At 50.2% G+C, this 271,502-nt stretch overlaps 10 protein-coding genes and 1 long non-coding RNA gene across 22 annotated transcripts; 7 read left to right on the forward strand and 4 right to left on the reverse strand.

Annotated features, from left to right (window-relative positions):
• Positions 1–24,226: 24,226 nt before the first annotated feature.
• LOC144934457 (uncharacterized) lies at positions 24,227–25,462 on the reverse strand (the record flags this gene model as incomplete). The annotated part of the gene is made up of 1 exon (XM_078860222.1): positions 24,227–25,462. A coding segment is annotated over one exon (1,236 nt), but the record flags the coding sequence as incomplete, so codon positions are not given.
• A 23-nt stretch (positions 25,463–25,485) lies between these two features.
• Positions 25,486–35,678, reverse strand: LOC144934335 (uncharacterized). Its single transcript, XR_013637149.1, has 3 exons — positions 35,491–35,678; positions 34,952–35,049; positions 25,486–25,705 (listed from the first exon to the last, which is right to left on the reverse strand). It is a non-coding gene; the product is annotated as an uncharacterized LOC144934335 (long non-coding RNA).
• A 26,474-nt stretch (positions 35,679–62,152) lies between these two features.
• On the forward strand, positions 62,153–100,670 carry LOC144934570 (uncharacterized). Of its 6 annotated transcripts, none has more exons than XM_078860509.1 (6): positions 62,153–62,223; positions 87,985–88,533; positions 91,339–91,619; positions 94,910–95,206; positions 96,392–96,630; positions 97,712–100,670. In XM_078860509.1, the coding sequence occupies exons 2-6, from the start codon at positions 88,386–88,388 to the stop codon at positions 98,775–98,777; spliced, it is 2,031 nt and encodes a 676-aa protein (XP_078716635.1). In that variant the 5' UTR covers positions 62,153–62,223; positions 87,985–88,385; the 3' UTR covers positions 98,778–100,670. The 6 variants fall into 6 exon arrangements, with proteins under 6 accessions (XP_078716635.1, XP_078716634.1, XP_078716638.1 ...); XM_078860508.1 differs by having other exon boundaries at positions 62,185–62,272; XM_078860512.1 differs by lacking the exon at positions 62,153–62,223 and adding an exon at positions 62,258–62,272 and having other exon boundaries at positions 88,306–88,533.
• Positions 100,671–102,200: 1,530 nt separating this feature from the next.
• On the reverse strand, positions 102,201–112,538 carry DNAAF19 (dynein axonemal assembly factor 19). The gene is made up of 4 exons (XM_078860018.1): positions 112,442–112,538; positions 106,557–106,710; positions 104,995–105,139; positions 102,201–103,122 (listed from the first exon to the last, which is right to left on the reverse strand). Exons 2-4 carry the CDS (start codon positions 106,694–106,696, stop codon positions 102,553–102,555), a joined length of 855 nt encoding a protein of 284 aa, XP_078716144.1. The 5' UTR covers positions 106,697–106,710; positions 112,442–112,538; the 3' UTR covers positions 102,201–102,552.
• A 383-nt stretch (positions 112,539–112,921) lies between these two features.
• Positions 112,922–176,863, forward strand: LOC144934572 (uncharacterized). 7 transcript variants are annotated; one of them, XM_078860514.1, is made up of 9 exons: positions 112,922–112,952; positions 113,460–113,505; positions 154,149–154,338; positions 156,978–157,058; positions 158,107–158,217; positions 159,999–160,071; positions 160,663–160,748; positions 174,148–174,281; positions 174,932–176,863. In XM_078860514.1, exons 1-9 carry the CDS (start codon positions 112,937–112,939, stop codon positions 175,956–175,958), a joined length of 1,764 nt encoding a protein of 587 aa, XP_078716640.1. In that variant the 5' UTR covers positions 112,922–112,936; the 3' UTR covers positions 175,959–176,863. The 7 variants fall into 7 exon arrangements, with proteins under 7 accessions (XP_078716640.1, XP_078716642.1, XP_078716643.1 ...); XM_078860516.1 differs by having other exon boundaries at positions 174,151–174,281; XM_078860517.1 differs by having other exon boundaries at positions 160,663–160,730.
• Positions 160,760–174,135, forward strand: LOC144934571 (uncharacterized). Its single transcript, XM_078860513.1, has 2 exons — positions 160,760–161,848; positions 162,088–174,135. Exon 2 carries the CDS (start codon positions 162,088–162,090, stop codon positions 172,999–173,001), a length of 10,914 nt encoding a protein of 3,637 aa, XP_078716639.1. The 5' UTR covers positions 160,760–161,848; the 3' UTR covers positions 173,002–174,135.
• A 3,174-nt stretch (positions 176,864–180,037) lies between the features above and the next one.
• On the reverse strand, positions 180,038–191,437 carry LOC144934337 (solute carrier family 22 member 13-like). The gene is made up of 10 exons (XM_078860019.1): positions 190,961–191,437; positions 190,440–190,540; positions 189,188–189,342; positions 187,230–187,401; positions 185,884–186,004; positions 183,300–183,394; positions 181,830–182,044; positions 181,356–181,464; positions 180,523–180,735; positions 180,038–180,116 (listed from the first exon to the last, which is right to left on the reverse strand). The coding sequence occupies exons 1-10, from the start codon at positions 191,435–191,437 to the stop codon at positions 180,038–180,040; spliced, it is 1,737 nt and encodes a 578-aa protein (XP_078716145.1).
• Positions 191,438–196,157: 4,720 nt separating this feature from the next.
• LOC144934471 (sterol 26-hydroxylase, mitochondrial-like) lies at positions 196,158–210,186 on the forward strand. The gene is made up of 10 exons (XM_078860264.1): positions 196,158–196,240; positions 196,480–196,954; positions 202,078–202,268; positions 203,101–203,306; positions 205,338–205,535; positions 206,106–206,269; positions 206,440–206,606; positions 207,686–207,767; positions 209,050–209,316; positions 209,654–210,186. Exons 1-10 carry the CDS (start codon positions 196,158–196,160, stop codon positions 209,768–209,770), a joined length of 1,950 nt encoding a protein of 649 aa, XP_078716390.1. The 3' UTR covers positions 209,771–210,186.
• Positions 210,187–212,747: 2,561 nt separating this feature from the next.
• LOC144934573 (sterol 26-hydroxylase, mitochondrial-like) lies at positions 212,748–224,896 on the forward strand. Its single transcript, XM_078860522.1, has 9 exons — positions 212,748–213,339; positions 214,390–214,580; positions 216,160–216,365; positions 219,198–219,395; positions 219,957–220,120; positions 220,293–220,459; positions 221,554–221,635; positions 222,565–222,828; positions 223,049–224,896. Exons 1-9 carry the CDS (start codon positions 213,010–213,012, stop codon positions 223,163–223,165), a joined length of 1,719 nt encoding a protein of 572 aa, XP_078716648.1. The 5' UTR covers positions 212,748–213,009; the 3' UTR covers positions 223,166–224,896.
• A 1,425-nt stretch (positions 224,897–226,321) lies between these two features.
• LOC144934574 (sterol 26-hydroxylase, mitochondrial-like) lies at positions 226,322–237,599 on the forward strand. Its single transcript, XM_078860523.1, has 9 exons — positions 226,322–226,799; positions 227,852–228,042; positions 229,277–229,482; positions 229,953–230,150; positions 230,721–230,884; positions 231,054–231,220; positions 234,045–234,126; positions 235,608–235,874; positions 237,067–237,599. Exons 1-9 carry the CDS (start codon positions 226,473–226,475, stop codon positions 237,181–237,183), a joined length of 1,719 nt encoding a protein of 572 aa, XP_078716649.1. The 5' UTR covers positions 226,322–226,472; the 3' UTR covers positions 237,184–237,599.
• An 18,054-nt stretch (positions 237,600–255,653) lies between these two features.
• Positions 255,654–260,304, forward strand: LOC144934577 (sterol 26-hydroxylase, mitochondrial-like). The gene is made up of 3 exons (XM_078860528.1): positions 255,654–255,823; positions 257,074–257,279; positions 259,416–260,304. The coding sequence occupies exons 1-3, from the start codon at positions 255,789–255,791 to the stop codon at positions 259,520–259,522; spliced, it is 348 nt and encodes a 115-aa protein (XP_078716654.1). The 5' UTR covers positions 255,654–255,788; the 3' UTR covers positions 259,523–260,304.
• The last annotated feature ends 11,198 nt before the right edge of the window (positions 260,305–271,502 follow it).

Genomic DNA, 271,502 nt, shown 5'->3' on the forward strand with positions numbered 1-271,502 from the left:
AAACACGCGCAGACACAGAGACACGCGCAGACACAGAGACGAGGACACGCGCAGACACAGAGACGAGGACACGCGCAGACACAAAGACACGCGCAGACACAGAGACACGCGCAGACACAGAGACGAGGACACGCGCAGACACAGAGACACGGTCACGCGCAGACACAGAGACACGCGCAGACACAGAGACGAGGACACGCGCAGACACAGAGACGAGGACACGTGCAGACACAGAGACAAGGACACGCGCAGACATAGAGACACGGACACGCGCACACGCAGACACAGAGACACGCGCAGACACAGAGACGAGGACACGCGCAGACACAGAGACACGGTCACGCGCAGACACAGAGACACGCGCAGACACAGAGACGAGGACACGCGCTGACACAGAGACGAGGACACGCGCTGACACAGAGACGAGGACACGCGCAGACACAGAGACGAGGACACGCGCAGACACAGAGATGAGGACACGCGCAGACACAGAGATGAGGACACGCGCAGACACAGAGACACGCGCACGCGCTGACACAGACACAGAGACGAGGACACGCGCACGCGCAGACACGGACACGCGCTCTTGGCGAACACCGATGGAAGCCGACAAGGTGCACAAGGGTAAGAGTGTGGCCAGCGCCACGCACTATTCACACAAAGACAAAGATCCCCCGTGTAGCCTTCACGGACTGTTAAGGCAAGTGCCGTTAGCACCCATGAAGGCCGCTGCGGCATACGAGCCGGGGGGGGGGGGCAACACGACCCCTTGCCGCCTTTGTCTCCCTAGAGCTAATCTATGCACACCGCGCCAGGTACACATGGAATGCTTAATCGACCTCGGGACGACCGGTTCCAATTCGGGCCACTGTTGGTCGTGAACGGGAATTGAACTCGCCGCTTTGGTAGCGCAGTCCGCCAACCATTGCGCCACCGCTCCCCACAACACCGCACAGACACACATGCACGTGCAAACATACAGAGACAAAGATCCCCCAGAAAGCCTTTGCAGACTGCTGCGGCGAGTGCTGTTAGCGAGCACCTTTTAAAGCCCACACGGCACACGAGGGGGTGGGTGGCCAGCACCACGCCCGACCGCCTTTGTCTCCCTAGTTGCAATGTTTACACACCGCACCAGGTACTCATATGAGGCTGAGTTGACCTAGGGGAGGCCCGGGACCGGTTCAGATAATCGTCACTGGTGTTGGCCGTGAGCGGGAATCGAACTCGTGTCGCCGGGTTCATAGCGCAGCGCGCTAACCGCTACACACAGACACACATACAGACACGCGCGGCCAGACGCGCACGCGATGCCCACTTTATCCGCCCCTCGCCCATCAGCCAGGCTGGCACGCGCGCCTCCCGCGAGGGCACTTTGGCACGGGCCATTACCGCCGTTCCGTCCGGCTCCTAGGCACACAATGCATCTCACCGAGCAAGAGATCTATTTGTACGGCTTATAGTGGCAACGCACATGCTGCTGCGATCACATACAGTAGTCGTTCGTATACAATTATATACACCCACAGCAATGTCTCTCCTATGCCACCGGTATTCCTATTTGTTCGGGGGGTGGGGGGGGGGTTTGTATCGTAATAATGTGAACGTGAAAGTCCGTTGTTAATCCACTGCTGGATGAAGGTCTACCCTCCACCCGCCCCCTCCCATCCCCGCGCCGTGTCGGTCATGAGAGTTTGTGTTTTGTAAACCATAATTCACCGCGCTGCGCAGTGCGGGCTTGGGTGAAGGGGCGGGGGTGGCCCAGGGATGGGTCAGGTGACATCACTTGCCACTGATGTGAGCCGTGGCCGGGAAATCGAACTCAGGTCGCCGCGTTCATAGTGCTGTGCGCTAATCACTACGCCACCGCTCCTAGGCGTTTCCTAACGCATAGCGCTGTGTATCCTAAATGTGTATGTTGACCTTCTTTCGCACCGTACGTAGGCAATCGTGCTGATCGGAGGTGTGGAATATGAGCTATCAGTTATGAGTTATCAGCGGTTAATTCTACCGATTACTTACATCAGGTTATTACGCATTGCATCGCAATGGCGTGCGTTTTAATACAATCATTTTGAAATACATCTGTCTACGCGTGCACATTCTTTCATTGGGTCTTCGAAGTTAATTCCGCAGCTTTGGTCCAATATCCTCGCAAATATTAGTGAAGGGTGTCAAGACTCCACCGTGTAATGATGGGCTAAGCGGTTCAGAATGGTTCTTGCTAAGTGCATGTGGCTTGGCTCTCCAACACACCGGTGTTGCTGTACTAGTGACGAATTGGCATGTTCTGTTTACGTGACAACCCATACGAGTTGGCTGTGTCGGGTGGTGGCGGGTTTAACGACATATTTATATATTTACGCGATCTAACCCAAAAAACCCTTTGTTATGGATGATATTGGTCGCGAAAGCCTGCTACGTGTTAAACTAAGTGCATGGTTCAATATATATTATGAAGGTATTTTGCTGCATTCGCTGTAATAGTAGCGCTGGACTTGACCCAGGAGATCCTCACTGAGACTCCACAATCTTCTTGAGGGCCCTGCATTGAACCCAAGGCTCCTGCGTTTGGGACGCAGGGAAAATTTCATTCCAGAGCATCGCGTGGAAAGGGATTTGGCGGTGCCCAAAGAAACCCCCACCACGCGTACGAGGGGGACAACACCAAGTTCGCCACGCAGTTGGATTCAAACCACGTTTCCGTACAACTGCCGTCTCCTTGCCACTTCTCAGCGTGATCCACCAACCCCCATCTCTCCCCAGCCCTCGCCTGCAAAGCGCTGGATCACAGGCGCGCGTCGCCGCGTGAGATGTTTTTAATTTGGAGGCCAATGATATTTTTTTCGTGAATGCATTGCGACATGCACGATCATCACGATAGGTGCCACATTTTTTTTATTTATCAAAACGCCCAGTGCTAATGCATAATAAACTTAATCGGAATGCGTTGGTTGGTGCTCATATTTTTTTGGAAATATATATTTTGTTCTCTCCAGCATGCACAGGTATAAAGGCGCGGTGGTTTATGGGCTATGCGCCAGCGCACGTGTGCCCCACTGGTACACGTGGTTTTTTTTGTGTGGTATACGGCCGGTTGAGCTGCCCCCTTCGCACGGAATCGACGTTGTACAACTGCGCCGTGGCTGATGAGTGCGTGGGCTGGCGGTAGAGGCAGGCTTAAGGTGGCATCGTCGGAACAGATGGCAGGGGGTGTGCGTGTATACATCACTGAAATGGCGGAGCTGAAGGCACACAAAGCGAATAAATAAATGGAACAGGCATACACACGCACGTGGGTAACATACGTGCATGATGCACAACGCGTACAGACTTACAAACAAACAAACAAACGTGCGTACGCATTGAGTATATGTAAGGGAGGGGAGGGGGGATATTTACGAAATACCATGGCCATATTGCGGCCGTTGTAGAGAGGAGCGGCGTCTCTTGATGCGTGACAAAACGACACAAAGCGGGTGAAGACGGCGAGATGGCACAGGATGGCACCGCGTGCGGCGTAGCGGCGTCATTAGCCTAATGAGAGCGCGCATGCGGGCACGCGCACGCGCACGCACGCGCGAACTCCGAGTGTGTGCGTGTGTACACGTGTCACCTACCGCGAGCAGTGGTCGTGCACACGTGTAAGCCTTTGTGTGTACGTGTTGACTGCGTGTGCATTGTGTACACGAGGGGAGCGATAGTGCAGCAGCGGTTGGCGCATTGCGCTACGAACCCGACGACCAATAATAGTGGCGAATATATTAACCGGTCTTGGGCTTCCTCTAGGTCGACTCAGCCTTAAATTGTTATTTTGTGCGGAGTGTAAAAATCAGCGCTGGGGAGACAAAGACGGCCGGGCATCGTGCTGGCCACCCACCCCCTCGTGCGCCGTGCCGGCCTTCAAGGGCGCTCGCTAACAGCACCTGCCCCAACAGTCTATCAAAGGCTATGCGGGGGGGGGGGGGGCGGTCGTTGTCTTTGTCTGAGTACACGCGTGAAGCAGTGTGAGTCGTGTACACGTCCACCCACGCGTTACGGAACACCGCATGGCACCAGGCCACCGTCGTGCGCGTCCCATCTCGTCTGATCTCCAAAGGAAGGTAAGCAACGTCGACGCGGCTCAGTTCTTGAATCGGAGGCTGCCGAGTAACACCGGGTGGGCTAGGCTTGAGGCTGGCACGTATCCAGGAGATAGCAGGGTAGCGGTAGATTATTGAATTCATCTGTACGGAGTTTTGAGAGCGTGCGTGTGTGTGCGTGTTACAGCTCCGTATGTGTGAGGGTCTTTCTCCGGGTACGCTGATTTCTGTCCCACAATTGTCACTCATCTCAGCCTTGAAAATTCAATGAGGCTCTCCTAGGTAAATAGAGCAAAATATAAATATTGTTATAACAAACTATAATAATTAACAGCGGTGCGCACGATGCAAAGTGCAGTAATGCTCTAGAAAGGCTCAAAAGAAATGAACATTGGCACGAATATAGTCCAGTCTCGTGTCGTGCATACAGATAGAGACATCCGCATGCTGCAGTATTCCAATTTGTCCCGGAATGTGATCGGCTTTTCACTCGCGGTGCGCGGTCAGCTTGGAAGTTCCCATCGCTCTGCACGCGATGTGCCGACCGTCGGTGGAGGCAGTGATTCGCCTCCCCCGTGGAGTATGACGCTCATAATGCATCCTGCCCGCTGGCCCGGGGGGGAGGAGGAAGAGGAGGGGGGGAGGAAAAGGGGGGGAGGAGGAGGGGGGGGAAGGAGGAGAGGGGGGAGGGGGGGTCAGAGCACATCGACATCGCGAGTTCAAATCCCGGTCATGATTCAACTCGGACGTTCATGTCCCAGGGTCGATTAACTACGCACCGCTTTGTGCACCGCGGGTTTGTACGCAGGAAGATGGGCACGTGTTGGCGTGTATTTTATATATAGAAAGCGATCTATTAAATAAATATCTCCGTGCATAGCTGGCAGAGTGGAGTGTCAAGGTATCTGTCATCAGCAAGACCCGTAATCTATCCACTGCTGGATGATCGCATCCGAACGCCGTCGCCAGCTCTTTACGTGCGCGCCACGCAACGATCACGGCCCCGACTCCGCAACGGACGTCTTCTCTCGGGCGTCCGTCCTCCGTGCGTGCAAACGCTCCTTGAACTTATATATAAGTGCATAGTTCGTACGTGATAATTCTTTGAAGAGTGTGCCGGAGTATCTTGTGTATGTGTGTACCCAATGGTGGACTTCTTTCGCACCGTACGTAGCCAACCGCGCTAATCGGAGGTGCACACACCTCGCTCTGGCTTCTTGTACTCCGGGTCGGCGGCCTCTGGGTTTCTCAGTAAAATCGTGCATAATCATAATAATAGTCATACTTATTAACAGCTCATTATCAATCCACTTCTGGATGAGCGCGTTCCCACGCTGTGTCCGTGAAGACAATTGTTTGTCCATACTTCACCACGCTGGTCAATGCGGGTTGATACATTCGGAGGGACGAGTTCAACAGTCATTCTCCCCTGACGTGAGCCAAGATTGGGAGTCGAACTCAGGTAGCCGGCCAGGCTTCCGAACTCAGTACACTTACCACAATACTTAATTCCCTAAATTATATATTTAAAAAAATATGTGTACATATATGAGATTGTCTGCTTGTACCACCAGGTCTGTCACGCACACACACACGTATATATGTGTACAAACACGCACACGTACAAAGTGTACAAACCCGAATTGCAATCATGAAGAACAATTCGAAACGTAAAAAGCAACCTTGATATGCAACCCCTCCTTGGCAAACGAGGTCCGATTGTGACCGAGCCCTCGTTTTGTGTAGGGGAGCTTCATCAATGAATGTATCCACTCAGTTGTTCGCGTAGTTCTATAAGAAGGAATGGGAGCCAGCGTTACATAAACGCATTCACAGAATTGTGCGACATTAGACGGACGTTGCAAAGTACAACGGACTGCGATTACACACACGTGCGCGACTACTTACAATGCATCATACGCTACACTCGTGTCAATGAGAGGGCGCTTGCAATTTCACTCGAGTGGCAACGTCTACCATTTTTTATTTGCTTCATAAATAATGATATTAAAAGTAATATAGCAATTCAAACTTCACACTAACGACACGCAGGTTTCCGTCACTGCAGCACCGTTGCTGGAAAAGTTTGGCACGTTGCTTCGTAGGACCTGAGTCACGTGTGTCGTAGCACGTGAGTCCCGCGCGCGTGAGCGTTGCGCGTGCGCGTCTCTGTGCATCGCGATGGGCGAGACTGGCGACGGAATGGCAGCCAAAGGGAAACGAGAGAGCGCGGAGTGAGACGGGTTGTGGCATTGCACACCGCGCGAGCGTGGCAAGGATCTTCATCCAGCCGTGGCGAGAGAATGGCTGAGGCTGATAAGGCACAGGACCGGTTCAGATAGTCGTATTCAATGATGGGTTTGCGATGTCACAACGCGATCCTGCACAAGTACACACGTGTGTTCAAAGACAAAGACATCCCGTGTAGCCTTGACAGACTGTTGGGGCAAGTGCTGTTTGCGAGCACCTATGAAGGCCGGAACGGTACACGAGGAGGTGGGTGACCAGCACCACGCCCGGCCGCTTTTGTCTCCCTATTGGTCGTTGTTTACACACCGCACCACTTACTGATGTGATGCTGAGCTAACCTAGGGCAGGTCCAGGGACTGCTTCATATACTCGTCACTGGTGTTGGCCGTGAGCGGGAATCAAACTCGGGCCGCCGGGATCGTAGCGCAGCGCGCTAACCGCTACCGACACACACACGTACATACACGTACGTGTGTGTGTGTGTGTGTTTACATACGTGTCCATATGTGTGTGTGTGTGTAAATGTCCATCTAAGTAAGATGGAGCGACGAGATGAGCACGCGTGCAGGGTCCAATTGTGACATCGCAGAGCACTGCGAGACATGCAGCCAGGGCAGGTCCTCACCCAGCAGTGGATAGAACACGATGCTTGATGACAACGGATGATGACGACGACGACGACACACCATTCCAAATGTCAATAACGCATTTTTAAAACAACAACAACAACAAACCGCCGGTTGAACATCTTGTCGAACACGTTGCAACCGCCCGCACCCCCCCCCCCCCCCCCAAAGAACGCACACGAACGCTGTTGTTGAGAACGTTGCCGGCGAGGGGCCGGGTACAGCCCGCGCGTTCCGAGTGGGACGCAGATCCCTGCGAATCCGCGCCGCGCGCGCCATCACGCGCCGCACGGACTTCTCAGTGCGCAGTCGCGTGCACATCTGATGGAATTGACCCGTGACTGTGCGCACCTGCCACTCCAGACGCGGGGGTGGGGGGAGGGGTAGGGAGAGTTGCAAGGGGGAGGGGGAGGCTGAAGAAAGTGGGGGGGGGGGGGGTGGTGGACGGGGAGACTGCCACCACCACCACAACCACCACAACCACCGTCGTTGTTGCCACACGCACGCGATGCCGTCAGTTGTCTCAACGGGGATTGAAAGAACCCCGTCCGTACCCCTGATACGGTCCAGGGTCGGGGATGAGCCGGAACGCACAGGCGTAGCTGTGTGAGTGGCGTGTCGGCGTGAGTGTGCGCGTGTCCCGCTACCATTTTACGACGACTGTTTTATTATTAAACCAGGTAAGACCCACTGACCGACACGGGGTTTTTTTTTCTTTCGGAAGCGACCTGGCAACAAATGACAGCTCTACCAAGTGGCTTATCACGTGGATATCTATAGCAGCCAAATTACTCTGAACGCGCTTTGATTCGAAATGTGGAGGGTGGGGGGGGGACGGAGGACCCGGAGAAAAATCCATGCGACCACCGGGAGAACACGCAAACTCCAAATATACAGCAGACGCCAGGGTCGGGTTCAAACCTACGACATCCTGCATACCAGGCGAAGTGGTTAACATCTCCTAGCCACCGCAGAGAATGCCGCGGATTTGCTGATGTGAAGCTTCTCCACCGTGTTGATCGGGTTGTTGTTGTTGTTCGACACGTTCTTCTGGGATCTTCTTCAGAAACTGGATTGCTTACAGAACCTCTAAGCATCCAGAGCGAAACGTCGGACATCGTGCCTAACGCTACAGCAGGAGAGAGCGTGTGTACAATATTGTTAGTGTGTGCAATTACAATCCGCGCTATGCACCACACAATGCGCATGTTTAATTGTTTACTGAGCGGGGCCGTCAGTCAGAGGTCGAAGAAGAGGGAAGACTTGATCAGGGACAGGGAGTTGACAGCACGGATGGCTGAAGGGGGTGGGGGAGGCAGCACATTGTTGGAGCAGCAGGGGAGAATTAACGTATATGTGTGGCTGTGTGGGCCTCACCTAGGTCAACTCAGCCTCAACATTATTACTTGATGTGCTGTGCAAACATCACCACTCGGGAGACCAAGGCGTCCACGCGTGGCGCTAAAGGCCACTCCACCCCATCGTGTGCCGTTCCGGCCTTCGTGGGCGCTCGCTGACAGCACTTGCCCCAGCAGTCTGTTCAGGATATATGGGGGATCTTCGTCTTTGTTACACCCGTGACCACTCGCAGTGCGATTGTGCCGTCTCTGGAGAAACCCCGAGGGTGGGAGTTCAGTCTCCTGCCTCCAACAAATGGGGTTTCGCCCGGAGACGTCACAGACGCCTGTCCCCCTGGGGCCTCCGGCACAAGCTCGTCGTGATCTTTTAGCCGCGGTTTTGTAATATCCGTAATTACAACCCGTAACCAGCACGGGGGGGGGGCTTACCCCCCCCCCCTCCCCCCATTGGTGGCCAAAGCTAGGAGGTGGGGGCCCCTTTGACAACCACCGTGAGATTTGTTTGTCAACACTACCAGGGGCCTCCACCTGACCGATGGATTGCCGCACCCCGTGAGCTGACAATGTCGTCAACTTACGCCTCCGCCACTGCCGCCGCCGCTTTGATTCGTACTCGGTCGAGAACCCATCGAGTGGGCGACGTCTTTGCTTAGGACTCTACGTGAAGTGTACATCGCCTCCTCCTCCTCCTCCGCGTTCGTCTCGCGCGGTTCCTGTGTGAGCCGTGCGCACGCGGAGCGCGGACGTCCGCGGCTCGCGCTCCTCAGCGCCGCTGGGGCCTCGAAGGCGACGGAGCGCGAGTTCGACTCCCGTGCCAGGGGCTCACATCAGCGGCGAGTGATATGCCGACCCAACGTTGCGCCCGGCTCCTTTACCAACCGGTCACTGACCAGCGTGGTGAAGTATGGTTAAACAAACCCCCCGCCCCCCCCATCCACCCTACACTGAGACTCTCTTTCGTGTATTGAGAAGCTGTCGAACGTAAATAATCAGTTTAAAACGTAGGCTTTACCTTACTTACGGATAAATAATCTGCACGAAAATGTGTATATATATGCGAACTATGCGTTCACGTACGGGTCTAACTGTGACCTATTTACCGCGAGAGAACAGGGACCCGAATGTAAATAAAGGAAGCGCACATCTGGTGCTGTTCCCGTGTCCTGTTTTTTTTTCCCCGGCGCCGCACGGAAACCGCAGCACTCCCGCCGCGCCAATGGCTCAATTAATCTGGGCGACAAAAAGTGTCCGTTCTCTGCCAGCGCAGTTCATCGCGGGCTCGTGCGCGGTAGCCGAAGCGGCTGCGGCGACTGCGGCACGGAAATCCGGGAGCTGGCGGGCGTCGACTGAACGCCGAGCAGGGGATTGGCACCGTAGAGTGTGTGTGGGTACGTGAGTGTGGGGAGGGGTGGGTGTGTGGGTGTGTGGGGTGGGTTGGAGTGGGTTCGTGAGTGTGTGTGGGGTGGGAGTGTGGGTGCGTGAGTGTGTGGGTGCGTGAGTTTGTGTGGGGTGGGAGTGTGGGTGCGTGAGTGTGTGTGGGGTGGGTGTGTGGGTGCGTGAGTGTGGGGGGTGTGTGAGTGTGGGGGGTGCGTGAGTGTGGGGGTGGGGAGCGGTGGTGTAGCGGTTAGTGCGCTGCGCTACGAACCTGGAGTCCCCCGGTTCGATCCCCACTCACGGCGAACACCAGCGACGATTATCCGAACCGGTCCTGGGCCTCCCCTAGGTCGACTCAGCCTCAAATGAGTACCTGGTCCGGTGTGTAAACATCGCCACTAGGGAGGCAAAGGCGGTCGGGCGTGGTGCTGGCCTCCCACCCCCTCGTGTACCGTGCCGGCCTTCATAGGTGCTCACTAACAGCACATGCCCCAACAATCTGTTAAGGCTATACGGGGGATCTTTGTCTGTATTTTTTTTCTGTGTGCCAGGGTTAGCTTGTATTAGACGTGTGCGCACGGAGAGTGTGTGCCTGTACATGTGTGGGTTGTCTGGCCTCCATGGAGGAGGCTCGTGAAGGACGCTACTTTGGCAGTCGGGGGCAGTCGCCCTCCAGCAACAACAGAGGGCGGCGGAGCGACGTTCACAACAACGAGCAGGGCTCCGGGCGGATAAAACAAAGCAAGTTGGCACAGCGAGGAGCGCAGGTGGTGCATCTGCCACTCATCTCGGTCGGTCGTCCCACAACGCAAATGGTCTGTCCCATGACCTCTTGCCGTGCGAGCCGTTGACATTTAACGTGGCCTCAAAGAGAACCTAGCCTGGCACAGGGAACCCTCGTGACGTCACCGCCACTGAGCGGTGAGTGGCGGCTCTTGTTGTTGTTGTTGATGCTACGTGTTGGACTGGGCTGGCGTCCACACGCGGGATTTACACCACGCGGCTCGCGTCCCTGCGCTGTGTGGTGGAAGTGCTGGGGCGCGCGCATGGGGAGCGGCGGCGCTGCGGTTAGCGCACTCCGCTGTAAACCCGGCCACCCGAGTTCGATTCCCGCTCACGGCCAACACCATTGACGATTATCTGAACCGGTCCTGCGCCTCCCCTAGGTCGACTTAACCACAAAATGAGCACCTGGCGCGGTGTGTAAAACGTCGCCACTGGGGAGACAAAGGCGACCGGGTGTGGTGCTCGCCACCCACCCCTCGTGTACCGTGCCGGCGTTCATATCTGCTCGCTACGAGCACTTGCCCCAACAGTCTGTGAAGGATATACGGGGGGGGGGCGGGCGCTCTTTGTCTTAGTCTTTTTGTCTTTGTGCATAGATGCGTGTGTGAGTATTGATTCTGTGTGTGCGTATCTCCTGCGCGCGCGCGCGTGTCTCTGTGTATACACGTGTATGCGTGGGTGCGTGCGTATGTGTGTGCACGTGTATGTGTGTATACGTGTGCACGCGTGCATTTTTATGCAGGTGTGTGTGTGTGTGCATTTGGACATGCCAAACACGCGTCTGGCACCATTCACTCGTGCGCATGCATGCGTAGCATCGTGGACCGCAAACCTCACTCCCTCCACGGTTCAATTCCAAGCAGTGGCGATGATCCCTGTTGAGCTGACTCTGCATCGGTCTGGTCACGAGTTCAACGAGTACCTGGTGGAGGTGTGTGATCATCATCATCATCATCACCATCAGCGCTGGGTAGACAAATCCGGCCCGGGGTGTTGTGCCCAAAAGTGAAACTCAATAGCCAGACCCACGTTCATGCGCGTGTGTGGGTAGCGGGAGTGTAGTCGTTAGCGCGATGCACCACGAACCTGGGGACCAACCGAGGCCTCACTCACGACCAACAACACCGGCGACAATTTGAAGCCGTCGGTGTGTCAACATCAGCAGTGGGGAGACAAAGGCGGTCGGCCGTCGCTGCTAGCCACCCACCCCCTCGTGTGCCGCGTCGGACTTCCGAAGGTGCACGCTAACCAGCACTTGCCCCAACGGTCCGGCGGAGGCTACCCGGTGACCTTTGTGTTTGTGCGCTTGTGCCCCGTGTAGTTGCGGCAGATGGGCAGGAAATGCTCACGCGGGGTGGAGAGGCCGTGGCGCTCCTCCGCGCCGCGGCCTCCAGAGCCGCAAACCGCGTTCAGACGTCGAGCAACCCCACACGCACACACACACTAAAGCAAAGACAAAGATTCCCCGTATAGCCTTTAATAGACTGTCGGGGCAAGTGTTGTTCGCGAGCACCTATGAAGGCCGGCACGGCACACGAGAGGGTGGGTGGTCAACATCACGCCCGGCCACCTCTTGTCTCCCCAGTGACGATGTTTACTCATCACACCAGGTACTCATTTGAGGCTGAGTCGACCTAGGGGAGGCCCAGGACCGGTTCAGATTATCGTCACTGGTGTTAGCCGTGAGCGGGAATCGAACCCGGGTGGCCAGGCTCATAGCGCAGCGCGCTAACCGCTACACCACCGCTCCCCTCATACATACGTACACACACACACGCGCGTATACATATATACACACACACACTCGTGCACACACACATTTACTCTAATCGTCTTTAATAGATGCCCACTCACCAACCAATCAACCAAACGCTGTCCCAACAGTCTACATACACATCCAGACCGAGAGACGCACGCGCGCGCGCTCACTCATTCACTCACTCAAGCCTGGTTGCACCTCGTGCACTGCCAAATCTACACGTGTGACCTCTGACCCAGCGGAGCAGATTTTCTTTTTTTTCCTACTGGGTCCGGTTTTCGCTCGCAGCGCGCAATCTGTCGCGAGCTTTATTTATACTCGCGACGCGAACACGCACCGCACGACACACGGGAACACTTCCTCGCCAAGGCATAGTGCACTCTCGGTTTATTTCGAAGTTTCTGTGAGAGCCATCGTCCAGTGTCCGCGTGTCGGTAAACTTCTTTTACACCCCCGCCCCCCTCCCCCTCGCAGCGCCAACAAAGCCCCTCTTTTAAAATGAACACCATATCAATCCATGTACAACCACCAACATCAGAGCCCACCCCCCCTCCCTCACCCCCTCGTCGCACCGTGCAACAGAAATGTACAATTTCAATCATGGAAAAAAGGTGCAGAGCCATCCAATCAGTTGTCATCATCGTCATCAGCATCATCATCATATACTTATAGACTTATAGTTAAAATTCATCTATGTATATACACATCGGAAGAAAACAAACGTCCCCAAAAATATGTGCAATTTTTATTTTCTTTTCACCTCCGTGTTGTCTGTGCACGCGCGCGCGCGCGTGCTTGTTACGACGCGGGTGTTTAATTGGTGAACATCGACGAACGAAAGACAGACGTGAAGATGTTGAGGGTAGAACGCGAGGGGCGATGATTGTTGTTCGACGCGCGCGAGCCGAGCGTGGCCACTGCACACGGAGCGGCCCTGCCCCCATCTTGGGACGCGTGCGGCGGTCACGAGGACATTGATTGTGACGTCATGTTGCGCGATCGTTTAATCTGTAAACTCTCATCTTCGTTACAATTGGAGTAGAATGATCCTTCAGCTTAGTTTTTTTTTTAAGATGACGTTGTTTGGGATAGTATAACGTATGCTCGGAACGCGTGAGTGTTATGATTATTTTATTTTTTTATTTTTTTTCGCATTCTAAAATATTACTATTTACAAAACTATACAGCGCAAATACGACGTGTTTACGTAAACTCTACCGAGTGGGGGGGGGGGGTTACAAGGGAAATAAGTAAAGGGTTTTTTGACATCTGTGTGCAATTAGACTTTAAGTAACGCATTTCATACAATAATCTGTAAGGCAGTAAGGGAAGGTCGCAGTTATTTTCCACCGCCCACCGAACACAGTTTCCTTATCTACTACGAAGAGTTGTTGGTTTATTTCTAAACTTCGATCTTGTAAGAGGTGTTACCATGGGCTTAATTTCAGCCGAAACAGTCCAGAATGCTGCTATTCCCGTGATTATAATTGCCACTCAGCCACATGCGCACCAGCCCATACATACACACGTTGCCCTCACAATCATTGTGAGCCTACCTGTTGATGCAATTAATGGAAATACGGGCTGCAATAATGTAGGGTTTATATGTGTTTACACTCCTGTGGGCAGTGCCTTAATCAGACAATTCCCACCCGCCGAGCGAGACGTGATAACAGCGTCGAGTGTGAGATAGAGCCCCGTTTATGATGATTAGTATTGTTGTTGTGGTTGTTGTTGTTGTTGTTGTACTGTGGTGACCGTGACTTTGCACATTATATGTTCCCCCTAACCGCGTCGGAACGCGTCGGTAGAGTTAGGCGCAGGGTTAATTTCGAATGCCCGACGGATGTTCGCACTCGCGGTTGTTGTTGTTGTTGTTGTTGTTTGTTTGTTTATCGAATTTTACCAACGACGAACCGAGCTGAAACTGGCACGCTTCAAATCGTCGCTGTCTGCTGCGGTCACTTTAACGTCAGCAGCTGGATATGTACAGGGAGCCAGCAGAGGTGCACGCGATCGCCACCGTCTACAACCACGAACCGAGACGGCGCAGCGTCTGCAGTCGTTCACCGCACGCAGCACGGACGTGGCGTGCAGGCTACAGTCTGCAGTGTCACTGTAGCCCGCACTATGTAGCTACAGTCTGCAGTATGTAGCTATACTGCACAGTATGTAGCTATACTGTAGCCTGCGCGGTCAACGCAAATTCTTTGTATCGGCGTGACAGCGACGCTCGCTCTGCGTTAGCGCAAGTCAGCAACGCACACCCCGCTCAGCGCGATAAACCCCCCCACCCCACCCCATCCCACCCCGAGCATTCTTACCACGACTAAATTCCGTCAATAAATTATTAAATAGATACATCGACAGGTAAAATCAATAAACAGGTACAGAGTTCCTTATGGATACCTTTTACACACACACACGCGCGCCCGCGCGAATAAACAGCGATTCCGCGCGCACTCTGCCCGTCGCATGTTTGAGTTCATTGCATAGCTTCATCGCTTGTACAAAAACAAACCACAGTGGGAACGATACCGTCGGGAGAAACCGGTGCATATCGCCAAGAACAATAACGACTCCACGCAGGACAACGCTCGGGCATATCGTGCGGGCTATACGGCGGGGGTGCTGCTTATAAACTCGTGGCGCGGGTGTCGCAAGCGCGTGCGTCGTTGCAAGGCGGACCTCCCTCTCTCCGCGGGAAGAGCACATTACGCACATTACGGACCGGCTGTCAGGAGCACGAGATGCTCGAGATGCTCGCTATGTTCGTGCGTGAGAAGCGGCGTTCGCACCGCGCTGAGGATGACGTTCCCTCGCTCGCACGACTGAACGGGCTGGACTTTTGACTTGCCCGTAACCTGGAAGAGCCAAAGGCAATCCGAAGCAATTTTCACCCCCACCCCGATGATAATAGTAGTAATAATGTACCATCAGATAGGCGCGAATGTTCATCTGATTGCTATCGCGAGTGAACGAGTGATGCTAATTGTGTAATGATGTCACAGAAGGGATGATACGAAGGCTGAAATGTGGCGACTCTCACGGCGATACGAAACAGAAAACTGCAACAGAATGTTGGTCTGGCCACGAATTACGGCGGATTTGCGTCACGCTGGACAGGATCGGGCTCAGTATAAAGTTGACATCTTTGCGTGCGTTAATCCGTCAGAGAAAGCCCCCCACTTACGACAACCACCATTAAGTGGACCAGGTAATTCGCCTCTCCCGTAGGGTGCGACGCTAAAGCCGATAAAAAGCGGGCGCATCCCGGGGCAAGCGGCTTCTGCAAGCACGGATCACCGCCTAGAAATATTGAGAGCGAGAGCAAATAGAGTCCACTGTTGGAGCTGCGTAACAACCTCAAACGCTTGCTGAGCGCTCTGCCCCTGATTCGGCAAACATGGACATCGTGTATCGCCCTTAAATAACAACTACACAATACTATGACTTTGTATGTATATATATAAGTGTGTGTGTACGCATAGTGGTGGGATCATGACATGAAATCGTGAACTTGCAGGTTTTACATGAAGAGAGACAAAGGCGCGCGTGCGGGTATGGTTTTTTTGTTTCGTTTAGGCAGCGCAGACAAGGAGCTGACAGCCGCACGCGTCCACACGCGGACCCACGCGCATCGCCTGCTCAAAATGTGCTCAGAATTTCGCAACCACGCACCTCATTGTATCGTATACCGTGTTGTATACTGTACTGTATACTGCATGGCATGTTGACACACGCACATACATAAAGTCTGTAAGTGCAAACGCAAACCGTTCGTCTCGACGCGGTCGATTTGAAATTGTGCTTCACACGATTCGGCTGAGTAATACAATTATCATCATTATTACTACTACGACGGGATTGTTACTCTTGTTATCCGTGCGAAGGTGTTCGCGGTTGTGCTGCTGCACAGCGCTCTCTCTCTCCGGCTGTGTGTGCTCGGGTCGTGCCGCGTGTTCGTTCGCCACTACTGTCCGACGTTTCGCCCCACGCGCCTGTGGCAGTCTCTTCGTGAACTCAATGCCCGCCGCGCCGTGTGATTCTCTCAAAGCTTGGGGAAAAGCGCGAGCGAGCCGTCGGGATTGTCATGGTCGGCGTGAACGCCGAACAACGCGCGGCGCAAACCTCCAACCCCTCAACACACGGCGAGAGAGAGAGCGAGAGAGAGCGAGAGAGATGCAACTGCGGTTTCGCATCGCAACAGATGGCGCCGCGCAGGGCGAGACGCGGCATCGTTGCGGAGGCGGCGGCGCTCGGCACCTACCACCTGGCAGCGGATGGCGATTTGTCGTCGGCTCGAGATCGTGGCGCCTCGCCCGGGATGAGCGCGCGACGGTCGATGCAGAGGGCGGGCGGGGGGGGGGTTCGTATGCGGCTGCGTGGAGGAGCGGTGGCGCAATGGTCGGCGCGCTTCGCGATAGTGACTTGGGATGAATCGGTCGTGAAGATTTTTATATTTTTTTTAAATCGGTCCTGGGCATCCTTCCCTAGGTCGCCTCGGCCTTAAGTGAGTACACCTCGTGCGGTGTATAAATAAGCAGGCAGACGGACAAAGGCGGCCGCGCGTGGTGTTAGCCACAAACAAAGACAAAGATCCCCCCCCCGTATAGCCGGATCAGACTGTTGGGGCAAGTGCTATGAAGGCCGGCACAGCACACGAGGGGGTGGGTGGCCAGCACCACGCACGGCCGCATTTGTCTACCCAGTGGCGACGATTTACACACCGCACCAGGTATTCATTTGAGACTGAGTCGACCTCGGAGCGGTTCAGATGATTGTCAACGATGTTGGACGCGAGCGGGAACCGAACTCGGGTTCGGAGCGCAGCGCGCAAACCGCTACACCACCGCTCCCCACAGCCCACACGCCGCACCACCTCCCTAGTGCGTCCTCGCTAACAGCGCTTTGCCCCCAACAGCCAGTGGCATCCGATATGCGGGCGATTGCGTGTCTCTGCGCGACCGTGTCGCCTGACAGGCACACATGAGGCCAGGGTTCCTCGGCACGCTTGGCGCAGTCGCACATAACCCCTTCGCGTGAACCTCTTCGATGTTTACAGCAGCAGTAGCAGCAGCATCATTGCGACACTATAGCACTAGCAGTGGTGCACACGCACGCACGCACAACAACAACATTAAACTCAACAACGTAGTCGATAACACTGCCCGAAAGAGTAAATAGCATTTAATTGGCGACGTTTTGGGTAATGGTGCTATGTAAAAAAGGACCATGTCCCGAAACGTCGCTTGTCTGATAGTTTCCTCTTTCGGACAGCGTTATTGAGGAATGTGCTGAGTTGTTTGGTCTTAAGTGCACACTTTCTCGTCTGACCCACACTTACAAGACGTATAATAATGATCGAAATTACTGATATATATTCTATTAGCACGTCGTTTGTTCTTATGTGATTTAAAGAGAGAAAAAACATGTTTGGCATCTATCGTGTTGTTGGGGCGGAGCGGTGGCGCAGCGATTAGCGTGCTGCGCTATATAAATCCGGCCACCTGCATTCAATTTCCGGCGACGGCTAACATCAGCGGTGGCTGATATGCCAACTCCCCCCATCCCCCCATCCTCCCATCACCAACCGGCACTGACCAGTTTGGTGAAGTATGGTCAAGCAAACCCCACGATCTGCACGGCATGGAAAGAAGCCTTCGTCCGGCGGTGGCTTGACGAAGCTCTGCAGCGTAAACTTGTAACATTACAGTTGCTATATTGCAGATACGTGTTCCTGGATCGCAGATATAATCATAAGGACAACACATTTCGATGGAAAATCGCAATGGACGGTGTGGTCGAATAATGGATATCCTTTATTGCACAAAGTGAAAGCCTCTGCGGGGGTTTCACCGTATCTCATAAGGGAGACCAGGGCCAGTTACAAAGGTTAAATTTGCATATGAGTATAATCATTGTGTAATCTGTTTAACCGAGTAAAGCCTCATCGAGTCTCAAGACTTGCTCAGGTGCGGTCCTGCTACACTCGGAACGTTTAGCCAATTCCACTTTCGATGGTTATTTCGCTACACGTAAGAGCAAAAAAAAACGACGGGAATACCCCGAGAAAAACCCCAGCACGCATACGAGCAACTAACGAGACGGGTTTCATGAACCCACGTACCTGTTGTACTGCCATCTCCAAGCCAACACCTCTGCGCGTTAGCCGCCATACAATTGGCTCCAAATTCGCTCGATTGATTTCACCCACCACACCAGAGACAATTGTAAAGGCTGATTTACGAGCGAGAAGACTTTAAAAAAAAAAACGCCTTTGAGACGCGGACGGTTACGGCGAGAAACGGAAAAGCGTTCAGCCGGCGTCACAAGAAGAATGAGAGATTGCGATGAGGAGTGGCTCCTGGGAGCGGGAATGACTGATAATTATTGGTGAGCTGGGAGGTGGCATGTGCACGCCATAAGAGGGTTTGGGGATTATAGTTTTTGAGATGATTCTGCTAGCGGGAAGTGGAACGAGATGGATAGGTTTGTTTGGGAGACATTGTTGTGAGCGGATGGATGCAAAGGGTGGAAAGCGTCTGTCGTGGGCGTCAAACCTTCAGTGATCATGCTGACACGAGGTTGACTTTTAGATGTGCAACTTGGGTCACGAGACAATGATCTCCGCCAGTGGTTCTTAACCTTCACTGCAGCCCTTTGGCTCTCGATCGTAAAAAAAAAAAATGCAAAATGTTAATAAATAAGTAGGAGGTTTGATGAATCAAAGTAGTTCTACTTACGTGGACGTTCGTAATTTGTGTTTTCGGTTATTTACCTTCCAAAATATTCTGGCTACGTGTCGCACCCCCAGGGCGCAAGTCCACCCCAGGTGAAGAAGAACCACTGCCCTACGCAACGGCGCACAAACTCAACGCAACAATGGAATCGACCGCGTGTCTGGGAGGCTCAACCGGGACACTGCCAATCGCACCGACCCCCCCCCTCCACCACCACCACCCACCACGTCTAGCCTCGCACGCACAGTGAGCGGCCTCGCTTTCTCAACACATTCGTCAACAGCACTGCCTTAACAAAACATCTAGACAATGTGCGACGTTTCGGGTTACGGCCAGAAATGTTTTCGTCGCTGTTTTTTATATGACCTTGACCCCTCCTCCCTCCCCCTCTGCTGACCCCACCCACCACCTCAGGTAGCCTCGCCACTTTTCCCTGATCGCGAGTGAAGCGTTCAGCCAGAACGGTTGGAGCATTTTAAATCGAAGACGCACGCACAAATGTCTTGGGAATTCCCCATGCCAAATCGGGGACATTTGGTGGCTTCACGAACATTTACGGTGCACCTTGGTGTCACGCTGCTCCAGGCTCCAACTCTCAGGCGCGGAAGTTAAATGGGGACGACGCCATTGCCACATTTCAGCGTCAGCCACCGCTCGTGAGCGTGTGTGGTCCTCTGTGCCCGAGCTTTCACGTGGGATCGCAACGACAAGAAAAACACCGGTGAACTTGGAGTGGCCCACGGGGCCTGTGGTCGGGTCGGGGACGTCTCAAGTGTGATTTCTCCACCCCTGCATGTGCACACGTACAAGTACAGAATATAAATGTATGTGTGGGGTGGTGCGACAGTGTAGTGGTTAGCGCTAGGTCGGCTCATCATCAAATGAGTGCCCTGCCTAGTGCGGTGTGTAAACATCGCCACTGGGGAGACAAAGGCGGCCGGGCGTGGTGCTGGCCACCAACCCCCTCGTGTGCCGTTCCGGCCTTCATAGGTTCTCACGAACATAACTTGTCCCCACAGGCTACACGGGAGGTCTTTGGTGGCACAGTGGTTCGCTGGTTCGCTCACTATGAACTCGGCCACCTCAGTTCGATTCCTGGCCTTCCGACGCAAGTATTGACCATACTTCACCATGCGGGTCAGTGCGGGTAGGTGAAGGCTGGTTCCGACATCACTCGCCACGGACGTTAGCTGTGGCCGGGAATCGAACTCAGGTGATAGCTGCCTTCAAAGTGCTCACTGCTGCAGACTACTCCAGTGGGGTAACAAATATTGCGAGGGGCCAACTGTCAATCATTATATTCTTGGTTCTTTCGGTAAAGTCACGTAGATAAAAAATTATAATAATGAGAATGAAAAATAATAATATCATTTTATTATTTCATGAAACTGCTTTTATTATTTTCTATTTATTATTTTTAATATTTAAGTTGTCATTTATTTAATTTTATTATTATTATTTTACTTTCTATCGACTTGACTTTACCGAAAGAACCAAGAATATGAATTCCTGAAGTCACGAAAGTTTGAAGTCAAAATGTCAATCATGAATCATTATCGTCTATTAGCACGGTTGGCTACGTACGGTGCGAAATAAGTTCAACATACATGCATGCTTGAGTCCATACCTGTCACTCCTTAACAGCTTCTATGCGGCGTTAATGCACTCGTGGACATGGGGATTGCTGTAACGAAACGCAACGACGCGTGCCGATCTGGCTCAAGCTGGCTCAAGCTGTGCCGCTGAGTCACCAACCGGATCCCCATGGGAGGTGAGATCGGGGGGGGGGGGGTTGGCCCGTCAATCATCGGCCTCAACTCGTGCCAACTCGCCCACCGTAACGTTTCGCCCCAAATAGCGATTCGGTAGCAGAATATATATATGTCACGACCCGGCTTTCTGGATTTCATCCCGGAATCGTTTGTGTTTATTCTTGGTGCATTGGAGCGCCTCTTAGTAGCTGTCGGGGTCACGCGGTATGTAGATTACAGAGGAATATCAAGTAGCCGGTTCCCACGCGTGCGACTGGCAACACGCATCGTGGGCGTATGGGTAGATTGTAATCGATCGATTTATTGATGCAGCGTGACACCACTTTGTATGAGCGCCCCTTTGCTTTACCCAGGAAATAACTTACTGAGTCTCGTGAATATTTTTTGTCGGAGGATCCTGCTAAGTTTTCGTTTTTTTTTTTTCCAGATTGCTATGCGCATTGCAATTGAGCACATTTACGTACCGTGACGCCGGCACACATTGCCCTACTCTTGGTGAATGACGCCACGGGATCATTGAATAACGTCCACTGTGAAACAGACCGGTGCCGTATCCACGAACCGTTCGTAAATCCACCGCGAGCGTAATGACCAGGGCGGGCCGTTGGTTTCGAACTGTGAACGGGTGCCACAAGCGGTGACTGCAGCTACTGGCCGGGCCACGGCGACGGTGCCAGAGACGTTGAACCGACAGCGCTCACGACAAACGCGCGCCCTGACGGCACGGGGGAGCGAGGCCTCCGTACCCAGACAGTGGATTAGCAGGCGGTGCAGCTGCACCGGGGGACTCAGGGGCTGGACGAGCCCAGGGCAATGAAGGGGGGTGGGGGTAGCGGAGAAGGGCGAGAAGGGGTGGGTGGTTGGGTGGGGGCAGATTGGGTGGCAGAGAGGCCCATGTTATTCATGGCGCATCAGGACACGTGCCAACTCCGCTGTGCCACTCACGGCCCGTGAAGTAGCGATTTTCCACTGAACGGTGTTAAACGATGGCGATGAGTGGTGTAACGATGCATCGATTAATAGATTGCATTCGGTTCCTATAGCCCGCGGTTTTTTGCCACGTGTAAAAATCGATGGATTTCAATTTTAATTTCGTGGCGTTCAACGGTGTCCTTCTGCAACCTCCAGATGCCGTTACATTCATAATAAATTAATTACTGTAATGCGTATATCTAACACGTATATTATTTAATGGAATCCCGTTGCCGATATCGTAGTAATTCATCGAATCGCGTCGGAGCAAACTCCACGGGTCGTTTTCGCACTGTTTACAAAAACGTCCAAAAATTTGCCACGTTGGCGGGGTTTGCCAACATTATTTGGTGGTTGGGGGCAAGCGCCAGATGGGGGTTTTTTGCCGCCAAAAATCTCTCGTGGAAAGGGAACATTGACCAACGCGATAACCGGATCTCGAACTCCCACGGGAAGGAATGGTCGCTGTCGAGCCGCGCGAGTATTAAGGAGTTCTTTCCCAAGGGAATTATTTGTCAATAATCGGCGCACGGAGACCCGCGGGCGGTGGCAGGAGATGAGAGCCGCATGGAAGGATCCCTGTGCGGAGGCAATCGGCTGGAAAATCGCGACGCCAGTTCCTCGAGTTGGCAGAAGCGACTCCGGACGCCGATAACACGTTGAGTCATGCAAATTGTTCAAGAATCGATGACCTCTGATGCAATGGTGGTGGTTGTTGTTGTTGTTGTAATCTGCGCCGAGGTTGTTAATTCAGTAGCCGGTAAGTTACGTGGAGGCATGGCGATCACGGCGTGCGGGGTTAAAGTGAAGGCTCACGTGAACGTCAAAGACCTCTTAAGTACCCGAGTGACGTCATCGCTCACGAGAGCGGGTCCGGTGTCGATTGGAGAAACGGCAAACACGAAACCTCGTTTGTGAAAACCAGTGACAACTACGGTCACCCGAGTCGACGTCGCGAAACAACGACAACAGCAACAACATAAATCAAGACGCCCATCTCAGTGTAGCCTCGCCTCGTTAGACAATTCACGAATGAACGTCTCGTCGCTTGGATGATAATTTGAATGCCCACATGTGGGGCGGTGGTAATCGAGGTCCCGTCCTACAGGAGAACAGAGTTCACTCGTTTGTTACACAATTCCACAACCTTGGCATTGCACGGAGGTCGCCTGGAAGAGCCGGCAAATGTCGGGTGAGTTTAATCTCGTTGTCCACTCGTACCCATGGGACTGCCCGCGTGCGTGCGTGTGTGTCCGCGACGGTGTCATTGTGTCTGCGTGACCGTGTGTTCATGGTTACAATAACTGTAGGTGGGGAGTGGTCGCGAAAGCGGTTCGATTCTCGCTCACGGCAAAAACCGGTGAATACTATCTCAACAGGTCATGGGCCTCTCCTAGGTCGACTCAGCCTCAAATGTCTAAGGAGATAAAGGCGGCAGGGCGTGGTGAAGGCCACCGAGCCCCTCGTGTTCCGTGCCGGCCTTCAGAGGTGCTCGTTAACAGCACTCGCCCCTACAGCCTTTGTGTGTCTATGTGCGACTGCGTCTGTCCGTCCGGTACGTTTTCTAGACAGCACTGACGAATTAGTTTTGCCGAAATGTAACGATCCCATGGGAGTGTAACAGCTAACCGGGGTCTATCGGCAAATCCAACTCTGGCACTTGTTGATATAAATAAAGGACGTCCGTAATTCTTACATCAAGCTGAGCGGGATTTGGCCTTTCTCCATCCACTGCTGGATGAAGAGCTCTCAACGAACGGGCGTTGTTTGACCCACGCTTATCCACGCCGCTCTGTGGATGGGATGGGAGGCTGGACGGGTGGGGGCGCGGCTCGACACGGATTTTACTCCACCCCCCCTCCCCCCCATCGCTGGGAATGGAACTCAGGTGGATGGGGTCCCACGTGAGGTGCGCTGACCGCGACTCGACCGCTACTCCGCGATGCTGTCGTCCAAACGGACGGATGGACGCACGGACGGATCAAAGACCCTGGCCGGGTCGTGCGGAATGGGAGGAACGGGAGCTGAGCAAGTTCATAAAGGCCCTGACTGATCAAACCCCACATGCCACTGAACATCTGGTATATTCAGTGCAGCAATTCCTCGACTATATGGCTTCCATACATGACTCCCCCCCCCCACAGAATAGTAAAACGTAATCATACAAATACAGTACAAAATTAAACCACGGACGCCTTTGCAATCTTTCACCGCGTACCGGTGAGGAGGAGGGGGTGGTGGGGGAGGGTGCCGTGGGGAAGAGGGGGGGCAGTGGAGTGGTGGTGGGGTGAGGAATCAGATGAGACCCACAGCTTCGTCTTAAGCCACCGACGGCCGCGAAGCAACGGGGGAGGAAATCGCCATTGAACAAAGGAAACACACCGACGAAACAAACTCGCGCCTCCAATCGAGCACTGAACAGAACGTGGAGCTAGCGACGACCACGGAGCTGGGAGTGCCCTCCACCCCGCGCCGTTGCGCACGCACGCGCGCGTGTGTGCGTCTCAGCCGTGCGGATGGTGATGGTGGTCATACTCCCCGAACATCGCGTGGATGTCTCCGGCCCCGGCACCCACCAGCAGGCGGTCGTGACGCGCTGTCGCCCTCGCACGCACGCCCTCGTAAGCGCAGAAGTGCTCTCCTTGCGGCCCGTACCGCTCATACGCCGCGCCGGGACCCGTGCCCTGGCCCGCCTGCTTACAGCCAGCGGGGCCAACTGCTCCCCCGCCCCCACCGCCCCCACCTCCTGCTGCTCCCCCTCCTCCTCCTCCACCGCCACCGCCGCCGCCGCCGCCGTGCGCCCCCTGGTAGCCGGAGCCCCGAACCCCGAAGTGCCCGTACCCTCCCCGCTCGTAATCCGCCTGCACGGACGCGTGCGCCGCTGCCGCCGCGGCCGCTGCCGCCGCAGCCGCTGCCGTGGCGGCGTCGTGCTTAAAGGCGAAGTTCCCGTTCAGGCCGTAGTGGTGCGGCGGGCTGCCCGGCGCCTCGAAGGGCGGACTCGTGCACTCCGAGACGCCCGTGTCGAAGTACTGGTCTATGGCGCTGCTGAAGTAGGCTTGCGCCTTGCCCGCCTGCAACAGGTACGGGCCCTCGGCCGCCGAACTGTACGGGGGGCTCATGGCGCCCAGTCCCGCGGGAGGGTAGCCGTAGGCGAGCGCGGCGGGCGCGTAGGGCACGTGCGCGAAGTCCACGCTCTGCTCGGGCAGGAAAGTGCGCGGGTTGAGCTGCAGGCAACCCGCCACCAGGTTGGCCGTGGGCTGCGACAAACCTTTGCAGAGGGTCTGCACGAAGCTCAGCAGGTCGGGGCTCTGGTTGGAGCGCAGGATCTCCGAGAGCGCCCAGATGTAGTTCTTGGCGAGGCGCAGCGTCTCGATCTTGGACAGCTTCTGCGTCTTGGAGTAGCAGGGCACCACCTTGCGCAGGTTGTCGAGCGCCGCGTTCAGTCCGTGCATGCGGTTCCGCTCGCGCGCGTTCGCCTTCATCCGGCGCACGCGCACGCGCTCCACGCGCGCCTTGGTCGGCTTCTTCTTGCGCGGGCCGCGCCGCCTCGCCTTGCGCTCAACCTCCTCCTCCTCTTCCATCGTCATCTCCTCCTCCTCCTCCATCTCCTCCTCGTCCTCGATGTCTTCGTCGTCTAGGTCGTCGTCGTCGTTGTCGTCGATTGGACCTTCGCCCGCTCCTGCGCCGCGTCCTGTGGCCTCCACCCCGGCGGCCGCCGCGGCCGCCGCGGCTGCCGCAGCCGCAGCCGCCGCGATGTTTGTGGGCTCGTGGAGGTCCGGCCGCGAGTCGCGCAGCCCCAGCTGCCTATGCGAGGAGGAAGACGAGGAGGTGGTGCAGGAGTGTGGAGGCGCCTCGCCGTCGCTGCTGCCGCAGGCGTCCTCGTCGGCCGTGGCGAGAGCCAGACTCACGGCTCGCAGCTGCTGGCTCATGGCCTCGGCTCCAGCGTAGAGCTTCGTGAACATGGTGGTGGTGGTGGTGGTTTCCTGCGAGCGGTCACGGATGAACGGGTCACGATCGGGTCACGGGCGGGTCACATGTACTTAAGATAATGATGGTGGTGATGATGATGGCAATTGAGACGTGGGGCTGGGTATCCAACCCAGGTGGCCGGACTTGTAGCGCTGTGCACACGCGGACAAAACACACGCATACGCACACACACGCACACGCATATGCCACATACAACACGAATACATAACCACATTAACACGCATGATGAAGACACAGATCCCCCGTATAGCCTTAACATACTTTTGGGCCAAGTGATGTTAGCGAGCACCTATTAAGGCCGGAACGAGACACAGGGAGTGGGGTGGCCAGCACCACGCCCGGCCGCCTGTGTCTTCCCCAGTGGCGATGTTTACACCCACACACACACATACCAACACGCAGACATACACACACACATACCAACACACAGACATACATACAGACATACAGATATACATACAGACATACAGACATACATACATACAGACATACCCAAATTATCAGACGGTTGGTGCAAGTGGTGCTAGTAAGCACCGACCAAGGCGTGCACGGCGTACGAGGCAGTGGTGGGAGCACCGGGTTACTCATTCAAGGCGAGCTCGCAAACGTCCAGGGGCTGGCTCAGATATCACTCGCCACCGCTGTTAGTCGTAGCCGGGAGTGGAACTCAGGCGGGCAGTTTCGTAGAGTAGTGAGGCGTATCACTATTCCACCGCTCCCATGCAAAGACAAATGTCCCCACATAGCCAGAACAGATTTTGGGGGCAAGTGCTATTTTTGAGCGCGTATGAATGCCTGCACGGTACACGAAGGGGTGGGTGGCCAACACCACGCCCGGCCGCCTTTGTATCCCGAGTGGTGATGCTGGCACATCGCACTAGGTACTCATTTGAGGCTGAGTCGACCTCGGGGAGGCCCATGACCGGTTTATAAAATCGTCGCTGGAGTTGGCCGCTCATACACACATACACACATACACACAGACACACACACATACACACAGACACACGCACATACACACAGACAGATACACGAACATACACATAGACACACGCACAGACACACGCACATACACACAGACACTCGTACATACACACAGACACACAGACGCACGCACATACACACAGATACACGCACATACACACAGACACACGCACATACATACAGACACACACAGACACACGCACATAAACACAGACACATACACACAGACACACGCACATACATACAGACACACAAACAGACACACGCACATACACACAGACACACACATATATACAGACACACACACAGACGCACGCACATACACACAGACACACGCACATACACACAGACACACGCACATACATACAGACACACACAGACACACGCACATAAACACAGACACATACACACAGACACACGCACATACATACAGACACACAAACAGACACACGCACATACACACAGACACACGCACATACATACAGACACACACACAGACACACGCACATACACGACCTTCGTGGAGATGGAACATCAAAACGGGTCGCAGGGACTGATGGGATATGCGCTCGGGAGAAAAAGCGTGGAGAGGTCTTCAAGCAGCTGTGCATGGTGATGATCTTATCGTATTTTCATTATATATAGCATCCCACCTGCTTATTAGAATAGTAATGATAACACGAATAACCACGTCCTGTGTTAATCCAGGAAAGCGTCACTGAGCCTCAAGACTCATTGTTGTTGGTTCGTGTGAACCCAGTGAAAACCCCTAAGAGATCAGCACAGATAGGTTCACGATCCCACGTTTTTTTTATTACCATCGCCTGGCTTACATAGCAGCTCATCTAATGGACACCACGTAGTTTTTTTAGAGTTCTATGAATCTCTGCGTGATCCACCAACCCTTGCCTAACCCAAAAGAAACAGAGACTTGTGTTACTAACTAACGTTCCAGGCAATAGCCCATTTCCAGAGCAGAGAGAGAGAGAAGGGGGGTGGGGTACATTGAATTATTTGGCGGTACCTTGAAAACACCGACTGGCGTGTTTGCGTTATGGTCAAACAATCTGCATGGCCAACACGGCATGAGAAGGCCTTCATACAGCAAGTGGATCAACCAAGGGGCTGGGCATTATATTCGCGTCGCTAATTAAAAGGCGTGCTGGCGACAATTAATTTCTTGACTTGAGCCCTCCTCTGAGTAAGAGGGCCCCCGCCCCCTGTTAACGTGAACGATGCATTGATCCCCACGCACCAAATGTGGAAGTCAAAACGAGTATCTCTTGGTTCTTTCGGTAAAGTCACGTAAAAGGGAAATAATGAAATAAAATAAATAAAAGACATTATAAAATAATTCTCACGACGTTTCGGCCACATTGTCTTTCCGACAGACCTGTTCTTCACCTCAGGACGGCTGCTTGCGTTGTCTTTCCGACAGACCTGTTCTTCACCTGAGGACGGCTGCTTGCGTTGTGGCCGAAACGTCGTGAGAATTATTTTATTATGTTTTTCATTTTATTTCTTTATTTTATATTATCATTTCCCTTCTACGTGACTTTACCAAAAGAACCAAGAAGTTGAATCCCTGCAGTCACGAAAGCTTTAAATCGAAATTCAAAACGAGTATTCGACGCAATAAACAATTAACCGTCGCTAAACTACAACGTGGGGGGGGGGCGGATAATCACGAAAGCCTCGTCCGCGTGTACCAATCAGAGAGTGAAACGCGCGCATTGTTACGAGACGCCGCGGCCTCTATGCCGCACACGAGAGCCGCCGTGTGTGTGTCTCGAGCATGTGGTGCATTATGGGAGTGGTGGTGTCGCAGCGACCTGAGCTCGCGTGACCGACACTGGTGGTTTGAGTGAAACCTGGACCGGTCCCTCCTGCATGCACACGCACTGACCGGCGTGGTGAAGTATGGTCAAAAAAACGTCACGAGCGACACGGAACGGGGGGGGGGAGGCGGCCTTTGCCCAGTAGAGGCTGGCACGATTCATGATCACTGCTGGCCTGGTTGATTCGGAAGCCCGCTTTTCTCCAACAGTTTTTAGTTTATTTTCGCGAGTGAATTACAATTCTCTCACGAGCTCCGCGAGAGACGACGCGGGCATTCCGGCGTGGCACACAGAAAAACAAACTTTTGAGCTCGCTCTGTGACAAAGTCAACGTCTCCAGTTGGAGCCACATTTAACACAAACAAAACAAACAACACAACAACAACAACAGGGAGGGCGACACGGCGGCGATAGTGTCCCCCCGCTTTGAACTCAACCCTCGTTTAAGAAAATAAAACATCTGAATATGTTATGTATACCGGAGGAATCCGATGAGCTATGAAGCTCTTTTTTCCACAGATGTCCAGTAGTTACGCGAAAGCAGATAAGCAGATAAGTTAATTAAAGTGACGCATGGCCTTGACAAGAGAGCGCCTAGACTCTGTATTGTGGTGGCGTGTCGGCTCGTATTCCCTCGCCCAGTAACGCCCTGCGGTCTTTCGCGTCGCCCCTACGCGGTCGCCCATTGACGTCGCTCATTTCGTGATTAACGCAAAGCCGCGATGCAGCAGAGGGGGGGGGGGGGCGCCTGCATTTGGAGACTTGACGAGGGAGCGCGAATGACGCCACGCGCGGGATCGGGTTCTACCGGCGCCCGGTTCAATCGGGGGGGGGGGGGGCTTGACCCACGTTGAAGGAAAATAATAAAATAATAAAAATAAAACATAATAAAATACAATTCTCACGACGTTTCGGCCACAACGCAAGCAGCCATCCTCAGGTGAAGAACAGGGCTGTCGGAAAGACAGCGTCTTTTCAGACGCTGTCTTTCCGACAGCCCTGTTCTTCCTTCTATGTGACTTTACCGAAAGAACCAAGAAGATGAATCCCTGCAGAAAGCTGTAAATCGAAATTTGACCCACGGTGTTGTGTTAAGCGCAGCAGCGGGGATGGGGGGCAGAGCAGTGGTTGGTGGTGGCGGTGATTGCGGTGGTGACGGTGGCGGTGATTGTGGTGGTGATGGTGGTGATTCTGGTGGAAGGTGATGGTGAAAATGTAAATTATGGTAATTGTAATTTGCACTTATTAGAATGACGATGTTGATGCTGGTAATGATGGTAGTGGTGATGGTGGTGGTGCGAGTGAGATTGAAGGTAATTAGAATAATTGATGTGATGATAATGGTGAGAGTGGTGGTGTTGGTGAGAATGGAGATGATGGTTATGACAGTGGTGGTGATCGTGGGGATGATGATAATGATGATGAGAGTGGTGGTGGTGGTGGTGGTGGTAGAGAGAGGCATTGCGACTGCGCACTAACACATACCGACTCTGACTCGAAACCCCGATTCGACCGGGCAACGTCTCACGACTCAAGTGCAGGGACATGGATTTAGCGTTCACGATAATAAGACATCATCATCGTCATCCACTCTCATTGGTGTACAGCGTGGTCCAGATGTCTTGTAACCCCGAATAATTTGACACCTGACATATATTCCGTTTTGTTACAAAAAAAACTAACTTGCAAAAATATTAAGTTTTACAGAATTAAACGGGCGTCACAAGACAACTGGACCAACATGCCAATTACCGTGACCGCCACTCACGTGCACGGACACTCATTTGGAGCGCGATTTTTTGCCGGACTCTGACATTGCTTGTACCGCATTGACCCGCGGTTTCTTTTTTAAACCCAAGATACCGGAACACACCGCGACTCCACTGGGCATGTCCACTGCGCCCTGCCAACGGCTCGCTTCGATCAAAACCTCGAGATCGATCGACTCTCGACGTGGAGATGCGGGGGATCGAACCGCCGCTAAGCCGACCGCCCTCCGTGGGGGAAAAAAAATCGCCGCGTAGCTTTGGGCGGCCTTGAAATCAGCGGGCAGCACTTGCACGGCGTGCACCCCTCACTCGACTCTACGCCCCCCCCATCCCTCGTGTTTAAACACCCTGTGGTTGGCGCTGTCCCTTCTCACTCCGAGGGAGCGATCAGTTCGTTCTTTGCCCAGGTAGATTAATATCGACATATTCGAAAACCATTCCTCGACGTGGAATTTCCAATGATACAACGGACGTACGCATACGCGTGTACAAGCATGAAGATCCCCCCCCGTATTTGTTGTTCGCGGGCACCTATAACAGGCCGGTAACGGTGGGTGGTCAGCACCACGCCCAGCCGCCTTTGTCTCCCCAGTGGCGATGTTTACACGCCGCACCGAGTACACATTTGAGGCTGAGTCGACCTTGGCCGGGAAGTGAACTTGTGCCGCCGGGTTCGTAGCGCTGCGCGCAAGCGGCTGCTACGCCGCTGCTCTCCACGTCCACAACGTAGACGCAAAGACAAAGGTCCCCCGTATAGCTTCAAACGGCCATTGGAGCAAAGTGCTGTTAGCGAGCACCTCCGAAGGCAGGCACGGCGGTGGGTGGGCCAACACCACCACGCCCGGCCGCCTTTGTTCGGCCAGTGCTGATGTTTTATTCACACCACGCCGGGGGTCAACCTGAAGACCAAACATTCGCCACTGTCATCGGTCGTGAGCGGGAACCAAACTTGACGTTTGCCGTATCGTAGTGGGCTCACCACGGCAGTACCGCTCCCCACGTGTATATATATACACACACATAGATCCCCCGTATAGCCTTATCAGATTCTAGATTTGAAGCTGATTCCATCTGTGAAGGATGTCGTTCCTGACTTACAGTATCCTGGAGTCTACAAATTGAGTTGCATTTGTGGTGATTGCTACATTGGAGAAACAAAACGTCATGTTGCTGATCGTGTCCGCGAGCACAAGTCAGATCTGAAACACGGCAGAACTGATTCTTCGGCCGTTGCCGATCATTGCTACAACTCGGCGGGCTCTCATGAAATTGTCTTTTCCGAGACCAAGGTTCTCTGCAAACCTCCGGGCTACCATCAAAGGTTTGTACACGAAGCCATACAAATATACAAACACAGACATAATTTCAACCGTGATGATGGGTACAAACTCAGTAATCACTGGAAAGATGTTATTAACCACGCAAAAAAGACTTAATTACACTTTTTGGACCATCTTATCTGACAGGCACTATTTTAATTTACTTCACCGAGTGTTAACATCCACAGTGTTTAACAGTAATCTCTTCATTGTTCTTTGATCACCGCTCGCCACGTTTCCATTCATTGTGTTGAGCACTACGTGATGTCTTTGATCACCGCTCGCCCTCCGTCCCGGCGCGTCTCCATTCATTGTGTTGAGCACTGCGTGCAGTCTTTGATCGCCGCTCGCCCTCCGTCCCGACACGTCTCCATTCATTGTGTTGAGCACTGCGTGCAGTCTTTGATCACCGCTCCTCCTCCCTCCCGATACGTTTCCATTCATTGGCTACCACAGCCTGATAAGCTCTCCCCCCCTCTCCACCTCCCTTCAACTTGCTTATAAGGGATTACATCTTGAATCATTGCTTCACTTGATGCAGCTAATTCGGCTGTGACGGTCCCACCTGATGACGGAGACTTGTGTTGCCTCCGAAACGTCGTGAATTTTATTTTGTTTTATTTTACTTTCATTAATTTTAATGTTTTTACCTACGTGACTTTACCGAAAAAACCTGAGAATATGAGCCTTATCAGACTTTAGGGGCAAGAGCTGGTCGCGAGCACCTATGTCAGCCCGAACTGAACACGTGCGGGTGGGTGGCCAGCACCACGCCCGGCCGCCTTTGTTTTCAGAGATGCGATGTTTACACACGCACCAGGTACTCATTTGAGGCTGGGTCGACCTAGGGTAGACTCAGGACCGGTTCACATAATCGTCAATGGTGTTGGCCGCGAGCGGGAATCGAACTCGGGTCGCAGGAGTTTGGATCGCAGTGTGCTAACAGCTACACCACCGCTCCCCACATATAGAACAAACAAAGACAAAGATCCCCCGTATAGCCTTAGCAGACTGTTGTGGAAAGTGCTGTTTAGCGATTGCATACACAGATTGGCACGGCACACGCCCGGCCGCCTTTGTCTCCCCAGTGGCGATGTTTACACCTCACCAGGTACTAATTTGAGGCTGAGTCGACCCAGGGGAGGCCCAGTACAGGTTCAGATAATCGTCACTGGTGTTGGCCGTGAGCAGGAATCGAACTCGGGTCGCCGGGTTCGTAGCGCAGCGCGCAAACCGCTACACCACCGCTCCCCATATACACACACACGTGTGCACACACACACATATATATAGACACGTATCGCAACGCTTTGGAAAATGTGTCGGGGAACACCACCTCGGCTCTCCGGCATCGGTTCAGCGCGGCGTCAGGCCCTACCTGATGCGCAAGTGGCAGTTGTCATACCCCCCCCCATCCATCCCCTATCGGAGTCCTGGCTACACTCCCCCCCTCCCCCCCAACACTCACACCAAAGTACAGCTCTAAATAGCAGCCGCATTAGATTGCGCTTAACAATGTCGTAATTAAATTGCGGAGCGCGCAACAGAATATGTACTCAATTTGCTCTCACCCTAAGGATAGACGACATATTATGCAAATCAAGAGGGGTTATTAAACATTAAAGAGCGCCTCCAATCGCCGCGACGGAGCGCGGCGCAAGTCGCTGGCGGCCGGACCGAGCGCCGGCGACTCAACACTCGCCACTTGAGGAGGAGGAGGAGGAGGAGGCGACGAGGAAGGATTTTGTGACCTTTGTTTGTTTTGTTTGTTAAAACGCGTAAACTAGAGCGTCGTTTTCGCAAGCGTCATCGAGTCCTGAAAATGCGACGCACGGACGCACGCACGGGAGGTTGTACGTCGCGAGGCGACTTTCCCCCAGAGAGACACAGCCGGTCCAGATCACGCAGACCGGTTACATGGCCATGTGTCACACGCGCGCGCGTGCGCACGCCCCACACTCGCCCTATTAACGAGATCCGTACAGGCGAGCGTGACGAATTCTCGCTCTAACGTCAACAACAACAACAACACAAACAAACCAAAACCCTCGCCTCGTTCCCTGATCGACACTTACACCGAGAGTACAGCGCGCAGAAATGCTCCTTATTTATTTCAAATAAATCCCACTCCCTACCCAGCCAATAACAACGACAACAACAACATAACATACTCGGACACGAGCACCGACCCCCATGTCCTCTCGTCCGCTGCGGCTCGCGTCCAGCGATGTGGCTAGCGCACGGCCGCTCGGCGTGGATTGGGGTTCTTAATCGCGCCGAGCGTATGCAGAGGCGCGCCCGCTCCCTCTCTCTCTCTCTGCGGGGCACCCGCACGCAAGCGTGCTAATAGCCGGGCATCAGGTGCATATTCATTTCTTCTAATAAAACAGCCAGCGTGGGGAATACCTTGGGCTGCAGGCTGGACCGCAGCCCGGGCGAGAGAGCACCGGGCGGCCGCGGGGGGGGGGGGCGTGTTTACGGGACTCGTAAAAAAAAATAAGAAGAAGAGGAGGAGGAAGAGGAGGAGGAGCGCGCGAACTCGAATGGTTCCACGAGCGGTTCGCGAACCACGCTTGGTTTAGGCGAAGCGAGGACCAAGGTTCCAACTCAACACACACGGCGTGGCGCGGCGCGTGTGTCGAGTTGGTGCCTTGGTGCTTTGGTGTCAAGAAAACGCTCAGTGCGGGTTGGTTACGTTGTCTGAGTAAGGAAGCGGAGCCGAAACGTCGATACAATTATTGTATTTCTCTCTCTTTCTCTCCGGAATTAAAATAATTATTTTGATATTTTCACTCGCGCTGTTTCATTTTTATTCGCACCGTTTCTTCAGCTTTAAAACTGCGATATCGTAATTGTCTATGTGAATACAACAATTACAGCAGTAACGGTGAAAGTCAAGTACGTGCGATAAGTGACGATACACAACAGAATCCATGTCTGTGACTGCACGATCACATATAATAAAAATAAACATCACGACAACAACAAAAATGCTGAGGATGATCGTGATACCGACCTGATTCTGGTAACGGCGCTTTGATATTTTACGCAGGCAAATTTCACAGCAAGGGGCGTATTTTGTCAACATTTCTCAACATTGGACGTTCACCTCCAACGAGGGGATTTGATATTTGTCGACGAGGCTATGGCGCGTGTTACAAACCACGAATAACCTCCCTCCCTCCTCCCTCCCTCCGTCCCTCGCACCTTCCCCGCGTGACGAACAATTAATTAGTCGACTAATTTGTGCGGAAAGTGTTCGGGTGCGAAAAAAAAAAAAAACATTATTTGGCAGAACCGCACACGGAATCGCTTATTGAAAAACAAACCTGGATTGGACCCCAATTCTCTGTGCAGACGACGCCACGTTGACGGTCCCGTCTCACGTGAGCCGCCTTGCAGGATGAAGGAAGGCACTTTCAGAACCCTGGACGGGAGAGGAGAGAGACACACGGCGACGCGCGGAGTCACAGTCACGCGTTCAGGGGGGGGGGGTGGGGGCGACGGGTCGCCTGGTCTCCTCGACAAGCAGGGGACACGGGGACTTGGTCGAACGCCCCCGCTGCATTAAGACGCGTCGGCCGCGTTTATGATGAAGAAGAAGACGAAGCCTCGGATCACACACGGATCGCGGGACCGTGCCTTCTCCATTCGTCGAGTTGGGACTGCGCGGCGGAGGTCGCCTTTGAGGTCTAAGACGCCGACGCGCGCCACGCGCCCGAACAATTAGCGCGACGTGCACGTTTTTTACGCACACGCAGTTGCATTGGCGGCGCGTGATGAATTCTACGCGAATGAACGACAGCAGCTCGCGGTGCCCGCATCGGAGCGCGTTGTCCGCGTCCGGGCAGCGGAGCCCCCTTCTTACCCAAGTTGCTTGGCTCAGAGCGCGCTCATACTTTGCTCGGGCCGCGTGTCTCCGCGCGTCTCCGTGTTCCGTCTGCGAATGGCGCCGCCGAACCCGGAGCGGCGCGAGAGCTCGGAGGAGGGAGCTCCCGTGTCAGCTCTTCCCGTACGTGAGCACCGCTCCTCCGCCACCCTTCCTCTCCCTCTCTCTCCCCCTCCTCTTACGCGGCTCCCACTCTCTCCCGCTCCCTCCCACCCTCCAATCCAGCCCTACCCATTCTCCTCCACCCCCATCTCCCCCCCACCCCACAAACTGGCACCAACTACAGCGATGCCAACGCCGCTCATGCCACGGCGCGTGCCATATGGGGCTGACGTCAAGAGCTGACGCGTGCGGGGCACGTGACTGACGCACGAACGCACACGTTTGCGTGTGCCCCCCCCCTTCTCATTCCGTTCCTCCCTGACCCCCACCCTCCACACCACTCCGCCCCTTTCTCTCTCGCTCCCATTCACATGCACACCTTTACGAGGACCTCCCTCCCATCATCCTCTCAAATTCTTGTCTTCTACACACGTACACACACTTCATCCCATTCTCTCTGTAACACACACGCACACACACGGACATCTATCTGTGCATCTCCATCACTCCCCCCCCCCATTCCATGCCACCACACTCGCCCCCCCCCCCTCCTCCCCACCCCTCCCCACATGTATATCTCTCCCAATCTACGCACTTGTTTATAATTATTCGTGTCGCGCGCGTGCTCGTGTTCGGATGCGCACACGCGCCCTCTCTCCCTCCCTCCCTCTCTGCCTCTCCCCCGCATCTCCCTCCCTCCCTCCCTCGCTCGCTCCCTCTCCCTCTCACGCTCTCGCGCTCGCGATCCCCTGGGCGCGCGCGTGCCCATCTGCCGCTCGCGCCAAAAACTCGCAGACCTGCTTTCTACTCCTCGGACCCGCGGGGGGGGGGGGGGCGGCGGGGGGGGGGGGTAGGAGGAGGTAGAGGAGGAGGGGCGCGCGTACTGGCAAGCTACCTACGCGCGCAGCGATCACCATCACGATTATCCCGCACCCCCGACGAGATGTCTCTGCATCCTACAGAGAACACTCGGGCGTTAGGCAACACGCACGCACCGACGCATGCACGCGTGCACGCATGCGTGTGCACATATGCACACACACACATGCGTGCGTTTCTTGCACATGAACGCGCGCGCGCACGACAAATGTATTCCACCAGACTAAATTTATGATCGGGATGAGAGGTCCCGGGAGAAGGTGAGCTTTTGCGGGTTATTGTTCACCTGCGCGCGACAAGGCGATGTGCGCGCGCGTGCACGTGAGTGCCGTTTGCCGTGTGCGTACATCGATGACATCTGGGTCTGCCCCGCAACGCTTCCGCCTTTCTGGCACGCTTCTTCAGAGCGCACCTAGCGTGGCACGGGGCGCAGCAGGAGCGACGCCACCGCCACTTAGTGGCCAATCGCGGATGAAGTTGGTGCTTCTGTGTGTCACTACGCGCGCGTGTGTGTGTGTGTATGGTGAGCGGTGGCGCAGTGGTAAGCGCGCTGCGCTATGAGCCCGACGACCCGGGTTAGATTCCTGCTCATGGCCAACACCAGCGACGATTATCTGAACCTGTCCTGGGTTTCCCCTAGGTCGACTCAGCCTTAAAATTAGCATCTAGTGCGAGGTCTACAAATCATCACCGAGGCGACAAAAGCGACCGGGCGTGGTGCTCATGCCACACCGGCGACCCCTGCGCGCGCCGTGGCGGCCTTCATGGGTGCTGCTGCCCCGCTTGCAGCAAATGCCCCATCAGTCTGTTAAAGGCTCTACGGGAGATCGACGTCGTTGTGTGTGTGTGTGTTGTTTGACAAGGCCAGGACTGTGCCTTGGGCTGCTTCATTGGTGGGAGTAAGACGGAGAGTTGGGGATAGAGGGGGGATTGGGGAGCGGGGAGGGAAGGGAGGTGGTGGCGAAGGGAGGGTGAGAGAGATGAACAACACACACACATCTACACACACACACATTTACACACACACACATCTACACACACACATCTACACACACACACACACATCTACACACACACATCTACACACACCTACACACACATACATCTACACACACATCTACAAACACACACATCTACACACACACACATCTAGACACACACATCTACACACACGATGATACACATGCACACACACTTATAAAATATATATATATACGGACATGCACACAAGCACAAACATCACCCGTATAGCCTTAACGAATGCTAGTGACAAGTGCTGTTTAGCGATTGCATACACAGATTGGCACGGCACACGCCCGGCCGCCTTTGTCTCCCAAGTGGCGATGTTCACACACCACACCAGGTAAGCATCTGAGGCTAAGTCGAGCAGGACCGGTTGAGATTATCGTCACTGGTTGTCGGCCGTGAGCTGGAATATAACTCGGGTCGCCGGGTTCATAGCGCTCACACACGCACACGCACGCACGCTCACACACACACACGCACGCACGCTCACACACGCTCACACACGCACACACACACGCTCACTCACACACACACACGCACGCTTACACACGCACACACACGCACGCACACACACACGCTCACTCACACACACACACACGCACGCTTACACACGCACGCTTACACACGCACACACACGCACACGCACGCACGTGTACTTTCTGATAGGGACACAGAGGCCGCTGCTGAAACCTCCCCACGTCCGCGAGGAGTGACGGGAGCGCGCGAGTGACGGGCATTAACGCGCGCCTCTGCCGTGTCGGGAAACAGCGCCAGATGTTCTTGTCAGAGAGAGAGTCGGTCGTGAACGAGCGAGTATTCGAACTCTGCCCTCCGCTCCCATCCGCAGCACAGCCCCCCCCCATCCTCGGGGGCGGGGGGGGCGGGGGGGAGCGCTGGGGGGGGGGGTGCAAGAGTCGCGTGCTGCCAATCGCTTCCCCGCTCGTTCCGCGAGGTGTCCGCAGATCGCGTAACGCGCGCGCTGTCGGCCCTGGTGGAGAGGCGAGAAGGGCGCAATGCCTCTTGTTTTGTTTGCGCGCTCTCTCTCTCTCTCACGCCGTCTCGTTTCACCGATTAACCTCGAGTCGTAGCGCCGCTGCTGCTGCTGGAGCCGGTGGCGCAGTGGCGGTTTTACTCACTGCGCCGTGAAGTCGGCCCGTCTGGGTTAGATTCCAGGCGGCGGTGGTCAGTTGGCGAGTGATGTCTGAGCCCCGTGCTCTGTCCTCGTTCAGAAACCACGCACTTACCAGCGTGGTGGTTTTGTTAGTTTAATTCTGTTCACTGGGGGTTGGGGCCCATTGAGCTAAATCGCTCCTAAATCCACGGCGACCCCGGTGGTTCCCGTAGCATGCGCCTCTCCGCGATCCACTTATTTGGGGGCACTTTCCATCTCCCGCTCCACTTTGATGCTCGACGTCGCCGCCGCGTCTCGGCCCGAACGTCGCGCGCTGCGGAACGCGCGATGATCGGAAACTTTCTTCGACGCGCAAAGTTGCCGTGCATCTGCTCGATCGGTCTGCGCCACGGGGCGCGCACGATCGACAATGAGAGGCAGCGCGGACGCGACGCGCACGTGAACGTGCGCGCGCGCGTGCGCAGGCCTGAATATTGGGCCGTTTGTTTGTCCCAAGGAGCAACGCGGCCTCGAACATCGGTGCACCGCTTCTAAACTCGGGTGCGCACGTCGATTGCACTGCTATGGTTAGACGCGCGATTATTACGACGCGGATTAGGGCATCAAGGTATGCCGGGGTTCTTAATAGGAGCGCGATTGGGAACGTGAAACCCCACGCTTTATTGATGGGTTTGAATACTTGGTGACCTATTTAGGCGGCATTAAGCACGCCGTGCAATACAATGTGGATTTACATCGCGCTAAATATGACCTCGTTTCATAACTTTTTTTTACAAAACCGTGGACTTTTGATTTCATAGAGATATTGGTCTCAATGTGAGGCTATGGGCCTCTATACGGGTCTCTGTGTAAATATATGGGTCTCGATGTGGGTATGTGGGTCTCTATGTGAGTGTATGTGTCTCGATGTAGGCATATGAGTCTCTATAAAAGTCGTTGGGTCTCTATATCATACAATGTGGGTCTATATGGCATGTCATTGCAACCGCATCTCAAAAAGTCGTACGACATATAACAGGCAACGTTTTGTTCAGTGGCCCTTCTTTATAGCGCAAATAAGATTGCAGTATCAGCAAATGAGTTGTGCGAATGAGTAAAAAAGAACATTGGGTTTATTTATTTCATGGAGAGAAAGAGGCAGCCAGTCATGAGCAGAGGAGGAAAAGAAAAATGCTGGAACTTAATACTAAAACTAAACTATTTTATTGTTTTACTGGGTAAGGCCTACTGAGTTATAGAGCTCTTTTTCAGATGCCACCTGGCCACAAATCATAGCTCAACGAAGTGGCTCATCACGTGGACATTTAAAGCAGCTACATACTTTAAACGCATGGTACTAAATGTAGAGGGAAAAACCGGTGGGCCGGAGAAAAATCCACGCGACAACGGGGAGAACGTGCAAACTCCAAATATACAGCGGGCGTCAGAGTCGGGATATAACTCACGAACCTCCTGCATACCAGGCGACGTAGTTGACATCTCGCCAGCGTGGCGCCCAGGGGCAGGGAGAGGACAACACGGTTGTCTGGGGGGAGATAAGTTGTAGGCACGCACTGGCACGGACATGCAGACACGCGCCACTCACCACGTGCGGACACGCATACATTGTGTTTGAAAATACATCGTGCATATATATGTATGACAAGTTCTACACACACGTATTTAGAGATATGCATATGTACATAATCATACATCCATAATATTACACATACTGTACATATGGAGTGGCACGCGTAATAGCGCACACGTACAATCACATTATGACACATTCACACATAGCGACAACACCTTAAACGCATGCTGACCTCGCGATGTGCACACATGCACGTATACGCAGACCTACATAGGCACGCACAAATCACACGCACATATCTACAGACAGAACACACGCACACGCAGACCAAACATGCATACACATAGACACGTACCCACGTGTACATACGCACACACACTACGCACGCGCGCTTGAGCGTGCGTGCGTACATACGTGCCCACACATGCGCAGATTTTTTTTTGCGTTTTGCCCTCAAACGATTTTACAGGGAGATGGAGGAGAGAGCGAGAGAGAGGGGGGGGGGAGAAACGCCAATTAATTTGCTGATGCTGCCAGCTGCGGCGTGGCACCATCTTTTACACTCGCACATATTTTTTAATGAAAGTCATTAGGGCTAGGAAGCAAATGTGGTGAAGAATTTATTAATCTTTCGCCGTGCGCGCGCGCGCGTGTGTGTCTCTCTCTCCTTCCTCTGTCTCGGGGTTTTTGAATGCCCATTCCCTTCTGTTGCGGGAGAGAGGGGTGGCACAATGTGACGCCTTCTTACTTGCCTCTCTCTCTCTCATTCATTTGGTTAACAATAAGAACAGCGACCAAAAAAGTCTTATAAACGAATGTAGTGGGTGCAGGGTGGTGGTGTGGGTAAGAGGGCTGGTGGGGGGGGGGGCATGATGGGTGGGGGGGGTTGTAGGGGGGGGGGGTATGGGGGGGGTGAACGCGCTCATGGAACGCATCCAACTTCGCCGCGGCTCCCAGCAGCAGCACAGGCAGCAGCAGCACTCCGCGTCAGCGAGCAGTTAAATCTGATGAGTCAAACATCACATTTACATATATAATCAACCCGGCTCGCTAATTGCATATGCAAAAATGCAAATGTGCATTAATTAATTACTCTTTTAATTAGTTTTTTTGCTTGTTCCGGCTATAAATCACGCGAGGGAGGACGGGAGCGCGGGATGCTTTTGGCCCATTTACATTTCACACGGAGCGCGTTTTACGCTGCCGTGTCATTAGCGAGCCTTCCCCTCTAGGTGTTTTTCACCAATAAAACGCTCTCCCCCCCCCAGCCCCCCCCCCCGCAACCCCCCCATATTCTCCATCCCAAACTGCCGTCCCGCGCCTTTGCCCGCAGCCCTCTTCATCGAGATGCGGAGAGGCCTGCGCACCCCGGCACGCCACCCCATCCTTCTCGCCCCCCAGCAGTGAACCGCTCCCGTGTGCCCCCCTCCTCCCTCCACCACCGCCACACCGTCCGCACCCCCCCCCCCACCCACCCAACACCGCCCCACGCCTCCAGCAGCGCACCCTCGATTCGCTCGCAGCTATAAGTCTACAGATGCATGGCTACACACGCGCACGCGAGCACTTACGCACGCGCACGCGCGCGCGCGCTCGCCGTCGCTGGAGCGATGCGTCGATTAATTCGTCGATTGTTAAAATCGATTATTCGCGTCGCGAGTAAAACGCGACGCCAAAGAAGCGCGCGTCGTCGATTTTCTAGGAGCCGCTAGTGGCCGCTATTGTTCATCGATGTAGAGCAAAAATAAATCGATTATCGACCAACGCGTGTTCGTGCATCGTGCCGGTTTATCTGGGAAGTATGGTCGAATGGATACACCACGAATGCTTCGTTATACCCGCAATGCACACGGAGATGCATCGGAACCACACACATAGCATACATACATACATATAGAGTATATATAGAAATTTTATCATAGGTTTTCCCCCTTTTTTATAGCAACAAAACAGGTGTTAAGATGTTAAAACACAAAACTGAAACATTTTACAAGGAATCATGTCTGCATCAACGACAATACTTGTGCTCAGAATGCATCTTTTTTTATTTAATCAGGTAAGGCCCACTGAGCTAAACAGTTCTTTTTCAGAAGAGACCTGGCTACTACAAATGATAGCTCAACGAAGTGGCTTGTCACGTGGAAATGTATATCAACTAAATACTCTAAACGCGTGTTGATTCTAAATGTGGAGGGGAAAACCGGGAAGACCCGGAGAAAGAGCACGCAAACTCCAAATATACAACAGGCGTCAGGGTTGGGATGAGACTCAGGACCTCCTGTATACCAGGCGAGGTAGTTAACATCTCGACACCATATGCATGCCAGACACCGATACCAGCCACACGCCACTGACGTTGACCGTGGTCGGTTTGGCAGCCCAATGCGTCAATTCACGCGTGTCCCATCGATAGATTCGTCTGAATTTTACTCGGGTGAGTTACTCGACTAAAGCGGCAATGTTCGATCCCGGAACGCGGTCTCTTTCCTCCTAAATCCACACGGCAAATGATCCCCGCCAGGAGCCCAGTTGCAGCATGGCATTCGCAGGATGATGATGATGATGACGGTGGTGATGATGATAGCAGTGGTGCACCCTGTGCCATGAACTGTGCACACGCACACCCCGTGCCGTGCCACTCCACCGCTGGATGAGCGCCGCGCAAGGCCCAACTATTGGTTATTTGACCATTTTTCACCCCACTGGTCAATTCGGACTGGTGGTCCTGTTACCCCGCCCCTACTCCAACCCCACTCCACCCCTCCCCCTCTACAGCCCACAACGCAAATTACACCAGCGTGCTGTGCTTGGTGGTCACCCATCAAAATAATATCTCTGCAGGCTCAACCCTGCTGTGCAAATGGACCCAAATAAATGAAAAATGTGTTGAAATTATTTCGCACCGTACGTAGCCAACCGCGCTAATCGGATGTGCGAGGGAAGGACAACAAACTAAACGCAAACAAAAACAGTTCTAAAGAAATTCGTTTTCAATCTAGACGATTTAAAGTGCATAGCTCCAGTGACTTCCTAATATCGGAAGCAAGAGCGTTCCAGACGGCCGCAGAAGCGCATCTGAAAGCGCCACGCGATGCGGAGACCGCCGTCTTTGTTCGATGGCCAATCATTCATCGCCATGATTGTTAAATATTATATCACGTGCATCATTTACTTGCCATGTTTAGCAAACCGCTCCTGGTTGATGGCCTCCCTCCCCATTTGTCGTGCTGGGGGGGGGGGGTAGGATATTTTTGACCATACTTCACCATGCTTGGTTCGTGCGGGTTAATGAATCGAAACAAAAAAATATATATAGATCGTAAAAAAATGTTACAAAGAAAAAACGCACCCGGTGAATTACTGTCCATACGCGGGCACCGCGTGTTCTTGAAGTTTGCATTCGGTAATAAATAATTTCGCGTTGATTTTGATCTGCGCGTGAACACGAGGCAGGCTTTTGCTCACTCATTAGTAGAGGATTCCCACTGATTTTAATAATTAACAAGCCTCATTTGCATATGCAAATCAGCTCTCATTTATCCTACGATTGAAAGCTGGCTGTTTATGTTTTTTTATATAGTACACGGCTTTGTGGCACAACGCGCGCACAGATTACAATGGAGTACCCCCCCCCCCACACACAGCCCCTCCCTTTCACTCCGTATGGCCTACATGAGACACACTTCTGTTAGCGAGCACCTATTTAGGTCGAGCCCGGCCACACAAGAGTGTGGTGTGGTCAAGGTTCACGCATTGTCGTCGTTGTCTTCACAGTGCTGATGTTTGCGTACCGAACCAGATAAAACATTTAAGTCTGAGTCGACCTAGGGGAAGCCCACGACGGGTTATGATAATCCCACTTTACACTGATCTCTTAGCCGTGGCCGAAAATTAACCTGAAGCGTCTGGGTTCGTAACGCAATGAGCTACCCACTGCGCTACACAAAAAGACAAATTGTGTTTTCCCCGTATAGCCTAAACAGACTTTTGGAGCAAGTGCTGTTCGCGAGCGAGCATCTCTCCAAGCCGGCACGGCACACGAGGGGATGAGCGGCCGCCTTTGTCTCCCGACTGGCGATGTTTAAACGCCGCACCAGATATTCATTTGAGGCTGTGTCGACCTAAGGAAGATTGCCCACGAGCGGTGAAAAGTCATCGCTTCTAATCGAAGTCCATTTCACCAATTTCATGGCGCGCGGTGCGCCAACCACTGTGCCACCGCTCCACGGACACGCACACACGCGACAGCCTTCGTCAAACAGGTTTCGTCAGCCAGGCGGCAACGAGTTACTCCAACTTAATCTCATTACAGAGCCACACTTGTAAGATAATAGCCTCGTGCAGTAATTGATTTGATTTTGCGTTAAGGTCGCGTTAGAACTGAAGAACACTCTCTGGTGTGTAAATATACTAAATACGTTCTATTATTATACCCAACATAGAAATGTTTTCATTGCTTTCATTAACCAGTTTTTATCGTTAACCGAAACGGCAATTTCACACGTACCATTGATACCAATCGGGTGGGATAGGAGCAGTAGTTAGCGCGCGCATTGCGTAATGAACCCGGCACATCTGAGTTCGATTCCCTAGCACGGTCACCCCTATTGACCGATTCGGCGCTGGGGGGGTCCCTTTGCCCAGCAGTGGGTGACATATGGCGCTGTGTATTACTATTATTATATCACACGGTGAATCACAATGCAAACTAAATATCAGTCGAAGCCGTTACAAAACATTTCTCGGGCAATCGAACCGATACACGCATTGTCGCCTAAGATTGATGCCTTCATCTCAGTGTTCGTCTTTTTCTTCCGTACGGCTGCTGATGCAGATGCAGAGCAACGACCACGATGTCACGTTCAGGAGCAGCGGAGTGCGTCGTCATCTTCGCCGTGATGATGCCTCCTTCGTATTTGTGGATCGGGGCGTTGCGTCGTTATACGCTGTATGTGCATCAGGTATCCGCATCTACTGCCACGGTGTTTACCATGAGCTGAGTGCAAGATCCAAACCGGGGGGGGTCTCTTCTGCGTTGAGTCTTTCACGGGGTGTTTGTTTTACGAGTTCTTTTTTAAATCCTTTATATTAAGTTCGCGTGCTTGCTTGCTTGCTTAGGACCGTGCAAATCTTTCGGTCGTTTTTTTAACCCACTTCCCGTGATCCAATCGAGCTGACATTTTCCACACAGACTCGTTGTGCCAGACAATTATTGTTCCCAAAATTTTACACTTTTTAGGCAAAAAAAATTATTTTACATATATTCAAATAGAACGCATTCATGGCTTTGGCTGAACGTCAGAGTGTAAGAGCCCAGAGCGTAACCCCTCCACAGGCCGTGGCGGAGTAGCGCAGTTGGTAGCGCCCTCGCTTCCCATGCCAAAGGTCGCGGGATCGATCCCCGCGTCCTCCACAGGCGAATATATTTTTAAATCCTTTATATTAAGTTCCCTGCCACGCATATAAAGGATTTATATTGAAAAACTTTGTTTTTACGGGTTATACTTATTTCGAGCTCCATTCTGCTCTCCTGGCTCGATGCTCAGCGTTCAATCGCCCATACGACGGGGCTCGGGACGCCACTCCGCCCGCCAGCCGCGACACAATGGCAATGCCCCCTTCGCCAAGTGCGCGAGGCGAGGGACACGTGTCCTCTCCGTTGTGTGCCACTGTTGGCCTCTCGAGTGGCGAAGACGGGACTCAAGTGGCATCATTACGCACAACAGGCGCTTTTGTCCTGCTGCCGGTGACGCGCAAGAATGGGTGGGGGGTGGGGGGCGGGGGGTGGGGGGTGGAGTGGACGTCACGCAGGGAGTTAGGGTGCTGCTGCTGCTTCTCGTGGTGGTGGTGGTGGCTGTCGAGACTTTGTTTGGACTCCTCTGCGTGGCGATGGAGCTGGGAATGAGCGGGTTATTTTGAGGGCAGTGGAGGGAAAGTCGTAGTCATAAAAGCCAAGGTGAGTTTCCTGCCCCAAGTGAGCATTGTGGCTCATTTAATGATTGCAGCCCTAAGCTGGAGGAGTTTTAATTCATGCATTCCTAGTTGGCCGACGTTTCGTGTAACGACTCTCATTCTCTGTCCATTTTATTAAAACGTTTTTAAATATACACTGTTCACGTCGAAAGTTGTACATTTTATCTGAGCTGTTTTGGAGGAAATCCAATGGTATACATATTGCAACGACTACCAACACTCGCTCTTTTCATGATAGCACAGAAGATATTCTTTGTTCTTTCGGTAAAGTTTTCTTGCTGTGGATTTCACACCTGATGATGATTGCTTGTGTTGCAGTCAAAACGTCGTTAGAAATTGTATTGTTTTATATTTTTATTATTGTATTATTTCCTTTCTACGTGACTTTACCGAAAGAACCAAGAATATGAATCCCTGCAGTCACGAAAACTTTAAATCAGTACAGAAGATGTGTATATAAACTGTGTGGGTGTGGTACGTGTATAGGGAGCGGTGGCGCAGTGGTTAGCGCGCTGCGCTACGAAACCAGCGACCCGAGTTCAATTCCCGCTCACGGCCAACACACCAGTGACGATTATCTACACCGGTGACGTGCCTCCCCTAGGTCGACTCAGCCTCAAACGAGTACCCGGTACGGTGTGTAAGACATCGCCACTGGGAGGGGGGGGAGAGACAACGGCGGTCGGGCGTGGTACTGGCCACCTAGCCCCTTCGTGTACCTTGCCGGCCTTAAGGGTGAGCTTTGTGTGTAACTATGCAAGACTCGATCGACACAGGCGCGCGCGCGCGCACGTGGGCTATAGTTTGCGCGCCGCTACGCGCGGTGCCACGCGCGCCCACGCGCGACTCACACCCCCTGGCGCGACAGTGGCATGCTGATGAGTTACGAGCGCCATTGCTGTCAATTAGTCTTGCGCGGAGTTCACGGGTCTCTCCGAATAAATCTGTTGCCTGTCATGGTGGGGAGGCTTCTGGAGTCTCGGGGGAGATCGAGGGGGGGGGCACACATCGACAGCTGGGCCAGTTTCCCTCCCCGCCTCCTGCGAATGTGGTGGTGTGTGGTGGTGGTGGTGGTGGTGTGTGGTAAAACCGACAGCGCCACCGCTACGATCCACCCGCCCACCCACCACCACCGCCACCCCTCCTCCTCCTCCTCCTTTTTCGCTTCCTCACTCGTACAGAACGAACCCGCCAAACCCAGCACTCCCCCGCCCCCTTCCACTCACTGCCTCCCCTGCCAATTCTACGACCAATATTGCCTGCCCCCGACTACACACATGCACGCGTGTATATGCACACACACACGCGCCAGAATACGAATGCGAGTATAGCCTTATAAGGGCACACGTAAATACACACGTGCATGCGTACGTACCCTAAATACACACATTGGCGCACACGCATGCTTACAAACAAAAAGGCATGCATAAAAACATGTACTTATACACATATAAAGACAAAGACCGTCCGCAAGTGCTGTCAGCGAGCACCTATGAAGGTCGGCACGACACACGAGGAATTTCGAGGCCAGCAAAACGCCCGGCGGCCTTTGTCTCCCAAGTGGAAATGTTTACACATCGCAGCAGGTACTCATTTAAGGCTGAGTCTACCTTGGGGAGGATTAGGACCGGTTCAGATAATCGTCACTGGTGTTGACCGTGAGCCGGAATCGAACTCAATGCCACAGGGTTTGTAGCGCAGCGCGCTAACATTTGCGCCACCGCTCCCCACGTGTGTGCCCACATCTATGCATATATGCGCGCACACACACACGCCTACAAGTATGCGTGTGAATACACACATATGCACGCACTTACCTCCATAGATGCATCTGTTCCATCTCGTTGCCACACAACCACGGTTTAACCAACCCCGTGGACATATCTCCAACAACAGCAGCAACAGCAACCAACTATTCAACACTCGGCAACCGTGACGCCCAAACGGCACTAGGTGCCAGGCTAGGTGCACTGTGAGACCACGCTGCCAGGCCGGAGGAGGTCACGGCTCAGCCACACGCGGTGGTTGGGTTCATTGAGCAGCGAACAGGCCGGCTGGATGACGGAGCCTCCGTGAAACTCTCTCTAAGTTTGTAATTTCAATAGTACAATAAATTAAAATTGCAGGCATAGATCTATCTTTCCATGTTTTTTTGCATACTTTTCATATTGTTGTTCCATTCAATTCGTCATTATTTAAAAAATATGTATTTTATTAATTTCGTAGGCCGATACACTGATTCAAACCCGTTTTCTTTAGCCACGTTGCTCTTCATTGTGAAGTTCATTCATTCGTCAACGTTTTTTCGCTCGATTTACGGAGAGTAAGAATCCAGGAGCACGTGGATTGGAGAGCGTACGCAAAGTTAGAGGCAACGCATTGACCGGTACTGACGAGAGAGCAAGCGGGCTGTCTGCAGGACGCGCTGCTGAAAGGAATTGATTTGCAGTGGTCGAGACTAACGACGGAGTGACAGGCAAAGGAGGGAAACACGCCCGGTGGGGTGGGGGGTCTCCGCCGTTGAGAAGGAGCGACACGACGAGCAAATCGCGTGCAGGAGACGGATTGCCGCATCGGCAACTTCGAGATGCCTTCATCCAGCAGTGGATGTATCGCGGCTGACGACGACGACGATGAAGCAACGGGAAAGATCGCTTCATACGTTCAAGCAACCGGGCACAGGACCAGTGACAGATGTTCCACCTCCACTCCCGCACCGTGCCAGCTCTCTGTGCTTCAGTCGCTCGACGTCTCTCCTCGTAGTTGTCAGCGCTGCACCGCCCCCCCCCCCCCCCCCACAAAATCATCAACACCGCCCGCCAACACACGCAGAGACAGGGATATCAACAAAGATGCCCCCCCCCCCCCATAGTCATTCAGACTTGCTGGGAGTAAATGCGATTAGTGAGCACCAATTGCCGTCGGAATGTCACGCGATGGGGCGGCGTGGTGAGCAACGCGCCCGACCCCTGCTGCATTCCGAGTAAGCGCTGATGTTTACACACAGTTCCTTACCAGGGCACTCATTTAAGGCTGAGTGGATCTAGGTGAGGCGTGGAGGACGGGGAGTCATTCCCTGGAAATGTCGCTCTGCGGGGTGGCAGGTTCGCCGTAGGGCAGTGCACGACGATCTGAGCCACCGCTTTCTCATTTACGCAGAGACAAAGGTCCATAATAGAGTCTTTTTAGGTTAGGTCGCGTAAATATATAAGTGTGTCGTTAAACCCGCCACCACTCGACACGGCCAACTAGTAAGGGTTGCCACGTTAACAGAACATGCCACTAGTACAGCAACACCGGGTGCGTTAGAGAGCCAAGCCACACCATTTACAATCTGAGTACGACGTTTCGCGTGTAGCCTACGCAGCCTGTCGGGGAAAGTGCTGTGCGCGGCCACATGAAACACAAACTCGCATCGTGGTGCAACCTCCATCCAGCACGGGAGCTTCTGCTCCATCGCTCGACGCGCTGCGTCCGGGCCCCCACGCCTCCCTCAAGGCTCCCGACTCCTCCGCCCGCACGGGGCATCTGTTGCGTGTCCCGCGCCGCGCGACCATCGCCACCTCCACCACCTTCCCCCATTGCTACCACCACCATCATCATCACCGTAATTGCCACCACCGATACCAAAATGCAACGGTCCCCTGTCGTAGCCTTTAGCAGACTGTTGGGGAAAGTGCTGATAGCAAGCGGCTATGAAGGACGGGATAACCCTTACTAATTGTAGCTAGCACCACGCCCGGCCGCCTTTGTCTCCCCACCACGATCACCACCACCAATGCCACAACCACCGTCTTCTCCCCTATCACAACCGTCACCACTACAGTGACACACCAGTACACTTTGTACATTCCCATACGTATTGGGTGGTGCGGTTCGTAGCGCAGCACACTACGAACCCAGCTCACGGGGTATCCCATCCCTGGCCATGGCTACCACCTGGGGCGAGCGATACTACTCCCCACATCACCATCCCGCACTGACTGGCGTGGTGAAGTATGGTCAAATACAACTCCATGGCCAAAAGACGTGGCGAGGCGTTCATCCAGCAGTGGCTTGCCAAGGGGCTGGATTATAAAAAATGTAACTGAGCACGCAACCAACCATTCAAATGAACAATGTAATACTCACCCATCATTCACGCATCCTTCCCACTCACTCTTCACTCATGCATGCATCAACCCACTCATGATTCACGCACCCTTTCCACTCACCCATCGTTCACTCATCCTTCCCACTTATCATTCACGCATTGTTCCCACTTACAAATCGCCCATCGTCGCTTTTTACACGTTTAAAAAAAACTTTTTTCAATTCAAGAAACGCAAAACATTCAATAACATTTATTATACCATTTAATGTTGCTGTTTGTCGCTGGCCGCTTGGCGTGTTTTCGCTGTTGTTTCACGATCCCTATTCACGGAACGTGATTTCATACAGGACGTCTATGAAACGACTGGGCATCAGTAAAACTACTGGACATCTGTGAGCTTTACAGCTCGTCGGATTCCTCCAGAATTAATACAAATTATGATACGGGAAGGGAGTCAGAGCTAATCAGAGTTTTAGGTACACACCACATCGCAGCCGAGGCGTTGTGCCCAATGTATTGCGTCCTCTGCTGACCACAGAGAATTAAACCACCGCCTCGCCAACGAAGTCCTCGAGGATTGTTGCTGCGATAGATAAACAGAACGGTCCGTTACTTGGCGGTGGCAGAGCGCAGTGACGGCGCGAGCCACGCGTCAACCCATCATTTAGCCTCCCATCAAATCACCCCGGGATGGGCCAGACCGTGTCAGACATCGGAAGCTGAGCAAGCTGGAGCCTGGACCAATCGTGGCGTCGTTGACATCGCCCCCCCCTCTCTCTCTCTACATCACTCGCCTCTGGCTCACACCCCCCCACCCGTTCCTTGAAAGCCTGCCCCCCCCCCTCCGAGGCTGTATACCCCGATGCAGTAGCACCGCCTCCACACTCACTCCTCGATAGCTACGCGCCACTGACCTGGGGGGCCGTGGGGGGGTTGTGAGTGCTTTGGGCTGGGCGCCTGCCAGGGAATTGCAGCAGTTGTGGGCTTGCGCCGAGAGGTGGCAAGGCGATGGTAACAATGTACAGCAGCGGATTCTTGAATCCATCTGTGCGGAGCATTGAGCGCGTGTGTGTGTGTGATCTCCTCCTATGCGTGGTTTCGCGCAGGGTTCTCTAGTTTCACCTCACGTGAAGTTGGTGTGGCAAGGGCCCTCTTCAAAATAGTCTGGCTGGTATGCACATTTTCACTATTATCACGTAATGCCTTTTCTATACATGCTGCATGTTCGAGTCCAGAGCGTGAATATCAGCGACGATTTGCATCTATGCCGAGTTTGGACCGTTCCTATAGGGTCACTCGCCCTTCAACATAATGCCGACTTTATCATACAACACAATGGAAAGACACAAGGTGGCTGTGCATGTATGGTAAAAAAAAACAACCAATACATTCATCCGTAGCCTCTCTGGACAAACGAAACAATATAATTTCAGTCCATTGATGACAATGTTATTCAACGGAATGTGTTTGAACAAGCTTAACACGCAGGTTTTAGCGACCAATATCATCCATAATCCAGGTTTTTTTTGGGTTGTATCGCTTAAATACTATTTAATATTATTGAAATAATATTATATTAGAATAACATAATAATTAAATATTTTTTTATTTAATTTATATTAAATAATCTTGACTTAAAGCTTTCGTGACTGCAGATATTCATATGATATTTAATTATATTATAATAATATTTACATATTAAAATGTAATATTATTTACGGGATCTATTTAATATCATTTACGCGATCTAACTAAAACCCATATTTTATGTGTTTAAACAAGTCAACTTTGGACCAGCTTCGATTTTCCGGGGCTCATCGGCAGTCACGATGGCTAATAACAACACAAAACTTCTGGATGGCCAAATGTGACGGGCACAAGCCACTCCACTGTCAACGATGGGGCCCCTGTTCAATGCAGAACGAGGTGCTCGACACTGGACGTCTGTGAAAAAGAGCTTCATAGCTCATCTGATTTCCCACAAGGGTCCACAGATTCTGGTACGCGGTAAAGCCAAGCACGCTGCGCCTGCGTGCAGGTCGAGGAACGGCAGAGGGCGGTGGTGCTCTGCGTGTGAGAGAGAGAAATGACGCGCGTTGGCAAACTGGAGGCTCCTCCGTTGCGTCTGAGCACGTAACAAAACCCCGTTTGCCAATCAGCCGCTGTACGAAACCCTCCTGTTTGACCATAACCTCACCACGCCTGGTCAGTCTTTTGTTTTGTTGCTGCTTCACGTGGCAATACGCAGTGTGACCAATTGAGATTCTCAGTGGGAAGTTATTCAGCCAAACAATTGTTGTGGCTGAGAGTTGCTGAACTGCGAATACACTCACACACACACAGACCCGTCCACGAATTCACCCACCCACTCACACTCCCTTCACCTGTGTGTGTGTTTATTTATTTGGGCCCTAGCGCGCGGTTCGATGCTCCGCGGTTTCTTGTTCGTAGCCGCGCGCAGGAAAGCACGAGGGAGCCTTTGATGTGCATCTGACAGTCCGAATCCTTCCTGGGTTGTGCGGATGCGGGTTAACACCGCCCATTGTTTCTGCGGAAGGTGGGCAATGTTGGTGGTGGTGGTGGGCTCACTGATGAGCTGAATTGTGGAAGCTGGGTAATGTTGGTGGTGGTGGGCTCACTGATGGGCTGTATTCTGGAAGCGATAGGTGAACACAGCAACAACAACGACGACGAAATACGAATCCATCGATATTGCAGACAAACGAGTACAGCAGGGGTCCTTAAGGAATGTTGCACAACTAAGAGGCGAGGCATTTTACGGTCGCAAACGAAACGCAGGCGAGTAAAAGAAAGACGCGGTGCACACGGAATGGGCGAGCGAAAGGAGCCGTGACAAAAACGTTCGGTACACGTGGAAGCAATCTCCATATTGTTCGTCTTACAGTCACATAGACACACCACGCGAATCGAACAAGTCGTTGCAAACGTGCGGTGCCACAAAAAAATCAGGCACAGGTGCAAGTAAGCTCAGTGTCTGAGTTCAATAGACAAATAAAGGTTGAGGAGGCCATCTCGTGCCAGTTCATCCTGAATGAAGTTCTGCATTCATTACAAGGACATCGATTATGAACACACGACGATGAGTGACATATGCTCACAGCTGGGAAACATCAACGATCTTTTAATTGTCCCACCATCGGTATCATCATTATTATTATTATACAATGACTTACATTGGGTGTAATCGCGATAATAATAGTAAGCCGGGGCATGTTACCAACCTCTTAATTTGAGTGCGACGGTTGCGAATCGAGGGACTCGTGATGACGATCGGTACGACTCTCGCTCCACCCGCTCCACCGTAGCCATCGGCATGAAGTAGGCAGAGCAACTCATCATCGGCACGAGCGGTATAAATCAGGTTGACAGTTACGTACGTGTACATCTGTTGGGTATATGTCCAGCCACCTTCCCCCCCCCCCCCCATTTTTATTAATCCACTGCTGGATGGAGCCCACCCAATGCCGTGCGGGTCGTGTGTGGTGTGTGATGTGTGTGTGTTGACCACACTTCACCACGCTGGTCATTGCGGGTTGGTGAATGCGGGGAGCATAGACGCACAGTACAATAGACGATCCTGCATTGATTGCCCTCTTCTGCCCTCCAACGTGTCCCCACGGAAGCCTTCCGAACGCCATGTCCTTTTGCGCGGTGGTCGCACGCACTACTTAGCCAGGACCCCCCCCCCCGCTCCTGCTTAGCCTCTGAGATTTGACGAGATTTGTGGTGCCACGGTCACACGCAGTCTCGCCGTGACCTCGCCATTGCCCCTTTGTCGGCCGAGTGAGCGAACGCATGGCGTGGCATGGTGGCATGAACCAACGCGGTCACATTCATGACGAATCGTTGTCGGTGGTGACACAAGTCTCGTCGAAGCGAATGGCTCCGTTCAATCTGCTGCAGAGACGCCTCGTCCGAGTTGTTACACAGACACACAGAGAGAGAGACACTCGGAGAGTGAGTGGCTCGGGACGTGGTATCGCGTGCCGAAGAGGAGGAGGAGGGGGGTCGGTAGGGATGGGCATTGCTGGGAGTGATGTTTAATCGGCTTAATTAACTAAATTACAGTTATTGTTCACAGTGTTGCGCCAAGCGATACGGCCTAATTGCATGACACTTGTGTAAGCGGAGGCTTACACCGCCCACTCATCCACCCACCCTCGGCCCTACCCCCCCGTCGCCTCTCATCCTAGTAGTGTAATGATCACACTCTCTCCTCTGTACCACGCTTACTTGTGTCTCCACCAAACTCCCGCCCGTCACCACCATCAACAACGCTTCTGTCATCGTCGTCATCAGTAGCAGCAGGGGTTAATTCCTCATGTTTGTATAGCGTCATTCATGCAAATATCATCTTAAATCGCTTAGTGTTTGACCCCCCCCCCACACACATTAACTTCATGAAAAACAATACGGGAACACCTCAGATAAATAAAACGCGACTAAGAGCACGGAGGTGAAGAAAGCATCCGCCTTGTGGTGCAAAATTTATTCCGAAACGTTGCTAGGCAGGCTCGGAGTAACGATTAATTATCAGCGTAAGGCACTACCACTAGAGTACATAATACGTCTATCCACAATAACCCTACATTAGTGTACAAGATATTCCTATCATCCCATGAACATGTTCATACAAAAAAATGAGAAACAATTCAAAGCGATATGAATGTGGGGTGCCGAAATGAAAGCGGCTGAAATTGAGCCTTGGAAATAACACAGACACACCGCTTTACCAGTCGCAGTTGCGTCTCTGATCTAGAGCTAACAGCCTGACCTGGTAACACATTCCTGCGGAGGGAGCTAGTAGGAACGTTGGGTTGCTCGGTCAATGACCAGGGTCAACGGCGGCGTGGTGTATTCCGCAAATATGCCCGACTGTGAGGGCGGGCACAAGCCGGCGTGAGTAGGTTAAACGTTGAGTTTTATAAGGGCACCACGGGGTGACCAGCCCTTACCCACCCAGCCCCACCCCTCCCACCTCCCACCCAGCCCCACCCTCCCCACCCAGCCTCCCCACCCTCCCCACCTAGCCCCTCCCCATCTTCCCCTCCCCACCCAGCCCCACGCTCCCCACCCAGCCCCTCCCCACCCTCCCCTCCCCACCCAGCCCCTCTCTCCCCACCCAGCCCCTCCCCACCCTCACCTCTCCACCCCTCCCATTTTTGGATGCACGACGGACGGACGGACACAATAATCCCCTGTGGGCTGGTGGAACCAGGAGGTTCTTACCAGTAACAATAGTTTAGCAGATAGTTTCGTTTTATGTGAGATAGTGGTCAGGGGATTGGAAGCGTCATCTCCTGGTCCTCTAGCTCAGAGTCACAATCTGTATTTAGGCTGGAGGAATCCGATGAGCTATGAAGCTCTTGCTCTTCCAACAGATTTTCCAGTAGGGTGCGGGTCAGCAAGTTACAACAAACAAACAGTGCAAAGCGAGAAGAAGAAAAAACCCGGATAGGAGTGCAAAATACATAAAAGGCACGTATAATAAATAAAACATAAATAAAGTACAGCGTGGTCCTTATGTCTTGTGACCCCCAATTCATTGACCCCTAACATTTTCTTTCCCCTTTCCATATTCGTTTCTGTTTTAATGAACCATGACTTACAAAAAACATAATGGGGGTGGGGGGGGGTGTCATAAGATCTCTGGACCACCCTGTACACAATAAGTACAGATTGCATAAGTTAATAAATTCCTGCCGATTTGTTCAACACTAAACGCAAGCTTGGGGCAAGGCAGCCAAACAACAACAACAACAAAAAACATTCGCAGACCACACCAAGACAGCGCACAGTAAGTATACTCCAACATGCCAAACACTCCTTCACAGAACTGGCCGCACGACCCAATGTTGTGGACGCTCCGGAAAGAGAGCCAAGAGACTCAATTACGCTTTCCTGGCTGAACATTTGGTAGTAGTAGTATTATTATTACCCACTGGAGGAATGATACGATGGTGGTGGGAGTGGATAATTTACATGTATAGTATTTTAAACTGTATCGCGCGGTGTGGAGCGTTGGCGCAGTGGTTAACAAACTTCAACGTGTTTTTGGTATTAAACCAGGTAAGGCCCACAGAGCTGTATAACTATTTTTCAGCAGTGACCTGGCTATCACAAATGATAGCTCAACGAAGTGGCTTATCACTTATAGCAGCCAAATACTCTAAACGCGTGTTCGTTTCTAAACGTGGAGGGTAAAACCGTAGGACCTGGAGAAAAATCCACACGACCACGAGCAGGGAGACACGCAAACTCCAAATATACAGCAAGCGTCAGGGTCATGATCGAACCGACGACCTCCTGTATAGCAGGCGAGGTAGTTAACATCTCGCCAGCGCGACGACCTGCGCTTGATTTCAGATCACGACTAACGTCAGTGGCCAATTATACTCAAACCTGTCCTGGGCAACCCACGTCATCAACCCCTCGTCTTAACAAGCGTGTTGAGGTATGGCCAAACAAACCTCACGGTTTTTTTTTTTTACAAAGCGTAGACCGAGAAACCGTCATCATGAGCAGCGGATTTGACAAGGGTCATTCAGACGCTGTCTTTCCGACAGACCTGTTCTTCACCTGAGGACGGCTGCTTGCGGTGTGGCCGAAACGTCGTGAGAATTATTTTATTAGGTTTTATTTTTATTATTTTATTATTTACCTGTTCTTCACCTGAGGACGGCTGCTTGCGGTGTGGCCGAAACGTCGTGAGAATTATTTTATTAGGTTTTATTTTTATTATTTTATTATTTACCTGTTCTTCACTTGAGGACGGCTGCTTGCGGTGTGGCCGAAACGTCGTGAGAATTGTATTTTATTAGGTTTTATTTTTATTATTTTATTATTTCCCTTCTACGTGACTTTACCGAAAGAACCAAGAAGATGAATCCCTGCAGTCACGAAAGCTTTAAATCGAAATTTAAGGGACAGTAAATTAATCTCACTTTTGTTTATAAACATACGTTTAACAACAACTATTTAAGGCGCGCTCTCAAACACGCGGGTATCACGGGCGTGACTGCGTGAGTGCCTCCGTGGATTATCGAAAGGCCAGGCTGTAAACAAACTCAACAGCGTTTGGCCCAGTGGACTGTTTACAACGTCGCGTATGCATGTGGTCGCCTATAAACTACTCTGCGATGTTAAAATGCCCGATAGGATACACGGCTGTTGAGCGCATAAGAGGGTAGTTTAATTAAAGCAATGTTTATTGCCAGACCATTGCTGCGTGGCTCGAGTAATTTCACTCCAATTGCCTCTGATGTTATGTTTGGTCGTGATGTCATAAAACAGAATCATGATTACGGTAACCTTTTTGTGTTGCTTAAACTTTCGCATTTTTGGTTTAACTGAGTGCTTGTTATGTGGGGGGCACGGGGGTGGGGGGAGGGTGGGGGCTAGCGGGGAGGGGGGGGCGCAACGGTTAGAGCACTGAGATATGAACCCGGCGTCCCGATTCCGGAAAACGACTGATGGCATCAGTGGGGAGTGATAACTCAACGTGTCACTGGGCCTACCCCTACTCCATCAACCCGCCGTGTCCGTCGTGGTGAAGTAACGGTCAAACAGCACCCACGGCCGACACGGCGTAGGGAGGCCTTCATCCAGCAGTGGCATGATAACGAGTAGTTACTTACAGGCGTTCGGCATGGACGCTCAGATCAGCCTCCGCACACGGCTACGCCGTTATTCTTTGCAACAAGCAATTGTGCTTGTGTCGTAACCTAAATTGCGAACCAAACACTCATCGGATTCGTCAATAACCCGGCCTTAAAAAGGGGGGGGAGGGTAAATATACAATGATTCTCCTTCATAGCTGACATTTATATGTGCCATGCAGAAGGGTCATTGCTCTAAACGTCGCGTGTTTTAAATTTCCATGCGAAGGCCACGGTGTTATTGACGAATGTCTTTGCCGCTCTTGTTATTTGTGCCTCGTACCCAACTGCAAACGCAGTGCCACTGAACAATTGGAAAGCTCCCTGCACACAGTTGCAAAAAATATTAGGAAAATATTAGTGGCGCAATGAATTGGACAGATTCGGGGTCAATCAAAATGCAAATCAGTTTTCTTCTTCTCACTTTGCGGCGAATGTCGGTGAGACATATAGACGTGTACATTGAGACGCACTGATTTACGTAGCCGCCCATAGACTCGCAAAGAGACTCACAAACTCGTATAGACTCACAGAGACCCATACACTCACCAAGATACCCACATTGCAGTCGAGCGGGTGATTATTATTGGATCTGTGTGGAGCTTTGACTCACACATAGACCTTAGCAATACATACATTCCACTGTTTATGTATAGCGCATTAAGGCGCGCACGTATTTAAAAGATATCCGAATCCCACATTTTAAAAGTGCGGTCATTTTTTTAAAAACATGGATTAATTTCTCACTTAAGGTTGTGCGAGTCGCTTGTAGACTGGAGTAAGTGACACGTGACCAGCAGCCACAACCATAGCGAGAGGCATCCTGGATGTGGTTGTGCCCGGTGGTGAAGAGTTATCTCTGTCGCAAGACTCGGGATGAAATAAACAGCAACAAAAATGTGATGCTGCGTTGGCAGCCGCGGCACTAACGCGAATCACACGAATCTTAACACTTCCATCAATAACACTGCCGTAAACGTGATAGAGTATTTATATACGGACGACGTTTCAGCCAATGATCCTTCTTCATACCAGAAGAAAAAAAAACTGCCGTAAGTGGGTGGCCTCCTTGTCGAGCCCGACTCCGGAACGAGACGCGGGGAACGTCGATAAAACTGTCGCAGCTCTTGCGGTCGTCTGGGACTCTCTCCCCCGCCTTCCTCCTCCTCCTGCTACTCTCTCGCTGCGCCACACGCTGGCGCCCGTGTCGTCACTTCTCTCGGCATCTCACAACTTTTACCCTTTCATCGACTCTCCCCGCTCCTTTGATTCAACGCCATTTAAAAGTTACGTTTTGTGCGCGTTGCACTTTTTTTATTTCATTTTTTAAATCAATGAATGAAGAAGGCCCATTGCCCAAAACGTCGCCTGTTAATAGCAATGTATGTGTTTTGTTCCCTCTTTATGGAGGAATGTGTTTAGAGTTGTTCGCATGCAGCGCTGAGCAATATAAGGGATTAGACTTGTGCTCACTGCACCGTGTTTCCTTCCCCCGAGGGGGGGGGGGGAGGCAAGCTTTGAAGCGATGGGAACGCCGCGTTGAATAGTAATGACATTATTTGTTGTGAGACTCTAATGGGCTTCAGTAATCCCTTCAATCCAGCGCGCGGCGCATGCAAAACCTTCGTCTGCCAAGTGCCTCCGTCAGTCTCTGCACGTGGTCACACGTCTTGGAAAAGTCGCCTTAACGCCGATCGCGTTTGACGTCTCCCCCGCCCGCCCGCATCCCACCAAAGACCCCCTCCCCCCAATCTATTCTCGCGCATGATGATGGCAGCGATATGGTTCGGGAGTTCAATGCCGATGTCGAGGTCTGCTGGCCAAGACGAGAGAGAGCTTCTGGAGAGTTCAAGTTCAAGTTCATTTATTAGGTATAGCCCTGTGAGCCATTCGGCTCTTGAATCGGGTGCAACTGCAACAAAAAACAAAAACATGAACAAGAAAACATCTTATAGTGACTATGTGCAAACAGAAAATCCAAGAAAAGACAGCAAAATATTGCAGAAAAAGCACCGTACACCAACACTGTGTGCAAAAATCCCAGTGGGATGCAAGTCAAACAACAACAACAACCACAAGACAACTTAGATTAAGGCCATCAGTCTAACTGTGTACTACAACAAACAAACATGGCCAAACCATGAGAGACGGACGGTTTGCGTGAGTTTTGTTTTCTTCGCTCTTCGCCGCCTCTGTAGGAGGAGCGCAGACTCGCAGTGGTTTGACTCGACGGCTGCAGGGTCGTCGTCTGCACGCTCGCTCGCCAGTGGCACTCTTACGGCGCCGAATCGCTAGCAGGCGCCACCAAGCGCGGATTCATTTCAAGCAGATGGGAACGAATTCATGTCCATCATGGGACCTCCTTTGCCAGTACCAAAATATACTAATAGGGGTTTTCCCCTTTTTTTTTGTTGGCAACAAAACTGACACCTTTTGCAAGGAATCATGCTCGTGCGCCTTTTGGTGTCATCTGGTCGAACACCATATGAGACTAGGCTCTAAAGAAAGCTGTCTCTGGTGTGGACCAATCAGTTTCAAAGACAATGCATAAATTATCAGAGTATTGTTTTTTGTTTGCATTTGACTGCAAGTATTGTGGTTAATGTAAACATGATTCCTTGCAAAAGGTGTCCGTTTTGTTGCCAGAAAAAAAGAGGGGAAAACCCCTATTAGTGAATTCATGTTCATTGCCTATTTTTTTGTTTTTTTGAAATATAGGACAAGGACGACCCCCGCTTTAAAGTGAGAACGTTAATTTAATCATGAATACAGTCGCAATATAGTCATGAATACAGTCGCACGCGCATTATTTCTTTGGGAGAGGTGGACTCGTGGCTTACCGCGCGGCACCTTGAACCCAGCGACGGGAGTTCAAATCCAGGCCACGGCCAACATCGGTGGCGAGTGATATCTGAACCGGCCTCGAGGTATATACACCGTCTTGTACGATCATCCATTGAGATCCCATCACCATCGATAGCCTTCGATCTATCGATCTCTCACGTGCTGGCGATGCAACAAAACTGAACGTAGCATTCGGACCGAGGGGTTATTTTATCGCTCCATCTCCTGCGCGGATGTCCTCTCTCTCTCTTTCTCTCAAGCGCATTTCCTCGCATCGCTGTCACGAGCCTCGGCCCTCATCGGTTCCATCCATACGGAGTAGGATCGCGTCACAACGCAGATCCGTGAGAGGTGCTCTTCATCCAGCAGTGGACGTGGTCACCCCTTCTGGTCGTGATGTTAACTAAAGAATAACTCGTTTTAATTTGATTCACCAGGCAAGGAAGGTCCATTGAGCTGCGTAGCTCTTTTTTCAGAAGCAACCTCGGCCATAAATTATAGTAGCCGTCCATAAATGACGTCACGCGATTTTGGACGATTTTTGACCCCCCCCCCCCCCTCAAATATGACGTCACAAAGCTCTGCCCCCCCCCAAACCATATTTCAATTTAAAAAATAAAACATGCTTCAAATCGCTTTAAACTATTGTCATTGTAATGCGTATTTTATATGGCGCTGCACTCTGATGTTGTAAGAGAAAATTTTATTAAAAGTCTATTTAATTAAGTAGAACGTGTTTTCTATATTTATTTAAAGTTGCGAATTTTGATGTGACGTCACAATTCTCACCCCCCCCCCCCCCTCGTCACACATCGCCACAAATGTCTGATTCCCCCCCCCCCCTAGATGCTTGACGTCATTTATGGACGGCCGCTTAGTTGATGAGTGTATCGCCTGTCCAGAAAAGCAAACGGGCTTGGGGCGGAGAGGGGGGGCTTAGTGGTAATACATAATAATTACTGGATTGACTTCGTGGCAGCCAAAAGGAATGGAACGCGTACGTCCATCGCGGAGATGGAGCGATACAAATCAGCTCGTGTGGAGGTGCTGGTTGTGTGGGGGGGAGGTCATGATAACATCGCAGCATCATGAGAGATCGCGACGGCTTGGGGGAGGCCTTTATCCAGCAGTGGATTGAACACTGCGGCTGCTGATGATGATGATCAGTGCCGACTACGACATGCGGATCCCAAACGTGGACGCGTGTCTGAGCGTCCTGCCAGCGGCGAGCGGAAGGAGCTCACCTCGCCGTCACCCTGGGAGCGCAACAGCTGATCCACATTTGGGATCAAAGGCCGCCTGTCTCCATGGCAACCCACACTCGTACCTCCGAGCAACTCCTGGGCCCTGTACCACATGGGGGCTTCCATGGCAACGGGCTGCTGGGGAAGGCACAGGCGATGAGATGGAGGTGTGTTCAATATCGTGCCGCCAGCGAACAGCTACTCACCATGCAGCGGGTAGGGCCGAGAGCTGCTGGTGATGATAGAGGCGGCGATGGCGATGGTGGTGGTGGTGATTGTGACGATGATGGGTGATTGTGGTGATGGTGGTGATGATGATGAGTGATGATTGTGGTGATGATGGTGGTGATGATGATGAGTGATGATTGTGGTGATGGTGGTGGTGATAACGGGAGCGATGATGGTGGTGGTAGTGATTGTGACGATGATGGGTGATGATTGTGGTGATGGTGGTGATGATGATGGGTGATGATTGTGGTGATGGTGGTGGTGATAACGGGAGCGATGATGGTGGTGGTAGTGATTGTGACGATGATGGGTGATGATTGTGGTGGTGGTGGTGATGGTGGTAGTGATGATAACGGGAGCGATTATGGTGGTGGTAGTGATTGTGACCATGATGGGTGATGATTGTGGTGATGGTGGTGATGATGGGTGATGGTTGTGGTGATGGTGGTGGTGATAATAACGGGAGCGATGATGGTGGTGGTAGTGATTGTGACGATGATGGGTGATGATTGTGGTGATGGTGGTGATGATGATGGGTGATGATTGTGGTGATGGTGGTGGTGATGATAACGGAAGCGATGATGATGGTGGTAGTGGTTTTGATGATAATGGTGATGATAGTGTTGATGTAGTGATGATGGTGGTAGTGATGATATTAATAGGTTTTACCCTTTCTGATAATGGTAGTTGATAGTGATTATAATACTGATGAGAGTAGTGCCGATGATGATGATGGTAGTAGTGACAGTGATGATTCGTAGGCGTAGGCAGGTTGGTATACATTTTAGTGTGTAGTCCTTCCCCGTACCTCCAATTAGCATGGTTGACTACGTACGGTGCAAAATAAGTTAAATATACATACATACATACTTAGTCCTATTTAAGCAGACATGATCTCTACATACTTCTCTTGTAAGGTAGACGTGGGAGATCTGACACACGCACAGAGGTGAGTTATTCTCAATGGCAGTGGCGGGCCGTGTGTTTTACACCTAGGCCTTCAGTGCTATCTTCCCGCAATTAAAACCGGCGTCGAATAACCTCACCATGACACTATAGGCTATTGTCATTCGACGTAACCACCCCATATACACGGTGACAGTAACCTTTATCGAGTGGAATAAAGTGATTTAACACGAGGCTCAACATCTATGAGAGTTACAATACACGAATTACAGAGATATGAATACATGGTGACGGAAACTATCAAGGATGTACCATTATTAAGCAGTATGACAGGATGCTGCATCACAAATAGACATCGCATAGCCCAAATCAATGTCATTACCAAGGAAACAAGAACAAACTCACAACAACCAGTCACATTTACTCATACGACCACCAAGCAAGCAAAAATGGCGTAAAATACAAATAACACAATCACAATTCAACAGGCTTCCCCACAGAAAAAAAACCCTAAAAATCTAAAGGACTACATCTAAAAATCTAAACGTCACGAAAGGAAGTTTAAGTAAATCTTAGATGATGCTACGTTACGTGCTAGCTAGTTTTACTTCAGTTAGCTAACCGGCACTCCGATCACGCCACACACAAAATGCTAACGTAGGCGGCTAGGCCAGCTAGAAGGCTCCGGCGTGTCAAAGGACACGCCCAACATGGCAAACTCGAAATTTGATTGGTTAAAGAATATGACAATCAACAACATCGTCCCCATTTGCTTCAACAGCAGATGGGATTCACTCAACATTCTGAAGGCCTCAGGGTAGATTTTTCATCCGGAGAGGTTTCAATTTCATTTATTTGCTATAGCCATGTGAGCCATTCGGCTCTTGAATCGGGTGCAACCGCAACAAACAAAAACATGAACAAGAAACATCTTAAAATTACTACGCGCAAACAGAAAAATCCAGGAAAAAACAGCAAAGTCTTCCAGAAAAAGCACCGTATATCAATGCTGTGTGCAAAAATCCCAGTGGGATGCAAGTCAAACAATAACTACCATAAGACAATTTAGATTAATGTTATCAGTCTAACTCTGTACTACAACAAGCAAATATGGCTAAACCAAAACGTTTTCGAAATCAACAAAATAAAGCTATAAAAGCAATGTAACAGTGATCATAGGAACTGTGATTGATTGAGAGGTGGAGACAGCACAGGTGGAAAATCTGATTGGATAAAGCTCTAATTTATGAGCTGCACTGGAAACAGCTCAACTGGGGGAGAGAGTACCAATGAAATTACTTTAATAGATTGATGGGAACGAACTTTCTTAAATACATATAGCATTCATGAAAATATATATTAAATTATAAAAAATAAAATTTTCTGATTCTGACAATCTCTAGGCCAGCAGAGAAGGCCTTACAGTAAATAGGGATACCAACTGGCTTACATATATCCTACAAACAATATACAGCGCAACATAAGCAGTTTAAAAATAACTGTGATTTTTTTATTGTTATGGGTGCACTATTATTCCATGGTGGTATGGCAGGAGCATCTTCTCAGGTAAACTACAACAGCAACGGACATTTCGAGCCCAATCCTTGGTCAACCCATGCGTTTAGAGCAGTGGTCCTTAACCTGGGGTTCACGCTCCCCTTGGGGGTGCGAGATGCCCTTTCTGGGGGTGCGAGACATGCCTAGATTTTTTTTTAGAAGGCAAATCATTGAAACACAATTTTTTGCACGGGCACGTAAGTACAACTGCTTTGTTTAATCAAACCTATGTATTTATTGATAATACACATGTTTTTACGATTGAGAACCAACGGGATGCATTGCTGCAGTGAAGGTTAAGAACCACTGGTTTAGAACATTTACCTGCTATACATTTCCACATGATAAGCCACTTCGTCGAGCTATCATTTGTGGCCAGGTCGCTTCTAAAAAAGAGTTCATGGCTCAGTGGGCATTACTTGGTAAATAAAGTAAAAGAGTCCGTCTAGTTTCAGTTCACTTAGCTTCTGAGAGTTGACGAAATCAAACGCATTCGTATTATTCAAAGGAAATGTGGTAATACACATGTTACACATGCCCTGTGTATATTATATGCTGTATATACTCGTCTCACGACTTGCGATCTTGCCAATGGCCCCATAGAAAATAATCAACGGTCCGATTCCCATCTCCATTTCAAAACAGATAATGAAGCTCAATAAGCTCTCGTCTGATTAAAAATAGAAGGAAAGTGTGTGAATCAATGAGCATTAATATGGAATGAATAACATGGCACGCGTGCAGCGTTAGTCACCTTTAAAATATATGATACATTCAATATATACCATATTTAAAATATGAGTTTATGGAACGTTAATATTGAACAATTTTTTTTTTCATAAATAATAAAAACAAAACCTCACATGAACCTTAGCCAACACTGAACAGGCTACCTTAGGTGAAATGAATAATTGAAACATTACACCTCATCATGCAAAACATGAATGCACATGCTCTATACAAAGTAAAGCTGTAGCACTGTAATCGTCTGCTCGTGCCGCTGTTGGCAGACGTGTTTCCACTAGAGGGTATTTTGGCCGACTCTTCTACACTGACCAGATGTCTCGGAAGAGGTGGGATTTGTTAAACAGGGTCACCCATTTCGAGAAACACGATATGCTGTCTTCTATTGCCGTGTCAGCACGCACAGCATGGCCATTCAGAATAGCACATGGGAGGGAGCGGTGGGCACAAGTGGAAGGAAAGAGATCAATAGGAAGGCAGCAGAAGAAGAGGTGGGGGGGGGGGGGCGATGTGGTGCGATGGGACACGGTGGCCCGAGGAGCGGAAAGAGAGATGGCGCAGGACAGGGCAGCGCGGAGAAGATTGGCAAGGACAGCGGACCCCCCCCCCCCCACGTGAGTGGGACAGACGCGTGGAAGAAGAAGGGAGCGGTGGGCACAGTGATGAGCGCGCTGCGCCATGAACCCGTAAACCTGAGTTTCAATTCCTGGCCACAGCTAACACCGGCGGCGAGTGAAATCCGCTGTTTGCGTTTAATTTGTTGTCCTTCTCGCACCTCCGATTAGCACGGTTGCCTACGTACGGTACGAAAGAAGTCACACACATATGTACATGTCTGAACCTGTATTGGCGCTTCCTCCCCCAAACCTTCACCAACCCGCACTGACCAGCGTGGTGAAGTATAGTCAAACGAAACTCCACCGCCGAGACCGAGTGGAGGGGCTTCACCCAGCAGCGGACGAACACCTCTCCAAGCCCCCCCCGACCCCCCGAGAGATGGAGCGATGATGCAACGTCACAAAGACGCATGGATTCAGGAGCCGTTCATCCAGAAGTGGAATGTGTCTGTGTGTGTGTATATTAGCCAGATGGTGGGGAGCGGTAGTGTCGCGGTTAGCGTGCTGCGCTAAGAACCTGGCGACCCGAGTTCGATTCCCGCTCACGGCCAACACCAGTGGCGATTATCTGAGCCGGTCATGGGCCTCCCCTAGGTCGACTCAGTCTCAAATGAGTACCTGGTGCGATGTGTAAACATCGCCACGAGGGAGGTAAAGGCGGCCGAGCGTGGTGCTGTGTCGGCCATCATAGGTGCTCGCTAACAGCACTTGCCTAAAAAGTATGTTACAGGCTATACGGGGGATCTTTGTCTTTGCTTTTTTTAAAGCTAATGCGGGGCCTGTAGCATATGTCATAAAGGGGCCCTAAATAAAACATATATTAAAACACAATTTTTTAACTTGCATAGTAAAGTAATTATACTTTTTCATTTGCTATGCAGCCAGATAATACGACAAATCACTAACCTGAAACACCCAGTCGTTCATAAAAGTTTAAGGCAGTATAGTACTATAGTAATAGAACAAGTGCAGAATCACTGAACCGGAATTGATATCTTGAAAGCATTTAGCCCGGGGCCCTTGAAAGTGCGGGGCCCGTAGCATATGCAGCTACTTTTGCTACTAGCATAATCCGGCACTGATGAAGACGCGTCGCAATGCTGCACTACAACAACAGCGCACAAGAAGGATGGGGTGCCACTCGCACGCGGGAGGGGGGGTCTGCCCAATCTCGTTCTCATGGAAACCCGAGACTCGGCAACCACGGCGAAGCTGTGAGCTCCACGCCACCCGGGCAATCGGCTCGCTTGACTCGTTCACCGACACTGCAGTGCACGAGGTGAATTTAAAGTCAACGTGATGAGCACAGAGGCGGTGATCGTAGCCTCCTTCCAGTGGTGGAGATTCCACATTCCTATGACCAGTTTTTTTTGCATAGGACGACCGCTAATGTTTGACCAATATTCCACCAAACTGGTCAGTGGGGAGTTTTTTTTTGTGAAGGCGCGGAGCAGAGAAGTAGCGTCTGATGCCCATCGTGTAGCCACACAGGGACCTATGACAACGATACATGCGTGGTGACATCTGAACCGGTTATGAAGCTCCCCCCCCCCTCACTCTATAACCGGTTCAGATGTCACTCGTCAATGGTGTGCGACGTGGCAGGATATCAAATTAAGGTCGCCGAATTATGGATGCAGTGCCCTATACCACCGCGTCACTACTCCATAGAGAATATACATTTTAGTCGTACAGAAATTAGATGCGGATCTTGGAAAGCCTCACCGAGTCATCGTTGAGTAGGGGTGGTACATTGATTCAACGAATACAGTATTATCGATTCTAAGGCTCACGGTGTGTGCATCAATGAATGTGAATTAGAATGTATTTGTTTATGTTTTATACCATGGGGCCATGTCATCACTGCAGCCGCTAGTGGCCCCTGCATTAACCACAAAATAAAAAAAATAACTATGGAAAAATGCAAACCAGTGAGATAATTTTACAGAGAAAATAACAATTAAAAACGGACAATATTTTTTTTTCGATTTAAAGCTTTCGTGACTGCAGGGATTAATCTTTTTGGTTCTTTCGGTAAAGTCACGTAGAAGGGAAAATATATAATAATAAAAATAAAACTTTATAAAATCCATATTTTATTATGCTCTATTTTTATTAAATAAAACATAATAAAATACATATTTTATGATGTTTTATTTTTATTATGTTTTATTTTTATTAAATAAAACATAATAAAATCCATATTTTATAATGTTTTATTTTTATTATTTTATTATTTCCCTTCTACGTGACTTTACCAAAAGAACCAAGAAGATGAATCTTTTTTTTTGTGCATTGCCTTTTTCCAAAATGTTATCACTCTGGGTGTCATGCCTTGAGACGAGTTAGCTACTGCGTGAAGAACTCTCGTACAGCATTGCAATCCTTCATGTAAGAGAACATCCCACAGAAGCGTTACACCACAGAGCTGTCTCTGAGATCCATTTCAAGTGACCTCCGATCGACGCAGTCGGAGGCAGTTCGATACCTTCCCAATCACCCTGCTGCATATGAGCGTAACATCCGTCGCATGACAGTCAAACATTTACAGTCAAGTTTCAAAGCTAAAATTTTGCCAACTTGAGTGCGAAGAGCATATTTAATGTAAACTTTTTTTATACTGTGCAGTTTATTGGAGACTGCTTTGGCACTTGAGCACAGGTGGCCGGTTGAATTCAAACCCAAGATCCCAGCAGCGTTGCCAGCTCAGTGATTGACTGCGCAATATTAAATGGAATAACTCGGCGTGTTGATGTCCTTCATGGGGCTTATAAGAGTTCACGTACCGAGTCAATGCCCTTGTGCATTTTAAGAGATCACTCACGCTGGCTGGCGCCTGTGCGCACACGTCGGCATAGGAGGAGAATTTTTATTCACTCCTCATAACTGTTTTACTCATTCATTTGCTCATCTGCCGCACGCTTTTCCACTGCGCTACAGTACCAAAATGCCTGAGATGTTTTGTTCCAATATATAATGCACAGGGAGACCGGTTCACATAGCTTTATTGAGCCGTTTTTCTCTATATATTTTTCCCGCTCACTCACTTGCTCACCCGTTCACTGTCTGACTAATATGTGAATGGTGCTACGGACATCATAAAAACGTGGCCTCCCTGACATTTTATACTCACTCAATAGCCCCCCCCCCCCGCAATTTCCTTCCCCCCTACCCCCACCGATAATGTATATATCTGCAAAAATTCTGCAACCTTCTTGAACCCATTCATGCGCTGCAGATGCTGTGCATGGGTTCAGGACATGCACAATGTCGTTATTTACACGAGGCCAAAGCACCATGGCATGGATCAGAAAGATGGAATCACATGTGAAAAGTGTTTAAAGAAACAGAGAAGTACATGATTGGAATAAGAGAGAATCAGGAATAATAACTTCATGAATCTGGATGTTTGGTATGTGGGGGTGGGAGGGTTAAACTTGCCCGGATGGTGAAGTGTGTGCAACTCTGGTGCAGCGGTTAGCGCGCTGCGCTACGAACCCGTCGTCCCGATTTTGATTGCCGGTCACGGCCAACACCGGTGACGATTATTGGAACCGGTGCTGGGCCTGTCCTAAGTCAACTCAGCCTTAAAATGAGTACCTGGTGCGGTGTATAAACATCGCTACTGGGGCGACAAAGGCGGCCGGGTGTGGTGCTGGACACCCATCCCCTCCTGTATCGTGCTTGCCTTCATAGGTGCTCTCTAACAGCACTTGCCCCAACAGCCTGTGAAAGGCTATACGGGGGATATTTGTCATTGTCTTTTGCAACTTTGCCCCCTGGACACAGATGTCACGGCGTGTGCTTTTTCGGGCTGGTTTTTGTCTTAAAACTGATTTTGGCAACCCTTCGACCAATTTGGTGAGTATTATTTATATACTGTACAGTATATGGTAAATACCTAAGAGGAACACGACTTTGTCCTAAATTTTCATTCACATTGGAACATATTGACGAGAGTAATCATGCCCCCTCGTTACGGATTGACAGCGATCGTGCATGTGCGCTTTTGACCTTAGCTGGAACACGTAAAAAATGCTTTGAGTGGCTGAGCTCTCACGCGGGGAGGGTGGTCTCGCTCGCCTCCTTCAGAGTGTGAATTGAGAGTCGCAGGAGCCCACCCATGGCCATTGCAATTAATACCGTTGACATGGCCCGGCAGGAATAGGTGGCGGGGTCGGGATGATCAAAGACCTGACTGGCGAAATAATCACCGAGGCTATGGGGCTTTTGTTTCGTTGACCTAAATCGTGCGAAATGCCCCCTTATTGTGCGCGGATCACATTGATAAGCTTAGTTTAACACCGTCATTGTAAGCACAACACATGCGACATTGCTATTAAACCGTTGCACAATGGTTCCACTGTACTTTGATATCAAGTGGGTCACGTGTTTATATAACGTTTGCGTCGGGTTTCTTTATTAAAGATAGAGTTTGTTATGCAAAGATGCGTGAAGTGTCGCATGCTTGGAATTGGAGAGACGGGAAGAAGAACACGTGGACCAGATAACTTAGACAAATAAGGGAAATCAGCTTCACTGTTGAAAAAAAAAGCGTGTTTAGGGAATTGGCAGCCAAAGGAGCGAGCATTACCAAGAGGACCTCTACTGTGGAGATGGAGCGATGAGATCATCTCGTGCGTTTGTTGCAATGGTTTGTTGATGGCGACAGCTTGGGAAGATCGTCATCCAGCAGTGGGTAGATCACGGCTGCCGACGATAATAAGTGATTGCATGAGCAGCACGCGGTAGGCAAACTGCCTTGACAATGGGCACATATGCGCTGGCTGCTGCCTGTTGGCCTATTGCTTATTGACATTGAGAATGTGTTCGTTGATACCTAGAAAAAACACCTGAATTTGTATAGCGTCTAAATGTAATGGACTTCTCAAGTACTCGTTATAAGCGTCTTATATAACAGAGAGTGCTCCTTCGAGCAACTGCAGTTCGTTCACGTATGCCGTCGTGTTTGTTCGTCATCTCTATGGCCTTCCACTTGCTGATGTGTGCACAGAGTTCGATTGCTATCGTGTGCATGATGTACAGTATGTGAACACTGCACTTGGAATAATGAATCATTTTCATCTCTTTTCAATCCATTGCTGTACGAAGGCTTTCCCATGTCGGTGCACAGGCCACTTACTTTTTGTTAAGACAATACATGTGTACGTATATGGCACACACACACACACTTCTGAATGTCGCTACACAATAACAGAACAGGATGAGAGCAGCCAGACAGAGCGCACGCGACTTTGTTCGAGGCAGTGTGACCGTCCATGCCTCCACAATGACTCCAGAAAGAGCAAAGATCGTACCACGTGTGTGCAATGTACGCACTGAGTTACGTCACTGTATTTAACAAACTCACGATCCTCATGTTCAAGCGAGCGTTAGGTGGAGCTCAAATCAGTTGACGTTACTCCTATTTTTGTAATTTTACCAGGTAAGGCCCACTGAGCCCTGTAGCTCTTGTTCAGAAGCTACTTAGACCAAAAATGATAGCTCAACGAAGTGGCTTATCACGTGGAAAATGTATAGCAGCCAAATACTTGAAACGCACGTTTCTAAATGTGGAGGGAAAGACCGGAGGACCCGGAGAAAAATCCAAGTCATCACGGGGAGAACATGCAAACTCCAAATATGCAGGTGTCAGGGTCGGGATCGAACCAACGACCTCCCGTATGCCATGCGAGGTAGATGTTAACTACAATTCTTACAATTCCACATTGGTATGGAGGTGACAAGTCCATTCGCAGGACGACCACTGTTGAGCTCGTTTAATTGGCATTGGAGGAGTAATGCTGCCGATGGCAGTGATGATGATGACAAAAATGAGGTCACGCTTGTGAAACGTATGCAGCGTGGTGAGTGCACTCTAAACACCCGTACAATGCGGGCGGAAAGTCCCTATACCGCTACTCACACAGATCCATTGGGTACAGAGTGGCAGAGTGGTATAGCGAGTTTTCGCCCTCGCCCACAGCACAAGTGAAGAGGTTCTCCGTTCTAACATTACTCACGAGACACCGTAGGCAGCAATCTGAATACAAACGACTAAATATTAACTTTAAGTCGACATTATTACAGGATAAAAATCCAACAGCACTTGCCGCAACAATCTGTAAAGCTTAAACGGGGGGTGTTTGTCTTTCGGGCCGTCCATAAATGACGTCACGCACCTAGGAGGGGGGGGGGTCAGACATTTCACATTTGTGACGATGTGTGACGAGGGGGGGAGGTTTGAGAAATGTGACGTCACATCAAAATGCGCAACTTTAAATAAATATAGACAACACGTTCTACTTAATTAAATAGACTTTTAAATACATGTTTTCTCCTACAACATCAGAGTGCAGCGCCACATTAAATACGCACTACAATGACAATAGTTTAAAGCGATTTGAAGCATGTTTTTTTTTTGGGGGGGGGGGCAGAGCTTTGTGACGTCAAATTTGAGGGGGGGGGGTCTGACTTTTTGTGACGTCTGGTGACGAAGGGGGGGTGGGGTAAAAAATCGTACACAATTGCGTGACGTCATTTATGGACGGCCCCAAAGGGGGCCGGGAAGTGGTGCTGCTGGCCAAACAACTCGCTCGTGATCCGTGCCGGTGTAAAGAGGGGCTCGCTAACAGCACTTGCCTCGAGCTTGCGTTGTGTTATTTTATTATTTCTGCATTGCCTTTAAACACGCGCGCACGCACTCACGCACGCGCGGTCAGCTGTACAGGCCGTGACGTAACATAATAATTAAATAAATGCGCAATACCACCCCCCCTACTGTCCCAATTCACATGTCATCGTAGCGAAATCTATCTTTCTAGCTCTCAAACAATGAGCGTCTTTGGGTGGAATACGTATAGTTAACAAAATAGGCCGGCAGACGAGAATATCTTATTCAGATATCTGGCTTCTCCACATCAACAGAATACACAAATTATATATTTTTTGACCCAAACCCATCGGCCCCCACGGCTTTCCGTGGAAGTGGAATTAATTCAGCAGCATTGACTCGGCACAAGCAACACTCTGAACCGGTGTCGACATGCAGTGAGTGTCTCGTGAGTTCAGGGGGCAGATAAATGTTGAGATAGAGTCCCCTTTCATTTTACGTATATACTAAAAATACAGTTTATAACAATCATACACATGTAATAATCGTATATATATGTATTTGGTGACAGCTTAACACGTGGGTTTTCGCAACCAATAATTATCCGTAATAAATGGTGTTTTTTTAGGTTAGATCGCGTAAATACGTGTCGTTAAACCCGACACGGTCATATTCGTACCAATTATGTGACTACTTCAACACACCCGAGTGTGTTGGGAGAACAATTACTACCCCAGCTTCATCAGGCAATTTGCCTGAATTAGAATAAATCAGAGAGATTTTTTTTTATTTGGTGACGCTCACTCGAGCGGCCAGGAGTGGAGGAGAGGGAGGAGTGAGGAAGAAGAGGAGGAGGGAGGGAGGGGGGGTGACAGCTCATTGACCAATCACAGACGAGCTTTAGGGAGGGGGGGGGGTTCGTTTCGACCTTCCCATTGGCTGCGGTGGTCGCGAGGAGGCGTGGTCACGTCTCCAGGGCGCGCGAGGGGTTCGCGGCAGTCGCGCGGCAGAGCCGAGGAGGAGTCCGGGCGGGGAGGTCGCTACCGGCGAGGCGGTCCGTGTGAGTCTCGCTTATTTTCATCTTTCAGAACGATTATTGTCGCGACTGTTAATGTTTTTTTATGGATAGCCCCGCCACGACTCGCGCCGTGTGTGTATGTTTGTTTGTATGTCGTACTGTTCGACTATTCGGCGGATTTGTGTTGTTCATTGAGGTGCAATTGTTCAGCGGGGACGTGGTTGTTGTTGTTGTAATGGTTGTCTCTTTACTGGCGGCGTTCTGTGCTGCTGTCGTGTCGGTGCGAACGTGTATTTGTGTTGCGTCGGTACACGTCGCCTTGACGTGCACCTAGCCTGGCACGACATCCGCGGTGTACAGAAACCGCCGCCAAAGATGGGCGAATGGCGGCCACGCAGTACGTGGTGGTGGTGTACAATGTGAGTGGTGTACAATGCGGGTGTGTAATGTCTAAGCGGTGTGTTGGTGTCGACAGTGTAAATGTGTACGTGACTGTACAGTGTACTGTATAACAATGCGGGGGAGCGGTGGCGCAGCGGTTAGCGCACTGCGCTTCGAAGCGGGCGGCCCGAATTCGATTCCCAGCTCACGGACCGATCACAACGACGGCGAATTTCCGAGCCGGTCCTGGGCCTCCCGCCACTAGGTAGACTCAGCCTCAGATGGGCAGCTGGTGCGGTTTGTCGTAAACATCGCCGCTAGGGAGACAAAGGCGGCCGGGCGTGGCGCTGGCCACCCTCCCTCTCGTGTGTCGTGCCGCCGGTCTTCATAGGTGCTCGCTAACAGCACTTGCCCCAAACAGTCTGTCAAGGTTATACGGAGGATTTTGTGTCTTTGTTATATATATACAGTACAATACTGTATACAGATTATGATGGCATGCTGTGACTTGGTGACCTCCGTGGTGAAGTATGGTCAAATAACCCCTGTGACAGGCACGGCGTGACGGGGGGGGAGGCTCTCACTCCAGCAGTGGGTCCTGTAATGGTGTGAATTTGTCCTTGTGGTTCGTATTTGCATCAATGTGGTTTGTGCATTTGTGTGTGTGTGCCGTGTACGCGGTAGGACACGTTGTGCCACCCAAGTGCACCTAGCCTGGTGCCGGCATCGCCACTGAGACACACGAACGGCGTCTGCTCTGTGACTGTGAATGGATGTAGGGGGGTGCGTGATGGTGGCCTCTTCATCATCCTACAGCGCTTTGATTAAAGGGCTGTACAGTGCCTGCAAATGCGTATCGGTGTGATTGTGTCGGAATGTATATAGTTTGTGTGTTAAGTGTCAATGTAGCGCATCATATTGCACGGTGTGTGTGTGTTGGAGTCTATTGTTGTGTGTGTGTCTGTGGAAGTTGCCGTGGTCAGATGTTGCACGAAGACCAAGATTAGATGTGAGGACATGCTTCTCTCTGGGAATTGGTATCTTAACCTGGCCTGAGCCTCCCCTAGGTCAACTGAGCCTGAAATCACTATCCGCTGTCATGGGATGCGCTGCATTAACTGGGGAGACAAAGGTAGCCCTGACATGAATGTTTGCATGTCACCCGACCCTTCTCGGGCCTTATTAGGAGCTTGCTAACAGGGCATTTGGGTATATCCCAGTTTGTTTTTACAAAGTGCGTGGATTATATAAGTCCGTGAATTGTTAATTTGATTTTAATCCAGTCCAAACCTTTGCTGTTAGCAATACTGGAGCCCCTTAGCTGACCAAGGGTTTGTCATGCTGCACTGTATTGCTCATTGTTCCTTGCGATAACGCGGCTTAGGCGGTCGAGGGGTGACTAAGGCACAGGCAAGCGTCTTTGTTATATAAAAATATATAGATATATTGCGTGAATTCAATCTCGCGTAGTTTGTTGCTGCTCTATTGTTCATGCGTCATCGTTTTTTTTACAAACTGGCTTGTGCGGTGACGTCATGTTGTTTTTGCGGGTTGCGAAAAAATAACTTGACTTTGAACTTACGGAACAACATTGCTCAGTGTTGCTTGTGTTACGTCTGTTCGACGTGGAGATGTGAAATGGCCACGCCACGTGCGGTTTGTTGTTGAGCTTGTGACACGTTCAGCTCCTTGAAAAAACACACCACTAACAAACAACAAGAAGGAATTTCCGTGGGCTGAAAATGGGATTGAACCTTCTTGTTTGACGCCAACAGATCCCATCAGAAACGGAAGCAGAAGAGGGGGGGTGGGTGGCTTACCGTCAAAACGGTTGCAAGAGAGGACAGAAAAGAGGAGGAAGTCTGGAAAGAAAAGGCGCTTTAATACAAGGGAAATTCCTGCGCGGTTTTTAATTCGCCTTGTCAGACATAAACTCTATTCAATAGCGGGTCAGCTAAACCGTTAAAAACAGCTGTTGCGTGTTTTTGGGAGTGGCGAGGCTTTGTTGAGGAGTTCGCTTTGCCAACTAAAATTGCAAACAATTCGCATAGGTAGTGGCTGCGAGCAGGCCCTATGCTGCCAATGGCAGTAGATTGTATACTGGTGATTGACACTGCATTATGGGTACGTATAAGTCTAAGTCTGCCTTTGTAATAACTGGATGCTATGGAAACGCAGGGATTACATTTTACCATGGGGTGAGGGAAGGCCTTCATAAAGCAGTGGATTGATACGCAGCTTTTCATGTGCACATTTAGGAGAGAAACATGTACAAATAATGAAAGACACTTGAGACTTTCAGGAGGCGGGTCCTGACGTTGGATGTGTGGCTTGTGGGAACAAACCGGCGGAAACCCCCACATACAAGGGGGTAACACTCAAAGCTCTGTACGGATGGATTCAGGAATCCATGGCTCTTCTGTCATTTGGTCAGCTCCCAACTCCAGGTGTCACGAAGCAGTCTCCCATCCAAGTAATAACCAGGTTTAGCCCTACTTTGTTTCTGGTCATTATTTGAGTGATGAAACTTAATGACAATATATATTTGTTATATATGTTTTAAATTGTCATGACGATTGCAGCATCGGCAAATTTGAGATTGTTAATACTTTATTCATGTATGTTTATATCTTTATTTCTTCAATCCCATTTTCAAAAAATATCTTCTAATGTTGATGTAAATAGCCTTGGTGGAAACATATCTCCTGGCCAAACATCTATTTTGATTTGTATATGTTTTACTTCATGCAATTTCAGTGTTGCCATTCCATCTTTGTAATTGAACTACAGGACATTTATGAAATAATTTAACAAAGAAGGCTGCAAAGTAGCGCTACGGATAACACAGTATCCGGTGCAACATTGCTTCATAACGCCTGGAAATAAAATATTGTCTACATCGACGACAATTAGTGAAAGTGGACTTGGATCAAATGTATTCAATTAAGAAGCTAATGAGACCAATGTGGAGTCATTCTCTCGCATTTAATTTGAGAGTGAAAATAAGTGGTACATATTTTCTGCTTTGACGGATTAGAAATATGGATGCTGACAAAAAAGCTGCTGACGAAAGAATAAGGAATACACGGATGAGAGAACAAACACTAGTTAGGCACCATATTGGCTGCTAAAAAAAGTAAGTGGGCTTGCGCAGGGCAAACACCCCTAGAAAGGACGATGGGGTTAAGGACGAGAGCGATGACAGAACAGCAAGCCAAATGAGATACGATGCCTGAGAGAATAACCAATGTGGAGTTCGAGTGATGAAATCGGCCCATGTGCAGGAGCGACGTGGATTGTGGCAGCGCGGGACCGTTCATCCAGATATTGGTTAGATCCTGGCGCCTGCTGCTGATGATGTTACGTTTGACGTAATTTTTCCTCCATCTGTCACGTAACCAAATGTTCTCCATTTTATTGGCCGCCTCATTTGCACTTTTGATTTGTGCCGCAGACATGCGCTTGTGAGCACGCTTCACCTGGTGCGCAACGTACGGTGGGGTCGGTGACACCTTCGAGAAAAGGGAAACTGGTGTGCAGGCTTTTATACCTGCATTTCATTTGGCCGTGGACAACCCAAGGTAGCGGAGAGTGTTTTGTTGATTTTCTGCTCGTAGCGAGCAGAATTTTCCAAAGTGTCCTTGAATTCCGCTCCTTCAATCAGGCTTACAAATGATCGCAATGCAAATAATCTGCTGATTCCCTTTGCTTTAAAATATAGCCACGTATATTTATGCAGGGAATTGTATGTTTAGTAGAAGACGCATGTTGGCTTGGACCAGTTTTCACTTATTTAAATAATGGAATTTATTGTGTGCATTATTCATGTTGTGCATGTGCAAGCATTTATTGATAAACATGTTACCAGCTTTGGGTTTATGATTGCCATTTTTAGAAGCATTTGTTTTGCTTTGGCACTAGATACAAAAATGTAGTGCACATATTAGGAACATCCTTGTTTGTGTTATCTGCTAACGGAGGGCTCCGATCACATGGATGTGATTACATGCACACGTGCGTTATGACTGTGTATCTTGGTGTGTTTATGTTTTTTACTATCTTGGTGTGCATATCAGTTAAGTATATCTTGGTGTGTGTGTGTGTCTTCAAATGCATGTATATATGCGTTTGGGAATATAGTTCATTAATGTGTGGTTGGGGCACGCAAGCTTGCGTCCTGTCGTTGTGGTTTGGACGTTTGGGTTTACAAAAAATATACACAGAGCCAGCTCTCCCATTGCTACTACCAGTATTGTGATTGGTGTCCGTTCAGATAATAAACTTGATTTCTACTCGATTCCAAGCCCACAGAAAGAAAATTTAGTCTGTACGGCTGCAAACCCATTCACCCGTTACGTTAGGAAGGGCGGCGTACTTTTCTTTGAATGCGACAGATTGCGACGTTATTGAGACCTCCGAAGTGTGCTGGGATTCTCAAGACTGAAGTGAATCCTTAGAAAAAAGTCTTCCCGTTTTTGACTGACGTGGAGGACCGGGCATTTTTTCCACGGAGTGCCGATCGCTGTGGACTTTGAGGAGCGCTAATGAGAAATGGTGTTTCGTGAGGACAAAGCCCCCGGGATGCAGTGTGTGGGCCAGAATGGCCGGCCACGTATGCGTCTGTCCCACGGTTTTGCCGGCTTATAGGGTGGTGGTCTTTTGTTGCAGCAGAAGGAGGTGGTGGGGGGCGATGCAGCTGAGTGGACGGCACAGCTTTTTTGGCAGCACCTAAAGTGTCCGTTATTCAAAGATCTCAAAGCGCTTGTTGTTTTCCTAGGATGTGGCAGATAACCGATTCTATCCATCCAGTTACAAATCAACAGCAGCTCATTACCTACCCGGGTTGTGATGAAATGTGGACCCTGCTGTTTGCGTATGTTTTTTTGCCCCCACACCCCTGGCGTTATTGGATCTGGATTGGTTATTATTTTTGCCTGCTTTTAAGAAATCTGTTCTGAGTAGCCCGAGCTACGTTTGTGCATTTATTCAAGCAGTGTTTTTTTAAAGGGTTGAAAAAAATGAATTGGCAGCTTTGTGGTGTTTCACAATAGATCCAAAAATAAATAAGGAGAGGTTGTTTTTGTGAATCTGTGTGCGTGCAAGAGGGAGCATCCCTGTATGGCATATGTCACGTGCCACGTGCAGAGGGGTCGTGTGCAATTTCTGAAGGCAAAATGCGCCTTTATTTGCGCTTGTGATAATTGACATTATTCATTGTGAAAGCAGTGTTGTAGCCGAGGATGAAATTGGAAAACAGATGCTGTTTTATTCAATATCCCTATGCAGGTGTAGTAAAAATACCTTGTAAAAAAAAGGAAATCAGGCCAGCTATGCTGCTCCCTGTGCTTGTGAGAATATTGTATTGAAGAGAAAGAGATGAAGGGGGGCAGCATATGCGAGTGGGCACCAGGAATTAAAATACAAATTTGATGTGATTTTTTAAATTTTACAATATAATAAGTTCATCAAAACTCCTGAGTCAACCGCATTTAATACGCTCTCTTCTCCATCGGTAGCTTCCTTTCTTTTCTTTCTCTGATCATTGAGGTCGCTTCCTGTAGCGTCCTCTTCCTCGTTAAATCCTCTGCCGTCTGTCCACAAATTGTGGGGACGGATGGCCTGTGCGCGAGTAGCTTTTTCCACACGGATGTAAAAAATCACTAAACGGAATTTGTTGGCCTCCAATCTTTCCAAACCAAGAGCATTGTCAGCATCTTTGTATATTGTTCACAAAAGTCTTCTTCCGGCCTTGCTTTTCATCTAGGGTTTCATTTTGTATGAAATGAGGCTTAATACAGAAAGGAAATGTGTGGGTGCATGGTTGTGTTGGTCAAGGTGTAATCTTGTGGAAACTGCGTGGGTGGGTTGTTGGGAAGCTTTGTGTCTGGTTGATGATATTAGTACATCCCTTTCCTGTTGCTTAGCATTATGCAAATAACTCTTTCCACTGCTCATAAGCACATAATGACGTCATGAAAGAAGTAATTAAATTTTAAATCCCACGCAAAACGGATGCGGAAGCTGACTCGGATGGAAGACTGAAGCTGAATTTGATCAAGAGCTTTAGTGTACGCGAGTATTTGTTTTATGAAGGGTATGAAGTAAAGGATACTTTGAGGACTGGTGCTGACAAGTGCACATGCTGCCATTATTTTTTTCTCGATGTTTTGTTATTTATCTGGGTCCAGTTGTATATTGTTCTATAACCTTGTCTAAACACGCTTCGGTAGGACACACTGACTACCGGTGGCCACTTGTATCATGAGAGTTGCCTGGCAGTCTACTGACCATGTCACCTGGTCGTGTTTTTTTTCTTCCTTTTACTAATCAACTTAGTCAATGGATCCATGGCAGATTTTACACATTTCTCTCACCCCCGTGACTTTTGTGGGTTTTGGTGGGAAGACGGCAGTGGTCATCCGAATTTCACCAAATCCCCATAAATATGTCTGATCTCATTAGATCTCCGAAGCTGCACACGGTTGAGCTTGACGACACGCCTGCTGGGAATACCAGGTGCCGTAGGCTTGGGGCTGCAAGGTGGCCTGGAGATGGCAGCCCAGCAATAGTTGCTTGAATTTATGTGTGCAGATCTTTAAATGTTACCCTATCGTACGCTTGATATTTCTCGAGATACTCCGGCTTCCTCCCACAAGCCACTCATGAACTGAATTGGCCAGCCATTGTAATGCAGCACCCTTCTAAAAAAATACTCTTGAGACTCCGTGGGGCTTTCCTGGATAAATAAACAACATTATTGTTATCTCCAATATGGCAAGGCCATGATGAAATATGTATCAAATGCGCAACGCTATGGGAAAACGCCACGGTATCTTGCAAATCCCCATGGAGAGGGCATATTTACACAGGTGTGGATTCTTTCGTCGCACCTGCCTCCAGTTGAACGGCCGTGGAGGTGGGCACACACAGCGCGGTGCAGAAGGCAGGCGGCGGTGAAAAGCCCGAGACGGGCAACGCAGCCCGAGCGGGAGCAGAGGTGGAACGAGTCAAACGCGCCGTGAACTTGACGATCGCCAGAGGAGTCGTGTACACTTGGCAGCTCGCGACGACTGCTCCGTTAATTTAGTTTCACGGCGCATATGCACGGCATTGCACGTGATTAATTTCGCTCTGATGTTGTGCTGTGTTCGGTTCGCTGGACGGGTGAGAGAGAATATATCTGGAAAATAGGTGAGGATGAGTAACGTTCGTTCGACACTCGTCACTATGGCTATGCCACGTATAATAATAGTGATGGGTACCTTTATGATGTATGTCCATTCGTAATGTATAATTGTTACGTACGAGGTGATTATGCAGCTTATGTACAGGTTTATATATTTGGGCACTCGCCCAGCAGTATAAGTGCACCACAGTTGGTCAATAGACAGGTCACGTATGGTGGGGTAAGTGTGAGTACAAATGTTCCTCTAGATGGGCTCTCCAGCACTCCCTCGAGTGAAGGCCCTTCCGCCAGCAGTGGTGTGAGCAAGCAGTTGCAGGGCTGCACCTTTACCAAGTACAATAAACAGCACAGCGTGTAATTGAGAGGAAGTGAGAAAAGGCTGTGAACCAAAATTCTCGGATAATTTTTGCTTTAGCATGTTTATATATATGTGTGTATATATAGCTACCGTACCTAATGTTTTTGCTACCGTTCATTCCACAACACTGCTGAGACTTCCTCTCCACAATACGACTCTCCGGGGTGGGGGTAATGTTTGAAGATTTAACATTCTTACAGGCGAGGCTGCATTCCACCCAGGAAGAAGTGAACCAGAGACAACGAGCGGGCTAGCTGATAGGGCTGTCTGGTGTCGTAGCTCACCGAGTCTGCGTGCTGACACACGCTGGCGCTCACACCGTTCCTTCGTAATTATAATCGTCGTCTTCGCGTTGGCCCGCCACAGTCGTTTTCTTTCGCCCGTGAAACAACGGCGATAATTGCGGAACGCACCTCGCGTGTGCCGTGACCCGTGTGTGGCAGCGACGGTGTAGAGGAGCGACGTTGGCAGGTGTGGGCTTGCATGCTCCACGCGGCCTCTAGGATTTCTTGTACGTTTCGCAAATGATCTCATGGCACGCGTCTCTTACAAGCAGACAGGATTAAATGGCGTACAGTAACGTCTCACGAATAACGCGTTTCAAATTATTTTAGTGTATCGCCGTTTTGCGTAAATACAGGAAAGATGTGGGCTTATTTTTCTTGCGCATGCAAACTGTTCGCCATGAGATTTTTACATTATTAAGGGATTAGCAACTCCACCTGCGATCATGGACAATGAATAATATAATTAATTTTCATTCATTCCCAAACCTGTCGAAGCTGACGTTTCTCCTTACCAGCCTCGCACACACACACCTCTCCAATTCCCCCCGAGTCATTGTGCAATCAGAGCAAAGAGAGAGAGAGAGGGGACCGACAGAAAAGGAACCCTAAAGCACTTTAATCAAAATTCCTGTAAAATGCGCATGCGTGCTATAGTGTGTGTTCTTGCGAGCGAGTGAGCGGGGCGAGCAAGTTATTTATTTATTTGCAAGCGTCATTAAGTCATTCGGCAGCAAGGGCCGCGGCAAAAGCTCGCCAGAGAGGGCACGACCCGCACGGAGCAGACGAAAATTCGCGCCGTGCATTGTGCCGTGCGGTACGCCTCTTGACCCTGCCTCGCCGTGGCGTTTGCGCCGCCCCCCTGCGTCTCCAACTGCCCAGCGATTCCAGGTAAATTCCCCCAGCATTGATCCTTTTGTCATGCCTGATCATTAACATAATTGATCACCGCTGCCGAGTACAGTGTTGTAGTGCGTCAATGTTTGAATTTACCTCTTTGGCGAGCGAGCGGGCAAGACTGGTTGGGTATTTAGAGCTTGGGAGGTCTGGTGGGCTGGGGGGTTGGTATGGAGCAAAGGATCAAAAGTCACGAGACATTGGTGGTGAATGTTGTAATTGATAATGTGCAACCTTCTTGCTTGCCGCGCGACACTGTCCTTTGCCGCTTTCCTCAGCGGCTTGTCACACGATCCTGGCTCCACACTGAGATTTCTTTTTTAGAGGTCCCTACCCCTCATTAAACTCTCCGTCACCTCCCTCCCTTTCTAGGTTCGCACTCTGATTACCCGATGGAGCGAGCGCGTGTGCGCGAGTGCGTGCGTCGCCGGTCGTCGTTATTTAGGACGGTGACCTCACTGCTGTACCGACAGGGTTCTGCTTCCCGGCACCCACATCAGACCCTGTCAATGGTCGTGTCGATTAAAAGAGGATGTGGCCGAATTCCATACGTCTGCTTCCTCTGCGTAAGCAGCGTGCTCAGCGGTTGCCCCTGGTCAATCCGCTGTTTTACGGTGGTATTGAGGTACGGCCATCGGCAGCTTCGGAGACCTCTGTGCATGACGTTCATCGTGCTTGTGTTACGCTTGCACGCAGGACCAAATGTTGCGTTCCTGCCAAAAGCAATACGGTTTTCGCTTTTCCTCGAAAGGTCTCTTGTTGTGGCTGATGGCTGCGTGCCAAGTTCAGAGGTAAAGAAATATTTCTCTTGATAATAAAATTAAATGCCTATACAGTAGCGTCATTTTAGTTGTAGTGATTTTGTTGTTGTTGCACAACGTTTGCACGTAACTTACTGTATTGTTCATTGTTAAAGACGAATTAACTAAATGAATACAAATGCAGTTAATGTTGTACCACCACGGTGAGCAAAGTGACAGGTGAGTGAGGTTAAAGTGACGGTGGTTCATGGTTTGTGACGAATGTCTCAAATATGGAGGCATTTGTCTATTCATGAATACCGGCTGAAAATATGACGATCGTGTTAAACAGGTGGCAATGCCCTATCTATGGTTTGATTTCACTGTGACCGTGGCTATTGTGCCAATCTATCATTATCACTTTTTTGCCAATGAGATATGAGTATTCAGGGTTGAAGCCATATGTGCCAACAGCAATAGATAATAAAACAACATCAAAGGCAGTGCATGTACATGAGCCGCTTTGATGCCTACTAACATGTTCATGTGCGCCTGGGCGGTGATATTGCTTGCGTGGGGCCTGATGGAATGGGCTGCGAGGTGTGCGGACTCCAGATTTCGAGGTGTGGCATTTGTGTTCTTGGTATTCCGGCGCATTTCGTGTCAGTGGAGTTTTGCGGTCGACTACTTCTGTGAAGAGAAAAAGGGCATCAGCTGTTTGGACCAAATGTGAATACTTTTGCAGATTGTTGGTGCATTTTATTACAGTGCAATATTTTCCCACGCAGCAATGTGTGCATACATATTCTGCAGAATATTCCTTACATACAGTATTTGAATTGGAATGACTGCAATTTCCTGCCTATTTTTTCTCAGCTCTGTTTGAAACGGTAGACGCGGTATTTTCAATCTGCACGTAACGACAATGGCAGTAAAACACACAAGGATGACCTCATGACAAGACTCCATAGGTCGAGGCTCGGTTTCTGTTTTTTTTCCGTCACATCATCATTCACAAGTATTGAATCACCGGCGGCTAAGTTTTATTCACTGCTAGACGAAGGGCTTCACATGATCGCCACTCCACACTGTCACTTGATGCCACAGTCCATCTTGCACGTGAGCTAATCGAATAATTCCATCTCCGTGGTGGCTATCCTCAGAGTGCGTTCCTGCCTTTTGCTCCCGCTTCTTCACCGGCCTCATCCATCGCCCCATCAGCCATCATTTATTGGCAGGATATGTCCTGCCCATGCCCAATTACTTAACGGTCCGCTATGATGTCTTAAATTTGTTTGTTTTCTGATCCACGTGTTCTTCTTTCTGTCTCCAACATAAAAATCTCAGCATTCACCCCTCCATGCTGCTTTGTGTGCTTTTCACTTTTAGTTTTTTTGTCAATGTTCATGTTTCTGAGCAGGTAATATGTACTGATCAAAAACCTTTCCATTTTCGTCACATTGGTGATACCGGTTTTCATTCTCATATAAAACATTTCAAACACACTGCAGCCTGCTCTTGTTCGCCTCATTATTTTACATTTTTGATGCCAGTTTGCCTTCAATAACTGCCCTAGGTGTAGTCTAGACACGTTGTTATGTTTCCCAGCTTTGGCCCTTCAATTATTTTCAGTTTTCAGTGAACTTGTATGATTCATATTTTTTGAGTCGCTCATATTTTTGGATTTTCCCCATTATTTGAGCTCCTTTTTCCCATTATTTTAGCCCCTTTTTCCAGTCATTTCTGGCCGGTCACTTCCACTGCATCTTTCCATTTTGACTGTCAAGAAAAACCTTACCTGGTTAAGGTTAACACAGTCTCCATTTATGCCTTGTGCCTTTATTTCTCCAATCAAATTTTCAGAAAATGTCTTCTACTATAACTGTAATGCTGCTCCTCTTGATTGCACCTGATGTAGAAGCCATCTGTGGAAGTACGTCAGTGTCCAATACATTTCTCACCGTGTTTAATACACACTCGTAATCAAGGTAATCGAGCAATTACCCACATGTACACAATTACAGCCTTTTTCAAATTGCACTGCTGGATGAAAGCCTTCTCGTGCCGTTTCACCAGGGAGACGGTTAGACCTTACTTGACCATGCTGGTCAGTGCAGATTGTTGAAGGGTGGGGGTTGGTGCAGTATCTGTTTCCGATATCACCACCACTGGTGTTAGCCTTGCCCCGGCATCAAATGTAAGTCACTGGATTCATAGTGCCCGTGCACTTGACTCCCAAGCCACTGCTGCTCAGAGGTCGCAACCGGGTACCCGATACCCGTACCCTCCCCGATACCTGGCTAGCCGTACTGGTAGCCGTTTATGACCCTGGTGCGGCCGGGTACGGGTAGGCCGTGAGTCACTGGTGAGTAACCGTTTGTCACTCATTTCGGGTAGGGTACGGGTACGGGTAGGGAACGGATACCCGTACCCGGCCGGGTACGGGTACCCATTTGCGACCCTGGTGCGGCCGGGTACGGGTAAGGAATCAAAACCCGTTTGCGACCTCTGCTGCTGCTCCCGTTTTTATATTTAGAGTACCAGCAGTCCCCGACTTGCAGATAGGTTCCGTTCCTGAGACCCGTTCGCAAATCGAACGGTTCGTAAGTCGGAACACGATAATGTACTGTGTTTAAATGCACTGTTAAAACTGTTAAAACTAATAAATAAGAAAGATTGTACATTCATACGTTTTCCGAACCAAATAGTGCCATGGTTAGGCATGCGAGTGCGAGTCACATTCGCAAGTCGGATGGTTAAAAATAAATATCTTATGGAAGCTCATTTGTAAATGCGGTTGTTTGTAAGTTCGGCATTTTTGTAAGTCTGGGAATGTCTGTACGCGGTATTAGATTGCTTGTACGCAAGTCTTAACGCATTAACATTGTGCAGGCCGATCTGTATAACCTCATCCCCAGAAATAATTTCGCCAATCAAAACCCCATATTTCGGAGCATGAATTTTAATCGGTGTTTATGTGGCGACCCAGATTTTCGTGGTTGAATTCTGTTAACTGTAACCTGGGAATCTGCCTGTAAGCTTCTCCCTCTTTGTTCTAGGGCCGCAGAGACATTTGCCTTTCTTGCCGCTCTGAACAGTGAAATGCTAATTGACGGATAAGGAGCTCGCCTCCAATAGCATTGCGGTGTCACTACAGCGTAGATTTCGCGGTTGTGCCGCTGTACAACTCTGCGATGTCTTTTCGGGATGTACCATGTCTTCGTCTGCATCGTGACCGACGTTTTTACTCCACGTGCCGGGAGTTCCTGTACAAACACAACCCACAAAACACGTAAATCGACTCGTCGTTTTTTGCCCAAGCAGGGGGGGGGGGGTTTGGGGGGGGTGGCGGTACAGTGTTTCTTCTGAACTTTTTGACCCCCGATTTTCCTAACCGCGAGAGAGCACACGCAAACACACGTGGGCAGATGTCGGCGAGTTTGGCTCGCGTGCGTCGTGCGTAATGTGTGTAAATAAACCCTGAGTGGGGCTGACAGTGAATGGGCGTGACTGGAGCAGCGTGTGACGCTTGCCAGCGCCGCACACTGTACAGTGGCAGTAATCTCGAATTATCGTCCGCAAAGGTGGCTTCTTTTGCGCAGTGTGGCCAGTGGGACATTACCGCTTGGCTCGCTCAAATGCCCCGTGGCTAATCTCTAGGTTTTCAGAGCCGCCCCCTCCTTGGGGGAGGGTTGTGGTTAGTTTGTGGCGGGGAAACCCCCCCCCCCCGCAGAATCAATTCGGCAACTGCTGTCAGGTGACCCGAGCACAAGATGAGCTTTCATTTCAGCACGAGCACTTCCAGCACGCCTTGTTCTATTTATACAACTGTAAGCGTGTTTATTAATTTGTTCCAACTTTTGAGTGATGTTTTGTAAAAAGTGTGGGTTTTTGTTGGTGGACGTCACGGAAACATCTCAAGCCTTTCGTGGTATTTGAAGGTCTGATATTATTAGCGTGTCTTCAGTCATGTAGACGTCTGTGAAAAAAAGCATCATAGCCCATTGGATTCCTCCAGGATAAAGATTAATATTCTGACATTCGTCATGAGATACACAGCTGGAGATTTTTAATAACACGAAATGGCTGCGGATTTTGAAGGATGGGGGAAGAAAAAAAATCTATACGTATCTTTTCAAATCTTTGGCCGACCTGCATTGTACTGCCTGCTATGAAGCTTCATTCTGCAATCGATACTCTCTCGATGGGTTTTTGTTATTTCAGAGGCCTGCCAAGCGCCATGTAATTGTGGTCGCAATAATCCAACGTGTTTGATAGGCCTGTAATTTCGTACCGTGCTTCTCCGCGAGTTGAAAACTCCGCATAATTGTTTAATTTCTGTCTTTGTCACCTCCCGCTTTCCCCCTCCCCCCCTACTCACAATACCTCGCTCACTCAGTGGCCACACATACGAAATCACTCCACAACACAATACCAACACTCGCGTGCCACGTATGACACGACGCAACCGCACAACTCCCATCGCGAAATCTCCTTCTACAACCGGACGCCTCACAACACTCACAAACAATATAACAAACCACGTGGCGGGCCACACCAATACGCAGCAGCAACAACGCGCGACTTCCGCACATCGCACTTGACACCCACCCCACGTACCACCACCACACGTGCCACCCACCCCACGTACAATCATACATACCGCCATCGCACGTACTGCCACAGCACGTACCAACGCCACACGCGTCGCTCACCCCAGGTACGACGCACGTGCCACCACCGCACGTGCTCCCGACCGTGCCACAGCAGGGAGGGAGGGGCGTGCTGAGCATTAGCGAGATGAGCGAGGTGCTGAAGAGGAAGTTTGAGGAGGTGGAGGGCTGCTCGGGGCTCTCATCCCCGAAGGACTCGGACGATGACCTCTCGAGCAGCGACAGCGGGGACAGCGGGGACAGCGTCAACGCCCCGGCTGACGGACTCTTCCCACGTGAGTGTGATACGAACCCCGAGCCTCCCCGCACTCCGACATTCTTGCCCCCACGACTCCCTCCTCCGTACTTGCCCCCACGGCTCCGTACACCACGGGCGGGGGGAACCTATGTCTCGTGACCTCACTTCACATGGTCCATGGCCACACAAGGACCATCGCTTCCAAACAGGCCGCAAACTATGTTTATTTGTGACTGCAAGCATCGTATTTTCACTAATCGAGTACAGGGGGCGGGCGAATATTTTACACCTGGCAACGAAAGTGTGTCTCATACCAAAGCTACAGTGTGAAAACAGGCCACTTTCAGCGACAGAAGTGACTGAGGTGTGTGTGTGTGTGTTTATGTGGGGAGCGGTAGTGTAGCGGTTAGTGCGCTGCGCTATGAACTTGGAGACCCGGGTTCGATTCCCGCTCACAGCCAACACCAGTGACTATTATCTGAACCGGTCCTTGGCCTCCCCTAGGTCGACTCAGCCTGAAATGAGTACCTGGTGCTGTGTGTAAACATCGCCACTGGGAAGACAAAGGCGGTCGGGCATGGTGCTGGCCACCCACCCCCCCCGTGTACCGATCCGGCCTTCATAGGTGCTCGCTAACAGCACTTGCCCCTACAGTCTGTTAAGGCTATATGGGGGATCTTTGTCTTTTTTATGTGTGGCCTGCCAAAGATGTTTGAAAGCCCTCTTCTGCCCTCCGTAAAGAAAAAAGTGACCCCTCCCTCCGGTCGATGTCCCCCCCCCCTCGTCCTGCTCGCACCAATGGTAGATTTTTTGCACGTGATTTGTGTAACAGGACGTGCAATGATTAATTTATTCCACGAAAAATGTCCAAGGATGTACTTATAAATATTTACCGTCTTTTCTCAATCCGGTGCTAAATGAAGCCTTCGCCCACGATGAACAGGGCTGTCTGTGTTGTTTGACCGTGTTTGACCACACTGCAGGTTGGTCATTGTGGGCTGGTGAAAGGAGAGGCCCAGGAGCGGATCATATATCACTCGCCACTGATGTTAACTGTGGCTAGGATTTGGAGTGCAGTGTGCAGAACACTGCACCAGCCAGTGCTTCTTCCAAACAGTCGTTTTATCTGTATTTAATACAAAGCGTATGTAAATGAGATACCTGTGTTACATTATGGCTCATGTAGCAAACTGTACAAGCTCGGCAAAACAATCCAGATGGTAAAAATGAGACGAAACAATCGATTCTTCAGTCGAATCGTTATTCCAGCTCAGTAATTCATGGAATTGCCTGTGCGCTGGTGCATTGTTACATGCCTACGTAAAACGTTTCATTATCCGTGCCCTGTATCTGTTTCAACATGCTGGGCTTTTCTTTTTTCCCTATCATCTCTTATGTTTCTCACTGTCTTTATTTTAACAGTGCATTTGGTCCCCACTGTGTTTACCTTCCATTAGGTGTAATGTGAAATTCCACTAAATGGCCTCTCGTCGATACCCACCTCACCACGTAGGGTGAATGTAGTTGTGACTGGCATTTATGCCACGCTAAGGTCACACACAGCTCGACTGCTGCTGTGTGGCTTTATTCTTCCGGGCTGTTGCTTAAATTTCTAAAATCTACTGATCCTCGGATTAAATTATATTACGTTCGCTTGTCAAGATATGCCTGGAACCAAAGTTGGTTGTTGCCTTGTGCGCAGTGCACTTTACTTTTAAGACCACGCGAAGCCCACATGAGTGTCATTTGAAATTGACAGTGCAATTCAGAAACGTCACATTTTCTCACATTTATATAATAGATAAGTGTAGCATGCCTTGAATAAATAGCGTGTGGATATAATACTTGAGTGAGGGGTGGTAAAAATATATATATTTATGAAAAGACTGAAATGAAACGACCTGTGCAATCTACCCCTTTGTTGTTCGTAAGGACAAAGGCATACATTCCAAAAAAATCTGAACGAAAAGGAGCATTCGCTGGCACGGGGAATAATCATGTCCCAGGTTTGAACTGGTTTAAAGCCAATGGTGCAGTCTCCTCTAGGTGAGGTGATACAAGTGTTTGGATATTTGTGGCCCTTTACTCGTAAGAGTCAGGGTTTATTGTAAGCACTCGGGTGTCCCCCGTGCACAATCAAGAATTGGGTGGTGCTGACATTCCATGTTTAAATGGCAGGGAACAGTCTCTCCATAAGACACTATTTCCTGCATACTCACTTTACCATCCCCTCAGTGATGATGATGATGTTGAAAATGAGGCAAGTAATGGTGCATTAATCGAGTCATCAATTAAAATGAATTATTACATGAAGGTTACATGCACATAATTATGCATGTAAGAAATTATTATTTTCAGTTTTGTGCAAATTCTATTCAAACGGTGGAACTGTAGCACAGTGGTTAGCGCACTGCGCTTTGAACTCGGGGACTTGAGTTTGATTGCTGCCTTTGGCTACCAGTCCACATGACCACGGGGAGAACATGCAAACTCCAAATATACAGGCATCGCCAGGGTCAGGATCGAACCCACCACCTCCTGCATACCAGGCGAGGGACTTAACATCTCGCCACTGCACCACCCTGGTGGCAGCCAAGGGAGGGAACATGCCAGGGAGGACGTCCAACACGGATATGGAGCACACAGATCGGCCGGCATTCAGGAGCTCGACTTAACGTTGCATCACTAGACACTGTGAGACGGTGGCAGCTTCATCAGAGTCAGGATCGAACTCACGACCTCCTGCATACCAGGCGAGGGAGTTAACATCTCCTAGCCACTGTGGCGCTCAATCCACCCTCCCCGCACGTTCACCCTCTCCTCTCTCTCTCTCTTCCCCCAGAGTCGTCGTCCTCCTCCTCAACAGCGGCGGGACCCTCGGCGTCGAAGCGCGCGCGCGGCAAGAACGTGCGCTTCGACCAGGTGACGGTGTACTACTTCTTGCGGCGGCAGGGCTTCACCAGCGTGCCCAGCCAGGGCGGCAGCACGCTGGGCATGGCGAGCTGCCACGACCGCGTCGCCGTCTACTCGCTGGGCGAGTTCGCCCAGGAGCGCGAGCGTGCCCACCAGCACATGCTGCGCCAGCACCTCAAGGAGGAGCGGCTCAACGCGCTGCGCCTCCAGGTTCGTTCCACCCCGCGCTCTCGCAAATGCGGCAGGATTGGGGACATGGGAGTCCTCGTTCGCAATAAAGGTTTTACGGGTCGCACACCGGGGTGCTGATCTAGTAACTAATTGGCACGTTTTGTTTACGTGACTAACATTTATTTTTCCGCGATCTAACCCATAAAACCTTTATTATGAATAATATTGGCCGCGAAAGCGTACGTGTTAATCAACATTGTGGTCGTGAGCCTCTGATGAAGGTGTCAGTCCCCCAGCCGTCACGTCTCTCAGTGCTTTGCGATTGCCCGTGCACGCGAGCAGATTTCGTGCTCCATACAGCCACATTTTGCAAACGTGATTTGTAACTTTGATCCTTAACCATGTCTCGATAGTTCATTTTTTATGTGCCACCGATCAAATTTGGTGATGGGGGCTCACGGGACATGGCAGTGCGCGTGATAATGAGTGCAGCACAACCATACATGAGGCCAAGTGGATGGATATGGTTGGGATTAGGAACAAAGTTGTTAGGGCTATCATTTGGCTGCAGAACTATTTTTCAGAGCAGCAGCAATTTCCACGTTGACGTTCTTTTTTAACGCTCCATATAAGCCTCTCCAAAATACAATTTCTAGGGACGTGAAAACTGCTTGTCTTTTCAGGTTGGGAAATAATATGTTCGGTTGAGATATAAAAAAAAAATGTTTCTCGGGGAGGAAAAATACCCCCAATGTGGGAAAACCGCCGCAGAGAGATACAATATTACAGGATCTACAGATTGCGGCTAATTTGAGACACAAACCACCAGAGGTCACGTTAATCTGCGTGACGCTAACAGGGAAAGCCACAACGGAACGCTGTTTATTACCACGACCCTGCCCACCCAAAATACGCTGCGTTTTTTGGCACAGCGTTCCTAGTCCCATGCAGCTTCTGCCAGGGCTGGCAAAGCTAGAGGTCGTGAAGACTCCAAGCCAGCGTACGGAGCCGTGTAATTCTCAGAGCCACAGGCGGTGGAGGGGGGGTGTGGAAGTTAATGCAGAAATTGAAGCAGATGTGGACAGTTGTGCCGGGTGCCAGCTTTTGTCAGGCCGACTCCCGTGGGAGGTGCTCGTGACCTCGTACGTACACACGGGCATACGGGCACGGGACCGACTCGGTTACGCCAGCATGTGTTTTACTGCGCACATTACACGCTGGCGTGGCCCTGCTGGGTTAAGTTGCGTGGTTGTTCCAGTAAGAATTGTAAACATCCCTTGATGCGATGCATTTAACTTAGGTCCCATATCTCCTATAATTGTGCCTCCAGTTGTTGTTTGCGTACTCGGCGATAAAGAGGTTTTTTATGTTTCGTTTTACCTGTGTGCCTCACCAAATGTGCTGTCTAGGCATCTCATGATGCATCGATTGATGGATCAGAATCGATTTTGCAACTTGCAATTCATGCCTCAAATAGCTGCATGGGAGTTTCGACTATGTACATTTTAAACAAAATATATTCAATGATGTTGTTGAATTTAAACTAATGAGGTGAACGATACTCTACAGAATGAGACAAACACAAGCAACAATACAAATACGATGGTGAAAACAAGTCGTAGAATTCATTCTTGAATTACATTTTGACCTCGAATCGTGACAATTCGTACAGTCGTGAATCGTCAGATTTCTCGTGCTTTAGATTTGGAAATGGTAAAAGTACCCTTGGAGGGAGTGTAAATGTTGAGGGCTGGTGTTTAGTTTAGTGAATTGGAAGTGGTTATTAACAGTGATAATCCCTAGAAGGCAAGGCTGGTGCTTAGAGGACACGTTTTTTTGTTACGTACGGTGTGAAAACATACATTCGCAATGTTGGTGTACATTCAAACTTTGCCCGTGGCGGGTTTTCCCATTGCGGATTTGAAAATTTGCGCCGAATCCATCGGTATTCGCCGATCGCGGCCTTGTAGCTCGACCATCCGCGCTTGACCACGGGGCACAGCCGTGTGCATCGTGAAGAAGTACTGTACTGTTAGCTGCACTGCTCGCGACGATGCTGCCACGGAAGCGTACACACGCCATCTTGTCTCCATGTTGTCTCCCATGCAGCCCATTGCGGGTCCCAGTTCACGTGTTCTCAGCGTCCGGTGAGGCATTCAGATGTCGCTGTGCCGTTTCTGTTACTCTAGTGTTGCAATACTATACACTACGTTATGTATGTTTTTGATTCCCTCGCCTTTCTTGGTTGGGGTGATGTAGGGTAACATAAAACAAAAGGAGGGGGTGTCGTATTACGACCGGTGTACCATACCCCAGTTTTCGTATTTGAGTTTTAAGTTTTGAGACCACGGATTTTTTCCGCTTGTGGCTATTTTCAAGAACGTCACTCCTGCGATGAGCAAGGTTTTGGTGTACAACCTTGAGGGGTAATGATGCGTCGATTAAAATATTTTCTTAATCTCACAAGACAGTGTACAATGTTTTTCTGATTCATTTAATTAGTATTAAATGCATGTATTTACAGTACCCCTCCAGCCACTAGAGGCCGCCACCTCTTGAATCAAATCAAGACTCCCAAATTGCAACATGTTTGCGAATTACTAGGGGGTACGAATTGTTACACTCCAACTGACTGTATAACAAAAATGTAACTGCACATGATATAATTATAATAGAAAACAATGTGGTGCCCACTTTGAGCAATGAACTGGGTGGACTAACATACTGGCAACAATAATTCCACAAAAGCATTTGCAGTAATAGATGAAAAACAGACACTGCCACTGTGTGGGTGATGATGCAAGTATCAGTATAAAAGTGGATAGTGGGGTTCATGGACGAAATGATGGATGTCTAATCCAACACTTTTGCAGGCAAGGGTTGGTGGATCACATAAAATATTCTGTACTGCGAGATGGTTAGGAAATGTCGGTGTAGCAAGTGCGTTCATGACACTATCTCTGTGTGTCTATGTGCACCATTCGATGTTATTCCCTTTGCTCAGTCAGCTTGCAGTAGGTACTTGTCTCTGGATCTAGGTCTCGTCCAGACCTTAACACACGTGTGTGCATACTCTTAGTTCTTTCGATAAAGTCACGTAGGTAAAAAATGAAAATTAAAATTTACTAAAATAAAAACAATAAAATCACGACGTTTCGGAGGCAACACAAGTCTCCGTCATCAGGTGGGACCGTCACAGCCAGATTTGCTGCATCAAGTGTGTGCCTTCATCCGCTTTAGTAATCCTGACTGTGCCATCATCATCATTATAATCATTATCAAAATAAAATAAGTATTCTGGTTCTGAATAATTTTCATCATCGTCACAGCTGATGCAGAGCGGCGCTGCCGAGCCTGAGCACACGCACGGCCTAACGGTGGACGACATCCCGGACGAGGAGGTGGACGCTCGCGCCCTGGACGTGGACGACTACTTCTTCCTGCAGCCGCTGCCGACGCGCAAGCGGCGCGCCATGCTGCGCGCGTCGGGCGTGCGGCGCATCGACGGCGACGAGAAGCAGCAGCTGCGTGCCATCCGCGTGTCGCGTGAGGAGTGCGGCTGCGACTGCCGCTCGCACTGCGACCCTGAGACGTGTGGCTGCAGCCAGGCCGGCATCTCCTGCCAGGTGCGTGCGTGCGTGCTTGCGTGCAAACACACGTGGGGAGTGGTGACGTGCTGGTTAGCGCACTATGCTACGGAACCAGCGAATCAAAGTTCGATCCCTGCTCACAGCCAACATCGGTGACAAATATCTAAACCGGTCCTGGGTCCTCCCCTAGGTCTATGCAGCCTAAATTGAGTACTCGGTGCTGTGTGTAAACATCGGAATTGAGGAGACGACAGGCGGCCGGGCGCGGTGTTGGCCAACCACTCCCTCGTGTGCCGTGCCAGCCTTCATAGGTGCTCGCTAGCAACACGAGTCCCAACAGTCGGTTAAAGGCTATACGGGGGGGGCGTCATTCACCGAGCACTAGGTGTTCAGTAGAGGCGGTGGCTGCATTCCACAGGTGCTAAACAATTGTGTTGTTTTTCGGAGGAGTCCAAAGGACCGCAAGGAGGACAGTATATACATGTCAGCACGAGACAAGATTACTTAATTCAACTCCTCCAGTTATGAATTTATAATGCGCATTTAATATACAGGACTATCGCGATGCATTGGCCTACTTTACAAATCAGACATAATTGAAGACGCAGTTTAGCTTTGCCTCATTAGTTCCCAGTGTATTATTTATTCCTAAATTGGACTTGAATAGTGTGCATGTGCCGAGTTTAATAATGAAGTGTGGAGAGAAGCATATTGGGAATTGCACTGAGAGAAAGGAAGAGGAACCTCGTGGATCAGAGAACGAATGCATAATCATGACACAGTTGACGAATAAGAGAATTGGGTTCTGAAAGAACACGTTGCTCGAAGGGACTTTGGCCTGTGGTTGAGACTCACGATGTAACGGCAGGCAAAGGTGGGAACACACCCGAGAGGATATCCAATGAGAAAACGGAGCAATTAAACCGGCTTATTGCGTTCAGATGATGCATGGCGTGTTGCATTTGACGATGACCGTGGTGTTGTAGCTCTTATCGAAGAACGCCTATCGCAGTAATAGTTAGTTTTATTTGTATATTTTTTTAAAGTGTCTTTACCTTTGCTATACTTTACACTCCTATTGCGGTTTTGTATTGTTTGTTGTAACGGTATGATCCGCCCCTTACTGGACATGTGAAAAAAATCTTCATAGCTCACTGGATTCCTCCAATATAGATAAAGATTCTGAATTTGCAATCTGAATGGGCTCTGTGATCCGGCCAGGTGGACCGCCTGTCATTCCCGTGCGGCTGCACGCTGGACGGCTGCGGAAACGCGTCGGGGCGCGTCGAGTTCAATCCGGTGCGCGTGCGAACTCACTTCATCCACACCATCATGCGGCTCGAGCTGGAGAAGAAGGAGGCAGGCGTGCCGTACCTCGGTGGGGGTGACGCTGGGCAACTCGTGCCGCCGCACGCCGACGCCGGAGACTCCTTCTCAGCCGACGCAGCCAACGTCGCCGGGTGTGTGCAGCGGCGTGTGGAGTGGTGTATGTGTGTGTGTGCATGTGCATGAGTGTGGAGCGCGTGTGTGTATGTGTGCGCGAGCCTGGAGCCGTGTGTGTTGACGGTGGAATAGTGCGAGTGCGGAGGGTGTGTCTGTGACCTGTCGCGAGTCTTCGACACCTCACGTGGCCTCAGTGCACCTAGCCCGGCACAAGCGCCGTGGTGACATCACCGCCGCTTAGTGGTGAATGTCGGCTGTTGTTGGTGTGTGGAGCGTGTGCAGCGTGTGTATGTGAGTGTGTGTGTGAGCATGAGAGCCGAGCGGTTGGAACTGTACACTTCCATTACCAGATGTGTGTCGAGTTTGTTAAGCGTTTGGATAAGTGTACATACATGTATGCAACTGTGTGTGTCTAAGTGCGATTGTGTCTTGTGTGGGTGCAAGTGTGCGAATTGGTGCACAAATTTGTGTGCGTGTCGAGTGTATGGAAGTGCGTGCTTGTTCACACACTGCTGTGAACCCAGCGCCTCAGTGGTACTTTGCATTTGAACCTGACCTCACCCTCACCTAGGTTTACTCAGACTAAAATGAATACCTTTTGTGACTTGTCACCATAAGTACTGTAGATGGTCTGTACGGAACTGTGCACACCACTTCACGTGGTCTGCGCTAAGCTTAATTGGTGCTCACTCACAGCTTTTGCCTCAGGTTATCCCACTAATAAAATATAATGGCAGCTCTTTGAGTGTATCCTGTACTAGCATGTGTTGTTATTTTACATCCACAGCCTTTTTGTCAATCCACTGATTGGTCGAGGGCCTCCTCAAGCCCCGTGGGCCATGGGGGTTATTCATACTTCCCCCATGCCGGTCTGTGCGGTTTGGTGAAAGTGAGGAACGTAGACTTGTGAGCGTGGTACAGCACGCCAATTGAGTTTGCTGCAGTGCTCTCGACTGCCCACAACTTGGCCCCGTGAGGCTATACATCTAGTTTTTGAGCTGGCCTTCATCCAGCCGTGGATTGATAAAAAAAGGACTGATTATGATCTATAAAGTGGGGGGAACCCTTTGCTGATATGGATCCCGTGCGTGCCCGCAGGCTGAGCTGCGTGATGGCTGCCAGCGGTGCTCACATGGCGCACCCCTTCCTCAGTGACGTGGCCATCGTGCAGGAAGGAGAATTTTTGCCCGCCTGCCCCGCGGCCGTTTCGATGCACGCGGGCGCTAGCGACGGGGAGCTGCCACCGGACGCCCCGGCAGCAGGTGGCTATAGGATCATGCCGTTTTTTCAAGTGCCGGGCGCAGACGCCCAGGTCGAGGTTGCCAGCGACACGCCGCCTCCCCACGCCTTGGACTCCTCCATGTTCAGTCTGCCGCCGTCCGACTGTGCGCCCGTCCGCATCTTCCCCAGCGCGTCCTCCTCCCTGCCGATGGCCGGCCTTTTCTCAAACGGCGACTTTGTGGCGGCGTGCGCGCCGACGTGTTTGCCAAACCAGGGCACCGCTCACGCCGAGCTGCCCTTCATAACGACCACCACCGTCGCCACCACTGTCGCCACCACCGCCACCACCACCGCCACCACCACCGCCACCACCACCGTCGCCTTGCAAGAAGTGCCAACGGTGCCGTTTCAGCTCGGCGAAACGCCCTCGCCTCACGAGGAAGGGGAGAATCCCGGCTCGCACGCCGCGCGGGATTTTCCCCTCGCCCTGGTCACGGAAAAGTTCGTTGAGCCGGTACACGAGTCCGCGTCGGCGCCGATGTGCGACGGCGCTGGAGAGGACGTGACGCCACGCGTGACCATAGCGGAAGAATTGGAGGGCTCCCCTCCGGCTCTTCACGTCTGCCAGTTAGATGCGCTCCCGGCGGAGCCCCTCAGCTCGGCCGAGCCGCCGAGCGCGATCGACTCGCGGGAAGGGCTGTCCATTGGCGGAGACGAGCACCGGGGCGAGGGCGAGCCGTCCGCGAGTGCGCCGGAAGGTGGCACGGCGCGCGAACAGCAGCCGCCCGCCACATGGCGAAGGGCAGGAGACGGGCGCGGTCAGGTTTCTCCGCCGCCGGTTGCCAAAGATTTTCGGGATGAAGAGGCGGCGGTGTGCGAAGCGCAGCACGAGCCCGGCCCCAACAAGTTGCCTCTCACCACGAAGCCTAAGGAGGATGTTTAATTGTGAGAAACCCATTCCGAGCCCAACTATGACTGTTGAAGCCGGCACGTCGAGCCAGAGGTATTTATTTCACTCGTGAGCTTTACACGGGGAGTGCAAAGCGATTCTCGCTGCTGCGAACTAAAACGGAGAGCGAGAGATGCGGTAGGCATGACGAATGGGGGCCAGTTAGAAATCCACGGAAGTGCTTATCCGATCGTGGCGTCCACGTGTTTGTTTTCAGAGTAAGACGTGGTCTCTGCGTAGGTTTAATTGTCGTTGTGGAGGTTGTTGGCTCTGGTTAAATCTTGCACATGGTTACATTTTAAACAAATCATTTTGTTCGCTGCTTCTGTGGATTTCTATTGCCTCTAAAGGAGACTGTGTGAGAAATCCACACTCTTGAGCTTATTTTGGAGCCGTCCAATGTTTTCGCAAAATAATGTTACGATTGAAAATAGAATTGTAATAATGAACCACGTGGTGTTCATATATAAAGGAAAAAAATAGAAATATTTACTGGCGTGTGTGGTATGTATAGAGTTTTATCTTGAAATACCTACCGTTGGGAGTGACAGCACACCAGGGGGCGCTTTAAATGGAAAACTTGAAATATTTTAGAAAGTTTCCGAGTGCTGGGTGAGGCGTATTATGATAACGTGCGCTCTTGTTTAGAGATGTTTATGCTGCTCTCATTGAGCATCAACAGGGCCCACTATGTTACGCCTATGCTATTGACACGTGGGTGGTTTCCACGTAAATGATCATGGGGAGGATCCCCCTTTGCTGTTTACAGCCCTGAGATAGTGGTGGCCATTCCATGTTCCTACAATGGGGTGAGGGGCGAATGAATCCATGAGAAAACTGTTTTCAAGATGCTCATAAAATGCACATGTTCATTCCCCTTCAGCTGTGCATACGGGAAATTTTAATTAACTCTTATACGACGCTAAATGGCAATTTTGTGAATTGAACTTTAACCTTGTGAGAGCCATTGAGTTTCATGTGTTATGTTACAATACTGTGCAGTTTGCAGTATAAACGATGATAAATAAACCGGTTTTTTTTTATCCCACTGTGAAATTTTGAGGAAAACATAACACTGGCAGTCAGTGTCTAATGTTTGCCAATCATGAAAAAAGTTATTAATGTCTACTTCACATCGTTATGAGGTGCACTTTAGTCATGACATGAAATCAGTTTACACCGACTGCTGTTCAGGCGCCTTGTAATTGGTGAAATTGGTCGCGTTGTAAAAAAAAGTATCGAGAAAAAGGATGAATATGCTTTTTTTGGTTTTCTGACAAAAGGAATTGGTGATTAAGCATAATTATTTTAGTGGTGGTATTTAAAAATGCTGTAATGTAAAAAAAAAATACATACCTTTATGCCTCACCCAGTACGTTTGAAAGTGAAACTCTTTTTAATCAGCAACGGTTTATAAATGACTGGTACCTGAACATTTTAATTTTAAATGAAGGAGTGGTAAATGACGATTGAAGCCACGCAGTCAGTGTTTAGATCTAATTTTTAACTATTTAACTGCTTTTATGGAAGTATTTGCAACACCATTTCAGCTGCTGTATGTAAAAAAACGACCCATTTTAGACTCGCTATATATGGCAGTAATATAATGAAAGCGTATTTATTTCATTATAGGGTTTTTCTTTTATATATACCAATTTATGATTTTTTTTATTATTGTTAATTAAGTTTGCTCAAGTGCAACTTGCGTTCGTGTTATTTTTTTTTCCATGGCATGTGAGCGCTTTACGTGTTTGAGCAGAGTACAGTGCAGTCGTTGGGCATATTGTGATAAGTATTGCACTGACTACGTTTTAATATCACTATTGTTGGTGACAGCTGAAACAAGTGATGTCAACTGAAGCTATCATTGTCAATAAAAGCAGTGAAACTAAACCGAACGTTGTAAGTGCACTCTTCTGTTTATTCCAGAAAAGGTGGCAATTAAGCGGTTGTAACGAGTCTTGTCTGTGCACGTTTGCGGGGTTTCCTGTTGCATTCTCTGTCACCGTATTGATAGCGTGATGGGGTGAAATGTCAAGTGTCAAAGCCAGAATACCGCAAAGCAATTGGAATAAGAAGCAAAGCTTGGGAACAGATGCAGTTCATTGCTTTTGTTGGTTCCTGCATCTGCGTTGGTTGCGTAGCAAACCTGCACATTATCAAGCTACTGCTGGATGAAGGCCTTCCACGCCGTGGAGATTTGTTTGGCCATTCCTCACCGTGCTGGTCAGTTCAGGGGAGTGAATGTGGTGGTCGCTCATCCGAGCGCGATCAAGGCCGGACCCTGCCAGCTTCCGAGACCCTGATGAGACCGGGGCGCATTCCAGGTGATTTAGGCAAAGACGCGCTTGTGTGGGCTATGCGGTGTTTTTTTGACACCACACCTATAATACCCGATTGTGTTGAGCGGTGCAATTATAAAGGTTGTGCGATTTGCGTATACAAAAGGGGAAAACAAGCTGGCTAACCAGTACATGAACAGAGCTTAAACTTTTTTTTGTTACAGGATTCAGCCGGCCGTGCTAAGGCTGTGCATACGAAAAGAAGAAAATACAAACATGGCAACTGTGCAAACTACTGCACTAGTCAACGAGCTGACCCATAGCATAAACATTGTAAGCACGTACTCTTTTTAAAAAACTTATTTTATTGCTTAAAAACTACACAGGGCTCAGTAATGGTTTGGCGAGCTGTGTAAGTTTCGGAGTGATCGGTTTATGGGTTTTGTAGTTTTCATGAGAATGTGAAGTATCTTTGGACAAATGGACTCGCTTTATACTTTGCTCATAGCAACGAGTGGCGGCCTATGGGGGCTCCCTTGAGCCAACACTTCTTAAAACCTGCCGTTTGAAAGGTTATATAGGTAAAATGGTAAACAAGGCAGATGTCTTCAATAAAATAGAAGCCCAAAGATATGTCCAGAAGCCTTTGAGGTTCAAGGGAAAGTTGCAAGATTGTTAAGCCTGACTGATGAAAATATCATGTATTCAGATTTGAGTATGGGTGCTCTTATCCACGCAAATATTCCAACTATTGGATATAAACCTGTTGTGATCGCTAAGTGGCATAACTTTGTCAGTGCAGTGAGATTTTGTACCACTTTATTAATGCAGGAAGTAAAACAAATCAATGAAGCTTTCTAATAAAGTACTTGTTGGCCTGCTTTGTTCCTGAGCCAATTTATCCATGCTCCAAGGATCATAATTTTGGTTCTCAGGAATGTTCAATTATTCATCGTACCATCTGCGACCGTGTGCAGCTTCGCATGAATGTCGACATTCATTAAGATTAAACAGAGCTCTGTATGATAAAATATTTAACACGCTAAAGATGGTTACGTCAAATATAACAATGGCAAGTGGAGAAAAAATGGCTTTATTAATCAAACAAAAAACCCTAATTATACTTGACCACAACACAGAACTCTTGAAGACACGGCGCTACAGGGCTGGTTTGTAAGGCACATTAACTACAAAGAGACAATTCAATTAATATATTTTGCTGTCATTACAGACCAATGCATGCAGCATTTATATGCTTGTAGTTAATTTAAAAGTGGTATATCAAAACGTTACAGGGGGACTGGTTATCAACTATTAAATAAAACGGAAAAAAACTGATTAATGAGACAGCAGACGCCTCTTTTTAAACTCCAGTTATTTAATGGCTCGTGTTGAAATGTGGATGACCAGCTGTAGGTGGAGAACAAACGTTTCCATTGGGTGCCTTAATTCCCAACTTTAAAAGCCCCATTGTATCCTTGGCATGCTCACTCAATTCCAAAGGCTTTTCTCAGAGCCTCAACGCTCTCGAAGGTGAGGCAGTCTTCAGGGTTCATCGACTTTGCGGTGAACTCCCGGGCTCCCCCGCCCACTGCCTGCCACCCTTCTACTGGCGCCAACTCTTTCTCAACGCCTCTGCTCTCCGCCTCCCGTCGGCCAGCACCGTCGTTGTTTCTCGGGCCGCTCCCGGGCGCCGTTTCCTCGCCGGGCACGGATCGCTCCGTGGCCCGGCGCTCGCACGCCGACCCCAAGCGCCGGCAGAGGCTCCGGACGGCCTCCAACTCCGCGCCGCCAAGGAGGCGCACGTTGAGTTTGAACCGCGGGGTCTGGACGAGGGCTCCGAGCAGCTCGGCCACGGCGGGGGCGTCCTCGTCACGGAAGCACTGGGCCAGCGCGACGGCCGCCTCGCCCAGCAGCCCAAAGCCAACCTCGGCGCGGAAGAGGTCAAGGCAACACCGCGCGCCCACGCGCAGCAGCAGTGCATAGCGGTCCGGGGACGAGCGGCGGCGCCAGTCGCGGTTGAACTCGAGCGCCGTACACGGCAGCTCCTTTGACGGCTGAGTGCGCGGGGGGGGGTGGGTGGCGGAGATGGAGAGAGTCGCCGGGGGAAATGGAACTTGCGTTTCATGGGCCCGGATTGGCATAAATCTCTTGTCGCTGGCACCCACGGCGGAAACATTTTATTGGTGCCAAATTATTTATAGGACCGATAAAGGTTTGTGATGTGATAACGATTGCATACGAGTAGTTTACGTTCGGAAGCTGTCAGCGCGCTCTGGAGGCAGGGGCTTGATTCCGTGGCCAGCAAGCCGTCAAGTGAATGACTAAGGAGCATGCCGATGGCGGTCTCAGAAAAACATTTCGGGTCAGAGCAACCAGAGTGCTATGAATCATATAAAAATAAACTAGCACTGCGAAGGCTTTGTCACCTTGGTGGTACAAATTTATGCTCTGGTCCTGGGACTCCAATCTGAACCTACACGAGCCCTCTATTACATGGAATAGTATACATATTTAGACTAAGAAACTTAGAAAATACCAGGTTGAGTTGCGTTATAATTTGAAATGTTTTGAGGAATCCCCTTAAACCTGGTTTTACATGAAAAGTTTAAGCAAATCAGATATGCCAAACTAGTTTATAGATTTTTTCTTTTATTTACAAACAGAGGCTGAGTGGAGGATTATACGCCATTTTGACAGGAATCTGATTCAAAAACTCTACGAGATTTGTAAAATCTTTCCTGATGGCCTAGTGCACTGAATGAATGTTGACTTCACAGTGAACCGCATTTCTGTGTACTGTATACATTCGCCATTACTGATGTGTTTAAGTAGCGTGGTTTTCCCTGTGAATATTTGCCAGCAGGAATGTAAACTGTCCGACAGCTGTCTTGAAGACAAACAGGTTACATTAAACTTTAAATATATATAAACTCTGCGGGCAAAGCACTCTAAATAATCAATGTTTAGGGACAGCTTTGTTAAAAAAAATCCTTCTCAATCACATTCTAATTGTGCTATCGGCATCATGTCATGCAATGAACAAATGTCCAGTCTCCAATTTCCAAGGCCGAGAAAGATAACATCACATAACTACTTCTGAGGTCACATCAATAGGCATCATTATCCGCACGAGGATCAGACCTGTTATATACCCTGCAGAAACTATTAAGTGTTAAGAAGTGAAACTTACCCAAATTAGGTGAAAACCCAAATGTAACGCCATGTATGTTTTGTGCAGTTATTAGTGACTGGGCTGAAACCATCAATTCACTCCACTTGGCCACCGATTTTAGTCGTGGGTGTCTGCCCATATTCAAACCTAGAATCCCAGCAGTGCCACCTCAGTACTCTGACCAATAAGCTACCCCGAGAAACTCACATTATACTGGTAGGAACCTCCTGGTTACACCAGCCCACAGGGGATTATTGTGTCCGTCCGTCATGCAGGGAGGGGCTGGGTGGGGAGGGAGGGGCTGGGTGGGGAGGGGAGGGTGGGGCTGGGTGGGGAGGGGAGGGTGGGGAGGGGCTGGGTGGGGAGGGTGGGGGGTGGGTGGGGGGTGGGTGGGGCTGGGTGGGGAGGGAGGGGCTGGTCACCCCGTGGTGCCCTTATAAAACTCAACGTTTAACCTACTCACGCCGGCTTGTGCCCGCCCTCACAGTCGGGAATATTTGCGGAATACACCACGCCGCCGTTGACCCTGGCCATTGACCGAGCAACCCAACGTTCCTACCAGCTCCCTCCGCAGGAATGTGTTCAACCCAAAAGAATGTGTTCAACCCAAAAGAATGTGTTCAACCAAAAAGAATGTGTTCTGCCCAATGGTGCGGTTTTGTTTAGTTCGCTGTCCTTCCCCCGGCACCTCCGATTAGCACGCTTGGCTACGTACGGCGCGAAAAAAGTTCAACACACACACGTATGGACAGACCTGTGGCGTTTCATGTTGCGACTCTTCACTCCCCTCCTCCTTGGTGGTCGCGAACGCGTTCCAGCGCTGCGCGTGAACGTCCCCGCCCAGTCGCACTTTGTCGCACGTCTCCAAGGGCCTCAGGTGCGATGCTAAGACAATGTCCCTGGGCAGCAGGGGTGCAACGACGCATCGATTTGTGCATTAAAACAAATATTCTTAAGCTCGCAAAACATGTTCTTATGCTTGTAATACTTGCACAGAATTGTACGTGTGAGAATCGATAGCTTTGTATGCATTGTGTGTATTTGGTTCACATGTGACCCACCTAGAGGCACTACAAGGCACCGTAATGTGAAAGTAAATGAATGTTTTGGGAATGTAATCGCTACCTCGAGCTGTGTTGCAATTCATAGAATTTTCTGGGGGGAGAATATAAACCCATGATTGTATAGAGATGTAATGTTTACTGGATAGAGATTTAGTGTTTTTGTCAATAAAAAATGGCTATAGACCCATTGCAGACTGTGAACATATATTGTTCACCCGTGTAAAAGGAAGCCTAGTTCGTGTATTTCGTTATAAATCATTTAAATCAAACATAAACGTTACTTACCAAACCATTGCATACTATAGCCCACGTCGAGGCAGTAGTTTATTGTTCCTAAACATTTATATTAATTTAGTTACGCTAAAGTGTGTTCACTTTCAATTAAAATAACAATCATGCATTTTGGGAACATGGTTTTCACTTTTTGCAGCTTTCTTGAATTATTTTGATACCAAACTGGGTGTCAGAATAATTCACACCGAGGATTGCAATGGCTATTGCAGACTCTTACCACACCACCCATGTCAATTAGCACACGTTCATTGCTTAGAGCCATATCGCTGGGAATGTGTTCTATCTCGTAACAAGCTTACATGCAACCGTTACCTTAGGCTTCTGCAAGGCCAGATTGTCAGCAGAGGGCAGTATACAAAAATCCATTATCGTACTGTACTATGCTCCAACGTCTATGCTCCCCACTGCATACCTGTCAACCCCTTATCAGTGCCTACCTCATACAGACCAATATAGACTCTATTGGTCACCCCGTGAGGTTATAAAGCTCAACGTTTCATGCTATGAAGTCCCATCATAAGGGAGAAATACAGACACATATTTGTTTTTTCCCGTGTTGAAACGGCTGTACGCCGTATGGACCTCAAAACTAAATTTCCCTGCACAAGAATACGGGGTCTAAACCGTATGGGTTGACAGCCATGCCACCGTTACCAACCCACACTGACCAGTGGAGTGAATTCCGGTCAAATAAGCCCTATAACCAACATGGTGTTGGTCAGCCTTCATCCCCCAGTGGATATATCGTGGATGATATTAAAATGATATATTAATTGCATCTCAATGGCGACTGGTAGACTCCTCTACAGTGAGAGCAATAACACACACACACACAACAACAAACGTCAGTGCAGGCATTCTAGAGAGTAACTTGCGAAACTTCCAGGACACTCTGCCCCGTGTGATGAGGGAGCATGGCAAAAACAAAGTACACAAAACAGCACCATTTCGCCAGCACCTGAACTCCTCGTAAGAGCCCACTCTCTGCGTGATGGCTCGCAGCTTGGCTTCGTTCTCACGCTGGTATTTGGCATCGGCAGCCACGGCTGCCTGCAACTCCCTCTCCAGGCTCGCCCAGTCCAGCTTCTCATCGTCCATCGCCGTGGCTTCGACTGCAGAGCAACAACAACAACAAACAGGGGAGATGTCATTGCGTTGAAGCGACGCGCTGATGTTGCACCTTTGCAGCTGCGCACGCAGCTTAGAAGTCGCCACCTTTAAACCTGGCTTTGCCGGGACATCCTATTGGTGAGGTGGCTCTCCTGGGAAAAAAGAAATGTCTCCCCGAGACATCTTCTTGGTTCTTTCGGTAAAGTCACGTAGAAGGGAAATAATAAAATAATAAAAATAAAACATAATAAAATACAATTCTCACGACGTTTCGGCCACAACGCAAGCAGCCGTCCTCAGGTGAAGAACAGGACTGTCGGAAAGACAGCGTCTGAATGGACACCACCAAGCTTGGCAGCGTATATTTAAGCTGGGTTAGAGACGTCAAAAATCCCGGTTGTTGTCAGCTGCTCGTCATACATCGCATACGACAATGCATTTACGTGTTTGTATGTGTGTATGTTGAACTCGCCCAGTCCAGTTCATGTTTTTGTTTGTTGCGGTTGCACCCGATTCAAGAGCCGAATGGCTCACAGGGCTATTCCAAATAAATGAAAACTGAAAAAATGAAAATAAAAACTTCTTTCGACAACCATGCTTATCGGAGGTGCTGGGGAAGGACAAGAAACTAAACACAAAAATCAGTTTTAAAGAAATGAGTTCACTCCTCATCCGGTATTGTGATATATTCGTCTTGCCATGACATTTTGATTTAAAGCTTTCGTGACTGCAGGGATTCATCTTCTTGGTTCTTTCGGTATTTTATTATTTCCCTTCTACGTGACTTTGCCATGACATGTCCTGTTTTTTTTTTATTTACCTCAGAGGTGGCATGTGGAGATGCCCAACAAACAGACGTCCACATTGTTGACTGCCCTTACGGCAGCTCGAAGGTGGAATGAAAAGGTTGATTGAACTCGATGACGCGACAATCAAGTGGTTGAATTGGATATCGATCCGTGATAGCAAACGGAGTATAAAGCTAAATATATAGGGAGGGCTCTCCAGCCAATCTCTCTCCACCCCTTGCCCCTCTCAGTTCCTGTGATTCGATAAATTATCAGGATTTGGAGGCCACATTTCAATTTAACAATAGGTAAAAAACATTGGTCTAGTTTTGACCGTCACATTTGTCAATAACCGAAATGTAACTGCATATCCCCTCCTTGTAGTTTGCATCAATGATAAATAATCAATTATTTCACGTTTCATTTGATGGGTGTATCTTGAGCACGGAAATATGTAACTGTATACATCGATGTGTTCGTTGCAAACCTCGCCCTCTGTTTTGGGCTGAGACGACCACCTCGTCGCTCTGTCATGCCTTAGGGCTCTGAGAACATGACACCACTTTTCCAAAATCAATGACAGGAAATGTTTTGGCAGGAGAACCAGGAGACTGAGTTTCATGTAAATTGTACTGTATAGGCAAATTGAGGTTTTATTTCAGTGACATCACAAGGGAAGTTGGCGCTTCATCCAATGATGTGGCATAAAAAAAAATGTGTCCATCACCCTCATGGTCAGCCATCGTCTTTCCACTGCTGGTTGTAGGCCTCCGCAATCCATCGCCATCTCTGGCAGTCCCACGGTGCAGCAATCCAAGGAGCTCTTGCACACAAACGAATTCATTACTCCACCTCCATGTTGCACGCCCTCTTCAGCACGTTCACTCTTTTGGCTTCCACTACGTTGTTAGGTCTCAAGCCCTGGCCATCGTTACTTCTCGTGACGTCTCGTGCCAAAGGACACTTTTATTAACAGCCCAGTGTAAAAAATGCAGTCTCACTTCAGTTTTATAAAACACACTACCAAATTACTCGAATTGGCAGTTAGAGAAAATATACCAAATGCAAAAAAAAGATGTCTGGAATAGAGCCACATTTTTTGTATCTTCTCATGTTACGACATGAGGCCCAGGCTTGTGAATTGAAGTTCCAAGCCATGAATACCTGGCACAGAGTTTCGGTAGCTTTAAGGTTTTTTTAAATCGCTAACAGACCCCTGACAGGGCCCCCAGTTGCCTCTAAAATACTTGCACCGCTGCATCCTTAAAGTGAGCTTCTGCTTTCGTATGGCTGATGTGGATACAGAACAACAACTACAATTTCACATTCAGGTGGTCAAACCAGATGAGCGTGTCAGGAGGAGCAGCGGAGTGTGTCGCTGTGATGTCTCCTTCGTATATTTGTGGATTGGGCATTGCGTCGTTATAGAGATAGCTAATTGGGTGGCGTTTCTGCCACAAACCAAACGAGCTGCTCATTAGTCACCCAGGAAGGAGATCTTCCCTAGCAACACGTGGGTCCACCAAATCTGAAAAGTGAAGGGTAGGTGGAACCTCAGGAAATGCAGTGTGAGTTTCTGCCATTGCTTATTATTCACGTAGAGGCATCGTTTTAAGAGTTGTATGCAAAAGCATGGGGAGTTTTAAGGCAGCCATGCTTACAGAGACGTCATAACAGTCAAATTATAATATTCACGAGAGAGGTCGATAAAGCCTTTCTATCGAGACTATAACATGGTAAGCTAACCTGACATATATAATTGATGGCTCCGTATACACACTACCCCACAATACGTGCAAGAGCATCATTTACAAAGCAGTGCAGCTGTTAGCGAAGAGGATTTATAGAACTGAGAGCCCAGGCATGCAATCAATTTTTCTCTGGCGCTAAAAAGACTGCGTGGAAATTGGTGGATTGATAGAAATCTCATGGCTGCAAAGTTTCAGTGTCCATTTCCCTAACTTAGCTGGATTCATTTTATGAGCAGCTTGCACCATCCATCACGGAGACGCAACAAACTTGGGTTACCCTGATATTGAACGAACAGCACAACAGAAGCATAACAGTCGAAAGAAAAAAAAGTATGATTAACATACTCGACTTCCCAAAACAAACTAGTAATGTAAATGAAGCTCTGAATAACAACGCGTGTGGTGTTTGTCGTGCATGCCAATGAGCCACCAGTTTTCAAGGAGATGACAATTTTACTCCCGCAAAAGGCCATAGCAGACACCTTGTTTGATGCAAAGTGCACATTAGTCCTGATGATATTATCATCATGATCAGCAGGTCCTTGCTTGTCACAGCTCAAATTTCCTACTTTAATTTGTTACGAAAATTTCATGCCGACTGGCCCTTTTGTAGTTTTTAGAGACAGCTGATAACTCAAATCCTTCTTGCCAACAGCAATAACGAATCTCAATGAGATCTTCCTGTTTCATAAGTAATGGACATTCGTTCACTCGCTCATTCGTTGATTCACCTCATTCATTAAATGAACCAAAGCTGCACAATCAGAGCGAGGACACTGTAGACGTGGACAATGCATGGCAGCCAATAAAGAGAACACGCACGAGAGGAATACTGCAATGGAGATGGATTGTGGCATCGTAGCACCATGAGGGATGGTGGTGCCTTCACTCAGCAGTGGGTTGACAGTGACATGGTGATGAGATGTAAAATGTGAACCTCATCTTCCCTGTTCTCGATTCTGTTGTAAAGTGAAAGAGTTTATCATTCCGTGACTTCCTACAAAACCCTCCGCCTGAATTTGTAACATTCTCTGCACTGGGCCCACTGATGATGATGACCATCTGTGGACTAGCATTGGCCAACACTCAAAACCAAAGTGGTTCCACACTCAAACGAGAATTGACACGCATTACCTCCACAACCGTATGACAGCAGCAAGTCTACCGGACACGACGAGCAATGGTGACACCCAACAAATTGTCACCTATTTGATCGACCTCTGAATATTCAACCCCGATACATTGTCTTAAGCTGTATATATTTTAAAAACCATCTCATTCACTCTCTTTATTAAATGGGGGCACCGTGGAGGTACCCCCATTTAATATCACACAAATGTTACGAAACTCCCTTCCCGTGGGCATCAAGGTGGTGCCAGGAGAACACAGTACAGCAAAAATGTGGCCGGACTCTGTTCCAGCTGTTCGGGATAGAGTGCTGTCCTATCGCTCGCATCGGTTTTCTCTGGGTACTCCGGTTTGCTTCCACACGTATTACGCTCTACATTGCATATCCTCCCAGTGGTCGCGTAGATTTATTTTCTCCGGGTCCTCCGGTTTTTCCCTCCAAATTTAGAAACACGAGAATTTCGGCAGCCTACGACCGCCGTGTTCTAGCGAATACGGAGGAGGGCTTCTTGGTGCTTCGCGGCTCCACTGATGTCCTCTTCTTCCAGCCCCCCCCCCCCCCCTCATGTGTGCAGATACTAACGGGCTGTACCTTAAAAGTTCATCAGATAAATGTTAAGTTTAGCGCCAAATGTGTCCTCTTGGATTTCCTGAAATTTCGAAGCGTCTGATGCAAAGAGAAATGTAAAAAAAATTCTGTGGAGGTATTTTACACGCGGGTCCTGATGCGCAGGACTTATTTAAAACGAGCAACGCCTGTTCACCAGCAGCCCTGGCCAAACTAAACCGACCAGTCAGACAGAGACATGTCTAAACAGGGTGGGGGGGAGGCAGATATAGGCATATATGCCTACAAAATACATCTGGACTCTATGTCGAGTGTGTAGGCATATTTGCCTACGAAAGAAATGTCATTTAGTTTTTTTTTTTTGGGGGGGGGGGTCGACAATTGTTGTAAACCTCCATAATAGAGGTTTTTGGGTTAGATCGCGTAAATATATAAATGTGTCGTTAAAACCCGCCACCACCCGACACAGCCAACTAGTAAGGGTTGTCACGTAAACAGAACGTGGCCAATTCGTCAATAGTACAGCACTAGTGTAAAGTGTAGAGTAGTGTATAGTGTATAGTAGTGTATAGTGTAGAGTAGTGTAGTGTATAGTGTAGTGTACTAGTACAGCACTAGTGTGTAGTGTATAGTGTATAGTAGTGTATAGTGTAGAGTAGTGTAGTGTATAGTGTAGTGTACTAGTACAGCACTAGTGTGTAGTGTATAGTGTAGAGTAGTGTATAGTGTAGTGTAGAGTAGTGTATAGTGTAGTGTACTAGTACAGCACACCGGTTGTGTTGGAGAGCCAAGCCACAACATTTACAATCTGAGTACGACGTTTCGCCAGTAATTACAACTGGCTTCATCAGGCGACAGCCTCGATTATGGATGATATTTTCTATTACTCTTTGATTCAGACCTTCTGAAAGGCTCTTAATAATTTAGTTAACGGACAAACGGAACGCCGGGATTTTTCTAATAATGAGTTTAGATTATTTATTGAGATTATTTGGCTGCGATACATTTCCACGTGATGATAAGCCACTTCGTTGAGCTGTCATTTGTGATGGTCAGGTCGCTTCTGAAAGATAGCTAAACAGCTACGTGGACTTTACCTGGTTAAATATAAAACAAGTTTTAGCTTAGACTGTCTTCACACTCCCATCGCGCCTGGGTCGTGCTCTCTCTCTCTGTCTTAGAGATTGAGCAAATGCGGAGTCGGTACGTTACAGGTACAACAATACTCTCAATAATAATCATCATCATCAAGGAAAGTGCGACAAAATAAACGAAAATGTACTGCAGCCTTCGTATCTCGGCTCCGCGAATCGTGGATACGAACGCGCGTTGTCAGACTCGCAAATGATTCACGTAAACACTCGTGAAGCGAGTGATTATAAGGGGCGAACCACCACCAACCCCAGGTCATAGTGACGGGGCGATATTGAAGACGATATTTGTTTAGTAACTCTTGTCGTGTCAGTGAAATTGGTTCTCGGTTTCATGGCAAACTCACCCCGGCTGCATCCGCGTGCTTCGTCTCTACGGCAACGGTGGCTTATTAACAGCGGTGGGTCCGATACACTTTAAAATTCTACCGCTCGTTTTCTACTCCCGTAAGTTGACTGCAATTAAGCGAGTATTGTTGTTTGTGTGTGTTGGTGCAAGTAAAATAATATAGCGTAGTTTTTTTTAAAGAAAAAAAATTGTTGTTTCGATTCAACTATTTCCGGCGGTCAAAGGTCAACGGTGGGGTTTTAAAAATGGCGCGGCCCAGTGCCGCCCCCACGTGGCCCCGCGCTTCAATTGCCTCGTACGTTTGCGGATTGCTTTTAGGGAGCGGTCGCCAAAGTTCCTTCATTTAGCTTCGGCGAACGAGTGTTGTACAAACAAATAAACCATAATTGTTAAAGTGGTTCTAAAATAAAGAAAATTCTAAATAATTTTGGAATTTTAAGTTGGTACGAGATACTTATCGATTGGTTTTAAAGGAGTCGCTATCAATTCGAAAATGTACCTGAGATTAGGTGGGTTCATGAACGTATTTTTGTTTATTTTCACACAAGTGCTGTACTTTATCATCCTGTATATAGAGAATTGCACCCAATATATCGAATGCAACTAGTTTGAGTAATGCATCACTTGGTAATCTTAAGTTAACTTTGTCGGTACTACATTTGACAATATATACATGTTTTATGGTTTAATTGTAAATACTATGCAAATAGTGAATCCTATACAAGCGTGTTTTAATCACTTTAGAATTGGTTAATTGTAATACAAATAAAATGTATAGGATGTAATTAAAAATGCTATGTATACTGTAATGCTTATGTACACACTGATCAATACTATTTGTGGATGCTTTTTTTGTATCACGTTTGCTGCCCACGCCCAATGGGGGGGGAACAAAACGCCAATCGGTCGGCAAGGAAGAGCGCTATTCAAGTTGTAAGGGAGAAGATGCGTCACATTGTTGCATGCGGTCAGTGTTCGCAGTGCAAATGAGCAGCGTTCAATTTTTATTTTTCCAGGAAGCGATTTCTCCGCGCGGCGCAGACGAGTCCAGCACGGCGTCAGGTAAAAAGCGTCGCATCGATCACTAAAACGCACGAGGGCACAAGTTGTTTGATGCGATGTGTTGTGTTGCAGTTCCATGTGGCAAGCCCCCCCCCCCCCCCCCGTGTTGTCGGTCGTAACAGTTGTTGGATCATAACTTCGCCACTTTGATCGGTGCCGGTTATATTTACGGTATACGGTTATTTTGGCTCGAATTTTGTCACCTGAAGTTCATTCACTGCTTTTTCATGCCTCCTCTGTAAGCCTGATTGCATCGGTCGGATACGTTTTTTTTAAGGACGTACAATAATGTGTTTCTATCGATTTTGCAAGGTCATTGCCACACCCTATGACCCGTGACATTTTCTTGTAACGAAGTAATTAGGCTGTGAATTACATCTCCACCCAAGTCGATGCTTTTATTATTTTGTAACTTTTCTTTCACAAAGGCACTGCTAATACGCTCCCGTATTGCGTTAAGTGTGAATTTGGGTGTGCATGTGATTCATGTTGGCCATGCCTCCACAGACAAAGAGCCACGTGGAGTGCACGCGACAGTTCCATGCTGGGGTTTAATGTAGAAATACAGTTCTGCTGTGCAAGTCTCTTCTTCTCATTCACTGCGTCCTAAATACATTTAACGTATAATAACAAGGTCATGTCATTACAGTGCAGCATTTGCCTTATTCTTAAATGGTATCTTTTTTTTTAATTATAGTATGCGGTATGTTTTTATCAATCTGTAAGGTTGTTAAACATTTTCACGGTTAAACAACACTTCGTTGTGAGAAAACTAAAACGCCTATGGGAAAATCGGTGATGGTTGCACAAATTGCTCATGGAAAGTTTGCATTGAATGGGTGTGCTTTGCGGTGCACAATTTTCGCATCCCCAATGCACCGTGTGTTTATTTTGTCAATGTTCCAACTCGGTAACCAATGAATGCGAAGTTGGCATGTGTCCACACGTTACACGAAGGCGGGTGGCGTGGGGCCGATTCAAAGAACTCATCCACCTCTAGTTTCTGTATTTTGTCTAAAACATGAAAAACACCGAATCTAATTCATGAATCGTTGATTAACTATCAAAACTGGGAGGGCGATTACATACATGTTAACCCATATGGTTTACCCGTAATTCTTGTATAGGGAAATTGAGTAAAAAATGTTTTTTTGTTTGTGTTTCACCCTTGTGATGGGACTTTGTAGGATGAACGTTGAGATTTATAAGGGCACGGCGGGGTGACCAATAAGTTCTGAATTGGTCTGTAATAAGGTAGGCATTAATAAGGAGCTTGACAGGTTTGCGATGATTTGGGCCAAGATCATTGTAGTGCATACACACACACACTAACTCGGACCCCAAAGTGGTCTGGTTTTTTCACGACCGAAGACTCTCAATGTTAGATGCCCCGCAGCACTCAACAAGTGCACTGTACTGAGGACACACAACTCTCGTGGTTTTCACTCATTTCACCCGCTAATGCCCCCCAAAAACCTGGAATTTCATCACTGACAAAAATGTTTATGGTTACGTTCCCATCATTCATTTCTTTATGACAACTTCACTTGCAGTTGAATTTAACTCGCATCCTTGTCGGTTTACATATTTGTACAACGGTCACCCTATGTCTCGTTAATGTTTCTCTAACTTCATTGCATACCCTATGAGCAGTCTAAAAATAATCTGCCCGAGGCGATTTTTGCTACAGATAATGTATTGCTTAACATAGATTCACGTTTGTGTAATATCTTCGATTTCTCAGCTGACAGTTGTTTTTGCTGCGATTTCTATTTGCTTCATTGATCTACCTTATTTTATTTATTTTGCTTTTAATATTTTTGTGACTTGATGTCATTATTAAAAAATGAAACGATCTCGCTCCCTTGAGTTCTCACCCCAGTGAAACAAATGAACTTGATTTGACTTGTGGTCATATATTTGCATACGACCAAAGTGCCCGCAATGTGCCCAATCTTGTCATGTGTCGGCAACTAAGCTGGCTTGACCCTGAATAGTGTTTGGATGGGTGACTACCATACACAAACAGGTTGTCATAGTATTTTCGGGGCTGTCAGGGGGACATCAAAGGGCACTGGAGCAAAATGTTTTACTGCCAGACATATGCGCCTCCGCCTTCGACAGCCCGCATTGACTGTTGCGGTGAAATATGGTCAAATAACCCCTACGACCCGCACCGCATGGGAATGCGTAATCCAGCAGTGAATTGGTGGATCGACAAAGGGCTATACTTGTACATGTGTTTACCTTTTTAAACGCTCATTTAAGAGGTGGCATCAGACCTCCGTTCGCAGCCGCAGCTTAGAAAGCACCACTGGGAGGGTTGTAAGCGAGTGGCAGAGAGTGGGTATCCTCTAACCACGGCCACACAATCACCTGCCACCCGATCAGGTTATAGCTCCTTGCCTTCATTCGCCTACACTCGTCCACGCGCACACACACACCCACTCGGCTTTAATGGCATCCGTCCACATGAAACCGTGAGTCATGAGTTGGCGGAAACCCTATCCGCTGGGGCCTCGAGCATTCACCGCCTCCTCGTGTGACCTGCACGGGTCACTGGAGCGAGGCCTGTCTCTCTCCGTGCCGTGCTTGATTTGCTGGCCACGTGAACATGGCCCAAGCCATGAGCCTGTAGAAATGGCGACTACATCCGCAAAACCATGGGGGGGGGGGGGCTAGAGAAGAAAAAGCATGATAGGGTGACATTTCTTGTTCATGAAAAGGGGAACCGTTACTTGAAATGTCGAACATTGTTACTCATTCTGTTTCAACTTTTAACGGTTTCACGTTGGCTGTCGTGCCCCCCCAAACCCACCCACCCCCCTCCTGAGTTTTTGGTATGCCCCCCTTCAAACAAGGTCAAGCTACAGAGCTGAAACCATGGCTCTTCAGGTTGAATTCTCATTTCACCCTCGGGTTATTGCTGTGATGTAGCGGTCGGCAAACTGGACTTGAACTCCAGAGGTCACCGGTTCGACTGCCTGGCGCGGTGTTTGAAACGATGGGCACGTTTTAGAAAACGCCTCGGCTCGGTCTGCCCAGTAAAATAAATGGATGCACCACAGTCAACCTTGGTGGGATAAAATGTGGGTACTCCTAAAACTTCAATTACATCTGGTCAGCGTTGAAGAGGGCACCATGTTGAACTTTTGCCCCGTACGTAGCCAGCCGCGCTAAACCGAGGTGCGTGGCAAATGACTACCGTACTGTCGACATTGTGTACACTCTCAAGCTGTGAAACCAGACTGGTCAGGTTGCCAGCAACAATAAGTCGTATGCCAAAACGAGAGGTTTGAAAACGGAGATTGTTGATGGTGGTTTCCAAGCTCGAAAAAATATATATTTGTTTTAACCTTTATTATGAGCATGGCTTTATGACATGAAATACGTAACCGTGTATACTATATAATAATAGGGCCCTTTGCCTAGGAAAGCCTGAATTGGTGTTGATAATTTTTCAAGAAGGAGGATCCTGCATCGGGATGTTTGGCCACTTCTAATAATGAGGAAAACAGAATGCCCAAAGGAATTCCACACACACATCGAAGGATAACCCAAAGCTCTGAACAGACAGCTTCGAGCATCTCTTGCTGTGCTGCCATCTGGCACCCTAGCCGAGGCCGGAGAACGCCTGCAATTTCCAGGCAGCCTCCCATCCAAGTATTAAGCAGGCGGCTCAAACCTGCTTATCTGCTAGGATCTGATTGTATATTGGATGCATTCAGGTCTATTTGGTATTGGGCAACCATTAGCTCAGTGTTCTTCATTAACTTTCAGAGGGCGGTCACTTTTGCCGATAAGCCATCGGTGCGAGGGCCACCACACATGACAAACCATTGGGTTTCACAGTAAGATGATGGGTGTTTTTTCACATTTGTGTATTGTCGGGGACTGCACTAAAGGCCACCAGGGCCGCCAGTGGTCATTGGGCCTTGCAATGAAGCACACTGCATTAGCCTATCGCTGTGGGGTAGTAAGAGCAAAATCATTGCTTGTTATGGTTTACGTCGAAGCCTCTTTGATCGATGATGGCAAAGGTGTTTACTTGGCATTTAATTACTCTTTGATCCCTTACAGGCTACGTGAAGTTTGGCCTGAGGATAAGGAAATGAAACGCACCTGCCACGTGTGTTACTCTGTGTGAATGCGCTGAAGCAAATTCTTGGCCGGGTGGCTCGGATGTCGGAGTGGTCCGAGCTGGCAACCGCTGAGATCCTGGGGTTTGAATTCGGTAAGCCGTTTGCGTTAAACAAAAAAGAAACAGGTTCTCAAGCCCAGCGAGTCGATGGTCTCAGCCTGGTCAAACAGTATGCTGACTGACATGCGACAAACATTTACAGCCTGTAAAGCTGGTGGGATAGAAAGGTGCTGCCCCCCCCCCCCCCCTACTGTGTGGACTGGAGGGTCACCTGAAGGGCTCTGAGTAGCATTGTATAGTGGTTCTGTGATATCCGCTTCTGCGGGACGTCCTCTAACACAAAGGGTTACTACATGCATGTTGTGCGAGAGTTTTGAATGGATCATTCGTGTCGGGGCGTAATTCTGATTGGCACAATCAGGGTCAAATTTAGGATGAAGACGTAAGAAATCTTAAGCTCCCCCCCCCCCCCCAAAGCTTGTGCAGACCTCTGCAGAAACAGACATTACAATCGTGCATTAACTTGATGAAGCTTGTGACTAAGCCACTGCCCCCCGTCGTGACATGAGGACTGGTGCCAGTGGCTGTGTTGGCTCAGTGGTTAATCTGTCCCCGGCTGCACTCATTCTTTGTGCAGGCGGCTTAGCTGAAAATGACCGCGATTCAGGGGCAGTGGCCGATTCTCATCGGCTCTTCTGTAGGGATGAGAATTCCAAAGCGTTGCGATGCGATAACCTTTTCCTGCCGCTTCTGCTGCTGGGTTAGGCCTGCAAGGCTGCGTCACTCGTGTGAATGTCAGCACCGGCGAATTCCGTTAATGTCTTGGCATGAACTTTGCAAGCGGGATGGTCCGGCAAAGGTGTCATCCATTTTACTTAAGGTTTTATAATTATCGGTTTGAGCTCGGTCGCTACAACTACAACCCACTTGGCAGTGCAACGTCAACATTTAATCGTCTCGAGTCTCGTGTCTCTGCACATCCACGCGCCGCCGGTCATGGCGTTGGCGACGCACATCGCTGCCGTGGCGAGATGTTAACTCCCTCGCCAGGTATGCAGGAGGTCGTGGGTTCAAACCCAACCCTGACATCTGTATAGTTGGAGTTGGCGTGTTCTCCCTGTGGTCGCGCGAATATTTCTCCGGGTGCTCCGGTTTTTCCCTCCACATTTAGAAACGTGCGTTTAGAATATTGGGCTGCTGTAAATTTTCATATGATAAGCCACTTCGTTTTAGCTCATTTGTGGCCAGATCGCTTCTGAAAAGAGCTATTTAGCTCGGTGAGCCTGATCTGGTAAAATGCAATGTTTAGGCGTTACTCGAACGCTCAACAAAGACATTTTTTCCATCCCAATGATTGTTTCGTGTAAACATTTTTGCTGTTGTGTTTTACGGCTCTCATTCATTTGCTCGTCCCCGCCCCGCAATGCCCTCCTTGACCGCCGTCACCTGCCGACGGTCTTGGGCCGTCGTCGTCCTTGCAGCAGAGCTGATACAATAACGTCTTGAATCCGAGTGCAGGCGACTGGGACACGTACATCCACAGAACATCCTCTCTCTCTCCGTGTTCCCCCAAAGTGCTACGTAACTTATTGACCCCAGAGGGTCGAGAGAGGCACAGTCCCGACTCCCAGTCCAGAGTTAGAACCTGCGAGTCGGCACGCGATTGTACTTGGCAAGGTCTTATTTTCATCGTCGTCAAAATCAGCCCATGGTCAATCCACTGCTGGATGAAGGCCTCCCCAATTCGTCGCCATCCCTCACGATCCCTGCGGTGTAGTAATTTGCCGACCTATCACCTGCTTACGAGCTGATTTCATCGTTCCATCTCCTTGGTTGTAAATCCTCTCGTGCACGTTCTGTCCCCTTAGCGCAGCCATCGTTAACCCCGTCCCACGCGGTGCCTTGCCCAAGTCCGCTTACTTTTTGTAACGGCTTGAATGATGTCATTAACCGAATTGTTTCTCTCGTCCATGTGTTCCTCTTGCTGTCTCGCGGGGTAATCTCAAGCGTGCACCGATCCGTGCTCGTTTGCGCACTCGTTGGGGTTTTCCATTTCCTTGCTTTGATGATGACGCTTCTGAAAATGGAACAACCAAAAAACTGAGATGTGCACTTGGGTTTTCGTCTCCTCTCGAGTGCCAGATGCTCTCGGGTAAGATGCACGAAAACTGAACACCTCGAGACAAAGAGCGTCACGGCTCTTCGGATTTCTCCAGGATAAGTGAAGATTTTTGCTTCTGAAAATGCGACGTTTACATCCCAAAGTGTCGACTTCCCCAAGTGTAGACTTCCCCCCCCCTCCTTCCCTGCCTCGCCTCCCACCACCACCAGATGATGTCACTGCTTCTGCATCTGGATTCCTCGTTGTTGAATGAATTGAACCGAATGTGTAGAATGTGCTCTGCGGAGGGAGGCGGTTTAATTTACAGAGAACGCTTGTTTGCCTTGAAGCACGACAGGAACGCGTGTGTGTGCACGTGTATGTGCGTGTGTTTGCGCGTGTATCTGCAAAGGTGCTCGCTCACAGCACATTCCCCAACAGTTTATTAAGGCTACATGGGGGGGGGGGGATCTTTGTGTGCAGTAGCGAAGCAGTTGACACACCGCGCTACGAACCTGTTCATTCCCGCACACGGCTACCAACACCAGTGATGATTATCAGAACCAGTCCAGGGGCCTCCCCTAGGTCGACTCGGCCTCTAAAATGAGTACCTGGTGTGGTGCGTGAGCGTCGTCGGGTGTGGTGCTGGCCACCCCCCCCCCACCCCCCCTCGTGTGCCGTGCCGGCCTTCATAGATGCACGCTAACAGCACTTGCCCCAAAAATGTGTTGAGGCTATGGGGGGGGGGTAATCTTTGTCTTTGTAATGCGTTGGGGCACTTCGTGAGTTCGAGGTGCACGCCCCGCTTCTGCGTTGCAGGCAAAACACGTGACCCGTGACAGATTAGCAAAAGCGTGACCCAGCAGAGATGGCGTTCACTACATATTCGCCTCATAAGCACGTTTTGCAATGTACCGGCCCGTTACTGCGCTAGTTATTGCCTTGGTTCAAGTCGTGACGCCCACGTGAATCTCTGCACAACAAGAGTCTGTTGCTTCAGAGTCTGAAAATAAAATGTCACCCTTCGAACCTCCGTGGCTTTTTATATCCACGTGTTTTTTTTTTGCAGCAGTGGAATGAGCATGGCTGCTGCTGCTGCTGCTAATTCATTTGATCCTATGGAATGGTTCCCCCACTGCATTTGAAACAAATTTCAGAATGCTTAAATACAGTAGCGTAAGAACGCTTAGAAGGACGGTTTACTGGATTAACTTTTATGGCCATAAGCAATGCTCTTCCCTGGCCATAAAAGACGCGTGCATATATGTCAGCCCTGTATCCTCACTGACCTCTGAAGTCCATTTTAAGAATCCATACGGCTGCATTTTCAATTAAATATTACCAGCGAAACTGCTGGTGCAGCACACGAGGGGCGGATGGTTCCCAGTACCTGAAACCTCTCGTGGAAACAATAACCCACCAACCCCGCCCCCCCCCCCTGGTTCTGTGTAGAGAACGTATGCACGTATGTGTGTTGGACTTCTTTCGCGCCATACGTTGTCAACCGTGCTCACCGGAGGCGCTGGGTAACCCATCCACTGCCATAGTTGTTTCTTTTATGGTTACCAAATGTAAGTCGCCGTCAATGCATTTCAGTAACCGTGGCATTATTAATAATAAAGAATAATTATTAACATTTTGTAAGGTGCCCTTCATCCGTAGATTTCCAATTCCATAGTAAAACCGTGTACCTAAAGATGATAAACTTTGATTAGTGAAATTTTTTTTCTGTCAGTTCGCTTCAGTCGGTCTACTCGTCACCGATCTTTTGGCATCCACGGCCACGTTTCAAATGAGACCATATCCTGGCCTCTTCACTTCTCACCTGGTTAAACAAGACTCCTGAATTAACTCCATGTCGATGGTCTCCCGAAGATGGTGTCGGTGGTTATGGAGGTTGTGTGACCATGCTTCACCACGCTGGTGGGCGCGCGTGTTCGTGAAGTTGAGAGTAGGGTGGGCCAGGAGTCCAGGACCGGTTCCAATATATCACTCAACACAGATGTGTCCGCCTTGCCCCGGAATCGTACTCCGGTTGCCGGCTTCGTAGTGCAGTGTGTGTGAATCACTGCGCCGTGATAAGACAATTGCATCGTGATGAAATAAAATAATCTTCCCCGAGGCTATCATGTCTGTTTTATTCTACCGCACATGGAAAATCGAGTACTGTTCCGTAAAATTCCCAGTGCGCCTTTCCACGAAGACTCCGGTGAAACTCTCCTTGTCTGCATCAAGATAGGCAGTCCCCGGGGGCACTAGCTGATCCTATTATCTGCAAAAATATCTCCTAATGCTGCATCTGAGTGGATATCTGTGGATAAAATAATGAATGTTCCACTGCTTCCATGGGCTTATTTGAACATACATCACCACACTGGTTGGTGAAGGTGGGGGGGACAGATCCGCTTGTGACACCACTAGCCACTGATGTTGCGCATGTATGTTGAACTTCCTTTTCTCCGTACGTAGCCAACTGTGTTGATCGGTGGTGCGGCCGGGAATCGGACCCGGCTTGCCGAGTTCATGGCGCAGCCGCTAGCCGCTTGTGCCCACCGGTCCACCCATATTGTGTTATCCGTGAAATCGGCGCGCAGATGACAGGAATAATCCGGCAGCGGGGTAAGACGCTGTTGCGTTTCAGTTTTTCAGTTTTTTCAGTTTCATTTATTTGGTATAGCCCTGTGAGCCATTCGGCTCTTGAATCGGGTGCAACCGCAACAAACAAAAACATGAACAAGAAACATCTTAAAGTGACTACGCGCAAACAGAAAAATCCAGGAAAAAACAGCAAAGTCTTCCAGAAAAAGCTCCGTATATCAGTGCTGTGTGCAAAAATCCCAGTGGGATGCAAGCCAAACAATAACAACCATAAGACAATTAAGATGATCAATTAGGGCCGCGTCTAAGAGTCGCCGCTGGTAACAGGGCTGCGTTTAAGAACACTTTTGCCGATTTCATCGCGGACTGCGAAGTTTGATCCGGGTGACTCCTCCACAGCAGCGGAAGCAGCTGGCGGCGAGGTGTTTGTCAACCGTGGGGGCACCTTCCGTGAGCGCGTGCGGCGATTAATTTGCAATCTCTGGCTTTGCAGAAGGTACGATGCGCTGCACTGTACTGGCGTCGCCAAACTCACTTGCATCATTTAGTTCCTTCCTCGAGGCCAGAGGCATTTGGTTGAGGCATAAAAAAAAAAGTTCCTAATTAATGTGTTCGTTAAACCGGTTTGTAGGGGCTCAGGTGTGGCCGCACGTGCCCTAGCTTCGACTTGTCAAAATCCAAAATCGCAGAGCTCCAACTCTGACCACCTTGCTATCTCGTCAAGGAGTGTAAACCATCATGCGAACTTCGGTAATTCTCACATCAGCAGCTTTTGGCTCGCTATCAAACAAATGGCCACCACATCGCGCGCTTTCAGATGCACGTTTGCGGCCGTCTGGAATGCTCCTCCTTCCAATGTTAGGAAACCACTGGAGCTGTGCACTTTTAAACCTGGATGGAAAACTCACTTCTTCACAACTGATTTTTTCGTATTTAGTTTGTTGTCCTGTCCCCGCACACCGGGCACGGTTGGCGATGCACGGTGAGAAATAAGTTCTACATACGTACATGCACATACCAACCATATTTCACCAACTGCGCGCACCGTGAAAGCGGCTTTAACGCGTGTGGCCTAGCGAGTCCACGGATGACGACGACGACGTTCCCTCCGCTCGCGCTGCTGCTAACGAGAGGCCACGGAACGCCGCGTCGCGCTCGCCGTTTGGGAGGAGGCCACGTCGACAGTCGTGGAAGCTATGAAGGGCTGCGCTCTCGACGCTTCCCTAACAACACGACTGAGCGTGGTGTGGAAATTTACAGGCGTGTGTTTGGATGTTGGCGGGGGGGAGCATGTAACGCTGTTTTTATTTTATTTACTGTGGTTTATGAGCTTGGGTAGAGAACATGAGGTCGGTGCTTAACTGCGAAATAATAAGCGGCCGTCGCAGACGGACACTTTGGGGGGGCTCCCACGGAATTTCCGTGGGAGCCCCCCCAAAGTGTTCGTCGAGTAAAGGTATTGCAGTGAAGCGACTATCAGGGCCATCGTTGGGTGCTTGAGAAAATATAAATTAGACGGAGCCTTGGCGCATTGTTGCTAAAACTAATATTGGATATCGTTATTAACATCCGCGCACTATGGAAACCTTATCTGCTGTTCGTGGCTTGAGTGTTGGCTAGAAGATGTAGTTCTTTCTCGGAGCGTGTTTATTTTTAAAATTAACTGCAAAATGTAAATCAATATCATAATTTATGCATTACTTTTACCATTTAAAACACGTGTGGTGCGGTCTCATTTCGATTTCTTTGACACTTGTGTGGCCGATAATGGCTTTTAAAAACACGGCGCAGGTAATCTGCAAAATACGTGCTTTTCAGAATCTGAATATTTAAACTGGAGGAATCCAATGGGCTATAAAGCTCTTTATCACAGATAGACTGCACTGCATTACACACGTCCGCTTGTATTATTAAACCGTTCAAAAAATTCCATAGCATACTGGGTAAAACGCAACGGTAACTTCTTATAACGCCCACATTTTTTAAAGAAATAAATATTGTACCCCCCCCGCATCCCCTGCGGGTGTTAAAGTACGAAATGTTTGCAAGTGCCTGTGTCCCAAGGCTCTGCGGTCTGCGAGTCTGCAACGCGCTGGCCCAACACTGCTGACAAGTGACTCATTTCCTGCCTGCTGCCACCCTCCGATAACCGGGGCGGGTTCGAGCCGCTCCCGCTCCTCGTCGACTTTGCTGCTGCTGCTGCCTCTTGCCCCATGGCGTCCAATGAGAGAGAGAGAGGCAGCAGCAACAGCAGCAGCATCTCAGCAGGAAGAAGCCGTGGCCACGGTGGGGGAGAAGGGGATGTGTGGTGTGGGGGGAGAGAGAGGAGGGAGGGGGAGGGAGGCGGCCCCGGTGGGTCGGGCTCGCTAGCAGAAGGTGGGTGTGGGGCGTTCCCGGCTGCCCGTGTATTTCTCGTTCAACACGCGGGGGGCCAGTGGCTTTTGAGACGTGACCGTGGTGGCGTGAGCACCTCCGACGCACGCGCTGGCCGACAAAGCAAAGGGAGTGTAAAGGTAAGGGGGCCGGTAGGAGTAAACGAATCATCGTCAACGACCCGTAGAGTATTTGACGGACATCGGCGAGCAATGCGCGGGTGATGACAAGGGAGGAGGGGGGACAGCTGTGCATCCTTCGCTCGCACGCTTTTTGGGACTCTTTTTGTGGGGTTTTCTGTGTATTTTTTTTAAAGAGCCGCTGTTCGTAGATGCAGACTTCCCCGTTTCCCCCCCCCCCCCCTTTTTTTTTCCAGCTCCGAGCAGCGGCAGCAGCAGTTAGCTCATTGAAGCCAGTAAAGCCCCCGGGCATCTGTGTAAAGCTGGACCCGATTAAGCCGACAGGAAGATGTAATTCGCGGAAAAAGGGGGGTGGGTGGTGGTGGTGGAGATTCTTGTTGTGAGCCACCACTCGGAAACATTTGGGGGGGGGGGGCGACGTCGCTCACTCGGCTCTGTGCAGACTTCCACTTCTCCACACTGCGGGGGGCTTGCAGATTCAACTTTGCATTTCCTCGCCGAGATAAAAGTTACCCCCCCAAACCCGTTTCGTGTGGGGGGGGGGGGTGAAATGTGTCGACGTTCCGATTTGCCATTTCGGAAAAATCTCGTCGTTGGGAAGCGTGCGAATGATCGTGCGCGTGCGTTATTTGTTATTTTTCCTTCCCAGCCCCCCCCCTCACTACGCTTTCGTGTGCCCATTCGCTCATCCGCACGCGGTTTTTGTCGTTCTCGCCGGTCGCTCGCTCGCTCTTGCGGCGCAGCGTAGGAATGTCTCGCCTGCAGCATCTGCCGGGCAGAGCCGACCGGAATGCGGCGTTGAGACCTCGACAGATTTGGCCAGACGTGTGGGGGTTGGTTTTTTTAGTTTGCGCCTGGGAATGAGAGAATTACACCGCTGTCTGCGGCTCGCGTCTCGCGGGTCGGTCTTCTCGTTGCGCGCACGGAACGAGAGAGCATTCCGCAGAAGTGCCCCCCCGATTTTTTTGCGTGACACCGCAGCCGCCGCTCGTAAATGGGGGGGTCCCAATGTTGGTCACTTGAAAGGGCCCCCCACTGTGGCACGCGTCGCTCGACGATAGAATCACAGCAGCGGCGGCGGTGGCGAGAGGCTCCCTCGCGTAAAAATTATTCTCGTTTTGTCTGCACGCCGTCGTTCCGCGGAACGGGACGCGGTGGTGCGGGATGGGGGGGGTGGCCGATTCGCTCGGGGCGCTTTCGCAGCGGGAATCCGCGACCGCTCTGCGGAGTTGAAAATTGCCAGACGGGCTTTTGCGCGTGCACACACATGTCGATATGAACACCGCGGATTTGTGAACGGCAGTGAGGGTGGGTGGGGGGTGGGCCCGGTTGGTTTCTTTTTTGTTGTCGCGCGGCTGAAACCCGAGTGAATTAATGACGTTGTTTTAAAATTGAAAGCCGCAACACGACCGGGTCGTGTTTTTAATGACGTGCGCGGATTTATTTTCCTCCCGTCTTCTCGGAAGGGGAGGGGGGGACTGTTCGACTGCTCGCTCTGTAAGTGGAGCGAGCGGTGGCGGAGTGGTTAGCGCGTTGAACCTGGCCGTCCGAGTTCGATTCCTGGCCCTGGATAACATCTGTGGCGAGTGACATCTCCGCCAGCCCACACGGACGAGCGTGGCGAAGTATGGTCAAACAAAACCCCCATGCTCGACACGGCGCAGGGAGACGTACATCCAGCAATTGGGTTGACAACGGACGGTAGATTATGAATTGTAAGTTGACACCCTTACAATCTTGTTATCCGGGTGTGGTAGTGCTCAGCTGTGTTGGATTGCGCAAATCTTTAGAACTCTCGATTGTAAAGTTCGTGAGTTAACTCCCCGGCAAACAAGCGGTGTGCTGAACTAGTAATTAATTATCACGTTGTTTACCTGACAAACCTTACTAAATGTCTGCGTGGGTTTGTGGCGGGTTTAATGACACATTTATATCTACGCGATCTAATCCCAAAAAAAACTAATGGATAACATCGGTCGTGAAAGCCTACGTGTTTAAACTCCTAAAGCCCTGCTGGGCCTGTGCGAGGCATCCTCGAGATGGCTATATATATAGAGCAAGTGGATCCCAGCCACCGTTTAGCACTTGCATGCATTGTGTGACCACCGAGGCTTGCCAGGTGCTGTAGGCACGGAGGAGCGAGGTGTGGTCAGGAGATGGCAGCGCTGAGTGTCACCCCCCCCCCCTTCGTGTGCAGCGTGGTGATGAGGTTGTTTTTCTCCCGGCTTCTTCCCCAAACTCCCCAAACGCTCAATCCACTCCCCGATGTTAGCAGGGCCCTCCTAGAAAGAACCTCGATATTCTCCTCCGTGGCTTTTCTTCCTGATAAGCAAAGGGCATTGTTGTCTTTTATTTTATTAACCTCCAGCCGGTGTGCAGATTGCGCACGAGTATCTACGCGGAGAGCTTCCTCATATCGACGTGGTCATTCATATGCTGATGCGCCCTGTTCTCATGGCAATGGTCTCCGCTCATTGTCGGGGGGAGGCACCTGGTTCCACTTTAAAGAGCAGACCGCACATCCGCCGACAAAGCGCAAATACACCCACTCAGCTCTCCGCGCAGAACGTATTCGCTCGCCCGCTCGCTCTCTCCCCACGCTCTCGCAAGTCGCCCACCCGGCTGGACGTGCAGCCACTTTTGACGCACGAATTCGTCGATTCGAGCCGACTGTGTTAAATGTAGCGGCCTCTAGCGGATGAAGGGAATTGTAGGACGTGCATATTGACGATCGTTTGCAGCATTTCGTCGATCCACCGCTGGATGCGGAGGGCCCTCTCGACCGTACTTCACTCTGGCGACTGAGTTGATGGAAGACGAGGCGCGCTTAGCCTTGGGAGCATAGATGTAGAGTACAATAATATATTTAGCAGCACTGCCCTCCGTCTCTCCTACCCACCAAATGGCTCCGTAGCAGCCTGTAACAACCTGTTTGTGCATGGTGGGTCACCCATCCAAGCACTATCCAGGCTCTACCCTGCTTGGTTTTCGAGATCCGACGAGACTGGGTCCATTCCGGGTGAACTTGTCAGGCAGTCTCGTAATAAATGCGTCAAATTGCGTGTGTGTAAGAACGTATGTTTTCGATTCTTATAGATCTCGCATATAATGGGTTCATATGACCCACTGCAACTGCTAGTGGCCGCTACAGTCGGCGCATTTTGAAAAACAAAGAACCTCAATCGAAACGTGGTCACGAATCATGACAATGTATTGCGTCATCAGGGAGCGGGGTGAATTGCAATGCCCTCCCCCCAAAGCTCTCTCCACAAATATGTATCCATGTTGAACTTCTTTCGCTATAATTGTTACGACTGCGCGGCTCGAGAATGCGACGAGTTTGCGTTTGAAGGTTCGTTGCCCCGTTTGTTTTCGGTTGTGCCAGGCATGGTTTATTTGAGGCTCATGACTGATTATTTAAGTTATTGATTCCCCCTTTGTTTTGTGGCTCATCGTGAGTTTTGACCCCCCTCTTGTCAGCCACGCCGCGTGGCCGTGTGTCACTGTACGGGAAGACACCAACCCCACAAAGCAAACCGCCTTTGTAGATACAACCCTCGGCTGGCTGCCTGTCATGGGAATAGAACAACTCGCATGAACTCTCTCCTGAAGCCCTCTCGCGGCTAAGCAGTCCTCGGCATCGGCATTGAGCTCCGCTGGACGTCATGCGGAGTTTTAGGGGCGGTTGTTTGACCATTCTTCACCACGTAGGTGAGCGCAGGTTTTTGTCGTGTAGGAGAGTCCCCGAGGCAACCGCTTTAAGATTTCGCTCGCACGCAAATGTCAGTCGGGACCGAGAATCGAACTTGGGTGGGCCGGTTCATAGAGCTAACCGCTCGCTGCGAGACTGCCCCCCCCACCCCGTAATTACAGCACTTTGTTTATTTATATTGTACTTTGTCGTTCCCAACTCTCTTCTGTTTTACGCAAATTAATTTTACTTTCCCTGTTGCCTGTTTATATTCTTTAAAGTCTTTGACGCTTCATATCTTCGGGTCTACGAAGCCTCGCAAGCTGAAATGTTGTACACAGACCTCTTCGTCTTGCGTGACAATTGAAGATTTAATTTGAAGTGACAAACGAGGTCCTGCCGATCCTGGGCCTCTTCCTGTTTTTTTATTAACATTTTTATTGCACTATTTGAAATATATTAGAATTAATCCAGACAATAGTGAACTGTTGATATTGTCTGGATTGAACTCTTGGAATGAATATGTACATGTACACATTATTTTTACAAGATAAACGTAAAAATATATTGGTTAAAAAAACAAGTTTTTCGGTGCGTGCACTTTTAATTTGCACTCAAAAGTAGAAAAAATATTATTTTGACCCCAGAATTAATCAAATTTGATGTGCCGCATAAGTGGGTGGCTTGCATGAAGAAAATTTAGCATATCGAAAGGAAACCACCTACTTTAATCAGTACATCGAATTTTATTAATTCCGGGGTTAAATTAATTTTTTTTCTAGTTTTGAGTGCAAATTAAAAGTTTGCACGTTGAAAAGCGAGATTTCTTCGGAATTTATTGAGTTCTCCCCAAAGTGATTTTTCTCAATCGACCTTCGTCAGTCGCCGTCATGCTCGTTAACACTGCTCGTCAAACTTCATTCCACTTCGCCAACTCTTCTCGCATGTCTCTCCTCAACCGTTAATGTTTAATGTCATTACTTTCTGACTGAGATGTTCTCTTTAAGGAGGGGGGGGGACATACTTTAACCCAAATAAATTTAAACAAGAATCGGAATCTTTATTTGGACTGGAGATGTCCAGTATGGATGGGTCAGCAAGTTACAACAAATAAACAAAAAGCCGATAGGAGTGCGAAATAGAGAAAATGGTAAGCAAGTCGCTAAATATAAATAAGTTAAATATTAATTAATTATAGTAGTCCGATTTATCAATCTTGGGCAAGGCAACAAAAAAAACCCATCAAAACAGTCCCAGACCACACCAAGATAACGCCACGCAGTCGTAGTCCCTCGCTAAAATGGCACATTGACATTGTAAGGAGCAAAGTTACGGATCACATTTGCAAATGTGGCTGTGTCCAGCGCTAACCTTCTACTCATACATTTCCTGAAAGCATCTTTAAAAAAAGAAAAACCTAAAAAAATTAACACCTATTGCAAGACTCGCCTGCAAAGAGCGCAAGGATTCAAGTGGCTTTCCCGGATAAATAATTATTAAATGATTTTATCTTTTCTATTTTTCCCACACACATTTGTCCAATGGCAAACGCGCTGCAAGACAACACATTTATTTAATTTGTGTTGTCTCGTAGCGTGGTTGCGTACGATAATCGAAACAGACTGGCGAGCTGGGCTTAATCTCCAATCTCTTTCTGATTATACTACACGCACGCAAATACACAACGATAAGTAAGTGAATCATAAGTCCGTACTTTGTAATACGCAATTTTCCAGTGGAAAAATGTAAACAACTGCGTGTATAAACATTTGCATATAGACAGAACTTATAGGTTTGACAATAAGAGACCACAGCCTCTTCATGGGAGACATGGGATACAGATGAATACAAAAATAAACAAGGAAGGTAAATGATGCATACACATGGCTTCTGCAAAGCTTTTCGGCACGTGTTTGTCCTCTCCGAGGTATTTCTCCGTGATAATAATTTCTAATAATAATTAAATAATTTTTCGGCGATACTTATCATTTTCGATGATAATGACGCTTAAACATTCCAAGCCGCGCAGTGACATCACATCGCACGTCACGTGACGGCGTGAGATGACGTTGCGCGTCATGAACATCGTTTGCCTCGGTGGTCAGGTCCAGACCTTTTAGCGCCATGTTTTTGCCAAAACTTTAATCGATTTGGGCCTATTTTCCCCGGTGTTAGTCTCTAATAGCAACGCAACTTTACACTGAAATATCCTTCACCTTGGATTGATGGTCTTTACGCGCGTTATTGTGCCTCGCCGTCTGTTACAGACGGACAGAGCTAATGCATGAATGCGTTCAATCTTACGTGCAAAGGATTAAAAAGACCATCTCGAGGTAATGCCTGTAGCCCATAAGCCTCGCGGACAAATGTTTTCCATCGGCGTTTGCTCAAGCGGGGCGAGCTGTGGACGAGTTTCGACTTTCTGAGTGTCATCGGCAGTGTGCAATCAGTTTTTGTTTTTAAAACGGTCACGTTAACGATGAAACCCAGGAACGTTTTTGGACGGGTTGGACGGTGCTGCCAAATCCGAGCGTGGTTCTCCCCCTCCCTTCCTCCCTCCCTCCCCTCTCTCGCCACTCTGCTCAAGATGAGACGCCGCCACTGTAGCGGGTGACGTGCTGTGGAAAGGTGAAATAAATAATGTATGAGCAAGCGGAGAGACTTGACCTGAGCTCCCGTTTTGCTGCAGGCGGATGGCATGGGCCCTCAACGATGCTTGATCGGTTTACAGGCGCTGGCTGTGGGAGGGGGGGGCGGCACTGCGATCGTGTGGTTAGCTTTGCATTCCTTCCTGCACGGAGTGACAACACTCGAGCCGCGAGGAGAGTGCCATTGACCGCGTTTGTTGTTGCGAAACGGTGGAAGGGGAAACGCAATTCTCGGTTCGTCTCTCGTCGTCGTCATCAAGCGGGGGATAATGTATCTCGGCCATCGCAATGCCGCCAGACGGCGTGGGGATGGCCGGTCGGTTGGAAGACCGACGGCGGAGTGGCAGCCGGACGAGGGAATGTGGCCGAGTTGGACGTCCAACCGTGGAGATGGAGCGATGAAATTTGCCCACTTGCTGGCACCAGACGCTGATTGGTGTCGCGTGACCGTGGCGGCGGCTTGGGTTCATGGGGGGTGGCGGGGGAGTGGAGGCCTAATCCAGCAGCGGATAGATCGTGGCTGATGATGATGATCTCGATACATTTAAACTTACTTGTCGTGAGAACACAACTGTACAAAAGAGACGGAGAAACGCGAGCAATACAAAATTAGAATGGGAAAAACGAGACCAACAAAGTACAATGTTAAATCGAACGGTGACCGTGAATTGTGTCAATTGGTCACCGTCGTCACTGCTTGGGTTGTGCAGTGAATCACTACTTGCCTCTATTTGCCCAGGGAAGCGATCGGGAGTCTCAAAGACGCCTTTCATGGGAGTCCTGCTTTTTGAATATTTTGCCCGTTCCCTTGTTGTCGAGTACTGTTGTGCGTGCGGAGAGGGGGGGGGGACTTTAGTGCGTGGGAAAAACACAAAGCCACAGCTTGTCAGAAATCTGTTTGTTGTACTGCCTCCCACAGGTGGCAACTTCCTTGTACTACACATGGGTGTCACGTGCATTTGACTGCCCCCTCCCATCTCTGTGTGCTCCACCGACTTCCATCTGGCTCGCTGCGCCGCCACTGCCAATTGGTTATTTGGACGCGGGGGGGGGGCGTGGAAGGTTCAACTCTTTTCGCCACCTCGCATTGATGTCTCATCGGGTGGTGCCAAGCTGTCGGCAAAAGGCATCATCTGTCGGTGCCCTGCACCATGACGCTGCGGTGGCGAGATGTTAACTCCCTTGCCTGGTATACAGGAGGTCGTAGGTTCGAATCCGACCCTTGATGCCTGTATATTTGGAGTTGGCATGTCCCTCCCCGTGGTCGCGTGGATTTTTCTCCAGGTCCTCCGTGTTTACGCTCCACATTTTAGAATCCAATAATTATTCGGCTGCTGTGAATTTCCATGTGTTAAGCCACTTTGTTGAGCTATCATTTGTGATGGCCAGGTCGCTTCTGAAAAACACCTGCATAGCTTCGTGGGCCTTACCTGGTAAAATAAAAAAGTAGTTTAGTTGACAGAAATGCAAAGTTGACTTTTTGACCCTTGGTCTTCAGAAAGCAAAGTGACGTGGGACGCTGATGGGTGACTCGCAGTTCGGAGCGGTGAGGCCGGGATCACCGCTGACATTCAATGGGGTTGTGATTTTATTAAAAACCCACTTTGGTTTCCACCCTCTGGTGAGGTGGTGTTGTTGACATTGCCGCCTCCATGTGGATTTTCGGGATGTTAAACAGATGGTAAATCTATCCCATGCCCTGAAACGTACGTGCGAGTGCTCGTGTTGTGTGTGAATTTTTTTCGTAGGGAGGTTTGGTGTGTTGGTTAGCACACTGCGCTACGAACCCAGCGACCAGAGTTCGATTTACGCTCACGGCCAACACCAGTGTCATTTATCTGAACCGGTTTTCTTGCCTCCCCTATGTCGACTCAACCATTAATTAGTCCCTGGTGCAGAGTGAGTAAACATTACCACTGGGTAGACAAAGGAGGCTGGGCGTGGTTCTGGCCCACCAACCCCCCCCATATGTCTGCACGCCCTTCATAAGGGCTCTCTATATATATAACAGCACTTGCCCAACAGTCTGTTGATGCCTCTATAAGGGAACTTTGTGAATGTGTTGCACTCTAGAACTTGCTTGCTCTTGAGACGTTTAACTCTGCAATTCAGTTGGTAAAACTCTCGACGCCGCGGGAGCTTCGCTGTTTGCGTGTTTACGCGCAACTCTGGATTTCGTTTGGTGCACTCGCACATATTTACAGGTGCGGTAATTTGTGTTTCTTAAACCGGAGATGCTGGTAGCGCGATGCGCAGTGTTTTATGCTTAACACAGGTATTCCTTGAAGTGGACAACTCTGCTCCCAACATGATCTTCTTACCAGGTCTTCAAGGAGACCTTTTGCTGTGGATGAGTGAGTGGGGCCCATCGGCGGAGATGATGGCGATGTTCAGGGAGCTGCCTCACGAATTGTCAACTTTTACTGAGCCTTCTTAATTAAAAAGCAGGGATGCGAATTCGAACCGAGGTCTGCTGCCAGACTCCTATGGAATTTGGATTTCCAGCCAAATATTTGCAGTAAACGCCACTCAATTTTCCCTTCCCGGCTAGTTGATGGATTGTCAAAGATGCTGGGTCATGATTTCCTTCTAGGATAGTTTTTGTTGTTGCTGTTGCCTCACTTTTTTCCACCCTCTAGTTTGTATATTTTTTTCTCATTTGGCTTTAGGTATGCACGTATGTTGAGCTTCTTTCGCACCGTACTTAGCCGACCGTGCTTATCGGAGTTGCGGGAGAAGGTACACAAACTAAACACAAAAATCAGTTCTTAAAGAAATTGGCTTTCAATCTAGATTTAAAAGTGCATAGGCCCGAGTGGCTTCCTAATGTCGGAATGAGAAGCGCTGTCCAGACGGCCGCAGAAGCGCATCCGCGGTGGCCATGTTCGTTCGATGGTCGGCCAAAAAAATCCGCTTGTTGGCCGTCACCGGTCGCTGCACCCAAGTACCGTTGCAGCATGGGAATATAATTTCTGAGCAATTTACGGAAAGGCAATTCCGCGAGTCATGTTGCACTCGGCGGAAGCCAAGTGCGCAGGGAGAGTATGCGTGGCCTTCACGTTGGCTGAAAACCGTATCTCTACGCAGTCGTAATTCGGCTTGCCGCAGTCCAGTACGATTTCGTAAAGCGATGATCTAACTTGTTTTCTGCCACAGCCCACGTGCGCTAGTGTGTTTGCGTAATTGCCGCACGTGAATAATTGAGTGTCGCATGCACGATGCCTTGCATGTATGGAGGGATCGATATCAGCCGGTGACTTGCCTTAGATGCCGTAGTTGTATGGGCAGCGCCTAGTCATGGGTGTGACGATGCACAAAACTTGTGCTTATTTTGAATATACTGCCATTGCTTTGTGATCCATACAGCCAGAAGAGACCGCTACATTTACCACGATCATATGTGTTTCCTAGTTTTTTTTTACTTAAATCTTCATTATTTACTGAAATCACCACCCAAAATCATGACAATTTAATCGCTGCGAGGGATTCATGAACTTGTGAACCTTGCCTACAGCCCCGAAATGAAAAGCTGCATTGTATAACGACTGAAATTACTAAATTTATTATTTTGCCGCCTGTTTTAAAACAATGCCCTTTTAAGGTGTGAAGTAATCACAGTTAGCAGCACCTGCGTTCACCACCACCACCGGAGTGGCAAGAGAAATAGTGGGTTGTGGGTTTATTAGAAAAAGTCCACTCGAGGCAATTTGCCTTTCCGACTTCTGCATCCATGCACAAGATTGTGCCGCAGAAACAAAGGGAACCATCCCAAGGTGCTCTTCCTGGGTGGGTGACTGGGTGGGTGCCTGGTTGGCTGGGTTGGCGATTGGTTGGCTGCGTGACTAGTTGGTTGTGTGTGTGACTGAGTGGCTGGGTGCCTGGTTGGCTGGATGGATGACTCCTGTGCAGTGCGTGCGATTGGGCTGGCTTTGTGTCTGGGTGGGTAAGGGAATGGGTATATCTGGGTTGGCTGCATGATTGAACCCTTTGCTGGCTGGTTGAATTGTTAGCGGCTGCTTGGCTGGCTCGCGAGTTGGTTGGTTGGTTGGCTGGGTTTCTTGAGTGTGGTTGCGTTGGTGGTTGGTTGTTCCATGGTTTAATATTTTGCTCGTTGGTTGATCAGTTAACCAAGCTGGTTCGGATGGGTGCCTTGTTGTTAACTGGGTGGGTAGCTGGGTGGGTGGGTTGATTTGCTGCGTGGTTGATTCCTGTGCTGGCCGGTTTAATAGTTAGCCAGCTAAGCGGATGTCAATGCGACTATAACAGTCAGCAAATTGCCTGCCCCCAACATTGTGTTCACATGATTCAGGTGTCTGGCACACGCCTGCTTGCCTGACTCTTCACTTTAAAATTGACCAGCTACACATTTCGCTCCTCGTGTGCGTCAGCGGCGGTTAAAGTCGGTTGAAATTAGTTCACGATCAATGCCGGCCCACTTGCTGCCCCTGCCCGTGTGTGATATCGCGGAGTCGCGCGCTTATTTTTGAAGTGTGCGTTGCCGCTCTCACCATGAAGCCGGTTTTAAAAATAGACGCGCATTTGTCCGTCCGTCCGTGTCAGCCCGTTAGCCGTGCGCGCGCCTTCGCCGTGAGCGGTGAGCCGTTCAAGTGAAGCGTGTGGCCAAGCCCATCTGGGACAAACGCGAATTTGCAAGGAAAAACATTTAAGTCTCCGCCGCCCTCCCCCGAACCCCGCTCGGTGCGTGTGCGCAATCCTCGTTAATTACCGTAATCCGCTTAAGCAGGAGGAGTCCTCCTGTGGGGCCCTGTGCTCGACGAGGCTACTGTGTACGCCGGGGGAGGGCGCGTGCACGCTGTCCACAACCTGAAACTCCCCTCGGCTGCCGGCGCTTCTCATCATCGCCGCGCGACATGAGCTCGCAGTCGGCCGTGCCGCGAGCGGTCACGGCTTTCGCCGGCCCAGCTGTGCCGCGAGGGGTCACGGCTCACGTGGTTGCGGTTTTGAGCCGAGATTCAAGGCCGCAATGACTTGGTCTCGTTTTTACCATCCCCATTGATTTCTCGTTTTTAGTTTTCGGTCTCGTTTAGTTCACGTTTTGGTTCCCCCTGCCCCAACCGCAGGGTCCTGAATGTGATGTAATGTCAGCGTGCGCGCTCGTGGTGTGGTTTACTGAAATTGTAAATATTCGATTGGTCACACGGCACCGTCCTGGGGGGGGGAGGCGGTGGCAGCGGGGGTGGGGGGCATGCGTCATGAGCGTAATAATAATTGATGCGATGATTTAGTTGATTTTATTCGATGACCGCATGCGTCGTGGCACAAGGTGGGGGGGGGGGGGATCCAGGGCACTCATTCTGTTCGGCGCTTGCTGTCTCTTTGACGTTGCCTGTCTGGTGCTCCTTGCCCCCCATTTCGCCATGAGGTTTTGTATGCCCCCCCCCCCCACTGCTCTTAATTCAAGGTCATGCTGACAGGGCTGCCACCGGTATACAAGTGAGTTGCAGAAAGTCTTGGGGAGGGTGAGAAGAGGATGGTGGGTGGGGTGGGGAGGTATGGAGAGATAAATTGGTTTCGTTTTTTTTAAAGTCACAGTTGCTGAGCACAGGCCCAAAGGGCCGATGTGCCTTCAACGAGCTGTAATAGATAAGGGTCGACTCGTTCCTTGAATTGAGCGAGGTTATTTGAGGAACTTTGGAAAAGGCAGAATGATGCGAGGGAATTCCAGAGTCGAGCAGCGCGACGGAAGGAAGCGGAAAGAGAGAGGTGTTGTGTTGTGACCTCTTGTATGTGTGTTCAATCACCGCAAGCACTGCAGAGTGCTTGCGGTGATCGAACACATAATTGGATGAGACGATTTCGTCGGTGTGATAAACAGTCCTCTCTACACGAGCTGGAGGAATCAATCGGCGAGGCTTGGACGAACGGTAACCATGGTTGTAGCAATGGGAAGAGTGCAGAAGTGCGTCTGTGTGGACTTCAGTGATGGATATTTTCACGTTTGATATCACAGCTGCCCTGCACGCGTACGGGAGCGGGAATACGTTGTGCGTATGTCGCGTTCCAGGCGGGGCCTTGCGGTTCGAAAACAATATTTGCGCACCTTAAGAAAATCACTAGCTACCCGGGACGTCTGCCCGTTGGGAGTGAGAGAGTGGAGAGATACTCTGCGTGTGTGTGTGTGGATTGATGTCACCTTCGTCGTTGTATCACGTGATGCCTCCCATCTTGTAAGCTTTCTTTTTCTTCTCGGTGGAACAAAAAAAAGGTTGTGCCGTCTACATTCATGAAAAGGTTCTTTTGTTTGAAAATTTTGCCAAAACCAAAAAAACCGCCGGCGGAGGCTTGTGCGCGTGTGTGCACGCGCGCATGTGTGTGTGTCCGTGCGTGTGTGCGCTTTTGTTTAAAAGGGCTGACGTGGCTTTCGCGAGCCTCTGATGATGCAGCGCTATGAAAATTAGAAAATTCCTCAGGGTCGCTTGTGCAAAAAAGAAAGTATTTCCAAAGTGATTTGGATAATGGCCTGTAACACAATACAGCACCCGGGTACATTCATGCGCCAGGTGTAGGCACTTGGGATAATTTTAAACACAAAATAACCAAGAAAATGCAAGGAGTGTAACACAGGCGTTCCCATCATGATCATCATCATCATCATCCATGATCTCTCCACTGCTGGATCAAGGCCATCCCCAAGTCGTTTCCATCCGTCATGATTTCTCAATTTCAACAATCGACGTAGCTCCTTGCACGTGAAACGATTTCGCCGCTCCATCTCTTGCAGAGGAACGTCCCTTGGCGTGTGTTGTCCCCTCCTTCCACTATCGCTTCCATCGCGGATCCCGACCACCATCCGAGCGACGATTCGTTTCGCCCAAGAACACTTCACCTATCTCGAGTCAATGTCTCTCATTTACGGACTTGTTTTTGTTTCTCTCTCCTTAACGGGTGCGCACGTTTTGACGTCCCCCAAAGGGAACGGAACCGAAGCTGGAAAAGTGCGCGCGCACGCATGTACGTTGAACTTCTTTCGCGCCGTGCTTGGCCAACCGTGATTATATAATCGGAGGTGCGGTGGGCAGGACGGCGAACTTAAACGCACGCAAACAAACAAACCAGGAAGCGTTGAGTGAAGCGCGTGCTTGGAATCGCGCTGACAGCCGCTGTTTGCCCCCCCCCACCCCCCCCCCCCGTGACGATTGTCGGTAACAGCCGACGTGAGTGGACGCCTTAACTGGTTTTCATGTGCGCGCTGCACACGGTGTGGGACACTTTTTAGATGTCACGTTTGTGTCAAATAAAGGGGTCGTACAGGGGTCTTTTACCTGGCTTGTGAAATACGGGAGCAGGGGGGAGGTAATGATGCCCCCCTCAATTCGTGTGATTTATATCGATTCCTTAGTTCACTATACACACTGAATCGTGCGCGCGTGTGTGTGCAAATCATTGTTTACGCTACAGTGTACGAGTTTGGAGCACGTTACGCTGCAAACCAGGCGACCTCAGTTCGATTCCCGTCCACGGCTAACATCGGTGGCGAGTGATATCTCAAGCGGTCCTGGCACCCCACTCGTGCCTGCACTGGTGTGAGCCAGCCTTGATCCAGCAGTGGATTAACAATGCCTTGTAAATAAACTGTAATGAGTTAAAACAACCCCTGCAAGCTGCTAAAGGCCACTCCATTCACCGCAATCTAAAAAAGAAAAAAAAATTTCAAATTGAATCTCTCTCCTGCATTGCGACCATTTACCAATGACCAGTGTGGGTGAATCGGTCTCCCCCCCCCCCCCCGCTTTCTCAGGCATCGGCAGAATTTCCACTCTCCAGGTATCGATGTCTCGACATCACTGACGCGTTCGCACAGCGTGGAACGCGCACCGGTACAACGCGGAACGCGCACCGTTATAATGTAGAATGCGCGCCGTCACAGCGCGGTTAATGAGTGGTCGACGACGAACTACTTAAACCGCGCGGCTGAGCGGTGCGATACAGTAACACGGCGGCGTACCCTTACCTCGGTTTTTTGTCCGCCGCGGGATGACTGCAGACCGTCGTTGCACTGGAAATGTGATTCAAATTTGCATTTACTGTATCCATGCCCTGTAACCTATATCCTGTGTACAGAAATTCCTCGTTGAACCAGGACTCCTTTTTCCAGGAAACCACCTAACCGCGTTATATGAGAAATTCCCGTATTACGATTGCGATGTCGACATGAAACGGCACATTTTGCACAGCGTGCTGTAACCGTCCACCCTGCGGGCTGTTGCGAGTTCGTGGTGCGACGGGCTCTTGCCGGTTCGGCCGATAAGCGGGAAGGTTACCGGTTTTAGACCCTCGCACGGCGGGGGGGGGGGGTGCTAAGCCTGGTTAATGCTCTGATGGGTAGCGAAGCGAGCAGGGAGGACTGCGAGCTGCGTGGGAGATAAGTGGCGAGTCTCACCCACACCTAGGCCTCGGCAAGGTAAGGTAATTTACCCTTTTTACCGGGTAAAAGGGTAAAGGTAAAGGGTAAAGGTGTCGACATGCCAAGGGGTAAGGTAAAGGGTAGGGTAAAGGTAGCTCGGAAGAATTTCCCGGTAGGTTAAAGGTGCGAAGTATTACCCGGTAAATATGGTACCTTGTTTACCACTAAACTCCGTGGCGCAATCCGTGGCCTCCATTTAACAAGTAATATTTTTTTTAAAACACGCTTTTATGAAATGTACGAGTAATGGCAGATCTCCACGACTCCAGGAAGTGGCCCCAAAGCTTGCCATAACGTAAGGGGACTGTGGCCAATTACAACCAACGTCAGTTGACTGTGGACAATTAGACCCAAGCCGAAACATAACATATACAAAAGTTTGTTTGAATTTTGTTTTATGATAGAATATAGTATTGTCATCAGTATGACATAAATATACCAAGTTTGCAGTCGATACCACATTGGGAAGTGGGTTAAAATTGAGTTACAAGATTTGAGGATACAACAACGACAACAACAACAACAGACAGAGTTCAAAGAAAGCGTGTAAAATTGGAATCATTGAGAGTATTCTATATGTATAAAGCACTCTACCTAGCATTTACCGTTATAAACCTTTTTCATGTGTAGTTCCCTAGAAATTACCCTGTAATCGGGTAATTTGCATGGGGTAAGGGTAAAAGGTAGGGTAAAGGTAGGCTCGTTGCTTTTTACCTTTTACCTTACCTGCTAAAGGGTAAAAGGTAGGGTAGAGTGATTGTATTGTGGTAAGGTAAAGGTAGGCTTGTTTTTTTTACATTTAACTTTTACCTTACCTTGCCGAGGCCTACCCACACCTCCGTCTTAGCATGGTTGGCTTCGTGCGGTGTGAAATAAGTTTTCCGTGCGTGCGGCAGGGTTTTTCTCCTGGTTCTCCGGTTTCTTCCCACGTGATGATGCTTAACACACACCCATGGGTGGAATTTGGCAGACAGCCCACTGTCGGAGGGGAGATGACCCTTCTGAGAAGCGGGCCTCGAGACTCTGCGGAGGCTTTTCCCGAGTGAGTCGTCATCGGCGTTCTTCAAGGGGTTGCACTTTTCTGCACCTGTCCCCCCCCCCCCCCCCCGGTGCATTTGCTGCAGTGGGACGCACCGCTCGTGAGGGCCCGCGCCACTCGCCCTCCTCGCGAATTGACGTTCACGGTTCGATTCCCGAATGCATTTCAGTATTTATTTTAATTTTAACATTGTGGCCTCTGGTGGCTGGAGGGGTGGGGGGTCACATGAAAGCATGATAAAAATGTAAGGTGATGTAACGTAGTCATTTTATCAGTCAAATGCTGAATGAAGGCCCCCCCCACGCTGTGTAGATTTTTTGACTATACTTCACCACGCTGGTCAATGCGGGTTGTTGAAGGAGAAAGATGACCCCGGACCGGTACGGCTATGACCCAGGTCCAGTCTAGATATCACTGATGTTAGCTGTAGCCTTGGAATCAAACCCGGGCGGATGGGTCGAAAGTGCAAAGTGTGCCGCTTGCCACCAACGATGCCACCTCTCCACGTGCGCCATGTAAACGATGACGCCGGCTCTCGCTCGCCAGAAGAATCGACGAAATTAGCCGGTGGAACCGACGCATCGATTTCTACACCCCCCTTTGTTCTTCCCCGCCTACACCCCCCCCCCCCCCCGTGCTTTTACTGTTTCAATCAAACATTGCGTGCAGAACGGGGCCGGGTGACCCGGGCGTGATTTTGAGTGCAGCTGGTGGGGTGGATGTTTGTATAGTAGCTGAGAGGAGGAGGCGGACGGGGGGAGAAGCATTGACACATCGACGCAGTCCGTGTCCTCACTGTAACAACAGGAAGGCAGCCGCAGCAACTCGGAACCTGTCGTGCGGAAATAAGATTGGGTCTCGTGGCCGGTTTTTTAATGTTGCGCAATCTCTCACCCCCTCGCTTTTGCGGTTACCGCAGGGCCCGCAAACGCACCAAGTCGCGCAACCGCTCGGCGCCTACAATAAGTGGCGATGCAGAGCCCGTTGTCGATCCACTGCTGGATGAATACCTCTCCCCATGGTGGTCGTGGTTGTTTTACCCAGACTGCACCACGCTGGTCGGTGCACGTCGGTGAAGGGAAGTATGATCACTCGCCACTGACCTTTTAGCCGTGGCCAGGATTTCAACTCGGGTTGGCAGGTTCCTAGTGCGGCGGGCTAACCACTGTGCCACCGCTCCAATGACAGCATTCTTTATTTGAATACATTTCCTTTTCAAGGCAAGCCTTGGGGACACATTGTTCAAATATATGTGCAAAGGAAGTGGTATAATCCTCTCGTCTTGTACAGCAAACGATGAACTTTAAACGGCATTTAACCAATAATTGTATTTCTAGTAATATGTATTTCATATGTGGAATAGATCACAGTTCAAAAGAAATTACACACGCTAATTAGAATATGTATTAATACTGGAGGCATCCGATGAGCTATAAAGCTCTTAAAATGTCTCAGTAGCAAACAGAATTTGTATTTAAATTCTGACTGGGAAGGAGCGTCATTGTAAAAAAAACAAACTAAGAACAATTTCCCAATGTAGCGTTTACTCCAGAGACCTAACACAGGAATGTCGGGGCAAGTGTTGAATCGCGTGGGTGGTTCCGCACGTGACGTTAACAAACCGGGTCGACTTCGCGGGGTTGGAGCCTGAAGGCTGAGCTCACGGCCACGGGGCTTCGGCGCTGCATTGTTCATGACGAGCTGTTTGGACGCGTCCTGGGTAACAACTAAACGCTCGCAGGCTGCAGAGTTGCCCATCTCGCGATGAACGACACGTGCTGCAGGGGCACGATCCATCGCTCGCGCGAGCAGCTTTGGGCGCCCTGTGTCGTCCGTCGCGCTTCGACGGGGTCAGGATGCAAAGCGCCCCCCCCCCCCGTCTGCTTTTGCATTCAGAAGTGAGAGTTTGCCTGCTGCAAACTCTCACTTAGCGATTCGTCGATTTCTTTTTATTGATTCTTAAAGCTCGCGATAAAAAAAATGCAATGATTCGCGTGTGCGAGAATTTTTACTTTTCTACGAAAGTGGCCATATCCGTTCAACGTTACTTCGAGGAAAGAAAGGCCGTGGCATTTTCCACAACTTGCCGCCCACCCTCCCCGTACAGGAAGCACGCTTTCGTTACAAGAAAATAAATTATTAATAAGGCCGCCGTTAACCAAACTCCACACTTGTTGAAATCCCAGGTGTGCATAATGACTTTTCACAATTGGGTAATAAAACAAGATGGCAGCACGTGGCGTGTGTAACAGACACCTTCCCGTAAACGCTCGAATCGACCATTGCACCCCCCCTGCCTTCGGAGGCGTTAGGGGCGGCGTGCGATGTGTATGGGGAGGCTCCATGAAAGACCAGCTTGCGGAACAATAGTGCCGTGTTGACGCAAATGGGTGGAGTACTTCTCTTGACTTGTGTTCGTTTCAACGTACGTGTGTGGTGTGTGACCTCAGGTGTGTGACCTCAGGTGTGTGTGTGCGTGCACACGCAGGAACAAAAGATCAACATTCCTAGCTGAAAGCTTAGCTTTTCATTCCCTCGTGTGAACATAACACCTCTCCCCTCTAAGCCGCATAATGTGCACGGCAGCAATTTTCATGCGTTTGATTCTTGCGATATATATATTTTTTACACTAAGTATTTTTCGACTGTCCCATCATCATTGTGGCGCCAGATGGAACAGTGTAGTGAGCAGTGCACCACGCCGTGTCGGAGAATGTCCCCCCCGGCTCCTTCCCGGCGAAGGCCACGTCACAGTGTGCACAGTCGGATGGAATGTCTGTGAACTTCTTTCACACCGTACATAGCCGACCGTGCTAATCGGAGGTGCGGGGGGGTGGGGGCACAACGAACTAAACAAAGAGCAGTTCTAAACGTCCGGATGGCTTTTCCATGCCCCCTGCGAAGAGTGTTCGTCGAATGGCAATTGAACCGAAACCGTTGGCCTCGGAGCTGCGATGACTAGATTTTTTTTTTAAGTGACGATCTAAATTTAACACGAGGGAATTTTGTTTTTATGTATTCACGTTGTCACCGGTTGACTGTGGTGTTGCGAGACCTCGCTCGCCACGCCGGAGAATTTGGTTGAGTCACGGGCAGCGGAAACACCCAGGGGTCTCCGCGGCGTGGCATGTCGCTCGGTTCCCTGACCCTTCCGAGGTCACGAGGTCACCTCGCGTGGACTCGCGGCACACGACCCCCGGTAGTTTGCGTGCGATTGGCCGAGTGTATTTTGAATGTGTTTTGTTAACTGTAAAGTCCTTCTCTTCCGTTTGTCAAACCTCTCAATCGCTTGTATTTTCCCACACCTTGCTGAAGTACGTTGGGATTTTTTTTTGTCGATCTGTAAAAAGTTGGGAAATCGGGAACGTGGGGGGAATTCCGATTCGCTTGCCTCAATTAAATAACGTAAATACAAGGATACTTTACTGCACGTGAAAACCTTTGTTTCTTATTCAGTGTTGTTGATTTTCCACCCCACGTGTGCAATCGGAATGGGTAATGAATTAGGCTTGCAATTCTGCACCTTCAGAAGAATGCGGTATTATTATCCAGCAGCTTTGGCTCATATGTAAACTCTCTTTTAAGGCCTGTGTCAACGGCAGAAAAAAATATTGTTAAAACAAATGCCGTTGCCAAAAGCTTGCTTATTTACAAGACGGGCACCATGGTTGAGCATATTCAAGAATGTGTAACACAACGAATGTGTTGTGGAATATCATCACTAATGAGATGGACACATTTCTGTTATATATTTCCATGTAAAAAATGAAATGTGTGTTCGTGCAGCTTATTGGACATTTAGACCACTTATTCATGCAGTGACCACCTCTGAAGGTATAAACATTTTGTTGAAATAAACAGACCCCTGAATCAGTTGTAACATTTAGTCTCGTCAGCAAGTTGGATTGCTCGAAAATGCCGCTGCTTTGCCAGATGTATTGGCATCAGCGCTGATAACGTGACAATCTGATCGGGGTAATGAACAACTTCCTCTCCGGAGAGAGCATGGCGCATGGGAGGCAGCGCAGTGTTCTGCGAGCGCAGTTGGAGGAAGTTGGATGACTGGCGCTGACTGGCGCTGACTGGCGATGACCAGCGGTGACTAGCACTGACCAGCAGTGACCAGCACTGACTAGCACTGACCAGCGCTGACTAGCACTGACTAGCACTGACTGGCACTGACTGGCACTGACCGGCAGTGACCGGCACTGACCAGCGCTGACTCGTGTTGCCCAACGGTGACTAGCAGTGACGAGCGCCACCAAAGTGGCTCGGCAGCGAGGTGTGGGGGGTCCATTCCTAACGGATTAACCGGCGGGCCGGATTAAGCCGAGATTGCCGGCACACGCACATTGGACGGTGAGTAATTCTGGTCATTTGAAGGCCACCCAGTGCACCCCGGTAAATGCGGGTTGTTGAGTCGTAACGTCCCCGTCGCTCGGGATAGCGGTTCACCGGGCTATATTTGAGCACTGCCTGTGTCGAATGTTTACTCCCCGGCGACGTTTGGCCTGAGCCCAAGGTGCTTGCCCAACGACTTGCTCTCTTCTTCGAGACGAAACAAATCCGGTGCCCATTCGGCGGCACTTTTCGACACAATGCTCGCGCACGCTTGACCGACCGTTAATATTTAAAGGCCGTGCGGTAATGCGACGCTCACTTAGGAGGACCGTCGTGAAATATTAAAATAGAGCGGCTTTTGTCTCATTTGGCTGCGGTAAAGCGCGAGCGGATTGGCCGGAGTGGCCGACGGGAGCTGGCGGTCGGGCTGCCATCGCCAGTCGGGATTGGCGGTTTGGGCAGATGGAGGTATTTTGGAAATGTCCGGGGGCCTCGTGGCTCCGCCTATGGTTGGGGAGGAGGGGGGCATGAGGGGGGGAGGGGGGGCATGAGGGGGGGTCGCGGGGGTTGGGGGGGGTCTTCTAGAAATGGCGTTGGTGTTGGATGAGTGCCGGGTGACAGCATCCTAATTCGTGCCGACCGAAATAACCGAGCAGGCTAATCGTCTTAACTTAGACACGGACGCACTCGTTGCTGCTGCTGGCGGGCTCGCGCCTGCGCGCGGCGTGACTCATCCCAGAAGGATAAAACCGGCTGCCGCTCAGACGCTCGCCATCATTTCGTCTGCAAGTTGCTTGTGTGTGCAAGTCCGGAGCCTCAAGCCACCCAGGAATTGGCCTCCCTGTCTTCTCGAACGTCGCGGCATTGAAACGAGAGAAGGAAGTTGAGGCTCCCACAGCTCCTGCTGCTGCTGCTGATTACGACCGTGATCGCTCGAAGACACTGAGAGCCGAAGGGCGATCGGGGAAAAAAGCCTTGAGGTTCAGCGACCAATCGAGGAGAGAGGGCTTCAGACTTTACTGGTAAGAGATTGAGTGCAGGCGTTGAAGTCTGGAGCCGATGTTTTAACTGGGAGTTTTGAGTTTTAAGTTTCATTCTTGTTTCTCTCTGCAATGAGAAGAGAAAATTGGCAAGAGACGGCACTTGTGTGTGTATGGTAAAGTGCTCGGCTAGCAACTGAAGTTGTTTTTATTCATTGACCTGGCTTGCCAAATGTACGGGTGGAATTCATGGATTATGTTTTCTCATTTTCATTTTTCTACTGTATTATCCAAGATTATATGTTGCGGCTTTTAGAAACTTTATGTAGAGCGCTCTATTATTGCCGAAAAGGGTAAAGCCAATACTTTTTTTATTAGAGACTTTATTAATTAAAAAACCTGACTATATTGCTGATATAAATTGTGACGCAGATAATCTTTCACACACAGACACACAGGCCCGCAGGTGCTATTCTTCTTGTCCACATAAATACATACACACACCGCAGCAAAAGAACCACTTGCAGCCTTTTGTTAATCCACTGTTGGACGAAGGCCTCTTCCCTGCTGTATCAGTCAAGTCATGAAGGGGTTGCTTGACCATACTTCACCACGCCGTGAAGTGCGCGCGGGGGGGAGGGTAGGACCGGTTCACTCGCTCTGTGGCCACGCGGAGCACCCCCTCTCCGACGTTCTCTCTCTCTCTGTCCGCCGCGTATCGCGTTTCCGCGGGCGAGTATTTTTGGAGGCTGCTTGCTTGCGGGACGGCACATGTCGGGACTGCACCCACGGCGGGTTGGGATCGAGGCCGTGTGGCTGAGAGGGCTCCGGGCCTGATTTATGTGGCGGCCCGGCGGTGGAGGGTAGTGGCTGGGGAGGGAGTGGTGGGGGGGGGCTCGCGGAGGCGCGGAAGAGAAGGCCTTGTTTGTGGGCCCCTTCGGCAGCCTGTAAATAGACGATGGTCGGCCGGTTAACGAGTGGCCCCGGGGCAAGACTTACATGGCGACACCTCCTTCGTGAAGACGAGAATAGACCGCCTTTATGGGGCAGTCGTGCCCCGGTGCCGAGGCAAATCTCCTGGTGGCGTCGCTGGTAAAATGTGTGAACCCATTCGTTGAGTTGTTCGTTCGTCTGTTGTTCAACTTTCCTCACCGGGTGAAGGGAGCCGTCGAGATCGAAGTTGTATTTTTTTTCCAAGGGAGACCTCGGGGTGAGCGATGAACGTCGGGTGAAGGCGCCTTCCGTGCGTCCGCGAGTGGCTTTTTGTTATCTACAGCTGCTGGGGGGGTGGGAAGGAGTCCCTTATGAATTCAATGAAGGCTCGAAGCCAACAACGGGAAACAACGTGCGTGTACCTGAATTCCCCTGCTCAATGACGCGAATAACGTATCGATTCAGGGATCAATTTGCCGTGCTGATTTGCGAAGGGGTGTTTTGGTTGGGTGGGGGGTCAAATCGTTCGGAGCGCGTCAAGTAACGAACAACAAGTTGATTTGTACAGCCACGAGTAGCGAAGTAACAACAGGTTGATTAAATCTTGACTTAAAGCTTTCGTGACTGCAGGAATTCCTATTCTTTGGGTCTTTCGGTAAAGTCACATAGATAGGTTCAAAGAAACTAACAAAAATAACAAAAACCGACGACGTTTCGATTGCAACACAAGCGGTCGTCATCAGGAAAGGGGGGGGGGGGGTGACGACCCCTTGTGTTGAGATCGAAACGTCGTAGGTTTTTGTTATTTTCTTTGAACCTATCTACGTGACTTTACCGAAAGATCCAAAGAACAAGTTAATTGTACATCAACGAGTAGCGGCCGACGAGCGTTCAAACGTGCGACACTCAATGCCGACCATCCAGCCAGGAAAGGCCTTCGCTCCCTCGCTCGCTCGCAGGACACCGTTCTCAGGAGCGTGTTGCATGGGGATGATTTGGCCGCTTCCGTTAACGAGCGTTCGATGTGGGAGGAAATCTGAGGAGCTGGCGGTGGTGAACCCGGCACGCGTCTGAGGGGGCGGCGAGCTTGGGGGGGGGGGTTGCTGCCGCTCGGCACTGCCACCTCCTGTCAACTCTCAGCGCCATCCATGCCTCTGCACCACGCGGAAGTCCCAGTGGTGACCCAACCAAAAGCGAAGCATCGAGGATAGTTTGAAAATGGGCGGAGGTCTTCCCGTTGCGTCGGTGGCGGGTGGTGGTGGTGGTACCCAGGTGAAAAAGGACGTTACAAGCAACTCGTAGAGAGGAACGTGCTCCCTTTTTTAAAACCACCACGTCCGTCGTGATCTTCGTCATCTCCAATGCCGTGTTGCCTTCAGAAAAAGTTGGCTTCAGCTCAATTCCCTAAAAAAATTATCCTATAATAATACACAACCCTTTGTCAATCCACTACTGGGTGGCTGAAGGATGAAGGCCTTCCGGCGCCACATTCATCGTTGGGGGTTGTTGACCCTACTTGACCTCCGCTGGTCCATGCGGTTTTGCGAAGGTGGACACCCGTGACCGGTTCGGGTATCGCTCGCCGACGTGGAGGGTATCCGGGAATCGCACGCGGATCATCCGGGTCCGATGACGGTGCAACGTGCTCACGACCGCACCGCCATCGCCGCTCCATCGCTGCACGTGCACGCGTTTATAGATGCGTATTTAAAATGTAACTTTAGCATTTGCCTTTCAATAGCGGTAAGGCATTTCACTTGGCCCACCTTTTTGACTACCCGTTTCATTATGATCGTATCAACCGATTCGCTTAAACTTTAGCGGGAGTTTAAAGCGCGGCTGAGCGGCGTCACGTGGATTTGCGGTGTTCGCGAGGCCGTTGTGGTAATAATCACCTATTTTATAAAGCGCCTTTCATATTGAAATGTCCCAAAGCGCTGTGCGTCGAAAAAAAAAACTTCACTCGCAAGTATCGAATACAATCTAAGCGACGTAGTAAGCTGATAATAACGATGTCAATGACCCGTGCCCACGTGGGTTTAGTTTCCCCGCCTTGCAAAGACTCGGCACACGAGGAGCCCGCCTCCCAATGGTTAATCCTTCTTCCCGCTGCTGTAAACATTCTCCGCTTTGCATGAAACTGTTCCTGTTTGCCATCCTCCAGACAACTAGCATCTGTGCATTGTGCACGCGATAGGGGGCCCTTCGTCAATCCACTGCCGGGTGAACGCTTTGCCATGCCTTGTCGGTCGTGGGTGTAGTTTGACCCTACTTCCTCACCACCCTGGCCGGTGCAGTGGTTTGTGAAGGTGGGGGAGGGGTGGCGTTCCCCGTTACGTTTTGGATCGATATCGCTGACCATCACTGATGCCAGCCACGCCCGGGAATCGACCTCGAAGCCGGGCAGCGACGCGGCTGGGCCGGTGCGCGAACGGCCGCATCACCACTGCCGCCAGTGAAGGTCTGACGAGCGTAAAGGTGACCTCGTCGAGGACGCGCGATGAATTTCTCAAGGGGAGCGTCCTCTCCCGTCAGGTTCAGCGGTGAAGCCGCCCCGCGGCGCAGGTGACGACTCCACGCGCGCGACTCCAACGCACGCGCGTTTCGTGGGCTTCACGCGACCGCGATTCCTGAGAACCCTGAGAATAGTCTGGACTCGTTGCCCTGTGACCCGATCCCTTCCCACCCCCCCCCATCCCAACCCCGTATACTGACGGATTCCAATGGGGTGACAGATTCATCTTCGCTGGCCGGAGCTGTGACATCGATGTCGTCCGTCGCTCCAACGAGAGCGCCGCGACTCTTCATCGCGGCGCTGACGAGTGTCGTGACATCGATGGGGGGGGGGAGGGGTGGGGGTGATGAAGTGGGGGGAGATGCATATTTGACAGCCAGAGTTCGGAAAAGAACTCCGTGACAACAAGCGCTTTGGCTGGGGCACGTGTTTAAACACGTTTAAAACGATTAAAACGGTTGAGGTTTTGTTCAAGGACTTTTTAATCTATTCACTGGTTCAGAATCGGTATCTTTTAAACTGGAGGAATCCGATGAGCTGTGAACCCCTTTTTTCACAGATATCGAGTAGGGTGACCGGTCAGAAAGTTACATTTCAGTTATCCAATTGTGTCCTGCATTTACCCAAACAATATTTGCCGAGTCTCAAGGCACCCTTTTTGCGGGGGTCCTGCCGCACGGAGACATTCGGTCCAAATTCCGTGGCGGTTAACGAGCGTTGGGCGTTTTTTTTTCTTCTTCCACGAGCCTTACTCCTGCACTCCAACCCACTCCTCGCTTCGGCCGGGCGGCATCTACTCGTGAAGTTTTTTGTTTAATGACGCGATCTCGCTCTGATCACTGGAGCGTGTTCACTTGGCGAGGGACGGTAGGAGCGGTGCGGGTTGGACAGCAGTGGGGGGCGGGGGGGGGGGAGCAGCGTAACCCGAGCCCCCGGGGGCCTCGCCTGGCACGGCATCTCCTTGCCCCGGGGCTTATTTTTGGGCGCAGCCATGAACGCGCGAGGCGTGGATTTCTGCCCTCCGGGTGGCAGCGGAGGGGAAGCTGAGGGCCATGATGAATGAGCGGGGTGGTGGGGGGTAATGTGAGGGAGAGAGGTGGGGGGGGGGTCTCTCCCGCTTTTGTGTGGCCGTTGGACCCGTGGCACGGCCGTTAGCGCGGCGCTGGGCTGCTGCGGCGGTGACGCAAGCGAGAGAGTAAAAGTGTTCCCCTGCCGCGGCGAGAGAGAGGTGCCAGCGATGAAGTCATAACGCGCGATCATAATGCGTGCGTGCGTGCGGAACGGCGGCACGATCTTGAGCTCTCGCTACGCTACGAACTCGGCGATCCGAGTTTGGTTCCCGGCCACGGCCGGCATCGGTGGCGAATCTCTGAACCCGTCCTGGGGGGCGGGGGGGGTCTGTAAACATAGTGGCCGGGCCGGTGCTAGTCGCATCTTTCCCCCCGTGTGTGTGCCATGCTGGCGTTACTAGGTGCTCGTAAACAGCAAGCGTCTGTAAAACGCGATGTGCATGGCTAAGGCCCCGCTTCTTGTAAAAAAATAATAATTTTTAACAATGTCCAAAGTGGTAACTTTGTTTATTTTGCTAAATGTGTTATTGGCGGTCGAATTCGCAGTTGGCGCGAGTTGTGCGTTCTTGTGAATGCTATATCAGCATTGTGTCCACAATCGCTACAGAGCTGCACACATGCGAAACTAATTAGATGACGTGGACGCATTTGCAAATCTCGTGATGGTTGGGTCATTCTTTATATATAAAAAAAAAATATCAAATAACTAGTTTTGGATAGCATCGATTCAATGCAAATTGTGTCTCGCAACCGCTGATGAACCAAGGACGAGCTGGACGGCTGCCATGCTGCGAGCTGGCGCCAACCATTTGCTCTGCGGTTCTCTATATATTAAGATGTTTTCGGAAAATTAGTGTTTTATACATGTGGAAGAAAACCGGATCACCCGGAGAAAACTAAACACGTGTATGGGAAGGGGGACAACTCTCCATCCCATAGACCAGGGACAGATTGATATCAGTCCACGCTTTGCTGTTACTGAATTCTGCTGGGTGGACCGATGCGGTGGGATTGTGAGATTTTAGAAACTTGCACCGTTGTCTCAATTGCCGCAGCCGGCAGATGGAATTGAACCGGCGGCCTGTGGATTGCAAACCGAGTGAGCTAACCATTCCACCAGAACAGCTAATGTGTGAACGTGTACAATGTGGTACGCTGCTGCTATGTTAACGTAAATCATGCTTTCATAAAAGGTCTATTAATGCATGCACACGTCATGCTTAGCATTGCGTAGCTTGCAAGCTTGGGTATTTCACATGCACCTAATATCACGTGCTCTGTTAACAGATATGCGTGCGTTCATAACTAATTGAAATACTTGGGTTTTCAGCGTGAGAAAGAAAACACAGTTCGCAAAGAAAACTAAATTAATCGCCGACGTCAACCTCGAACTGCCGGCTGCTCACGTGTTGCAGAATTCAAATGTTCAGCTGTCGGTTATTAAAGAACTTATTAATTTTTACTTATTATTTTCAGTAGGCAAATCTAAACCACACGCAGATATTTAATTCGTGGCGACATTAACGGCTGCGTTTATAATACCGAAAATAAGACGCGTGACATCTAAAAGTGAGGGCCATAAAACTGCCAGAAAATTCCACGTGATCGTAATGAGGGCGGGCGGGCGGGCGAGTGTCTTTATATCCGCTCTGTAAGGGGACACGGTCCGGCAGTGTCGTGCGGCGTGGGTTATTTACGAGGTGTCGCGCTGGAATAACTTAGTGGCAGAGGCGAAACGGCGGCGCGCGACCGTGGGGGCCCTCGGCCGAAAAATCACCGATCCCGCCACCGTAGCCTCCCGCATGCCGGCTACGTGACGGGCAACCGTTATTTCGGGGTGCAATGCAACCTGCCTTATTTTTGGATGTTTTTTTTATATTTAAAAGTAAAGTAAAAACCCTAAGAAAAAAACAACTCGTGACAAAGTACGTTCTCGAAAATTGGCGCGGCAACCACAAAGGTCGAGCGCATTGGAGAATGAGAGAGAGAGAAATGGAAATAGCGCTCTTGCCCAAATGGGTCCCCGTTCAATTTGTTTTTCGCTATTCTAAATCTGCTCTACCAGGCGGCCAGCAGCACGCGTGTTCGGCGATCAAGTTGTTCGTGGGCGAAACGCATTTTTGATCGCAGCAACATTGCCGTGCTCGTGACCCGACGCGTTCAGGCTTCGAGGTCGAAGTTCGGCTAACGTCTGGATACTTTGCGTATGCGGGAATTTTATCCATCTTCTTTGCGCGTGCATTCTCAACAATTGACGAAATGCCAGTCGTGCCCAACTAAACATTTTGACTGTGGCTGTTTTTTTTTCGATAAAGACTTTTTATTTTTTGTTATCACTTGTGGTAAAGACCACTGGTGGTGGTGTTCGAGATTACCACATGTTTTCCGACACGACAAATTATTTTTAAAACATCAAGAGGTCATCCGTGTTAAGTTTGTAACTAGCTCGTTTCTCGGTGTCACGGTGTCAAAAGACTATCGGTAACCTTTAAGTGTTTGTGCGATGGTACAATAACAACAACGCCCACCGCATTCTCGGTTGTGAATGAAGATCGCACGAACGCTTTCCGATCGCTTAAAGTTCCGCGCATGGCTGTTGAGTCGAGTGGGCTCTGGTTTCTCTGGTGGCGTCAACTATGGTGGCGACAGACATTCTAATTTGAAGTTAAAGCTATACTAGCTTTAACTTCAAATTTCTATTTTACCAGGTAAGTATATAGCTATGCACCTCTTTTTCAGAAGTGATCTGGCCGCAAATGATAGCTCAACGAAGCGGCTTATCATCGCTTGGACATTTATTGCAGCCAAATACTCAAAACGCATGTGGATTTTACATGTGGCGGGACAATCCAGCAGGACCCAGAGGGGGGAAAAAAATATCCACGCGACCACAGGGAGAGACACAAACTCCAAATATCCAGCAGGTGTTGGGGGTCGGGATTGAACCCACGACCTCCTGTAATGCCAGGCGAGGTAGTTAACATCTCCTAGCCACCGTGGAAGTGTCGCACTGTGACGAAAGCAAACAAAGCATCGGGATTTTCTTCTCCCACTCTTTTGTGGTCTTGTTATCAGTCTTGTTCAAATTTGTTACGAACGGCATCGTGTCAGCGGGATGACACCGTTCGTTCGCAAAGCGTCTCGCAGCGATTTGCGGGGGCGGAACGTCGCGAACGTGACCAATTCCCGCCCCGGGCGCTTCTGCAGATCAGTGCGACCTTGCCGTCGAACACTCCGGAATCGTCCGAATCGGCAGTCGTTTACCCTTTACAGTCGTGTGTGTGTGTGTGTTCGTTTCGCACCGTACGTAGCCAACCGTGCTAATCGGAGGTGCACTTTGTTAACGGGATAAGTCGATAGTTTGAAATGTTTCTGATAATGAATGCCTCATCGCCCCAGCCCTGCTTGGATAATCACTGCCCGACTACGAAGCATTACCCACGATTAACCCACGTCTTCCGAGAGGCGTGATGCGTACGGCCGACCTGGTGGTGGAAAACTGCCCCGCGTGTGCGCGGCGGCTCTCGCTCGCCCCCCCGCCCCCCCCGGAAGTTGAACGGCGCACTCCGTTCTGCCCCCCGCGGTCGCTCCACCCCCACGTTGCTCACCCCCACCTCTCCATTGTCTCCTCACGCGTGCGCCCAACAGACTGCCGGGATTTTTGGAGAGCGACCGGTGCGCCCGCTATCGGCAGAGTCCCGCCACGTGCACCGCACGCCCCGCACGCGCCATGGAGGAGGAGCTGGAGGGCGTCTCGCTGAAGGAGCGCATCGCAGCCTACCAAGCGGCGCTGGCCGACGGCACCGCCACCGCCCGCACCGACACCGCCGGCGGCACGGTGAGGCCTCAACCGTATTTGAGAGGAGCCCTCCCTTACCGTTGTCTCGACTGACATTGTTAGAGAGTTTTCCAGCTGAGTCGAGGGTCATAGACTATGAAGCTGGCACTGCTTCATAGTTGATCGATTTAACCCACTTTTCCAAGTGGTAGTGTGGTGATGGTCTCAGCCCGGTCACCAATTTGGCTCAACTCAAATTGTGAAAATTCTAAAATATCGGTTTGACTGTCATTTGGTCACGTGGGAGAAGACGTCACTCAATGGGAAGCAGTTTCGTGATGCCACCTCCTCTGGGCCATTCTCTCGCGGATGCACCGCTCGGCAACATTTCCAAATCGATCATCCTTCTCGCGATTTGATAACGATCGCAAAATCACGAAAACGTCGAGGGGGGGGGGAGGTGAAAACTAAATCCCAACGACAAGGAAAAAAGACGGGTTAAGCCGATTTTATTAACTTTTTGTGGGGCCATATCTGCATTGCCCCCTTCTGAGGGCTGTTTTCTTTTCCCAAAATGAAACCGGCCGGCACCGATGCGTGGGCCGATTTTAAACAATCGTGATATTTTTTTTTATTATCGGTGGGAAATTCCTTCGCGCGTTCATTCTGCGTGCCGGCCTGTTTTAGTCTGCGTCGGGGGGGCGAGTTATATCTGTCGGCCGAGGGGTAACCGGCGGGATTTTTTTTAGGCACTGGCAGACGTGGGTGGTCACAAGGGAACGGCCCCCCGTTTGAATGTTGCCACAGCTGCTGTCGATTTGAAAGACTTCAAAAATACATTGCGAGTTGTCCGAGGCCGTGTTTAGCGCCGGTCTCTGTGCGCTGCGGCGATTTTTGCAACAACAGTTTAATCTATTTGCTGTGTGTGAACGGCATCGTTTCTTACGCGTCACTCAAACTTTCTCTCTGCATTGGCGGAGGACCGTTGCCCAAAATGTTGCCAGATTTTTATTTAAAAATATATTGATAATAATTTTTAGCCGGTTTTGGCCAATTCTGACGTTGGGTACGATATTTTAAGTCTGTGTATTTATACGTGCATCTGTTGTTGATGATGGCGATGAAGAATCAGCTATGAATATTCATGTGTTTTTTCGTCTGAGACGAAGAGTATAAGTGAGCATGCGTGCGCACGCGTGCGTCATTCTTGAGGACGGGACCACAAAGAAGTTGAGAGGGTGTCTAGGTGTGACACGGGTCATTGGTCATTAGTGAAGCTGAGTTTAAAGCCATGGAGTCTTTATTTTTTTCTTTTCATGGCCCTTTCAAAGTGAGGGAGGGGGGCGGGGGGGGGGCGGTGACCTCTCACTCGCTCGCTCGCATTCTCTCCCGCCCTGCTCGTGCGCACGTCCGCTCTGACCCGGGATGGAATTAACCACAGCTCATCGCTTCTTTCCCGCTGCTTTTCCCCTCGTTTGTCCAGTGACGTTTTAACGTACAGGTGTAGACGGCTTAGCGTGCTCGCTGCGCGTGGGCCGGCGGTCGGCACGATTCATCTCGCGCATTAAACCACGAAAACCCGGCGACCTTCCCTTGTTCCATTCCAATGCCGTGTGGCTAACATTGATGGAGAGCGATATCTGAACCGAGTCCACCGACACCTCTCCTCGGTTGGCTCGAACTTAAAGGAGTACCTGGTGCCATGTGTTAATCGTCAGCGCTGGTGCGACAAAGATGGGCGGGGACGTGGTGGTGGGCATTCCACAAATCAATTTAACGGGATGGCCTTAATAGATGCCCGTTAACAGAACTTGCCCTTTTGATCTGCGGGGGGTAACGGGGCATCTTTGTTTTGTCTATTCTTTGCTTCGCGGTGGTAACCCATGCTAGGTCTATCGTATTACAGCGGCGCATGTGGGTTTTCACCCTGCCACGTGGTGGTGGGGTGTGTGTGTACGTGTGTACGCGTCTGCGTGCTTGGGGAGCGCCTCGTGCCGCAGTTAGCGCCGTTGCACTACAAGCCCGTCGAGCCGGGTTGAGTGCTCGCTCAAGACGAACACCAGCTGCGATTATCTGAACTGGTCCTGGACCTCCCCCTAGGTCGACTCGGCCTCAAATGAATAGCTGGTGCGGTGTGTGAACATCGCCAATAGGGAGACGAAGGGTGTGTTGTTGGCCACCCACCACCTCGTGTCGGACTTTGTAGGTGCTCCTCGCTATAACAGCACTTGCCCCAACATTCTGTTAAGGCTATACGGAGGGGGTGTGGGATCTGTGTCTCTTTCTGCGTATGTGTGTGTGCTTGCATGTGTAATGTGGGCGTAAACGGCTTGGCGGATATGACGTCATGGGGGGAGGAGTCAGGGTCACGTGGGGGGAGATGGTATAGCGGGGAGACAGGAAGACATCTGGGTCAGTCGGGGGAGTGAAGGTTGGAGACTGCGTTGGGTGGTCGCCGTGCCTCAGCCTGGTGGCTGAGGGGCTGCATGTGTGCTTGTACGCATGCACACGCAGACACGTATGTACCTTAATACAGGTTTTTTTGGTTGAATCGCTATATATTTATTACGCGATCTAACCCAAAATACCTGTATGATGGATGATATTGGTCGCGAAAGCCTTACGTGTTCAACTGGCGTATGTACCTCCTTGTGCGAGCCCTCACACTCGTGTCTATCTGTGTTGCTGCCGCTCACCAGGTGAGGGAGGTGAGTGGCGAGGCCACCGACGGGTTTTCCGAAGTCTCCCAGCAGTTCCAGCGTGAGCATCACTCAGTGCAGGTAACTTGGTGATGGACGCCCCGTTCGCGAAACAAATAAACAAGCATCCACCTCTCTGCCTCTTCGCCGCGTTGCGTTGGAGACGTTGAGAAAATGTGACAGATGGCCACACGTTTGGTTCCTTTGAGCCGGTGGGTCTAGATGAAGCCGGAGAGATGTTCGTAACGTGCGATGCGCGACGCCTCCACGCATCGGTACATCTATGATGGGAGGGTTTGCTCTGGGACAGACTGCCCAACAAGGCCACACACTTTTCCTTCGCGTCGAGGTGGATGATGGCGATGGTGGACGATGTTCTCGTGCGGTATGAGAAAGGGTTTTTGATTAACTGTGGGCAACGTTTGAAGGACAAAATATAACTGAAAATACTTCTCGGGGCATATATTATTAGAATCGGAATATTTATTTATATTTATTTATACCGGAAGAATCCGATGAGCTACAACGCTTTTTTTTTCCACGGATAATGCACGTGAGAATACATCACAAACAATTAATGTAAATTACTTTAAAAATATATCCACGCGTGTTTTAGGCTCATGGAGCCGCGAGCTCGTGGGAGGGAGCCTTCAGCCGGTGGGGAAAACACGACCCCAGGGTCGTTGTGCAGACAGACTGCGAATAATAAAATAACTTGACGGACAATATTTATTTCACGTGTATCCGTCCCTCCATATGCAAATAGAAAAAGTATTATATATTTATCCATCACTGCATGCGTGTTGACTGCACTAATCAGGCACTAGATGAGGGGGGGGCGTTTTTTAAATCTGGCAACAACACCGTGTTTAAAAAAAAAGAGAATTAAACGTAAGTTTAGTGTGCGCGGTCGCTCGCTTCTCTTGCCAGGGCCCCCCCTGAACGGCCGGCCGCGACGCTCGTTATTTCTCGCGTTACTTCTCTCGTTATTTCTCACGTTATTATTAGACAGCGCCGCGGTTTCCCGCCAGTGTGTGCACCTCCCCCACCCCGAAGGTATTTCGGTTGTTGTTAGGCCCTTGCCGCGGGCGAGTCCGTGACACCCCGCGTCTGCGTTGTCGCCCGGCAGCACGTGACGAGCAGCAGCAGCAGCGAGGTCCACGTCGTCTCCAAGTCGGTGGAGCAGAAGGAGCAGCACGCCTCGAGCATCGCCTCCTCGTCCCAGCTAGAGGAACATTCGGTGAGCGAGCGAGCGGGCGGACAAGCAGGCCAGCGAACGCCTCGACTGCCTCCATCGCGAACCCCCCCCCCCACCTGCACGGTCACGGTGGTTCAACTCTTCAGCTGCTGATCGGTTGCCCACTGCAGTTGACGGAAGAGGGCCTTGGTTGTGGAATTTCTTCTTCTTCCACTCGTTTGTCCCACTCACGTTGGGGGGGGTCCGCTGTCCTTGCCAACCTTCTCCACACTGCCCTGTCCTGCGCCATCTCTCTTTCCACTCCTCGGGCCACCGTGTCCGATCGCACCACATCATTCCCTCCACCTCTTCTTCTGTTGCCTTCCTCTTGATCTCGTTCATTTCACTTGCATCACTTGCACCTTCTGATCCACATCATGTTTCTGTTGTCTCTCCGCATCACCGAACCACACCAGCCCTTTGACTCTCATCTTCTCTGTGATTTCTACCACCTTGAGTCTTCCTCTCACTTGTTCATTTCTCACCCCCTGTCCCTTCCTTGTTAAACCCAACATCCACCGCAACATCCTCATCTCTGTGACTGCCATAGCTTGGTCCCCCCCTCTTTCTTGTGCCCCAGCACTCGGCCCCATACAACAGCACCGGCCTCACCACCGTCTTGTTCACTATTTCCTTCAACTAAACTGGGGGGGACCCTCTTATCGCACACCGCACCACACGGCCTTGGTTGTGGATGGAATGTGCCAATTTGGTGTAGATGTAGTGTACAAGTGCAGCGCTCTGCCACCTCCTCTTGCCCCCCGCTCCACCCTCGCTCCACCCCCCCCACTCCCCCTCCACCCCCCCCCAACAACCAGCAGTGTTACCCTGCGAAAGGGGAGAACAAATATATGTCTATCTAATCGGCGACAGAATAAGAATCCCCGTATTGGTTTACTGTGTGAAATGCTTTGGTGAATTATCTGGTGACGTTTTTGAAGGCAGCGGTTATTGTAGAAGGTGGGTTTTTTGTGTTTGTGCACCCTACCGAACACACCAAAACAACAAACGAACTCGGCGTCACGTAAATACATTGTTTACACGTCACCGGATAAGTCACCAAGCGTGCCGAACGGCGTAAGCGGTTTACGAACACGCATGCCCGGAACGACTTCCAAATCTGCGCGATGTCCTCCTCCCAGGCAAGTGGCTAGAATTGTCGCTTGTTGCTTTGACGGTTGTTTGTCTGTCGCCGGGCCCAAACCCAGTTAAGTCGCTCAATTGCCAACGCTGGCACGCGTCGAGGAGAGAGGGCTGCTGCCGCCGCCGCTACCAACTCTCGCTGTGCCTCAGCGCCACCTACTGCCGTGCCAGAGGGAATTCACTCGGAGCCACTCGCCGTGTGTGCAAATGCCGGCTCCATTACACGCGCGGCAGCAGCGGATGTTTCCTTCCTTCATTCAACACCCTGTGACCTGCGAGGGCAAGGCGACCAACAGTGAATTTTCTTTAGGAAACGGCGGTTCTGTCGTCATGCTTAACGGAGTCCGAGAGGCTTTTCTTTTGGATGATGCGCAATTGCATGCTTGTGCCGAGGTTAGGTGTAAACGTTGCATGTCCTGGCCGGCGCTACTGACCAGTGGGGGTGGAGTGTGATCAGGCAACCCCCATGACTGACACGGCGTGGGGATGCCTTCATCCAATGCCAACACATGTAGTATTGATGGTTTTAATGGGATGTATTGGTGGAAGTGTTTCTGTGCTTTGTACTATGGGTATTAAATTACACTCTTTGTTACTCGTGTAGTAATATGCAACATTTGTATCTTTTTTTTTCCTCGAAGGCTTCAAAGTCTGAAGATAATGTTCATACTTCAAGATCAGTTTCCTCTGCTCACAAGGCCAAAGATACCGATTGTGAGTACGGCGCACATACTTTTAATATTTGTTGATGGTGTTAGTTTTTGCAACGCAAATACACTGCAAACTCGATGTGGACTTTTGTAAATGTCTCTTGTAAGATTTATTGTAATATCCGTCTGTACCAAAATGCTGGCACTGATAATATCACAATACTTAATGGAAGCACCATCAAACTAGGGGTGTAATGGTGCATCGATTCATCGATTAACATCAATTATTGTCACTTAAGTCGATGATGCTCACATTGGATTGGTTTGCACGTGGTGTCTGCGCCCACTCTAACGTGGCGCTTTTCCACCCGTGTTATTGTTAAACCAAAATAACCGATTCTCGAATCGATTCGCCACCCTGAATCGAACCGATTTCATTCCGCTCTCTACTGCGAACCTGTCGAACCTTTTTGCTCCATCTTGCCCTTTGCTCGTGAGAGAACTGACCATTTGACACCGCGGCATCGTTCGCGACCCTGGCGAATGGTATGGGCCGTTTCCAATATCACGCGTTGGTGGCCACAACACGTGTTGCAGTTTTTTGTTCGTGTCGTTTTAACGGAGTGTGCGCGTGGTGTTTTTCCCCACCCGATAGCACCCAGTGCCTTTGACCATCAGGCCAAAAAACAGGCCTCCGATGGCGACGCGGTGGATGCATCTAAGGTGAAGCGGTTGCACAAGGTGTGGTTACTAACGGCTTCTGTTTGCACCGATTCTAACATGATCAGCAAGATACCAGCGCAGCGGAAAGTAGTTGTCATTCAGCGTTGTTGTTTAACGTAACGCTTTAAATCGTACCGTAAGCGTGGGCTTGCCAGGAATTCACGTTTGCATTTCGGAGATACTTTGTTGTCTTGGCTAGGGTCGGGTAATTTATTTTGTGCTTGAACAGGTATTTTTCTTTTAAATATTTAAGATGAAATTGATCAACTGGATTTTGTCACTTGTTATTGAATTTCTTTAAACTTAAAGTGTAAAACAACCGTGGAGTAATTGTGTTTGCCAATATAAGGGGTTTGTGTGTTTTTCAAATTTGATATAGTACAGTATGAAGGTTTTTGGGCCAAAATGATTGTGACGCGTAAAGTTACATGAAAGAAAGTCCATTACATTTTGGTCGATGAGAATTAAAACATCACAAGCAAAACCCCATAAAAGCATCTATCCCTAGCAAGCCTACTCTACAGTGTACGTCCTAACTTAGCGCAGTCACGTTTTAGATGAGCGCTGGTTCTCGTGTTTAGTTTTAACGCTATGACGTCTCGTTGAGTTGCAGTGTGGATTTTTTGCCGTGTGTGTTTGCAGTGTTTTTTTCTCCTTTGCACTGCTTTTTTATTATCCCTACGCTTCCTTTCCTCCTCCTCCGCTGCCTCTTATTGCATTCTCCTTTTACTATTAAGCCCCCAACTCCAAATGGGACTGTAGCGCCAAACGTTCATAAGCCTTGCGCGGCGGAGCGCCAGGCAACCCTGACCGCCCCCCCCCACCCCTTCTCGGAGTTGCGAGCGGATGGGGCCAGAAGAGGAACCCGGTGAGGGGGTGGGGGGGGGGCAAGGAGAGCAAGCATCAAAACCGATGAGCCAATCCCCGTGTGAGGAGCTCGCCGACGCGCCTTCGAGCCACCAAGCGGAGGGGCGGCTGCGGCTCCCCCTCTAGGCCAAGCCGCTGACGAAGTTGCCTCTAGGCCAAGCTGCTGACGAAGTTGCTTTTTGAGTGCGGCGGCGGTGGAAATCGGAGGGCGTGTGCCGTGTGGGTTGCTCCAACAAGCATGGTGTGTGGAGGTTTGTTTATTCGCCATTTTCAAAGTGACAATTGCTCGTTCGTAAAAAAAAGTGACAATAAAGCGGAAATGTAAAATGTGCATGCTGTGCATGAAACGTTTGCAGTGCAGTGAATGGTCGCATAGCGTACACACACGTCCGCGGAGCATGAAAATTTGACGGCATGCCCTGGAATGAAGAAAACATTGCGTGGGTTTTATCCATGATTTAAAGTTCCAATCTGGTTCTCTCCACTTAAGATGGAACACAAAACCGAAGCCAGTGCTTGGAAATCGCACAGTGTCTTGCGCGCAAGCGTGCAAGTCGCCACATCTGCAGGCGCTGCAACATCGGTTTCCAGCCACAACGGAAGCATGGAAACTCTTCCTCCTCCGCCCAGCGACCTCCTTCACGGCTCCCTCGACTTCCTCCCACCTCCGCCGCCACCTCCCCACCAGTCCAGCAAGTCTCAGACTCCTGTGCGGACCTCGACAGCCGCCTCCCCAGAGCCGGGCTTTTTGACGGTGCCCCAGGAGAGAGCGGCAATGGCACCATCGCCCGAGCCTCACGCCCGTGTTGCCTATCAGCAGCAACGCCAGCTGAACGAACTGCGGAGGCTCTACAAGCACATCCACCCGGAGGTGCGCAAGAACCTGGAGCGAGAGTGCCTGCGTGACCTGGTGGGCTCCTCGCAGGGCGGCGGCGCAGCACAGGCAGGCGACCCGCAGCAGGCACGTTGGCTGTACGAGCAGGGCCTGGCGGGGCCGAGCCCGCCGCCCCCACCACAGGGGGACCGCGAGTGTCTGGAGTGGGACGAGATCCTGCGTGGAGAAGTGCGCTCGATGCGCTGGATGTTTGAGACTCAGCCCCTGGACACGATCCGCGAGCCCAGCACGCCCGACCCGAGCGCTGGCGGTGGTGGCGGTGGTAGCGGCGATCCAATTCCATGCGGCGACGTGCGCTACACAGCGTGGAAGTTCGAGACCCAGCCGCTGGACAGCCTCACCGTTCACTCGGCGGACAAGGCGACAAAGATGCCGGAGCTGGCAAAGGGGGACGTGCGCACCGCCACATGGCTCTTTGAGACGCGGGCCCTGGATGCGCTGAGTGGGGCCGAGGCCACCGAAGACGTGAGGAGCACGGTGACGGGCGGGGACGTCAGCATGGGCAGATACATGTTCGAAACTAAACCAATTTCGTCTTTGGCCCGGTGGGAAGAGGAAGAGTCGGACTTGTTGAAGTTGAAGTCCGAGCTGGAGGAGATTTTGGGGGGCGACGTCCGTAGATCCGTGCAGCTGTTCGAGTCGTACCCATTGTGCGCCATTCGAGACAGCCAGGGCCACGTGCACCGCATCACGTCCGTGCGCAGGGAGGAGGTGGAAGAGTGCAGCCTCAGCGTGGAAGGCTCCGTCAAGTCGGCGCGCTGGCTCTTTGAGACGAGCCCGCTGGACAGCATCAACGCGAGCTCCTCGGAGCTGCGGATCGTGCGGGGTATCTCCATGGAGGACGAGCAGAAGGGCGGCGTGGGCAGAGCCCGGTGGCTTTTCGAGAACCAGTCGCTGGACACGATCAAGGAGGACACGGAGGGTGCGGAATATACGAAGGTGCAGAAGGAGGGGATCGAGGGCTCTGATGTGAAGCGACACCGCTGGCTGTTCGAGACCCACCCAATGGACACCCTGAAAGATATTGCCGATGAGGATCGGCAGCAGAAGGAGGAGGTCATCGGGGGAGATGTCAAGTCCTCCCTTTGGCTGTTTGAGACCAGGCCCATGGATTCATTTGGTACTTTAATGGAGGTGGGAAAGTTGAAAACCGTAGAGACCTCGGCGGACGAGAGAGGTGATGTTCGACATGCAAAGTGGGTGTTCGAGTCGAAGCCGCTCGACCTGATACAAGAGGAGAAAAAGGAGATTGTGAAAACGGTGCAGCGCAGCGGTAGCGAGAGGGGGGAGGTGAAGTCTGTTAAAGAGGTGTTTGAGACCGTTCCTTTGGGATCAATCCAGGACACCGAGAAGATCACCGAGTCGGCAGGCATAATAGGAGGGGATGTGAAGACAACAAAATCTCTGTTCGAGTCCGTTCCACTTTATGCCATCCGGGACAGCTCTGGCTATTACCACCAGGTTCAGACCGTGAGGAGGGAGGAGGTTTCAAGCGGAGATGTGAAGAGCTGCCGCTGGATGTTTGAGACCAAACCGTTAGACCAGTTTGACGAAGAGAGCCTTCAGAAAATCCAAATCATCAAGGGCATTTCCAAGGAGGAGCTGCAGGCGGGTGACGTGAAGACAGCCAAGTGGTTATTTGAGACGCACCCCCTGGACACGATAAAAAACGCAGATGAAGAGAGCGTCACCCAGCAGCGCACGGAGGTTCACCGAGGCGACGTCAGGATGTGTCGCTGGCTCTTCGAAACTCGACCCATGGACGCGCTGTATGAAAAGGTAGAAAAGCGAGAGGGCGAGAGTGAAGAGGAGGTTATGAAGGGCGACGTGAAGACGTGCACGTGGCTCTTCGAGAACCAGCCACTGGACACGCTCGTAGCGGACGGCGTCGCACACAAGCTGCAGGTGCGCTCGCTCAGGCAGGAGGACGTGGAGGGCAGTGACGTGCGCACGCGGAGGATCCTCTTCGAGACCGAACGCCTCGACAGCATCCGCGGCGGCTTCGAGGAAGGGCAGGACGTGAGGCGCATCACCAACATCGACGTGCAGTCGGGCGACGTTTCCCGCGTCAAGTGGCGGTTCGAGAACCACCCCCTCGACACCATCGTCGGGGAGTCTACGGGACAGAAGTTGAAGACGGTGCAGGCGGAGGACATCGAGAGAGGTGATGTGAACAAGTACACGTCCTTGTTTGAAACGCAACCAATTGGAGCCATCGGGGAAGATCCGGACGCGGTGAAGCTGAGGAGGACCGTCACCGACGTGCAAGGGGGCAACGTCCACATGTGCTCGTGGCTCTTCGAGAATCGGCCAATGGGGACCATACGCGAGGACCCAGAGGCGGCACAGTTGGTCGGCATGGTCTCCGACGTTGTGGGTGGTGACGTCAAGAGCGGGCGAGTTGTGTTCGAGACTCGGTCTCTTGATCAGATCCGGGGCGACGGGTCGGACGTGTCCGACGCGACGAAGGAGGAAGTCATCGGGGGAGACGTGAAGTCGTTCACCATGCTATTTGAAACGCAGCCCCTCTACGCCATTCAGGACCGTGAGGGTCACTACCACGAAGTGGTGACGGTCAAGAAGGAGGAAGTGATGCGCGCGGACGTGAGCAGCGCGCGCTGGCTATTTGAGACACGGCCGCTGGACTCCATTGGCGCGGGCCAGGAGGTGCACGTGATCCGTGCGGTCACCCAGGAGGACGTTCAGAGTGGGGACGTTCAAACTGCCCGGTGGCGCTTCGAAACCCAGCCGCTCGATACGATCGCCGAGGACGGGAAAGTGTTGATCAGAACGGTGGACGACGTGCAGGGTGGCAATGTGCAGTCAAACACGCAGCTGTTTGAGTCGGATAGCGTCGATCGTCGGAAGTTCGTCAGAACGGTCAGTGTCAGCGATGTGCAGAGAGGGGACGTCCGGACATCTCGCTGGCTTTTTGAAACAAAAAATATCGACGAAATTGGGGAAAGCGCTTCTGAGAAGCTGGACTTCACCAAAGTTATAAGAGAGGATGTGAAAAGTGGCGATTTAAAAAATTCTCTCTGGCTGTTCGAAAATCATCCCCTGGACAAGATAAAGGAACAAGATGAAGAGACGACTGTCCGGGCGGAAGAGATCCAGGGTGGCGATGTGAAAACCACGACCTGGCTGTTTGAGCGCACCCCGTTGCACAGGCTCGGTGACTCGGGCACGCACGTTGAAAGGCCGGAAATAGTCGGCAAGAACATTCGAGAGACCCTGCGGTCGTTGATCAACTGCAACGTGGTGGATTCTTCTCGTGGGATTTTGCTCGAGTCAAGCGATGTGGGCAATGTCAGAATGGCCATGTATAACCTAATGAACCCAGAGGCTCAGCCCCAAATTCAGAAGGATGAAATAATTCGTGGGGATATGCATAGCATTTTGCAGCAGCTGCTCTCCAGGAAGCGAGAGGACCACCAGAGCATTGTGATTGATTCGGAGGAGAGGGGAAATCTTCGGCAAACCTTAGAGAGGCTGATGCACCAGTCCTCTGAAGCCAGCACCGAGCGTGAAGAAGTAATCCGAGGAGACATCCGCCAAGCGATTGATCAACTTTTCAGTCAAAGCGATGCATCTGGATTGAGGAGAGGCATCCTTATTCAAGAGGGCGAAACGGGCAACGTCAAGATGACCATCTATTCCCTGCTGAACAGAGAAGAGGATTCCAGTCGCAGGGAAGAAGACGTCGTGGCCGGAAACGTCAGGGGGGCGATAAACAGCCTCATGACCTCGGCTCAGAGTGACACTCGCCATCAGAAAGTGCAGCAGGACGAGATACAGGGAGGAAACGTTCAGTTCTTCACAACCTGCATTGAAAGCGGAGCATTGGATTACCTGAAGCTCCTGCAGAAGCAAGGCACCGAGGAGGATGACGACGAATCCACTCGCCGAGCGCAGGAGATCGACATTGTTCCTGGAGACGTCCAGAAAACCAAGCACCTGCTGGAGCTGAGCGCCCAACAAGCTGTGGTTGTCGAAAAAGAAGAGGTAACCAGGGGAGATCTTCAGGCAACGCTTCGATCACTCGAGGATGCCGTCAACACCAAGACATCGGTGGTCAGGGAGGATGTGATGAGAGCCGATCTCCGTGCCACGCTACAGTCTCTGCAGGAAGCCGTGAACACGAAGGTCGAGGTCGCAAAGGAGGACATCGTCAGAGGAGACCTGAGGGCCACTTTGCAGTCCCTGGAGGAGGCTCTGAATGCAAAGGTGGAGTCTGCGAAGGAGGACGTGGTGAGAGGCGACCTTGGGGGAGCCTTGAGGTCACTGCAGGAAGCCCAGCTGGCGGTGAGGGAAATCAGCAGAGAGGAGGTGGTCAAGGGAGACATCCACGCCACGCTGAAGTCCCTGCAAGAATCCATCGACTCCAAGGAGGAAGTTATTCGTGAAGAGGTGGTCAGAGGCAGCATTCGAGATGCGCTGGCATCGCTGCAGGAGGCGGTGAATTCCAAGACGGAAACGGCAGAGAGGGAGGAGGTGGTTAGGGCAGACCTACGCACGATTGTGCGGTCTTTGGAGGAATCCCTCAACTCACAAGTTCAGCTCGCCAAGGAGGAAGTTGTGAGGGGGGACGTTCACGCCGCCCTCCGTTCGCTGGAAGAGGCGCAAAAGGCGGTGAGGACGACGGTCAGAGAAGACATGGTGCGAGGGGATTTTAAGACTGTGCTGCAGTCGCTGGAACGTGCCGTCAATGCCAAGGTGGAGAGCGTGCGGGAGGAGGTTGTGCGGGGCGATCTTCAGGCTGCAATAAGGTCGCTGGAGGAAGCTCAGAACGCACAGGTCGCCGTCGAAAAGGACGAAGTGGTGAAGGGGGACATTAGGTCCATTTTAAGGTCGCTACAAAATGCCGTCACTGCCAAAAGTGAGATTGCAAGGGAGGAGGCGACAAGAGGAGACATCAAGCAGGCGATCCGCTCACTGGGAGAAACAATTAATGCTAAAATAGAGATGGTAAAAGAGGATGTGGTGAATGGAGATGTCCGGGCTGCCCTGCAGTCACTGGAAGAGGCCAAGAATGTGGTGAGAATGACCGGGAGAGAGGACATAGTGAGGGGCGACCTGAGGAAAGTGCTCCAGTCACTCGAAGATGCCGTGAACGCCAAGGTGGAAATGATTAGAGAAGACGTGGTGCGGGGAGACCTCCGGACGGCGCTGAGGTCTCTGGAGGAATCGCAGCGTTCGCAGAGCGCGGTCGAGAGAGAGGAGGTGGTGAGAGGAGACATCAGGAGTATCCTAAGGTCTCTCAACGAGGCCGTTAACTTGAAAATGGACGTGACACGAGAAAACGTCGTTAGGGGTGACATTCAGATGGCGATCCGGTCCTTAGAGGAAGCGATTAATGCTAGGATAATGATGGTTAGAGAGGATGTTGTAAGAGGGGACCTTCCAGCTGCCCTCCATTCGCTGGAGGAGGCTGTGAACGCAAAGATAGAAGTCGTTCGGGAGGAGGTCATCCGCGGAGACCTTCAAGCCGCACTGAGGTCTTTAAACGAGGCCAAAAATGCAGTTGCAGCCAAGGAAGAAAAAGACATAGTCCGTGCAGATCTCCAGACAACTCTGCGGTCACTGCAAGACTGGCAGAAAGGCAGCTTAAAGGAGAGCGATAGAGAGGACGTTGTCAGAGCTGATCTGCAGGCGACTTTGAGGTCTTTGGAAGAAGCGCAGCAGGCTGTGAAGGTCGCTGAGAAAGAAGAGGCGGTGAGAGGGAACTTGAAAGCAGCATTGCAAGGTTTAGAGGAGTCGAAGAAAGCGGTCCGAGAGACTCAGAGAGAAGAGGTTGTCAGAGCGAACATTAAGGCCGCAAAAAAGAGGCTGATCCAGTCGCAGAAGAAGGACATAAAAAGGCAGGTAGATATGGAGGAAGAAATTCAGAATATCCAAAAGCAGGCTTCGCTTGAGCAGACTGATCAGAGTGACCACGAAATATTTCAAAAGGTCGTTCAGAAAGAACAACCTACTTCCACAATCAATGTAGATCTGACCACCGACACCCGTAACACAAAATTGAGCGAGCAAGTTGAAGAAACGAAGCATATTACAAAAGAAGAGGATGCCCTCGTGAAAGGAGTGAAGCCCAAATCTCACCATTATCACAGCCAAAGTGCATCGCGGAAGTTGGGAAAAACCTACGAAATGATCTCCGCAGAAGAATCTGCTCGTCACACTCAACAGCAAACCACGCACAAGAGAGATGAAATGAGCCGACAGGTAGAAGTGCAAATCAAGAAACAGGAGACGGATCAAACAGACAGAACCGCTGGTAAAATAAAGGCTGAGAAGTCTGTGCTGGGAGATGAAAAGGCCAAAAGCCACCTCGTCGGACATTCTCCATCGCAAAGCAAAGTGCAAGTGATTAAAGTTAAAAAGATCCAACCGTTGGCCACCGACACGAATATTGCAGCAAAGCATAACGCAAAATATGAAGTCGATCAGCGGTCATCCATCCAGGGAATCGCAAGTTCCAGTCAACAGCAAATAATTCGAGAGAGCGTTGTTAAGGAAAGCCGTAGGGTTACGAACGTGTCCGAGGAGAGCACGGTCAATGTGAGCCACAAGGAATCCAAGACATCCCACAAAGACACACACAAGGGGACGGAGGAATGCGCGTCGCAGCAGGTAGTCGGCATGTTGTCCTCCTCCGAGCTTCAGCATAAGAGCAAGGCGAACGTTTTTGGAAAAGATGTGAAACAAAAAACCACTGTGAGCCTGCCATTTGGCTACAAAAAGAAGGCCGTGGAGCTGAGCCTGCTGCCTCCGCCACCCCTTCCTCGGCCGGTACCCTTGGCCGAGGAGGAGCTGCCACTTCCGCCACCACCGCCTCCCATGGAAGTGGATATTGACTGCCCTCTGCCGCTGCCTCCGTCTGCGGCCGAGGCCCTTCCGGACGACTTGCCTCTGCCTCCTCCGCCCCCGGCTTTAGTTCCGCAGGCTGCCCCCGTTACCGCCCAGCTATCCAATACCAAGACGCAGTCGAGTCGTGCAGCTAAGAGTTCATTCAAGGTGAAGACGATGAACCTCTCCACTCCACCGCCCTCCCCGTATGGGCCAATACCGTTCAAGAAGAAGAACTACCCGTCCACTCCTGCGTCTCCCTCGACGAGTGCTGTGATGTCGTCATCGTTGATGTCATCGGTTACGATAATTCCCTTGACAACGCAGGTCACTGAGGTAACAAAAGTGAAGATTTCTCCAAAACGTGCCGACGCCAAGATCGACGTGAAGACGGCGACGTCGCTGTCGACTTCGTCGTCGTCCCAGCAACAGAGAAGCTCGACGACGAGCGAGATGCTGGTGCGGACGCGCACGGACACCGAACGGACGCAGAACGAGCACGCACAGGTGACGCAAACGGGGAGCGCACGTGGGGAGTCTAAACAAAAGCAGAGCGTGCAGGTGACGCAAACGGGGAGCGCGCGTGGGGAGTCTAAACAAAAGCAGAGCGCGCAGGTGACGCAAATGGGGAGCGCGCATGGGGAGTCTAAACCAAAGCAGAGCGCGCAGGTGACGCAAATGGGGAGCGCGCATGGGGAGTCTAAACAAAAGCAGAGCGCCCAGGTGACGCAAATGGGGAGCGCGCACGTGGAGTCGACACAGAAGCAGAGCGCGCAGGTGACGCAAATGGGGAGCGCGCACGTGGTGTCGACACAGAAGCAGAGCGTGCAGGTGACGCAAACGGGGAGTGCGCACGCTGGTGCCGTCGCATCGGCGAGTGAAGAGCATTGGGCACGGCCCAGGGTGGCGATTCCGCAGGCCGAACCGAGAAAGCCAAATACTCCCACGCATGGCAGCCTTCCGGTGACCATCGCCATTCCCACGTCTCCCCTGCCGAGACCAAAGAGCGCCAATCGAGGCTTCAAGACGCCTTTAATGATTGCAGAGGAGAACTTCAGGAAGCAGCAGCTAGAGAAGGGAAAGTCCGTGGGCGCCTCCCCTCCAAACTCGTTTGTCGCTGATGCGATGAGCGAGCAACAAGGACAAGTGGTCATCGTCGCACCGCTTGACCAAGACGTGTTGGCCGCTTTCGACGTGTCGTCCGTTTCCAACACGACGGTGAGCAAAGCCACCGTGATGAAGAAAGAGGCGGCGAAGAATATTTCGCAGATACTGAGCCAGCACATGGGCGAACCGAAGGTCGTTTGTGTGACCGAGGACCGGAAACAAAACGTAATTGAGACTCACCCAGTGCCTGAAGTAACTCAAAAACAGGAGCAATCCCACGTTACTTCCACAAGGAAGGTTACTCTGCACAAGAAAGAAGAGGGTCAGCAGAACATTGAGAACAAGCCAAAATCTACGGACAAGCAGGATGAACTTCGCAAGCTTTACCACTTGTCGGAGACCGGGAAACAGCCCCTGCAGCACCAAGTGCAGATCTCCTCGGGCGCGGCTCAACAGCTGCACCAGCAGCAGATGGCGTCGTCATCCCATCGCGTCGTGACAGAACAGCACCACGAGGAGCGTGTCCAAACGTCTCAGCAGTTCTCCAAAACGACGACGCAGACCAAAATCAAACAGCAGCAGCAGACGGAGCACGGCCAGGATGGATTCAAAAACCGAATGACTCCGGAGCAACTTGGCACATTCGAGAAAAAATCTGTCCCTGGCGGGGAGCCTCGAGGTGAGTTCAAAGCCGACAAGCGTGACGCTTCTGCTGGGGGGTTTGCTGGCAAGCGGGAAAAGTTGGAAAATGGGTATAGGGCTGTAAGCGCAGAGATGTTCGGCAAAGCAGAATCGCCGTCTGACGTGATGCTTGAAAGACCCCTAGGGCACAGGATTCGCACCATCAGCATCGGCTCGAGCAAAACGACTCCCGAGCCGCCGGCAAAGACGATCGACTCCAGTTCGATCGCAGAAGAAATGGTAAGTGGCCGACGGTCTGTAGAGGAGAGCGTAGCCTTTCAGCGCCGTGTGACATCTCCGTCTCCCGTCTTCATCACCATCGAGTCCACGGCTCGAAAGCCGACGGACTTTAGACTGCCATTCCGAACCCCTCCGTCTCCTCCGCCTCGTAAGTTCTTCAGCCCCGTGCCGCCGCCTCCGCCCCTAGCCCTCTCCCCGTCCCAGCTGAGCGCCCGCACCCCGTCGCCTCCGTGTCAGCTGTGGGCCACGTCGCCCTCCAACAAGCGGCGCTCGGACCAGCTGACCAAGCTGCGCGACGCGACAAGCAAACTCTCGCAGGGCGTCCCCTCGAGCCCTCCGCAGCTGAGCCTGGGTCACGTGACCACCAAACGCTCGGAGATAATCCCGTCACCGCCGACGCTCCGGAGGCAACTGAATATAGGCGCGGCCGTGCCGGATCTTCCACCCGCGGTCGGCAGGACGCAGGCACCTGGGGCTAGCGAGGCAGGATCTCCCCTCACGCCGGGCAAAGTGAAAGACATCAAGGGCATGTTCGAAGAGGCAAAAAGAATAGAGGATAATAGAGCATATGTCCGCAAGGAGCCGATAGGTATCTCTGAACGTTTGGCGCCGGAACCAGATTGCACCGGCACGCCCAGTCCAAATCCTCCAATTACTCCTTCTCCACATCCTTCAGCACAAAACGAAATGCCCAGAGTAGACTTTACGGGACTTGTTCACAGATTTGAGAGCCCAGAGCACACCGTTTACACCCGTAAAGACCCCATCGAAATCCCCGAGCGTTTGGGGAGTGACAGCGAGGATGAGTTGATGCAAAAGAAAGGGCAGCTGGAACAAATCCCCACCATTGACATGAAGTCCGTGAGGACCAGGTTTGAAGGCAGCACCCAGAGCAGAGTGCAAGCGTCGGCCTCGTTCCAAAGTAGCTCGCACAGCAGCAGCAGCAGCAGCACGGTGCTTAAGCAGCAGAGGCAGGCGGCGGGACATTTCGAAAGTGACTTCCGAGGGTTCGAAGGCGATGTTAGCGACCTCTCCGACGGCTCCCGTAGCAACACTCCCCAAAAAGGCCCACTGAGCGACCGAGCCCTACACAGCCACCACCAACTGCCACAAGCCCGGCCCACGAGCCAGCAGAAGAACCCGCCGCACGTCGTTGCCGACACGGCCGAGAGGTTGAGCGCTCGCGGCAAGAAAACGTCCGCGGTGGCGGTAGCGGTCGCGGCGACATCGTCGGCGTCGAATCCTCCCGGGCGGCAAAAGCCCCCAAAGTCAGAGACCCCCATGCAACCATTCTCCCCTCCCTGCTATGAGGACGCGGTGACAAGGAGAGCGCGCGACCTCCGTGGAGAAACGGCCGTCTCATCCGCCTCAGAGCAGCTAACCGAGAGTCACACGTCCCTGCTGAGGAGCATGGCAAACGACCTGAGCAGCCTGGAGCAGAGCCTGCAGGAGGCGGAGCGAATGCTGTGGAGCCTGGGTGGTTCCTCGGAGCAGGCGGCTAGCTCCGCCGCCGCCGCCCCCCCTCCCGCAACTGCCAGCCTAGCGGCAAGTCTGTCGGCTGGCCCAAGGCCCGAAGCCAGCTTGGCTTCGTCTCGGATCGCCCCCAAAACCACCGGTAACATAAGACTGTGAGCGGAAGAGCATGAAACCCGTTGGGTGCTGCCTCCCGGGGCTGTCCTCCCCCCTCCTCCCCTCCCCCCAAAAAGGCTGACGGCATGACGAGGATAGGTCTAACGTTCACGGCACCCGGCGATTACTGCTTGCTGAACTTTCTCTTTTATCGAAGCTCCCTATATATATTCTTTTCCTTTTTCGTGCATTGCTTTGCCGTCTTGGCTTGGTCTGCTGCCGCTTGTAGTGAACTGCAGGCGCGGTCCAGTTGTCTTTATATACTGCTTTTGTTACGTTTTGGTTTGACCCAGTAGTTGTAGTCGACTGTGCAATGTGATGGATGGATGTAGTTTGTTGCGGATTTTGTGCGAGTGCATTGTGTTGTCAAATGTAATTTTTGCTGTAACTGCAGTGGTTAAAATGACTGTCTCATTCACACTCCCAGAACGTTTCTGTCATATTTATAAATTTGTAATATTTTAAGTTGGTAGTTTTTGTTCGTTCCATAACTGGGAAATATAACCCTGCAATAAGTTAATGTAAAAAAACGGAACAATTTTTTTGGTTGCATTTTATTCAACACAACTGTAGAATATCATCCAAAAACATGGCAAAGGTTATCCCCTAATATTTAACTTAATATGCTATTTAGACATTCCGTATATATTGTATAAATCGACATGAGAGAGCAGTTGCGCAGTAGGTTTCCGTGCACCGCGCCACAAACCTGGTGAGCCAAATTCGATTCCCGGCCACGGCTAACGTCGGTGGCAAAGTGATGTCTGAATCGGTCTTTTACCGGGGGCCCCCTTTTGTCAACTCTCACCCCTTACCCAAAATGGCTAAGTATGACCAAACAACCCCAGTGACAGGCATTCAACAAATGGCCGCATATGAACTAATTCTAAAATAAACATCCGTGCTTGTGTCGTCTTTAAAATATGTTTTTTACGTTGAAAAAACAAAAGGATAATAACAATGATGATGATAGATGGACTGGTTTAAACAGTCATGTGTTAGCGATTTGAGCGGTGGGAATGAGACTCTGCCACTGCTACCACGTGGCTCCGGTGGCTGTGGTTGGCGCTCGCGCTACCGTGTGTCCCAGCGCCCACGGGGGGGGTGGGTCGCCCTCGTTAACGCTGGCGCGCGACTGATCCCCGGCAGAAGTTCCAGTCTCAACCAAAAGAGGTCTGCACGGGCTGTCAAAAGACAGTCTATCCCATGGACCGGCTGGTGGCCGACACAAGGGTCTACCATAGGCTCTGCTTCCGCTGCTACCACTGTTCAACCTCGTTGAGGTGAGGGGAACCCGCATCGTTTTGCTTTAAACAACCGACAACCACACCAACCACAACAACCACAACAACCACAACAACAACCGCAGCCGCCACTCGCCATTGAAGCCGCAGAGACGTCGCCGCGGCACTTGTGCCAGGCTACGTGAAGGGTCGAAGGGCTTTGCTTGCAAGCGGTCTAAGAACAGGCCATTGGTTTACACAGTTGAGTTAACTGTACACAACTGATGCTCGCACACACACTATTTTGTAAAAAAAAAAAATCCGTATTTTTTTTTTCTAATTGCGTCATTCGCTTCATGCGACAAGACGAGAAATATCCGTTTGGAATCCGTCATACCCCTAGTTGACAAGCACCCACACACACACATTTAATGACATCTCATTTTCAATTACCGTGCTGTTTGTAAGATTAGCCAAATATGGGGGTGGGCTGGGGTGGGGTGGGGAGGAGGGGGAATATTTTCAAACACCCGCCAATTAAATTAACCATCGGGGGACATTGGTGCTATTAAAGCGTGATCATCAGACTGTCCTTTCCTGATGCGCCAGTCTTAATCCATTGTGTCCTGTTCCACTTGTAAGCCAAGGTTTGTGTCGTTCTCTTTACGTGTTACGATCCTCATTGATCACGTCTTTTTCTGCCTTTGCAGCCTCTGTAGCTATGCATCTCTCCATGGAAACGTTTACTGCAAGCCGCATTTTCAACAACTCTTCAAGGCCAAGGGAAATTACGACGAGGGCTTTGGCCGCAAGCCACACAAGGATCTCTGGGCCCAAAAGGAGACCCCCAGCAAATTCGCATCCTCCGATTCGTACTCCGGCGACGCGGCCGACGAGGATGATCCCCCGCACGACGACGACAACAACGACGACATCGACGCTGCTCCCCGCTCGCTGCAGAATTCCCTCGCTGAGCCTACCAAGGAATCGGAGAAACCCCTCCTGCTTGACCTGCCTGCCAGAGCTGACCGGAGCTCGCTCCCCAAAGATTCGACCGAAGACGCGGACGAGCCCGTGCCAGGCAAGGCGTCGCCCGTGCACGCCAGGGAGCGGTCGTTCCAAAACCCCGACGTCTCGCCGAGCTCGGGTGGCCGAGTGGTCGACTCGTCCGGAGAAATTGTGGAAAAGTCCAAATTGAAGACCACTTGGCCACCGGAGAAGACCACCGAGAAGAAAGCTCCCGCCGTGGAGGAGGACATCAAGATCGTCAAGCCCACATGGCCTCCCAAGGGGGAAGCGAGGAAGACGGAGCCTCCGCTGTCGCCCACGCTCACGATGAAGAAGATTGGCGACCTGCCCATTAACAGATACTGCGAGAACACCGAGAGCAACACCAAGAAGGCGGGCCAGGTCAAGTACGAGATCCTGGACGAAGAGATGCCCTCCGGCATCTTCAGCAAGATGGTGGGGAAGCTGAGGGAGATCGCGGAAGACGGGGGTGCCTACAGGGTGCGAGACGGCGCCTCCAATAGCCCCTCCGATCATGGCGCGCAGAAAAAATGCGACAAGGCCTCCCCTCTGGGCGCCCGGAATGGAAAGTGCGAGCCCGACGACTGTGAGAACGAGGATCCGGAAATGTCTGCGGGCGAGACGCGGGATGGCGACCCGTCTTCGCCGATCTACGAGTCGGTTGATGGCGTCGAGGCAGTGGAGAATAACGGCTTCGGGGAGGACTAGCATCGTCCTGCGTCGCACCGTCGCCCTGCGTCGCACCGTCGCCCTGCGTCGCACCGCCGACGTCACTTCCAGTGTCTCTACAAGCCTGCACGGTGTTGCTGATCATGTTGTCATCTCAGGGTGGGCACCGCGGGCAGACGTCGCGATTGTTCCCCGCTTGGCTTTTCACGTCGACGGAGCTCGTCGGTGCTTACGAGGTGGATGCTTGCAGTTTATTACAAATGATGATAATGGTAATGTTTTTATGGAAAAAAAATCTTACCGCTTTGTTTTTAATCCGTGATTGCATTGACGGTGAATAGCTTACGAATATTTAGTCACATTCTCAAAATAATTGTCGTAATTATTTTCTTTGTCCCACAAGATGTTGAAAATGCAGCAGGGTCCATATTTAATCTTTTTTTAATGAAAGAATTTTACTTTCACGATGAGGCCTTTGACAGCAATGTTAATTTTTTTTTAACTCTTTTGACCGATCGGCTTCTTCCATGGGAAGGTGCATATGCCATTCGCAGTCGTGCGCCGGGATCCACACGTCCGCGTAAAACGACGCCAGTGAGGACAGCGTCGTCACTCGGCCGTCTATTGTGGGGTTTATACGTACGTAGTTTTAGTTGGGATTTCGTTTGCAATCTTTGCACCTGGAGTGCACTGTCTTTCCCCCTCCCCTCCCCCGACCCCCCCGGCATGAATTGCAACGGTGTGTGTGGATTTTCAGGCTTCTGTCGTTCGATGACGCTCACGCTTGTCGTTTTTAAACCCAGTTTGTAAACGTTGCACAAATTTAGTACCGGGAAGAAAAAAAATCGTAATCTTAACGTTAGCATGTGCAAGATATCTTAGGAACAATGATGACTTTGCTTTACAACACGCAGTATTAAATAAACATGTTTCTTTATACACAGCACCGTGATGATCTCTTCCTTCGTATGGTGGGGGATGCGAATGGATCTTAATGGAACGTACAAGTCGTAGCGGAATGCACAGGTATATCCGAATGGGGGTGAAACAAAAAAAAAGGTGGCTAAGTGGCTCGGAGTTTAGAGCCTTGAGCCGCCACTGCTGAGAACTGCTGAGTTCATATCCAGGTGGCAGCCGCCTGTTTCCTAAGCCGAGTTCTCAAGTGGAGCAAGTTGATTGGTCTCGGTCCCAGTCCACCAATGGCTGCACAAACAAAACATGGCGTAAAATTAATTGGTAATGCACTTCATTTCCCATAATCACATCTCTGATATTTAAAATATTGGTTTATCAGAGGTCGCTTTCACGGATCTCCGAGGTCATTCCGTGATGTCCATCGTCAGGTAGTATTTTCTACCATCTTCTTAGTTCTTTCGGTAAAGTCACGTAGAAGGGAAATAATAAAATAATAAAAATAAAACATAATAAAATACAATTCTCACGACGTTTCGGCCACAACGCAAGCAGCCGTCCTCAGGTGAATAGCAGGGCTGTCGGAAAGACAGACGTCTTCAGACGCTGTCTTTACCGAAAGAACCAAGAAGATGAATCCCTGCAGTCACGAAGCTTTAAATCGAAATATTTTCTACTACTGCATTGGGAGGTCCGAATTGGATGCTTGGTCTCGTGACATAACGACGATCGTGAAATGCGGTGAAAGGGGCAAACCCAGTAACATTGGCCCAACGTTGAATGTTTACGAACAATTTCACGGACGTACGTTGAAATTCCTTCGTGCTGTACGTAGCCAACCGTGCTAATCGGAGATGCGACAATACCGCGTTGTCCTGTCTACGCGCGGGCGCTCGTGTACAACCCCCACACACAGGAGGAGTCTGGCTAGGAGCGCACGCGGTGTGCAAGGCCCCCCCCCCACACCACTCGCCCGGCTGCTGCAGTGCTCCCAACAAACACAAAAGCCATCAGCCGCGTGCGCGACTGCTCCCTTCCCTCCGAACGATTCGTCTTGACATTCGTACGTGTGATGTTGGACTTGCGACGTAGTCAGCCGCGCTAAATTGAAGGTGCCGAGGGTAGGACGACAAACGACAAAAAGAGCAGTGCTTGAAAGAAGTGAGTTTTCAATTTTTTGATTTCAAAGTGCGTAGCTCCAGTGATATCGGAAGGAAGAGCGTTCCAGACGGCCGCAGAAGCACATCTGAAAGCGCGCAATGCAGGTGCCCTCCTCCCGGGGAAGGACACTTGGGGACAGCCGCCCCAACCCCGCCTTTATTTTTGCGTGTGCGCGTGTGTTTGCAATGCGTTCCCGGAATTACAGGTGGCCCGTTAAACCAAAGGGGTGTTTCTCTTCATTAATTAACCTCAACCCAGGGTGGGGGGGGAGGGGGGCGGAGGAATGTCTCTTCATTAACTCCACACAGAGGGGAGTGTCTCGGTGCAGGGTGTAAACACGGGGCAGGCATTGCGGAGATTGGTCCGGCAAGGCTCTTCGGCGGGGCGCTAACTGCCCGGTTAATCATACACGCAACGGCGACACTGGCGAATATTTCTAAGAAAGTCAAACGGAGGGGCGTCCGGCAACGGTTTAAGCACGTGACCTCGATGGGTCATCTGTGCTGCCCCCCCCCCCCAACTCTCCTCTCCTTGCTGATAAACTCTTTAAAACTGCCTTTAAAACAATACTTTTTATTAATCACCAGTGGGTGGGAAGCGTCGGTTTGCACACTGCACTCTGTGGACCTGGCAACCCGAGTTCGATTCTTGACCACCGCTTTGCCAACCCGCACTGACCAACACGGTGAGGTATGGTCACGCAACCTCAGTGATTAACGCAGTGTGGGGGAGGTCCTCATCCAGCAGTGGATTTTAGAACTCTCCACATCGTGACCTACGAACCTCCTCCTCTGTACCCAGGACCAGGATCGCCACTGGGGGGGGGGGGGGGGGGGGGTGGGGGGACATGGTGCTCAACGCTTCAGGAGTCTCTTGTTGTTTAGTTTGTTTTTAAGGCCTTACAGCTAAGGTTGACCACGTTGATTCCACGTTGACCACGTTGATTCCACGTGGTCGACCACGTTTACTCAACCAAGGTTGACCATGTTTATTCATTAAGCTCTATACTCTTTGGTTCTTTCGGTAAAGTCACGTAGATATAAAATAAAATATACCTACGTGACTTTACCGAAATAACCAAAGAGTATTGATTCCTGCAGTCACGAAAGCCTCAAATAAAAATCATTTAAGCTCTGTCTGCCCATCTGTCCGTACATAATTGGGGGGACGGAAGGTGAAAGGGGGCACGGTAACTCTTGTAAGGGTAATCCTGTACGAACGAAGCAGTGGAAGAGTCGTGTTGCTATCAGGGACCTACCCTATTGAAGCCTTACATAATCCATACACGCAGCCAGATTTATCCCCCCCCCCCAACTTATTAATGCGTAATCAATGTTCTAACGTGTTTGATGAAACAAGCTGATTCAATGGTTCAGTGGCCGGGCGGCTCAGCGGTCCAAGCCCTGGAGCCAGCAGCGCTGGGCTCGTTGCCCTGAATTTGGTTCCATCCACCCGTGGTCAAAACTGGGTCCGAGGGTGAATTGAGCCAATGGTGTCTCGGCGTGGTCTCCAATTTTTCGCGCGGCAAACAAATGTGTTTAACTGTCGATTTAATTTGGCAAAAAATTACAGATCTGACTGTGTGACGAAACGCGCTCTGCGCAGCGCATGAAAGGGTTCGCCGTCAGCGTGGTTTGTAAGGCCGAAATGAAGTGAATCAGAAGTAGTTCTGTTTCATCATCTTCCACGGCCACATCCTGGCAAGGTGGTGCTCTGCTAGGTGCCGGAATTCCAAATTAAAACGACACTGATGACGTGTTACCAACAGTACGAGAATTGGGCAGAGAAATTAAACCGCGTCGGTAAAACAAAACACGGGGGGAAAAAGATCACTTCTCGATATCAAGCGTAATTTTTATTTTATTTTAAATCGTGAGGTCCGTTGGACAAATTGTTAAAATTGCACATTTTCATAGCAGACGGTGCCAAAGCATTGTTGAGTCTGTAAACATCAACCGACCGACAGTTATGTCCACGTTTTAAAAACAATGGTACCATTGTAGACTTCCACCGCACACCACTTCCTCTCTATCCCCTCGCTCCACTTAGAGTCTCGTCGTGAAAACCTTGAGGCTGCCCTTCGCCGCGCCGTTCTGCGCCACTCCTGCCTTCTTCAGCTTGGCCCTACATGACACCAGACACAGGCACCGCGGTCAAGTGAGCAATATGCACAGATGACTTTATCCATCCAGGCAGAGAGCGGACCCCGACTGCCTCCATCACGGCAACATCCAAATTGCTTTCCCAAATCTCGGCAAATATGACCCCGAATGGATAAATGGAATGGCAACTACAATTCAGGTCAAAGACAGAAGTCCTCGAGCTACCCACGGTTAGTTGCTCAGTAGACCAAATGATTGTCCATCAAAAGCACTTTTCAACAAAACCCCGTTGTCACCGACAAGACGTGACAATCGCCCGGTGACACTTTTCCCCGTGACGCACGCCAAACTTGCAAAAGGTGTTAAACCCCCCCACCCCACCCCCCCCCCCCCCCCCCCCAAAAAAAAAAAATTTGTCGGACACGTACTTGTGCGCCAACTCTGCTTTGGTCGGTAGAACGTCGGGCAGCTTGACGTTCCTGGTCTCCGGCAGCCACAGGCAGAGCAGCGAGCTGACGAGCACGCCGACGCCCACCAACGTGAGCGGGATGACGCGGTGGTAGGCGCCGAGAAGGGACACCATGGGAGCCAGAATTCCACCCAGGCTGCCCGACATTGCCGACATCCCCAGTCCGTTTTGTCTGTCGAGACGACGTCAACGGTCTGGGGCAACTCGGCCGTCGTGTAGGGGCCACGCTCGCGCACTTGCGCGCGGTCGGCATTGCGCGCGCAGAACATTGTCAGTGGAAACGGTGCGTCTGGTGGAGGACACTGCTGTTTATGTGACGCGTACATGAACAGCTCTCGTCAGGCCTCATCCAAATGCTGGATGAGGGCCGTCACCGGTGGGTGAGGGCACGGGCAGCATAAACATGGGAACATAGAAGTACAATACGACAATATGTTTTGCTGCGCTAAATTATTCTACCCACAAAGTCGCTGTGCAGTAACACACTTGGGTCATTTACAGGCAACTGACGCCAACAAACGTGTTCGCTCTGAGCATCCATTGCAACTTGGTACGACAACGGCATAGAGTGACGGTGGTTTTTTTTATCTATCGTGTTTGATGAACAATGCTTGGTGTACAAGAAAGGGCAGCATCTCATGTGCCCCCACACGTGTTCGTGCTGATCCTCGTGTGGACTCCCGTTCAAAAGCACCAAATAAAGCTGAACCCCGATTATACGACGAGATGGGGCGCGCGAACGTTGTGCTTTGTCCGCGGGGCTGTCTATGGGGATCCCCCCCCCCTTCCTACCGGTGGGTGGTGGGGAAGAGCTCTGTCGAGTAGACCAAGAGGACGGAGAAAGCGCACGCCATGCACGTCTTCACCAAGACCGCCATCACCGTGGTGACCACTCGCAGGTCTGCCCCAATGCCACCAGCACCGACACAATCACGGCCATCGCCACCACAAGCACGACCACAACAGCACGCGTCCCGGCGGCACAGTTGGTTCCATTGCAGGAGGGGAGCCCCCACCGTTATCCGTGGTGATGTTGTGGGGCAGTCGCTTCCACGCATGAAAGGATAGCGAAGATCGTGTATCGTGTTGCAAATCGCAAAAGGGCTGGGAGTGGCGGGGCAGTGGTTAGCGCATTCTGCAATGTACATGGCAGTTCCTGGGGCCCTAGCCCCCCCCCCCCCCATCCACCTTCAACAACCAACAACCCACAGTGACCAGTGTGGCGATGCAGTGTGTGGTGGCAACTTGGACAGGGTGGCCTCTCACCATCAGGGATGAGCGCGAGGATGATGCAGGCCAAGCCCCCGACAAACTGGACGGTGAACATGCTTGGCCGGCGACCGAAGCGCTCCAAAAACCACGGCAGGCAAAAGCGGGCCGGCGATTCGGTGACTCCGAAGATCATCTGGGTGAGGTAGATGCTGAGGCCAAATCCCGTGGAGCTGAGGCTCAGTTTGTAGTAGGACATGCTCACCATCAACCTGCAGAGAGGTTCATGCTTCAGCAGACGGACAAAACAATACAGAAATAAACAATTATTTCCATTACGCCAAGAGTCTGTGTGGATGGCAGATTTTCGTTTTCCTTCTTGGTTATTTTGTCTCCCTTCTCTGCTCGTGATGTCCATCATCACCCTCTGCTTCATTTGTTTCACTCCAGTCACCCACCTCCTCATCGCTCTTCTATCGCTACGACCTTTCGCTACCGTTCCCATGTAACCTCACTCATCGATGACTACCGCCACGTTGAACACTCGGTCTACCAGACTGACTGACTGTATCGTCTCGTCCACGCTGTTCAACCACCACCACCACCACCAGTCGCATTGAAGGTCACAACACTTCTCTCTCTCTGCTTGTTTCCTTTCAATGTCCAACTTTGGAATTGCCTCGCCCATTGTCTCTCACCCCCCTCCCCCCACCCCGGTTCCTATAACTGCTCAAATTGAGGAATGTCTTCACGGTCATATCGCGCCGGTTGCTGATGGGGTCCCTTGCCATGTTAGTCCTTTGGGTCAGTGCACAGCAACCATGATTAAAAAAACACACACAATCGTGTTCCCTCTTATTATTGCCTCTAAGCTGTGGGGTGTTTGGCGACTGCCCGCCCCCAACCCCCCCCCCCCCCGTATATATGTAATGATTTATTCGGATTTAGATTTAAAGCTTCCGTGACTGCAGGGATTCATATTCTTGGTTCTTTCGGTAAAGTCACGTGACTTTACCGAAAGAACCAATAATGTGATTTATTAGGATGTTATTGTCGCTTGTTCACTTAGGTCACCCTTGCCAGTGCGAAATAAGTTCAACGTCGTACTACGGACATACACGTGACGAAAACAAAACTTAGTTCTGGGAAGGTTTTGCTCAACATGTTAAGATAACTATAATAATTAGAATGTTAACTAACGTGACGATGGGGAGGAATAATGGGTTCAGGTGACCCGTGAGGCCACTTTTCGCAAGGATACAAATAATATATAAAGTTGTTCTTTGATCTTAATCACGACTCTTGACTTGGAACGATTTAGGCATTCTCCAAATTATATGACCCCCCCCCCCCCCCCCCGTAATTTAAAGCAATAGTCAGAGGTGCGTCTTGTAATCCAGCGCGTCTCGTAGTGCAGCTAATTGAATCGTGGGACGTGGAGGCAGAGGGGAGCCCCGGGGCGGGGGGAGGCTGGGTGGGTGGGGGAGTGAATTTGTTACCCTGCTAATTTTGACTGTGACATCTCACCAGAGGTAGAGAATGGTCAGGGTGAGACGTCGCATGTGGAACGTTCTAAAGAGGTCGAGCGCGGACGTCGAGGACTTCTTCTTCTCCATTGACAACTGGAGCAGGGGGACGCACAAGGACAGTGATCCCCCGTGTCGCCTAAACATACTGTTTTGTTTAACACGTAGGCTTTCGCGACCAAAATTATTCACAATAAAGGTTTTTGGGTTAGATCGCGCAAGTGTAAATGTGTCGTAACCCTCCACCACCCGACAGCCAATTAATAAGGGACTTGTCACGTAAACCAAACGCCAATTAGTAACTAATTCAGCCCACCGGTGTGTTGGAGCGTAAATCCACAACATTTACAATTTGAGTAGTACGACGTTTGAGACTGTTTTGGCAAGTGCTGTTAACCTTTTTTTGACTTAAAACTTTCGTGACTGCAGGAATTCATATTATTGGTTCTTTTTGTAAAGTCACGTAGATAGAAAACAAAAAATCTTAAATAAAATAATAAAATTTAAATTAACAATACAGATGTATTTTTATGTTATTTTCTATTTACGTAACTTTACCGAAAGAACCAAGAATATGCTGTTAACCTGTTAGCGAGGCGCACGAGGGGGTGGTGGGGGGGTCAGCACCGCGCCCAGCCGCACACTTTGTTTCCCCAGTAGCGATATTTGCACATTGCACCGGATACTCATTTTTGAGGTCGAGTCGACCTAGGGGGGCCTAGGTCGACTCGACCTCAAAACCGGTGACCAGAGTTCGATTCCCGCTCACGGCTCACCAATGTGGGCCGTGAGCGGGAATCGAACTCTGGTCACCGGTGTTGTAGCGCAGCGCGCTGACCACTACACTACCGCTGCCCACGCATGCAAGCAGCCAAGCAAACAGAAGTCCAATTGTAACTCTAAATCACCAGGGAGTGGGGGGGGTGAATACAGTCGTTTATTGTCTAGTTTATTGGAATCTGTAGTGATGAATATTTTTGTACAGCATCTAAAAGCGGCCGCATTTCAAAACGCTCTACAGAAAGAGTTGGAATTCATTTTCGAGGGAGAGGCAGGCAGTGATGGGCAAGAGAACAGAAAGTCTTGAACTTGAACTTGAACAGTGGCAGATAAAAGTGACCTCCCTTTTTGAGCTAATATTAATTGGGGGGCTCCAGCTGCAAGCCCTGTTGCTGGAGAAGGCAGCGCGTGGAGGGGAGTAGATATAGATGACAGGGAAGCGTTAGGACTTTCTGGTTTGGGAGGTTAACTCTTAGTAACGCCGACAGCACGTTGGCTATTCGTTTGTCATTGATACCGATAGTCATGTGAATAGGCACGAGGTCAGCAACTCTGACCAACGGCTTAAAAGTGGAATCTGCTTCCATAGATAAATGCTATTGCCAAGACCAGTGAGAAATACCTTACTCAGAGGGTGCCCTTGCCGGGGTAGTCAAAATGCGACATGATGGGACGGTGGCTTTCTTGAACGATGTGCAAGTGTGTTAATGATTGTCGGGTCGCGTAGATGAGCCGGGCGCTGGAGTAAACCGGTCCAGTCCGGAGAATTTCGGCGCTGTATTAATAAGTTATTGACCCGATAAAGCATTTGTGAGACTCCACCAACAATAGCGAGCAAGGGTGACTATTTATATGCCGCGTGTGTAATCTGCGCGGCCTTTTAATTCGTGAATACTGAGATGGCAAGCTGCAGGTCCTGCAAGGACACCTTCGAAGGATCATTTAGTCGAATGAAAACATGCTGAAACTGCGGGCCTCTTTTCTAACACAAATAGCAAAGGAAAAACACGGGGAAAAGTAAACGTGAAAGAAACGAGGCTGCCTATAATGTAGATAGAAACCGACAGTGCATACAACTATAAGCATATTAGGTAAAGAAATTTACATTCGCAGTGAAATGCTGACATAACAGTTTCCAGGGGACCAACCAAATTTGAATGTTAGACACGGGGATCAAAGTTAAGTCATGGAAATCCTCACTGGAGTTGTATCCATCGATGATACTAAAACTGAGTGACCAGGAGGCTCACGGGAGCTAACACGGGGGGCGGAATGACGAGCATTGATAGCCTGAGTCCACATCCGGGTCCTAGCCACCCGTGATAATGATAGGTCCTCGTGAGTTGTGAGTGAATTATCTAAACCCAGTTACCAAAGACACCACCAACAAAACCTCGTATTTCAATGTACGTGTTCGTTTAATTTGTCACTTTCCAACTCTGAGTATTAACAATATCGCTTTGGCTGTCATGAGGCAATCGATCTCAAGGCAGTGCGTGTGGGAAATTGCACCCTCTGCTGCGCGTAGGATAAAGCGCCCACTTGAAGAACTTTTTGACAGGAGTCGAGCGAAAGAGAAATCCCACGACCGTTCTCTTGACACAAAAGGAGTGCAACGACTTTGCGAGACTTCCGAGGGAATTATTTACTTGGTGACATTACACCGTTAACACAATCGGGATGCGCCGGGGGGGGGGGCGAAAAAAATTCTACCCCCCAAAAAAAGCAACACGAGAGCTTGCCCCAATCGATACCTGGAACCCGCGGCACGCAGCGAAGAACTCGGGTGGCCAAAACACTCTCACCGTGTCCACCATGTGCGTGGGTAGCCTGACGCCATTCTGCTTGGCCGCTTCCATGATGAGTTTCTTGGCGCGATCGTGGTCCCCCCTCATGTAGAGCCACCGCGCCGACTCGGGAACGATGCTGCCGCGCCACGCGATGTCATCGGCAATGATCGGCGGCATCGTCATTAGTGGCAATGCCCTCGTCAACATCGTTATCGGTAACAGCAGCATCAGCATCATTAAGAACATCATCTTTGCATGTATGCACGTTGAACTTCGTACCGTACGTAACCAACCCTGCTAATCGGAGGTGCAGATTAGTACGGTTGGCGATGTAATAATCTACGCCAGCATAATCAGTCGGAAAATCATTCTCAGCAGTGTCAATATCATCATTATCATAAGCAGCATCAGCAGCAGAATCATCATCATATTCATCAGCACCAGCAGCACTTTCAGCAGTGTCCTCAGCAGCAGCGGCATCAGTATGACCTCCGTCATAGTCACATCGCTGCAAATCCCTTATCGGTGTCTAACTTGTTACAGACCAATTAATACTGGTAGGAATCTCCTGGTTACACCAGCCCACAGGGGATTATTGTGTCCGTCGTGCCGGGAGGGGCTGGGTGGGGAGGGTGGGGCTGGGTGGGGAGGGGAGGGGAGGGAGGGAGGGGAGGGTGGGGAGGGGGAGGGAGGGGCTGGGTGGGGAGGGTAGGGCTGGGTGGGGAGGGGAGGGGAGGGAGGGAGGGGAGGTTGGGGAGGGGGAGGGAGGGGCTGGGTGGGGAGGGTGGGGCTGGGTGGAGGGTGGGGCTGGGTGGGGGGTGGGAGAGGTGGGGCTGGGTGGGGAGGGGCTGGTCACCCCGTGGTGCCCTTATAAAACTCAACGTTTAAACTACTCACGCTGGCTTGTGCCCGCCCTCACTGTCGGCCATATTTGCGGAATAAACCACGCCGCCGTTGACCCTGGCCATTGACCGAGCAACCCAACGTTCCTACCAGCTCCCTCCGCAGGAATGTGTTACCTTACTGGTCACACGTGCCCTTATAAATCTCAAAATTAATCCTACAAAGTCCCATCGCAAGTGAAAAACACGAAGAAATAGACACAAAAAAATCTCCCGCACTAAAACGTCTGTACGCCGTATGGACCTGAAAACTCAATTTCCCTGTACAATACGGGTGAACCGTATGGGTTGACGGCTATGTAGTCGTACTCATGCAGCACCACCATCAATACCAGCATCGGCATTATCAACATTAACATCATGAGCAGCCTGCGCGGCATGGGGAGGCCCTCATCGCGCGGCAGGTCGATGAACCGATGAACCGCGTGCCGTCGCGGTTTGCGAGAGCGTCGCGGTCACCACAAGTAGACGATGAAGGCCACGAAGGGGGGGATGGTGACGACGAGCTGGAACATTCGCCAGTCGCGGATGAAGTAGGCCAGCGTGGCGAGCAGCACCTGCCCCATGCCCCGCGAGGCCTGGGGGACCAGGGCGGCCAGGGTTCTCGTGGACGTGCCGCACCACTCCATGACTGCACGCAGAACGAGAAATGGTTCCCCCGTATAGCATTAGCAGACTGTTGGGGCAAGTGCTGTTAGCGAGTAGGCCCGATGGAGGCCGGTGACAGCACACGAGGGAAGGGGTGGATGGCCGAAACCATGCCCTCGGCTGCCTTTTGTCTCCCCCGTGCTGATCACTGTGTAACAAAGAACAATATTTATTTTGTCTCTGGGTACTAAGTGTTGTTTTTTTTATTGCTTATGCCTCAAAAGTGCAGAAAATGGCGATTATTCCCCACAAACTTTGCTTTTGTGACCAGGACAGTGATATTTTGAAATTTACCTATTTTCAATGAGAAAACATAAAGTCCGGTCACAAAAGCAAATTTGTGGGGAACAATAGCCTTTTTCTGCACTTTTGAGGCATAAGCTATTACGAAATAACACGTACAACTCAGGGACAAAACAAATATTCTTCAAATATAAACATAACAAATATAAATAAAAAACACAAATATTAAAACACTATTTTTTTTACTTGCATAGTAGAGTAATTGCATTTTTTTCATTTGCTATAGAGCAAGATAATAGGAAAAATCTCTAACCTTAAAGACCCAGTCGTTCATAAAAGTTGAAGGCAGTATAGTACTATAGTAATAGAGCAAGTGCAGAATCACTGAACCGGAATTGATATCTTGAAAGCATTTCGTGCTGGGCCCTTGAAAGTGCGTGGCCCGTAGCTACTACAGATGTAGCTACTACATACGGAGCTACTTTTGCAACGAGGATAATCCGGCACTGCTGTGACCCAAGGATCAGCAAACCTGCGGCTCCGGAACCGCACGCGACTCTTTGCGGACTGCTTCGTGACGTTGTTGATTAAGGACCCACCGCCGTCTTGGTGTTCGCCACAGTGCATTGCGGCTCTTGAAATATTGAGGAGTTTTTTTGTTTGTTAGCGAATTCTCCCCCCCCCCCCAAAAAAAAAGTATCCTTGTTATTTTGGTTTCCGATCCCTGCCCGTGTAGGGTTAGGAGGCCCTTTATCCAGCAGTCGATTAACAGAGAGGTCTGAGCGTTGTCCATACCGCCGGTGTGAGCTCACCTATGGGAACCTAAAGAACTATTTTGCATAGCTCGGGGTAGCCAAGTGCCTTTTATGATTATTATTATTTAAGAGCAGGCAAATGGTGATCAGAGAATGGACCCCCGAGTCAACACGTGCACAGCAGTGTATGAGGCATGCCCCAAATGTTGATTCTGGCTATCTTCTGAACCGAGGAATTCAGCTGCGGTGTTGTGACGTGGAGGGTATCTCTGATCGCTATTGCAGATACCCAATTGACCTTCTGAACAGGACTCTTGAAATAAAGTGCCGTCTCACAACCCCTCCCCCCCGTGCTCAGCTGTTGTCGAGTCGCCCACTTCTCCAGAGGACAGAATACAACGCACCGGTCTACTGCTCACCTCCGAAATTTATTGTTTTTGTTGTTATTGTTGTCTATTTAGACGACCTGTCTACCCCCTCGAAAGGATTCACGATGGGAGGAGAGTGGACAGAGCGGACCGGCTACATACACATACCTGTAAACCCCACTGCTTATCTCATTACAGACCTTATTGGTCACCCCGTGCCCCTTTATAAATCTCAACGTTCATCCTACAAAGTCCCATCACAAGGGAGAAACACAAACAGATAGACGAAACGTGTTTTTTTTGTACTCAATTTCCCCGTGCAATATAACGGGTAAACCGTTATGGGTCGACGGACAATGCGTAGCAATGAAGCGCCAAACGAGCTCGCGAATGTTAGACTCACTGAGCACGATGGGGTTGCCGAGGATGAACGACATGCCGAGGCCCACTCCGAAGCGGAAGACGATGTAGAGGGCAACGTTCGGGGAGAACGCGCTGCCGAGCCCGCAGATAAAATGCCAGACCATGGCCACGACAATAAGTCCCTTCCGTCCGTACCTGCGAATGGGTGGGACATGCGTGCCGCGTGCCACATCATTCAACTCGCAGCTGGATTAAGTTCAAAGTGGGGTGCGATTTCGCTTTGGTGCCCTCCACGAAAGGGAATCCCTACGAGTCGTACTGGGAAGGGAAACATTTATTGTTTCGGTAACGCACACTCGATAACAGACACAGATCCCCCGTATAGAATTGACAGATTGTTGGGTCGAGTGCTGTTTGCGAGCACCTACGAAGGCCGGCACGGCACACGAGGGGGTGGGTGGCCAGCACCACGCCCGACCGCCTTTGTCTCCCCAGTGGCGATGTTTCCACACTGAAACAGGTACTCAAATTTTTTGACTGAGTCGACCTAGGGGAAGGCCCAGGACTCGCTCATATAATCGTCACCGGTGTTGGCCGTGAGCGAGACTCGAACTCGGCTCGCCGGGTTCGTAGTGCGGCACCACCGCTGCACCACCGCTCCCCACACACTCGGTGACGCACTTCCCTAGGAGGCTGTTACTTGAGCAACTTTTTTTTGTCCGGGAGCCCCGAGCTGCTGACCCACAACCCCCCCACCCACCCCCGTATCTATCCTCTCACTCCCCACCTTCTGGAACTTTCCACAAAATCCCTCCCAGTCACACCTCTTTCTCGTTGTTTCCCCCCCTGAATATACAGTCGAGTATCTTCGTTGACTTACCTACAGCACCCCCAACCCCCCGCTTTTCCTTTTTTTCTCGCCCTTGTTACCATCGTGCTCTTTAATTATTTATCTGTGGTCCTGCGACCCCCCCCCCGGCTAACCCTCAGCGTGACCCCACACGACCTTTTATATTAATTCCTTCCCTCGAATGTTTTACCACCACCACCAATGCCCGATACCAATGCTCCCATTTTAAACACATTCCTGCGGAGGAAGCTGGTAGGAACGTTGGGTTGCTCGGTCAATGGCCAGGGTCAACGGCGGAGTGGTGTATTCCGCAAATATGCCCGACTGAGGGCGGGCACAAGCCGGCGTGAGTAGGTTAAACGTTGAGTTTTATAAGGGCACCACGGGGTGACCAGCCCCTCCCCACCCAGCCCCACCCTCCCCTCCGCACCCAGCCCCCCACCTGTCGGAGAGAGGCCCACCAGCCGAGCCGAGCAGAAATCCCAGCATGAACATCGCCTGCGACATCTCGTTCAGCCAGCTCCGCTCGCACACCAGATCAAACTTAGCACACGGACAGACGAATGCACGAGAACAAAGATGGAGAGATCCGTCATTGTCAATCCACAGCTGCTGGATGAAGTCTCACCCGCCATGCTTCACCCCGCTGGATCAAGTGCAGGTTGGTGACGAAGGGGGCTGGGGGGGTCCCTAGGACCCATTCAGATATCGCTCGCCACTGACGTTACCCGTGGCCTGGAATGTAACATAGACGGCCACTTTCGTACGTAAGCACTTTGCGTTGCGAATTGCGCCACCGCCTCCACCCGATGCATAAACGAAGGCAAAACGTGCACGGATACAAATGAGCCAGGACAGTTACATAGAGAGACATCTATATACAGCGTAGAGAATCAGAATATGTATTCATACTGGAGGAATCCGATGAGCTATAAAGCTCTTTTTCACAATTGTGTGCATCACCTCGGTGACGATGGTCGAAGAATACTGGCTGGTGTCGTACATCCACCCGTTGGTGCAGGGCTCCTGGCTGTAGTTTCCAAAAGCCCCCAGCTCATCATCACCATCAGCAGCGGCGGTGGCGAGGGTGCTCCACGCACCACCGCTCGAGACATTCCCCCCGCCGTGCTCCCACGGGCGGAGGAGACTCGCGTCGAGGACGCGCACGCACGGGTTCACCGGCTCGCCTCCGTGCCCATCACTCGGGGTCACGGACACAGGCTCCGGGGTCGCGTTCGTGGGCCCCGCTGAGCCCGTGACGCCCGCGCTGTCTGGCCGGCAGCTGTGCGGCACGGCGGAGCCCGAGAAGACCTGCACGAAGGAGGGGAAGTCCCCAAAAAGGCACGTGAGGCTCGTCCAGAAGATGAGCCACTTTTGGAACTTGCCGAAGCCGATGGTGGCGATGATGTCCCCAAAGTCGGTGGTGATGGTAGGTTCCATGGGTGATGCGTTGGCGTTCCGTTATTAGCGTGGCTATTGATTGGTGCTCGAGAAGGTAATGCTCTCAGACGCACATTGTTTCGTGTTGTATGCCTGTGTATATATATGTGTGTGCAGGGCTTATGGGGTGTGGTGAAATGCAATTCGGTGTGTGTTGATGTTGAGTTGTGACTTGTCATCTACAAGGCCTGATTCTTGTGCTCAACCATTAACCCGTGCGTGAGCTCAGGTACATTAAAAGGGGACCTCCCCGTAACGCGGCATGTCTCTCTCTGTGTGTGTGTGTATATATATACACTCACACCCCCACGGACTTAAAACAGCTTGGCGTGTTTAGTATTATGTATCTTAATCATACACGCAGCAAGATTAATCATTCAAAGACAGAACTACGGTTTATATGCGCGAGTCCTCTCTCAATCTGCTGTGTCCGAAGAAGGGATCCCCTCGCTGTGTCGGTCATGGTTGTTTGACCATACTTCACTACGCCCGTAAATGCGGGTTGTTGAAGTGGTGGTGACCCAGTACCGGTTCAGATATCACTGACCACTGATGTGAGACGTGTGCGGTTTCACAATTCACAAACCCTCGGTGATTCGATTCATTATCGCCTTTCAGGGTCGCGACTTCAATCAAATGATGCATAGTTATTATTTTAACACAACGAAACGTAATGTGCTATTTATTATACTTGCAAATAACGCTTTACCACGCGAAGACTAAAGTTCAATCGTGGGTGAAGCTATTGAATCGCTGTTTGTATAACGCCTCACACACACACACTGCTCCTTCTTAAAAAAAATACTCTACAAGTGTAGGACTCGTACTGATGCGACAGCTTCTTTGTCTTTCTCGGTTCTTTATTAACTCATATAGTTCACATTTCCTCCGTCGGCATCACTCAATGTCCCGCCGTACTCTTCCAGTCACAACTCCCCATCAACATCACTCAATGTCCCTCCGCTCGCTCGCTCCTCTCCGCTGGCTTCGTTCGCTCTCCCTCTGCTCCTCCAGCGATCCTCTTTTTTTTTACGATCAGTGGAAACAAGAAGATGCTTGGTGTATTCGGCACTTTGCTTCGTTCATCATTTCGTATTTTTTGTGTGTAAAATTTTAAACTTGGCTTTATGTAAACCCCCACCTCTCGCTCACTCTCTCGCTCGCTCTCTCTCGTTCTGCACGCAGCCCTTCTCGCAGTCCGACGGCCTCTGACGGGTAGCTCATATCAGCATGCAGAGCTCCCCGTCATCTGCCACCGAGCACACGGCCTCCTCCATCGCCCACTGCTCCCTGAAGGCTGGCCCGGCGTGGGTCAGCCGTGCATGGCAGAACTCCAGCCACACCCTGGCTCCGACCAGAGTGCGGAAGATGCCCAGGCTGCTGGCCGGACGTTTCCCCTTCAGGGCCACCTTCCTCGCCCTGTAAATGGCGAGCTTGGCGTAGCTGACGAGCACGTTGACCAGCCCCTGAAGATGTTGGGGTCCGTCGCCCTTTTGGTATCCAAAGATGAGGACCGTCGGGGAGAAGTGGAGGCTGAACTTTAGGAGGATGTTTTTGAGGACCTTGAACAACAAGTCCAGGCTCTTGCACTTGTGGGCGATGCTCCAGCTGAGGTCACCGATGCGGTTGTACGTCGGGCTGGAGTAGAGTTGCCTCCAGCGAGGCCTCTCCGGAGAGATGCAGGGCAGGGCTTTCCTCCAGGCATGGTCCTTGTGGTTCCTCAGGGTGTCCTGTTGGTGAAACTGGACTATGTAGGAGTAGAGCATCTTCCTCTTTACATTTTCAAAGGGCACCTCCGGTAGGTTTTCCAGCCGACACAGGTTGTGATCCGCCTTCGCTTGTCGGCATTGGCGATGCAGTGGCACGACGTCTCTGCTCTCTCTCTCCAGCTCGGTCGCTTTTTGTTCTCTCTGCCGTCTCACTCCGTCGTAGCTCTCTCCACCAAGGTCCGTTACTCCGCTGCTATCCTACACTGTACTCGCTCCATCCACTGCTACTCTATCTGTATTCTCTCTATCCACTGCTACCGTACACTGTATTCTCTCTGTCCACTGCTACCTTATACTATACTCTCTTTATCCACTGCTACCTTATACGATACCCACTCTATCTGCTGCTCCGTCTCCCCATCCGTTCGTCACGCGTCCCAGGCACAAACTCCCGTTTCTCTCCACGCTCTCCTCCTTTATCCCTGATCCAATTCCCCTTAATTAATTGGATCATCCCCCGCTTCGCTACTTGCCCCCAGCCCCCAGTGCCACGTGGCATTGTTGTACACACAGCGGCGCCAATTTCAGACACCCATACCTCTCGTCCAATCACCGGCCTGCGTCCTCAATTACCCCCGGCCACCTGCGGCCCCCCTTAACGACCATGCCACCTTAATTGGTACAACAACAACAGTAAGTCGCTCAGCGCCCTGTGTCCCCGTTTGCCCTCACTGTCCGCCACGTGCAGACATCTCAACCCAACGCGTGACGCGTGTTTCTCAAGTCCTACACAAGTACTGACACACCGCAATCCGTGCCATTGCAACCGCCTCGCGTCTGGCGGAGCAATGAGAGACAGCCGTACAGACGACTGTTTGTACGGCTGTCTGTACGGCTGTCTGTCATAGCTTTGCTATCTGTACTGCTGTCTGTACGACTGTTTGTACGACTGTTTGTACGACTGTTTGAACGACTGTTTGAACGACTGTTTGTACGGCTGTCTGTACGGCTGTCTGTCATAGCTTTGCTATCTGTACTGCTGTCTGTACGACTGTTTGAACGACTGTTTGTACGGCTGACTGTCTGTACTGCTGTCGGTCATAGCTTTGCTATCTGTATGGCACGTCTGGCATATCTCCGCGGGCTGGCCATCGCCAATCACGGTAATTGATGTCCGGCGTGTCCACGAAGAGCAGCGGCATCCCGGCAACAGATTTGTGAGTGACGAGACAACTGCAGACGATGCAGGGCTCAATGACTCGTGGGCGGAGTTGGCAGGGGGGCACACAGGGAGGGGGCACCGTTATTAATATATTTTCAGAAGTTAAAATAAAGATCAAAAACATATGAATCTGCGATTCCGAATGTAAGAGACAGAGAGACCCTCCCGCCCCCCCCCCCCCCCCAAATATAGAAGTCAAACTCCGCCGATGCTGAGTGTGCGCTCATTAAATCCATATCGAACACGCGTGTTTGACACGTGTGTGCACTCCGTGTATCCCACCTCGATATTTTCCGGATCGCTGCTAAGATGGCATGGAGTAGTCATAATCGGCGGACGAGGCTGGGGGTCCGCCATTGCACAATGTTCAAGATGGCAGCACACATCGCATCCCAGTGAAGCCAGCTGTAATTGTACATTGTGGGACTTTAAGAAGCATTGTCTGTAAGTTCGTTTATGTTCTTGTAATACTGGGAATGCTGTTATGTTAGAACGACCGTTATAATGCTGTAAACGCCTTTATAATGCTGTTAAATTGTTACGATAAATGCGAGGCCTAGTTAACAAAGAAGCCTGTAACTTGCCTTATTGTGAATGTCACTTGTAATTGAATAAGTCGAGTCAAACTTGTACCAAAGTAACTATATTGCGATCTTGAGAGCAAGTGTAATAAAATACTCCGTCAGGCACTGCTGTCTCCGTTTGTCTTTTATTTAGTTTCTTTCTCCGCACCCCGCTGGGTCCTGTTCGCGGACCAGCGTTGTCTCGAGCGCGCCCCGCACGCGCTCCCTCGTCAGCTCCTCCGCTCTTCCTCACACCCCGCTGGTCCTGACAGTGGACCAGCGTCTCCTCGCGCATGCCCCGCACGCGGTCTCCTCGCGATGTACCCCACACGCACTCTTCCGTCAGTCTCTCCAGCTCCCCCCCGCTCCGTACACCGCTGGCCGACGGTGTGCTGAAGCCCCATCAGCCACGTGGCTGATGGCGCGGCGGCCACCCAACGTGGCCCCGCTTCTTCACGCCAACAACTGACCCCGATCCCTTCCGGGCTCCCACCTATATCTTCTATCCCACGTGACCCTGACTCCTCCCCTTCCGGATCGTCAGATCCGGCCTTCCCATACTGCCCTGCTGGCTCCACCTCCATTCACCTCGCTTCCAATTGGACCCGAGGTGAACGGCGGCACCTCCCACACGCCCCCCATACCGGACTCCGCCCCCAATACCCCGGGCCGTGTGATTGGGCCAGAACCCAGCAGCAACCCCATTTATGCTCGCATTACACAAGGATGTCAAAATGTCTCATTCATAGTGCAGTGTTATATGCAGTGCTGTACATTTGGGGTGCAGTGTGATGATTGCACGATCTGCCTTTGTTTAACACAGTAGCTTGTTCTCTTGTATAGCTGTTCAGTGCTGTTGCGGGTGCCTGGTCCATCCAGGATCTATTGTTGAGAAACATGTTATCTAGGACAATGTTGTGATACTGTAGTGTTCATGCATTGTGTTGATGTTTCCAAGTATTAACAGATGGTGTATCTGTGCTGTGTTTTTCCATCAGTTTTACTTCGTTCAATTCAATAAATTACGTTTGGAGTCGGGTGTTCACCCTGGCTCTGAGGGTTTATTGGATGCGATGTTAACTACTCGGATAGCGGTGCAACGCAGCGCACAGCGAGGCCGAGACAGTGTCTGTGTTCGCTTTCAGGGCTTACAAACCCCATCCATCCGAATTGAACGACTGTCGATCACGGCCAACGCCGGACATTTCTCAAGCAACCCACTTGGGATGTACCGCCATCTGCCGGCCACCCCGAAGCCCAACGGGTTATTTGGGGGTCCCACGGCATTCCCTGCGCGATCCCACCTCACGTCCCCCCCCCACAGCGCTGGGGCTTTCACAGAGCGCGATTCGCGTGGCGTCGTATCACAGTCCGGGGTGACCCCTTCAAAGAGTTCACAACATCCAGTGTACATACAGCAACAACAAAGACCTACGCAGCAGTAAAAGGCGCGCCCCCTACAGAGTGCTCGTACCTCGACTTGTGTGTGCGTCCCACCCCCACCACCCCCGATACAGCACGATAAGCATCAGACGCGGGGTCAAGCAGAAAGTGTACACGCGCTCTCGAGGTTACAGTGCGGAAACCCAGCGACGCCGAGGCTGAGCTGAGCAAATCTCCCGTCTACATTTGCACGATCAACAACAGAGCCTTCAGCGCTGCAGAGGCAACCCACGAGTTGCTGCTGCTGCTGATGATGATGCTGCTGCTGCTTGCCCCACGTGCTCTCGTGCGTTGGGCAGCCCTGCCCCAGCGCTTGACCTTAACCGTGCCCCGCACGAGGCTGCGCTCGCCGCAAGCCGCCCTCTGCTCCCGCGGTGCCGTCTCGAGGTCGGCCAGCGGCTCCTCCGTGGCAGACGCCACCGCGAGGAGGGGTGCTGATGACGGCAAGCTGGCGGGCAAGTTCGACTCGCCGACCGGGCAGCAGCCTCGGTCCGTGAAGGAGCTGCCCGGTGTGGGGATGCTGTCCTCTCTCTACTGGCTCGTCATCCGCGGCTATTTGAGCGAGTTCCACGAGCTGCAGGTGAGTGACGCATCGTCGATCATCATCAGCTCCGGCTGCTATTCTTTGTCAGCGCAACTTCGTCAGGTGTTTGCCGTGAGACGATGGGGGGGAAGTGAGCTCAAATTAAGTTCTGCTCGAGGTACGTCTGCCGGGGAGATGGAGTGATGAAATGAGCTTAAGCGCGGGTGCTCGGTGGATTGTTGCATCGCAGGATCGTGCGATGGCGACGGACTTGGGGAAGCCTTCGTTCAGCAGTGGCTTGATCATGGCTGGTGAGCAAAAAATTATTGGTCTTTCGTCACCCGCATGAAAAGTTTGACACGTACAGTGAGGGAAAAAAGTATTTGATCCCCTGCTGATTTTGTACATTTGCCCACTGACAAAGAAATGATCATTCATAATCAACGTTTTTGGGTTTAGATCGCGTTATTTATAAATGTGTCGTAACCCTCCACCACCCGACACGGCCAATCAGTAAAAATGTGTCACGTTGACAAAAGACAAATAGTTCACTGCTTTAGCCCACCGGTGTGTTGAAGCCACAACATTTACAATTTGAGTACGACGTTTCGCTGGTAATTGCATCCAGCATCATCGGGCAATTCGCCAGAATGGTGAGGCTCTGCTGTGTCTCCCGTTCTTATATAGAGCAGCAGCAGGGTGACGTCATCATTAACTCATTAACTCATCAGGTGCAAAGATTCAAGGGGGGAGTGATTGTAATTATATACTAGATTAGTAATCAGGCTATTGTTACGATGCGAGTTGTAGATTAGTAATCATTTGGAATGTGTTTTATTGTGATTATGCTACATTAGTAATCAGTTAGTGTTTGTTTCCCTTATAAGGAATTGTAATGTATCTTATTTAATAATACGCTTCCAGGCACATTTATAAATAACGCGATCTAAACCCAAAAACGTTGATTATGAATAACATTGGTCGCGAAAGCCTACGTGTTAAAAAGAAATGATCAGTCTATAATTTTAATGGTAGGTTTATTTGAACAGTGATAGACAGAATAACAACAAAATCCATAAAAACGCATATCAAAAATGTTATAAATTGATTTGCATTTTAATGAGGGAAATAAGTATTTAAACCTTCTCAATCAGAAAGATTTCTGGCTCCCAGGTGTCTTTTATACAGGTAACGAGCTGAGATTAGGAGCAAACTCTTAAAGGGAGTACCTGTATAAAAGACACCTGTTCACAGAAGCAATCAATCAATCAGATTCCAAACTCTCCACCATGGCCAAGACCAAAGAGCTCTCCAAGGATGTCTGGGACAAGATTGTAGACCTACACAAGGCTGGAAGGGGCTACAAGACCATCATCAAACAGCTTGGTGAGAAGGTGACAACAGTTGGTGCGATTATTCGCAAATGGAAGAAACAAAAGAACTGTCAATCTCCCTCGGTCTGGGGCTCCATGCAAGATCTCACCTCGTGGAGTTGCAATGATCATGAGAATGGTGAGGAATCAGCCCAGAACTACACGGGAGGATCTTGTCAATGATCTCAAGGCAGCTGGGACCATAGTCACCAAGAAAACAGTTGGTAACACACTACGCCGTGAAGGACTGAAATCCTGCAGCGCCCGCAAGGTCCCCCTGCTCAAAAAAGCACATATACATGCCTGTCTAAAGTTTGTCAATGAACATCTGAATGATTCAGAGGACAACTGGGTGAAAATGTTGTGGTCAGATGAGATTAAAATGGAGCTCTTTGGCATCAACTCAACTCTTCATGTTTGGAGGAGGAGGAATGCTGCCGATGACCCCAAGAACACCATCCCTACCGTCAAACATGGAGGTGGAAACATTATGCTTTGGGGGTGTTTTTCTGCTAAGGGGACAGGACAACTTCACCGCATCAAAGGGACGATGGACGGGGCCATGTAACGTCTAATCTTGGGTGAGAACCTCCTTCCCTCAGCCAGGGCATTGAAAATGGGCCGCGGATGGGTATTCCAGCATGACAATGTCCCAAAACACACGGCCAAGGCAACAAAGGAGTGGCTCAAAAAGAAGCACATTAAGGTCCTGGAGTGGCCTAGCCAGTCTCCAGACCTTAATCCCATAGAAAATCTGTGGAGAGAGCTGAAGGTTCGAGTTGCCAAACGTCAGCCTCGAAACCTTAATGACTTGGAGAAGATCTGCAAAGAGGAGTGGGACAAAATCCCTCCTGAGATGTGTGCAAACCTGGTGGCCAACTACAAGAAACGTCTGACCTCTGTGATTGCCAACAAGGGTTTTGCCACCAAGTACTAAGTCATGTTTTGCAGAGGGGTCAAATACTTATTTCCCTCATTAAAATGCAAATCAATTTATAACATTTTTGACATGCGTTTTTCTGGATTTTGTTGTTATTCTGTCTCTCACTGTTCAAATAAACCTACCATTAAAATTATAGACTGATCATTTCTTTGTCAGTGGGCAAACATACAAAATCAGCAGGGGATCAAATACTTTTTTCCCTCACTGTATATTTGCCTGAAAACATTTTTGCTGTGAACTTACAAGGTTAGACGGCACTTTACAACGTAGAAGGAAGCTATGTAAATACAGCATTATGTTGTAGAAACAGGTGGACTTCTCCACAACTCTGGCTGTCGCCTGATGAATCTGGTTGTAATTACTGGCGAAACGTTGTACTCAGATTGTAAATGTTGTGGCTTGGCTCTCCAACACACCGATGTGCTGTACTAGTGACGAATTGCATGTTCTGTTTACGTAACAAACCTTAAATTTCGATTTAAAGCTTTCGTGACGGCAGGAATTGATCTTCTTGGTTCTTTCGGTAAAGTCACGTAGAAGGGAAATAATAAAGTCATAAAAATAAAACATAATAAAATACAATTCACACGACGTTTCGGCCACAACGCAAGCAGCCGTCCTCAGGTGAAGAACAGGGCTGTCGGAAAGACAGCGTCCGAATGAACACCACCAAGCTTGGCAGCGTATATTTAAGCAGGGGTTTGAGGAGGAGAGCGCCAACGTTTTCATGGAGAAATTTGAGACTGACGCCATCCAGACTGCCACTCTACGCCCGACCTTATGGAAGAGGTACGTGGATGACACTTTTGTCATTTGGCCACATGGCCGGCCTGCTCTAGACCAATTCCTCGACCACATCAATTCCATACACCCAACCATCAGATTCACCATGGAAGTCGAAAAAGATGGCAAGCTACCCTTTTTGGATATCCTAATTAAAAGGAGACCTGATGGTTCAATGAGCCACTCTGTCTACAGGAAAGCTACCCATACGGATGCTTACCTAAAACCGGATTCCCACCACCATTCATCCCAGAATAATTCCATCATCAAGACTCTACACCATAGAGCCCAATGCATCTCCGACCAGGAACACATTGCCAGTGAACTCAAGCACGTACACCAAGCTCTCAAGGCTAATGGTTACTCCGACTACAAAATCCGCAAAGCCATCACTCCAACCATCAAGAAGAATCATCTTGAAGAGCCACTCAAATCCATCACCTTACCCTACATTGCGGGGGTCACAAAAAAGATATCCAAAATCCTGAATAAACACAATATCCAGATTCGATTCAACACAGTACATACAATCCGTGATCTGGTCCCATCTGTAAAAAATGTGGTTCCAGACATACAGTACCCTGGCGTCTACAAACTAAGTTGCCTCTGTGGTAGCAGTTACATTGGAGAAACCAAACGACATGTCTCGGACCGCATCCGTGAACATAAATCAGACCTGAAACACGGTAGGACAAACACCTCAGCCGTGGCAGATCATTGTTATAATTCAGTGGGCTCACATGACATTGACTGCTCCAAGACAGAGGTTCTCTGCAAGCCATCTGGCTACCATGAGAGATTCGTTCATGAAGCGATCCACATATACAAACACAGAGACAATTTCAACCGAGAAGATGGATTCTGGCTCAGCAATCATTGGAAGGACGTGATAAACCATTTCGGGTCTTAACTGATTGTGTTCACATTTACGGTGACTTTCAGACCGCAGTCCACTCGCTGGCATTGACTATATATCTTTTGTATTCTCCTCAGGGAATGGAGTCTTTGCTCCGCTGCAAGTCTCCTTTCACCACTCTTCCATTGACATATTTCGTTGCTTCCTCTTAGTACCTTTCACGCGACGGTCAATGGTATAGTGTATAGCAGATTGTATAATAATAATAAATAGTATAAAAGTGTAATGTTTAATATAATGTATAAGGTAACATATAGTAACGTATTTGTATAGTGAATATACAGCAGTGTGGTATACAGTAGGGTGTGTAGAATAATACATAGTGTAATATTACAATGTATAGTCTAAGGTATAGGGTGGTGTATAGTAACGCAGTGTATAATTTAATGTTGGGTTTGTCTATGGCAGTGTATAGTACGGGGTATATCCGTGTGATGTAAGAAAAAAGTTTAGCTGGAGGCATATTATATTTTTTTGCGACATAGAAGTGTAATGTATGACTTACTGTTAGTAGCTCAGCTTATTGGAGAGTATATTGAGTATATTGATATTTTAGTTTTTTACGTGGTGGTTTGGCTGCTGCAGCTCCTTACTATTAAAATTTCCCTCCCTTTATTACTGCTAATCCTACTTCCTCCCTTTATTACTGCTAATCCTACATAATACACGAGCATAATATGACTTTGAAACACCCCCCCCACCACCTACACATTCCACAAGTAGTGACTAATCCCATATCTACATTTTCCATAAATATGCTAAATTCCCCTGTTGATATGTAAATTCATTTGTCAAGGCGCTCTCCTCCTCTAACTCCTGCTTAAATATACGCTGCCAAGCTTGGTGGTGTTCATTCGGACGCTGTCTTTCCAAAAGCCCTGTTCTTCACCTGAGGACGGCTGCTTGCGTTGTGGCCGAAACGTCATGAGAATTGTATTTATTATGTTTAATTTTTATTATTTTATTATTTCCCTTCTACGTGACTTTACCGAAAGAACCAAGAAGATGTAACAAACCTTCCTAGTTGGCCGTGTTGGGTGGTGGCGGGTTTAACGACACATTTATATATTTCTTGATTCTGTTGGTGTTTCGAAAATCGTTTTATACTTTGAGCGACGCACACTAATACCAAGTAATCAATGACGAGGGATGTTTGACCCAACAGATTATACATCACAAGCGCTTCGGGAACATGTGGACTACATACATGGGCCCGGAGCTGTTCGTCTGCCTTGCCGACCCAGACCTTATCGAACAGCTGATGAGACAGGAGGGACCTTACCCTGTGCGCATGACCTTGCCCGCCTGGGATGATTATCATTTGATGCGGGGTCATTCCAAAGGCCTGCTAACCCAGTGAGTCCACCATGATGCCAGTGAAGTTTTTTCTTTTTTTGTGTACAGCGCATTGGGTTTTCCAGTTTCGGGTGGATTCATTCATTAACTGAATTGTGCTGCCAATGGCTTCATCGTCATTATTAGAGACCCGTAGACCCATAGAGAGACTGATAGACTTACATGCAGACCCATTGAGAAAAGGGAATGCTCTGACTTCATCATCTGCTCTCTTCCACCATATTGCCACTGGTTTGGTGAAAGTGCAGCACTTGTCATCATCATCACCACCACCACTAAATATTGCCTTGGTGTTCGAAATGATGAATGAATCCACCAGCACTCTGTATCACTTGAAGCTGGAAAACCCGAATTGGACTATATTGTCTCCTCAACGTGGGGCCAAAAAACTGCCACTGCTGTACACATGCACGGTGTACTGCAACCACAATACAGTGCACATACATGCCAGGTACGTGACCTAGACAAAAGCAAAATTTCCCCTTATAATATTTACAGACTTTTTGGAGCAAGTAACTATGAAGGCTGGCACAGTACACGAGGGGCTGGATGGCCAGCACCACGCTCTGCGACTCTTGTTTCCCCAGCAGGGATGTTCGCACACTGCACTGGGTACTCATTTGAGGCTGAGTCAACCTAGGGGAGGCCCAGGACTGGTTCAGATAATTGTCATTGGTGTTGGCCGTGAGCGGGAATCAAACTGGGGTCACCGGGTTTACAGTGCAGCGTCCGCACCTTTGCCTGCACCTCCGGATGAATGCAAACACACACACACACATGGCCGATTACCGGAGCTGCTAGCCCCCCCCCCTTCCCATCTCCACACCTGCAGGACGGGCACCGACTGGAAACGCATGCGCGAAGTTCTCAACCAGCGCATGCTCAAGCCCAGGGAGGTGATGCAGTTTGCGGACCCCCTCAACGCCGTCGTCACAGAGCTGATGGGGCACGTGCGGGCGAGGCGCGGGCACGGCGCCGCTGCCGCCGTTTTCCCGCTGCCGGACGTCGCTCAGCTGCTCTACCGATTCGCCTTTGAAGGTGCGCTCGCTCAGCCGAGCCCGAAAGCGGCACAGCTGCAATTTTGATGTCGCAATAAAGAATAACAAATTTTGACTTAGAACTTTCGTGACTGCAGGAATTCATATTCTATGGTTCTTTCGGTAAAGTCACGTAGATTGAAAAAATAACCATAAAATAAAGTGAATAAAAATATCACGGCGTTTCGATCGCAACAGGAACAGCGAGCTGTTCATAAAGGTTTAGAGATGGGCGGGGCAGCTAATGTTAATGTGGGAGAGGTCTCCGACACCGGTAGTAGGTCTACACCAATCAAAGCATTGCACCTCGCTCCATAAACCCACACTGCAGACGGTGGAGGTTGGCAAGAAAACACAAATCAAGTCATGACCCAAAGTGGTTGATGACATCTTTCCAATGATTGCTGAGTCTATAACCTTCCCCTCGGTTGAAATTGTCTCTGTCGATATATGGATGGGTTCATGAACAAATCTTTGTTGATAGCCAGTAGGCTTGCAAAGTACCATCGTCTTAGAGAAATCAATTTCGTGTGAGCCAGCCGCGTTAAAATGATGATCAGCCACGGCAGAAGTATTGGTCCTACCATATTTCAAATCTGCCTTAAGTTCACGAACATGGTACGAGACATGTCGCTTAGTTTTCCCAATGTAACAAGTACAGTAAAAGCTTGGATTGCGAGTAACTTGGTCTGCGAGTGTTTTGCAAGACGAGCACATTTTTTAAATAAATATTAATTTGATAAACGAGCGAGGTCTTGCAATACGAGTACTGTAGTACGTACAGTATACGCTTTTTCTGCCGAGCGTCACGTGATCACAACTGAGCCGATGGTTCTTCTCTCTCTCGCTGTTGGATTGTGGGTAATCATCTCCCATGCTCGGTCTCAGTCGATGTGCCTCACTCGTATCGTCAACATTCGTGCGAGCGTATACTGTTTACTATAGTGTTGTGACCACGAGTGTGTGCGTAAAGCATTTTTTTATTTTGTGTCCAAGTGTAGTGACTGTTCTTTAGTAACTGTACTGCAAGTAAAAGTCGTCCTACACAATAACCCTCCTCTCCTCTCTCTCGTCTCCCTCACACCAGCCACGATTCAACTTAATGAATTAAATTGATCACTTTATATTACATTTTAATAATTAAAATATATTAATCATTTTGATATGAATACAGTATTTTTGGTTGTGGAACGAATCATACTCTTTTGTTTTTTCGGTAAAGTCACGTAGGTAAAAATAAATAAATAAATCTACTAAATTTTATCACGACGTTTCGGAGGCAACACAAGCTTCCGTCTTCAGGTGGAACCGTTACAGCCAAAGTCACTGTAATAAGTGAAGCTAATCACTGTAATAACGGTTCCACCTGAAGACGGAAGCTTGTGTTGCCCCTGAAACGTCGTGATTTTTTATATATTTTTTACCTACGTGACTTTACCGAAAAAACCAAAGGGTATGAATCCTTGCAGTCACGAAAACTTCAAATTTGTGGAACGAATCATCCGAGTTTCCATAATTTCTTATGGGGAAATTCGCTTTGATATACAAGTTCTTTGGATTACGAACACGTTTCCGGATCGAGTTATGCTCGCAATCCAAGGTATTACTGTATTCATTTATGACAGTAGCTTGGATTATTTAATATTGTGCAAAACGATAGTCTGTAACTATCACAATTTTTCAGTTTTTTTAATGAGAAAACGGCCTTGAAGTTGACCGAATTCAGATAAATCAAGAGCGATGAGTCACTCTTCTGGTTGAACTCGTGACATCGCAACTGGCTCAAAGGGTGGTCCAGGTAGAAACGTGCCACTCCCTATCCAAGCTACGCAGCCTTGGGTGGGCGTTCACTTCGCCTGGTGAGACTACTGTGGGAATCTGGGCTGAGCCGATGGTACACGAATCGTGAACGGGGCCGGCCTTCTTTCCAGCGGTCATGGTAACCCGGGCACAAAATAAACCAGATCATCTTTAAAACCACTAGTTTTCTTTCAACAAAACGCCTCTTGTGCTCATCAATTGTTCGTGGTAGGCGTTACAACCGTTCTGTTTGAGACTCGAATGGGCTCGCTCGAGGATGCCGTCCCCAAGGAGACCCAGGACTTCATTCGCGCCATCGAGAGCATGATGTCCACCACGGTGCACGTGACGGTCCTACCTCGGTGGACGCGGCCACTCCTGCCTTTCTGGGGCCGCTTCGTCCAGGCGTGGGACGTCATCATCAACACCGGTGCAGTGTGTTGGCTTAGGTCAACCGTCATTATCCCCGACTGCGCTCACACGTACCACCGCGACAAAAGTAGATGCTCAAGGCCTTGACTCACCACCCGAGCATTTCTCACTGGTAATACTTCACCAGATAAAGCATTTAAATGAAGTAACTATGGCGAATTGGTACCGCATAGCGGCGCAGGTCTGTCTAGCGAATGTAAAGAGTGTTAAAAAGTGGGTTTGATGAACAATGGTTGGTTTATAGAATACACAACCTCTGGCAGTCGTGTGACCTCTGTGATCTGATTGTAAGTTGCTATTCCAGTTTCCCACTCGGGGCAGCTGCAATCAGATTTTGTTCACATTTGAGCAACTCAATTTTTTACAACAGTAGAAATTGCGACCGGCACTCGTGCCTGTAACGATCAGCCCAGAATTGCCTCATTATGTTACGGCCTTCGGGAAAACATGAAAAGCTCAACACCTGTCGAACGGATTTTTTTGTCTGAACGGCACGACAATATTTAAAACGTTTCCCTCATTTTCTACCCGCTGTCCTTGCGCCGATGTGGTGGCTCCGGCACCGCAGCGACGCGACTGATAAACGTCAAGCTGGCGGAGGTGAAGGATTGCATCTCCCGGGGGCAGGAGGTGCGCGGCGAGTACCTGACCCACTTGCTGGCGAGTGGTCGCCTCTCGCTGCCCGAAATCTACAGCAACACCACCGAGGTCCTGCTGGCTGGCGTGGACACCGTACGTTCGACTCCCATTGGCGGACGGCTACAGCCAGAGGCTGACACGGTCGGCAGTTGGCCGCGATCTTGCTGCCAGTCTGTCGGCGTCACCGTGCGTGAAGTGCGATCGCCCCCCCCTCACCGCCGCCCTTGTTTTATCATTGTTTGTTGACTGTTGGTCACTCACAGACGTCGAACACGCTCTCGTGGAGCCTCTACCACCTGGCTCGGATGCCCGCCTTGCAGGAGGCCCTGTGCCGTGAGGTGAATGCAGTCGTGCCTGGTATAGCCGTGCCGGGCATTGACGAGGTGGCCCGGATGCCACTCCTCAAGGCCGTCATCAAGGAGACGCTGCGGTGAGGTGTTCGGGGGCACTGGCAGAGCCAGTGGGGGGGTGGGGTGGCACGTGCCCCCCCAATGATCCGATCGCAATCCCTTATTTCGATCGGATCATTGGGGTTTATTAGTAATAAATTGGCATTTTGCGACCATGAGATGAGAGGACAATAGTCTGAGTCCATAATTGGCAATAAGTAACGGCAAAGCAGTTATAAGTGACTCATAGAATTGTGCGCAGTTGCGTATACAGTACACGACTTCCCTGAAGGCAAACACCTTCAGCGAGCGCGATGCCGATCACACACGGTTCGAATTCGACCCTCGATCGATGGCTGCACCATCGCCGTGCACGCGTTGAATAAAAAGCAAGGGACAAGTCCTCACTTACTAACAACTCCTATCATTTTTCATTGCTAAAGGGGTTGCCCCCCCTACCTGAAAATCCTGTCTCCGCCATTGTTCGGAGGGCAGCAAGGTGCGACCGCATACGTGGTTGCTGCTGTGTCCGCTCTGCAAGTTGTATGTATGCACATTAAACTTCTTTTGCACTCTACATAGCCAACCGTGCTAGTGTGTGGTGTTAGCCGTTCGCGATGCCCGTCGGCTCTGCGCCGCTTACTTTGTCAGTCGGCTTCTTATGTTTCGGTTTGATTGAAAGCTAGGTTGTTTACTTCAACATTTTCTGTAGGTTACATTTTGTTGTTGTGTTCATACGTTCGTTCGTGCTCTACCTTGGGCTGAACGCTGTTCATAAATTATACGATGGGAGGTCACTTTATCACCTCTGCCAATTTTACGGTCCAGATGATGTTCTGAGCGCCGTCACCAATGGCTGCACAGTAACCCATCAAGTAAAAATGTTGTTTTGTACTTTATTTGGCTAAATTCTACGTCTGAGAATTAACAATCGGTTTCACTGCTATTTGAGTAAAATTACTCTCAGTGGCGGAATGGGAGGAAAAGTGAGCAAAGATGAAAGGGCCACTTGAAGCAATTTCCAGTAATTATGTTGAGATTCCCTTGTAAGGCCCATCTCGGACACATGGATTCACGCAGGTTTCTAAGTTCTAAATGTATTTGCTGTTTATGTCCGCAGGTTATACCCGGTGGTCTTCCAGAATGGGAGATGCATCATGGATGATGGCGTGGTAGTCGGCGGGTACTCCTTACCAAAAGGGGTAAACCGTGCTCGCGTTGAGCTCACTGCATACGTCACGTGGAAATTTCCCCCACATTCATTGGGTGTCGATTCAGCTGTAGAAATAAGTTCGGAATTTTTTTTTTTTCAAAATAAATCATTTCTGTCAGTTGTAACTTTGACCATTTTCTAAATGGCATCGTTTCTCTAATCACCGCTGCCGCTTTTGTCAAGTGTGGTGATTTACATGTTGTTTTTACTGTAGTGACTCGATTATAACGATCTGTGATTGGTCGAAATTCATCAGGCGTTGCCATTTGTAAAAATGACACTTAAATAACAGACCAAGATTAAATAATAGACCTTCGTCATACACTGTTGGATGAAGAACTTACCAAACCGTGGCAGTTATGGATGTTGTTTGACCGTACTTGTTTATTAATGCAAGTTGATGAAATGGACAGCACAGAATCAAACTCACGTTACCGTGCTCGTAGAAAAGTGTGTGAACTGCACCACAAATGGCCTTTGTGCGTGTACAGCACAGCCCTTTTTGTCAACCCACTTCTGGATGGAGGACCTCTCCATGCCACGTGGGTCATGAAGGTTGTTTACATACTTCACGCCGGTCAGGGTGGGTTGGTGAAATCGAGAAACAAAGATGTGGAAGCATAGAGTCACAGTATAATAATTAATTGTTCCGCACTGCGCTTTGCAACGTAAATCTGCAAATGCCTATGACAACCTGGCGTGTACCTGGTGGTCAAGGGCCATCCAGGTTCAACACTGTTCAGCTTCCAAGGTCTGATGAGATAGGGCACGTTTCAATGTGAATGGCACTTCTCAAATAAGTTGATTGGCCCATCCGTTGTTTTTTTTATAATGGCTCTAAGGCCCAAAATGCCAAGCGGTCACCAACAACAAATAACTACGTTACATGTACCAGATAAGATGTAAGGCTTTGATTGAGTTGATAAAGCTTTTTTTGGACGTGGGCAAAGAGAGAAAAATGGGGGAGGGCTTTTCCAAGTTGAGCAGCGCCAAGAAAGAAGGAGAAAGAGAAAGGTTCTGACCGGCAGTAATCGTGGTGGTTGAACGCAGTGTGGATGAGATTAATCATGTCATTCCGGTAGACCCGAGTCCTCCACATCAGTGGAGATATCAACGAATGGAATTTATGAAAAACCGTTACCATGGCAGCAGCCGCGAGAAAATAGTGATGATGAGACAACTGACTGGCGGCCGGTGAGCGAGCGGAGTGAATCGGTGAATGTTTGATGGTCAGCCAACGTGATCGTTGCCCCCCGTCGCTGGCGCCGCAGACCCACCTGTCACTGTGCAACTACCTGCTCTCCATGGACGGAGAAATCTTCCCGAATCCGCGGGAGTTCCGGCCCCAGCGCTGGCTGCGGGGCAAGGACCGTGCCGCATGGCGGCACGGCAGTGGCGGGGAAGAGGAGGAAGAGGCTGCTGCTGCTGCCACCTCGGAGAGAACGCATCCCTTCGCCTACATCCCATTTGGCTTTGGGCTGCGTGGGTGCGTGGGACGCCGTATCGCCGAGCTCGAGATGCACCTCTGCCTGGCCAGGGTCGGTATCCCCAGACGAAGGTTTTATTGGTTTAACATGTAGCAGGCTTTCGCGACCAATATACATAATACAGGTTTTTTGGGTTATATCGCATACATACATAAATTTGTCATTAAACATGCCACCACCCGACACAGCCAATTAGTAAGGTTTGTCACGTAAACAGAACATGCCAATTCGTTACAAGCCACAACATTTACAATCTGAGTACAAGCTAGTTGTGCAAAAGGCCGAAAACCCCTGGCCGTATCGTCACGCGAGATCGTGACGTTATTTGGTTTCTCCCTGAATCTCAGCGATCGTTCTCTGTCACCGCGTGTGCTGCTTGCTCCCACAGTTTGTGAAGACGTTCGAGATGATGCCCGAGCCCGGCGCGAAACCAGTTCTGCCAAAAACACGGGGCCTCCTCGTTCCCTCTGCCCCCATCAACCTCTTGCTGCGTGAGAGACTCTGAGGAGAAGAAACTAAAGAAGAAGAACGACACGGAGAGAAGGCCATAATATATATTTTTTTGGGTTAGATCGCGAAAATATATAAATGTGTCATTAAACCCGCCACCACCCAACACAGCCAACTAGTAAGGTTTGTCACGTAAACAGAACATGCCAATTTGTTACTAGTACAGCACACCGGTGTGTTGGAGAGCAATTCCACAACATGTACAATCTAAGTACGACGTTTCGCCAGTTATTACAACTAGCTTCATCAGGCGACAGCCAGATTTGGGAGTGACGAGACAACTGCAGACGATGCAGGGCTCAATGACTCGTGGCCGGAGTTGGCAGGGGGGCACACAGGGAGGAGGCAATGCCCCCTCCCAAACTGGGCACCTTTATTAATATATTTTCAGAAGTTTACACTTAAGATCAAGTCAAACTCCGCGTATGCTTAGTGTGCGCTCATTAAATCCATATCGAACACGCGTGTTCGACACGCGTGTGCACTCCGTGTATCCCAGGGCTTAATTTATCACCTCTATATTTTCCGGATCGCTGCTAAGATGGCATGGAGTAGTCATAATTGGCGCAATGCACCGCCACTACTACTTACTACTCCTCGAGTACAATATACGCTTATCCATAATAATCCTAAATGGCTGTACCATGTTATTCCGGGGCTATTCCTAAGGCACCGCTCGCACACGTTCGTCGTGCTCGTCACAGCCACAGCCAAAGTCATCACGAGGGCAAAACGAGGCGGGCGAGATGGATGTGGCGTGGCGCTGTCATTCCCGAACTGTTCCGGCTGATGTGAAGAATGACTGCGCTCACGAGTGTGCGAGCTCGCTGGTCGTGAGTGATGTCACATCCCTGTCAACCCATCCCGTATTCCTGTACAGGGAAATTGAGTTAGGTCCATACGGTGCATAGCCATATCAACACGGGCAATGCATGTGGTTTGTCTGTGTTTCTCCCTCGCGATGGGACTTTGTAGGATGAACGTTGAGATTTTTAATGGCACAGAGTGACCAATAAGGTCTGGATTGGTCTTGAATAAGGTAGGCACTGGTAAGGGGTTGACAGGTATGTTATGTTCTACAAGGGCGAGAACACTTAAATGTGGCACACCATCCATCTCCAGCCTCACGAATTGTGTCTACGCTGGTTAGCATTTGGAGGTGCTCACGAACAGCAACAGTCCATCAAGGCTTATGTACGATGGATGGATCTGTGTCTGTTCTGCCTCACGGCAGGTGTTTTGCTCCGTGGGAGTGGGGGCGTGTGTACACAGGAATTTCCTGATGTTGAGTTTGGTCACGTGACCAGGAAGTTCCAATTTGACAACCTTTCAGCCACGAGGCTGGGGGTCCGCCATAATACAGAGTTCAAGATGGCGGCACACATCGCGTCCCAGTGAAGCCAGCTGTAATTGTACATTGTGGGAATTTAAGAATTATTGTCTGTAAGTTCGTTTATGTTCTTGTAATACTGGGAATGCTGTTATAATGTTAGAACGACCGTTATAATGCTGTAAATGCCTTTATAATGCTGTTAAATTGTTACGATAAATACGAGGCCTAGTTAACAAAGAAGCCTGTAACTTGCCTTATTGTGAATGTCACTTGTAATTGAATAAGTCGAGTCAAACTTGTACCCAAGTAACTATATTGCGATCTTGAGAGCAAGTGTAATAAAAGACTCCGTCAGGCACTGCTGTCTCTGTTGGTCTTTTATTTAGTTTCTTTCTCCGCACCCCGCTGGGTCCGGTCCGCGGACCAGCGTCGTCTCGCGCGCACCCCGCACGCGCTCCCTCGTCAGCTCCTCCGCTCTTCCTCACACCCCGCTGGTTCTGACAGTGGACCAGCGTCTCCTCGCGCATGCCCCGCACGCGCTCTCCTCGCGACGTGCCCCGCACGCGCTCTTCCGTCAGTCTCTCCAGCTCCCCCGCTCCGCACACCGCTGGCCGACAGTGTGCCAAAGCCCCATCAGCCACGTGGCTGATGGCGCGGCGGCCACCCAATGTGGTCCCGCTTCACTCCACAACTGACACCGATCCCTTCTGGGCTCCCACCTATATCTTCTATCCCACGTGACCCTGACTCCTCCCCTTCCGGATCGTCAGATCCGGCCTTCCCATACTGCCCTGCTGGCTCCACCTCCATTCACCTCGCTTCCAATTGGACCCGAGGTGAACGGCGGCCCCTCCCACACGCCCCCCATACTGGGCTCCCCCCCAATACACCGGGCCGTGTGATTGGGCCAGAGCCCAGGAGCAACCCTATTTACGCTCGCATTACACAAATGTCTCATTCATAGTGCAGTGCTATATGCAGTGCTGTACATTTGGGGTACAGTGTGATGATTGCACGATGTGCCTTTGTTTAACACAGTAGCTTGTTCTCTTGTATAGCTGTTCAGTACTGTTGTGGGTGCCTGGTCCATCCAGGATCTATTGTTGAGAAACATGTTATCTAGGACAATGTTGTGATGCTGTATTGTTCATGCATTGTGTTGATGTTTCCAAGTATTAACAGATGGTGTATCTATGCTGTGTTCTTCCATCAGTTTTACTTCGTTCAATTCAATAAATTACGTTTGGAGTCTGGTGTTCACCCTGGCTCTGAGGGTTTATTGGATGCGAGGTTAACTATTCGGATAGCGGTGCAACGCAGCGCACAGCGAGGCCGAGACAGTGTCTGTGTTCGCTTTCAGAGCTTACAAACCCCATCCATCCGAATTGAACGACTGTCGATCACGGCCAACGCCGGACAGTTCTCAAGCAACCCACTTGGGCTGTACCGCCATCTGCCGGCCACCCCGAAGCCCAACGGGTTATTTGGGGGTCCCACGGCATTCCCTGCGCGATCCCACCTCACGTCCCCCACAGTGCTGGGGCTTTCACAGAGCGCGATTCGCGTGGCGTCATCACAGTCCGGGGTGACCCCTTCAAAGAGTTCACAACAACCAGTGTACATACAGCAACAACAAAGACCTACGCAGCAGTAAAAGGCGCGCCCCCTACAGAGTGCTCGTACCTCGACTTGTGTGTGCGTCCCACCCCCACCACCACCCCCGATACGGCACGATGAGCATCAGCCGCGGGGTCAAGCAGAAAGTGTACACGCACCTTTCGAGGTTACAGTGCGGAAACACAGCGACGCCGAGGCTGAGCTGAGCAAATCACGATCAACAACAGAGCCATCGGCGCTGCAGAGGCAACCTGAGCGAATTTCGCCACGAGTTGCTGCTGCTGATGATGATGATGCTGCTGCTTGCCCCACGTGCTCTCGTGCGTTGGGCAGCCCTGCCCCAGCGCCTGCCCTTAACCGTGCCCCGCACGGGGCTGCGCTCGTCGCAAGCCGCCCTCTGCTCCCGCGGTGCCGTCTCGAGGTCGGCCAGCGGCTCCTCCGTGGCAGACGCCACCGCGAGGAGGGGTGCTGATGACGGCAAGCTGGCGGGCAAGTTGGACTCGCCGACCGGGCAGCAGCCTCGGTCCGTGAAGGAGCTGCCCGGTGTGGGGATGTTGTCCTCTCTCTACTGGCTCGTCATCCGCGGCTATTTGAGCGAGTTCCACGAGCTGCAGGTGAGTGACGCATCCTCGATCATCGTCGATCATCATCAGCTCCGGCTGCTATTCTTTGTCAGCGCAACTTCGTCAGGTGTTTGCCGTGATACGATGGTGGGGGGGGGGGTCGCTCAAATTAAGTTCTGCTCGAGGTACGTCTGCCGGGGAGATGGAGTGATGAAATGAGCTCGAGCGCGGGTGCTCGGTGGATTGTTGCATCGCAGGATCGTGCGATGGCGACGGACTTGGGGAAGCCTTCGTCCAGCAGTGGATTGATCATGGCTGGTGAGCAAAAAATGATTGGTCTTTCGTCACCCGCATGAAAAGTGGCCAACTACAAGAAACGTCTGACCTCTGTGATTGCCAACAAGTGTTTTGCCACCAAGTACTAAGTCATGTTTTGCAGAGGGGTTAAATACTTGTTTCTCTCATTAAAATGCAAATCAATTTATAACATTTTTTACATGCGTTTTCTGGATTTTTTTATTGTTATTCTGTCTCTCACTGTTCAAATAAACCTACCATGAAAATTATAGACTGACCATTTCTTTGTCAGTGGGCAAACGTACAAAATCAGCATGGGATCAAATACTTTTTCCCTCACTTTATAGTTGGTTGCAAACATTTTTGCTGTGAACTTACAATGTTAGACGGCACTTTACAACGTAGTAGGTAGCTATGCAACGACAGCATTATTTTGTAGAAGCAGGTGGACTTCTCCTCAACTCTGGCTGTTGCCTGATGAAGCTGGTTGTAATTACTGGTGAAACGTCGTACTCAGAATGTAAATGTTGTGGCTTGGCTCTCCAACACACCGGTGTGCTGTACTAGTACACTATACTGGACACTACTCTACACTATACACTACACACTAGTGCTGTACTAGTGACGAATTGCATGTTCTATTTACGTGACAACCCTTACTAGTTTGCCGTGTCGGGTAGTGGCGGGTTTAACAACACATTTAAATATTTCTTGATTCTGTTGGTGTTTCGAAAATAGTTTTATACTTTGAGCGACGCACACTAATACCAAGTAATCAATGACGAGGGATGTTTGACCCAACAGATTATACATCACAAGCGCTTCGGGAACATGTGGACTACATACGTGGGCCCGGAGCTGTCCGTCTGCCTTGCCGACCCAGACCTTATTGAAGAGCTGATGAGACAGGAGGGACCTTACCCTGTGCGCTCGAGCATACCCGCCTGGGATGATTATCATTTGATGCGGGGTCATACCAAAGGCCTGATAACCCAGTGAGTCCACCATGATGCCAGTGGTGTCTTGTTTTTTGAATGTGTACTCAGTGTCTACAAAGAGCGCATTGGGTTTTCCAGTTTCACGTGATAATGAGTGCGGGTGGATTCATTCATGAGCTGAATTGTGCTGGAAATGGCTTCATCGTCATTATTAGAGACCCCTAGACCCACAGAGAGACTGATAGACTTACATGGAGAGCCATTGATAAAAGGGAATGTTCTGATTTCATCATCTGCGCTCTTCCACCATATGGCCACTGGTTTGGTGAAAGTGCAGCACTTGCCATGATCATCATCACCACCACCACCAAATATTGCCTTGAGGCTGAGTCAACCTAGGGGAGGCCCAGGACTGGTTCAGATAATTGTCATTGGTGTTGGCCGTGAGCAGGAATCGAACTGGAGTCACTGGGTTTACAGTGCAGCGTCCGCATCTTTGCCCGCACCTCCGGATGAATGCAAGCACACACATGTGGTGGTGATGTTGGAACGCGCGCACACCGAACCCGGCTGAATCACAGTACTTACCGATGCTGGGTGGTTGTGTTAGCCCTGACCGGGGCCCCTCCTGAGGGGAGGGGGCTGTGGAGTGTGTGTGATCCCACAGAACCCCGCCCCTCGGTGGGAAATGATACAAACCGGTGCAGGGCAGTTGTGTTATCCATGACCAGGGCCCTCCTGAGGGAAGGGGGCTGTGGGGTGTGTGTGATCCCACAGAAACCCGTCCCTCGGTGGGGAATTGTATAAAAATTAACCCGTAAAACAAAGTTTTTCACTATAAATCCTTTATATGCGTGGCGGCTAGAGTCCTCTCGTCCTCTCGCTTGAGATGGCTGCCACCTATGGGTCAGATGATTGCCTGCCACCATTAAGCAATTGGTAATTAAATATAATTTATTTTTTCCTAAAAAGTGTAACATTTTGGAGAAAAAAAATTCTCAAAAATAAATTGTCACGCACATCAAGTCTGTGTGCAAAATGTCAGCTCGATTGGATCACGGGAAGTGGGTTAAAAACGACCGAAAGATTTGCACGGTCGTAAGCGCGCAAGCGAGCAAGCAAGTGAACTTAATATAAAGGATTTAAAAAGACGGGACTCTGAGAGCAGAGGGGCAGTTCGATCAAGCCAAGCCGAAGAACCAGCTGAAGACTGAAGTCCAGCTAGCTCGACCCTCGGACTCCTCTGACCTGCTGTCCTTCTAAGGGCCCGGCAGAGCAAGCCAGTGGTGCAACCCCAGAGCCACGAAGTCCGATGTCCTTTTCAGGGCCGGATTCGTGTGGCTGGTGGTCGAGACCTGTGCCGAAGCTGGGCCAGGTTAGTCTCCTTGAGAGGAGGATCGTAGAATAGAGGGAAGTAGAGGAGTTAACTTGGGGTGTTAACTGGGGAATTACTTCCCTCGTTAGAATGGGTGAAGAGGCCGTTACCTCTTCAAGTGTGAGCTGTCGAGTTGAGAATAATAAATACGTGTTGCCTCAAGTTCTAACCGTCTCTGTCGTCATACAAGACCACCACACACACATGGCCGATTACCGGAGCTGCTAGCCCCCCCCCCCCTTCCCATATCCACACCTGCAGGACGGGCGCCGACTGGAAACGCATGCGCGAAGTTCTCAACCAGCGCATGCTCAAGCCCAGGGAGGTGATGCAGTTTGCGGACCCCCTCAACGCCGTCGTCACAGAGCTGATGGGGCACGTGCGGGCGAGGCGCGGGCACGGTGCCGCTGCTGCCGTTTTCCCACTGCCAGACGTCGCTCAGCTGCTCTACCGATTTGCCTTTGAAGGTGCGCTCGCTCAGCCCGGTCCGCGGACCCGTGAATGCGACGGCTGGGCCAAAAGCGGCACAACCGCACTTTTGATGTCGCGATGAAGAATAAAAAGTGTTCATTTATGCCAGTAGCTTGGATTATTTAATGTTGTCCAAAACGATAGTCTGTAACTTTAGCAATTCTGTATTTTTTATGAGAAAACGGCCTTGAAGTTGACCCAATTCAGATAAATCAAGAGCGATGAGTCACTCTTCCGCGTTGAACTCGTGACATCGCAACTGGCTCAAAGGGTGGTCCAAGTAGAAACGTGCCACTCCCTATCCAAGTTACGCAGCCTTGGGTTGGTGTTCACTTCGCCTGGTGAGACTACTGTGGGAATCTGGGCTGAGCCGATGGTACACGAATCATGAACGGGGCTGGCTTTCTTTGCAGCGGTCATGGTAACCCGGGCATAAAATAAACCAAATAATCTTCTTGGTTCTTTTGGTAAAGTCACGTAGAAGGGAAATAATAAATTAATCAAAATTTAACGTCATAAAATACAATTCTCACGATGTTTCGGCCACAACGCGAGCAGCCGTCCTCAGGTTAAGAACAGGGCTGTCGGAAAGACAGCGTCTGAATGAACACCACCAAGCTTGGCAGCGTATATTTAAGCTGGGTTAGAGGAGGAGGGCGCCTTGACAAAGGAATTTGCATATCAACAAAGGATTCTAGATTTGAAGCTTTCGTGACTGCAAGGATTCATATTCTTAGGTTTTTTCGGTAATGTCACGTAGGTAAAACATTACAATTAATAAAAGTAAAATAAAATAAAAAATCACGACGTTTCGGAGGCAACACAAGTCTCCGTCATCAGGTGGGACCGTCACAGCCAGATTTGCTGCATCAAGTGAGGCAATGATTCAAGATGTAATCCCTTAAATGCAAGTTGAGGGGGGGGGAGCTCATCAGAATGTGGTAGCCAATGAATGGAACGTATCGGGAGGGAGGGGGGCGGGGCTCAAAGAAGGCACGAAGTGCTACGTAGAACGTATCGGGAGGGGGAGGGGGGCGGGGCCAAAAGGATGGGCGACGTGGTACACGAGAGTCGGCGGCGTGGGCGTGGTTGTGCGCAAGCAACTACTGCTGCACACGCCAACGCATTGGACAGAGAGGGGGAGGGGAGGCCAAAAGAGAGTGTGGGGTGCAAGTGTACGTGGACATGTGTGTGTACAAGCACCTGTTGATACACATGATAGAAAAGAACGAAAATGCCCATGTTTATACCAGTGCTGGCTGAACAATAAAGAGAGTACTGTTAAACACTGGGGATGTTAACACTCGGTAAAGTAAAGTAAAATAGTGCCTGTCAGATAAGATGGTCCAAAAATGTGTAATTAAGTCTTTGTTACGTGGTTGATAACATCTTTCCAATGATTACTAAGTTTGTACCCATCATCACGGTTGAAATTATGTCTGTGTTTGTATATTTGTATGGCTTCGTGTACATACCTTTGATGGTAGCCAGGAGGTTTGCAGAGAACCTTGGTCTCGGAAAAGACAATTTCATGAGAGCCCACCGAGTTGTAGCAATGATCGGCAACGGCCAAAGAATCAGTTCTGCCGTGTTTCAGATCTGACTTGTGCTCGCGGACACGATCAGAAACATGACGTTTCGTTTCTCCAATGTAGCAATCACCACAAATGCAACTCAATTTGTAGACTCCAGGATACTGTAAGTCAGGAACGACATCCTTCACAGATGGAATCAGATCACGGATTTTATGCACTGTACTGAATCGGACTTGGATTTTATGTTTGTTTAGAATTTTGGAGATCTTTTTGGTCACGCCTGCTATGTATGGTAACGTGATAGTTTTGGTCGGAGTTTCATGTGGCTGTTTCTGTGTGGTGGGAGAAACAGCTTGGCGGATAATGCGGTCAGAGTATCCGTTCATCCTGAGGGCCCGATGTACATGTCTTAATTCACCGGTCAGGTGGTGTTGGTCAGAAATGCCATGGGCTCTGTGGTATAGTGTTTTGATGAGAGAATTCTTTTGAGATGGGTGGTGGTGGGAATCCGGTTTCAAGTAGGAATCTGTGTGGGTGGCTTTCCTGTAGACAGAATGTCCCAAGGATCCATCAGGCCTCCTCTCAAACATTCTCTCTGTCCAATGCGTTGGCGTGTGCAGCAGTGGTTGCTTGCTTCGTGCCTTCTTTGAGCCCCGCCCCCCTCCCTCCCGATACGTTCCATTCATTGGCTACCACATTCTGATGAGCTCCCCCCCCCTCTCCTCCCCCCTCAACTTACATTTAAGGGATTACATCTTGAATCATTGCCTCACTTGATGCAGCAAATCTGGCTGTCACGGTCCCACCTGATGATGGAGACTTGTGTTGCCTCCGAAACGTCGTGATTTTTATTTTATTTTACTTTTATTAATTTTAATGTTTTACCTACGTGACTTTACCGAAAAAACCTAAGAATATCAACAAAGGAATTTAGCATATTTATGGAAAATGCAGATATGGGATTAGGCACTATTTGTGGAATGTGTAGGTGGTCATATTATACTCATGTATTATGTAGGATTAACAGTAATAAAGGGAGGAAGTAGGATTAGCAGTAATAAAGGGAAGGAATTTTAATAGCAAGGTGCTGCCAAACCATCACGTAAAAAACTAAAATATAAACTTCATCAATATCATCAATATACTCAATATATTAAGTATATTGATCCTTTGTCAAGGCACATCCCTGCAGTCACGAAATCTTTAAATCGAAATTTAAACCAAATCATCTTTAAAACCACTGCTTTTTTTTCCAACAAAACGCCTCTTGTGCCCATCAATTGTTCGTGGTAGGCGTTACAACCGTTCTGTTTGAGACTCGAATGGGCTCGCTCGAGGATGCCGTCCCCAAGGAGACCCAGGACTTCATTCACGCCATCGAGAGCATGCTGTCCACCACGATGTACGTGCTGGCCCTACCTCGGTGGACTCGGCCACTCCTGCCCTTCTGGGGCCGCTTCGTCCAGGCGTGGGACGTCATCATCAACACCGGTGCGGTGTGTTGGCTTAAGTCAACCGTCATTATCTACGACTGCGCTCACACGTACCACCGCGACAAAAGTAGATGCTCAAGGCCTTGACTCACCACCTGAGCATTTGTCACTGGTAATACGTCACCAGATAAAGCATTTAAATGAAGCAACTATAGCAACTTGGTACCGCATAACGGCGCAGGTCTGTCTAGCGAATGTAAAGAGTGTTAAAAAGTGGGTTTGATGAACAATGGTTGGTTTATAGAATACACAACCTCTGTGACCTCTGTGATCTGATTGGAAGTTGCTATTCCAGTTGCCCACTCGGGGCAGCTGCAATCAGATTTTGTCCACATTTGAGCAACTCCATTTTTTACAACAGTAGAAAATGCGACCGGCACTCGTTCCTGTAACAATCGGCCCAGAATCGCTTAGTTACGTTATGGCCTTCGGGAAAAGATGAAAAGTTCAACACCTGTCGAACGGATTTTTTCGTCTGAACGGCACGACAATATTTTAAATGTTTTCCTCATTTTCTACCCGCTGCCCTTGCGCCAATGTGGTGGCTCCGGCACCGCAGCGACGCGACTGATAAACGTCAAGCTGGCGGAGGTGAAGGATTGCATCTCCCGGGGGCAAGAGATACGCGGCGAGTACCTGACCTACTTGCTGGCGAGTGGTCGCCTCTCGCTGCCCGAAATCTACGGCAACACCACCGAGATCCTGCTGGCTGGCGTGGACACCGTACGTTCGACTCCCATGGGCGGACGGCTACAGCCAGAGGCTGACGCGGTCGGCAGTTGGCCGCGATCTTGCTGCCAGTCTGTCAGCGTCACCGTGCGTGAAGTGCGATCGCCCCCCCCCCCACCGCCACCCTTGTTTTTATCGTTGTTTGTTGACTGTTGGTCACTCACAGACGTCGAACACGCTCTCGTGGAGCCTCTACCACCTGGCTCAGATGCCCGCCTTGCAGGAGACCCTGTGCCGTGAGGTCAATGCAGTCGTGCCTGGTGACGCCGTACCGGGCATTGACGAGGTGGCCCGGATGCCACTCCTCAAGGCCGTCATCAAGGAGACGCTGCGGTGAGGTGTTCGGGGGCACTGGCAGAGCCAGTGGGGGGTGGGGTGGCACGTGCCCCCCCCAATGATCCGATCGCAATCCCTAATTTCGATCGGATCATTGGGGTTTATTAGTAATAAATCGGCATTTTGCGACCATGAGATGAGAGGACAATAGTCTGAGTCCATAATTGGCAATAAGTAACGGCAAAGCAGTTATAAGTGACTCATAGAATTGTGCGCAGTTGCACGACTTCCCTGAAGGCAAACGACTTCCCTGAAGGCAAACACCTTCAGCGAGCGCGATGCCGATCACACACGGTTCGAATTCGACCCTCGATCGATGGCTGCACCATCGCTGTGCACGCGTTGAATAAAAAGCAAGGGACAAGTCCTCACTTACTAACAACTCCTATCATTTTTCATTGCTAAAGGGGTTGCCCCCCCTACCTGAAAATCCTGTCTCCGCCATTGTTCGGAGGGCAGCAAAGTGCGACCGCATACGTGGTTGCTGCTGTGTCCGCTCTGCGAGCTGTATGTATGCACATTAAACTTCTTTTGCACTCTACATAGCCAACCGTGCTAATCGAAGCTGTGTGGTGTTTGCCGTTCGCGATGCCCGTCGGCTCTGCGCCGCTTACTTTGTCAGTCGGCTTCTTATGTTTCGGTTTGATTGAAAGCTGGGTTGTTTACTTCAACATTTTCTGTAGGTTACATTTTGTTGTTGTGTTCATACGTTCGTTCGTGCTCTACCTTGGGCTGAACGCTGTTCATAAATTATACGATGGGAGGTCACTTTATCACCTCTGCCAATTTTACGGTCCGGATGATGTTCTGAACGCCATCACCAATGGCTGCACAGTAACCCATCAAGTAAAAATGTTGTTTTGTACTTTATTTGGCTAAATTCTACGTCTGAGAATTAACAATCGGTTTCGCTGCTATTTGAGTAAAATTACTCTCAGTGGCGGAATGGGAGGAAAAGTGAGCAAAGATGAAAGGGCCACTTGAAGCAATTTCCAGTAATTCTGTTGAGATTCCCTTGTAAGGCCCATCTCGGACACATGGATTCGCGCAGGTTTCTAAGCTCTAAATGTATTTGCTGTTTATGTCCACAGGTTATACCCGGTGGTCTTCCAGAATGGGAGATGCATCATGGATGATGGCGTGGTAGTCGGCGGGTACTCCTTACCAAAAGGGGTAAACCGTGCTCGCGTTGAGCTCACTGCATACGTCACGTGGCAATTTCCCCCACATTCATTGGGTGTCGATTCAGCTGTAGAATTAAGTTCTGGACTTTTTTTTTTCAACATAAATTATTTCTGTAAGTTGTAACTTGGACCGTTTTCTAAATGGCATCGTTTCTCTAGTCACCGCTGCCGCTTTTGTCAAATGTGGTGATTTACATGTTGTTTTTACTGTAGTGGCTCGATTATAACGATCTGTGATTGGTCGAAATGCATCAAGCGTAGCCATTTGTAAAAATGACACATAAATAACAGACCTTCATCATCCACTGTTAGATTAAAAACTTACCAAACCGTGTCAGTTATGGGGGTTGTTTGACCATACTTTTTATTAATGCAAGTTGGTGAAATGGACAGCACAGAATCAAACTCACGTTGTCGTGCTCGTAGAAAAGTGTGCGAACGGCACCACAAATGGCCGTTGTGCGTGTACAGCACAGCCCTTTTTGTCAACCCACTTCTGGATGGAGGACCTCTCCATGCCACGTGGGTCATGACGGTTGTTTACATACTTCACGCCGGTCAGGGTGGGTTGGTGAAATCTAGAAACATCGATGTGGAAGCATAAATGGGGGAAGGGCTTTCCCAAGTTGAGCAGTGCCAAGAAAGAAGGAGAAAGAGAAAGGTTCTGACCGGCAGTAATCGTGGTGGTTGAACACAGTGTGGATGAGATTAAACATTTTATTCCAGTAGACCCGAGTCCTCCACATCGTTGGAGATTTCAACGAAAGGAATTTAGGAAAAACCGTTACCATGGCAGCAGCCGCGAGAAAATAGTGATGAGGAGGCAACTGACTGGCGGCCGGTGAGCGAGCGGAGTGAATCGGTGAATGTATGACGGTCAGCCAAAGTGATCGTTGCCCCCCGTCGCTTACGCCGCAGACCCGCCTGTTGCTGTGCCACTACGTGCTCTCCATGGACGGAGAAATCTTCCCGAATCCGCGGGAGTTCCGGCCCCAGCGCTGGCTGCGGGGCAAGGACCGTGCCGCATGGCGGCACGGCAGTGGCGGGGAAGAGGAGGAAGAGGCTGCTGCTGCCACCTCGGAGAGAACGCATCCCTTCGCCTACATCCCATTTGGCTTTGGGCTGCGTGGGTGCGTGGGACGCCGTATCGCCGAGCTCGAGATGCACCTCTGCCTGGCCAGGGTCGGTATCCCCAGACGAAGGTTTTATTGGTTTAACACGTAGCAGGCTTTCGCGACCAATATCATACATAATACAGGTATTACAATCTGAGTACAAGCTAGTTGTGCAAAAGGTCGAACACCCCTGGCCGTATCGTCACGCGAGATCATGACGTTATTTGGTTTTTCCCTGAATCTCAGCGATCGTTCTCTGTCACCGCGTGTGCTGCTTGCTCCCGCAGTTTGTGAAGACGTTCGAGATGATGCCCGAGCCCGGCGCGAAACAAGTTCTGCCAAAAACACGGGGCCTCCTCGTTCCCTCTGCCCCCATCAACCTCTTGCTGCGTGAGAGACTCTGAGGAGAAGAAACTAAAGAAGAAGAACGACACGGAGAGAAGGCCATAATATATATTTTTTTGGGTTAGATCGCGAAAATATAGAAATGTGTCATTAAACCCGCCACCACCCAACACAGCCAACTAGTAAGGTTTGTCACGTAAACAGAACATGCCAATTTGTTACTAGTACAGCATACCGGTGTGTTGGAGAGCAATTCCACAACATGTACAATCTAAGTACGACGTTTCGCCAGTTATTACAACTAGCTTCATCAAGCGACAGCCAGATTTGGGAGTGACGAGACAACTGCAGACGATGCAGGGCTCAATGACTCGTGGGCGGAGTTGGCAGGGGGGCACACAGGGAGGAGCCAATGCCCCCTCCCAAACTGGGCACCTTTATTAATATATTTTCAGAAGTTTACACTTAAGATCAACATATGAATCTGCGATTCCGAATGTGAGGGACAAAGCGACCCCCCCCCCCCCAAATATAGAAGTCAAACTCCGCCTATGCTTAGTGTGCGCTCATTAAATCCATATCGAACACGCGTGTTCGACACGCGTGTGCACTCCGTGTATCCCAGGGCTTAATTTATCACCTCTATATTTTCCGGATCGCTGCTAAGATGGCATGTAGTCATAATCGGCACTTACTACTCCTCGAGTACAATGTACGCTTATCCATAATAATCCTAAATGGCTGGACCATGTTATTCCGGGGCTATTCCTAAGGCCCCGCTCGCACACGTTCGTCGTGCTCGTCACAGCCGCAGCCAAAGTCATCACGAGGGCAAAACGAGGCGGGCGAGATGGATGTGGCGTGGCGCTGTCATTCCCGAACTGTTCCGGCTGATGTGAAGAATGACTGCGCTCGCGAGTGTGCGAGCTCGCTGGTCGTGAGTGATGTCACATCCCTGTCAACCCATCCCGTATTCCTGTACAGGGAAATTGAGTTAGGTCCATACGGCGCATAGCCGTTTCAACACGGGCAATGCATGTGGGTTGTCTGTGTTTCTCCCTCGCGATGGGACTTTGTAGGATGAACGTTGAGATGTTTAATGGCACGGGGTGACCAATAAGGTCTGGATTGGTCTTGAATAAGGTAGGCACTGGTAAGGGGTTGACAGGTATGTGATGTTCTACAAGGGCGAGAACACTTAAATGTGGCACACCATCCATCTCCAGCCTCACGAATTGTGTGTCTACGCTGGTTAGCATTTGGAGGTGCTCACGAACAGCAACAGTCCGTCAAGGCTTATGTACGATGGATGGATCTGTGTCTGTTCTGCCTCACGGCAGGTGTTTTGCTCCGTGGGAGTGGGGGCGTGTGTACACAGGAATTTCCTGATGTTGAGTTTGGTCACGTGACCAGGAAGTTCCAATTTGACAGCCTTTCAGCCATGAGGCTGGGGGTCCGCCATTACACAGAGTTCAAGATGGCGGCACACATCGCGTCCCAGTGAAGCCAGCTGTAATTGTACATTGTGGGACTTTAAGAATTATTGTCTGTAAGTTCGTTTATGTTCTTGTAATACTGGGAATGCTGTTATAATGTTAGAACGACCGTTATAATGCTGTAAATGCCTTTATAATGCTGTTAATTTGTTACGATAAATACGAGGCCTAGTTAACAAAGAAGCCTGTAACTTGCCTTATTGTGAATGTCACTTGTAATTGAATAAGTCGAGTCAAACTTGTACCCAAGTAACTATATTGCGATCTTGAGAGCAAGTGTAATAAAAGACTCCGTCAGGCACTGCTGTCTCCGTTGGTCTTTTATTTAGTTTCTTTCTCCGCACCCCGCTGGGTCCGGTCCGCGGACCAGCGTCGTCTCACGCGCACCCTGCACGCGCTCCCTCGTCAGCTCCTCCGCTCTACCTCACACCCCGCTGGTTCTGACAGTGGACCAGCGTCTCCTCGTGCATGCCCCGCACGCGCTCTCCTCACGACGTGCCCCGCACGCGCTCTTCCGTCAGTCTCTCCAGCTCCCCCGCTCCGCACACCGCTGGCCGACAGTGTGCCGAAGCCCCATCAGCCACGTGGCTGATGGCGCGGCGGCCACCCAATGTGGTTCCGCTTCTTCACTCCACAACTGACACCGAGCCCTTCCGGGCTCCCACCTATATCTTCTTTCCCACGTGACCCTGACTCCTCCCCTTCCGGATCGTCAGATCCGGCCTTCCCATACTGCCCTGCTGGCTCCACCTCCATTCACCTCACTTCCAATTGGACCCGAGGTGAACGGCGGCCCCTCCCACACGCCCCCCATACTGGGCTCCGCCCCCCAATACCCCGGGCCGTGTGATTGGGCCAGAGCCCAGCAGCAACCCCATTTACGCTCGCATTACACAAGGATGTCGAAATGTCTCATTCATAGTGCAGTGTTATATGCAGTGCTGTACATTTGGGGTGCAGTGTGATGATTGCACGATGTGCCTTTGTTTAACACAGTAGCTTGTTCTCTTGTATAGCTGTTCAGTACTGTTGTGGGTGCCTGGTCCATCCAGGATCTATTGTTGAGAAACATGTTATCTAGGACAATGTTGTGATGCTGTAGTGTTCATGCATTGTGTTGATGTTTCCAAGTATTAACAGATGGTGTATCTGTGCTGTGTTTTTCCATCAGTTTTACTTCGTTCAATTCAATAAATTACGTTTGGAGTCGGGTGTTCACCCTGGCTCTGAGGGTTTATTGGATGCGAGGTTAACGACTCGGATAGCGGTGCAACGCAGCGCACAGCGAGGCCAAGACAGTGTCTGTGTTCGCTTTCAGGGCTTACAAACCCCATCCATCCGAATTGAACGACAGCGTCGATCACGGCCACCGCCGGACAGTTCTCAAGCAACCCACTTGGGCTGTACCGCCATCTGCCGGCCACCCCGAAGCCCAACGGGTTATTTGTGGGTCCCACGGCATTCCCTGCGCGATCCCACCTCACATCCCCCCCACAGCGCTGGGGCTTTCACAGAGCGCGATTCGCGTGGCGTCGTCACAGTCCGGGGTGACCCCTTCAACGAGTTCACAACATCCAGTGGACATACAGCAACAACAAAGACCTACGCAGCAGTAAAAGGCGCGCCCCCTACAGAGTGCTCGTACCTCGACTTGTGTGTGCGTCCCACCCCCACCACCACCCCCGATACGGCACGACGAGCATCAGACGCGGGGTCAAGCAGAAAGTGTACACGCGCTCTCGAGGTTACAGTGCGGAAACACAGCGACGCCGAGGCTGAGCTGAGCAAATCTCCCGTCTACATTTGCACGATCAACAACAGAGCCATCAGCGCTGCAGAGGCAACCCACGAGTTGCTGCTGCTGCTGCTGATGATGATGCTGCTGCTTGCCCCACGTGCTCTCGTGCGTTGGGCAGCCCTGCCCCAGCGCTTGCCCTTAACCGTGCCCCGCACGGGGCTGCGCTCGTCGCAAGCAGCCCTCTGCTCCCGCGGTGCCGTCTCGAGGTCGGCCAGCGGCTCCTCCGTGGCAGACGCCACCGCGAGGAGGGGTGCTGATGACGGCAAGCTGGCGGGCAAGTTCGACTCGCCGATCGGGCAGCAGCCTCGGTCCGTGAAGGAGCTGCCCGGTGTGGGGATGCTGTCCTCTCTCTACTGGCTCGTCATCCGCGGCTATTTGAGCGAGTTCCACGAGCTGCAGGTGAGTGACGCATCCTCGATCATCGTCGATCATCATCAGCTCCGGCTGCTATTCTTTGTCAGCGCAACTTCGTCAGGTGTTTGCCGTGAGACGATGGGGGGAGGTGAGCTCAAATTAAGTTCTGCTTGAGGAACGTCTGCCGGGGAGATGGAGTGATGAAATGAGCTTGAGCGCGGGTGCTCGGTGGATTGTTGCATCGCAGGATCGTGCGATGGCGACGGACTTGGGGAAGCCTTCGTACAGCAGTGGATTGATCATGGCTGGTGAGCAAAAAATGATTGGTCTTTCGTCACCCGCATGAAAAGTGGCCAACTACAAGAAACGTCTGACCTCTATGATTGCCAACAAGGGTTTTGCCACCAAGTACTAAGTCATGTTTTGCAGAGGGGTCAAATACTTATTTCCCTCATTAAAATGCAAATCAATTTATAACATTTTTGACATGCGTTTTTCTGGATATTTTTTGTTGTTATTCTGTCTCTCACTGTTCAAATAAACCTACCATGAAAATTATAGACTGACCATTTTTTTGTCAGTGGGCAAACATACAAAATCAGCAGGGGATCAAATACTTTTTTCCCTCACTGTATATTTGGCTGCAAACATTTTTGCTGTGAACTTACAACGTTAGACGGCACTTTACAATGTAGAAGGAAGCTATGCAAAGACAGCATTATATTGTAGAAGCAGGTGGACTTCTCCTCAACTCTGGCTGTCGCCTGATGAAGCTGGTTGTAATTACTGGCGAAACGTCGTACTCAGAATGTAAATGTTGTGGCTTGGCTCTCCAACACACCTGTGTGCTGTACTAATACACTACACTATACACTACACTATACATTACACTACTCTACACTATACACTACACACTAGTGCTGTACTAGTGACGAATTGCATGTTCTGTTTACTTGACAACCCTTACTAGTTTGCCGTGTCGGGTGGTGGCGGGTTTAACGACACATGATTCTGTTGGTGTTTCGAAAATCGTTTTTACTTTGAGCGACGCACACTAATACCAAGTAATCAATGACGAGGGATGTTTGACCCAACAGATTATACATCACAAGCGCTTCGGTAACATGTGGACTACATACATGGGCCCGGAGCTGTTCGTCTGCCTTGCCGACCCAGACCTTATCGAACAGCTGATGAGACAGGAGGGACCTTACCCTGTGCGCTCAAGCATACCCGCCTGGGATGATTATCATATGATGCGGGGTCATTCCAAGGGCCTGCTAACCCAGTGAGTCCACCATGATGCCAGTGGTGTCTTGTTTTTTGATTGTGTACTCAGTGTCTACAAACAGCGCATTGGGTTTTCCAGTTTCACGTGATAATGAGTGCGGGTGGATTCATTCATGAACTGAATTGTGCTGGAAATGGCTTCATCGTCATTATTAGAGACCCCTAGACCCACAGAGAGACTGATAGACTTACATGGAGAGCCATTGAGAAAAGGAAATGTTCTGATTTCATCATCTGCGCTCTTCCACCATATGGCCACTGGTTTGGTGAAAGTGCAGCACTTGTCATCATCATCATCACCACCACCACCACCAAATATTGCCTTGAGGTTGAGTCAACCTAGGGGAGGCCCAGGACTGGTTTAGATAATTGTCATTGGTGTTGGCCTTGAGTGGGAATCGAACTGGAGTCACCGGGTTTACAGTGCAGCGTCCGCATCTTTGCCCGCACCTCCGGATGAATGCAAACACACACACATGTGGTGGTGATGTTGGAACGCGCGCACACCGAACCCGGGTGAATCACAGTACTTACCAGTGCGGGGTCGTTGTGTTATCCCTGACCGGGGCCCCTCCTGAGGGGAGGGGGCTGTGGGGTGTGTGTGATCCTACAGAACCCTGCCCCTCGGTGGGAAATGATACAAACCGGTGCAGGGCAGTTGTGTTATCCATGACCAGGGCCCTCCTGAGGGGAGGGGGCTGTGGGGTGTGTGTGATCCCACGGAAACCCGCCCCTCGGTGGGGAATTGTATAAAAGACGGGACTCTGAGAGCAGAAGGGCAGTTCGATCAAGCCAAGCCGAAGAACCAGCTGAAGACTGAAGTCCAGCTAGCTAGACCCTGGGACTCCGCTGACGAAGGGCCGGGCAGAGCAAGCCAGTGGTGCGACCCCAGAGCCACGATGGCCAATGTCCTTTTCAGGGCCGGATTCGTGTGGCTGGTGGTCGAGACCTGTGCCGAAGCTGGGCCAGGTCAGTTAGTCTCCATGAGAGGAGGATCGTAGAATAGAGGGAAATAGAGGATTTAACTTGGGGTATTAACTGGGGAATTACTTCCCTCGTTAGAACGGGTGAAGAGGCCGTTACCTCTTCAGGTGTGAGCTGTCGAGTTGAGAATAATAAATACGTGTTGCCTCAAGTTCAACCGTCTCTGTCGTCATACAAGGCCACCACACACACATGGCCGATTACCGGAGCTGCTAGCCCCCCCCCCCTTCCCATCTCTACACCTGCAGGATGGGCGCCGACTGGAAACGCATGCGTGAAGTTCTCAACCAGCGCATGCTCAAGCCCAGGGAGGTGATGCAGTTTGCGGACCCCCTCAACGCCGTCGTCACAGAGCTGATGGGGCACGTGCGGGCGAGGCGCGGGCACGGCGCCGCTGCCGCCGTTTTCCCGCTGCCGGACGTCGCTCAGCTGCTCTACCGATTCGCCTTTGAAGGTGCGCTCGCTCAGCCCGGCTCGCGGACCCGTGAATGCGGCGGCTGGGCCCGAAAACGGCACAGCCACACTTTTGATGTAGCGATAAAGAATAACAAGTGTTCATTTATGACAGTAGCTTGGATTATTTAATGTTGTCCAGAACGATAGTCTGTAACTTTTGCAATTTTTCAGTTTTATTAAGCGACGAGTCACTCTGAACTCGTGACATCGCATCTGGCTCAAAGGGTGGTCCAGGTAGAAACGTGCCACTCCCTATCCAAGCTACACACCCTTGGGTTGGTGTTCACTTCGCCTGGTGAGACTACTGTGGGAATTCGGGCTGAGCCGATGGTACATGAATCGTGAACGGGGCTGGCTTTCTTTCCAGCGGTCATGGTAACCCAGGCACAAAATAAACCAAATCATCTTTAAAACCACTAGTTTTCTTTCAACTAAACGCCTCTTTTGCTCATCATTTGTTCGTGGTAGGCGTTACAACCGTTCTGTTTGAGACTCGAATGGGCTCGCTCGAGGAGACCGTCCCCAAGGAGACCCAGGACGTCATTCACGCCATTGAGAGCATGCTGTCCACCACGATGTACGTGCTGGCCCTACCTCGGTGGACGCGGCCACTCCTGCCCTTCTGGGGCCGCTTCGTCCAGGCGTGGGACGTCATCATCAACACCGGTGCGGTGTGTTGGCTTAGGTCAACTGTCATTATCCCCGACTGCGCTCACACGTACCACCGCGACAAAAGTAGATGTTCAAGGCCTTGACTCACCACCCGAGCATTTGTCACTGGTAATACTTCACCAGATAAAGCAGTTAAATGAAGCAACTATGGCGACTTGGTGCCGCATAGCGGCGCAGTTCTGTCTAGCGAATGTAAAGAGTATTAAAATGTGGGTTTGATAAACAATGGTTGGTTTATAGAATACACAACCTCTGGCAGTCATTTGACCTCTGTGATCTGATTGGAAGTTGCTATTCCAGTTGTCCACTCGGGGCAGCTGCAATCACATTTTGTCCACATTTGAGCAACTCAATTTTTTACAAAAGTAGAAAATGCGACCGGCACTCGTGCCTGTAACGATCGGCCCAGAATTGCCTCGTTACGCTACGGCCTTCAGGAAAGGATGAAAAGTTCAACACCTGTTGAACGGATTTTTTTGTCTGTAAGGCACGACAATATTTAAAATGTTTCCCTCATTTTCTACCCGCTGCCCTTGCGCCGATGTGGTGGCTCCGGCACCTCAGCGACGCGACTGATAAACGTCAAGCTGGCGGAGGTGAAGGATTGCATCTCCCGGGGACAGGAGATGCGCGGCGAGTACCTGACCTACTTGCTGGCGAGTGGTCGCCTCTCGCTGCCCGAAATCTACAGCAACACCACCGAGATCCTGCTGGCTGGCGTGGACACCGTACGTTCGACTCCCATGGGCGGACGGCTACAGCCAGAGGCTGACGCGGGCGGCAGTTGGCCGCGATCTTGCTGCCAGTCTGTCGGCGTCACCGAGCGTGTAGTGTGATCGCCCCCCCCCCCGCTACCCTTGTTTTTATCGTTGTTTGTTGACTGTTGGTCACTCACAGACGTCGAACACGCTCTCGTGGAGCCTCTACCACCTGGCTCGGATGCCCGCCTTGCAGGAGGCCCTGTGCCGTGAGGTCAGTGCAGTTGTGCCCGGTGACGCCGTGCCGGGCATTGACGAGGTGGCCCGGATGCCACTCCTCAAGGCCGTCATCAAGGAGACGCTGCGGTGAGGTGTTCGGGGACACTGGCGGAGCCCGTGGGGGGGGGGGGGGGGGTGGGGTGGCATGTGCCCCCCTAATGATCCGATCGAAATCCCTAATTTAGTTCGGATCATTGGGGTGTATTAGTAATAAATCGGCAGTTTGCGACCCCCACTGCTACCATGTAGCATATTGTTACGTGCCAGGGACTCTATGAGATAAGAGGACAATGGTCTGAGTCCATAATTGGCAATAAGTAACGGCAAAGCAGTTATAAGTGACAAACAGAATTGTGCGCAGTTACGTATACTGTACACGACTTCCCTGAAGGCATACCTTCAGCGAGCGCGATGTCGATCACACACGGTTCGAATTCGACCCTCGATCGATGTCTGCGCCATCGCCGCGCACGCGTCGAATAAAAAGCAAGGGACAAGTCCTTATGTGGTGGTGGTGGTATTGATGCACACACACGCCAAACCGGTGCGTGTGATCGTGTCATCTCTGGCCAGGCATTCCTGAAGGGAGGGGGCTGTGGGACGCGTGCGATCCCACAGAGCCCCACCCCTCTGTGGGAAGCGGTACAAACCTGTTCTGGGCGGTTGTGTGATGTACGCCCAGGGCCTCCTGAGGGGAGGGGGCTGGGGGGCCTGTGTGATCCCACAGAAACCCGCCCCTCGGTGGGAAATCGTATAAAAGGTGGGACCCGGAAAGCAGAGGGGCAGTTCGACCAAGCCAAGACGAATAACCAGTGAAGACTGAAGACCAGCTAGCTAGACCCTGGGACTCCTCTGACCCGCTGCCCTTTTGAGGGCCGGGCAGAGCAAGCCAGTGGTGTGACCCCAGAACTTGAGGGCCGATGTCCTTCTCAGGGCCGGACTCGTGTGGCTGGTGGTCGGAACGTGTGCCGAAGCTGGGCCAGGTTAGCTAGCCTCCTCAGGAGGGAGGGAGGTCTAGAGTGGGGGAAGTAGGGAGTTAACGTGGGGCGTTAGCTGGGGAACACTTCCCCCGATAGAACGGGTGAAGAGGCCGTTACCTCTTCGAGTGTCAGGGTCGCATCTTTGCTGTAATTGAAGTTACCTGTAATAAATACGTGTTGCCTCCATCAACCTTCTCCGTCGTCATATAAGGCCACTACACTTATTAATAACTCTATAATTTTTCATTGCTGAAGGGGTTGCCCCCCCTACCTGAAAATCCTGGCTCTGCCATTGTTCGGGGGGCCGGCGAGGTGCGACCGCATACGTGGTTGCTGCTGTGTCCACTCTGCGAGCTGTATGTATGCACATTAAACTTCTTTCGCACTCTACATAGCCAACCGTGCTAATCAAAGCTGTGTGGTGTTTGCCGTTCGCGATGCCCGTCGGCTCTGCGCCGCTTACCCTGTCAGTCGGCTTCTTATGTTTCGGTTTATTTGATTGAAAGCTAGGTTGTTTACTTCAACATTTCCTGTAGGTTACATTTTTGTTGTTGTGTTCATACGTTCGTTCTTGGGCTGAACGCTGTTTATAATTTATACGATGGGCGGTAATTTTGTCACCTCTGCCAATTATACGGTCCGGATGATGTTCTGAGCCCCGTCACCAATGGCTGCACAGTAACCCATCAAGTAAAAATGTTGTTTTGTACTTTATTTGGCTAAATTCTATGTCTGAGAATTAACAATCGGTTTCGCTGCTATTTGAGTAAAATTACTCTCAGTGGTGGAATGGGTGGAAAAGTGAGCAAAGATGTGTAATGGGTTCAATTTAGGCGCACACACTTCTTGGGAAGCAACACTCAGTTATTAGAACAGTAAGTATATAACACTGTGCATTACACATAGGGTGGTGACCACCGACCTACTCTAGCTAACACACACTTCTCTAACTCTCAGCTACTCAAGCGTGACCCAGCCAGGTGGGCTACTGGCAGGTCGGCTGACTGGAGGCTTGACTCTTCTTGGCATCTTCACAATGCATCTTCATTCTTGGCACGGGCAGCCTCGAACCTCGTGAGGAGGCTGCTTATAGGAGGCTCGGCGTGCCCGGGCGCCACCCCGGCCACGCCTCCCTTCGAGAACCCTCTCGAAGCCCCCCCCCCCTGCTGTCCACGTGCCCCCCGAGGTGCCCCCTGGGCCCCCGGCCCCCACTGGGATCCGGTCACGTGTCCAGCCGGGGTCACAGAGAGTGCCACGACCTCACACCACCTCCGTGGCCTCCCGAGTCCAGAACCGGCCCCGACGTCATTCCCGCCTCCGGCCGGGATGACGTCATGTGTGTGTGTAGAATCACGTGGTAGTGACGCTCACCCGCATAGTGACGTCACACGTGTGCGTGTGCACACAGTAGTGATGCTACAATCACTACAGATGAAAGGGCCACTTGAAGCATTTTCCAGTAGTTCTGTTGAGATTCCCTTGTGAGGCCCATCTCGGACACATGGATTCGTGCCGCTCTTTAAGATTTACAAATGGAATATTTTCTTCACGGCTTGACACCAATAGCACAGCGGGCGCCTCTATGGCGAGATGTTAACTACCCCGCCTGGTACACAGGAGGTCGGGGGTTCGATCCCAACCCTGATGCCTGCTATATATTTTGAGTTGTCATGTTCTTCTCGTGGTTGTGTCGATTTTTGTATGGGTCCTCCGGTTTTTCCCTCCACATTTGGCTGCGAGAAGTTTCCACATGATAAGCCACTTCACGGAGCTATCATTTGTGGCTAGGTCACTTCTGAAAAAGAGCTGTATATCTCAGTGGGCCTTATCTGGTAAAATAAATAAAAGTTTATAGTTTAAAACACGATTTAGCACCTTTAACAATTCGCAGGATTCTAAGCTCTAAATGTTTTTGCTGTTTATGTCCGCAGGTTATACCCGGTGGTCTTCCAGAATGGGAGATACATCATGGATGATGGCGTGGTAGTCGGCGGGTACTCCTTGCCGAAAGGGGTAAACCGTGCTCGCGTTGAGCTCACTGCATACGTCACGTGGCAATTTCCCCCACATTCATTGGGTGTCGATTCAGCTGTAGAATTTAGTTCGGGACTTTTTTTTTCCAAAATAAATTATTTCTTGTCAGTTGTGAATTTGACCGTTTTCCAAATGGCATCGTTTCTCTAATCACCGCTGCCGCTTTTGTCAAGTGTGGTGATTTACATGTTGTTTTTACTGTAGTGACTCGATTATAACGATCTGTGATTGGTCGAAATGCATCAGGCGTAGCCGTTTGTAAAAATGACACTTAAATAACAGACCTTCGTCATACACTGTTGGATGAAGAACTTACCAAACCGTGTCAGTTATGGGGGTTGTTTGACCATACTTGTTTATTAATGCAAGTTGGTGAAATGGACAGCACAGAATCAAACTCACGTTGTCGTGCTCGTAGAAAAGTGTGTGAACTGCACCACAAATGGCCGTTGTGCGTGTACAGCATAGCCCTTTTTGTCAACTCACTTCTGGATGGAGGACTTCTCCATGCCACGTGGGTCATGACGGTTGTTTACATACTTCACGCCGGTCAGGGTGGGTTGGTGAAATCGAGAAACATCGATGTGGAAGCAGAGTCACAGTACAACAATGAATTCTTCCGCACTGCACTTTGCAGCCTCCAACGTAGGCTCGCAAATGCCTATAACAACCTGGCGCATACCTGGTGGTCAAGGGCCATCCAGGTTCAACACTGTTCAGCTTTCAAGGTCTGATGAGATAGGGCACGTTTCAATGTGAATGGCACTTCTCAAATAAGTTGATTGGCCAATCCGTTTTTTTTATCATGGCTCAAAGGCCCAAAACGCCAAGCGGTTCGCAACAAAAAATAACTACGTTACATGTAACAGATGAGATGTTATACTTTCATTGAGTAGAGAAAGCTTTTTTTGGACTTGGGAAAAAAGAGGAAAATGGGGAGAGGGCTTTCCCAAGTTGAGCAGCGCCAAGAAAGAAGTAGAAAGAGAAAGGTTCTGACCGGTAGTAATCGTGGTGGTTGAACGCAGTGTGGAACAGGACCCTGCGGGGTGGGCTGGTAGGAACGAATAACCAAAGAATAGAAACATAATGTATTATTACACTTGTTTAGCCAGGAAAGCCCCACTGAGTCTAAAGGTTTTGCTAGGGTCCTGCCAAGTGTTTGCAGTAGGGGGCGATGTTGCTACACGGACAGACGGACGGACGGTATAATCTATTGTAGGCTGGTTCACTTCGTTCCTACCAGTATGAGATTAAACATATTATTCCAGTAGACCCGAGTCCTCCACATCGGTGGAGATTTCAACAAAAGGAATTTAGGAAAAACCGTTACCATGGCAGCAGCCGCGAGAAAATAGTGATGAGGAGACAACTGACTGGCGGCCGGTGAGCGAGCGGAGTGAATCGGTGAATGTTGGATGGTCAGCCAACGTGATCGTTGCCCCCCGTCGCTGGTGCCGCAGACCCACGTGTCGCTGTGCCACTACGTGCTCTCCATGGACGGAGAAATCTTCCCGAATCCGCGGGAGTTCCGGCCCCAGCGCTGGCTGCGGGGCAAGGACCGTGCCGCATGGCGGCACGGCAGTGGCGGGGAAGAGGAGGAAGAGGCTGCTGCTGCTGCCACCTCGGAGAGAACGCATCCCTTCGCCTACATCCCATTTGGCTTTGGGCTGCGTGGGTGCGTGGGACGCCGTATCGCCGAGCTCGAGATGCACCTCTGCCTGGCCAGGGTCGGTATCCCCAGACGAAGGTTTTATTGGTTTAACACGTAGCAGGCTTTCATCTTCTTAGGTTTTTTCGGTAAAGTCACGTAGAAAGTAAAATAAAATAAAAACAAAAATCACGACGTTTCGGAGGCAACACAAGTTTCCGTCATCAGGTGGGACCGTCACAGCCAGATTAGCTGTATCAAGTGAGGCAATGATTCAAGATGTAATCCCTTAAAAGCGAGTTGAGGGGGGAGGGAGAGGGAGGGGGGGAGCTCATCAGACTATGGCAGCCAATGAAAGGAACGTATCGGGAGGGAGGGGGGGGGCGGGGGGGGCGAGGCCAAAAGGGTGGGCGACGGACGTGGAAGCGCTTGTGCGCAAGCGGCCAGCCACTGCACCCGCCAACACAATGGGCAGAGAGGAGGAGGGGAGGTCTAATACACATGATAGACAAAAGAACGAAAATGATGATGGGTACAAACTTTTCGTTCTTTTGTCTATCATGTGTATTAGACCTCCCCTCCTCCTCTCTGCCCATTGTGTTGGCGGGTGCAGTGGCTGGCCGCTTGCGCACAAGCGCTTCCACGTCCGTCGCCCACCCTTTTGGCCTCGCCCCCCCCGCCCCCCCCCTCCCTCCCGATACGTTCCTTTCATTGGCTACCATAGTATGATGAGCTCCCCCCCTCCCTCTCCCTCCCCCCTCAACTCGCTTTTAAGGGATTACATCTTGAATCATTGCCTCACTTGAAACAGCTAATCTGGCTGTGACGGTCCCACCTGATGACGGAAACTTGTGTTGCCTCCGAAACGTCGTGATTTTTGTTTTTATTTTATTTTACTTTCTACGTGACTTTACCGAAAAAACCTAAGAAGATGATTCCTTGCAGTCACGAAAGCTTCAAATCTAGAATTAGCAGGCTTTCGCGACCAATATCATACATAATACAGGTATTTTTGGGTTATATCGCATACATACATAAATTTGTCATTAAACATGCCACCACCCGACACAGCCAATTAGTAAGGTTTGTCACGTAAACAGAACATGACAATTCGTTACAAGCCACAACATTTACAATCTGAGTACAAGCTAGTTGTGCAAAAGGCCGAACACCCCTGGCCGTATCGTCACGCGAGATCGTGACGTTATTTGGTTTCTCCCTGAATCTCAGCGATCGTTCTCTGTCACCGCGTGTGCTGCTTGCTCCCGCAGTTTGTGAAGACGTTCGAGATGATGCCCGAGCCCGGCGCGAAACAAGTTCTGCCAAAAACACGGGGCCTCCTCGTTCCCTCTGCCCCCATCAACCTCTTGCTGCGTGAGAGACTCTGAGGAGAAGAAACTAAAGAAGAAGAACGACACGGAGAGAAGGCCATAATATATATTTTTTTGGGTTAGATCGCGAAAATATATAAATGTGTCATTAAACCCGCCACCACCCAACACAGCCAACTAGTAAGGTTTGTCACGTAAACAGAACATGCCAATTTGTTACTAGTACAGCAGACCGGTGTGTTGGAGAGCAATTCCACAACATGTACAATCTAAGTACGACGTTTCGCCAGTTATTACAACTAGCTTCATCAAGCGACAGCCAGATTTGGGAGTGACGAGACAACTGCAGACGATGCAGGGCTCAATGACTTGTGGGCGGAGTTGGCAGGGGGGCACACAGGGAGGAGGCAATGCCCCCTCCCAAACTGGGCACCTTTATTAATATATTTTCAGAAGTTTACACTTAAGATCAAGTCAAACTCCGCGTATGCTTAGTGTGCGCTCATTAAATCCATATTGAACACGCGTGTTCGACACGCGTGTGCACTCCGTGTATCCCAGGGCTTAATTTATCACCTCTATATTTTCCGGATCGCTGCTAAGATGGCATGGAGTAGTCATAATCGGCGCAATGCACCGCCACTACTACTTACTACTCCTCGAGTACAATATACGCTTATCCATAATAATCCTAAATGGCTGTACCAGAGGTGGGACAAATTCATTGTTATGCAAGTCACAAGTAAGTCTCAAGTCTTTGCTCTCGAGTCCCGAGTCAAGTCGAGTCAAAGATGAGGCAAGTCCCAAGTCGAGTCAGAAGTCAAAGCCTGCAAGTCTCAAGTCGAGTCCAAAGTCCTACCATTTTAGTTTCGAGTCATTTCAAGTCCTCTTACCACAGAAATAAAATTTATACAAATCATGTATGTCTGTAAGATTTGTATTTATTTAAACCTCTTTATATACAATGACATTAATCAAACACAGTAAAAAACAGAAAATTTAATTTTCACAAAAAATGCTCTTATTTCAACAGCATATTGCACTAGAACAATGCACAGCAGCTTCAGTCCTGTATTGCATTGACCTCATATTGCAAAACAGTTTAACTTTCAAATAGACATGGGTTCTTTTAGCCTAAACTTTTTTAAACATGTCATCAATAAAATCCTCACTCCTCAAAATTATCACTTCTGAAAAACTGGACCAACCTGATAATATAATTGGAATGCCTCCATAGAGACTGGTGTGTATGAGAGAGAGAGAGCTGTGTGGACAGGTGATGAGCAGAGGGTGAGTGTGTGTGCGCATGCGTGCTGTGGACAGGTGGAGGGAGGCCCCTACACTGCATTGCATTTGCAAAAGATCAAATTGGCCAAAAGTCTGTCAGTCATTTGTGCACGATGAGGACGCAGAATGATGCCACCATGGCTGAAAACTCGCTCCACTGGAGCACTAGAAGCAGGCACTGCCAAGACTCGGATGGCTACTTGAAAGAGTGAAGGAAGAGTCTTACTGTTCAGTGCCCAGAACAAAAGGGCATTCTGTCCTTCTGCCATGTCAATGTAGTGACTTAGCTGTACTGCTGGTGGGGTCCCAACATCCCTTTTCTGCCTCTTAAGGTATGCAGCAAACAGCCCTTCTCCTTCCATGTCCTCTAGTTCTTCTTCAGCAGGCACCGGCACAGGCACAGGTTGCTCCGTCTCTGCAGCATCTTTCAGGATCAATTCTAAAAAAACGTGTCACAACAGCAGAAACAAAAGAGCTCTTATTACCATTACTGATGTTGATGATACTGTGCAAGACTGAAAATTGTTATTATTGTTAAAGTCAGATTAATATCACATTAGATCCTAGATCAGATTAAGATCAAATTATTTTACGTTGCATTTAAGTTGCATTGCAAGTCAATAAGATTTACCTTTAACTCGTTGTGCCACCTCTGCCTTGATGTCACGGTTGACCAGCACATGGGGCTCAATCCACAGCAGACAAAAGGCTGGATCCAAGGCAGCTGCTTTCAGGTAGACTGTGTCTGAAAAGGGGGCAGTGATCCCTTCTTGAGACTGGGCCATTTTCACATTAATGAAGATCCCAAGAAATCTTTTTTCCAGGGATGCCTGCAGACCTCTGACCAGGCCGCTCAGGAAACGAACTTGAGGCTTCAGCTTCTCAAGATGGTGATTGAGGGACAAGACGGATGGAACTACTGCACTGATTGTAATGACTTTCTCCCCCTGTGTCAAATCAGTTGCTTCTCCGAACGGTTTCAAGATGTCCACCAACTCCTTCAGCAGATTCCACTCTCGTAGTGTGAATGACAGTTCTTTATGCCCGGCCTTCTCAAGAACTGCGCAGAGCTTTTGCTGATCACAATGAAGGACTGCTTTCACCTGCCGCAGTGTAGAATTCCACCTCGTGCTCACTGCAGCAGGGATGCCTCTGTGCTCCCCAAATTCACCATCGAATATGTCTTTAAACGTTGTGCTTGTGTGGAGCAGGGAGCTAAGTTTTGATAACTTGGAGAGAGAAGGACATGCCGCTTTTGTTTCTTTCAAACCGTCTCCCACCACCAGCTGCAATGTGTGTGCAAAACACTGCAGGCGCTGTTTCTTTGCCATAGCAGCATCGACGGTTTGCTGGTCTTCTAGGGTTAAGTCATGCCATAGCTCAGGATCATCAAGATTATCTCCAGCATCATCATCTTCCTCCTGTTCGCTGGGGAAGCAGACCGTAAATGCCTTGCGCATGTTAGCAGCATTTTCACTAATGATATAGTCCAATTTAGCTTTGATGTTGTATTCATCACATATTGCCTCAAATTGGTCACAGATGCGCTCCGCTGTGTGAGAGCCTTTGAAGCGGTTGCAGGCCAAGAGATTTGTCTTTAGCTGTACCCTCTCTGCATCTCTCTCCATCCAGTGCACAGTGACACCAAGGAATCCCCTCATCTTTCGATCAGACCAAATGTCCACAGTGACTGAAACATGGTCAGTGTTGCTCAATTGAGTTTTTAACTTTGAACGTCTCTCCTCAGCAAGGCTCTCTGTTTTTGTGGTCAGCGTTCGGCGACAGACTGGGGTATACTTGCTGTCCAGCACAGCCAGAAAGTGACGAAAGCTCTTATTTTCCACAATAGATAGAGGAACATTGCAATCAATAATCAAGTCAGACAGTATCGCATTGGAGATGGCCTTCTGCTGTGGGTGGCTCATGCTGTAACGCCCTACACGAGTGTCCAGGAATTGTGAGATTGAAGGCTGTTGTGGTTCATCTACGATGCTTTTGTTCATCTGGTATTCTTCATACCTGTGTAGTGGTGATACGCGCTGGGGTAGCGATCAGGTGCCAGCGCGTTGTGATTGGTTGTGTGAGTGGTGACACGCGCTGACGGTGAGGGATCAGGGGTCAGCGCGGGATCGTGGGTTGGGTGGTGTTGATTGGCTGGGTGCCGGTGACGTGCTGGTGTGGGAGTGAGCAAGTGGCAGCGCGGCGTGATTGGGTGGTGAGTGAAAACACGCGTTGGGGAGAAAGGATCGTAGAGATAGCGCGTTGTGATTGGTTCACCAACAAGCGATGCTCGCATCGAGGTCCGCATCCGCTCCGTCTCCCGGGAGGAACGACTATATAAGGGGATGCGCACAGGCGCACAGGGAGAGTGTAACCAGCGAAGACAGAAGACGGGAAGAAGAGCCAGGGCCCTGCGGTACCTAGTCCCGCTGTCCTGCGAGGACCGGGACTCTGTGTAACCCAGAGGCGGGGGTAGTGTGAGCATGCAGTGTCAGCATGCCGAGTGTGTAGCCAGAGGCATAGGGTCTACACGAGAAGAGTCTACACGAGACGAGTGATGTGTGTGTAGCCAGAGGCATAGGGTCTACACGAGGCGAGTCTACACGAGACGAGTGAGGCGTGTGTAGCGAGAGGCTTGGAGTCTACACGAGTTCAGTACGGTGTGTTATAAGAAGAGAAGAGGTTACGAGTTGTACCGGTGTCTGGTGACCGTACGCGGAAGAATAGAGACTACACGTTGTATCGAGATAAGTGAAGATTTAATAAAAGAATTGTGTTACCCGTCAAGGAGTTTCCTGCCGTCATTTCCAATACTTCAACTGGCGTCAGAAGTGAAACTGTCTTCCAAGCATGGATACGAGGAAGACCGTTCGGACCCACGGGAGTGACCGCGAGGACAACCTTGACGACCCGGGCCAGCTGCCGTCGGGGGGTGAGGACGAAGAATGGCCCACGCTGCAGGATCCGCCGGCGGCGCCGGAGGAGCGGCGGGGGACCGAGGCCGTGCTCCGGGAGGCGCACTCTCGTCTGGCGGAGCTGCTGCTCGCCGCCGCGTCCATCCTGGCGGAGATCAGCTCGTCGGCTGGAGCGGAGACGGCAGCGGACATTCTACAGGGTCGCCCTGCAGATTCCCGCCAAAATGACTTGGCGATTCCCGCCATTTCATCGGCGGCGACTTTTGGCGGGAACGGCGACCGCCACGTGGGTGCGGGTCTCCAAGCGCGCCATCTTACGTCATCGACGCGCGCTGCGGACCGCCATCAGGCGTCCGCCATTGGAGCCGCCATCTTACACACCGACGGTGCGGCGGGACGGAACCACGACGCGGAGGACGACTTCATTTTTCAACAGCGCCTCCCCGCATTGTCAGCCTTCAAGGCGCAGATTTTTGGCGCATCAGGAGATGTCGGCCTGGTCCGATGCTACGGCGCTGCGGGCATTGCCTGCCATGTTGGACGACAACGCGCTCGCGGCCTTCATGTCAGCTCGGAGGTCGGACCGATCCACGCTTAAGGTAGCGCTGGGTCTCATGGCCAGGGTCTACGGACCTCCCTCGGCGTGCCGCCATCATTTTTATGCGAGGCGGAAGGCGGACACGGAGACCGCGCTCGCCTATCGCACGGCGTTGCTGGCTCTCGCCGATGCTGCATTTCCTCGGATGGACGAGGAGGGCCAGGATGCGATGGTTTTGGAGCAGCTGCTTAAGTTGGCACAGGACCTGGGGGTCCCCATCAACACGGCCGACGAGATCGACATTTCTTCCTTACGGGTCGCTACGAGTATACAAGCGCACGAGGCCCTTCAACGCAAACAGGGGGTCGTCTGCAACGCTGCTGTGGCCTCAACTCCGGGTCCGGTGATCACCGAACTACAAGTCGTCAGTCCGCGAGAGGAGGCGTTCACCGCGGGACGACCGGGGGACTGGAGGTCGGGGGGTCGGTCGCCCCTGCGATCGACCCGCAAGCTGGAGCAACCGAGATCACCGACGACCCTCATCACGTGCTACAACTGCGGCCTCCGGGGCCACATGGCGTCCGGTTGCCGCGCTCCCCGTCAGCGCGCCATGGGATCTCGGCTGGACGACGACCAAGGCCCCAAGGCATGCTCGGCCCACACACTCGACACGCATGGGCCGTCGCGGAGCGACGGAAGAGGGCCGGTTAGGGTTCGGGGATTCGGTACGGCGAGGGGGTTTCGGCCGGGACCGGAGAGACATTGAGTGGTCGGAGTTGGGACATAGAATTGTGGCTGCTTCAGCAGATTCATCCGTCGTTGCGGGTTCTATTGATGGGGTAGAGGTCAGGGTATTGGTGGACACGGGGGCGTCGGCGACGATTATATCTGACCTCATTTATAACATTCTCCCCGTCCAGTGCCGTCCACTGCTCCCAGTGGATGTGCCGTTTTTCGCCGCAAATGGGGGATCGTTGGGCATTATCGGTCAGATTAGGGCGTCCATTTGCATTGGAGATATCAAATTGTCGGGACCCGTTTTTGTTTCGTCTTCTTTGGCGGTTCCTTGTCTATTGGGCACTGATTTTTTGGCTAAGATGCCCATTAAAATTCTAATTGATCAGCGTTGCATTGAACTACCTTCGGGTCGCCGCATTTCATTTTTGTCGAGCCCTACTGAGATTCGGACGGCGTGCGCCACGATACAAGCATTGGCGACGCAGACCGTGCACGTGCCCCCGGGTTCACAGATGTTAATTCCCCTCCGGTTAAGGAAACCATGGGTAGAGGGGACTTCGGAACAAGGCATGCTTTTGGGTCCTTCTAACAAGGCTGTAGGAGGGGTCGATTTGTCGGTGGCTCACACTTTGGTTCGGGCTGGATCGCGGCCAGCCGTCATTCAGCAGGGTACCGTGCTGGCTCACGCGGCGCGGGTTCCTGCGGAGGAACGGCTGGTTGCGCATGTTGATCCGAGCCCCACACAGAATATTGAACCGAAAGAGGACCTTGAATGGGTCCATTCACTGTGCGCGGGCGCGGACGATTTGTCAAGGGTGCAGTTGGGTGCGCTGCGCGAGTTACTAATGGAATTTTCTGATGTGTTCAGCAAGCATAAATATGACATTGGGTGTACGGATTTGGTACGCCACCACATTGACACGGGCGATGCGGCACCGGTCAGGTTAAATCCCTTCCGGCTGAGTCCTGCCGAAAAGGAACATGTTCAGTCGGCCGTTAACGATATGCTTGAAGCCGACATTATTTCGCCTTCCTCCAGTCCGTGGGGAGCACCTATTGTGCTGGTTAAGAAGCAAGACGGCTCCTTGCGATTTTGCGTAGATTTCCGTCGCCTGAATAAGATCTCTGTGGCTGACGCGTATCCGCTCCCCAGGAAGGATGAGTCCCTCGATGCATTGTCTGGTGCACGATATTTTTCGACTCTTGATTTGTTATCGGGATTCTGGCAGTTGCCGCTCGACGAAGAGTCTAAACCTAAGACAGCATTTCGGACTCCAGGGGGCCTGTTCCAGTTTAACCGGTTGCCCATGGGACTTCACTCCTCTCCAGCGACGTTTCAGCGCCTTATGGAGTTGGTTTTGTCAGGCTTGCAATGGGAGACGTGCTTGATTTACCTTGACGATGTCATTGTTTTCAGTAAAACATTTCAGGAACACCTCCAGCGATTGAGAGGGGTGTTCTTGCGAATGCGATCGGCTAAATTGAAATTTAAACCGGCCAAATGCCACCTTTTTCGTAAGTCCGTTAGATACTTGGGTCACATTGTCGACTCTTCGGGGATCTCTACCGATCCCGCGAAGACGGACTGTGTCGGTTCATGGCCGACGCCCACGTCGGTTGCAGACGTACGCAGTTTCATTGGGTTTGCTTCGTATTATCGCCGATTCGTTGAGCACTTCGCCACTATTGCAAAACCCTTGCACGCTCTCACGGCAAAGGGTGTGAAGTTCAAATGGGGACCGGAAGAGGAGGCCGCATTCTGTGCCCTTCGGAACGCCTTGGTGGGCGCCCCACCCTTGCGTTATCCGGATTTTGCGAGTCCCTTCTTGCTAGACACGGATGCTAGCAACACGGGCATTGGGGCGGTACTGCCCCAGGTCGTTGGGGGAGTCGAAAGGGTGGTCGCTTATGGTAGCAGGGTGTTGTCTCCGGCTGAGCAGCGCTACTGCGTCACCCGTCGTGAACTGCTCGCCATTGTTTTTTTTGTACAACAGTTCAGACCGTATCTCTATGGGCGTCACTTTACGGTCCGGACGGACCACGTGGCGCTACAGTATTCATTGAGGGTCGCCCAACCCTCGGGCCAATTGTCGCGGTGGTTGGAAGTCCTCCAAGACTATCAGTTCACGACCACATACCGGAAGGGGTTGCGACACACAAATGCCGATGCCCTGTCGCGATTGTTGCCGTGTCAGAAATGTGCGTGTCTATCGGGATCGGCGCGCTGTAAACCGCTGGTTGTGGAAGATAAGGGGACATTGGCTGCGACAGCGGGCGCGCCAGTCGGGGAGGTCCCCGCTACTTGTCAGGAGCGGGACTCGCTGCTCTCATTGTCGCTGGGCGAGTGGGGCCGCCTCCAAATGGCGGATAGCTCCCTGCTAGCATTGCGCCGCAGGGTGGGTGGTCCTAAAGAGGACCAGGTGTGAACTGGCTCCTATGTACTTAAACAGGGCATGTTGATGAGATGGGACAGTTTGTCCCGGCGGCACGCGCTGGTGGTGCCTTCCGCTGTAAGGGGAAAAATTGTTTTGGCCGCACACGAACGCCTCTTGCATTTGGGAGTAAACAAAACTCTTGCCCTGCTTCAGCGTGACTATTATTGGCCGGGAATGGGGAGTGACGTGGTAAATATTCTGAAGGGGTGCGTTGAGTGCGCCAGACGGAAACCACCACCCGTGCTAGCTAATCCACCGCTGCAATCGATTCAGGTCTCGCGCACTAACGAGCTCGTTGCACTCGATATTTTGGGGCCTTTTCCAGTCACGCCTAGAGGGAATAGATACCTGTTGGTGGGGGTCGAATATTTCACCCGGTGGCCTATGGCGTGGCCTCTCGCCAACCAGTCGGCAGCGGCTGTGACGGACGCCTTTGTCCAGGGCTATGTCCTGGACAAGGGGGCTCCCGAACGCTTGCTGACCGACCAAGGTATAAATTTTTCGAGTAAATTGTTGCAAAAGGTGTGCGATTTACTGGGTACTAAAAAGGTGCGTACCTCCCCGTACCACCCGCAGACAGACGGGATGGTGGAAAGACTTCACAAGACTTTGACTTCTATGCTGTGCCAGCAGGTGTGTGAGGCACATGTAGATTGGGACCTGCAGGTCCCGGGGGTCCTTGCCGCGTACAGAATGGCCCCCCATGCAGCGACAGGGTTTTCCCCATTCTATTTGATGTACGGTCGGGAAGCCGACCCGCCCATGGAAACGCAGCTTGGCCTGTCCGCTCCACGAACCAATTCTAAATTGGCGGAACATATTAAATTCAATATTCACAAGCTAACAGAGGCAAGGGAGGCCGCACGGCTTAATTCGCGGGCTCGCCAAATTGCTAACGAACGGCTGCGGGCACGGAGGGTGTCCGTGCACGAATGGAAACCGGGTGACAGGGCCTGGCTGCATTGCCCTCAGGCGCCCTTGGCTACGTCGCCTAAATTGTTGAGGCCATGGCGGGGGCCCGTGGAGATCGTGCGCGTGGCACGGCCCCAGTGCGTTCAAATAAAATGGGGAAAACGACGGTGGTACGTCCACCCCTCCCGACCGAAACCGTTCTCGCCTCCATATGGCCTCCCATTGTGTCGTGAGGGCCGAGCATGTGACGTGACCGACGACCCAGAGGGGGAAATGTCTCTGCCTGATCCTCACATGTCTCCGCCTGATCTGCTCCCAGGTGTCTCGGAACTGACAGCTGCCGACCACCGGCGGCCGGATCTTCGCGGCGGGGCCGGGCCTTTCAGGCCCGTTCCATGCCGTCTAGAGCAGCCGGAGCCGCCTGACGGTCGTCAGTGTCCCGTCCCGTATGACGGACCAGCCAGACGGACTCGCGCCAGGTCGCGCTACTTTGTTTGACCTGCCACGTGAGGAGTCGAGGCAGTGGGAGCGCCTCGTCACTTCGTTAGTTGCAGAGACGCGGAGCGCGTTCGTTTTCTAGAAATTGCTTTTATTACGTTGTTCGTCGGGCTGTATATAGTTTTTTTTATATATATAAGGTGTTGTGTGTGGTATTGTTAACTTTTCTTGCGTTTATTGTCAAATTGTACATAGGTTGCTGTTGTGTTGTTGTTGTGTTACGGGGCACACTGGGGGGGGGGGGGGGTTTGTTGTGTTAACAATGTGGGAGGTTGGTGGTTAGCAGCCGGGACGGCTGCAAGCTATGTGGGGGGGGGGGGGGGGGTGATGTAGTGGTGATACGCGCTGGGGTAGCGATCAGGTGCCAGCGCGTTGTGATTGGTTGTGTGAGTGGTGACGCGCGCTGACGGTGAGGGATCAGGGGTCAGCGCGGGATCGTGGGTTGGGTGGTGTTGATTGGCTGGGTGCCGGTGACGTGCTGGTGTGGGAGTGAGCAAGTGGCAGCGCGGCGTGATTGGGTGGTGAGTGAAAACACGCGTTGGGGAGAAAGGATCGTAGAGATAGCGCGTTGTGATTGGTTCACCAACAAGCGATGCTCGCATCGAGGTCCGCATCCGCTCCGTCTCCCGGGAGGAACGACTATATAAGGGGATGCGCACAGGCGCACAGGGAGAGTGTAACCAGCGAAGACAGAAGACGGGAAGAAGAGCCAGGGCCCTGCGGTACCTAGTCCCGCTGTCCTGCGAAGACCGGGACTCTGTGTAACCCAGAGGCGGGGGTAGTGTGAGCATGCAGTGTCAGCATGCCGAGTGTGTAGCCAGAGGCATAGGGTCTACACGAGAAGAGTCTACACGAGACGAGTGATGTGTGTGTAGCCAGAGGCATAGGGTCTACACGAGGCGAGTCTACACGAGACGAGTGAGGCGTGTGTAGCGAGAGGCTTGGAGTCTACACGAGTTCAGTACGGTGTGTTATAAGAAGAGAAGAGGTTACGAGTTGTACCGGTGTCTGGTGACCGTACGCGGAAGAATAGAGACTACACGTTGTATCGAGATAAGTGAAGATTTAATAAAAGAAGTGTGTTACCCGTCAAGGAGTTTCCTGCCGTCATTTCCAATACTTCACCTGTAACAGAAAAGAATATGAAACAGATGTCAGAAAATCCCTTATAGCCACACATGTTGTATTTGAAACTACTCTTTACTCATATCAATGTTGTTGTGTTAATATTCATTGTCTATTGTACACTACGGTATACGATAATACATTTCAGTTTCAGTGTATGCAATATTAAGAATATTTTCACTGCTTCAAAAGTCATAAGAAAGCCCTTTCCCTCGAGAAACTGAAGTCATATGCTTTATAGCAGTGGTTTTCAAAGTGGGGACGGGGACCCCTGGGTGCCGCGAGGGGGTGCTAGGGGGGCCATGGCAAGTTGGCATGAAAAGTATAGCAAAACAAAATAATTGAATAAATTAAATAAGTAAAATAAACCAAATTAAACCAAAAATAAGCTAAACAATATCCCCATTAGTTAAGAACTGCACTATAATAATGTATTGCATCTCTGAACATTACTACTATAATCGTTATTATTTTATTATATACTGTATATATCCCAGTGGTGCGCTGCCTCACAGACCTAGACTACGGTAGCACGCTATGTCCATGCGCTGCCTGCTGTTTGGGCATGATATGAAAAGGGAAGGCTAATGGTGGATCTTCTGTGACTGTGTCATCATTTTCCTCTTTACAGTGTATATGTCTTACTATGTTTCCTGTTGTACTTGGATGGGTTTAGGGATGCACCAACCAGAGGTGGGACAAAGTCATTGTTATGCAAGTCCAAGTCGAGTCGCAAGTCATCAAATTCATGACTCGAGTCTGACTCGAGTCCAAGTCACATGACTCGAGTCCACATCTCATAGGTGGGACAAAGTCATTGTTATGCAAGTCCAAGTCGAGTCGCAAGTCATCAAATTCATGACTCGAGTCTGACTCGAGTCCAAGTCACATGACTCGAGTCCACACCTCTGGCACCAACTCCATCGAATTGTGAAAGGAGGTGCACAGAAAAAAGAGTGTGGCACGGCCCATGTCAGGGGGGCCTTGGCTGGAATCTACTGGTATATGGGGGGCCTTGTCATGGTAAAGGTTGGGAACCCCTGCTTTATAGTTCACTCTCTCCTGCACACCAGATTCCATGGTGCCTTGCTGCATCACACAGCAATTGCAGGTCTACTGCTGCCTCATTCATTGTTTAATTGTGATAGTTTATGTCTTCAGCGACAGTTCAGCTTAGTTGTGATTAACCAAAATTACATAAACGACCTCAATGAGGCAGCACACCAGCCACTCTGAAACTGAACGATTGAAAGAGTAAAACTGGAAGGCCTGTTTTTGTCTCATGTGTGTTGGAGAGACTGAGATATACATTTGTGTTTATCCGTCTAGCAGCAAGGTAGAAATGACAGAGGTGGGACAAAGTCATTGTTATGCAAGTCACAAGTAAGTCTCAAGTCTTTGCTCTCGAGTCCCGAGTCAAGTCGAGTCAAAGATGAGGCAATTCCAAGTCGAGTCTGAAGTCATCAAAATCATGACTCGAGTCTGACTCGAGTCCAAGTCGCATGACTCGAGTCCACACCTCTGAGGTGGGACAAAGTCATTGTTGTGCAAGTCACAAGTAAGTCTCAAGTCTTTGCTCTCGAGTCCCGAGTCAAGTCGAGTCAAAGATGAGGCAAGTCCAAGTCGAGTCTGAAGTCATCAAAATCATGACTCGAGTCTGACTCGAGTCCAAGTCGCATGACTCGAGTCCACACCTCTGAGAAATGATACTTTAAAACGGACGTTGACATGATGTTGAAGAGGTTTTCCATCTGAGTGTGTTACACTCATGTACCTCATATAATCGGGGTTCAAAAATCCCTATTTTTGTAAGCATTAACCAGCAAGGGAGACGTGCGTTTACTGTCTCGTTGATACAGTAAATATGCAGCAGCTAGTAAGTTACGGTACATCCGATGAGGTGCTTAGCATTCGTTCAAAACTTACCTTTCTTTGTGCAACTTCAGGTGTCGAACAAAGTTAGACGTTGTGGCAGCACCGTCTGTAATCTTCGACCCGCATGTTTTGCAAATTGCAACTCGTTTTTTGTCGACTACATCGTAATTTTTATAGCCAAACGAAACTATCTTCGGTATCATTTTGCCAACTGGCGCGTTGTTGCTTGTTGCGCTTCATTGGTTGTCTTGCAATGTGCCTGCTTAGATGCTGTCCAATCAAAACAACGTGGGACTACAGTGATTGGATGTCGTGCAGGCAGCGCGCGTGCTCTCTGCATGCATACAGGTGGTGCACATTTCTTTCACAGATGCAGAAAAACTGAGAGCGGCGCGGCCGTGTGAACATTTTTTCCCCCAGTTTTCATGGGAAGTAGCAAGTCTTCTCGAGTCAAAAGGCGCAAGTCCAAGTGAAGTCACGAGTCATTGATGTTAAAGTCCAAGTCGAGTTGCAAGTCTTTGTACATTTTGTCGAGTCGAGTCTGAAGTCATCAAATTCATGACTCGAGTTTGACTCGAGTCCAAGTCACATGACTCGAGTCCACACCTCTGGCCGCTGTACCATGTTATTCTGGGGCTATTCCTAAGGCACCGCTCGCACACGTTCGTCGTGCTCGTCACAGCCGCAGCCAAAGTCATCACGAGGGCAAAACGAGGCGGGCGAGATGGATGTGGCGTGGCGCTGTCATTCCCGAACTGTTCCGGCTGATGTGAAGAATGACTGCGCTCGCGAGTGTGCGAGCTCGCTGGTCGTGAGTGATGTCACATCCCTGTCAACCCATCCCGTATTCCTGTACAGGGAAATTGAGTTAGGTCCATACGGTGCATAGCCGTTTCAACACGGGCAATGCATGTGGTTTGTCTGTGTTTCTTTCTCGCGATGGGACTTTGTAGGATGAACGTTGAGATTTTTAATGGCACAGAGTGACCAATAAGGTCTGGATTGGTCTTGAATAAGGTAGGCACTGGTAAGGGGTTGACAGGTATGTGATGTTCTACAAGGGCGAGAACACTTAAATGTGGCACACCATCCATCTCCAGCCTCACGAATTGTGTCTACGCTGGTTAGCATTTGGAGGTGCTCACGAACAGCAACAGTCCGTCAAGGCTTATGTACGATGGATGGATCTGTGTCTGTTCTGCCTCACGGCAGGTATTTTGCTCCGTGGGAGTGGTGGCGTGTGTACACAGGAATTTCCTGATGTTGAGTTTGGTCACGTGACCAGGAAGTTCCAATTTGACAGCCTTTCAGCCACGAGGCTGGGGGTCCGCCATTACACAGAGTTCAAGATGGCGGCACACATCGCGTCCCAGTGAAGCCAGCTGTAATTGTACATTGTGGGAATTTAAGAATTATTGTCTGTAAGTTCGTTTATGTTCTTGTAATACTGGGAATGCTGTTATAATGTTAGAACGACCGTTATAATGCTGTAAATGCCTTTATAATGCTGTTAAATTGTTACGATAAATACGAGGCCTAGTTAACAAAGAAGCCTGTAACTTGCCTTATTGTGAATGTCACTTGTAATTGAATAAGTCGAGTCAAACTTGTACCCAAGTAACTATATTGCGATCTTGAGAGCAAGTGTAATAAAAGACTCCGTCAGGCACTGCTGTCTCCATTGGTCTTTTATTTAGTTTCTTTCTCCGCACCCCGCTGGGTCCGGTCCGCGGACCAGCGTCGTCTCGCGCGCACCCCGCACGCGCTCCCTCGTCAGCTCCTCCGCTCTACCTCACACCCCGCTGGTTCTGACAGTGGACCAGCGTCTCCTCGCGCATGCCCCGCACGCGCTCTCCTCGCGACGTGCCCCGCACGCGCTCTTCCGTCAGTCTCTCCAGCTCCCCCGCTCCGCACACCGCTGGCCGACAGTGTGCCAAAGCCCCATCAGCCACGTGGCTGATGGCGCGGCGGCCACCCAATGTGGTCCCGCTTCACTCCACAACTGACACCGATCCCTTCTGGGCTCCCACCTATATCTTCTATCCCACGTGACCCTGACTCCTCCCCTTTCGGATCGTCAGATCCGGCCTTCCCATACTGCCCTGCTGGCTCCACCTCCATTCACCTCGCTTCCAATTGGACCCGAGGTGAACGGCGGCCCCTCCCACACGCCCCCCATACTGGGCTCCGCCCCCCAATACCCCGGGCCGTGTGATTGGGCCAGAGCCCAGCAGCAACCCCATTTACGCTCGCATTACACAAGGATGTCGAAATGTCTCATTCATAGTGCAGTGTTATATGCAGTGCTGTACATTTGGGGTGCAGTGTGATGATTGCACGATGTGCCTTTGTTTAACACAGTAGCTTGTTCTCTTGTATAGCTGTTCAGTACTGTTGTGGGTGCCTGGTCCATCCAGGATCTATTGTTGAGAAACATGTTATACTGGTAGGAACGAAGTGGACCAGACCACCAATAGATTATATCGTCCGTCCGTCCGTCCGACAAGATGGCCGCCCGCTCCCCCTGCGATCTGTGAATTAAACAAGATGGCCGTCGCTTCCGGCGCCTCACGGCGAAACTTTTTGATCGACTGACTATGGGCGAACTCATTTATTCTGGTGGGTGAACAGTGGCGGGGAGGGGTGGAGGAGGAATTGATGATAAAAACAAACTTGCACCATCGTTACAGCTGCCGCGACGAGAGATATGGGAGGAGAAGCGGCGACCGCTGCCTTGCAGGTGAGAGGTGCGTGTGTGTGTGTGCGCGTGTGTGCGCGTGCGTGCGTGTGTGTATGTGTGTGCGTGTGTGTGTGCGTGTGTATGCGCGTGTGTGTGTGTGTGCGTGTGTGTTTGCGTGCGTGCGTGTGTGTGCGTGTGTATGCGCGTGTGTGTGTGCGTGTCTGTGTGTGCGTGTGTGCGTGCATGTGTGTATATGTGTGACTGTGTGCGTGTGTGTGCGTGCGTGTGTGTGTGTATATGTGTGACTGTGTGCGTGTGTGTGCGTGCGTGTGTGCGTGTCCGGCCCACTCGAGCGGCGTGATGAATGGGCGCTATTGGGCTTCGGATCGTTATTCACGGTCAACTGGAAGCGTAGCAACACAACTTCATTACGTGTGCGTGTGCGTGCGTGCATGTGTGTGTACGTGTGTGTGTGTGTGCGTGCGGTGTGTGTGCGTGTGTGTGTGTGTGCGTGTGTACGTGTATGTGCGTGTGTGCGCGTATGTGTGTGCGTGTGTGTGTGCGGTCGATATCCTTGTACCGGTATTAGTATTATTCCTACCAGCCCACCCCGCAGGGTCCTGTTCTAGGACAATGTTGTGATGCTGTATTGTTCATGCATTGTGTTGATGTTTCCAAGTATTAACAGATGGTGTATCTGTGCTGTGTTTTTCCATCAGTTTTACTTCGTTCAATTCAATAAATTACGTTTGGAGTCGGGTGTTCACCCTGGCTCTGAGGGTTTATTGGATGCGAGGTTAACTACTCGGATAGCGGTGCAACGCAGCGCACAGCAAGGCCGAGACAGTGTCTGTGTTCGCTTTCAGGGCTTACAAACCCCATCCATCCGAATTGCACGACAGCGTCGATCACGGCCACCGCCGGACAGTTCTCAAGCAACCCACTTGGGCTGTACCGCCATCTGCCGGCCACCCCGAAGCCCAACGGGTTATTTGTGGGTCCCACGGCATTCCCTGCGCGATCCCACCTCACATCCCCCCCCCCCCACAGCGCTGGGGCTTTCACAGAGCGCGATTCGCGTGGCGTCGTCACAGTCAGGGGTGACCCCTTCAAAGAGTTCACAACATCCAGTGTACATACAGCAACAACAAAGACCTACGCAGCAGTAAAAGGCGCGCCCCCTACAGAGTGTTCGTACCTCGACTTGTGTGTGCGTCCCACCCCCACCACCACCCCCGATACGGCACGATGAGCATCAGCCGCGGGGTCAAGCAGAAAGTGTACACGCGCTCTCGAGGTTGCAGTGCGGAAACCCAGCGACGCCGAGGCTGAGCTGAGAAAATCTCCCGTCTCCATTTGCACGATCAACAACAGAGCCATCAGCGCTGCAGAGGCAACCCACGAGTTGCTGCTGCTGCTGATGATGCTGCTGCTTGCCCCACGTGCTCTCGTGCGTTGGGCAGCCCTGCCCCAGCGCTTGCCCTTAACCGTGCCCCGCACGGGGCTGCGCTCGTCGCAAGCCGCCCTCTGCTCCCGCGGTGCCGTCTCGAGGTCGGCCAGCGGCTCCTCCGTGGCAGACGCCACCGCGAGGAGGGGTGCTGATGACGGCAAGCTGGCGGGCAAGTTGGACTCGCCGACCGGGCAGCAGCCTCGGTCCGTGAAGGAGCTGCCCGGTGTGGGGATGCTGTCCTCTCTCTACTGGCTCGTCATCCGCGGCTATTTGAGCGAGTTCCACGAGCTGCAGGTGAGTGACGCATCCTCGATCATCGTCGATCATCATCAGCTCCGGCTGCTATTCTTTGTCAGCGCAACTTCGTCAGGTGTTTGCCGTGAGACGATGGGGGGAGGTGAGCTCAAATTAAGTTCTGCTTGAGGAACGTCTGCCGGGGAGATGGAGTGATGAAATGAGCTTGAGCGCGGGTGCTCGGTGGATTGTTGCATCGCAGGATCGTGCGATGGCGACGGACTTGGGGAAGCCTTCGTCCAGCAGTGGATTGATCATGGCTGGTGAGCAAAAAATGATTGGTCTTTCGTCACCCGCATGAAAAGTGGCCAACTACAAGAAAAGTCTGACCTCTGTGATTGCCAACAAGGGTTTTGCCACCAAGTACTAAGTCATGTTTTGCAGAGGGGTCAAATACTTATTTCCCTCATTAAAATGCAAATCAATTTATAACATTTTTTACATGCGTTTTTCTGGATATTTTTTGTTGTTATTCTGTCTCTCACTGTTCAAATAAACCTACCATGAAAATTATAGACTGACCATTTTTTTGTCAGTGGGCAAACGTACAAAATCAGCAGGGGATCAAATACTTTTTTCCCTCACTGTATATTTGGCTGCAAACATTTTTGCTGTGAACTTACAACGTTAGATGGCACTTTACAATGTAGAAGGAAGCTATGCAAAGACAGCATTATATTGTAGAAGCAGGTGGACTTCTCCTCAACTCTGGCTGTCGCCTGATGAAGCTGGTTGTAATTACTGGCGAAACGTCGTACTCAGAATGTAAATGTTGTGGCTTGGCTCTCCAACACACCTGTGTGCTGTACTAATACACTACACTATACACCAGAGGTGTGGACTCGAGTCATGTGACTTGGACTCGAGTCAGACTCGAGTCATGAATTTGATGACTTGCGACTCGACTTGGACTTGCATAACAATGACTTTGTCCCACCTATGAGATGTGGACTCGAGTCATGTGACTTGGACTCGAGTCAGACTCGAGTCATGAATTTGATGACTTGCGACTCGACTTGGACTTGCATAACAATGACTTTGTCCCACCTCTGCTATACACTACACTATACATTACACTACTCTACACTATACACTACACACTAGTGCTGTACTAGTGACGAATTGCATGCTCTGTTTACTTGACAACCCTTACTAGTTTGCCGTGTCGGGTGGTGGCGGGTTTAACGACACATGATTCTGTTGGTGTTTCGAAAATCGTTTTTACTTTGAGCGACGCACACTAATACCAAGTAATCAATGACGAGGGATGTTTGACCCAACAGATTATACATCACAAGCGCTTCGGTAACATGTGGACTACATACATGGGCCCGGAGCTGTTCGTCTGCCTTGCCGACCCAGACCTTATCGAACAGCTGATGAGACAGGAGGGACCTTACCCTGTGTAATAATTCTCCGGAGACGGATTCGGAATCGGTCTTCTTTATTTTCACTTCACGGTACACTTGTTCCCACACGCTCCGTTGCTGGCAGACAACGGAGAGCGGCAGACTCCCACAACTCCCACCGCGCACGTGGCACCCGGAGCCCCGTTCGCGCGTGGCTCTCACCCCGTTCAGTTCCCCGTCTCCCTCCCGATCATCCCTCTCTCCTCCCTCTTAATCCCTTCGTCACGTGGTCCCCCCAGCCAATCCTCCATGGGCAATCTCGACCGTTCTCGATGGTTCCCTGTCACTCCCGGGACCACGCCTCTTATCCGGATCCCCATTAGCTGGGGCCCCAATGGCTGGGCCAATCACCCCTGATGACATGCCGTGATCACGCCGGCCCCACGCTCCCTATCTCGACCCTTATTGGCTACAAGCAGGACCGGCAAGCCAATCCCCCACGTGAACCCACTATAGCTGTTATTACACCTGTGCGCTCAAGCATACCCGCCTGGGATGATTATCATATGATGCGGGGTCATTCCAAGGGCCTGCTAACCCAGTGAGTCCACCATGATGCCAGTGGTGTCTTGTTTTTTGATTGTGTACTCAGTGTCTACAAACAGCGCATTGGGTTTTCCAGTTTCACGTGATAATGAGTGCGGGTGGATTCATTCATGAACTGAATTGTGCTGGAAATGGCTTCATCGTCATTATTAGAGACCCCTAGACCCACAGAGAGACTGATAGACTTACATGGAGAGCCATTGAGAAAAGGAAATGTTCTGATTTCATCATCTGCGCTCTTCCACCATATGGCCACTGGTTTGGTGAAAGTGCAGCACTTGTCATCATCATCATCACCACCACCACCACCACCAAATATTGCCTTGAGGTTGAGTCAACCTAGGGGAGGCCCAGGACTGGTTTAGATAATTGTCATTGGTGTTGGCCGTGAGTGGGAATTGAACTGGAGTCACCGGGTTTACAGTGCAGCGTCCGCATCTTTGCCCACACCTCCGGATGAATGCAAACACACACACATGTGGTGGTGATGTTGGAACGCGCGCACACCGAACCCGGGTGAATCACAGTACTTACCAGTGCGGGGTCGTTGTATTATCCCTGACCGGGGCCCCTCCTGAGGGGAGGGGGCTGTGGGGTGTGTGTGATCCTACAGAACCCCGCCCCTCGGTGGGAAATGGTACAAACCGGTGCAGGACAGTTGTGTTATCCATGACCAGGGCCCTCCTGAGGGGAGGGGGTTGTGGGATGTGTGTGATCCCACAGAAACCCGCCCCTCGGTGGGGAATTGTATAAAAGACGGGACTCTGAGAGCAGAAGGGCAGTTCGATCAAGCCAAGCCGAAGAACCAGCTGAAGACTGAAGTCCAGCTAGCTAGACCCTGGGACTCCTCTGACCCGCTGTCCTTCTAAGGGCCGGGCAGAGCAAGCCAGTGGTGCGACCCCAGAGCCACGAAGGCCGATGTCCTTTTCAGTGCCGGATTCGTGTGGCTGGTGGTCGAGACCTGTGCCGAAGCTGGGCCAGGTCAGTTAGTCTCCTTGAGAGGAGGATCGTAGAATAGAGGGAAGTAGAGGAGTAAACTTGGGGTATTAACTGGGGAATTACTTCCCTCGTTAGAACGGGTGAAGAGGCCGTTACCTCTTCAGGTGTGAGCTGTCGAGTTGAGAATAATAAATACGTGTTGCCTCAAGTTCAACCGTCTCTGTCGTCATACAAGGCCACCACACACACATGGCCGATTACTGGAGCTGCTAGCCCCCCCCCCCTTTTCCATCTCCACACCTGCAGGACGGGCGCCGACTGGAAACGCATGCGCGAAGTTCTCAACCAGCGCATGCTCAAGCCCAGGGAGGTGATGCAGTTTGCGGACCCCCTCAACGCCGTCGTCACAGAGCTGATGGGGCACGTGCGGGCGAGGCGCGGGCACGGCGCCGCTGCCGCCGTTTTCCCACTGCCGGACGTCGCTCAGCTGTTCTACCGATTCGCCTTTGAAGGTGCGCTCGCTCAGCCCGGCCCGCGGACCCGTGAATGCGGCGGCTGGGCCCGAAAGCGGCACAGCCACACTTTTGATGTCGTGATAAAGAATAACAAGTGTTCATTTATGACAGTAGCTTGGATTATTTAATGTTGTCCAGAACGATAGTCTGTAACTTTTGCAATTTTTCTGTTTTTTTAATGAGAAAACGGCCTTGAAGTTGACCTAATTCAGATAAATCAAGAGCGATGAGTCACTCTTCCGCGTTGAACTCGTGACATCGCAACTGGCTCAAAGGGTGGTCCAAGTAGAAACGTGCCACTCCCTATCCAAGTTACGCAGCCTTGGTTGGTGTTCACTTCGCCTGGTGAGGCTACTGTGGGAATCCGGGCTGAGCCGATGGTACACGAATCGTGAACGGGGCTGACTTTCTTTGCAGCGGTCATGGTAACCCGGGCATAAAATAAACCAAATCATCTTCTTGGTTCTTTCGGTAAAGTCACGTAGAAGGGAAATAATAAAATATTAAAAATAAAACATAATAAAATACAATTCTCACGACGTTTCGGCCACAATGCAAGTAGCCGTTCTCAGGTGAAGAACAGGGCTGTCGGAAAGACTGCGTCTGAATGAACACCACCAAGCTTGGCAGCGTATATTTAAGCTGGGTTAGAGGAGGAGGGCGCCTTGACAAAGGAATATGCATATCAACAAAGGAATTTAGCATATTTATAGCAAATGCAAATATGGGATTAGTCACTACTTGTGGATTGTGTAGGTGCTAATATTACGCTTAAATTCTAACTTAGCAATCTTTGAAATACGTAATCAACCAGGCTATGCGTTAATTGTGTGTTGACCGACCCTCTGTGTTGTATTACATTACATTTCGATATTTTACTAGGTTATTTAATTTTAGTGTCCTCCTGATTTTCAGGCTTACTTGCCGTGCAGCACCACGTCTGTTGACCACTCATTGATATGCTAATTTTTTCTCTAACCCCCCTTCCTTCTCTCTGCCTCCGCCCCCCCCTCTGTCTATTTAAGGCCACCCCACAGAGACGATCACCCCTCTCTGTTACCTGTGTTGCTCCCGCTATGTATCTTGGTGATATCTGTCTGCTAATATGTCTGTCTATAGTTTTCTGGTTAGATTTTATGTCGCTATTTCATTATACCTGATGATGATTGCTTGTGTTGCAATCGAAACGTCGTATTCTATTATTTAATTTAATTTATTATTTTATCTTTAGACGTGACTTAACCGAAAGAACCAAATAATAAAAACTCTTCCGTGTTATTCGATTCTCTCATTAATCGAACCGCCAATCGGTAGAGTAACGACTACTTACTAACCCCATTGGAACCTCCTTTGCCAGTATCAAAATATGATAATTGTATTTTTACCCTTTTATCTGGCAACAAAACTGACACCTTTTTTTACAAGGAGTCATGTTGGCATTGACCACAATACCTGCGGTCGGAATGCAAATAAAAAACACAACTCTGATAATGTATGCACTGTCTTTAAAATTGATTGGTCCACACCCGAGACAGCTTTTCTTAGAGCCTAGGTTCACATGGTGTTGAACCAGATGACGCCAAAAGGCGCACAACTCAAAGACAATGCACCATCAGAGCATGAGAGCTCGGGGTAAGCATTTACACCATTGGAACCTCCTTTGCCAGTAGCAAAATATGATAATTGTTTTTTTACCCTTTTATCTGGCAACAAAACTGACACCTTTTTTTACAAGGAGTCATGTTGGCATTGACCACAATACCTGCGGTCGGAATGAAAACAAAAAACACAACTCTGATAATGTATTCACTGTCCTTGAAATTGATTGGTCCACACCCGAGACAGCTTTTCTTAGAGCCTAGTCTCACATGGTGTTGGACCAGATGACGCCAAAAGGCGCACAACCGTGTATTTCATTTTAGTCATTTCATTTTAGTCACCTATTTTTTTAAACAACTTAATGCACTCTAATGTGGCGGGGGGGGGGGAGAAGAGGACTGTGGAATCGACAGTTGTGCAAAAGGCCGAACACCCCTGGCCGTATCGTCACGCGAGATGGCGACGTTATTTGGTTTCTCCCCGAATCTCTGCGAACGTTCTCTCTGTCACCGCGCGCGCTGCTTGCTCCCGCAGTTTGTGAAGACGTTCGAGATGATGCCCGAGCCCGGCGCGGAACAAGTTCTGCCAAAAACGCAGGCCGTCCTCGTTCCCTCCGCCCCCATCAACCTCTTGCTGCGTGAGAGACTCTGAGGAGAAGAAACTAAAGAAGAAGAACGATACAGAGAGAAGGCCATAATATCTATATTTTTGGGTTAGATCGCGAAAATATATAAATGTGTCATTAAACTCGCCACCACTCAACACAGCCAACTAGTAAGGTTTGTCACATAAACAGAACATGCCAACTTGTTACTAGTGCAGCACACCGGTGTGTTGGAGAGCAATGTCACAACATGTACAATCTAAGTACGACGTTTCGCCAGTAATTACAACTAGCTTCATCAGCCGACAGCCATATTTGTAAAAGCCTACCTGTTCAACAGAGAGGAAGGTCGATTGCAATATTTGCATGGTCGTGGACTCTGGTTTTAGGGAATTTTGGGTGCAATGGCTCACTCTCCCGGTGATTTTATTACTTTTCGAAATTTCAGCGTCTCGAATTCGAATGAAGAAATAATGATTTGTTTGACATTGCGACGAATGGTCGTGCCTCTCGTGGCTGCTGTAGAACTAGTGTGAATCCATTACAAATAAGGTGACTTGAAACAAATATTTGTTACGTGCAATTTAATGCCACATGCGTTGTGAGCTTAATAATACCTTTTGATCAGTTGATGCTTCTTGACACATCCGGGTGGCAAGTAATTACGCATTGGATTAAATTCATTTGTTGCGCTCAAAATACATGCATCTCATCGTGCGTGTGTGAGAGTCAGTGATTTACGATGTATGTACGCAAAATAATACGTGTAACCGGCTCGCCCTATCCCTCTCCTACCGTGATCGTCACGAGGGGACAAGCCGGTTAATAAAGATAATAATAGACGCTGAGTGGGTTTTCTGCGTTGTGTTCTGCCCTCCTCTTGAGGATCGAGTGACTTCCACCACCGTGGGACACCAGAGGGTTGTGGAACTGCAACTCTATATTTCAAAGTGTTCTTCTGAGGAGCACTCGTGCATCTGCAATCACGACCAGATGCACACCAATCGACCCCACGTTAAAACACAGCACCTCGCTGCTCAATCCCTGTACAGCGTCGATGCGAATCTGAATAGGTTCCCCGTACCCTGAATTGATTACTCCACTGGTAGGCATGGCCTGTTGTGCAGTCACGTGAGTCGTTGGGGTCCACTCCATGGTCATCATTAACTTAATTCACAATTATACGTGTGATTCATAACATAATACCTGTCAACCCATATATGGGTTACCCGTATTCTTGTACAGGGAAATTGCGTTGTTAGGTTCATACGGCGTACAGCCGTTTCAATACGGGCAAAAATAAAAAAAAAATTCGTCTGTGTTTCTCCCTTGTGATGGGACTTTGTAGGATGAACGTTGAGATTGATAAGGGCACGGAGTGACCAATAAGATCTAAATTAGTCTGTAATAGTCTCTGTGTGAAGTATACTTGTGCAGATTACCATATATGGGAGGGGTGTAATAAGTAAAAAGGTGAAAACAACTGACAAGAAACCGGTCTTTCCAAGCATAATCGTCGATTTTGTGGGTCGTATCTCACCTCTACAATAATAATTCCCTTTATCAAAGAAATCTTCCGAGTCTGAACACTCTTTATTAGAAGAAACCTGCAAAGAGACACTTGGCCATTGCACGATTATGTGTTTGGCTTCATGTGAGAGGTAATGAAATACCCGGAGAAAGCCTGCATGAGGTAGTAAGTACTGTATGGATGTTGAACTTATATCGCACCGTACGTAGCCAACCATGCTAATCGGAGGTGCAGGGGAAGAACAACAAACTAAACGCAGAAATATTTCCTAAAGAAATACGTTTTCAATCTAGCTCCAGTGGCTTCCTAATATCGGAAGGCAGAGTGTTCCGGACGGCCGCAGAAGCGCATCTGAAAGCGCGCGATGTGGTGACCATTGTCTTTGTTCGATAGTTCGCCAAAAGCCGTTTCTATCAGCATGGCCGGAGTTTTCGTGATGGTCTATGCTTCTTGACGAGATCAGCAAGGTATTGTGGTTAATTTGTGGCAAGCACTTTGCGTGTAATGAGTACGACCATATAATGTATTCGTTCGGCAACTGGAAGCCAATGCAGCTCAGTGAGCACTGAATGGACATGGTCGGACCTTGCAGTACCCAACACTCAAAGAGCTTCACGTAGATTCATTTAAGTATCCATCACTATACTGGCATCCCTGGCCACCTCGCAACCCAGGCGTACAACACCTTGTATTCGGAGGCAAGTAATCACCAGGCTCAAACGTGCTCAACTTCTGAGATTGGACAAGATCAAGGTTACCGTTGAAACATGCCACCTGAAAAAACTTATTGATTTTAAATAGACCCATGGCACGTTTAGCGCAAGCCATTGTTTGTAGTGGCGTGGGTCTTGGTGAAATGGGGGCCTCGTGTACGATTTCCCACCTCTTTGTAACCCTGCGCCTGGACCCCCAATGGGCCCCGGTACATTTGCACTGCCAAAACACTCGGCGACCATGCCACGAAAGGTTTTGCAAGTGTCGTGACCATAATTTAGCTAAATAAAAAAATAGCTTGCACTCGCTGCACGCAGTATCACAATGAATTGTGCAACAACAGATCTGGTCGTGTTCCCTTGTTAGAGGTTGTCTCCGGGTGAAACTGGTGCTTGGAAATAATCGTCATACAAATGAAGAATTGAGTCCACTTTAGATTATGCCGATTATTAAACTATATTAACCTGAACAATAAAATCAACTGACTAATGCTCATAATTGTAGTAGTAGTAGTCGGAGCAGCGTGGAATGAAATTACATTCAACCCAAATGCAAACGATTTCAGGTTGCAGGTATAATTTCAAACTATTATTTGCGTAAGTCTGAGCTTGACCTTACAGCACGGCCTTGCGTACAAGTACCAACGCGTGTGTCCAAAGTTAAGCACCACACACACACTTTTGTTGGACGATGGCAACAGTGGTGCCTTTGACCGTGCGGGCTTATTTTGGAAAGCGCTTTCTTTCCACAAGAGGTGTTTAGTGTCGGCCGAAAGTGTTTCAGGGTGCGACCTCTGTGAATTCATGAAATACCCTGTGAAATTAGAAACACATACAAAAAAAGAGAAAGACCCGGGAGCCAAGGCTTCACTGAACGGAGGTAACCAGCGGCAAGGAATGACCTGCGACGCAGTGGAGTGGCCCACAGATAAATGCCGTCTATGTGTGTGGCTGCACAAGGGGGCAGTGCTGGGCTGGCCTCTGAGCATTCCAGGCAAGGTGCTTTGTGCACTTTGCTGCAGAGGTTGAGCTCGTGTAGGATATGGAATCGGGAACTAAAGCACCGGTTCAGAGTGTGCGCGACATTGGCATGGGTGATAAATGTCAGAAGAAAAACAATATCAAAGAGTAGGCACTTGTACGAGAAGCCTACGCTATCCTGGGCCAAAGTTAATTGATACATTATTTTTTTCCTCCCAGGAGCAAAATGCATATTAATGGTAGGCATTCAGGGCGGTAAGCTGCTGCCTACTCAGTGTTATGTTTGTGCGTCGAGACCGGCAGTTTGAGCCGCTAACAATTTTGCATTTGACTTGTAAAGCACCAATTTCGCAATCTCTACTCCGGGGGTGGGATGGGGGGGTAATGTTATATATATAGTGCGTGTGTGTGTGTGTTGAAGTGGTGGATATGAGGGGTAAGTTCAAGTGAGTGAGGACACGGGCTAAAACAAAAGGGGGCAGTGATCATCGTGGAGTGATTTTGGAAAACAATCACTTGTCGATCAAAAAAAACCCTCTTAAATTCGTACACACATCGGGAGCTTAATATCATTGATGAATCGACGCATCCGTTACGCCTCTGTTCATGAGACTAATTAGGGAAGGATGCAGCATGCGCCACACAAAACTGCGCCACCCTGGCCTGATGAAACCTGTGCCGCGAGTAATGACGCGGTTCTCATGCGCGAGACAGCGCGCGCTCCTTAATGGGACCGCAACATCTGGCCCCTTCTTGTTCAACTCCGTTCCTGCGCTGAATGCCAATGCCGATCTGCCCGTAACGATGCAATTATTCCACCGCGCTATTTACCGCGCATATTAATTTTTTTACGCAACACGTAGTGCGCCGCTGCGATGATTGTAAGTCGGAGGACGAGATTCCGTGAACTGTAAATAAAGTGAGGCAATTTTCATTGAGTCTCTTTTGACACCACTCTCTTTTGTGCAGGTTTTGGTTCTGCAGTAAAGATGAATAGAAATAGTTTGTGGTCGTTGGCCAATCCGGCAAATGGATTAATCCCTCCGCGTTGCAGTGTCGTTCTTTTGGTACTTTTTGGCCATGCTTCACCACGCTGGTCGATTTAATTCGGTGAAACGGATGTCCCAGGACCGGTTCAGGTTTCACATGCAATTGATGATAGTGGTGGGTGGGATAAACTTAAAAAAAAAAAATTCCCAGGTAAGGTATCATTGATGAATCGACGCATCCGTTACGCTATATAGCTATTTTTCAGAAGCGACCTGGCCAACAATTATAGCGCAACGAAGCGGCGTATCACGTGGAAATGCGTAGCAGCCAAACACTCTGAACGCATGTAGATTCTAAATGTGGAGTGAAAAACCTGATAATGACCCGGATAAAAATCCGCGCGACCACAGTGAGAACGTGCAAAGTCCAAATATACAGCAGGCGTCAGGATGGGGATCGAATCAACGACCTCCTGTATACCCGGCGAGATAATTAACATTTCGCCAGCGTGGCGCCCATAGGAATTTTACTCAAGGTTGCCAGATTTGTAGATTATTGCGAGAAGCATTGCACCACCACTCCATTGGTTCGGCAGTGCTGATGTTAAAATGCAGACATTAAGATTTAGGAGTTTGGTTGTTAAGCATTTTTTTGCATTGCGCACAAATTTTTATGGAAACATTGTGAAATGATTCACGCATTCGTAAATTTTTAAAGCAAAATGCATTTGTGTTGATTGGAGAATTAAGCTAAAAGTATTTCAGTTGAACTGTGTTACTTAGAGGCTCAAGCAACATACTGTTGGAACGATAGTAAACTAATTAATTTATAAATGTATGCCGTACACGAGGCGTGTAATGGTTCATCCCCCGGTGAGTTGATGAATTGTCACTACTTAGCGCGATGAACTAATTACATGTGGCCTACGACAATACAAATCGAGAATTATGTCGTTCCTACATGCATGATTCGATGCACGTATCGTGAGGGAGAATCCTGTTAAACACTGAATTGATTCCACGTCAAAACACTACCGTGCACCCATATCTAAAATCATCATCATAATCACCGCGATGGGCCATCATCAATCCACTACTGGATGGATGTCTCCGAAAGCCACCGGCCAGCTGTCGCGATCCCACGATGTAATAATTCCGCGAAGGTGTCGGAAATATGCGCACCTGTATGCAACCGGCCACCCACTCGTGCATCTGCTTTTGACAGGTGCGTTTAAAATGGCCATTCGCGCACGTGCACGCACACGTTCGTATATTCACGCTGCAAAGCGCAGCGGCGCAGCCACCACCGAGTGTGGATTAAAGAAGGCTCTTGTCGGACTTGAGGTGACCCGGGTGTGCTGCTGGATGAGAAGATCGAATGCATGGAACACGGTGGGAGACGCAAATGCCTTTGACTACAGACAAAGCCTCTGTCATTTTTTGTATTAGATCAAAGGCCGTCTGGCTGTAAGAGCACTGAAAAAAGTGCAATAGGGAGGGCACTGGCCCAGCACTGTGACATCACCAATTGCATTCCATAGTCCACAGCGAACCAACAGTCTGGTCTGGGCTAGGGAAAGCTGAACGAATTATAAATACTTTGGCGGAAATGCCTACGTCCGAACAGCCAAACTACGAGACGCATTTACAGGACTCTGGGCGCAGGTTGGAACACGTCCAAGGCCGAATAGAACTGAGAGGAGCACGCTTAGACAACTTCGACATGTTTATAGTATGAGGATGGTGGAGATGGCTTCGGTTCGGAAGCTCTCGGTGTGTAATGTCAGAGTTTACGGGGAGATTCTCACGTGGCTGACATCCAAGCACCGAGTTTTACTAATTATTTCAGCCGGCGAGTACTCCGATGGGTTTATTTTATGACGAGGGGTGAGTCATGTTGTTATGCGTGCTTGCCCCTCGCATCATTGGATTGTATTTCGAGAGGACGTTGTTGAGTCAGTTTAAAATTGTAAAAATCATAAGTAAAAAAGACCCATTCACTCGTAAATGTGCAGTTGGTTTCGTTTTTTTATTCGAACGTCGCGGGCCTGAATGGGACATTCGTGGGTGAAATGCTTTGTGGTGACAAGAGCGCCACGCTACAATATTTGTTATCCTGATTAATTTCAGCCTCAATAGTCGAGGAACACCGTTCTAGGAGTGCCGCATCCATCATGGATATTTTTTATAACCCTGTTCATAGGAAAATAGGAATATAGGGTACAATAATGTACGATTATTATGATTAGTTGTAATTTTCACTCTCACGGATGTGCCTTGATACCGATAATTCATACTTTAAGCCAGCCCAGCAGTGTTCCGGAAAATCTAAAGTGAGAAATCAGGCCCTGCCAGTATCTAAAATATTGGTTGAGTGATTTTGATATCGACTAGTGATTGAAAATGAGTGTTTACTCGAGTTGAATTTAAACCACAGTGATGAGGACAAAATCATTTGGAGGAGTCCTTGCAAAGACAAAGATGCCCTCTATAGCATGAACAGACTTTTGGGGCAAGTGCTGTTAGAGAGAATCTTTGAAGGCTAGCAAGGCACACGAGATGGGTGGGTGGCCAACACCATGCCCGTCCGCCTTTGTCTCCCCAATGGTAATGTCTACACACCGCTCATTGAGACTGAGTCGACCTAGGGGAAGCCCATTGCCACTGACATCCCAGTTATACACACGCAATCCCCCACCTGCATTTACAGCTTTAGGGAAATGAAAACCCTGTGGTTGGGCATTTTGCCAGCCACCTGTTTGCTCATACGGGATCACCACGTGCATCGTAAAGTGACCATTAAAAGGGGAACGATGCTGTGAGGCTCAAGCAAATGACGTTTCATGATTAGGCAACGGTTAGAGTTCCATGAGCTAGTTAAAGATTACATAAACGATGGGGTACTGTTGACAGGGCTATGACCAAATCACCTGGAATGCACCCGATCTTGTCAGATCTCAGAAGCTAAGCAGGCTGGAGACTGGATAGGGCTTAGATAGGCGACGTAACATGTAGAAGATGTGGGCTGCGGCGTGGGAGGGTGCAGTGGGTTATGTTGTCAATATTTATTGTCTTCACCAACTGGCACTGACCAGTGTGGTGAAGTATGGTTACATACCCCAAGCAAGTATCAGAATCATAAAATGTATTTATACTGGAAAAATCCGATGAGCTATACAGCTCTTTTTGACAGATGTCCATTAGGTTTTTTTCTCACAAACTCAATGCACAGCATTGGGAATCCCTCATCCATCAGTGGATTATCAAAAATGCTATGCATGTGTAATGTAGCTCTCAGAGACACCGTCTTGTTCAGTTATATGTATAGTTATTATGAATAAAGTCCGCCGACTCACTGATAATGCAACGAGTAACCGCGAGTGACTATATACACTTGGGTAACTGAGATAACTCTATTCTGAGACAACATAACTCTAGCTTTCCAAGACTGCAAGGTGCCCACTCCAGGATGATGAAGACGACCCGCTCCAAAGTGACGACGGCGACGTCAGTTCCCCCACAACAGCAGCCCAGAGCCCCGTTTCGCGCCGGCTTTTATCCCCCTCACTACCCGGCCCCGCCCCTATTCCCGAACCCTCTCTCACCGCGCCTGGCCCGGTCCGTCTCTGCCCTTACTACAATTTACGACCGTTAGGTCCCGTGCTTCCCCTCACGTGACCCTGTCAAAGCTTGTCGCATCAATCATTATAAGCGACCACTGAGGTCCCACATTACCCTAACGTGATCCTGTCTGTTCCCGTTACGTGAATTAGTAACCATGGCCACGGAGAGCCGTACTGTCCCTACATCACCCCGTACTGTCCTTACACATGGACTTTTGAGAGCTTATATGACTGTATCATGGATTTGTCGATAGGTTTTATGTTTTAAAAGCACACCTGATCTGTATTGTTATACGACTAGAAATGCAGTGGGGTTGAGTGCATGGAGACATGTAATTTTGGCAACGGTATACGGCCTTATTTTCCAACATCAGCCCTTTCATTTGCATCACATGTGTCGTAGTATGGCGAAGAATTAATTCCACTCCATATCCCTTCTCCTTTTCAGTAAACAGTTCCCTGTGTGAAACACACAGAGCCCCCAAGAACACGTGTTCAAATTACCATTGTTACTGGACAAGTTGGCAAAAAGTATCCAACTGAAAAAACAATAAACATAATCACATGTCGAAATGTGAGAAATGTACATTTAATTAAGAGTGGTTTTAGTTTCGAGTCACATGCAGGGTGTATTTCTGTATAGTCTTCTTAATCCAAATGTAAAATGTAACAATTATCCATAATCAAAACCACAATAAATAAGAACCGACTTTTATAGTAACGTGGGGCTACCTTGCAAAAGAGGCGTATCTCAATGGGTTCTTCACTCGATTACAAAAGACGTTGAAAGAATAGCCGAAACAATTATGACTCTGAGGATAGGGCATGCATCGAACAAAGGGCTTTCGGCCATAAGCCATCTGAAAGCCACGGTGTCACAGTGAAAACACCTGCTAAAAATACACCTGGAGGCAAGTTGTGCTCAACACTTAGCCTTGTAACAGGGACAGCCACTCGTGGACTATTTACGGATGGGAAAAACATACTAGATTCGAAGCTTTCGTGACTGCAGGAATTACTCTTTGGTTCTTTCGGTAAAGTCACGTAGAAAATAAAATAATCATATAATACGACGTTTCGGTTGCAACATAAGCAACCATCATCAGGTAAGAATGAATGATAATACACAGACACGGAAACAACACAGGCAGACACATGCAGAGAGAGACACACACACCTTCCTTTTTTTTTAAACACATCAGGCGTTAAGATTGGTTCGTGGATATTGGCATTGCTTATCCCTGGTCTGCAATACATATGGCGATCCATTTACACGGGAGAATGATACTGATTGAATACGTTTACTGAGATTGGTGGGAGACATCTAAGGGCTTTGAGATCAAATGTTGTATTCTCCTTAATGTATCAATATATTCGTCTGGTATCTATAAATGGATCACCGTGTGTGCGTGTGTGCGTGCAGTGGTTCGCATGCTGCGTTACGAACCCGGCGACCCGAGTTCGATTCCCGCTCACGATTAACACTAGTGACGATCATCTGAACCGGCCCTGGGCCTTCTCCCCTAGGTCGACTCAGCCTCAAATGAGTCCGTGGTGCGGTGTGTAAACGTCGCCACTGGGGAGACAAAGGCGGCCATGCCTGGTGCTGGCCACCCACCCCCTCGTGTGTCGTTCCGGCCTTCATAGGTGCTCGCTAGCAGCACTTGCCCCAACAGTCTGTTCAGGCTAACACTGGCGATCTTTGTATTTATACGTGCACATATATTTACGCGCGCATTTAAATGTGGCTATCACACGCGAAATGGCACCGAAAATGTCAACATATCCTGTCCTCTGCACATTTGAACTTCAAGCCAAACTTCCCTCGGCACGCAGCAGGAAATTGCCTTGCATTTGACAGCTGCGTGTAAGTGCACATCTCGCAAGGCATGCCCGTGGCGAGGAGGCGTCCGCTAATAATGCTCCACTGACGTCGCATTAAATATTAACATCAAAACAAAAAAACGCAATTGCGAATAACAGGAGATTTACAGCGAGGGCGGTTACGCTCGTTTTGCGAAGTTTTGTCTGCAGTGTCGCGGTTTGTTTTTTTCTTCTCTTCAAAGAATACAGCGGCGAGCTTTCATCAAGCCTAGTTGTGAACCGTCTAACATTGTGGTTACACAACGAATGTCTTCATCAGAGCGGCGATGCAACCTTTGTGTGGAGAAGCGAAAATCCCCGATGGCAGAGGGAAACAAACCCATCCACTTCCTCCTCTCTCTCTTTCGACTCAAATGGCAGCACTCCAATACCAGATGGAATTAATGAAAAACAAAACAATTTGTACACAAATGCTGTACCTATTACCTTGTAGCGTATTCCTTCAGCTATAAGTACTGGGTCGTATGACGTGTTTTTTAAGCTTTAGTTAACAAGAGTAAATAATGTAACTTTAGACCAGGTGCTCCATTAGTGGTATCACTTCATTGACACAGTACGCATGTGACTGACGTCAGATGAATCTTTCTGGAGTGTCATGAAGACTTACTTGAGCGTAGTTTTATGGATTTTATTATCAAATATAGGAAAGTTCAAACTCATTGTCGTTTTGGGACACACACAACCTAAGTAAATATCTTTAAGAATTATTAGTTTTTTGAGTTGCATCTTCCTTTTTTTACGCATCAAACGTTAAACAAATAACCAGCATGAAGCTCTGTCGCACAACACATTTTTGTGCTGCACTTCTATGCTCCCACGTCTATGCTCTCTGCCTACACCAACAGACCAGTGTGGAAGTACTGTATGGTCGATCAGACTCCAAGAGCCGCACGACCCTAATCTAGCAACTCACGAAAACCATAAGTTTATTTTTGAGGAAGATGCGTGCTCTTGGCATCAATGCCATTAAATAAAAATCTATGAAGAAATTTCTTAGAGCAGTGCAACCATCTGTGCCAGGGAAAGGCCTGCGAGGAGATTATGCACAGGATCTCTAAAACAAATCCTTCAAGTGGATTTAAACAATTAATCCTTTACACAGGTCGGGTGCACACTTTCCCAGACACTCTGCTATGAGATCGATACAGAATTTGTCACGAATCAAACATATCCATATATAAAACATTTAAATTAGTGCTGTAGTTTAGCGACATTACCGGGGGGGGGGGGGGGGACGCAAGTTTAAGCAACAAATTAACACAATTATATATCTTGTAAACGTATCTCCTTATGCGTTTTTTTATTTCACTGAAGAAAAAAAAACGACAAAACTCGTGAAAACAAATCGCGACACGTGGCTTTAGCGTTACCAATACCCAATGTTTTAGCGTACAGCATTTTTCGGACGTCATTGCCAAAGGAATACTTTCAGACGGCGCTTTAACATCTATGAACGTCCACCTCCCCCCCCCAACGCACCAGCGCGATTAGTGCACGTGCGAGAACGGGCCGTGTTTACATGTTTTCATGCACACACGATTCTTGTAGACAAATCCCAGGGGCAGGCACCCTTGCAAGCAGCATGAGCTTGCCTTGCCCACCTTTGTCCATCGCCGATTATAATTCATAGGTAGGCGATACAATGCGACGTGGATTTACAGAGCGTCTGAATGCCACCCGCGAATCGAGATGCTGATGCACAGCTCAGTGACACCGCGCATAATACATCGCGAATAGTGGCAGGCGTCGGCAGAGGAAAAAGTAAAACAAGTCTTGAGTCGAGGACTTGAACAGAGGCAGGGATTAGACAGCGCCGATGGCGATGGTGTGGATGCGCGTTCCAGACCACATGCGCTGTGGAGACGAGAAGAAACGACCTCGCACGCGTGTGACCCCCTTCCGTGGTAGGCGAAGGTTAGTGGACCACACAAATGTTGTGAAACTCCCCTCCTGTTGGGCGTCGAGGTGCCATATACCCTGGCTCGCCAGGAGAGTGCGGTACAGCAACGGTAGACTCCTCCCCACGTGTCCCACCTGTGTGGCGAACCGCTGCGCGCGTGGGGTTTCCTTCGGCGGCTCCGTGCTCGTCCCACATGCAAAATATTCACTCATTCATTGGCTGAAAACATCTTAGTATGTGGAGGACCGCGGAGCTTGGGAAATTGTTTGTGCCGGTTCACCACATGGCTGCTACATTCCTGCTTGTGTGCAGTTCCTCTGCCTCACATCTAAGTTGCTAATTACCTCTCTTCGAGAGTTGAGATTATTATTTTTAATACTTAGCGAAGGTTGACTG

This window comes from Lampetra fluviatilis, chromosome 10 (genome assembly GCF_964198595.1).
Source record: "Lampetra fluviatilis chromosome 10, kcLamFluv1.1, whole genome shotgun sequence".
Classification (NCBI taxonomy): Eukaryota; Metazoa; Chordata; class Hyperoartia; order Petromyzontiformes; family Petromyzontidae; genus Lampetra; species Lampetra fluviatilis.

What these genes read in the sequence shown, in the direction of transcription:
- LOC144934577 (XM_078860528.1), top strand. Translation starts at nt 255,789, where the DNA reads ATGATGCGGGGTCATTCCAAGGGCCTGCTAACCCA. An exon ending in TCCAAGGGCCTGCTAACCCA is followed by an intron (nt 255,824 to 257,073) that starts GTGAGTCCACCA and finishes CCACACCTGCAG; the next exon opens with GACGGGCGCCGACTGGAAAC. An exon ending in CTACCGATTCGCCTTTGAAG is followed by an intron (nt 257,280 to 259,415) that starts GTGCGCTCGCTC and finishes TTGCTCCCGCAG; the next exon opens with TTTGTGAAGACGTTCGAGAT.
- LOC144934574 (XM_078860523.1), top strand. Translation starts at nt 226,473, where the DNA reads ATGATGATGCTGCTGCTTGCCCCACGTGCTCTCGTGCGTTGGGCAGCC. An exon ending in CTACCGATTCGCCTTTGAAG is followed by an intron (nt 229,483 to 229,952) that starts GTGCGCTCGCTC and finishes TGTTCGTGGTAG; the next exon opens with GCGTTACAACCGTTCTGTTT. An exon ending in TGCACCTCTGCCTGGCCAGG is followed by an intron (nt 235,875 to 237,066) that starts GTCGGTATCCCC and finishes TTGCTCCCGCAG; the next exon opens with TTTGTGAAGACGTTCGAGAT.
- LOC144934337 (XM_078860019.1), bottom strand. Translation starts at nt 191,437, where the DNA reads ATGGAACCTACCATCACCACCGACTTTGGGGACATCATCGCCACCATC. An exon ending in CGGCAACCCCATCGTGCTCA is followed by an intron (nt 187,402 to 189,187) that starts GTGAGTCTAACA and finishes TTCTGCGTGCAG; the next exon opens with TCATGGAGTGGTGCGGCACG. An exon ending in CCACGCACATGGTGGACACG is followed by an intron (nt 183,395 to 185,883) that starts GTGAGAGTGTTT and finishes CCCCTGCTCCAG; the next exon opens with TTGTCAATGGAGAAGAAGAA.
- LOC144934572 (XM_078860514.1), top strand. An exon ending in CCCAGCTAGAGGAACATTCG is followed by an intron (nt 158,218 to 159,998) that starts GTGAGCGAGCGA and finishes TTTTCCTCGAAG; the next exon opens with GCTTCAAAGTCTGAAGATAA. An exon ending in CAAGGCCAAAGATACCGATT is followed by an intron (nt 160,072 to 160,662) that starts GTGAGTACGGCG and finishes CCCACCCGATAG; the next exon opens with CACCCAGTGCCTTTGACCAT.
- DNAAF19 (XM_078860018.1), bottom strand. Translation starts at nt 106,696, where the DNA reads ATGGACGATGAGAAGCTGGACTGGGCGAGCCTGGAGAGGGAGTTGCAG. An exon ending in GGCTCTTACGAGGAGTTCAG is followed by an intron (nt 105,140 to 106,556) that starts GTGCTGGCGAAA and finishes CCTGCTGCCCAG; the next exon opens with GGACATTGTCTTAGCATCGC. An exon ending in CGCAACATGAAACGCCACAG is followed by an intron (nt 103,123 to 104,994) that starts GTCTGTCCATAC and finishes CCGCGCACTCAG; the next exon opens with CCGTCAAAGGAGCTGCCGTG.
- LOC144934573 (XM_078860522.1), top strand. Translation starts at nt 213,010, where the DNA reads ATGATGATGATGCTGCTGCTTGCCCCACGTGCTCTCGTGCGTTGGGCA. An exon ending in CTACCGATTTGCCTTTGAAG is followed by an intron (nt 216,366 to 219,197) that starts GTGCGCTCGCTC and finishes TGTTCGTGGTAG; the next exon opens with GCGTTACAACCGTTCTGTTT. An exon ending in GGTACTCCTTACCAAAAGGG is followed by an intron (nt 221,636 to 222,564) that starts GTAAACCGTGCT and finishes CTTACGCCGCAG; the next exon opens with ACCCGCCTGTTGCTGTGCCA.
- LOC144934471 (XM_078860264.1), top strand. Translation starts at nt 196,158, where the DNA reads ATGTACCGCCATCTGCCGGCCACCCCGAAGCCCAACGGGTTATTTGGG. An exon ending in CTACCGATTCGCCTTTGAAG is followed by an intron (nt 203,307 to 205,337) that starts GTGCGCTCGCTC and finishes TGTTCGTGGTAG; the next exon opens with GCGTTACAACCGTTCTGTTT. An exon ending in TGCACCTCTGCCTGGCCAGG is followed by an intron (nt 209,317 to 209,653) that starts GTCGGTATCCCC and finishes TTGCTCCCACAG; the next exon opens with TTTGTGAAGACGTTCGAGAT.
- LOC144934570 (XM_078860509.1), top strand. Translation starts at nt 88,386, where the DNA reads ATGAGCGAGGTGCTGAAGAGGAAGTTTGAGGAGGTGGAGGGCTGCTCG. An exon ending in GGCTGACGGACTCTTCCCAC is followed by an intron (nt 88,534 to 91,338) that starts GTGAGTGTGATA and finishes CTCTTCCCCCAG; the next exon opens with AGTCGTCGTCCTCCTCCTCA. An exon ending in TCAACGCGCTGCGCCTCCAG is followed by an intron (nt 91,620 to 94,909) that starts GTTCGTTCCACC and finishes TCATCGTCACAG; the next exon opens with CTGATGCAGAGCGGCGCTGC.
- LOC144934571 (XM_078860513.1), top strand. Translation starts at nt 162,088, where the DNA reads ATGGAACACAAAACCGAAGCCAGTGCTTGGAAATCGCACAGTGTCTTG.